We start from the raw sequence: 288,358 nt of genomic DNA on the forward strand, positions 1-288,358 counted from the left end.
TGAGCAAAGTCTTAACTTGATGAAGAAAATGGGTAAAGCCATCCTGACGCATGGGCCAATGGATTAACAGCTGTAAATGACTATAGGCCTAATCGAAATCTGCTAGCCTGGATTACAAATGATGGATATATCCTTTTTTAGACACATTTTCCAGATTTGTAACTGACAAAATACACAACTGACTTGTTGTTTTGGAAGTGTTTCTTTACACCTTTAGTTCCTGTTTTTAAAGATGGGGTTATGAAAAGGTAAAAAAAAAACAGTTACAGAGATAAGACCAATGACTGGCTGTACACTGTGAACACTGTGAATGTTGTAGTATCAGGTTAAGTCACACATTCATGAAGGACTGAATGTTATTATTAACAAAGAATAACAGCACACACACACACGCACAAAATCCTCATGCAAATAACCACAGTGTGTCAACTATACATGTTAAAATGAAGGGGGGAAGGGAAAAACAGATTTTCAACTGGAAGCAAAATCCAAAGTTTCTCATTTTTGCTCTTTACAGTTCACCATATAGGACATAAAGCAACCAATAAAGGCAAACGAAATGTGTGTGCTGTGCTGTGTGAGGCACGAGTAATGCATTTTGGAATATGGGAAAATGTAAGAAAGGAGGACCATTACTTGTTTAAAATTGTGTTGTTGTCAAGCAAAAAGGTAATAACAAAAAACTAGCTGAAAAGTGACCCTTTAAAATTGGAAGAATGGACTGATGTAATCGAGGACATATATATAATGGAGAAAATGACCTACACTTTGAGACTGAAATCTGACAAACACCGAAAACAGTGGACAAAATGGATAGCTTAAAAGACTCACTCAGCCCCATAGAGCAGGGACCTCTCCTCGTTGTTGTTGTTTTTTTTTGTTGTTGTTTTTTTCCTTTTCCCCTCTTCCACAGATTGGGTGTTCTTTATTTTTTATTTTTTTGGTTTGTTTCTTTTGTGTGGTTTTTTTCGTGTTTTTGTTTGCATGTACTATAAAATTGGAAAAAGTACAAAATAAAAAGTAAAAAAAAAAAAAGAAAAAAGAAATGTGTGTGCAGCACACAAACTCATTGCAGTTGTGTGCTTTGTATACGTTTTTATATGTTTTTCTCAGAATGATTGTTACACTACTGTATGAAGCCATGTTGTCTAAGGTGATCAGCCACTCACCATACACACACACTATCAACAAGGGGCACTTTGATGCATAGAGCAGGATACTATAATTTTTTTTTTTTTTTTTTTTTACCTCTTAAGCCCCAAGGGGGTTTCTGAGCTTCCTGCTCGAAAATGTAATGCCCAAATTTAATTGATTATTTCTCTGCAATTACAAACTCTGTCCTTACAATCTTGGTATCAAAATAAAGCTAACACTTGTGAGATTTCATCAGAGGTGTAAATATTGAAGCAGATATTACTGCGTCAAGGTTACTGAGACTGGAACACAGAAAAAGTAAGTATATTTTATCCTCGCCTAATTTTTAATTTTAATTTTTAGGATATAACCCTTTTAAAAATATGCCTCAGATCACCTGTGCAAAGACTTATGTTTCTAAAGTGAAACAGTGAAAAATTACAGCCCTGTCAATACATGAATATCCAGATGTTGTACAAAAATGTCCAATTTTGGCACACAATTGGACACTGTACCAGTTGAATTTTTTAGGTATTAAAGAGCAGAAATTAATAAATTTTATTAACAGGCCTAAAAATGCTTTCTTTTAAATATATTTTTGAAGAATTAACCACACATTTACATGGTAATGGCCCTTTTCTGCGGTGCGCATGAAGCATTTAATTGGTCTCTGGCCCTTTAAACTCCAAGGGGCTGTAACTTTGGTTTCTTTTGGTCAATTTGCATGATTGACACCTCTTTTTAATCGTTTTAGCCAATAGAATCAAAGTAACAATGCCACATTCACGTGACTTCAACCAATCAGACGTTGCAATGCCAAAACCCACGTGGGCCCAAATTTGCTGCATGTGGTGTCTGTCCAGTCACGTGTCTATAGGTGGGTTTAAAATGGCGGTTGTTGACGGAAAACGGCTCTGATGCGGCTAGGTAGGTGTGGTAACTTCTGATAATCACGTGGCTACCGGCTACCAGCGAAAATAATGGAGGAAATCGGGATGGTAAGCCAATCTGTGTCTTAGTGCATTTTCGCCGCTATGTGTTTTTGTGGTCTTCTTTTGCGGCTCATTCAGTGAATTTTCGTCTGATTGTCCACACATATCTGGACTTATATTTCTCACCCCGTGTTATAACCGATTAAACGTGATCTCTTTTTTGCCCCGGTACCGGGGGCGTGGGGCTTACGTGGTTAAACCTGTTTAAATTTTAGGTTTTTTTTTTTATTTTTTTATTTTTTTATTTTTTATAACGACTCAGCATTTTATATAAAAACTTATTCACACATTGTAAGACACCATTAGTTTTTATGCTGACTCTGGAAACCACCATATATTTTAAATTTACCCTGTTTTGTTTGTCTTCAGTGTCAGGTTGGCTCGAAAATTATGAAGTTATGTCGTCTTTCAGTATCTGTTTACTGTGTACCAGGCTAAGGACTCTGTGGCTCCTCAGCAATAGTGCGGTAGTGCTGTGGCTGATTTTGAAATATGGAAGAGTCTGTCTGGGTGAACAGAGCTGTCATCTTTAGGGGGCGTTTTATCAGGAATTTTCTAGATGTTACCAGATCACCGTAGCCCTGGGAGTGAGAGAAGGCGTAGCCTGATCGAGTACTACGCCTTCTCAGTAGACGACGAGGTGCAGGTGCAGTCAACTCCTCTGTACGCATCTTATACCTCACCTAGAAAAAAGAAATATGGGCTTGTTTTGTTTGGTTTTTTTATGCAAACTTTTTTTTACTATGGATACATTGATTCAAACTCAGTTAAATTACATGCTACTTTATAGTGCACAAGGTGCATAGAAGACAAGAAAGTCTTAGATGCTTTATGTGTTCAGTTTAGTTTTTTCTTTTCTTTTTTTACCTTGTCATTAATGGTAGGACAAAGCTGTATAAAAATGAAGCGGAAAGCTACAACAGGCAGGATACAGAGGAGGAACGTCAGGAATATGGTGAGCCACACATTAGGCTGGTTCAAAGTGTTTCTTGCTGCGCCTAAAATCCAAAAAGGACACAATCACATGAGTCACATACTCAGGTCTTCTTTAAAGTACCAAAATTTTAGAATAGAAAAAAACTTCAAAAAGTTAACATTAAAGTGGCCTCTATACTAAGTATACTGCAGTAAATGTACTTACCAAATAAGGGGAAAGAAGACGGGAAGACATAAAACATGCCATTGCTGTACATGGTGACTGAGATGGCAAAGTAGCCTATCGTGCTTAACCACACAAAAGAATGGTTCACTGCTGTCCAGTAATAGGTGTCAAGAGACAGCTGAAAAGTGGAAGATTATTGTTATTATTATTATTACTACTACTACTACTACTACTGTAGTAGTACTGTACTATTACTAATTTATTGTTAGTGTCCTGGTGCACAATTAAAATGACTGGCTGAGATGGAATGGAAGTCTATCTGTTACAACAGACTAATAAACTGCATAAGTATGGGGCGCCGTTTGTAAAGTGAAACATGCTGAAATTAACGGCAACATTTTTCCACATTTAGCTCAAAACCTTACAAAAACATGTTTTTTCGAGTAATTTTTTACAACATTTAGTAAAATATTTGTAACTTTTCATCAAATGTTAAATATTAAATGTAAATGTTAAATATTAAATCTAAATATTATATTTAAATCTAAATGTTAAATGTTAAATCTAAATGTTAAATCTAAATATTATATTTAAATCTGAATGTTAAATGTTAAATCTAAATGTTACAGAAAACTAAATATTTAGGCTACCATGCAAATTTATTGTACGGATCAACGGAAATACCAAAATAAAAGCTTCCCGAAAACCTCCGGTCCAAAATTGTGTCTGCTCTCCCACTCACTTCTCCCCGCCATGTGCTGCTTCACTTCTTGCCTACGACCATGTCCAGCGATTTTGCTGGACATTAGACCACAAAACAATGCGCATTTTATATTTCTCATTGTTTTTTCCATACTTTAGTTACTGTGTCGAAGTTTGGGGGAATACATATGAGAATACTATAAAACCTATAAACTTATTACAGAAGAAAGTGATACGGATGATTCATAACGTTAAATATAGAGAAGATACAAATACATTATTTATAAAGTCAAAATTATTAAAATTAGGAGATTTAGTGAAACTACGGACACTATTAATTATGTTTAAGGCTAAAAGTAATATTTTGCCTTCTAAGTTACAAAGAGTATTTTTAACGTGTTCGGGGGGAGAAGACAGCAGAAGGAAATTTTATTTTAAGCATCGGCTAGCTAGGACAGCACAAAGATTAATGAGTCCAACGGTTAGGGGTATACAACTGTGGAAGTCTCTTCATTAAAATTTAAAGAGTTGTATAAATTTACATTGTTTTAAAAAGTGCTACATGTCTAAAACAATAACTCAATATGAAGAATGTGAATGAAATTGGAGTTAATTGAATAAGGATCCATTATTTTTTGTTTCATTTATTTTATTTACTTATCTTTTCTCCTTGTTACTATGTGGAGTGGTATATTCTGATTTTAAATTGTTGTTTGGTTTGAGTTAGGACTGGAAATAAGTGTTAATGTTAGTTTGTTCCTTGACTTTTGGTGACCACTTGCAATATAAGTTGGACTGTAGATAGGGGGCAGGGTTTAATAAGAATAAATTCTTCTGCCTGCTCCTTTTCACATGTGGTTGCAGTGCTTTACTGACAGAAAGTGTAGTTGGTTTGTTTGAAAGAACTAACTGTGGAAAATGTTGACCAAGTGTGAAATAAATGAAATGAAATGTTCTCACCTGTGTGTGCACCACAATAAGCAGACAGGTCTGTAGCAGGAAAGCAAAAGATGGATGGCTCACAATGTCTTTTCCATCATTTCTGACTGCATCATTCATGGAAGCCCATGGGATAAAGAAGATGATTAAGGAGCAATAGCAGCCATGAATCAGATAGCTCACAAAAGCTTTCTTATTGAAGTATTGGTTCTTCTGGCCTGGAGCGTAGAGCTGAGGATGGTATAAACTCCAACGGTCATTTACATCCTGCACAAAACAAGTTTTAGTGAAAGAGATGAGAAAGCTCAGTGGACACAGAGACCTGAGTATGAGATCTGGTTTATGTAAGTCAACCAAAAACTGATAGTTAATTGTAATCTACATACCTGGTCAAACAGACACATGCCAAGGACTGGAAGAGCTGTGTAAACCATATTGTAGAAGGTGATGAACCAGTCCTCATAAACAGTCTGTGAACAACCACAATGAACATTTAAGTACAACATAAAGAAAAGGTGAATGTGAATCAAGTTATTTGTTTCATTTGTCCTGCATCATTTGAAACTTTTTTGCATTTCTCTCATTGAGATTGATAAACACTTTATGTCCCATTACAAAAGCTACTTAAATTACATTATAGTATAGTTACAATACATATATCTCACCTGTGCAGAAAAACCACAAAAGAAGGCGTACCAGAATTGGACAAGCGTAAAAGTGAAGTTCTTGTAAAAGAAATATCCAAGGAACTTGCACATGCGGATGTAGGACCAGCGGCCATGCACCAGCAGGAGGCGCTGAAGGTAACGGAACTGGGCAAAGGAATAGTCGCTGGACAGCACTGCCTGCATGCCTTCCTGCCCACTGATACCTACACCAATATGAGCAACTGGCAGGCAGAAAAGGAAGCAAATAAAATACACAATAAAATACACAATATCAGCTACATATTTCCCAGCTGGATAGTTGTAATGAAAATACAGCTCTGTATATTGGTGACTTCACAGGTTACCCTTTATCATGCTGACATCATTGGCTCCATCCCCAATAGCAAGAGTGACAGCCTGCTTGTATTTCTTGACCAGCTGAACCACTTGGGCCTTCTGCAAAGGAGTGACCCTGCAGCAAATCACTGTCTGACACATGCATGCTGTCCTCAGCAGCTCCAACCTCAAGTTCTTCTCCAGTGCAAAAGCCTGATGATGAAGGAAAGAATTGATGGAGTTAGGTCATCTGTCAAGATTCTGTAGTGCAACCTTAAAACCTCAAGAGAATTCCATTCATTTCTACATTCATCTCTAAGTTTAAAAAATATAAGAGAATCAGGCTTTAAAAAAACAATATGTACTTTCTGATCACACAGTGTGACCTCTACTGTTGAAGCTACATAAACAAAATAAACTAAACTAAACAGGTCAACTTGCAGAGGTTTTTCAGTGGTTGCTGAAAACAAGCTTTCTTACCAGACTGTGCCCATTTATTATTAGTCCATAATCTCCATCCACCTTCTCATCCTGCACAGTCTCTGTCTTTTTAAGCCAAAACAGGCCTACTCGAGATTTAATCACAGTTGGCTCCTCTGCTGCTTCAGGACACATTTTTCTTCGTGCATTCCTGAAAATATGACAGAGAACATGACCTGATTTGTTATTTGTTATTATTTTGGGTTCGCTTTATCACCTATTCAGGTTGTAAATCGTGTTGTTAAAAAGTAACTAAGTAATTAATTACTTTTGAAAATAAGTAATCAGTAAAGTAACAGGATTACTTTTTTGGGGAAGTAATCAGTAATTAGTTACTGATTACCTTTTTGAAGTAACTTGACCAACACTGCTGGCTAATAAAGGGGACACTGAGGCATTCCTCTGCCAACTGAGATAAGTTAGTTTTCCAACATGTTCTGCATCTGCTCCAAGGCATGCTAGATTTAGACATCCTAAGATGTCTGAATCAGGTCAACTGGCTTGTTTTGATGCGACTGAGAAGTGGCTCCACTCTCTATCCCTCCTCATGCTATCTCTAAGGTAATGCGTAAAAAATGACATGTCCGGCTAATACAGCGGTAGTCAAATACCACTTAGGAAGACATTAGCTTGTGAGGTTACAGGTTACAATTAATCATACAAATGCTTGGGAACATTAAAATGTCAGATTAATGGTTTTTATAGATTTTTTTCTTGTGATAGAATTAGCTTATGGCTATGATAAACTGGCTAGTTTAATATTAGTTTTTCATTTACAGTAGGTTTTTCATTCAGTTGTGGTAGAATTAGCTTGAGATAGCAAGTTATGAAATCTGGCAGCAACAGTTGTTAATTTGTCTTATATGTTTATTGAAGTTCATAGTGACAAATTATCTGATTCATACGCTGAAACAGCTTCCGATTGGCAGAATACAATCATCATCTGGTTTTAACTGACTCACTGTAGCTCCTCTTTGACACCTTCAGCAGTGTTGGCTGAGACAACAAAGACGTCCTTCATCTCCTCTCTTAGCATGTTACAGGAATAGCCAATGTTCTCTGCTGTCTCTGTTGAAGAAAAAAAAAAGAATAATTCTCAATCACCTAGGTGCTAGAAATCTTTAAAGTCAATCTTGCAGCAAACCAAAGCTGGAACGACTCTCAGAGCATTTGTCGATATGTATATTAGATCTATGACTTGAAACCATGGAAACCCATCAACCAAAACGGTTGATGCTCTGAGATTGTGTGTAGATTAATGAGAGCAGGAACATAAGAATGTATTATACATCATAATGCAGTCTTTATCCACTTTGAAATGTATAGTTTAAAAAGAAAAAGTTCCACCGACCTTGCTTATCTCCAGTTAACACCCATATTTTGATGTCCGCTTTAGCCAGTTGCTCAATGGTCTCTGGCACACCGTCTTGCAACTTGTCCTCTACAGCTGTCGCTCCCAACAGCTAAAGCCACACATGCAGCTATGATTTAAACTGATGTTAAATAAAGCAAAGCAATGAAGCCATCCTATACCTTTATCACAAATTATGCTGGTTTCACTGTAACATTAGTGTACAATATAAACCAGGGGTGTCAAATATAAAGGCCTGGGTGCCAGAACTGGCCTGGCATAGACTCTAACCTGACCTGCTGGACAGCTTTGGAAAATGTAAAGAATGGAATTAATTTTGGACTTTCACTTGTATTTTCATAGGTTTTTGCAGCTTTTCCTACTGATAAAGACCTCCCCCATGGCCATATGCATACTACACCAAGTAAATTAATTAATAGGTAAACAATTAAATGTTAGAACAATTCCTCTGAATTAACAAAACCTTTCTAGTACGCAGAGACTGTTACTGCCTACATCAACAAGTGTATTGAGGATGTAACAGTCACGAAAACCATAACTGTCCGGGCCAATCAAAAACCATGGATGACAGGAGAGGTCTACAGGCTGCTGAAAGCTCGGAATGTTGCCTTCAGAGTTGGAGACGAGGCAAGCCTGAGGACAGCTAGGGCCAACCTTTCCCGTGGCATCAGAGAGGCTAAGAGACAGTACTCCAGGAAAATATCTCATCACTTCAAAGACAGCAGAGACTCACGGAGCCTGTGGCGGGGCATTCAGACCATCACAGATTACAAGCCCCCACCACAGACCTGTGATAGCACTATCCCCCTGCTGAACGAGCTGAACACTTTCTTTGCTCGCTTTGAAGTCCAAAACAGCACCACTGCACAGAAGACCCCACCCCCTCCTGGTGACCAGGTGATGACTCTGTCACCGGACAGCGTGAGGAGATCCCTCAGCAGGATCAATGCACGTAAAGCTCCGGGTCCTGACAACATTCCTGGTCGTGTACTGAGAGACTGTGCAGTGGAACTCACTGATGTCTTCACAGACATCTTCAACATATCACTCATCCAGGCTGTCGTCCCCACATGTTTTAAAGCCACCACAATCATTCCGGTTCCAAAAAAGTCATCTCCCTCCTGCTTTAATGACTACCGTCCTGTTGCACTTACTCCCATCCTGATGAAGTGCTTTGAACGACTAGTCATGCAGCACATCAAGACTGTCCTGCCCCCCTCCCTGGACCCCTTCCAGTTTGCCTATCGGCCCAACCGCTCAACCGATGATGCCATCTCCACTGCACTCCACTCGGCACTCACACACCTGGACAAAAATGACTCATATGTTCGAATGCTGTTCATAGATTTCAGTTCAGCATTCAACACCATAATCCCCCAACAGTTCATTCAAAAACTGGTCCAGCTGGGGCTCAACACCTCACTGTGCAACTGGCTGTTGGATTTCCTCACCGGTAGACCTCAAGCAGTACGGGTTGGCAGTAATACATCCAGCACCATCATTTTAAACACGGGGGCCCCGCAGGGATGTGTGCTGAGCCCCCTCCTCTTCACTCTGCTGACCCATGACTGCACTCCATCATACAGCTCCAACCTCTTCATCAAGTTTGCGGACGACACAACGGTGGTGGGTCTCATTAGCAACAGGGATGAGACCGACTACAGAAGTGAGGTGAGACGCCTGGCCACGTGGTGTGCTGACAACAATCTCTCTCTGAATGTGGAGAAGACGAAGGAGATTGTTGTGGACTTCAGGAGAATGCACACCCAACATGCTCCTCTGACCATTGACGGAGCGTCTGTGGAGAGAGTGAGCAGCACCAAGTTCTTGGGTGTGCACATCACAGAGGATCTCTCCTGGACGTACAACACCACAGCACTGGCCAAGAAATCACAGCAGCGTCTCTTCTTTCTCCGCAAACTAAGAAGAGCAGGAGCTCCAGCCCCCATCATGTACACTTTCTACAGAGGCACCATCGAGAGCATCCTGTCGAGCTGCATCACTGTGTGGTTTGGAGCCTGCAATGCGTCCTGCCATAGAACCCTCCAACGCATAGTGAGAGCTGCAGAGAGGATCATTGGTGTCTCTCTCCCCTCCCTCCAGGACATTTACAGCACCCGTCTCACTAAAAAAGCCCTTTGCATAGCGGCTGATCCCACGCACCCAATTCAAAGCTTCTTCAAGCTGCTGCCGTCAGGGAGGAGACTGCGGAGTCTCCAGGCCAGGACCAGCAGGCTGAAGGACAGCTTCATCCATCAGGCTGTCAGGAAGCTTAACTCCCTCCCGATTCTGCCCCCTCTCCCCTCTCTCCTCCACGGTCTCACTGAACTCTGTCACACACACACAAACACACACACTCTCTGATTCACTCACTGGCCTGCACCAGTTACCAGTCACTTTGTGGAGCATTGGACTGCCATTACCTCATAAGACTTTGTTGCTACACTTTCTCTTACCGTACACTACTAAATCTCCATTTGCACTATTTGCCTATTTGCACTACTCTGCCTGGTTTACACTCAATGTCACTTACCCATTATATTGTATATTATATAGCTTTCTTGTTATATGTAAAATTGTATTTATTTAAATTTTTACTTTTTAATTATTTTACTTGCATTTTTAATCACTTTTATATTTAAATATATTTAAATGTTCATTTGCTATTTATCTAGGGATTGAGAGTAACGCAATTTCTATTCTCTGTATGTCCTGTACATGTGGCAGAATCGACAATAAAGTTGACTTTGACTTTGACTTTGACTTTGACTATTTTATAATTACAGGACAGTCTGGTTAATGAACTTTTCTGTAACTTTACATATTTACTTCTTACAATTTAAGCCCAAAGAGTCATGCTGATAAATTCTTTCATTTAATACAGAAGCATTTCTCATCATATTAGAAAATCTGAGACGCACTGTTGAAATTGCACTTCGTTTTCTTATTGGAAGATATCTCAGGGATTAAATGTGTAGTAAAACACTGACAGAGGACAATCTGAATTTCACATGAAATTAGGCTATATTGTGGGCCATAATGTAAAATGAGTTTCATATCCCCGGTATAAAGTATAACTACCAATAGATAATCAAGCAGCAAATTCGTATTGACAAAGTTTTCAGCACATGTACTAACCATCATATCTTTCTCTATCTCTTCATAAAGTTCATCAAGTTTTTCTTCACGTCCCTCCATGGCAACACTGGCCTCATGGTGGCGCTGTTTCCAATCTATCATGTAGTCCTCATTTAAGTCTTTGTAGGCCAGAGCAAGTGTACGGAGGCCATCACCTGCATACTCCTGTTTTTGTTTTGATAATTGAAAGAAGTCAAATGTTAAATTACATTAATTATATTAAAATTTCATTGACTTTAGCTTCAAGCTACTTTTATATGCTTTGGATCACTCACATTGAGGTGGTTAGTGGTTACTTCCATCAGTTTGTTACAGGAGGGGTGCAGTCTTTCAAAGATCATGGTGTCTGCACCTTTGCAGTATAGAGTCAGCTTCCCCTCTGGGCTGCGCACTGGAAGTGACAGGGAAAGTTAGAAAGTTTGACGTAATGCATGCAGAAATGAGAAATGTATTCTGAATATATGAAGTGTGGTCACTGAAGATAACGACACAAAAAAACCTATCACTACTTCCTCTCACCTATCACTGACATTCTCTTCCTCATATTATTAAAGTCCAGAATGGCCAGAAGTTCATAGATGACTTGTTTGCCCATCTCTACTACTGTGATGGTTTCTGGTGTGCGTGATAGGAACACAAATCCAAAGTTTCTTGCAGCAGTCACCAGAGCGCCTTCATCAGGTGACTGAGCCTGATAATTGAGCTCTCCTACAACATAAACATTATAAACGATAGTGGTAAGTGAAAATGTGAAAATTGTGCATTTGAGAATAAAAGATGTCTTTTAGGGGACCCCTCACCCTCTTTCTTTTCCTCAGGCATGACAGTGTGACACAGGGATAACAAGCGGAAGAACTCCTGAGTCTCAGGGTTTCCACTTCTCACCATCTCCACCAGACTGTGGTCATGAAAGCTGAACTTTGGATCAGCCAGATTGTTCCAGGAGAAGTCCACTCTCTCTGTCCTCTGCAAGAAAAGCCAAAACAACAAAGTTGGATCAATACTTTCTTTAAATAATCATGCATTTTCCTCTCACCTCTGTAATTTAAACAAAGTTCACAAACAATGCAATGGATGTATTTTCCTCTCACCTCTGTAATTTCCACTCTTTGTCCAGAGAAATCATAGAGGTCCCCTGAATATATGATAAATGTACTGTAAAATCAGTTGTTCACCCAATGTGTTTCCATTTGCCTCACTAATTTTTACAAAAGCAAAGCTGCTCACCGTAAGCTTTTCCATTAATGGAGCACTTGTTGAAAGTCATGATGTTCTGTGTCAGAGTGCCAGTCTTGTCACTGAAGATGTATTTAATCTGGCCTAGCTCCTCACTGAGTGTGGTGGTTCTTGCCTGAGCTGGAGTATCATTCTTAGGATAGTACATCTTCCTGTCCCAGTCTATGAAGAAGCTGTTTCCCAGACGAATGAACTCCACGCTAACAATGTAGCACAAATTGGTAAAATTTCAAAATGTGATACATATTAGCACAAGTCTCAAGTGTTCAAACCAACTTTGGTTGTTTTTTGGTTTAATCATTTTTCTGTGCTGAAACTTACCTGACATAAAGTGAACTGGGTATCACTGTGTTAAGGACAATGACATAAGACCAGAAGATGAGGAATGATGAGAGAGGAGCATCAATGCCCGGTTCACGAGGAAGAAACATAGTGAACACAGAGCCCTCATTTGTTTCCCAGATTGCATTGCCAATGGTCAAAATGGAGCACATAGATGCCAGGAAACCAAAGATCTGATGGAATGAAAACATCAGACTTCTTGATTATTCAAACAATATTACACTGTCTTTAAGTTCTATATCTATAAGCTGAGACTTTGTGTGACTTTCTTTGTATTTGTGCTTGTGTAAACTCACACATAACACCAGGATATTCGTCAGGTGATCAATGCTTGTCCGTTTGAATATTGACTTCCCGCTGTTCTGCATCAGTTTAGTGTCAGGACCTGGAAAGGATTATTAGTGTCAGATTTTCTTCTGCACACCTTCGCTGCATCTCCTTCCTGCTACAAATTATAAAACACGTATTAATATTGTAAAAACACACATAATTTCGAAACTTCTTTTCCTTGCCGCAATTTTTCCTCCCCCGAGAACAACTGTAATGAAAATAAGTAAGATGTGCATTAAATTTATCTGGGGATCCAATCGAGAAGTGACTAAGAGAAAATTTATGTACAAGAGTAGGAAGCACGGGGGCTTGGGAGCCCCAGACTTAGAGATTGTTTTGCGAATTCCTTTTATAAAAATTACTCAAAGCGCAATTTCTCGGGGTGCCCCGTGGGTTCGAGGGAAGGAGCAATTGTGGCAAAAGAAAAGGGGCAGGGCCAGAGCGGGTGTTCCATACCACAGACTTATGTTCGGTGACTTATCAAGTCAATGGGAACAATATAGTTTAAATTTTCTCCAAGATAATACGAAAAATATTTATAAAAAAATTAATGAAACCAAAAATGAAGGTGTAATTCAATATAAGTATGCAAATGAAGATGAAAACCTTTCAATAGTTAAAAATATACAAGACAAATTATTATCTGAAAGCATGAGAGACGTGGTATGGCTCATCTCGCTCGGGCGCCTCCCTGTGAGAGCGGTGGTAAAATGGAGTTGTTTTGTTACCACCATGAAATGTCCTATGACAGGTTGTGATGAAGATGAGACCCTAGAACATCTCCTATTGGATTGTTATAGGACAACTGAGATCAGGCAGAAAATGACAGAAATTGGCTATGATGTGGATGTTAATATTAAAGCAGTTAAATATGGTTTGTTTAAAGAAAAAATGTGTGACGACAAAAGGAGACTCTTTTGGTTAGTAATGTGTGTAATAAACACACATATTTGGAAAACTCGTGCCAAAGGAGTGTTAGAACAAAAGATGATAAGTAGTGATGTGGTGAGTAAACATATCATTACAGACCTGCGGAGAAGACGAACAATGGACCTGAAACTTGGGAAAGTTTTCCCCTGGAACGAATTAAAACTGTAAGTCTTGTGAGCGTTGTGTGGACTCAGATGCTAGATTTTCCTCCTTGTTTCTCCCTTTTGTATGTGCTCAAGGTTTTGTATATGTAATTGTATGTGTATGTGCATTTTATATGTAAACTTGTTTACTTTAAATAAAGTTAAAAAAAAGAAAAAAAAAGAAAGGATTATTAGTGTCAGATTTTCTTCTGCACACCTTCGCTGCATCTCCTTCCTGCTCTAGTCTCTTATGTACAACTTCAAACATTATTATCAGAGTAAACAATAAAAACTAGACCAAAAAAAATCACTCAAGTTGTACACAGATTCAATGTGATGTTGAGACACTGACAGTGATGCAGATACAGTTTTCAGTATGTTTCCAGACTGGTTAGCCTTAGAAGGAGAATGGCCTAAATGAAACACCACAAATATGTCATTACTGTGATATTGTTGTTTTAAGAACTTCACACTCTAGAATCTGTGGCAGATTATCTTCTGTATACCTTTGCAGATGTAACCACATCCCCTTCCTGCTCTAGTCTCTTATGTACAACTTCATACATCAGTATCAGAGTAAACAATAAAGGCTAGACCAAAAAAACATCACTCAAACTGCAAATTGTACACAGTTGCAGTGCACAGAGTACCTCCAAAGATGACCAGACCGAAGCACCACTCAGTGTTCCTGAGAGTACAGCCTCTGAGCAGCACTTTGTCGTTGTTCAAGGCATATCTTTCTCCGTTCAAAGTCAGAGTCCCTTTGAACTTGTCTAGACGGTTATTGGGAGGTTCACATCGCACTTCACCTGAGAAACAGAAATCAGTGTCAGCAAATAATTCTAAACAGTTCACAGGATAGTTAGAGGACAGCTCGAAGCAGTCTGTGTAGTCTCCTCCGACCTCTGGTATCAACAAGGGATTTTCGCCTACAGAACGGCTGCTCACTGGATATCTTCTGTGGACCATTCTCTGGAAACCTTACAGATGTGGGTTAATCCCAGCAGGTCATCATTTTCTGAAATACTCAGACTAGCCAATCTGGCGCCAACAACAATGGAACATTCCAAATTCTTTAAATCAACTTTCTGGCACATTTTATACTCAGTTTGAATTCAAACAGGTCACTTTAATAATGTCCACATGCCAAAATGAAGTAGATTGCTGTCATCTGATTGACTGGTTAGATGTCTGTATTAATTAGCAGGTGAACAGATGGACCTAACAAAGCAAACAAATAAACAATTAAATAAAACCCAAGATCCCATTGTTACATTAGTAGAAAAAGTCGTGCATGAGGAAATACAATCACTCAGTACAAACTTAAACAGTTCAAAGGTGAAATACTGCTCTATTGATTGATTGATTGATTGTTAATTTATTTCAAACATGTAAACAATATACAGGTACATTTAGTAAAGAAAATAAGAGAGAAAAAAATACTATACAAAAGTCAATACATTTCAATATTGCTACCGTTCTGATTCATTTACGTGTTGAAAGGGAGTGGGAAGAAGAACACACTTATTTAATCCCACCCCTTTGCCATAAATTATCAGTTAATATTTAGTCAGCTTCCTTACTGATATAATCTATAATAAAAATAGTGAACAGATTGCTGATATAATATATACTATAATATGACATGATTTTTTTTAAATAGAGACATTCACTTAATTTCAATATTTTCCCTTTCTTTATAGTTCGAGAAGATCATATTTTTATAACTCTTTTTGAACTGTTTTATGTTTGGACATTGCTTTAATTCCATATTCACACTGTTCCACAGTTTCACTCAATGAACAGAAACACAAAAGCTTTATCTTGTAGTACGTACCTTCCCTGTTTTGAAGTTACAAAAACCCCTTAAATTATAACTTCCTTCTTTCAAAAAAAAACATACTCTGAATATTACCTGGCAGTTCTTTTTTTTTTTTTTTGCTTTGAATAGAATTTGTGCTGTTTTGAATTTCACTAGATCGGCAATTTTCAATATTTCAGACTGCAAAAATAGTGAGTTTGTATGTTCCCTATAACCTGCATTGTGGATGATTTGAATTGCTTTTTTTTTGTTTTTGAAGAGTAAAAAGTGAATGTAATGTGGTTTTATAGTTGTTGCCCCAGACCTCTGCACAATAGCTTAAGTATGGTGAAACCAGTGAACAGTAGAGAATATGAAGTGATGTTCTGTCTAACACCTGCTTTGCCTTGTTTAGTACGGCAATGCTTTGTGATACTTTGGAATGAATATATCTTACGTGAGCTCTCCAGTTAAGTTTTTCATCTATTATTACCCCCAGAAATTTATTTTCACTGACTCTTTCAATATCAGCACCATTTATTTGAATCTTAGCATTTGTATCTAAACTACTATTTCCAAATAACATCAGTTTAGATTTATTCAAATTTAACGATAATTTGTTTTTATCAAGCCAGAACTTCACTTTACTTATTTCATTAGTCATATCCTCCAATAAATTCTGCAGATCATCACCAGAGCAAAAAATGTTTGTATCATCAGCAAAGAGAACCATTTTTAATACTTTGGACACTTTACAGATGTCGTTAATGTACAAGTTGAAGAATTTTGGACCCAAAACTGACCCTTGGGGTACACCACAAGCAATGTCCATACATAAGGAGCAACCACCATTTAATTTCACAAACTGCTTCCTGTCACCTAAATAACTCCGGACCCAATCTAAAACTACCCCTCAGACACAATAACGTTCCAGTTTTCTTATTAATATATCATCATCTATTGTGTCAAATGCCTTTGTCAAGTCTATGAATAACCCAGCCACATATGGCTTTTTGTCTATGGAATTTGTGATGTATTCTATTGAATCTAATAATGCCAATGATGTTGATCTGCTTGATCTGAATCCGTACTGACTCTCAGTGAATCGTTTATGTTTATCTATACATTTTCCCAGTCGGTTGTTAAACAGTTTTTCAAGAATGAGAATTGAGGTAGTAAAGAGACAGGCCTGTAGTTTGTGAAATGGTGTTTGTTTCCAGATTTGTATAGAGGTATAACTTTTGCTATTTTCATTCTGTCTGGAAATTGACCAGTTTGAAATGATAAATTACAGATGTATGTAAACGGTTTTATAATAGCCTCAATTACTCCTTTAACCACTATCATATCGATATCATTACAATCCAAAGATTTCTGATTTTACATTTGTTGACAATCTCAAAAACTTAATTTCATCAACGGCTGTGAGAAACATAGAATATGGATTTCTGTCTATCAGTGTATCCAGAATTATTTTTTTGCATTTATGCATTTATTCATTATTTATTTTGGTACTTGCATTAATTCTTAACTCAGCCAAGGCCTATCAACCTAAAAAAAATCTTTGTTAGTTTTGGTCCCCTCTGACATTTCCCAATGACAGAACCAGGTTTCACTTTTGAAAATCAGACTGTGTGTTGTTTCATTGAGATTCTCACCATTAAAGGCAGCGAGTGCCTCAATGTTGTCTCCCAGCTCTCCAGTTACAGTCAGAGCCTGTTTCACCTTCAGATTGGTTTCTCTGGGGGAGACCAAGGAAAATCCAAGACAATGTCAGACATTAGTTGTCAACCTAGCATACAAACAACACAGTACAGCACACTTACCCATCTAGTTCAGCTGTTTCCACATAAACTAAATTAAGGGGCTCACTGCTAGACAGCAACAGAAGGTCTGCCTAAGAAATAAAAGCACTGAGTTTAGTTTGGAACTTACTTTTGAAATGAATTTCTTTCACTTGCTTCAAATCTTTACTATAGCCTCCCCAAACTTACTGTGACAAACTCATTATTCTCCAGTTTGACTATGTTCCCGACCTGAACATTCATCCATTTTTCATTTTTGAGTCTGTCAGGGAAGGGAACAAAGGCATACAACACAGAAATGAATCCAAAACAGCATAATTCTTCATACAAAAGGTATTCTTTTCTTTTTCATTTGGGTTTCCAAAGACTTACTGGCCATCCATGAGGACGTCCACCTTCCGGTTATTGACTTGTCCGTCACATTTGTGTCTGTTCTGCTCAGTTGACACAAGAAAAAGATACTGTTTGCTTCCAAATCTGATATTAGTTTCTTATTTTTGGTTTTCTCTTTTGTTATTACCGATTTCAACTTACTATGTCATCAATGGCATCTTTGACTGCTGTTATAGAAAGCACTACTATTAAGGCGAAACCTGTAGTAATCCATGAGAGAGAGGAGATTTGTGGGATCAACTGTCAACACACACACACACACAAAGATTAACACACTCTTTCAGTGCATAGATAATATCTTTTCTTCTTCTTCTGCCTAGCAGTTCATATCCCCCGATGCAGGGTCTGCTGTTTTTCATGCTTTCCTCCACTTCTTCCTATCCAGGGCATCTTTTGGTGTAACATTCGCAGCCTTCATATTGTCTTTGATTCGGTCCATCCAGCGTTTTTTTGGTCTTCTTCGTGGCCTAATTGCTGGGCTGTCTTTGCGATGGAGTTCTTATCGCTACGGGCAACATGGCTGTACCATCGGAGCCTCGCCTCTCGCATCTTGTCTGTGATCGGTGTCACTCCCCATCATTTCCTAACGTCTTTGTTCCTCGCTCGGTCTAGTCGTGTGAGACCCAGAGGCCATGTCAGCATCTTCATCTCCATGGTGTGAAGGGCTTGTTTGTGCTTGGTCGTAGCTGGCCAGCACTCTGACCCATAGAGTGCCACTGGGCGCACGATCGACTTATAAACTTTCGCCTTAAGATAGATTGGCATTCTCTTGTTGCACAAGACTTATCTGACCTGGCACCACTTCATCCACGCTGTGTTGACACAGAGTCTGGCGTCTGGTAGAGTTTCGCAGTCCGAGGTGACAAGGGACCCAAGGTACTTGAATTGGGCAACTTTAGTCAGCAGCTCGCCGTTGATAGTGATGGTACTGTTGGTCTGGGGGCCGCGTTCAAGGTACTCAGTCTTCTTGATGTTCAGGCACATGCCGTTTTCAGAGAGCCAATCTTTCCATGCTTGTGTTCAGGTTTGCAGGGCTAGGCAGTTTTTTGTTTCTGATAGACATACATCATCTGCATACAGTAGGCTCCATGGATGTGGTGATTGCAGACCAGCTGTCGCGGTGTCCATACAGAGGGTGAACAGCATAGATAATATCTTTTAAGATTCTTAAAAGTGAAAAACTTAACAGTTGCTTCATTTTATTTATGTATGTCATGTATGTTCACGCTTAATAACATTTGGAAAAAGCATTTTAAAAAAATCGATTTATAAAAAAGCAAAAGAAAGTGCAAGTCCTTTCACATTTTAAGTCAAATGAAGTTTGAAAAAGGTATGGTTGAATATAGAGAATGAACTCTGAATGCGGTTTTTGCATTGACATAACTATCTGCAGCATAAAATAACTATTTTTAAGCATGCAATTATTCTGACAAGAATGGCAACATGTCTACCTGAAGGATGAGCAGGAAGAGGAAGTAGGCATTAGCGAGCCTCTTGAACTGCTCAAAAAGATTAAGTGGCAGGAAGGTGAAGATGTTGTATTTGGAGGTCTTGATGGCATTGTTCTGAAGTTAAAGAAATCGACAGAGGAAAGTTACACGACTGATGTCAGTTTAACAAAAATCACTGTGATTTAATATTTAAATGTTTGTAATAAAGTTTTTTAATGTTTAATTTATATTTGGCAGACATACTAACAAAAAATCTTAAGATTTCTAGGATTGCACTATTAATTTCCTAAAATTTCCTATTTACTCAAAAATGGTCTTTGTGACACTTGACTTTCATTGTGACAGAGTAATCAAATCCAAACAAGCAAAGCATTGAGCTGAGGGTGTGTCCAAAGCTTCTCTTGTCATCTGCTGAATAGGCATGATAACATTTGTCTATATACTTACAGCATAGCGGAAAGATAGGTTGAAAGTGCTGTCATTAGCCCGCAAGCATCTCTCCTTCTCTGTGAGAGAGTAAAGCAGTCAGAGCAGGAGAGAGTTTATGCTACTGTATGTTACAGCAGTACTGAGGAAAGAAACTCAAATTAAATTTATGGAAACATTTCAGAGCTGTTAGTCCAGCAGCATTTTGAAATGTTCACTGCTTGCCACAAAAATAAATAAATAAAACTAAAACTGAGACAGCCATACAGTAACTGAACAATGCAGTAAACTAGAGCAAAGTTTACGTGCATCTAATCTCACCTTCCTTATTTCCGTGTCCACACAAATGGCAAAAGTATGACAGCACAGTTCCCATCTTTAACTCATGTTCTCCATGTTTTATAACCTGGAAAAACACACATTTCAGTCCTAATTAGTGAGTCATTTCTTTATTGGTATTATATGTCGATATAATAATAGAGTGCATTTATATAGCGCTTTTCGAGACCCTCAAAGCACTTTATATTTCCACTATTCACTCACTCTCACTGTTGGAGGCAAACCACAGTTGTAGCCACAGCTGCCCTGGGGCAAACTCACAGAAGCAAGGCTGCCATATCACGCCATTGGCCCCTCTGGCCATCACTAGGAGGTGAAGTGTCTTGCCAAGGACACAACAACCAAGACAGACAGAGCTGGGGATCGAACCGGCAACCTTCCGGTTACAAGATGAGCTTCCCAAGCCCCTGAACCACGGTCACCCAATGGATATAAAAACCAAAAGGGGAAACTGTGGCAAAAGCGAGAGGGAACCAGTTGCTATAATATTTAAGGATTAATAGTGAAAAGGTGGAGCTGTTTAAGATGTACAGCACACCTCGTAAATTGGATATGAGGGAAAGACAGATGCAAAACATCCCAAAAATAATAAATCTGAGGTTTCACAACACTCAAAATATCTCTCCATCAATCTATAGATAGATAGCCATCAGTCACATACTTGTCAAAATTTCCACTCCTCCCCATTTTATCAGTTCTCCAAAGCTATAAAGATATAGTGCAACTCCCTTTCAACTCTTTGTAGTATAGTTAAATTTAAGAGGTAACAATCCCTAACTACACAGATAGAGATAAAGATTCATCCTTGACCATTTGACTTGTTCAGTAATCAGCCCATAATAATATGCAGGTATTGTATTTTTCAGGAATTGTTGTGGATAAATGTTTTTCAGTGAGACATAAAAAATATGAATTGATCACAGGGCAATACCTAATTGTGCTACCTAATTTGTTAAGAAGAAAAAACAAATTTATCCATGAGCCATGAAAAAATCAAGAAGCCCTCTTTTGGCAGGTTTCATTTGATCCTTCTTCTTCCACTTGCAAAAATATTAAATAGGTCTGAATTACTGTAAACCTAAAGTGATTTAAATGGTTCTTGATAAGAACTAATAAAATGCAGCATTTTCTAATAGTTTTTTAAAGTCTGAAAGCGAATGAAAATCAACCACATACCTCAAACAAAAATATGATTTCTTTTGTCTTCTGGGTCCTGCTTGCAAGCAGACACAGGTGCTTGAATTTTAAGATTTCAACCCTCCTTTTACTTCCGTCTTTGAAAAAATAAATCCAGGTTTTTGTCTCTTCAGTGCATGGAAGCCCAGTTTAATCCTAAAAAGAGAAAGGAGGATCAACTGAGTCTTCTAGCAGGATAAAAGTCAACAGGAACAACAGGTGAGATGTTGTAGTTGCACCTACAGTAGAAGTTTTGGGCACATGAAACTAACTGCTAAGAGGTTATGTAAACCGTTCAGTGTTCGTTGGACTTGAGCAGGTGCAGGACGGGAAAGGCACTAAAACAATAGTAAAGCCGAAGTGCTCCAGCCAATCAGAGGGAATCTTATCACATGAAGGTATATAAAATCTATACGGTACATAGGTATATATATATATATATATATATATATATATATATATATATATATATATATATATATATATATATATATGTTGGAAGTCTTGTTGTCTTCCAAAAAATGTTGCCAGTGGTGTGGAGAAGATCCCACATGCTTGCCCTGCCCAATGTCCAGTGTCTACCCACACATTTTGGTGGATTCCCAGACCAGCCTCTCTCAAAGCGGATATGACTAGTAAACTGAGAACCATTGTGCTATGGTTGGCATCATTCCAGCTTGTTTACATTATCGACCTTACAGTCACAGGTGAGGATGCAGAATTCACAGCCGATGTACAACAGTGCACCTGGAAATTGAAGATCCAACTATACAGTCAAAATAAGCTGCAGAGGATTTGTACACATGTCATCAGAGCTTTTCTGGGAGTGGGAATGTTAGTCAGTGGCTCTGACTCAAAAAAAAAAAGAACTCTAATTGGGCCTCAACTGTGAAAAGAGCATAACATTTGCCGGATGTCTGGAACGTTCTGGAGATACTGTGTGCCTATCAGTGAAATCTTGAAGAAGGGATTCCCTTGCACCCACTCGACAACCCAGAAAAGTGTCACAAGCGGACTGCTCCATAGAGTTTAAGCTGCAGATTTCTCACATGCAACAAAGGGATATAAACACCTAGTGCTATGAACAAACTAACCTATTATCATACATACTTTTCATACTACATAACTTTACATCCACACATCAGCAACAAGTCCATTTTTTGAATGTTTGTGGCAAAATCTGGAAAAATATGAGATAACAACTAAATTCAAACATTTTCCTCTAATTTATACATATAAAGACCACATCCTTACACCTCTTTTTAAACTTCTTTATCATTTGACAGAGCTTCAGTTTTGATAAGCATACTTTTAATTGCCACCAACTTGGAGCTTGCTGATCCTTAACAAAGAAGGCATCTGGTCTGTGTCCCATTAGAAGTCGAGGAACTGCTGAGGCATTATCCACAGTGAGCAGTAATGAGAATAAAACTGAGGGACCAGTTCTTTTACTGAGGGCATCAACTGTTCTAATCTGGTCTAAATGTGTAGATACAATGCAACAATGAAAACAGATTGATCCACAAGTCTGAGCTTTGTGATTCAACACTTCCTGATAAGTTGATAAAACCACACATTTATTTCAAAGAATTTCTGTCTTGGTTCATGTTGTCTTTGAAACAGAATTAATTATTCATTGCATAGTGTGTGACTGAAGTACACATAAGTAAATTCAGCAGGATGGGACAGATAGAAGTAAATAAATAAGTTCAACAAAAAGTCGAGAAACTAGTGAAATAAAGCTGTTGTCAAATTCATGTAACCGATGAAAGGAAACCTTGGCCTGTTGAGGGATACAGTCAGGAACTATAACAACATTTTCAACATCTCCAGCTGCGGAAATGTTTTGGTCTCGATTGATTAAGTCAATAAAAGACAGCAAAGTGAAAGAGTCAATTTTGAAGGGCTTTATTAATCAACACAGTGTGAAAACAGTGTATGAGTTCAGAGTTCACAATCCTTGTGTGTCATTAACTGCTTTTACTGTGTAGAGTGTCAACAAAGAGGAAGCTCACACATACACTACTGTGTTTTTCCATAAACAAATAAATTACAGCTCAACTGACTGCTGATGATCAGCTGGAACTAGAAAAAGCAATTTATTACTCAGAGAGTCTGAGCAAAGTCTTAACATGATGAAGAAAATTAATACAGCCATCCTGAACCATGGTCCAATGATTTAACAACTGTTATTGACTATAATCCACATCTGCTTGAAGCCTGGATTAGAAAATTAGATATCTGCTTTTTATACCAATCCCCTCTTCCAGAATTCAGTTCCTTGCTAAATATTTAAACACATTTTATTCTGGTTTTCTCTTTTAAAAATAAGGTTATGAAAAGGCAAAAAAAAAAAACAGTTACAGAGATAAGACTAATAACTGGCTGTCCGCTGTGAACAATGTGACTGTAGTGGTGCCAGGTTAAGTTATACATTCATGAAGGACTGAATGTTAAATTATTAACACAGTATAATAATAATCCTCATGTAAATAACTACAGTGTATAAACTATACTAAACTATATATAATGTATAGTACAGTATTCAAGATCACTGCCTACACACACCTTTTTAGTATATACTTTGTATTAAAAATCAATAAAACTTCCTATATTTGTAATTTCTCAGCTATCTAGTTTGAAAACCTATTTCAAAACTAAGAAAAAACTAAACAAAACAAACTACATCTACCTTTTTTAATCCTAATCCACAAGCCAATTGTATTTGTAATGAAATTAACTAAAACCAGGGTAGAACATCTTTGCAAAATCTTCAAGTGTGCTTTAGAAACTGGCCAGTAATAATTCAAGTTGCACAATATGAAAATTGTACTTAATAAGTACAAAAATAAAAACAACCATTCTGAGGCAAACAACATTTTCACAGAGATATCAACATTCACACATTATAAGACACCATCTTTTCTTCAGTGCCAGGTTGACTCCAGTGTTAGGAAAATAAAATACTGTCTGTGTTTCAGTCCCTGTCTGCTTCGGTTTTAGGGACTGTGACCCTGTGACTCCTCAGCTTCCTCAGCAATAGTGCGGTAGTGCTGTGGCTGATTTTGAAATATGGAAGAGTCTGTCTGGGTGAACAGAGGAGCTCTCTTGGTGGAGCGTTTCATCAGGAATTTTCTAGATGTTACTAGATCACCGTAGCCCTGGGAGTGAGAGAAGGCGTAACCTGACCGAGTACTACGCCTTCTCCGTAAGCGACGAGGTGCCGGTACAGGCAACTCCTCTGTACGCATCTTATACCTCACCTAGAAAAAAGAAACAAGGGATTTTAATTTTTTTTTAATGTAGACTTTTCACTATGGATACGCTACTTTCTGGTGTACAAGACAAAAGGGTTAATAGAAGACAAGATGCTTTTACATGCTGCCCCAAGTGTTTTTTTACCTTATCATTAATGGTAGGACGAAGCTGTATAAATATGAAGCGGAAAGCAACAACAGGCAGGATACAGAGAACGAATGTCAGGAATATGGTGAGCCACACATTAGGCTGGTTCAGAGAGTTTCTTGTTGTGCCTGAAATCCAATAATGTCAGAATCACATAATGTTACAGTATTACAGTATATAAGAAAGTAACTTCACAAACTGCAAAAATGGATGATGAAATTTAAATACACAATCCCAGGATACAGCCAGCACAAATCTAACCTTTTTTGTCTAAATGCTAGTTCGCATAACCCTGTTTTAATGTACTCATGTCTCCTTTAAAGTACCAATATTTTAGAATAGAAAAAAACTTGATAACTTCATTAAATTAACATTAAAGTGGCAAACATACTAAATATAGTAAATGTACTTACCAATGAAGGGGAAAGAAGACGTGAACATATAAAACATGCCATTGCTGCACATGGTTAATGTGATGGAAAAGTAGGCCACCATGCTTCCCCACACAAAAAAATGGTTCACTGCTGTCCAGTAATAGGTGTCAAGACACAGCTGAAAAGTATTTACTTTTATCATTATTAATGTCCTGTGTACTTATTTCTTTACATAAACTCAAATTTAGAGACTGACATAGAATGGAAATGTTTCTGTTACAGCAGATTAGTCTGTAGACTAAGTAGCCTCTTTGTTAGGTACCCTCGGTTCAACTGTTTATTAACCAGCCAATCAAATGGCAGGAACTCAATGCTTTTGAACATGTACACGTGGTCAATACTACCTGCTGGAGTTTAGACTAAGCATCAGGGAGGTAAAAAAGCTAATTAAGTTACTTTGAATGTGGTGTGGTTTTGCGTGCTAGATTGGGTATTTCAGAAATTGCTGATCTACTGGCATTTTCCCACACAATTATCTCTAGGGTTTACAAGGAATAGTTCTATAAGAGAAACCATCCAGTGAGCAGCAGTTCTCTGGGCAAAGATTGTTGATGCCAGAGGAGAATTGACAAAATGCTTCAAGATGATAGGAAAGCAACATGGCAACCATGGCATACAGAAGAACAAAAGCATTGCCTGGTATCATAAATCTCAGTAACATTTAGATGGTAGGGTCAGAATCAACATTTGTATCAATACTTCAGGCTTTTTTTGAAAATTTGCCATAATGAAAATGAGCAGTTCTGCAGGCAAAAAAGGCCCAAAGTGATAATAACCGCGTGCACCTAATAAAGTATCTAATGAGTGCACATGGATTTATGGTATAGAAATGCATAAATAAAACCGTTAAATGCAATTTTTTCTCAAAGCAGTGCAGTTCATTGAAAAAAAACTGGAGGACAAATAATGTGGCAAAGTTTTGTGATTCTCTATGTTTTCACAATAAATATGTCATTTCCAAGCATGCCTCTGGTAACGAGAGCTGTATTTCTCACCTGTGTGTACACCACAATGAGCAGACAAGTCTGTGCCAATAAAGCAAAAGACTGATAGTCAGCAATCTCTTTTCCATCATCTCTGACTGTGTCATGCATGGAAGCCCATGGAATAAAAAAGAGGATTAAGGAACTGTAGCAGCTGTGCATCACACAGCTCACAAAAGCTTTCTTATTGAAGTATTGGTTCTTCTGGCCTGGAGCGTAGAGCTGAGGATGGTATAAACTCCAACGGTCATTTACATCCTGCACAAAACAAGTTTTAGTGAAAGAGATGAGAAAGCTCAGTGGACACAGAGACCTGAGTATGAGATCTGGTTTATGTAAGTCAACCAAAAACTGATAGTTAATTGTAATCTACATACCTGGTCAAACAGACACATGCCAAGGACTGGAAGAGCTGTGTAAACCATATTGTAGAAGGTGATGAACCAGTCCTCATAAACAGTCTGTGAACAACCACAATGAACATTTAAGTACAACATAAAGAAAAGGTGAATGTGAATCAAGTTATTTGTTTCATTTGTCCTGCATCATTTGAAACTTTTTTGCATTTCTCTCATTGAGATTGATAAACACTTTATGTCCCATTACAAAAGCTACTTAAATTACATTATAGTATAGTTACAATACATATATCTCACCTGTGCAGAAAAACCACAAAAGAAGGCGTACCAGAATTGGACAAGCGTAAAAGTGAAGTTCTTGTAAAAGAAATATCCAAGGAACTTGCACATGCGGATGTAGGACCAGCGGCCATGCACCAGCAGGAGGCGCTGAAGGTAACGGAACTGGGCAAAGGAATAGTCGCTGGACAGCACTGCCTGCATGCCTTCCTGCCCACTGATACCTACACCAATATGAGCAACTGGCAGGCAGAAAAGGAAGCAAATAAAATACACAATAAAATACACAATATCAGCTATATATTTCCCAGCTGGATAGTTGTAATGAAAATACAGCTCTGTATATTGGTGACTTCACAGGTTACCCTTTATCATGCTGACATCATTGGCTCCATCCCCAATAGCAAGAGTGACAGCCTGCTTGTATTTCTTGACCAGCTGAACCACTTGGGCCTTCTGCAAAGGAGTGACCCTGCAGCAAATCACTGTCTGACACATGCATGCTGTCCTCAGCAGCTCCAACCTCAAGTTCTTCTCCAGTGCAAAAGCCTGATGATGAAGGAAAGAATTGATGGAGTTAGGTCATCTGTCAAGATTCTGTAGTGCAACCTTAAAACCTCAAGAGAATTCCATTCATTTCTACATTCATCTCTAAGTTTAAGAAACATAAGAGAATCGGACCCAATATGTATTTTCTGATCACACAGTGTGACCTCTACAGGTCAACTAGCAGGGGATTTTCAGCATTTGCTGACAATAGTAATATTGCTAAAAAGAAAAGAAAAAAAAATCTTACCAGACTGTGCCCATTTATAATTAGTCCATAATCTCCATCCACCTTCTCATCCTGCACAGTCTCTGTCTTTTTAAGCCAAAACAGGCCTACTCGAGATTTAAACACAGATGGCTCCTCTGCTGCTTCAGGACACATTTTTCGTCGTGCATTCCTGAAAACATGAGGACAGAAAACATGACCTCATAAAAAGTTCACAATTCATTTGTTAACTATATTTTTCTTATAGACAACAATGAAGATATAAGATGAGCCTAAAGATTAACAGGCTAACAGTGTTTAATTTAAAAAAATATTTCTATCCTCTTAATTGCCGATTTTAGACACATTTTGCCTTTAGTGGCCTCTCTTCTCCATTAAAAAGAGTGTCAAAAATATCTAAACCAACCTTTTGAGACGGACTGTATTTGCACACATTGTGTTTCCATTTATACAATTATTATTTCATTTTTAATTCAATCAAACATGCACAACGCTGAGGATGACTTTGGTTTGACTGTACTTGTATTCAGTCATCAATCAAACCACTCATCCATTTTGGCACTTATCAGCGACAGTAGTCTAAGTAGACATGTCAAAACCTCCCTTACAATGGCCACATCTTCTACCTCTTGTAAGTGCACAAGGAGGTATTGCCAAGCCAGCTGTTCTGAATCTCCCCCACAGCATCCTAACAAGAAGTCTGAACCCATACACCCTTCAGAAGTAGCTTATTCCCATTCCTTGTAACCACAATCTTAATTTTTCACATTACTGCCCACCGTGGAGATGATGGTAGGAATGTTCAATCCCAACCTAGTAACCACAACCATGTAAGGCATGGATGTCGAGTTTTGGTTTTAATGGTTGTGATGAGTTATACAGAATTTACAGAGGGGTAGCATGAAATTATCCCTTGCCACCCCAAGTGCCACCCCAGTTTTGCATATGACAGTGTTGTTTATTAAAATAAGATAGCATTAACATTTTGAGCGTAGTGTTACACCCCGGCCTAGGCAACCGGGGTGCAACGCAGGAAAATAAAAATAAGGAAAATAAAAATAATCCCAAAACGAGATTTAAAGCAAAATACCACATTTATTTACATCACCAAACACCAGACGTCAAACTATTTACAACGGGGGGGAAGATCGCGACCATGACACACTGAAACACAAGGCTTAAATACATAGAAGGGCAATCAGGGAATGGACAACAGGAGGGAAACACAGCTGGGGCAAATTAGACCTGACGAGACAGGGAAACGTAAACTGAAAACACTAAGATAACACAGACTTTCAAAGTAAAACAGGAAACACATAACAGTCACGCCAAAAGCAACACACCGACAACACCAAAACGTAACAGTTCCCCCCACCCAAAAATCAAACATTTAACACCAAGTGAAAAGTTTGATCCAGACAGACGAAGCCGATGAAGGCTGGAGCGGTCCCACTGACCCTCCAGCAGACGACGAAGGCTGGAGCAGTCCCACGGACCCTCCAGCGAAGGCGGATGAAGGCTGGAGCGGTCCCACGGACCCTCCAGCGACGACAAAGGCTGGGGCGGTCCCACGGACCCTCCAGCGACGACAAAGGCTGGGGCGGTCCCACGGACCCTCCCCTCAGCGAAGGCAGACGAAGCTGATGAAGGCTGGAGCGGTCCCACTGACCCTCCAGCAGACGACGAAGGCTGGAGCGGTCCCACGGACCCTCCAGCGAAGGCGGATGAAGGCTGGAGCGGTCCCACGGACCCTCCAGCGACGACAAAGGCTGGGGCGGTCCCACGGACCCTCCCCCCAGCGAAGGCGGATGAAGGCAGACGAAGCTGATGGAGGCTGGAGCGGTCGCACGGACCCTCCAGCAGACGACGAAGGCTGGTGCGGTCCCCCGGACCCTCCAGCAGAGGCGGATGAAGGCTGGAGCGGTCCCTCGGACGCTCCAGCGAAGGCGGATGGCTGAAGCGAAGGCAGACGAAGCTGATGACGGCTGGAGCGGCCCCACCGACCCTCCAGCGGACGACGAAGGCTGGAGCGGTCCCACGGACCATCCAGCGAAGGCGGATGAAGGCTGGAGCGGTCCCTCGGACGCTCCAGCGAAGGCGGATGAGCAGCCCACCAGCTGCACACACGGACACGCAGCCCACCAGCTGCACACACGGACACGCAGCCCACCAGCTGCACACACGGACACGCAGCCCACCAGCTGCAGAAGGCTGGAGCGGTCCCTCGGATCCTCCAGCGAAGACAGAAGGCCGAAGCTGTCCCTCCTTCGGACCCTCCAGCGATCCCGGACGAGCCCCCATATGTTACACCCCGGCCTAGGCAACCGGGGTGCAACGCAGGAAAATAAAAATAAGGAAAATAAAAATAATCCCAAAACGAGATTTAAAGCAAAATACCACATTTATTTACATCACCAAACACCAGACGTCAAACTATTTACAACGGGGGGGAAGATCGCGACCATGACACACTGAAACACAAGGCTTAAATACATAGAAGGGCAATCAGGGAATGGACAACAGGAGGGAAACACAGCTGGGGCAAATTAGACCTGACGAGACAGGGAAACGTAAACTGAAAACACTAAGATAACACAGACTTTCAAAGTAAAACAGGAAACACATAACAGTCACGCCAAAAGCAACACACCGACAACACCAAAACGTAACAGTAGTTACAGTCAACGGTGAATATAAATGCTAAAACTGAATATATTGCATAGTGTTACCCCCCTCCACCATTAACAAATGGTTCAGCCCATAGCAGGCCCGGCTTTTTTCTTGATTTAGCAAGTGATGCTTGCGATTGTGCCAGAGCACATTTTGAACTAGTGATGGTAAAATTTATTCTTTTTACTGAATCGAATTTTAATGAGTCTAGACCGTCCCATACAGACAAACTTGCCGTTTATTTTGCAAATCGAGCTCAACACTGCCCCTAGCGTCCTGGAGCACTTCCGTTGTGTTTTGGAGTTTGCAAGTGTTTTGGATTTTGCAAGTGTTTTGGAGTTTGTACGTGTTTTTTAGTTTGCAAGTGTTTTGGATTTTGTACGTGTTTTGGAGTTTGTACGTGTTTTGGAGTTTGCATGTGTTTTTGAGTTTGCAAGTGTTTTGGATTTTGCAAGTGTTTTGGAGTTTGTACGTGTTTTTTAGTTTGCAAGTGTTTTGGATTTTGCAAGTGTTTTGGAGTTTGTACGTGTTTTGGAGTTTGCATGTGTTTTTGAGTTTGCAAGTGTTTTGGATTTTGCAAGTGTTTTGGAGTTTGTACGTGTTTTTTAGTTTGCAAGTGTTTTGGATTTTGTACGTGTTTTGGAGTTTGTACGTGTTTTGGAGTTTGCATGTGTTTTTGAGTTTGCAAGTGTTTTGGATTTTGCAAGTGTTTTGGAGTTTGCAAGTGTTTTTGAGTTTGCAAGTGTTTTGGATTTTGCAAGTGTTTTGGAGTTTGTACGTGTTTTTTAGTTTGCAAGTGTTTTGGAATTTGCATGTGTTTTGGATTTTGCATGTGCTTTGGAGTTTGCAAGTGTTTTGGAGTTTGTACGTGCTTTGTCTCTAGGGGCCACCGTAGGGTTAGTGAGTGCTGAGTGATTCGCTTACGCTAAGATTCACACAGTAAAGGAGGGGGTGAGTAGCTCAAATGTGCTGTTAGCATGTTAGCAGAGCGATGCTACCCAGTTCAGAGCAGAAATATTTTTGTTAAGATACTGGATGTTGTGTTTTTTTCCACAATTTTAATTATAAGCTAGATATATTTCTACTAATGAAATTAGTTTGCTAACAGCAACAGGGATGAGTCAGTGAGTCAGTTGGGCATGTGAATCATGATTCATGAGTCAGTGAAGTGATTCTCGAGTATTGAACGATTCGTTCATGATTCGTGCATCACTATTTTCAACAACACCATGGGAATTTCAGATTTCACACAGGTGGTTGGATGTTACACTCTGGAAATGGAATGATGGTGAGTGTTATTAACCCTCTGTGGTCCACGGACACGCTGCACCTCCAAATCACATGACTGATTTAAACAGACACAGCAACAAGCTGCAGCCACGCTGAGTCTCTATTTCAGCCCATATTGAAAGTTTTTAAAGTTTAATTACAGCCCAGTAAATCCAGAGTTATGATAATATATATAAGCCACGTTTTTTTCTATGTGTATGTGGTTTTTGTTAAAGTGTTTTCTAAGGACAGCGCAAAAACAGTAAAGAAAGAAAAAAAAAGCCACCTCTTTCGTGTCGGTGGAAAAATGTACCATGTCGACCAATTTAAAAAAAAGTCAACAGGTGGGTTTTGGTTGTTTAGGGAGAGGGAAAAGTTTTGGAAGTGACGGTAATGGCAGCGAGACAGAGCGAGCGAGTGTGTGCGAGAGAGAGAGTTTAGATGTGGGAGATTTGTGACGTTTAGTGTGGAGTGTATAGTTAGTGTGTTGTGTTGTCTTGTGTAGTTGTTCTGTTGTGTAGTTGTTGTTTTGTTTTGTGTGCCAGTGAGGGCACTAATGAATGTCACAAAGGCATATTGCATTGTAAACACTGTCACTAAGTAGAAACCAGCGGAGTGATACACCTCCTGTTGTCAGGCCTGCAGGTTTATCCCTGTGCTGTTCTCCTCTGTCTTCTGGTGGAAAAACATTTTTTTTACTGACACACATAATTTGCGACACCTGATTGTTCTCTCATTTTAGTTTTAGTAATATTTTTAAATGGTTGTACAAAATGAAAAAAAAAGGCAGGTGTATTGGCTGCATTATTAGATAAATAGTTGTATATGTTTATAAAATGTACAATTTATATTTGCATTTCAAGTTATAAAAATTTGCTCAACATATCTGTGTTTTTTTTACAGTAAAAAAATACTACTAGTGTGGAGGTATGTAATAACGACAGGAGAGGTCTCAGTGTCTCACTCCAACTTTATTAACTGACTCTCAGAACTTCACATACAGTAAGCGCCAAAATCTCCACCCCAGCACTTCCCTTCAACTTGGGTGTGAGTGGAGCCACCTGGTGGTCCGCCACACTAGGATTTTAAGTTCTTTTTGTGATTTCAGATCAGTAATACTAATGCAGTACGTCAGTGAAAAAACAACTAAACTCAGTTGAGCTGAAAAGACTGATACCAAACAAGGCAAGGGGAAAAAATAAAATGAAACAATTTGAGGGTGAAATACAAATGTAAACTCAAAAGGACTCAAAAATGACCGGTTGTATTTCAGACCTCAGTGTGTTAATCCAACAAATCATGGAAAATTAGGTTTAAATTTTTGTTTATGACAGCGCAGATTTCTGACATTTGGTGTAATTTAAGCTGTAACAATGTGATTGTTTTCTAACAAAAAACAGTGTGAAACTTAAGTTAGACTTGTGTTTATAAATGAACCGCCCCATGTTGTGTAGATTTCTGGATTTTATACTTATTGGGCTACATATTTATTTATTATACAGGCTATACAGTACATAGAATCAAAACTCACATGTTTTATGTAACTAAAGTGTTTAATTATGTGGGATACAGACACTAATTAAGTTATAGACTATATTTATATGAAAAACATGTATACTTACTGCATTTAAATCATTTTAACCATGTGTAACCACCTGCATATGTGTGTGGAGAAAAAAAAAGACTTTGATTTTGCCACCCTATTTGATTTCTTTTCCACCCTCATGCCACCCTAAGAAAATTTCTCTAGATCTGCCCCTAAGTAAAGCAGCAAATTTTGATATACAGTGGTCCCTCGCTATAACGCGGTTCACTTTTCGTGGCCTCACTGTTTCGCAGATTTTTTTTGTGCAATTTTGCATGGTGGTTTTTTTTTTGTTTTGTTTTTTTGTTTGTTTGTTTCTTTAAACAGCACGTTGTGTTGTGCATCCTGATTGGCTGTAGACCACTGTCAATCAATCTCGTGCCTCCTGTACAGTAAAGAATGCGTTCAGCTTGTCAAATTTGTAGTGTTTGTTTGTACATTTTCTCCCCGACAAACACAACAATGTCGACGAAATGTTTTGCACCGGTTTCATTCTATTATAATGGACTTATTTTTCTATGAAGGTTTGAACTTGAAACAAGAGAGAAGTGTGAAAATGTTCATGCCTGTCTGAGAAAACTGTACAAACAAATATTGTAAAACAACAGCTACAAATTTATCTTACAGCTGTAGGAAAAGTAACTTAATGAATCAAGCCTCAAATGGTTGAGTTCCTGTTCGTGCTGTTCTAGTTAATTTAAGTTTACTGAAATTCATAAACTGACAAATTGCATCATTAATTGTATGATGAAAACGCCTCTGATTGACAGTTGATCCTTATCTGTTTCTAACCGACTCACTGTAGCTCCTCTTTGACTCCTTCAGCAGTGTTGGCTGAGACAACAAAGACATCCTTCATCTCCCCTCTTAGTATGTTACAGGAATAGCCAATGTTCTCTGCTGTCTCTGTTGAACAGTAAAATAATTTTCAATCAATAAATCTTAAATCTACAAAAAAAGCTTAAATAAGAAGAAACATAAAGTGACACTGACCTTGCTTATCTCCAGTTAACACCCAGATTTTGATGTCAGCTTTAGCCAGTTGCTCAATGGTCTGTGGTACACCATCTTGCAACTTGTCCTCCACAGCTGTCGCTCCCAACAGCTAAAGCCACAGATGTAGTTGTGATTTATACATTTATGACAAATTATGCTGGTTTCGCTGTAACATTAGTGCACAATCTAAAGCTGGGGTGTCAAACGAACCCAGGTGCCAGGATCAACCTGGCAAATACTTTAATCTGGAAACAACTTTGGAAAAAGGATGAAAAGGATGGCATTCTGGAGGACATTCTGGGAAAACAAACCACCAGAATTCTTCTGTACCTTTACACATTCACGTCTTACAATTTAAGCTCAAAGATTTATGCTGATAGATTTCTTTCATTTACTACAGAAGCATTTCTTATCATTGTAAATGACCATGGCAGACCCGATGGCATGAACATGATCTTCAGCATACTTTATTAACACTCACACGGTTGCTGTGCAAACACACACTGAGCTGCAGCTCTCCTGCTGCCAGCTCAACATTACCACAAAAACAGCAGCATTTACCAGAACTCCTAACTTTTAAGCCGGCTAGGCGTGATTGCAGATGCCACGCAGGTGGGTCAATCGTCCCTGCAGCAGTATCGCAAACCACACCCTGCCACAATCATGTAAGAAAATCTGAGGCGTTGAAATTGAACTTCTTTTTTTATTGTAAGATATCTCAAGGTAAAATGTATAGTTAAACTTATTAACATTGACTGGAGACAAGCAGAGTTTGACTGGTCCAGCCCATTTAAGATGAAATTGGGCTATATTTCCCCCCGATGTAAAATTAATTTGACATCCCTGGTACGTATAATTTCTGGAAAACTATCAGTAGGTCATCAAGCAGCAAATTGGTCTGTCAGATGATCTAGCGATGTGACAAAGTTTTCAGCACATGTACTAACCATCATATCTTTCTCTATCTCTTCATAAAGTTCATCAAGTTTTTCTTCACGTCCCTCCATGGCAACACTGGCCTCATGTTGGCGATGTTTCCAATCTATCATGTAGGTCTTGTCTAAGTCCTTATATGCCAGAGCAAGTGTACGGAGGCCATCACCTGCATACTCCTGTTTTTGTTTGATAATCGAAAGAAGTCGAATGTTAAATTACATTAATTATATTAAAATTTCATTGATTTTAGCTTCAAGCTACTTTTATATGCTTTGGATCACTCACATTGAGGTGGTTAGTGGTTACTTCCATCAGTTTGTTACAGGAGGGGTGCAGTCTTTCAAAGATCATGGTGTCTGCACCTTTGCAGTATAGAGTCAGCTTCCCCTCTGGGCTGCGCACTGGAAGTGACAGGGAAAGTTAGAAAGTTTGACGTAATGCATGCAGAAAAAGAAATTGTCTATCTTCTGAATATATGAAGTATGGCCAAAATAAGTATGGTTGACACCTTGTCTCACCTATCACTGACATCCTCTTCCTCACATTACTGAAGTCCAGAATGGCCAGAAGTTCATAGATGACTTGTTTGCCCATCTCTACTACTGTGATGGTTTCTGGTGTGCGTGATCGGAACACAAATCCAAAGTTTCTTGCAGCAGTCACCAGAGCGCCTTCATCAGGTGACTGAGCCTGATAATTGAGCTCTCCTACCAGGTAAAACAGAGATGACAATTTAATTGGCATATAAGGGTAAAAATTTGAACATTTGCATGGTGGAGCACATTTCCATGTACCTGTATGTCTTTTATTGCACTGAATTTGGAGTTTTTAGATAGACTCCAAGAATATTTCGAAATTCTCCTGAAATGTAAATGAAATGAAGATGTCTTTTAGGGGACCCCTCACCCTCTTTCTTTTCCTCAGGCATAACAGTGTGACACAGGGATAACAAGCGGAAGAACTCCTGAGTCTCAGGGTTTCCACTTCTCACCATCTCCACCAGTCTGTGGTCATGAAAGCTGAACTTTGGATCAGCCAGATTGTTCCAGGAGAAGTCCACTCTCTCTGTCCTCTGCAAGAAAAGCCAAAACAACAAAGTTGGATCAATACTTTCTTTAAACAAAGTTCAAAAACAGAGTAATCATCTGTTTTCCTCTCACCTCTGTAATTTCCACTCTTTCTCCAGAGAAGTCATAGAGGTCTCCTGAATATAAGATAAATATACTGTAAAATGAATCATTTAAACAATGTTCATGTTTCCATTTGCCTCTGTGACAACTTTTTACAAAAGCAAAGCTGCTCACCGTAAGCTTTTCCATTAATGGAGCACTTGTTGAAAGTCATGATGTTCTGTGTCAGAGTGCCAGTCTTGTCACTGAAGATGTATTTAATCTGGCCTAGCTCCTCATTGAGTGTGGTGGTTCTTGCCTGAGCTGGAGTATCATTCTTAGGATAGTACATCTTCCTGTCCCAGTCTATTAAGAAGCTGTTTCCCAGACGAATGAACTCCACGCTAACAATGTAGCACAAATTGGTAAAATTTCAAAATGTGATACATATTAGCACAAGTCTCAAGTGTTCAAACCAACTTTGGTTGTTTTTTGGTTTAATCATTTTTACTTACCTGACGTAGAGTGAAATTGGTACCACTGTGTTAAGGACAATGACATAAGACCAGAAGATGAGGAATGATGAGAGAGGAGCATCAATGCCCGGTTCACGAGGAAGAAACATAGTGAACACAGAGCCCTCATTTGTTTCCCAGATTGCATTGCCAATGGTCAAAATGGAGCACATAGATGCCAGGAAACCAAAGATCTGATGGAATAAAAACATCAGACTTCTTGATTGTTCAAACAATATTACTCTTGTCACTCAGGTGAAAAACAAATCACTGTCTTTAAGTTCTATATCTATAAGCTGAGACTTTGTGTGACTTTCTTTGTATTTGTGCTTGTGTAAACTCACACATAACACCAGGATATTCATCAGGTGATCAATGCTTGTCCGTTTGAATATTGACTTCCCGCTGTTCTGCATCAGTTTAGTGTCAGGACCTGGAAAGGATTATTAGTGTCAGATTTTCTTCTGCACACCTTCGCTGCATCTCCTTCCTGCTCTAGTCTCTTATGTACAACTTCAAACATTATTATCAGAGAAAACAATAAAAACTAGACCAAAAAGAATCACTCAAGTTGTACACAGTTGCAGTGCACAGTGTACCTCCAAAGATGACCAGACCGAAGCACCACTCAGTGTTCCTGAGAGTACAGCCTCTGAGCAGCACTTTGTCGTTGTTCAAGGCATATCTTTCTCCGTTCAAAGTCAGAGTCCCTTTGAACTTGTCTAGACGGTTATTGGGAGGTTCACATCGCACTTCACCTGAGAAACAGAAATCAGTGTCAGCAAATAATTCTAAACAGTTCACAGGATAGTTAGAGGACAGCTTGAAGCAGTCTGTGTAGTCTCCTCCGACCTCTGGTATCAACAAGGGATTTTCACCTAGAGAACGGCTGCTCACTGGATGTCTTCTCTTTTGTGGACCATTCTCTGGAAACCTTACAGATGTGGGTTAATCCCAGCAGGTCATCAGTTTCTGAAATACTCAGACTCATCTGGCGCCAGCAACCATGTGACGTTCAAAGTCCCTTTAATCTACATTCTACCTAATTTGATAGCCAGTTTGAACTTCTGCAGATCATTTTAACCCTGTCCACATGTTAAAATGATTTGCTGATTAGATTAATTAGCAGGTGTGCAGGTGTACCTAATGAAGTGGCTAGTGTATGTAAACAGATCTATTCAAGTAAGCAACAAACAAACGACAAATAAATAAAACCCAGGATCTGCTTTTTACATTGGTAGAGAAAAGCAATACATGAGGATATGCATGGAAAGAAAGCGACTGGACGTCTTAAGTTTCAAGAAACGTAAAGAAGCCCAGTCGCTTTCTTTCCAAGATCCTTAGACTACCATGACCTGGATGACTGAAAACCTACACAGATGTGAGAAAATGTAATCACTCAGTAGAAGCTTAAACACTCTGTTTGTTTTTCTCCCCTCTGACATTTCCCAATGACAGAACCAGGTTTCACTTTTGAAAATCAGACTGTGTGTTGTTTCATTGAGATTCTCACCATTAAAGGCAGCGAGTGCCTCAATGTTGTCTCCCAGCTCTCCAGTTATAGTCAGAGCCTGTTTCACCTTCAGATTGGTTTCTCTGGGGGAGACCAAGGAAAATCCAAGACAGTGTTAGACATTAGTTGTCAACCTAGCATACAAACACCACAGTACAGCACACTTACCCATCTAGTTCAGCTGTTTCCACATAAACTAAATTAAGGGGCTCACTGCTAGACAGCAACAGAAGGTCTGCCTAAGAAATAAAAGCACTGAGTTTAGTTTGGAACTTACTTTTGAAATGAATTTCTTTCACTTGCTTCAAATCTTTACTATAGCCTCCCCAAACTTACTGTGATGAACTCATTATTCTCCAGTTTGACTATGTTCCCGACCTGAACATTCATCCATTTTTCATTTTTGAGTCTGTCAGGGAAGGGAACAAAGGCATACAACACAGAAATGAATCCAAAACAGCATAATTCTTCATACAAAAGGTATTCTTTTCTTTTTCATTTGGGTTTCCAAAGACTTACTGGCCATCCATGAGGACGTCCACCTTCCGGTTATTGACTTGTCCGTCACATTTGTGTCTGTTCTGCTCAGTTGACACAAGAAAAAGATACTGTTTGCTTCCAAATCTGATATTAGTTCCTTATTTTTGGTTTTCATAATGAGCAGGATCTCTCTATTGCTAATAACAATTTCAACGTACTATATCGTCACTGGCATCTTTGACTCCTGTTATAGACAGCACCAATATCAAAGGGACAGCTGTGGTGAACCATGGCAGAGAGGAGATTTGTGGGATCAACTGTCAACACACACACACACACACACACACACACACACACACACACACACACACACACACACATACAGTTACATATGCTGTTTTAATACATTGATAATTGAGCTTTTAAGAATCTGAAAACTGAAAGCCTTAAAGCTCATTTCAGTGTATGGTTTACATTAAATAATGTGTTGAAAAAAATAATTTGATAAAGAAGGAAAATATGTGTCATTTCTAATTTTAAAATCAAATTACACTTTAAAAAGATGGTGTTCAATGTGGAGTTTGAACTCTGATTGTTTTATAAGCTAGTGTTTGCATTCACATAACTACCTGCAGCATAAAATAACTATTTTTAAGCATGCAATTCATTCTGACAACATGTCTACCTGAAGGATGAGCAGGAAGAGGAAGTAGGCATTAGCGAGCCTCCTGAACTGCTCAAAAAGATTAAGTGGCAGGAAGGTGAAGATGTTGTATTTGGAGGTCTTGATGGCATTGTTCTGAAGTTAAAGAAATCGACAGAGGAAAGTTACATGACTGATGTCAGTTGTTAAACTTTATGTTCATTGAGTGGTAAATGCAAAGAGTTGTCTTTGTGACACTTGACATTTGTTGTTGTTGAGTAATCAAATCCAAACAAGCAAAGCATTGAGCTGAGGGTGTGTCCAAAGCTTCTCTTGTCATCTGCTGAATAGGCATGATAACATTTGTCTATATACTTACAGCATAGCGGAAAGATAGGTTGAAAGTGCTGTCATTAGCCCGCAAGCATCTCTCCTTCTCTGTGAGAGAGTAAAGCAGTCAGAGCAGGAGAGAGTTTATGCTACTGTATGTTACAGCAGTACTGAGGAAAGACAAACTCAAATTTAAGTTTTGCAAACATTTCAGAGCTGAAAGCTGAAATGTGCACTGCATGTCACAAAAATAAATAAAACTAAAACTGTGACAGCCATAAAGTAACTGAACAATGCAGTAAAGTAGAGCAAAGTTTACGTGCATCTAATCTCACCTTCCTTATTTCCGTGTCCACACAAATGGCAAAAGTATGACAGCACAGTTCCCATCTTTAACTCAGGTTCTCCATGTTTTATAACCTGGAAAAAAGTCCACTTTTCAGTTCTAATTAGTGAGTCATTTCAAACCAAATGGGTTTCTATATCAAAAGGTGAGGCAAAAGTGAGAGGGAACCAGTTAATTCCTGGAAGGTCATGTTTGTTTAGAACTGCGATCTAATGTTTAAAAATTAATAGAGAAAAGGTGGAACTATTTAATATGTACAGCACACCTTTTAAAATGGCGATGAGGGAAAGACAAAACATCCCAAAAATAATAATCCTGAGCTTTCACAAAGCCAAAAATATCTCTCCAGCTATAGGCAGACATATAACATTCACATACTTGACAAGATTTCCACCCCTCCCCACAATTTATCTTTGCTCCAAAGCTGTAAAGATACAGAGGCCTTTTAAACTCTTGGTACTGTAGTTAAACATAAGGTGCAATAATCCCTTACTACACAGATTAAGATAAAGATGTACCCTTGACCATTTGACTTGCCCAGTAATCTACCAATAATAATATGCAGGTGTTGTAATTTTATAGAATTTTACTGGAAAAATGTTTATCAGTGGGACATAAAGAATACAAAATGTTGACAATGAAATGCATAACAGCACAAAAAGTAATTAACTACCTAACTTTTCAATTGATACCTAATTTCTTAAGAAGGAAAAACAAAATCTGCGGAAGCAACAACTCATTCGTTGGCATGTTTCAACTGATCCTTCTTCTTGCACTCACAAAAATATTAGATCAGTCTGAATGATGTCAGGTTTAAAGGGTTCAGATTCTGAGATGGTTCCTGACAAAAAAAAAAAAAATCATAGCATCATAATTTTCTGAGTTTGAAAACAAATGAAACTTAGTCACATACCTGAAACAACAATATAACTTCTCTTGTCCCCTGGGTCCTCCTCGCACACAGATAAATGTGTTTGAATAAAGAAGACAGTGAAAAAGATAAAGATTTTAACCCTCCTTTTACTTACGTCTTTGATAAAGCAAATCCCGGCCTTTGTCTATTGCCTGGAAAGCCAAGTGTCAGTTTAGTCCCAAACAGAGAAAGGAAGTTCAACTGAGGCCTCCACCAGGATAAAAGACAACAGGAACAACAGGTGAAGCATTGTAGTCGCACCTACACCAGAAGTTTCAGGTTCATACAGGAAGACCAGGGATCCCCTGCACCTAACAGCTCAGAGCTTGTGTAAACAGCACAGTGATCTTTGGACTTGGATTTTGAGTAGGTGCAGGACAGAAAAGGCAGTAAAACAACAGCAAAGGTGAAGTGCTTCAGCTAATCAGAGGGAATGTTATCATAATCATGTATGTAACACAACCTGCAGTGGCTGCACACTGTTCAGACTGAACAGTTGTTCAGTTTTAGCTTCTTAAATTCAGTTAATTTTACCTCTTTGTGACCATAAGAAAACCCTAGTAGGCTGCTTTTAATATAAATTAAATATAATTATGTATTTAACTACTTACTACCAAGTGGTTATTACAGCTTGAAATAGGTTGACTTCATGCCTGATATGTAGATCCAGGGGACCTCAACATGACCCTCTTACTTAGTGTGGTTGTGTGTGTGCATGCTCTCTGATTGGTAACAACAAACTGGATGAATGAAAGCACATTTGATATGAGAGGACATGCAAGCGTATTAGGTTTCTAAATGGTCAAAACACGCTGCCAGAAGTGAATCTTTACAAATGCACATGGATGTTAACAAAATGTTACATTTCTGTGGCATGTTTGTGATAAGACATTTTTAATACAGTTTTTTGTGATAAGACATACTTGTAATGATTTCTTAGATTTCTTCCCCCAGGGTGGAATGAATGTACAATATAGATCTTTATTAATTTAAAAAAGAAGAATTGGGTGCATGAGTTGAGTTTTACTTAGGGTTTTCTCTAATCCACACAGGGCCAAAGTATACATAAAGGCTCAAGTATATACATACACCCCTGATAATCCCTGGGTAAGTATCCCTTATGAACTTGTATCTTGACTAGATGTTTTTGGTAACAACAAGCTTCTGAGAAAATTCTGGGTGAATTTTTGAGCACTCTTGTCAAAATTGGTTGGCTTCCTGGCATGGACCTGACTTGTAGTCATTCTCACCAGGAATAAGGTTGGAGTTTTGGGAAGACTAGTCCAGAAACATAATGCCATTAAACTTAGTTAAACATTAAATGTTAATGTGTGTTTGGGATCATCGTCCTGTTGGAACACCCAATTGTGTCCAAGTTTGTCACGCTGTCTTCTGAAAGAAACCTTTGGTGGTGACACATTTGAATAACCTGTATTTACAAATGTTTGAAGTGATAATCTTGCATTCTGCATTTCTTTAGAAAGACCTTGCCAACTTGTAAATCTACAGTTGTCATTCTGAGTTCCAATCAATCCACTGAGCAATGCCGAACAAATCCTTTTTATGCTAGCAAAGTGAAACTATCGTTTGTAGTTGAATATGACCAATAATGAGTCAATAGGTAAACAGGCTGGACTTTGTGGTGATGATGATGATGATAATGATGATGCAGGAGCAACACCAACACAGGGCTATCAGATAAGGCATGCTGCACAATCTACCATGGAAATCAATCATTAAAAGCACCAAATTACTATGACATTCATGCCCATGATGAGTGCACGAAAACCACCGACCACAGCTGTACAACCCAAAGCCAAAACTATATTAAGAGATGGGTGTTATTTCTCTGAGTTCAGCATCAGTTCAAGAAAAAGGGCCAGTGCGCCCAGATGATTTAAACAATCATCTGGGCATCATCTTTATTTATTTATATCTTGCAATCCTATCGTCAAACAATAAAAGTGAATGCAACTGTGTTTGTGGTAATGAAAATAAAGAATTTGCATTCTTATAACCCACTGGGTGAAATGAAAAAGCTATCATATTGTAGTGGGAGAAAGAGCAGGCAAGAAGATTTATAAATACTTATTAAATATTTTATACAAAATTAATTATTTGGAATGTTTAGATGGCAACAACAGTTTACAATAATGACAAAGATTACACAAATAATGAAGTACAGTGTTTTACATACTGTACTTGATAACTACAGCAGTGATTTAGTGATAGCATAGGGGTTTAAAAATTTTGAAAACACAAAAAAAGTGATCAAAAATAAACAGTAGCAACTTGGCACAAGGAACATGTAGCTTAGAGAATTGCTGTGAAACATTGACCCTCTTAAACCAATAACGTTAATTATTCACAGGGGTTAATACACTGTAACAAAGAGGAGCATTGAGTTGTGGTTGTGACCAGTTTCACAATGTGCACGCACTGAGGGTTTTATAATAGAGCAATAATCATTTTTCATTAAGTCTAACATTCACATTTTCCATTACATCACAACACTGACGCACATCACTTCAGTCCACACAACTGAAAAAAAAAACCCATCGTAAACTAATAAGGAGGACCAAGGAAAGCTTTTATAACATCAGAAAGAATAAAGTAACACTAACTATAACACATTAAAAAGAAAACCTAACCCAGATAAATATACCCAATAAAATGATATGGAAAATCACTTGGAAAACTGGACAATGAACATTTTTATGGGCAAAGAAGTAGCTAGTCATCATTGCTGTAAGCCAAAGGAAATACAAGGGCTTTAAAAAAAAAAAGCAATTAAAAAAAGAAAACAAAACAAAGAAAAAAAAAAGATTACTTTTCTTTATTTATTATCTTTTCATCAAAGTAAGGCCACTCCAAAGAGTAGAAGAAAACAGGACAGAATTATATATGTAAACTTTAAATATTTGTCCAGATATGCAGATTTTATTTTTTGGAAGAAAGTTCAACATCTACTATTTCTAAATGAATAATTCAACAAGACAATTATCTCTTAAATCAAGGACACACATGGTTACCTTGGTTATTAATTGCATGACAAGCACTTGCTTGTCACTTTTAGTTTGAGGGTGTGTATTTCAACTTGTTATGAAGCTGCAATTCAGGCCCAATTTAGGCTACATCAGCAGCTTAGACCAACCACTGTGCAAATCCTTTGACACTGTCGTGGTAAATACGTCCATTTTTGGTGGTAAACAATAATTCCATCACAAGTTTTGAAACACAAAAATAAATACGTATAAAAAAAATAAATAAAATGGTTACACCATCATGGTTATACTAGGCTACATGAGCTAAATAAAGATGGCTCAAATAGCACTCTTGTTAAACTTCCACAGTGAATTTTCATGAGGATTTTAGTTAAACCTTATTGTTACTGATTTTTATTCCCTCAGGTTTTATATCTAGCTATTCCTTTTCCCAGGGAAATAGGGCTGGAAACTTCACATGGCAAGGCACACATTAAACCAATTAATCCTTCAAATTGATCTGTGAAATTAGCAAAATTAAGGTTTGTTACTTTAAGTACCTTCATTTCACAAAGTATGTCAGTACTTGACCAGGATTGTGTCCTAGCTAGTGCTCGTTCATTCATCAAACAAAACACTCCTTTATAAGATAAAACATAGTATTTTCACATTTACCCAAACCATCACCCAAGGAGATAGAGAATATGGTTTTTAAAAGCCTACTTCACACATTCACAGTTTGCAGAGTGTAAGGCATAAAACACTTGGCCACAGTTTGGGGTGAGGTGGGGTTATTGCACAATCTCTGCACCAGGGAAGTGCAGAGATTTGTTTGGCCCTTCAACAGGACCTGGCATCATCTGTTCCCTTGAGGCTATGACATGCTCACCGTGCCGCTCCGGCTGATGACAAAGGAGCTACAAATAAGGTTAAATAGCTGAGTAAGTGGTCACTAACCTGTGAAACAGCTGTTGAGTGTGAAGCTTGAGTGAGCCAGCATTTATGTGGCTGTTTGCTGAAAAGCAAATAATATGGATGTTTGAGGAACACTGCAAAGTGACTGTTGGTCAAAAAACAAACAAACAAACAAACAAACAAACAAACAAACAAACAAAAAAAACCAAGGTGAGAACATAGCAGTGATGTAAGAGAAATGGCAACCCACTACCAAACAGTCAACAGCAGCTAAGACACATCACAGGTCCAAGAAAGAGTCCACATGTTCATCTACAATAAAACTCGGAGAGGATTTTCCATCCTTTTGTTTTCCGTCTTGTTCTCCGGATATCCTCATCTGCCCTCCTCTGCTGATCGAGTTTCTGACTTCAACCTCACAAATTCCTTGGCCACATCATCATTGGACCTTTGAGACAGGATTCGCAAGGCAGTGAGGCCTGTGTCGTCCATGTATATACGCTGTCCAAGGGGGCACCAGCAGGCGCAGTTGCCTTTCTCCATGATGTCTCTTAATTGCAGCACGACCAAACCCACCACCCGGTCGGCACGACCAAAACAGTAATCTTTGACGCATGCTTGCAACTCATAGCACTCAAAGCCATCTTGGTTACCCAGAACACTGTGAAGAGAGAACAGAGCGTTACGTGCTTTGAGTTCTCCAACAGCTTAATGGTGTATCTGTCAGCTTAAAGCTGCAAAAGACTTTCAGGTAGTGTCTCAACATCAATGACCCACTGACATGATTTTATATTTACTTTTCTAGTGGAAATCAATCAAAATATTGTTGTGCAAATCCCCGAATGGACATATACATTTTACATATAGATTTGAATTACATATGAGCTGCAGCCAAAATTAGTCTTTCCAAGTTTTTCTGTTTTGCTTATTTTTTCATAAACTGCAAAATCTGGAGGAAAAAAAACCCAAATGGACTTACAAATGGAAGGTTTCATTGAACTTGGGAGACCAGCTGTTGTTCTTGGACTTGGTCTGGAACTTCCGTTTCTTGTCACTGAGGTGAGGACCGATCATGGTGATCTCCACAAAGGGTCTGAACATGCCAGACGTCTGCCATTTTAAGTCACTGGCCCCCACAACTGTAGTAATAAATGCACAACATGATAATGTTGTCAGCTGAAGAGCAAATGTTGCTTAAAATGCCACATTTTTTACATCACTTTAAAAAAAAAACTCAGACTGACCTTTAACAGTAACTTTCCTCTCTCCACTCTTTGGATGAGTATAAAGCTCAATGTGGATACACACCTCTCCAATTGGTTTGTCCACACCTGATCCTAATTTTCATGAAAACACACACACGTTAAGTAAGTTTACATGTGACCACATGTAGGCAAAATACAGAAAAGAAAAGAAAACCAAGTAATAACGCAGGGTCAGGATGGAAGGGAAATGCAGATGCAGAGGATGGGTAAGGAATGACCTACCAACAGAATGACAAAACCAAATTGTGCAAAAGGAGACTGTGTGGGGAAGAAAGGGAGGTTGGCAGTTGATTTCAATGAAACCTACCCCTGCTGGGTTGTATTTTTTCATTGGGAGTTAACCTAATACCCTTTCCATTGTGCACTGGCACAGAGGCAGCACAGGAGATAAAGAGAAGACAGCAATGATACATCAACAAGTTCCAGCATCAACAACACATAAAAAAAAAGAAAAGAAAAAAAAAATGGAGCAATTGGTGAAAGGACCTTTCTAATCATGAGCACATAGCACCCTCTGCTGGTTTATCTTTGGTAAGGCTTTCCTTCTGTACCTTTTTACTATTAGATACTTTTGTCAGTTACCTTGTGCTTGTTGTGTGGTCACAAACGTCTTGATGAGTGTGTCTGTTGTCTGAGTATAGAGGGACAGAGCGTGGCGGAGTGAGGACAGCTCAGGACTCTTCTCTAGGAAGGCCTTCTTCAGCCCATTCCCTCCTGCATGGAAATATTGCTGCAAAGAGACACAGGGTGAGTTAGGTCATAAATATTTAGATGCACAGCTGCAAGCATCCAATATTTTGTTTCATAATATTCTGAGATCTTTTACAGCAAAATAAAAAGTTTAGTAATGAATTAATGAATAAATAGCAGATATAAATAGCAGATGAAGCTAATCTGAGACAGCATCCTAATGAAACCAAAACCCAGAGTACAAACTGACCTTAATTGTGTCCAGTGCCACATCCATGACAGCACACTGCCTGGGGGACAGGCTTTTAGCCTCCCCTGCCATGTGATCCTACACAGCCAAATGGTGAGCAAAAAGGTGAAATTAAAATACTTACACTCTTAGTAAGCACATTTTGTGGACACTTCTTTAAATTAGGGTAACACCGAAGCCCATTTGAGGACACTTATTGTTCAGATATGTGGAGGCAATATGATACCTTGAGTTTGGAGAGCTGACCCAGTTCTTTTGCAGCTGAGAGAATCTGTGCTCCCTGGAATATAATTTTTAAAAAAAATTTTATGTATGAAAAAAGTTAATAATTTTGTAATATTAGAAATAGGCAAAGTCAATGCTGACTCACAAAGGTATCATTGCCCTGTGGCAGGACAATAGTCTTCTCCAGGCTGGTCATTACAATCCTCCATAGCTCCTTGAGCACACGCTTCAATACAGTCTTCTCACACACAGTAGCAAACAGTGTCAGTCTGCAAGAACACACACATAGACGTTGTAAACATACTCTCACAAGTGCTTGTATTATTCCTTTTAAACATATAAACAATACTGAGAAGTCATTCATGAATGGAAAAAAATATGTCTTTTAGCAAAAATGCACAATTAACAGTTTTGCAGTTGCAAAAACGTCTTTTTGCTCTGAAAAAACATTTTACCAAATTAATTAATCACCAAATTATCTCAGCAAAAAAAAAAAAAAATTAGACTACAGGACAATTCAATGAATAAACAGAAAACACCGTAGTTTGGCTAAAACAACTACTCACTTTCCATCCAGGAAGTCCATGAGTGGCCGTAGCATGTTGTCAGAGTCAGCCTCCACCTGGTTTTTGTTGTTGGCATTGACTGGTCCTTTGATCTGGTACAGCAAAGATGCCATTTGTCGCATACACTCGCTGATGCGAGTCTGGAAACTGGAATTAAAATAAATAAATAAATACATTATCAATCAGCACAAATGTGTGTTAGCTTTCACAGTTGTATACACACCAGTACAATGTACATACCTGTTCCCAAAGGTTCTACTTAGATCATCCAGCACATTGTTCAGCCTCACCTGCAGGTCATTCAGCAAGTCACAAGCCTCTGTGTCCATCTAAAGACAAGCAAAGACATCATGCCCAGGAGGGATAATGAATCATTTTGACTGAGGCTTTTGTGTTGCGCATATGGTATAAGAAGAGCTCTGAAATATTTTGGCAGAAAAAAGTTTTTGAAACTTTGAAAATCAAGCATATTCAACTGAATGTAGAATGGAGGTGCCAGGTTTTCCAGTGAATGGAATTCCTGGAACCATCAACCAGCAGTTCATATAAGAGTTTCAATCTGACATTTGCAACTTTGGGCCAAAATAGCACAAATTACCTTTGAACCTCTAAAAGCTGCACTTCACAGTAAAAGCCAAGAAGCAGTGAATGGCAGCACGATTTTAAGATTTTCATGGAAACCTGAATAGCTTGTGGGTGTTATGCAGCTTTTTTCAAGTTGTAAAATGTCTGTATTCCATCCTCCTGCAGCACAGTAATTTCAATATCAGACACCCTTGAAAAAGAAATTACACACGCATACATCAGAGCAATCACACTTTTTTCACAGCAGTCTTCAACTTTCCAGAGGTGGAACATTTACACCCCCCCCCCCCAAAAAAAAAAAAATGTAGTAGATGTATTGCAAGCAATAAGACTTACAAGGACAGGCTGAAGGGAAAAAGTAGGGAAAAAATTCTTGAATTACTGTAACTCAAGTATATCTGACTCAGGTATAACTGAGGCATCATCTAAATTAGCACTGCCTGGAGGGGAGCTAAGCCATATGGATGAAGCCATGGTGTGGCTCATTAAGTCAATGATTCAATGGCCTTTTGATTCATGGCTTGTCAGGGTTAGGTAGCACCATTAGTGAGAATAAACAGAGGGTTGTGCTAAGCACCGTGATGAGAGGCTGCAGGGAAGGAAAGGCGCTAGGAATGAATTGATGCTGCATATGCTGCATTTTTTTTTCCAGCTTTTGGCGTGTATGGAAATATTCACAATGGATGTGTCTGTGTACCTACACTCACCTTTTTGTCTTCAAATGCATTTTCAGTCTACATTGGCACAGAAAGGTGAAGATAACCACGGTTAATAACGGAATAATTTATAATACCTGGGAAACTACAAGAGGTTGATTCCACAAGGTGTTGTGGAAAAAAGGATTGCCTACCTTTTCTACTGGTGCATCCATCTTTGTGTGATGGGAATGTTTGTTTGTTTTTTATTAGAGATAAACAAAAGTTTAAAAAAATGGTCAAAAAACTTTTCCCCCCCCCCTTTTTCAACCAGGCAAATAATATGTATAAAAATTTAAATTCAACTATAAATACTGAAAGTTTTTCAAAGTGAAAAAGTGTGTGATATTGATACCCACCTTCTCCATGTCAGACTATTGCATTAAAAAAGGGGAAATTGCAAAGAAAAAACAAGAATTAAAGGAAAGCAATAGCAGAAGACTCCGAAATGCTTTAACAGGGAATAAGAGCAGGTTTGCAGAGAACCAGGGAAAATGCCACTGGAAGATTCCCACCCCAACTGATGACACAAACTCAATCAACTCCACTATGATCAACACAAGGAACTGTTGTTGCAGTAGGACTGATTATGACTGCCGTTGCTGGGAGTAGGCACAGTACAATGGGGGAATAGGAGCACAAGAATGACTTGAAAGTGAATGAAGTTAAAACTATTCTGGACTGCAACAAACCTCAGCCTCTATTTTCTCCCTTATTTCCTCTTCCTCTTCCTCACTCTCCTCAAACTATGAGTGGTGGTTAAAAGACAACACACAAAATATGTAAGGCTCATCATTACCCGCCACACCATATTAAAAAAAGAAAAAAGAAAAAAAGACTTTTCTTCCAAGTGAGTATATGCAGGCATGTAAACATGTATACATATTCATTGGACTTGCCTCCCATTCTAATGTAGAGTTGAGCTAGAAAAAGAGAAAACAAAAGACATGACTTTGACTTTACTCTGTGCAAAGAAATAGATTTTCCATAATTACAGAAGTTCACTTCAATGAATGAAGAGCTGAACTGGACTGTAAAAAAGAGTGAGTGCTTTATTAGCCAACTAGCAAGAGAGTAATGGGTAAAATAAGCTAAAAAATATTCATATTAAGACTTTCCTAGTTAAAGTTTCCTAGTCCGCAAAAGAAATGTCTTTATTTTGATACCAACTTTGTGTTAATTTAAGTAAATGGGGCAGTAGCAACACCACATTTTGCTGCATTTAGTTTATCAGACAGTTAAGCTCAGTAGCTATCCATTGTTGTCACGGCGAGTGAGGTGAGCCGTGTGGAGGCAATGAAGGAGGATCCAAACGCAGGCAGTCGTGAAGGTGTGAAGGTGGTTTATTGAGCATGAAAGTAAATACAAACGGCAAAGGGAGCTATGACTAACTAGACTGGGAACAAACTAACTACAGAACACGAACCTGAACATGAGCAGAAACACTTGGCGGTTGACAGCAGGGAAACACACAGATGACGCAGGGTGGAATACACAGACGGACCAGCAACTACAATGACGGCAGACATGACTTAAATACACAGAGAATCACACACAGGTGGTGGACACAGCTGGGAATAATCAACAAGACGAGACAAAGGTAAAACTGAACACACTCACATGAGACGCAGACCATCACAATAAAACAGGAACAAGCAACCATCACACTAAGACACAAACTCGACATAGAGAGACAGGCAGAAAATGGCACATGGAGCTAGACAAATACTAAGCAGACACAACTGAAGAACAAATCCTAAACACCACAGAAACATGAAACTCAAATAATAAACATCATCATAATCAACACTACCAGAGAACAAGAAAACAACCCCTGATGCAAACTAAAACCAAAACATAATAAAACTCAAACTACTGGGTCCGACGGACCCAGAACCGTGACAGTTGTGGCTTTCTTTCTATTGAATTTGTGGTAATTTGTTGTCGATAAGGTATTGCTAAATGGAATATTTATGCTAAATTAATATTTTTTTAATTAACTGTTAATTTGTTATCACTATTATATTGGTTTTACAGTAAAATATCACATATTATTTATGTAATTGCATTAAGAGACATGAAGCAAAATACAAGTACCTGTTATTTCTAGTCAATATTGTAAATAATCATAATAATTCACAATACAGGTTACCTGCCTATTATTACTACCACATGGGTTAAAGTAGGTGATAAAAAGGTGGTGGTAAATATGATTAGATTAGATAGATTGGATTAGATGAAACTGTATTTATCCCTTGGGTAGGTTCCTCTGGAAAATTCTGTTTCCAGTAGCACAGCACTGACAGAAGTTGCAGAATGTGAGCAGAAATATACCATATATACACATGTACTGCATATATACCCACGACTGCAGACCTGCTGATGGTTCCAACACCATCATTAAGTTTGCAGATGACACCACGGTGATTGGCCTCATCAGTGACAACGATGAGGCCGCCTACAGGGAGGAGGTGGATCGTCTGGCTGAGTGGTGCGACAGAAACAACCTGCTGCTTAACACCGAGAAGACCAAGGAGCTCATCGTGGACTACAGGAGGAATGCTGACCCACATCCACCCATCCACATTAAGGGGACGGCTGTGGAGCGTGTGAGCAGCTTCAAGTTCCTGGGAGTCCACATCTCCGAGGATCTCACCTGGACGACCAACTGCTCCAAGCTGGTCAAGAAGGCTCACCAGCGCCTCTTCTTCTTGAGGACTCTGAGGAAGAACCACCTGTCCTCAGACATCCTGGTGAACTTCTATCGCTGCACCATCGAGAGCATCCTGACCAACTGTATAACAGTCTGGTACGGGAACTGCTCTGCCTCGGACCGGAAGGCGTTGCAGAGGGTCGTGAAAACTGCCCAGCGCATCGCCGGAGCACCACTTCCTGCCATAAAAGACATCTACAGGAAGCGGTGTCTGAAAAGGGCTGGGAAAATCATCAAAGACCCCAGTCACCCATCACATGGACTCTTCACCCTCCTGCCCTCTGGGAGGCGCCACAGGAGCCTCCGGACTAAGACCACCAGGTACCGGAACAGCTTCTTCCCCACAGCTGTCAGACTCCTGAACTCTGCCTCCTGACATCTGACCCACGTTAAACTCATGGACTGAACATACACACACCCACAATGGACAACTGTACCCTCAAACACAATAATAACATGGACTGAACCACCACTCACAACCACTAGCACTTTATATAGCCTCTGTAGAAACTATCTACACCCTCACTTATCTTAACTGCACTACTGTATAGCTCTGTGTAAATAATCATTCTGTATATTCGATAATCTTTAATCCTACAACTGTTTACAACTTGCATAGTTCCCATTTCTGTATAGCTGTATATCCCAGATTCTGTAAAGTTATTTATTTCATATTCTGTATAGTTTTTCATATTTATATCCTGTCCATATCCTGTACATAGCTTGTACTCACTACAGCCTGTACATACTATAGTTATAGAATATTCACAACATACTTCATACCGTGTACATTATAACATAATAGACCCATTTCTGTAATATACTCACATATCTATATTATTGCTAATATATATTGTAATATATCTATATCACTAAAGCACTTCTGGATGGATGCAAACTGCATTTCGTTGCCCTGTACCTGTGCATGTGCAATGACAATAAAGTTGAATTCTATTCTATTCTATTCTATGTATATATATCAATATAACAAATATAGCAAATCCGTCAGTGACCCATCACAGTCAAGGAATAAGATTTTGTAATAATATTATGCAAACTATTTTCCTTTTACTCAATATTCAGTGATGTAATTAATGGAAGTGCCAGTCTGAGACACCCGCACACACAGAGCATTCACTATGTTTCAGTTAATGCCTTTCATCTATGATTATGTTGAGGAATCACCCTAAAAATAAACACGACAATCAAACTACAAAAACAAACGCACCAATGAAGGTCAAGAAATGTAATATATGCGCAACACGCGCAGGCAAGTAGATGTGCACACATTAACAGCTACAGGCTAACACGTCATTAGACGCAAAGTTCACCAAAGCAGCTTGGAAGGAGACCACAATTAAAACGTTTGTAAAAGCAAACACAATAACACACTCAAATGACCTTAACCAAGCTGAATAGACTTACTTCAAAGAAGCTAACAAAGGCTAAAAGTAACTAGAACGTTGTTATTTGTATCTTTTTTTTTTTTTTACAACGTTTAACATCTTATATTTTAAAAAGATTTTATAACAAAGAGAAGATGTTTCTGTTTGTATATGCTCAGTGATAGTTCTTAGAAAAAACAAATGGAATCAGCAGGTTACACTTATATTAAAAAAAGGAATCACCCCCAAAATTGCAACCGATCTACAAGCTAAGGAAGCTAAATCAACATTCACTGTGACACACAAGAGCTTTGAGAGGGTACTTCAGCTACTCTGCATGATAAAGGAAGGTTGTGGACTACATAAGATTATGACACTACTGGTTTAAAGTAAATATTGCACAATGTAAACTACAGGCTAACAAGACTGAACTATGATATATTACAATAAATTTAATTATTGATTAGTTAAAGTCTAACTGCTGCAATCCACAATACCCACCGGAGCCTTTGCTTCATCCTCAATTGCAACCTGCTACTCAAGCCACAGCATAAAGGAAATAATCAATACGGTGCTCCACAGCACACCATGAAAATGATTTAATTATATTAGAAAGATGTACATTTATATGGATAAATATCCACCCTGACCAGACTATATTGGAACCGTACCTCTTCTTCTTCTTCCTCCTCCTCTTCTATGATTTCATTTTGCTTCAATTGTAAAGTGAAAACATTTGGTTGAAATATAGGCTACAGCATCCCACAGCTATCATCCTACGATCACTCCAACAGTATAAGTTAAATAAAAAAAATTTAAAAAGGGTTCCATATAGCTATGATACTGCATGCAGAAATGTTGTAGGGAATGAAGGCAGTGGGGAGGTAACAGCTAGGAGAAAAGCTATTGATTTTCAATGCTCTAGCTACAATATTGATATGGAGGACATGACTAAATTAAGTCTCTGCTTCAATACTCTGTCTATTAAGAAGCATAGGGCTAACCACTGTAACCACTGATCTAGGGCTACACTTTCACTGACAGCTTCACATCAGGCATTAAGCATACAGATCTGAATATAAGATAATATTCAAAGCGTAAGCAAATGCTACTATGTCACATCTTAACACATCTTAATCCATTAACATTTGCCATTTACTTTAAATTAGCTAAACTACCACTACTGTACGCACCAATGCTTCTTGTATTGCAATCTGACACATGAAAGACACAAATGCAACTGTTGTACAGCAAATTTAAAATGTAATTTCATGAATGACTGATGTTTTTCTTTTTTTCTACACGAGTGACGCTACCAATTTATTAACAAAACCGGATACCATTATGCATCATGTCTTCATATCCATCATATTTAGACTCACCTGTTTGGCACCCATTGACTCAAACATCTTTTCCAGCTGGATTCTTAACTGCTGAACATTATTCATTAATACACAGGGCTACAAGAAGACAGAGAGAGACGTTAAGAGTGATTTTGTGATCTTTTTTTATGTATCATGTCCAATGTAATAAATGTTTTTTCAGCACAACTGGCAGAATTGGCTGAAAAAAACATGGCAGAAATTGGCAGGAAAAAAAAAAAAACTTACAATCTTCTCTTTGTCAATATAAGATGGAAAATTCTTGGTCAGCATGGCACTGTACTGCAGAAGAACTTTGGCAATTGTCTGTAAAGACAGGTAGAAATAAAGGCATTTAAACGGCATTTACGAAAAAAAAAAAGCTATTTAAAATCAAATTTCTCTCTTATCTCTTCAAAGGGGGATAATATTGTACTTTGGGGGTTTCGCTAATCAACATAAATATTCCAAAATGTGCTTTAATGTATTCTGTAGCAAGGAGACAAACAAATTCTAAAGTAGGACATTTTTCTCAGCAGACTTTTCCACAGGGGGGAACTGTTATGCCTAGTTCAACAATTCTTTTTAATCCAGCAATATAAAAATTCTCTTTTGCAAAAAGTCAAAATGTCCCACAAGACATTGCTATAGTGGTTTAATAGTTTTTTCCCTCATATTTCGTGGTCATTTTTCAAAAACATTGGAAGTTTAAAGCAAATCTTTATTAATTCTAGAATTGTTAAACACAAATGCACACCATATTTCATGCAGCTCGATCAAGCTAGTTTGACTTTAAATGTCATCATCGGGTGGAGTACATTACCTTGGAAAAGCGGCGACTATACTGAGCCATGACCCTAGGATCAGGACATTCCAATTTCTTGATAATCTCAAAGCTCTGGTTGAGCTGGGTGAAGATGTCCACCACAGAGCAGGAGAACAGAGCATGCTCAGATGTCTGCTGGAACTGAGATGAGTGCACAAATGACACTTACTTCTTATCAACACTCATATAGTAGATAAAACAACATCTACAAGCAGAATGTTAAAGAACATCAACAAGATTTTAAAGCAGCTTTTTAATGTCCCCATGCTGATAGCATGGCTGTATCTGTAAACACAAAGATAACTTTTTTCAGTTCAGCACTATTTTAAATTAGAACCTCAAAGGTATCGTAGAGATATCATATCAAAGGGTAAGTTCTAGTTTTCTTACTCCATCTTTTTTGTCTCTTTCCAGAGCTCCATTCATAAATTCCATAGATACTTCCTCATTTTCGTCCAACCACTGTAGCACAAACTGCACAAACCATCTAAAAGTGAGAAATAAAGATTAGCAAATATGTTTTTGTTTTTTTAACACAGTTCCTTTTATCTTTGTTTAGATGGATTATCAAAGTCAAAAAAGGCAATAACATTTGCCTTTTCTTGTGCCTGTCACTGAAAAGGTCAAATGCACTTACGATGGGTAGTCTGGTACAACACCCTTAAACACTGGCAGCTCCTTGACATATTCATTGTAGAGCCACTTGACCTTGAAGTGCAGGTTCATGTAGTCTGTGCTCTTACACAGCCTGTGCTTCTCATGCTCTGCCGGTTTAAAAACATAAGGAGCCATATGAACTTAGGGATGTGAAGATTAAAGTCAACGTCCCCATTTTAGTAAAAGCTAATATAAGACAGCCAAAAGGTAAGGTGAAGCAATCATATGGTGCATATGGACATCTGAGTATTGTAACAAAACCTCAAAGAACCCCAATGCATACAACCCCCCCCCAAAAAAACCCCACCTTAACATGAAATCGTTTCTAAATTCTAGTGTATGTCGTTGTTCTTCACTTAAATTCTGAATGAACTTGTAAAATAATTCTACAGTATCCTCTTATTAAAGGAAAAAAAAAAATCGGACTAATCCAAAAGCTTTCTTTGGGAAACATGTTCTCTGACGGCCTAATGCTCAACAAAGACGAAAGAACACACACACTAATCCCATTTTATGTATTTGCTCACTGTAGAATGTGGTGTGACTAAATTCTAAAAGTCTTTGCTTTATTCGCTTTGAATGTTTTTTCTGAGATGAGATGTATTAATATCAAGCAATGGCGTGGCCTGCTTGAACTGCAGCTACACAGATATAAGGTAGTAATACAATCAAAGACTGTGAGAACTTTAAAATGTTTACAAAATATTGATTAGCCTTAAAATGAGCAGATGCAGGTTCTTTTTTATTGACATGTTTAAAAATAACAGCTAGAGCTTTGAATCGTAAGCACTCAGTGTTTCGTCTCTGTAGCAAACTCTCCATCTATGAACTTTTCATGTTTATTCAGATTGAAAATAAAGAAGGCGCCACTTGTGTGTTTTGATGCATTTTGTGAAACAGATATTTCACACTAGTCTCTGTAGGGGATTCATTTTGAGGACAAGGGCTAGAATAAAAACCGGGTGTCTCTGAACACCAATAGCGCTGTGGAGTACAGTATAATAGAGAAAAAGTGCAGAGAGGCTCCAGGGACACATAAGCAGCTTTCAATTCTAGCACATTTATTATATTCTCTCCAACTTCTTCTGTTCCATTGTGTCATTGCTACCCCAGTATTTCCTCTCCCCTTCTGGTCATTTTAGGTTCCCAGAGCTTCTTTTCTCATATGCTTGTTATCACACCCTGACTCTCCAGCTTTTTCCTTTACTTCTAGCAGACAAACTACAGTGCACCTCCACAGTCTAACCCAGCAGAATAATCTTATAAAGAGTCCAGAATACCAAGACCTACCTTCCATAGCATACTTCATGTCCTGTGCAAACAATGTCCACATGACCTCTGCTGACACCTTTCCTACATTAAGTTCTTGAGGGAACCTGAGACAGATGGGAAGATGTGACAAGGTGAAACCTAGTGGATTCCTGAGTTTAATTAATGCAAGCATCCATAAAAATGTCCTAGATCTCTGGAAAAAGAATCAAGAAAAACATTTTGTTGAACTACTGCAGTTGAAGTAAAACCTAAAAATAAGGAGACCTGATTTTGATGTATTCAAGCGGCTTGAATATTTTAGGAGTAGAGTTGCATGACTCACTGGTTCAGTACAGGTGTGTAGGAGTTTCTGTCTTCTTCAATGATGGAAACAATGAGCATGATGAGTTTGGGCCAGAAGTCCAGATTCTTGATGCTTGGACCCTGCTCCTCCAGAGGAAGCTCCTCCTTGTTCTGAATAAAAACCAAAAGGAAAACAGTTAACATTATAGTCGCCCCTTTATTGAAACATTTATTCACCGGCCTGCTGCTACAGAGTCTGATAGCTGCACATTGTATCCTGCAGCTGTGTGACTCACCGTGTCCACAGGCTGGTATTGTCTGCTGTACAGCTCGTGGCAGTTATTGAAAATGTAGTCGTATGTAGAGTTGAGGCAAGCTTTGACACAATCCCTCACAACTTGACTGGCTCTGGGCGGAGACTGTAACTCCTGGACCTGGAAAGAAGATGAAGATAGCTACAGAGTCAGTAGATGACTGCAAACAAGGGATATTTTATCAACTTGTCAATATCTGGCAACAACTTCAAGGGAAAAAACATTCAAGTCAACAAACTGATAAGAAGATACTACAAAGCTGAACTACAGATAAAGAATATGCAATGTTACCTACCTTCATCCTGAAAAAGGTAATGCTGGTTAGAAGGTCAACAGTGGATTTCAGATCTTGCAGGCGATCCTTGCTGCTGGCAGGGAAGTGATTCTAAAGAAGAAAAACACGTTTAGTTCACAAGTTTTCACACTTTTCAAAGACTGTTGGCACAATTTGCACAAAAAATATTCATTGATCAGATGATGAAAAAAATTCTTTTTTTTGTTTTTTACTGGCACAAAAATATTAGACATGTACATTTAGAAAACAAGACACTAGTAGTGATACAAGAATCTCACCCTATAACTAGAAAGGTCAATGCGTAAGGAGTTGTGCAGCTGGTCTAAGAGCTTGACAAAGCGTTCTTTCTGTATGGGAAGAAAAGGGGAAAAAACATGTTCCTATATTAGAAAGAAGTTTGGCAATCTATTTGTGCATAAAATGCAATAGCGAAGAAAGGAAGAGAAAATAAAACAAAACAAAGTACTTTACTGTGTCTGTGTGTGTGTCAGTAGTACAAACCCCAAAATTAGAAGCAGCAAAGCGGTCGGAGGCAGAAACATTGGTGGAGGCTGTTGTGTGGGCGTAGAAGGCATTGATATTGGCCAGCAGGGTGCTCATCACTGCAGGGACTCCAGGACACATGTACTTAGAAGACAGACAGGCAAAGTGCCTGCATAGAGTAGCAAATGCAAAGCTTGGTAAGTACTTGGGTGGGAGGCCTTAAGACTTCTTCAACAATGTGTACCTGCTTACACTTTGTTGCAATAATGTCAGCATCCAGTTCAAATACCTTTATTTGGACAGTCTGCATGTACTACAGGCTCTTGTTTTCACGTGACAATTTCTATTAGGAATTGTCGTGCTATCTGCCCATCACCTACCTGACACATTTAGACTGAATAATAGCCCACTGAAGCATTTTTCTGCGAATGATTGACCTAGCTAATAGTCATCTGTATGGATGATGACACTGCAGTGAGACACATCCATCCTCACCCTGTTTATAATTGACTGTACCTCATCTGAAGGCCAGAGAATGACAATGGCACCAAGAGGTTTATTGATATGACCTCAAAAGACAGGGAAAGGAACATGGGGAATAAAGAGGTAACACATATTGACAGGTAAGAAGACAGTCCAATTCACTGTGTTTTTAGACTCACGTCATGGCCTGGTAGATGGACTCAATCCCATAGCGCATGGCAAACTCATCCACTACTTCCTGTCCCACATCATCAAAGTAGACTTTCCAAGAATCGTCTCCACGAGCCTCTGGAATTTTTACCACACCTTGACCAAGTACATCAGTTGAATGATGGAACAAGTTCTGTAATGGGAAGAAATGGACAGACTTGATCTAATTCACATGAACTTCAGAGCTAACACTAAAGCGTGAGAAGTGATGGTAAAGTTATGGTGGCTTTTTACTGAAACAAATATGATGAGATTGTTGCAATTTACGCTTAATATTATTTTTACTGGATGTGTGTAGAATACAGACTTGAAAAGCTTTGGTTTGACAGATTATAGGATTTTCAGTTTCATAAGCACAGGTCCTTTAGCCCTGATTCAAAATTTGATTTGTTTTTTTCAGGGAAGAGGTTGGATTATGGAAATATCACTGTGCCTTTAATCCTGTCCAAATCTATCACGTCTGCAGTCAATCTGTGCAACACATTGAAACAGCTACAATAGTGGTTGCAACCACTTATGCAAACCCTTTGTGTGGAGAAGTTGCTGAATATCCAGCGTGTCTAGGTAATTAATCGTGATTCTGTGAATCATATACCTCATGCAAACAAGTGTACTGCACGTGATATGGAGCCACTTTCTCCTCTCCTTTGATCTCCACGTTGATTTGGAGGCGAATGGCACCAGACACAGCTGATTTGTCTGTCCTCTTCTCTGTATTTAAGTACAAAACAGTCAATCAGATGCACATCGGGAATGTCTTGATTCATAACTTGAGTCCAAATCTGTGACACCAAAGGCACTCTAAACTAGGTCTGTTAACACAACCCTAATCACAGACTATTAGCTTGGCAATTCTATTGTAAGGGCTTCTGTTTCTACAGTTTGATGGTCGTCCAGAGTCAGCGATGATAATAGAAGTCCTCCAGCTGATAGTGAGTGTAACAAAGGCAATGGGCTGCATGAGTCTGTGCCTGATAACAGAAGACATTTGAGCTAGAGTGTTTCTGGAGGTGGAGTTCTTGGCGGCTCACCCCTGCTATTTGCCCTGACAGGCAAATCATTTGGGGTAATTTGTACATGTCGCTAGAGTGGTCGATTTCCGACTGGAGTGCTGCTACTTGATAATCACATATCAGGAGGTGAAAGGAAGAGAGTCAGAGAGGGAGGGAGAAAGAGATAGTGAAAATGTTTTGTTTTTTCCCCCCTTTCTCTCATGAACTAGGTATATTACATCATTAATCATTAATTAAGCATTCAAATCCAATTCATAATAAAACCTATCAAAATAAATATTTGATCATACAGTTTTCAGGGAGATATTAAACCAAGCAAGTCAAATCTCCTAGCTTAAAAAAACAAACAAAAAAAACCCCACACAAAACAACAACAACGGTAGATTTATGGGCACATTCATATTCAGTGACAAGCTGTTGCACTTGAAGATTTATTACTGCTGCTGTCAGGTCAATTTTAGCACTTTAATCAAGTATGAACAAAAAAATGTGCTTAAGAAAAGTGAACACCTCACCCTTACATACAACATATGAAGAGATACGAAGACGCAGAGACAGTAATTCAGAAATATTATTCTAAAGACAACATTTGTTTGCCCACAAGACTGGGATTAGATTTTATCCTGAGAGGTATTCAAGCTACATATATTCATGCTGCACAACTAGTGCTCATGTAGACTAGCACACAGGCCTGAGAAATCAGATCCTGTATACTTGTTAATTATTTTGTTCAGGCATCATCCTAATGAAACTGGCTGCACACCCTAGGGATAGAATTGGGGGATTATCGTGAAACTTTTTCCTTAAAATTATCACAACTTCTTGCTAGCAGGGAGAAACTCATTTAAAATGTAATCAAATAAGCTAGTATTTTCATGCAGACCAACACAGGCCTTAGGGAAGCAACATGCCTGGGTATAAATATGTTTGCTGCAGGGAAAGGAGATGTGACTAATGAGGTACAAACAACAGACTGGACTTGCTGAAAGCAAGGCTTTTAGCGCCAAACAAAAACATACAGATGTGAAATTGATGTAACAAGCAGATGAGATCCAGGTTATAAACAGGCATGGTAACATGATACAAGGTGTGACCAAAAGATTGGGAGTAGATATTGGGAGTTTTAGTAGGTATTGATGCATTTAACAAAAAAGATAAATACATAAATAAATTTAGCTGAGCTTTACTTGAAAGTCATATTCACACTACCTCTCAGATTGCGCTGTCGAGGACCCATTATGACCACTTACACTGTGCGTTCTGTGACGCTGCCTCCCCTCCGCATATGCTATACAGTTTTCTTCATGATGTCTACTAAAAAAAGACAAGAAAGCCAACTGACCCAGGTTATACCAGACATCCATTTCTCCGCTCAGCGTTCGGACTTCAATGATGCTCTGTCCCAGGAAATCGTCAGATTCCCTCTTCAGACGCTGCTTCACTCTGGACTTGATGTCATCATCTTCATCCCACACTCGCACTTTGATTCGGTCTGAGGAATTGTGGCACTCACTAACAAAACAAAACAAAACAAAACAAAAAAAGGAGCAAAAAAGAAACATAAACTGAATAATATTAAGTTACAAGATGATAGATACTACAAGGGAGTAATTAAGGTGAGCACTTATAGCACTACTGATAACAAGCACTCAAGGAACAAAAAAAACAAAACAAAACACAACAACCCCCCCCCCAACAACTTTTTTGATTTCATAACCAAGAAACGACTCACAAATGGAACTTTTCCTCCCAGACTGGATTGAGGTTTCCATAGATGGTCTTTGTTCTCTTCTTGGTCTTGCCCACCTGAACAGTGACATACGGATCACTGGATCCTGTCTTGTCTTTTGCCTGAAGTCCTTGTGCACAAACAACTAACCAAGACATAAGAAACAATAAAAAATTACAGAGAGCACATGTAACATAGCTCCAAAGTTGTCGTTGAGCTGTGATGGCAAAATACCTGTGATTGTGATCTTGGCTGACCACTTTGACGTCCCATCCAATACGCTTTGTTTGATGGTTTTCATCTGCTGTGCATGGATGGCTTTGCTGATGACAAACACTTCCCTGATCAGCTCAAAGATTTCTGGTTTGTTCCTTTCCCTGATCTTCATCCTGTCCTTCATGGCCATGATGATATTTTGAGTGCGGTCTTCAGCTCCATGCTTAGAGCTCTTCTCTGCCGCACCTAAATATTTATTTAAAAAAAAAAAGAAAAAACAGACCGAAAAGGCTTGAAACTAAAAAATATACATATGCCACTTCAGTGGTTACAAGTTAAATAAAAATGATTTTTAATGTGGGGAAAATATTCTTAAACATTTGAGACAAAATTGTAATGAAACAGCTTCCCGATAACGTAAAAATGTAGTTTCAGATCCCTGATGGAAACTTCTGTGAAACATTTCCTTAGTACTCACGCTGCAGACAGTCAGCATTCAGTAATTCTTGGCACTTTTCATGGCACTTGACACCACACTCAGAACAACGCATGCCTTGCCGTGCGATTCCCCACAGGAGCCCCTCACACTCATAGCAGTATGTAGGTGTAGTCGCTGTCCACACCTCGAAGTTATGTGGTGTGGTGCAAGATATGGGGTAGATAAGAGCCTGCAGGGTCTTCTTGTAGACATGATTTTTCTACAGAAGGAAGAAGATCTATTTTTAAAAGTCCTAATCCAGGGAAACAAAAACAAAAAAAAAACCCTTATCAGTTATAAGGACGTGCTTATGCTGAAAGGCCGATGGAGTCACAACCATGAAAACTGTGTCACTGGGAAGTTTTTGAAACCGACAATCTCCAAGATGCAAAGCAGAAGTTTTTTTTCCCCCGCATACTCACCAGCTCCTCATCCTTAATTGATGATCGAGCAGCCATTGCAGATGCGATTCCTGCCTTCCTGGCTTGGACAAGGGACTGAACAACATGACAAATACAAAGAAAAAAAAAATCAGCAAAGTTTGTGTACAAAGTCAAAACAACCCACAACCAAGCACACTGAAAAACAGTTCTGCAACAATAAAAGTCAATATAGTTAAAAGGTTTGAGGGGTTAGTTATAAAGGTGGTTAATAGAATTGTTATTATCTTTATTCTATGAACTTGATGAACACTTACCATATGGTGAGAACCCATGTGAGTATTATTAGTACCAAGCAAGTTAGCCCAAAGTCAACATTATAAAACATAGACAGGCCTTTGTTAGTAGTTTATTCTATCCAGTCAATTTGATCAAAAAGAAGAAAAACAACGTTAACCAAAAGGTGAGGGAATGACCTGTTGGCAATGTATTTTGATGGGAATGTTGAATAGAAAGAAAAGTAACCCAGGACCAAAAGGACACATGCAAATGTCTTCAATTGTAATAAACAGGAAGTATGGCAGAGATCAACATACTATGCCTGGTGACTACTGTTAACTGTCCTAGTTTATTTTGTACTTCAGTAGAAAAGGGAGTGTCAACTAGGTTCTATAACTTACCATAGCCTGACCAAGGAGAGTGAATGCATTCAAGAGAGTTGTGGGGAATAATTTTGGGTTTAAGAGAGGAGGGAGAGAGACATTAGCAGGCTGATTTCATATTTGTCTCCATTCTTTGAAACAACTCCATCCCAAATTCAGTGTAAAAGAAAAACTAACAAACAAACAAAAACTATTGTTGTACTGGTCTCATTTACAGAAACACTCACAGTAAAGAACAAAACAAACTGAATGAGATACAAAATACGGTGTATTTATAGGAAAATAAACAATAGGTGAGTACTGACCACATCGCTGACCAATGGGATAGGCTTCTTTTTACGTAGGTCCGGCATACTGTCAATTCCATACAGACCAGAGCCTCCACTACGGAACAAGCAAAACAGTTTTTATTTAGGTTTAAAATACAAATTTATTTAATCTAACCAAACTTCACCAATACAACACTATGTATAACTTACCCTGTTTTGACCCATGCCTGTCGAGTACTGGGTTCAACATCTCTGACCTGTAAGTATTTTAAATGTGAGAATTTAGGCTAGTGGCTTACAAAGACATAAAGAACTATGTTATGAGAGGAGTGGTGTTTGTGGAACCAGGCTTGGTTGAGTTTGACCTCTCTGATGTCACAGAACATGCAAATTAAAAAACAAACAAACAATAAAAAAAAAAAATTATTAAAAGATGGGACTAAAATGAATGCTGCTGAACTCTTTAATTAGGTTAAGTGAAATTAAAGTGTGGACCACGATCACAGTATGTAGATGCAAAACTAAAGAATACATTTTATTTCCAAATAGGACAAAAGCACGACCACAAAATTTTTGTCTGGGTGATTAAACATGCATAGAAGGTCTTTTTTTATTTCTTCCTACAAGTATAACTTTTTCCTTTTTCATTTATTTCGTTGACAGTGGAGTTTCCTCTGGGGTTCTTTCTAATAGATTTTGATAGTGTTTGAAAATATTATGAAGGCGAAAACAGAACATGACACAAGAAATAACACCACAAACATTGTAAAGTTACAGCAAGCTCCTGGTAAATTATTCTGTAACAGATTAACTAAAGTTATCAGGCAAATGTCTCATCTAGAATGTCAATAATACGTTCAGACTAAAAATTACACATCTATGCAGTCAATACCATATATAATGTGTATTTAGAGCATTATGCTTTGGAAACAACAAGTATTTATGTTGATAAGAAAAGTAAGAACAGTACTGTGTGGGGGGGATGCACACAAATTAATAAATAAACAAACCGAACAAAAACAAAATAATGTAGCTTGAACATGGAGCTAATATATTTCAAGTAACCTGATTATCTTCTCTCCAACAGTCTGCAAAAACAAAACAAAATACAAGTAGCATTATAAATCAAGTTGAGTAGCTGTACATGAGCAAAGTCAAACAATTTTGTAACTAAAGGAAATGCATTTAGTTCACTACAAAAATAAAGATTTGATTTTTGCTGTTATTACCAGGCTTGCAAGTGGTATATATGCAAAAAATAAATGAATAAATAAAATACCTGATACAAACTCGTCTTGAGACTGAGATCCTTGGGACCCTTGGGAGCCTTGAGAACCATGGGATCCCTGTGCAGATTTGGACAGTCTATGACGAGTTTGCCTCTTTTCTCTTAGAATACGTTGGAAATTCTCTATACGTGCTCTGTGACTGGCATCAGTTAGCCTGCCTTGCTTTTCATCAGTCAGCCTTTCTTGATTTTCTTCATGAAGAACATGGTTTTCCCTTATGGGACTTAAGCGCACCTCATCTTGGTTACGAACTGGACCCAGTGGACTTTCATCCTGCCTTGTTGCATACTGGTGGTCAGGCGTTATATCAAACTTGGACAGTTCTTCATCTGTTGAATAGTCTCCTTTTCCTTGTGAAATCTCTACAGAGTGATATTCTGTTGGAGTTCCAGGAGAGGGGCTTGCTTTATGTGGAGATGCTTGAAGGGAGCATGATAGATTCTCGTGCATCTCAAGACAATCCATGTAGACTGAAGGATCACTGTCCTCCTTTGAGGTGGCAAAGTGAGGATAATTCTCTGTAAGGCTAATCTCTCCCTCTGTATAATCTACAGTGATATGCTCATCCTCAGGTTCAGAAATTTGTTTACCCAAGGATGGCGGTGGCTCTGTACCACTATCATCTTTTTCATCTTCGGTATTCAAACCTTCCAACTTTTTGAAAGCCCCTTTTAAAGCTGACCTGACCGTGAGTACAGCCTTGCTAAAACTTGTTGCATCAAAACCTACGTCAGCAGTCCTGGGTGTGCTTTCAGGATCTATTTCAGGTGACTCTGGTGACAATGTTTCTCCTACATCCTCCCTGGAAATGCTGTGATCTGTCCACTCTCTGTCCAAACTCTCAGCAGAACCGAGATCGAGAGTGTCCCCAGATGACGGGCAATAATCACATGGTGAATGTGGCTCTAAATAACCATCATCACAGTCTGTCAACAACACAGTGGAACAGCTCAAGCTCCAAGAGGGCCCACTCTCAAGTTCATTTGCACAGGCATCTGTGGTGTGGTATCCAGAACTACGTGAAAATGGACAGTTTGCAGCACAGTCGCACTCCAAGTTTTCTCCCTCAGCTTCCTGTCTCAGAGGCCTCCAGTCCACCTGACTGGAAGAACTTGAAGGTGAATTATAATGGGTTCCAAACAACAATGAAAGGTGCTCTGAACTGTTGTGAGAAGAATGACCTGGTGTGCTGCTTTGTGTGTCCTCTCTTGCACGTCTGTTCCAAACTCCTAGAAAGCTCTCAAGCTCTTCTCCACTGTTTGCACAAGAGGAAACATCCTCCTCACTCCAACCACCTTCTCTACTAATACTGTGCTGAATATCAGCAGTTGGCCATCTGCTATACTCCGTGTCACCAGGAAGAAAGGCTGCCTCTGGACAATTGGAGCTCTGACATGATGACAATGAGCTAGTACTTTGGTAGTTTTGGTCACAGTGAAGCTCCAGGTAACAGACATCAGACAAGCGCATGTCTGAACTCTGCTCCAGGTACTCTTGATCTTTTTGATGGACTGTTCTGCAAGTGGCTTGATCATGCCATTGTTTGGGGGATCTATGTGATGATACATATCCTGAATCTCTTCCATAATCATTGCAGTCCAGCAAAGGATTGGGATCACCTGTGTGAGGAGAAGAGATTGCATTCTGCCTATCCAGACTTCCATGCCTGGTGTGACGTGTTTGAGAAACAGGGCTAGGATGCGTTACAGCTGAAGCCCCGGAATATAGCTCACCTATTTCACTGAGCACTGCATCGACACAACAAGATACTTCATCCACTGAGCCTCGCACAGACGTTAGATACTGCCTCAGGTCAGAAATTTCCTCTTGGATCTTATTGATTCCTTTCAGCTCCTTCAGGATATGCTCCACTACGTTACTATGGTCTGCTTCCTCATCCTCCATCTTCTGCCTCCATTCCTCATTTGTGATTCTTTCAAGAATCTTGGGGATAGAAGCCTCCACAACTTCACTGCCATCTTGGCAATCAGAATTTCTGTCTTTCTCAGATATGGTGGGGTTAGCTTTGGTTATTGTTTTGCTGACTGATATCTGGTCATGAAATGAATTATCTTCTGGTGCCTGTAGACACTTCTGTAGTTTTTTACAGAGACTTTGCCCTACATTGGGGAGCTGTGTTTTTTTCTTCTGCAGCTCACTCTTCTTGGGTGAGAGTGGAACTGGCTCCAGTTCATTGGGTTCATCCTCTCCACTGACGTGTCCTCTGGGAAACATCCCTGAGAATTGGCACTTGTGATCAACTGTTCCTACACATGGAGATATCACTGCCTCTGTGACTCCTCCTTAAGATGGGTCAAGTATAAGCCAGCATCTTAACCTGCATATGAGTAAGTATCTGCAAGTAAGTTATTTTGTTGAAAAAGCTTTAAAAAACCATGTGATTATTATGCCTACCAGCTCTCTGTTATCAGATGGCAGCTAAATATGATAAAACCACCACATGAACTTTGGAACTGTCAACTTGCCCTACTACCAGCAATTACCTAAAACACAGGTACATAAATAAAACTAGTACAGGAAAGGTAATGATAAAGTATGCAAATGTATGCATTTTAAAAGTAGTGATTTTAAATGTAAACTCTTTTTTTATAATTCCCTTAATGAGAAAGTAATTTATCTTTCCCATTTTTATTAAACCCATCAAGTGAAAAACACAGACACATAAAACTTTACTGTTTTATGACCACTAGCTCAGACCACAGTGGAGTTCTAATTCTGACTATGCACAATATCTTAAACACTGGGCAGAAAGTTCATTTGCCTTCTGGATTAAAGACATCCCATATGGAAAAGAAATAGTAAAAACTTATATGATTTACTTATGAAAGTGACCACTTTCTCAATACTTTCATATACTGTTTTAGTAAGTATCCAAAACATACAAGTTTTCATTTATATAATTTTTCAAGGGATCTTATATGTGTTTTCACTCTTGTATGCTTTTCATACAAGTTTCACGCAAGACAGATACAAACTTTATAAGATTTATATATATCTTTTCCGTATGGGATGGCTGAATGCATTTGAGCACACATGGAATACCTCTATGAGAGACTACACTACTCTCCACAATACAAATGCTGGATAGACATTGTTTTAACTGAGAGTCAGTCAGAGTGTCAACTTCCAGAATGAACGCCATGCAGCTGCTTAGATCTCTGTAATTAGGATGCTTTGGAAAGACAGCACAGTAATTAGATGACAGGTCAATTCTCTCCTCTGAGGCCATGCCATTCTTACACACCCTTACCAGCTGCATGGCTTAATAGCTCTGATCCATTGGTACACACTGGAATGACAACTGAATACCCCAACTGTAACATAAATCTGGTTCTGGCATTATTTCATTCACAGAGGGCATTTACCATAGCTCTGTGATTTTGTCTTCTTCACTGAGACAATTACCAAATTCTCAAAAATGTAGAAGATGTTGCAGTAGTTTCAAGGTCAAGTTCTGTTCATCATCCCTGCTTTAATACTGCTTGTAACTCAAATTAAGGAGTTTTAATTGGACACGGCAGGATTTCTTAGCTCTACAAATAGTGCACTATATAATTCTTTTGAGATTTGTAAATGCTACTTTAAAAAAATATTATTAATATTTTTAATATAATTATATTATATTTAAAAATAGTAATAAAATAGTAATAAAATTCACACTTATCTCTTCCATCTCTGTGACTAAATATCTGGTTAAAAAAAAAAAAAAAAAACATAGGAGGCCTTAGCTTCTAAAATATAAATTACAAGAAAATTAAACATTTTATAGAGTTGCAATATTTTCATTTAAGATGGCCTCAGACTAAAGTAAGCTTATTTCTGGGGACTTTCTCTGTATTTTACAATACCTTTGTAGTCAATTTGCTTTATAACATAACTATACCATGGCAAAGTTTTAGGAAAGCAAATGTCCAATTCTATTAAGTAAACTAATCCAGGGAGTGCATAATATAATTGCTAAATACATTAACACACCCCTGCACTTGAGGTCTCCAATAAGCACTTTAGCACAGAAGGTGTGTATTACCCTGATAAGCGTTTAGTGGGTAGAAATGTATAATCAGCCAATCAAAACTGACTGTTTCAGTCACCAATCTGAGAATGAAAATAAGCTGATGATCTTATCAGCTGAATGGAATCCCCCTATCCTACATTTACAGGCAGCGATGTGCTTCACAATAAAATTACAGTTATAAATATTATTTTATTCCATAAAATAATTATTAATAGCCATATTTAATTTACAAACATACCAACTAATGCTAGTTTTAGACATACTTGATGAATATGTGTAAACAAACAAAGTCGCATCAATGTGTAACTAATTAATTGATTGATTGACTGATTGATCATAATAACTGAGGGGCAGGTAGGGGTTCGGGCCATATTCCAAGTGAGTCAATCTTCAGCGGTCTCCCTTTTTCCCCCCCTTTCCTTATTAAATAATCCACAGCTTTCATTAAATAGAAAGAAAAAGAATAAGTAAAAAAGGCATCTTGCTTTTGACTTTTTTAGCTGGCTTCTCATCAATGAGTGAGATTTTAGAATACTGAAAGAAGAGATGCCTTCTTGACATTTAATTGGCTAAACATGGTTGTGTATCTATGCACTACAATACTACATCTTCCATACAGTAACTTGTACAATCTATATTTTTAATCAAAGTATATGTTAAATATATATTTAACATAAATATACTAAATAAAATGTAATCCTTACCTTATCAGAAAGAATGAACAACCTGTAGATACCATCTTATAAAATTGATTAATTCCACATGGAGGGTTGCTCAGCAGCTCGTAATAGCAATTCCCTGTATTTTATAAAAATATTTACCCAGGTGTACTGGTGAACATTGTTCAGTGTCAATCAAACCAGCAAATCTTCCTTAAAGTTAAAAAAAATATACAAGTGCTGAGTTCCTGATTTCTACAACCGAAATAGCCAGCACAGCACAAGTAGATGATCACACAGCAGTTCACCCTCTGTTAAGTAGCTATCCCTCCCACCCTCTTGCATGCTTTCACTGCACTAGCTCTCTCTCTCTCTCTCTCTCTCTCTCTCTCTCTCTCTCTCTCTCACTGTTCTCTGGGAGTGTATTCCAGTGCAAACCTAATCTGAGGGTGTAAGACTACCAGCTTTTAGCTGATCACAGTCACTGTAAAGAGTCATTTGTCAAAATGTATTGTTTTTAAAACTTCAAAAACATTCAAGCTAAACACATTGGCAATACTACTATCCCTGAGTGACTAAATGAGAATTTGTGGAGTCAAAGGATAATATGTATAAACTTTAAAGCATATTCTCATCAAGTATGGGTTATGGATTTGCCTCCCATGATTCCTTGCTGTCGTCAAGTTTGATTAAATTACTACAATCTCATTCCAAACCTTTCTTTGAAAATAAACAAGCACGTATGTTTTAGGGTATCAAATCTAGCATTTTCATTATGCTAGTCACTGTGACACCACGCGAAAACTTTCCAATTCTAATTAATTATAATCTTTACCAGCAGCCTTGTGTGATAAGTATTTCCTTGCATCATTTAATGATTAGCACTTAGACAGCTTTCACCCTTGATTTATACTCATGTCTTCAATCACTCATTTATAGTTCATGTTCATCTCAACCACTTCATGGAAGTCATCATTATAATGAAGGCATGCAAGGGCTATATGCCCTGCTCCTTCATTGCCATGCTATTAAAGCTTTAGTCAGGGAGGATGAACTATAGTTATGACTAACAAATCCCAATATTGTCATTATGAACACAGTAAAGTCCAGTCTTTCTGACTGGTCTTAAATTATTAAATTTAACATCTAAACTTAAAATTCTCCAGAAATGGTAATGCAGATTGCACCTATATTTGGTCACATTACAGTTGATTCCATAATGCCACAATTGCCTTTTTAACAAAGGTCATTTGATTTGTAAAAAACAAACAAACAAACAAACACAAACACTGGGCTAAAGATACTGATTACAAGCTATACAGTATATGGAGATATGTGTCACTGCATATATTCTGTTTTCGCACATTCTGATAAAATACACAACAACCGTTTAGTAAAAGAAACAAACATAAAAAACATAAAAGAAACACAACATAAAAAGAAATACTGGTAGCCACCGCTACACCACAGCCTTCTAACAGATGTAAAAATGTAAGATTTTAGTTGATTTTCAAAAAAGTTGACATCTGAACTTGACCTTGATTTCAAGGTCACTGAGTTCAAAGATTTTTAGTGGCTGCAACTTGGTAATTATTTGAAAATCTTTGGTGACGTCCTTCTTGAGTTATCGCTTTCAGGAGATTTTCAGATTTTATCCCTGAATTTGTCAAACATAGCAGATATCCTTGGAAGAAGAACATAGTAAGGACTTTTGTGAGCAAAACATCTACTAATGCAATATAGATTTTTCATGCAGTGAGTAATCTGCCTAAAATCAACACTATATTTCTTATTATGAGTACCACATGAAGAGAGTAAATTCCACATTTAAGACTTAATAAGATGGAGAGGAGACAAAGATATCTCATATAAGTTACAAAATGAAGACTACTTAAAAATTAGAGGATCATAAAAACTTTTGCTGGGTAGTTTTAACAGAGGAGCACATTGTTAGTCGTGTACCTGCAATTAGGACACCAATTCACTAGAAGTAATATCATTCTAGTACATTTTAGTGCATCTGCATGAACATTCAGAGAGACTAAACTCAACCAGTTTCAAAGGATTGTATGTATGAACGTGCTTGCAAATATTGTGTGTACAAGGACTGGGAAAAGAAGAAAGTTGGAATTAAGGGTTAATAACAGATTGAACATTGTTGGAGGAACTGAAGTTAAAATACTGCATACCTCCCGCAGTTGAACTCTGACTTTAGTGATGGCCTTCATCCAATGAAGTCTGGATTGGGAAAAGGGTAATGGTGGTCCATCATCATCATGGAAACTAGGTCTAGGTTACATGGATTGAAGCATTAGATGAAAAGAAGAGAAAGAGGAAATCTCTCAGTTCTCAGGCATTTTCATTATATCAAACACATTTGAATTACAAGCAAAAATGTACCTGTGGAGTTTGGGGGATCCTGTCTCTGCTGTAGTATCACTTTTTATGTCCTGTCTTTTGTCAGGGGACAGCCTATCCATCTCCCGCTCACTGACCACAGAGTGTCCATTGATGGAGAGATTTGTGCCATTTGTGCGTAGCTGCCCATTGGTAGAAGGGTGAAAACCAGTACTATGATAGGAGTGGAAGGACTCCTCCAGTTCTGACCCTCCAGTGCTCTCGTGGCCAGTCTCACTAAGCTGGGAGCTGGTCTGGCTAAGATTTCCTGATGACCCAAAGCGACTACTTTCCACTGGACTACAATGGTGAGAAAGGAGTGAGAAAAACATTCAGAATGGTGAAATATCATTTCTGAATATTTTATAGTTTTAAGTTTGCACTACAAAAGACTGAATGGATTCGTAAAATATGATGATTACTAGATGTACACGTAAAAAAATATTTAATAAATAAAAGTGTATAAATTAAAGCAGAATTCCATGACAATGTTGCAAACAACTTAATTCATAAAATGTATATAGCCCAATTCACAACAACAGTTGGCTCAAGATGCTTTACTCAATTGCTGAAACACATACACACATATATGTGTATATGGAGAGAGAGAGAGAGAGAGAGAGAGAGAGAGAGAGAGAGAGAGAGAGAGAGAGAGAGAGAGAGAGAGAGAGAACGGTATAACAATAATAACAATATAATGATATAGTAATAAGAATGTTTGAGTACAATGTAGATTCAGCCAGAAAGTTAAAACTCAATACAACATTGTTGTGGAATTCGGATTTAAAATGACAAATGATACAGCAGATACTAAACACAAAAAGGCCACACTGAACAACACAGACAAAGACACAAAATAACTAAATTAGTGAAAATTGACTGCAAAACTGAATAGGAAAAACTTTTTTTTCCCAAAATTCCCACTTCACAAATGGGGGCAGGGAGGGAGGATGCCATTTATTGTACTTTTACTAGCCTTTTTGTATTCAACAGAAGATTGGACTGGTTGTCCAGCTGCACTCCAGAGTTAGGACCTGCAGAGGGGTGAATTTCTACAAGCCTTTCCTCCTCTTTTGGGGTCAGGGATGCTGAAGGATCTACATCAGGAGTGGAGATGCAAATCTGGGGAGTTGCTATATCATCTGTGGAACCTACCGGTACAGTTTTTTCGGCTTCAGTTGTTTCGACCTTTTGTACAGTCTCATTGCTTGCTGAACTGTTGTTAGTTTGGAGTTGAGAAGTTATAACTGGGACAGCTTGTGATTTGGATGGCTGTGTCTGCTGAGGAAAACCTGCATTTTCCCCCAGTAATGAAATGGTGGATGGCTCTTGTTTTTCAGTATTAGGTTTTTCCTCTTGAAATACGCCTCCAGAAAGGTTTTTCAGCCCTGAAATTAGGCTACTACCTCCTTCTGTCTGAGACAATGATGAAGCAAGTGATGGTGCTGATGACATCAGGGATCCAAGAGATTTTACTGCATTGCTCTGTGCTGATATAAACCCAAACAAAGACTTAGCTTGAGAAGGCTCTGCATTGTTGGGCAACTGATTAGGAGGTGAAGTAACATTAACATCTGCCTCTGTGACATCAGGTGGGACTGACTTGTCACTTTCTTTACTCTCAGGGTCCTCTTTAATAACCATGGGCTTCTCATGTATCACTTCTCCCTCCCCTTCTGGCTTTTCTTTTTCATTGTTAACTACCTGATGAATGACAGAAATGTCTTTTGCTGCACTTGAAACAGTAGAAGTTTTTAAACAAGCTGTTTCAGTTTCCCCAGCACTGTCATTTATTAAGCTGCCAGGCTTCACTTGATCTTTATCTTGCAATGTTGAGCCCATCATTATATTTGCACTGGTGATTGGTTTGGGTACCGCTGGCACAGATTTAGATGGCTTAGGTGGTTGTCCCATTGCACTGGCTGTTGGTTTTGGTATAGCTGGCACAGATTCAGATGGCTTAGGTGGTTGTCCCATAGCCCCAAACAAAGATCCTCCTATGCCACCAAGTAAAGTTGATGCTCCAGTTTGTGATCCTGCAGTCTGACCAGTAGCTCCTCCAAACATTCCTCCAAACAAAGAACCACCAGCCTGAGGTGTAACTCCAGAAGCTCCAAACATTCCACCCAGTAATGAGCCACCACTCTGGGGAACTGCAGATTTGGTGCTGGATCCTCCCCCAAACATCCCACCTAATATTGAACCTCCGGTGGTGGGGGCAGTGGCTTGAGTAGCAGACTGAGGAGCGGACCCTTTAAATAAGCCTCCAAGTAATGATCCACCTGTCTGGGGAGACGCTGCCTGGGCACTGGGGCCTCCAAAAATACCCCCTAGTATTGACGCACCAGTCTGAATGGAGGAAGGTTGGGGTGCTGTTCCTCCCAATCCAAAAGGCTTTTGCTGTTGCTGACCTTCAGTGGGAGTAGGTGTTGGTTTGAAAAGGGTGGACGTGAAGCTAGTAACTGTATCTGACTTGTCTGGCACTGGAGGTTTCTGCTGTTCTTGGGCCAAAGAACTTACAGACTGAGGGAATTGCATTTCCTCTTCTGCATTAGATGTTTTTGTATCTTGACTCAACTGACTACTACTTGCAATCTCTGAATTTACAATTTGTTCTGTTGATGCACACATTTCAAACTCTTTAGACTGATTTTTTTCAGATAAAGCAGTTTGCTTATCAGTATCTTGGCAACTTACTTCTTCTATGAGACTATCCTCACCTTTAGACAAGCTTGCAGCAAGAGGCTGAACTTTATTCTCAAGTGTATTTGGGATTTCCACTTGATCGTTGCTTTTGATCAAAGTATTAATTTCACTTTTATCACCACCAGTTGAAACAGTTTTACTGTCAATGGCTTTTTGTTGATCAGTTACAGTTGATGTAGTGCTGTTGAGAGTGGTAGTTGATATTTTGTCATTATTAGATGTTGGAGTAGTTGTTGCATCTGAAGTAGATCCTCCAAACACTGAAAACAAACTTGTGTCATTTGGACCAGAAGGGCCAGTTAAAATACTACCTAGAAGAGATGTACCTGTCTGTACACCAGCTGTTGGAGATGGTGAACTGCCCAAAATCCCTCCGAATATAGAGTTTTTATTTTGAGTTGCGGAAGTCTGATCAGCCCCACCTAAACTTCCACTTGTGGACCCACTAGTTTGCACAAGAGATGAAACTGTTGAACCACCGAATATACCACCCAAAATAGACCCAGCAGACTGGGATCCAGCAGCCTGGGAAGCAGATCCTCCAAATAAGCCTCCAAGTAATGATGACCCTGGCTGTGATCCTGTAGTTTGGGGAACAGAACCACCAGTCTTGTTGAGACTAGCTTGTGGAGCAGTCTGCGGTACAGACCCTCCAAATAACCCACCTAGCAATGATCCTCCTACTTGAGATGATGGTGTTTGAGGTGAAGAACCTCCAAACATTGCCCCTAACAGAGAACTTCCAGTCTGTGAAGAGGGCTGAGGGGCAGAACTTGCAAACACTGAAAATAACCCCTTGGCTGATTGGTCTTTCAGGCCCGATGATCCAGGTGTAGATCCTGTAGTTGACAGATCTGTTTTGGTAGAACTTGGCTCAGTGCTGGGTGTAGAAAATAAAGAAAGAAAACCTTTTCTTGGCTCATCTGAGATAGATCCAGTTGAAGATGGAGGATGTGGGTCTGATCCACTAATCACGGAGGCTGAAGGTTCTTTAGAAAAAGAAGGATCCTGGGGTGCACTCTCTGTGCTCATTTCCTTATGCACAACACCACATTCTAAATTTGAGTGCTTAGACATAACATCACTGGCTTCAAATGAGTCACCACAAGTATTTGTGGTAACTACTGTAATATCACTAGATGGGACAGCATGCACTTGACAGGAGTTACTATCAGATTTGTTCCCTGAGAATTCACTAGAAGGGGCATCTTTGAGGACATGGTCACTTGAAATAGATGCCATCTGGGAAGAACTTTGTTGTGAATGAATAGCTGGGGACTCTTTGGCAGAGGTGGCAGCAGATGAACTGGGAGTCTGTTGTGGTGTTGGCAAAACATCGTTAAAAACAGAACACATACTCTTGGTTGGTTCTTTTGGGACTGCAGTCCCTGGTGTGTAGGGCATGTTTGTATCCCCTCCAGTTCTTGGTGGTTGAGGGGAACTAGGACCACTAAACACGGAAAACAATGTTTTTCTTGGATTTTCAGTAGAGGCAGACAATCCACCGAATATACCCCCAAGAACAGAGGTAGCTGTTTGTCCTTGTGGTAGAGGCTGTTCTTGTGGTTTAGATTGTGCCTGTGGTCCCCCTTGTTGTTGAGTTTGTGACTGGACTACTCGTTCTTGAAATGGTCTTGTTGATGACTGTGTTTGTGGCGGGTTGGGATCACTAAACATTGACAACAGCCCCTTCATTGGGCTTTCAGCTGAACTTGATGATCCAGGAAGAATTCCCCCTAGAAAAGATCCAGTTTGATTTTGAGATTGTTGGGTGCTGTGACTGCCGAACATTGAAAGGAACCCTGTAGATGGAGGATCCTTTGGAGGGATAGTTCCCCCCTGTGGCGCCTCAGTGTTGGGCCTGGTTTCGTTAGGAGGTGCATGAGGAGTTGATGCTGACAACTTTGATAATAAACTTTTACCAAGTGTTTCCTGTTGAGAAGGCTGTGAAGGTGTGCTTGATGGGTGTGTTTGAGACAATGTCCCAGATTTATCTGTAGTCTGCTGGGTATTTGGCCCTGTAAACATTGAAAATATAGTTTTACCAAGTGATTCTTCCTGTTGACCAGTAGGACCAGACTGGTTAGATGCTGCTGATCCCCCAAATATTTCTCCAACTGAAAATCCAAACAGTACACCAGATGGTTTACTTTCAGTTTCCTGCGTTGTTTGTGCAACAGGCGGCACAGATTGTGAGTGGCTGGCTGCAGAGCCTGTAGGGATACTCTGAGTAGACATTTCCAATATATTTTTATCTGGGATTAGGCTCTGCATGGGCCTAGATGAGCCACTTTGGTCTAACGTTTGCTGTCTCTGAATACCTTTAGATCGAGATGCTGATGTTAGTGAATCCTCTGTAACACTAGGTTTGATTTGCTGTTTTTGTGGTTGAGAGGGCTCAGTGCTAAACAGATTACTGATTGACCCCAAAAGATTTGAAACTCCTGTAGCCTCTTTATTTGTAGTGGCACTTCCTGGTAAGGAGCTTGTGCTGCCAGTTTTGCTCTGTTGATTTGGAGATGTGTCAGTAAATTTATTGAGAACTGGTTTGGTTTCCTCCATTCCTACTGCAGATTTTAGGAAGTTCATCAACCCTGCCTGTGGTTGTTCAGATGGTTTTCCCACTGGTATGTCCATCGGTTTATCCGATGTAGGTTGTCCAGTTGGTGCAGGTTTACTAAGATATTCTTTTGATCCTAAAGGCACTGTCACATTGAGGTTTGTTGGTGGAGTCACTTGTTGTACCATGGTAGTCTGCCGCGAAAGTTTAGGTTTCTGAGTTGCATGCGAATTTGTTGAGTGTGTTGCAGGGTGAGTCACTTGAGGTGCTGTTGGTACTGTGGGCAAAATTCTACCCTGTTTGGTAACTGGCGTTTCAATTTGTTGTTTAAAGCTTTCTGTCTGAGTTACAACGGCAGTAGATTCTTCTCTGATTATCTTAGACTTCAGACTCTGAAATCCTGATGAAAGGATGCTTTTAGATTGTTTGTCAGTGGCTTGCTCACATGTGGACTTATTAGAACTGTTCAATTCAACCTGTGATGTTTTGCTGACAAAAGAGGTTATTAGGGAAGAAATCTTCTTAACCTGACGATTAGGTTGCTGTTCTCCTGGAGACACTCTTTTCCTCCATTCTTCCTCTGATACATCATCCACATGTTTTATTGTAACAGCAGTTGATGAACGCCGCCGTTGGCTAGGTTGGTAACAGTTGTAAAGTAAGTGTTGATTAGAATTTGCTGTAGGAGTAGAATTCAGGGAGACCGAAACTTTTTGAGCAAGAAATGTCTTTACTTCCTGGTTATTCCAATATGGGCCAATATGATCTCTATTATGACATGAAAGGTCAATGATGTCATTACAATAATCTTGATATACATAACTAGGCTGTCTTGGATCCATCTTAACTTTGTTTAATGTATAGGATGAGAAATCCACACCAGGCTGCCCTTGAGACAGAAATGAATTCTCAAACATTTGAGAGAATTGTTCAAGATTTAAATTCATAATCTCATTTCCTTTTCTGTAGGCAGCAGACAAATCTAGGGGGGCATTTAGAAGTTGAGAATCTCTGTGATCTTGACCTGGAAGCCAAAGAAGCTCATCTTCATTGTAAAGTGGAATTTTAAAGCCACAGACTAAAACCATCTCATTCTTCAGCCAAGCACTTGGAAAACTTTCTAACTGCTGTGCATTTCCCCAAGATTCACCTTCAGGGGCACATGCATACACATATTCTCCCACTGCATCTGTAAGTAAAGCATAAATATACTCATGATCTGTGTAAACAAAGTAGCCACAGTCACCGTCTTCTGCTGGCCACCACATTCCTTGCTCCAAAAGTGCCAGCCACTGTTGATACCATTCAGTGTCTTCAAGGTACAGGGAGTCTTCGAGGTCTATATTTGCACTTGGAGGATCTACTGGTCTATTCAAATTAAGCTGACTGTGATTGATCATGCCATTGGTGTGAACATGCTGTGAGTCTGGATTATCCATTCCATATTGCCAGTTAGCTGAATAAGATAAGCTTGGAGCAGTTTCTTCATAATACCCTTCATGATATGAAACACCATTCAAGCTATAAGTGCTACCATCATTAAATGAATGCCATTTCCCAAACTTGGCATTACTCTGTTTAGTAGTTAAGTTCAACACACCTTCCTCATTGGGTAAATGTTCTATATTTCCCAAGTCTTCATAACTATTCCATAATTTTCTCTTTGGATATAGATCATCATTTCTATATCCTTCACACTGATGTGGTTTATATTTTTCTTGGTGATAAACAACACCTTGCCATTGCACAGTGTTCTGATTCTCAGGTACTGGTAATGGTGTACTTTCAGAACTCAGCCTATATCCTTGATTCTCTACTGGGAAATGATAACCTAGTGACTCATCCTGAAACTGCTGCCACAGAGCACTTTCACGGATCCACTGGTTTTCATCATAAGAGGGACTTACTGCATATGCAGATAACTGATAAAGGTTTTGACTTGTAGCACTGTATAAAGATGGAGAGCTTCCACCAATATATGGATGCATGGTCATGACTGGTGAAGTTGCACGACTTTGTAAAAGGGAATGGATATTTCCTGCACTATAGGCCATTGGGTTAGTTGACCTAAATGAACCAGAATTATATAACTGAGGCAAATTACCAGTGCTCACTGAGGAGTATGTCGTGCAGCTCTGAAGAGATCTTGCAAAAGTAGCTGATGTACGCAAATCCAAACTCTCAGTATCGACTGACACAGGTGCACTGATTAAAGCATGTCTACTCTTTCCTGGATTGAGAGAATCTGGATTGTCTTTTTGTAAACCATCCCTTCCAAGGTTTACGTTAGCATTTGTTAATATGTCAGAATAAGACTCTATGAACTTGGCTGAAGTAGTCTGTTGTCCACTTATCTGACTTGTTCTTTTCTCTTTTTCTGCCTTTTCTTTTGATTGTTGTTGTGTCATATTATTGTGTGGCTGTTTTTGCAGTGGGCTTTTCATTGTAACTGTATAATTATTGGCCCTTTCTTGAGGTGGTTGTTCTGTTGATGTTTGACAGGTTGTGTGAATACTTTCATTTGATTTTGTAAACTTGTTTAAAAACCCTGAGAGCACTCCCGATTGACCCGCTGTCTCTATCTGTGTTGGATCAGTCTGGTTATGTGGTATTTTGTTTTGCTGTTGTGTTTCATAGGTGTTTTTGGGCTGCAACTGTTGAGCTGTGTTTTCTGAAGGGGATTTAAAAAGTCCAGAAAACAGACTACTTGCATGTGTTGTTTTTTGCGTTGTGCTATTTTTTGGCTGATCTTGACTAGAAACTTGGATATTTGTTGTCTTTATTGGCTCATTATTGGATTTGCTTAGTGTCATTCCATGCTGATGAGCTGATGGTTGACTTTGTGTGTTTATGTTGTCTGCTGAAGCAAATTTGAAAAGTCCAGATAGAAAACCACCTTGTTGGGATGGTGCTTGCTGAAGTGGAACAGTCTGCTGTCGAGCAAATCCTGGTTTATTTGTCTCGTATCGGACACCTTGGTGATTCTGAGGAATGTTTTTAATAGGATGACCTTGGCTTGGACCTTGAGTACTCAGTTGGCTTGGACCTTGTTGACTGCTTTGGTGGTGAACTGTTTGACTCCTTGAAATATTCTCAGAGGATTCAAATTTGAGCAAGCCAGATAGCAGTCCCTTTTCTGCAGTGTGTGTTTGCTGAGTTCTGTGTGAAGTCTGCTGCTGACCAAAGTAATTGCCGGGAATGTTCCTTTGTGCTTCACTATCACGAGATTGTCCCTTTTGTTGCAGGTTTTTGGTAGATGAAATGTTCAATAAACCTGAGAGAAGGCCCCCCATCTGTGGAGTTGAAGAGGTTTGTTCTGGGGCCGTGTGTTGGGAAAATTGTGTGGGATTATTTCTGTTGAATGGCTGATTGTTAGCATGCTGTGATAAATGGCCAGATAAGTCACTACTAGAGCCAAATGTAAGAATTCCAGATAGCAGTCCACCTTGTTTTGGTTGATTGACAGTCTGCTGCTGCATTCCAGATTTCTGATTTGATGTATGTTGGGCTTGTGAGACAGATGACAGTTTACTGTTCTGAGGTTGCTGATTACAGATTACATTCTGGTCTAGACCAGAGGGTGCTGGGGTAGGGTTGAATATGCTGGAAAACCACCCTTTCTCACTATTTTCCTGGTGCACAGGAGGATTCTTGGTCAAGGTGGTCGAAGTTGTTGAAGTCAGATCATGCTGAGGATTCTGTGTTTTTATGGAGGCACTGATGTCTTCACTGGATGCAAACTTTAAAAAACCAGAAAGCACACCACCTTCTGCTTTGGGACATGGCTGAGTGGAAACGTTTTCAGATGAAGAGAAAGGTACTTTAGGCTTACTAGTCAATGCTGGGTCTTCAACTGGTTCCTCTAGTTGGGGGCTCTCTGTGGTTCTAAACACTGGATAAACTGCCACAGGTGGAGCTCCGTGGGGGGGAACAGGGGCAGCAGGTGTGATCAGTGAACTTAATGACTTCTTAAAAGGGCTAAAGAAACTGGTGTTTACAGAATGTGTTGGCCCAGTTGACCTTTCTGGCTCTGGAACAGGAATACTCCCTTTATTCAAAATTGACTGAATTTGTGTCTCATATAAGTTTCTATCATAATTTTGTCCTGAATATTTTTCATGTGAAAGTCTTCTTAATTTTTCTGATTCACTACCTCTGTTATCAAGCCATCTCTCTTCCAATTGTGTATGACTCTGAGAACATGTGGATTCCAACGCCTGTTTGCATTCAGCCAAATTCACATTATCAGCTGAAAAAAGCTTCAAAGGATTTAATCTACCCAAGACTGAGTTTTCTGGAGCACTTTGAGGTTTGGTTACAAGCTTGGGTACATGGTCTTTTGCACTTGTTTGAGTCTGACACCTGCTGGGAGTTTGTGTTTCTTGATGATGACTGTGTATTTTGGCATCATGTGGTGGGTGAGAAGGCAAAGAATTGAATGACTTTTCAGGAGAACTTTCTACTGGAGAGACAATAGCTACGGGAGCTGTGTTATTTGACTTAGGAATGAAGGACAACAATTTTGTTAGTCCAGATTGTGAGGATTGTGCAGATGATACTTGTGGAGATAGGGCAGGCTGTTTAGGGCCTCCACCAACTTTGTCAGTGAGAGAAGTAAACAATGAGCTCATGACATTTTTTACTCCTGAAATGCCCTGATCAGAAGCAGCATGTGATTGGGATTCTTCTCTTAAATCCTTTGAATTACTTTGCTCCTCCCCAAATGAATCAGTTCTATTGCTACCATAGGAGGACAGCCTAGACTTGCTTGATTTAGGCAGGGATCCATATTTGCTAATTTCCTCTTCTTTTTCAGCCAGGTATTCAGACACTGTTTCAACAAGACATTGAAGCTCATCCATAGGATCAACATATTCATCACTTGGCTCTTCTACAGGAGAGAGCATTGCCTCTGAAACCCATCCTCCTGATTTAGGTTTCCCATACTTCTCCCAAAGGCTCTGTGAATGTTCTATGTGGTCCTCATAGGAGAAAGAATGCCTATCTTTATAATGTCTTTTGTTCTCTGAGCGACACTCATCAGCCATAAAGGCAATGTCATTAACACTGTCCTCTGCTCCTATAGGGTGGTGCAGAGGGCTCTCCATTTCAAAATCAAACTGTGCCTTCCTTCTAGCATCTTGCCCTTTTTTGTATGCCACATAATTCTCCAAAGTGCTGTCCAGCTCATTTTTAGCCCACATCCTTGTTTTGTAGAGAAGCCCATTCTGATATGGTCTTAGATCTGATGTCATACGCTCCTCCTCTTCCTGCATCTCTGCTACCTGTCGCATGAAAAGCTCCCCTCTTTTCTCACGGAGGAGTGCAAGGTCAGCGGGAAAGGTCTCTTTTCTCATTTTGTCTGCTTCTGGACTGAGAAACCCTCCTGGGTCTGTAATCTTTTTCTTTCGCCGACGATCAATAGTATCATAACCCTCAGGATAGGTGGCAGGCAGACCACCACTATGCTTTGTATTCTGATGGATAGGTGAACGTGATAGCTCGGAGTAGGGTCTTCCCATGCGGAAGATAACGCTGTCTTCATCATCTATAAAGTCACTTAGCTGTGGCTTGCTTTGCCCCTTGTATTTGTTTTCCCAATCTTCAACCCCCATGCCAGAATCTACAGGTATAATTCTGACTCTTCCTTTCTGGTTTAAAGAGCTTCTTTTTTTTTTTTTTATGTAAAAAAATTAATTTAATGAGGGTGTGGGAATGGATAAAGGGATGGAAAAGAGGCATACAAAAAGAAAAAATGCAAACAGAAACGCAAGTTAAGCCACACAGTAAATTATGACAGAAACAAATCTAAATAAATCTTTTTGTAATGATGACCTGATCTATAATATATATGGTAAGCAATATGTAACATTGCATTCTTTAATAAACATTTTTTGCAGTTTTTGATGATCTTAACTAAACTGCCCAGAAGGCATACCAAAAGACTAGAACATAACATGTTACACATTTCATAAATTTGACAGGGGTAATAAAACTCTTTGTTTGCAAGTGTGAGATTGTGTGCATATAGCTCCATGTTTGCACGTGCCTCACTGAATTTAGATTGTTGTAAATCCCCACTGCAACAAACACGCTTATCAGCACTTCCACAGTCTGTCTGTAAAAGTCTTAACAGGAAATGTCTGCAAAATCACCACCATATGGCATTCATGGTAGAGGTTTTTATGTTACAACTGAAAGGCATGTGTCTGTCACTGACCTATTTCCTCCAGAGGTGTGAAAGAGGGATTTCCTCTTTGTCATATACCCAGAGCATTTCAAACTAACAGAAACTTTAAACAACCCAACACACCCTCAAGACAAAAAGAAACATGAACAATGAAGGTTTTTTTTTTTTTCTGTGACTGTAATCACATTTTTTTTCTGATGTAGAATTATCCGGATCAACTCCCTATCAGTCAACACAGGCAGATTTGTAGCAGTCTCACTGGTGCGCATGCATGCTACGGCAAGCACACAAGATTAAAGTCCATGAACCAAGAATATTTGTTTTCTGGACCAAATACTTCCTGACAGCATTTTACTGGCGTTGTAGTGACCATAATAACAACAAAAAAGAATATATTATTTTTGTATGTTAGTAACAATCATCATATAAACACTTTATTTTGGCCATTTGGCCAACAGTAAACAAATAATCCTGATATTCTTCCTGATGTACGGAAGACAAAAACATGGGCTTTTGATCAGGTAAACTATTCATGACAAAATTAATTAAGAGGTAATTACCAATTCTCTGTGAAACAATCTTATCTAAAGTAAACACTTCTGACTAGGTTTTAAACCCTAATTAACGGAGGCACAAGTAATGTCATTATGATACCAATTACATTTGCATGATTTACCTTTATAATTTCATTGATGTTGATTTAACTCTGGTTATTTTTGAGGTCATAATGAATAGACAACTCATTTTCAGTTACATTATTGAAAAGCACTTCTTAAGTTTTGCACTATTTGTGTAAAAAGTGAGAGGGAGAAAAAAAACAAAAACAAAAGGCAAATACAGCCATTACCGCCGTGATTATATTACTTTGCATTAGACGACAGCAGTACACAATAAAGCAACCCATCAAAACTAACTGCTGCAGCGGAAGCAAGAACCATCAGGCTACACTGCCAGTATGTGTAAGGATAAAGAGTGTCTGTTCAGGAGTGCATGAGTGAGTGAAGGTATCCCTGGGCGACCCGGTCTACCTGCTTCCTCTTGGGTCCCTGTAGTCCAGGTCGAAACTGTGGGCAGAGTCTGTGCAGCCATCCGGGCGATGCTGTGGCCGAGGCCCCATCGGGTACTGGTGCATAGATGAGTTGGGCTGAGCAGTTGTGTGGTAACGTGGAGGCAAACTGTTACTGGTCTCACTGCGGTAATCGCTATCCCGGTCATCTACAGCACTGTCCTGGTCATCCAAGGCTGCAGCAGGTAAAAAGACAAGCTCTAAACACCCCATACAAATTGCAAAATATGGCAGTTTCTAGACACACTCTTAACCATTATAATGATGCCTGAGTAGGACAGGAAAGCAACAAATGGACACAGAGCTACACAAATCTGCAGCCAGGAAAACTTTGTGCGGTTATTTTAATAAATGTTACTGGCCCTGATATGACAGAATTATTCTGATTATGTTTTAATAGATTTCACATCATAAAATGTCATAAAAAATTGTGCAATTGATGCAAGTATTTCAAGAACAAAATATAAGATGCAACTTTTACTAAACAAGAAAGAAGAGAGTATTCTGTAATCCTGGATCCTAGCAGAAAAATAAAAAATAAAGCTGACTAACTGACTAGCAATAGGTTTGTAGAATTATAAGAGCTAATTGTGTACAACCCTGGGGTTATTTGAAAGTGATTTATTCGAAGTAAAAAGAGTGGAGAGACCCACAGAATGGCACTGCACTCTGGTACAGTCATTCTCAATTAAGAAGGCAAGAGAATCTTCTGAATGAAAAGATTTCCATGCAGGATAAAAACAGATTTCGTCAGGATCGCTCTTATTATTTTCAGGTAAATACGGACTTCCCCTTGCTCTTATAGCAAAAATATTATTTTTTTTGATTTTTGTTTATAACATACTAAAATAATTGGTCATCACTAACAGGGTTACAGTGCAACACAAGACAAAGTTTCTAACAAAACAATTTGCCTCATGTGGCTTTACTTAAACAAAACTCCCACCTGTGCACATGTAGCCTGGGAAATTCATAGTCATGAATATATCAAACCATTACATCACTGCTTGCACTGTTTGTTGCCCCACTAAGAAAATAAAGTGCTGTACACGCAAAAACTTGTGCTAAATGTAAGGCAAAGAGCTGTTCTTCACCTCTCTAGCTGTATGATCCCATAGATTCATCTACAGAATAATTTTCTATAAGAAAAGTAAAGATTGTGAACTTTATTTCTTGTTAGCCCAGTTAAGCCTCTATATTTATACACAAAAACATAAAATAATCATTTTACAAAGGGGCAACCTTGTGTTGAATTACCGAGAAGAAGACAGTTTGTAGGTGTTCACCCCACACAGCTTCATAATAATTTGTATAACTTCATATAGGAAAGCACCAAAATACACCACTTCTTGAAACTGACCTTACCAGTTCAAAGGCAACGTCTTCTAAAAGCTAACCATAAGGCAAGTATTGGCTAGGGAGATAGCTAGGCTGGGGTTTGTCGTTTCAAGTGATAAAGCCATAAGAAGTGATTCATAAATATTTAGCAAAGACTGCCACCTGTCATCTCTGTGAAGGAACTGCAATTCCCTACATTAAACACGTAATAGGGGCTTCCATTGTTAGTCAGACTTCTAGCAATGTTTGTTATGTATCAGAAGATTACTTTTCTGGATCTTTTCTGGAATGTACACAATATAATAATAAATGATATATGTGTTGTAAAAAAACATTCTAACATCAGAACAGGGCATATTGTAGAAAACAAGAAAACAGCAATGGGAGAAAATGTCAAAAGGTAATCAATGAATGCAGCGAGGAAAGAAAAAAAATTAAGTAATGTGAATTAATTGAATGGGAACCTTATGGTTTACGTGTTACAAGGGGCACATGGGGCTTTATGACATGCAGAAGGGGAATGAGGATTGGCCAAGGGGGAGAATTTCATCAAAGTGTGTTACATACTCAGTGAATCAGCCCATCCGAAATAGTTGCCTGGTAAAAGTGCAGATGTAACAAGTGAGAGGCAAGTCAGAGGAGTCGGGGATTGTGTAAACAAAGAAGACTTAAGTGCTCCTGTGTTGTAATAATTGGACAATGAGGGAGCCCCATAAGTGGCAAACAAACACATAAATTGTCACAAGAGATTTAAAAGAAAAAGAATAAAATAGAAGTAACAAGACGAATGAGTCTGAGATCCAGAAAGATAGAAAACTGGCTCCATCTAGAGGTTAAAAGTACAACACATTCAGGTACTCACAGCACTGGGAAGCCGCAAATGGCAATGGGTGACTCTGAACATCTTCCTGAAGAGAGTACTAGAGAGGACAGAGAGTGTAAAATGTGCATATAATAGCATTCTTTATTGACTGGAATAATAAACTTCATTTTATATTAAAACTTTCTGGTAAAAACTGTATTTTACCTCATCATGGATTCCCATTCTGTTGATGCGCTCCAGTTTGCCAGTCCAATACTGTGCCTCATCATCCGGGATATCTGGTACAAAAATATGCATGCAGCAACTATAAACTTCAAGCTTCATTTCCCAGTATGCTGTCATAATACATTTTATGTCTGTTCAATTTTTTATGAGCTGTTTGGAAATGAAGAAAATAGTAAGTTAGCAGAAACATACAAAATAAATGTCAAGTGTACAGTGTGGCAAGTTACAGGTTTCCTGAAAAATTATAATACAACATTAAATTTCAAATACACAAAAAATCAAAAGATAACTTTTAAGTGAAAAATACAAAATAATTACTCTACATTTACTGTTTGATATGATGTCTGGTAGACTAGTCGTACTTGAAAGGGGGATCTGCACTGCACTGTAGACAGATGCACATTAAAGGCCACACACAACACAAAGGCTAGGGCTTCAAAGACACCACAAACCCACGGCTTTAATGAATGGCTTTGGAAGCGCAGAGTCATGATGGGCTCCTGCAACCTTAAAAGGGCTCCTCTTAATACAGAGGAAGAGGCTCTCTCCCACACAGTGGACACTCTGCTTCAACTCTGACGCCTTTTGATCACAAGGCTTAAGCATTACATGCAGTGTAGTACTAAAACAGTGTAGTGGTCAAGTACAAAAAGGTGGTGGGAGCACAAAGGACACTTCACCATACAATAACTAATTAACTAATACTTTTAAATGTGAATCAAACTTTAATATTGAAAAACGTGCCAATATCAGGTAAATTCAGCTGTTTTTGATTCCTAGCAAGCACCAAATGTCAGGATATTTAGTCTTTATTTATAGATGACCGCAAACACCAAGCTGAACTACAGTTCATATTTCATCTACAGTATTGTAGTCTTGAGTCAAACCTCATTTCCTCATTTTGCTGAGAAAAATTTATTGAAATATGTGGAAACATAAATGAAATACAGTATACAAGACAGAAACAGTTTCTAAATGTAATGAGCTTAAAAGTCAATATTGTCTTGACTACCTTTATCCTTTTACACAGCCTGGACTTTCTTAGGCAATCTTTCTTGTACTTTCTTTAAGTAGCGTTCAGGAATTGTTCCCCAGACATCCTGAAGGACATCTAAAGCTCTTCTTTGGATGATGGTAGCTTTTTGGACAGTTCTTTGATCCCATACCTCTTCAATAATGTTGATCCCTGACTAGCATTCTATAGTGTGTACTTCTTTTTTTTTTTTTTTTTTTTTTACCCAGCTATGCTTTAACTGCCCTGCCAGTGTGTTTGGGATCATTTTAATGCTATAAAACAAAGCCACTACCAATTAGATTCTTTCCAGATGTTATTATACAGTGAATCAATATCTGATCACCCTTTTCTGAATGTAAAATTTCATCACTTTACAACAGATCTCCAATATCACTGCCTGAGATGTAGCTTCAAAAATTACAGATTATAGATGGCTGCAGACACTCACTGTTCCAGCTCTTTCCTGATATCCCCTGGACATACTGACTAGGGCGGGGTATCGATTTTGATTTTTATAATCGATTAAGTTACGATTCACAAAGTCCCAATTCGATTCTGACTCAGACAATTGGAAGTATTATAATTCTGATCAATTATCAGTACATATCCATAATTTACATCTATGTATAAAAACAAAGCTGAAACTTGTGAGACTTCATTAGAGGTTTAATCATCACAGGAGATTCCTTTGTGTCAAAGTATCTGAGGATAAAATGCAGAAAAACGTGAAGGAGATTTTCCTGGCCTGGCTTTTTATAGCAGATAACCACCATAAAAATATTCCACAGTAGATCAAAAACTGAAGAAAACCATAAATCAACATATGAACATGACCTGATGCTGCTGAGGTGAAGCAGAGCGAAGTTACAAAGGTTTTTATTAGAGACACAGCTAAGCGTTTTGCAATTTGGCATAATTTGTAAAGGTTTAAATTTCTTTGATATTGAACAGCAGAAATTAGGCTTTCTTGTCAGAGGTCATTTTTGGAAAAAAAGAAAAGAAAAAGAAAAGCAGTGATGGCGACAGTGCTGAACACAACGGTAGACTGGTGCGTACTAAGCAAGCGAATAATGCAGAGATCTAAAACACAGATTTGACATGGGAAACTGTTCTTGAAGTACACTGAGAGAGAGAGAGAGAAAGAGCTGTGCAGGAAGTGTGATCTCATTGTGGTGGAAGCAAAACAGCAAGATTATTCAAACTAAAATCGATTTGAATCGGGAAATCTTTTTTGTCTATCTTTTTACACACAGTCTGTGATCTACCACTCTACCAGATTTTCTGCCCCTATGTAGCCAAATAAATAAATGCACCTTTAATGAAATCTGTATTCATATTCTGACATGGATCATTCTAGAAAACACTGATTAAGTGGCAAATGGACCCAAACTCAGAGTCATATATTCCTCTTTCTCATGTTAGAAATGCTTTTGGATATTTCTAATGGTTCCTAAATCCTGTTGACCACAACAGGACAACCTGGCAAAGACAAAATTATATTTACGGAACCTAAATTAATAAAGGAAGGTCTGCTATTGTTGAATTAGTGACCTCAGCTTATGCAGGACAGAAACAGGCGTCTCATTCTCAAAGGCACCAGATACGGGATGTTACACCGTCAGGCAAATATCTAAGACAAATATCTGGACTGCTTCTAGCCATAAAATCCTGCTTGGCTCCGCACAAAGGGAGAATGTTATGATGTGACCTTATATTTATCTTGTGTAAACCAGGTTGTTCTGAAAATAGGGGACTTTATTTAAAAATTAATGTGATTTCTAAACAGTTCATTTTTTTTTTTTTGTAAATATCATTGAGTTAATGTTGAAAGTCTTAAATTCAATGATTATTTGATTTAAAATCCACTGTAGTGGTGCAAAACTATGCAAAAATTATGAATCTTCGTTCAACAATTGTGGACTCAACTGTTTAGCCATTAGATTTTCTGTTCAAAAGAAATTACTACTAGGTACCGTATGTCTGCACAAGACCAGTGGATACCAGGCTATGATGTTACACACTGCTCCAGGCTCGACACTTTTTTTTTTGGTTCCTGACATTTCAGCAGGAAACATTTGTGACCTTTGAGTAACTCTCCAGATCAAGGTTTGATTCACCTTAAGGCAACCAGAATCACTAATGTATCTATTACAAAACATCTTACATAAGAGCTTTAACGGTATTTACAAGTGTGGTTCAATCAACTGAACAACTGTATGTCTTAGACTCTGGAAGTCTATTGTGCAGCTAAAATGGTTTCAGCTTTAATCTCACCAAAAGGCAGTTCGAAACGAGTATCCAACAGGACTCGATGAGGCGTCGGATTCTTCGTGCCATATATCTCATCAGCTTTCATCAGGACCTCTGCATCCAGGAAAAGCCATTCACCTGAGCCCTCCTGAAATGAAATTAAACACATTCATTTATTTACACAGACAATGCCTTTGCATGTATTCTTCAGTTTATGCTATGCCACTCATTCTTTTAATATGTATTTAAGGCAGTTTTATTGCCTGCGTTTTTACTATTTGTAGCTCAAATAGTGAAGCCAAGCAGCATTTATAATGAAGTATGTTCAATCTAGTGAAAAATTCAAAGTTCATTTTCTTAGTATTATGTGGGTCAAACAAGAAACATTTTTGTGTAAACTACTTTTTTGTATGTAAAAAAAATATTTTTAACTTTTTGATTTCCAATCATCCTGTAACTGTAATCATTGTGTAACATATTTAACATATTCATCATTTTCAAATGTTTATTTTATTTGAAACTGCCTTTATACTTGAAATTTCTATATTACTTTACCTTAGGTTTAGGAATCCAGTATTTATGAACAGAATATAGCCAACACACAGGTGTCTGCATTTACTTATTGTAGCATTTGAATTTTTAGTACGACTAAAAATTCAAAGCGTCCCTTTTATGAGATCATCATTTCACATCTTTGATGTGCCAACTGGAATTACTTACATATCTCTTTCTAGGGAAAAATGCAGAAAGACTGAGCAATATTTATGTAAAGGTACAAACTTTTGTTTTGTCTTTTGTTAATTTTACTAATTTAACATCTATTGATTGATGAAGTTAAATGCTGTATCTTGTTACTTCTAATGGATGGATTTCAAGTGGCTTTTTTCCACCTCAAACGTTTGGACTAAAATTCACTTGTACTTGACTTTTTGTGCGGGTGTAAGTTCTGACCTCCTCTGATTGTCGGATACTTTTTAATGGAATCCATGCAGTCCCCACCATGGTGTCCCAGATGAGACCTTTGTTCCACACCTCAACAATGAGGCCGAGGTCCAGCCGGTTGATCTCACTGTGCAAATTCAAGTAACAAATGATGATGATGATAAAATGTCACTGAATAAAAGAATGAAACAATAACTGTGTTGTAATGTAACTTCGTTATAAGAAATTTTTAAAATGGAAAAAAACAAAAGCAAAAATTAAACCAGAAATTTCTAAAGGATTGCTATCAGGAGCTACTATTGCTTTAGCTACAAAAGCTACTTCCTCATTTTGTCCTGTATTAGCTGTCATAATCATTTCCAGCCTTGTTTTGTCATTCAACATGCTATTCAAAGGGCTCAAAAACAGCTTGATGACAGTATTAAAATGGCACATGAATTTTAAAAGCAGCCACACACCAAGGGCATTTGCATATTCTCATCTGTGCCACTTTACAACTACTGACGGACCAAACAAAAACAAGATCAGAGAAAAGATAATTAAAAAAAGAGCAAGGGTGGGGGTGAGGGTGGTGGGGTCCAGAGAGCTCAGGTGCAGAGATAAAGGCCTCCTAAATCATTTGCTCATTGAAAAAGAGAATAAATACATATAGCAAGGTATTTAACTGGGGCTATTTTTAACCGGGAGATTTATTGTTGTTCATGTTGCTGTTTAGATTATCTTTCCAGTTGTGCCACCTTTTATTTTAACGTTTTGCATTATCCATGTCTTTTTTAAACATGCAAAATAAAGTGGTAAAGCCAAAATTGCTGATAAATTGCAATCTATTTTCAAATACAAATACAAGCATCATCGTTTATTTCTTTAAATCACTTTCCAACCACTTTGTGTAGACTGATTTACAACCATGTAGTCCAACCTAATTCAATTTAAATTCGTACAGGACTGTTTTTCCTTATATGAATACACATTCACCGGCTACTTATTAGGTACAATTCCTTGACTGCTCATTAAAGTAAACTTCTAATCAGTCAGTCACAAAGGGACTTAGGGTTTGGGGTAATGTTCTCGGGAAACCAAATATATTGTATGTTTGTGGTGTGCTGTATAAGACAGTTTCCCTTTGTTCTAAAAGCAAATAAATATTGCATTATAAAAAGTGACACTGAACGTGGTGTGATTTTTACTGTCCACAAACTGCTGATCTACTGAGATTTTCTTGCATAACAATCTCTAGAGCTTACAGAGAATGGTCCAAAAAAATAAGAGAAGATATCCAGTGAGTGGCTGTTCTCTTGGTGAAAATGCTTTTTTGATGCCGGAGGTCAGAGGATAATGGGCTGCGCTGAGTTGATGGGAAGGTTAAAAAAGGCCAAACACTGAACCTAGGAACAGATGACCTACAGCAGTAGAAGACCACTTTTGATGCCACTTTTGTCAGCTGATAACAGGAAACTGAAGCTCAAATTTGCACAGACTCAGCGAAACTGTACAGTGGAAAATTGGAAAAATGCTGCAGGGTCAGAATTTGGCATAAACAACACAAAAACACATCTAATCTGCCTTTTATCAAAGTTTAGACTAGTGATGGTGTCATTTTATATTTCATGGGCTATTGTCTTGGCGCATGCAGGCCCATAGCCTATATGGAGTAATGTTACTGACCTTAACAAATCTGATAGTCAGGTGCTAAAAGGCCAAAAAAACAAAAACAAAAAACAAAACATAAGAAAATGTAAAAAAATTTTATGACTTGTTAAATTAAGAGAAGGTGCAACTGAATAAACAATTGCAGTTATTAATTTCCAAAACTGAGACAACCACTACTTACTCATTTGTTTTGTTCAGATGATGTTTTTAGACAATATATTTCAAATGTAACATAAAAATCCTAAAAAAAAATAATTGCATGGTAGGTACTAAGATACAAAGTTTGAAATTGTAAAGTTCCCATTTTCTGCTTAAATTTAAGCTGGGTCGCTGTAACAGATGGTGCTCAGAATTTGCTGGAAAGCCTGATGAATAACCTGGAATTACACCTAGTGACAAAGCATGAATGGACAGTTGGAGGAAGGGGACCTGGAAAAACAAACACTGTCCCAAAAGAGGGAGTTCACAAAAGACAAACAATGGTGCGCATGCAACAAAGTGTTGCCTTTTGTGTCACCATACATACATTTCACTGGGAAAAGAAAATGGGGAAATTAAATCAATAAATTATAAGGAGGAAATGACCAACAGCTGTTTTACGATATATTGTCTTAAACTGAATGGAGTAGATGAAAAACTGTAGCGTTTAAGCATTCGGATGAGTAGCTTGGAGAGATAAAATTGTGGATGTGTTGTTTCTATCACAGAGTTGCAGAGTGTGTGGTTTTTTATGTATTAATGTTTGATTTTGTTCCCCATGATAAATGGTGTGTTTCTGTATTTGCTTCTGTATTTCAGATTGACTTACAACATGAAATCTTGCTCCCAGCAGGGCTGGTCCCCACGCACAGTGATAGTTGTGCTTTTAACATTTTGCACTTTCAGCGTCACATAGGTGTTGAACTTATCTGAAACAGAGGAAAAGGCAGATTACGATTTAATTATAATGAGGAGGCAGCAATGCATTGAAAGCATATGGAGGAGAGCGAGCGTTACGCATGAGTTAACAGGAATATATGGGATTCATTAAGCAGTAATGAAGACACATAGCATAGTAAGACTCTGGACAGTCTACTATTGGATAGAACAACAGAGGTGATGTTTGAACTACCATGCCAGGTCTACCTCTGTTTTCTGTAGGAGGAAAAAAAAAGACATCAGGACTATCAGTGAGAGTAAAAGCAGATAAGTCTCCTCCCCCGACTATATCAAGCCAAACCCAGGCCAGCAAATCAACCCTGTTAATCTCCAATGAGAGCCAAACCCTCACAGCACATAGTACTACAGGATGTACAAATACATGGTACGTCTCTAGTCCACTATGAAGTGCAGCTGTTTTTTTAAAATACCCTTGTCCTCTAAAAAATACACGTTGTAAAGGAAGCATGCCTGCTCATGATGTAATAAAGCTGAAGTCACTACTGACCTGTTACTATTACAGAAAAGGTCTCTGTCAGCCCTAATATCATCAATACATAGAATATAGTTGGTTTAGTTGCATTTTTAACATTTGACGCAACTGTTGACTGTGTGACCTATACACAAAAATTGAGCCCTGCTAGGAGTCTACTGCCTGTGAAAACCACTGAAACATTGACTCAAATGTCTGTGTGCGTGTATACAACTTTCACACCCAGTTATCTCAGTCAACTTCCTTCCGCCAGTAGTGCTGGACAGCCGATTCTCAACAACTGTATGCTTCAGCGGTCAGTGCTGAAGGGGAGGGTGGATGGATGAGGGATTAGGCAACCCGTGCTAAAACTACCAGCTTTTCATTTCCTACTGTGGGGTTGGGGGCATCAACACGTGCCTGTTGATGTGCTCATTTTTCCTCATGTAGTTACCAGTCCTGCACAACTGGTGGTCCTCGCTACAACTCAATCCCCCCACATGGACACAAAAGCTGAGTGGGAGGAGGACTGAAAGGGAAAGGAAAAAGGATGTCTGTTTCTGACTGATAAATAAAATATACTTTATCATATGTCATGGAATACTACTCAGGGAATAGCTCACAATCATCTGATTCAAGATATTAAAAGGACACCTTCGTATAAACAATGTTTCCTCACGTCAATTAGAGTAGCACAAGTAGCAAGGTATAAATGCTCACGCCAACAAAATGACAAGACTATCAAGCAGAAAATTATATTAAAATTTAACAACATACAGCTGGATGGATATCATCTTGAAGTTTTTAGCAAAAAAATATACAACTATATTAATATGACTATGTTTTCCATAAACTGACAGCACGTTTATGGTTCTGAGTTTCTGATTTTCTGAATGGTGGCTCCCTGATATGGACAGCCAACAGTGCAAGCAGGCAGTACAAACACACACAAATCACCCTCTTTGGTCTATGGGAAACAAAAGCAAGAGATCAGCTGTTCCTGTATAGACCAGTCACATGACCACACTAAACAAAGATTACCCTGGTTCCTCCAGCAACAAACTGAAACATTTACCCTACACTAGCATTTAACATAGCAGCCAGATAAGTAAAATCAACTCCTTGGCATAATAGGACTGCCAGCAGTTGACACAGGTGGATTCATACAACTGACACAGAACATAAATAGATACTTAAGACTGCACACTGAAACAGTGCACTGAAAGCGCAGAATCCCTGAAGTGACACTGAGACCGCGAACCAGGACTGACAGGACACAGACCTAATTAGTGTCCTGTGAAAACAGTAGCAACAGAACACACACAGTATTAAAGTTGCCTCGGGGATGCTGAAGCTTTTCCCTAATTAGATATTCCATGCCTTGTGCCACACTTGGGCCAGCTCCCATGAATAGCAGAGACGAGATAAGGCAAGAGGATGTATGGATTAGATAAGAGCCACTTAGTGGTTGCCGGACCTTTACACCAGGCGTTTTCCTTGATACGGCTGACACCGTTGAGGAGGAAGAAGTAATAACTGACTGGAGGGAAAAAAGAGGGAAAAAAAAGTATCCACCTGCATAGCAATGTCTCACCAATATAACAGACTAGTCTTATGTTTGTATTGTATAGTTTGAGGACAACAAACATTAAATGAAAACTGAAATTTCAGTCAAAATACCACTATTATAAAACACATTATACACATGTAATAATTAGCTTAGTGCAAATATATGATAGTGCATGTAAGCATAAGTACGTACGTAAGTAATGGGAAGTGCAATAAAGAAAAGACAAACTTATTTGTCACCGGTCAAATCTGCTAGGCAATAACTGGGCTATAACTGCTATATGAGAAAAACAAAGTTTAGCAAACACAAATGCTCAAGATAAAACCGAAGGTACGTTTCCTAAGTGGTCACATTTTATGTCTACAGTGTCTTTCTTTGTAACTTGTTATGACAAGCAACTTGGTAAATATAGATTTAACTCCACACAGATTTCAAAATCCAGTATGCTGAAAAGTGTTTTTTTGCCCTTTTTTTTCTTGCTAACTCCATTAGAGATCTTTATTGTATTCAGAAGCAAGGTATCCACCTGCACATCAGTGCCTTACCCTACATGAGAGATATGTTTTATATGGTTACTGTGTAGTATGAGGATCACAAAGATCTAATGAAAACCAACATTTCAGTCAATATGCAATTATTTAAAAAGAAATTATGGATATCTCTACAGTAATCTCAGCACAATAGTTGGATAAATCATCTTTAAATTATTGCAAATATATGTCTTATATATACTTACAGGCTATTAAGACATGGGAAGTGCAGTAAAGAAAAGACACATTAGTCACTAGCCAAATATACTGCTTAAGACAGTTTCATATCAAGTTTGCTTGTTTTTCAATGTGTTTATGAGACAGTTATATTTATCCAATTCTAAAAATCTTCTTAAAATCACTGATTTTAAAATCTTAAAATCAGTGTCTGCCTCAAGAATCTTTACACCAGTTTTAACCATCAGTGTGCACATTTAATGAGAATTTCCAGATACTGTAAAATAATGAAATTTTTAATAAGATTAATGCATAAGATTATGCATTCTGTAGGCCCATTGCAGAAAGAAAGTGCAGTGTTGATTGAGTCAAGTTGCCTAACCCAAACTGTTGCTTACATGTAAAGAAACATGATCTGTTGACCATGTTGGTGCAAATTTAAACATGCTTATGTGTGCATACACACACACACACACACACACACACACACACACACACACACACACACACACACACACACACACACAGTAAAACAGTGAAGGCACACCAGTCAATGTGCTCTTAAGCAGCAAAAAATCGAATGATCATGTGATGTTCTGAGAATCACCGTAAACCCTCAGTCAAACGTCTTCATTCATTATTGATTAGTGATGAGTTTTCTTAGTAATAAATTAGTCAGGAAAATGCAGGCAGCTGGAAGACTGGCATTTCAACATCAGGCCACTTATCAATATTGCATGCAACACAAAACATACATTTATCAGAGGACTTTCCTACCATTGCTTGAATATCTTCATGTGTAAGTTAGTTTTGCAAAAATAGTGTTCTCAAGCAATTATATTACCTGGAAGTCTATTTTTTACTTAGTTAAAAGAGAAGCTTGTGATTAAAATGATATATTCCCCATTTTATTCCAACCAGAGACTCTGCAAGCACACATCTAGCAGCACACAGCTATTATCTGCAAATCAGTGGATAGACAGATAGACTGCTAACTAGTTCAAACAACGTCACCTTCTGTTTTACAGTATTCTCTCAAAACTCTTTGTGTATATGTGCCAAAATAAGGCCTAAAAGCCATCCAAGCACAGGTGTGGTGTAGACACAATACAAACATCAATCCCAGGCCAGCCTTATGTAAACTTTGAGGCCTCTTCCAATAAGTCACATGTCACCCTATGCAAGTACAATTATCATGAGGTAAGAAAACTGGTAAGTAATATGTTCTTTCAGAATCTATCCCTTATTGCTATTCACACAAAAATGCAAAGTAAAATGGTGCAATAATCATAAAAAAAATGCAGAAATCTGATCTTACAATTTGCAGCTCAACACATCATGGTATGCAGTTTTGAAGCACAAACCATTGCATTTGCAGCATATCAAAATATTTCATGCTCATTGGATCATGGCCACACTTTACGGTGCCAAAAAAGTAGGACAGCAAAACAGCATTGGCTATGTTTAACCAAATTTGCTGAAAAAAATAAAATAAAATACATTAGTTCATTATTTGTATATTTTCAAAGTCTGTTTTCTAAAACACCTTTACTCATAAGCTCACACATCAGTTTATTGAGCTGATATCACTTCATAAGTCGTAAGGAAAACAGCTCATTTAGATTAGTTGGAAATTTTACTTTGATGACATTTTTTAAAAGCTACTCTTGATACACTTTTTTGACAAAATCTTTAACACCATAACACATTACAAGGGACATCTTTAAACACATGAAAATGCTAAACTTATTATTTGGTTATTTTTGTTTCTTAGCTAAGAACTCTCTCGCAGGCCTTCGTTTCCATCTTTGCCCTCTAAAAAAACCCCACCAACAACAAAAGTGACTAGTGTTTACATTTTGTTTCAGAGAGATGCCTGGCTAAAGTGAAATTCACCTAATGTTTGCTCTGAGACAGGTGTCACATGTCGTATGACCCGGAAGAGGGAGGAGGTCATAGACAGCCAAGCAAAGTCTTACAATCCCTTTAAAGTTTCAATGCTACGAAGCCCTTTGAAAACTGACAATACAACAAAAAACTTAAAAAAGCATCAACTTCAGTCACTTGATGCTGGCTAGAAAAACTGAACTCACAGCATTAGAAAGTGAAGACACTGTCTGAAAGGCAAATGCTAGCTTTTCAGCTGTGCACTGATGTCCCCCATTATCAATAGCCTGGAAAGCACAGTGTCCAAGATTTCAAGGAAGAATTTCAATCTTGGACTGGTCAACCCACATGACAGTTTTCAGTGGATCTTAAACCAGTACTGGGACAGAGTGTTTTGGGATCTGATTTGTATATTTTACTTCCTTGTTGATGGTTTTTAAACTACATTTGTGAATGCACCATAGCATTAATTGACAGAAGTTTTCTGAAGTGGTCCCGAGTCCATGTAGTTACTTCCTCTAGATAATCACTTCTTTTTATAAATTGTAGCAGTGTCTGAGGACCAGAAGATTATGGCCACTCGGTAATGATTTTTGGGCTTGTACACAAAGCCAAAAACTAATACTGTATTGTTTCCTAGAATCTTTCAATGATATTATGTACTGATGATGAAATCCCAAGTTATTTTAATGTCACAGTGAGTCATTCTTAAATCCCCGAACTATTGTCCTGTGCAGAATAATGAACACTTTTCCAGTTTTCTCTGTTTCTAAAAGGTTTAGCCTTTTTCGAAATGCTTTTCTGATACCCATTCACATCCATTATGTGTTGCTTATGAACATAACTAGTTGTGAGATGTATCACAGGTATATAGTATTAACAACTTTTCCACTCTTATGCTACCCCTCCATTAATTTTTTACATTTTTTATTAACTTTAGGACGTTAATGATTTACAAAATACTTCTTTTTGAATTCACATTTTGTAAGGGATCAGAAATTTTACAAAAAGGGTTAGAAAAAACTTTACAGAAGTTATTTTGGCATCAAATGAGTAAAATATCAATGGCAAACTCAAAGCTAAGTTGACTTTATATTAGTGCTCCTCTCTGCTCTTGCCAGAAATGTCACAGGGCGTAAAGGTAGACAAGAGCCTGAACACCAGAGGGATTTGCCTAGTTGGAGAGTCTGGGGATTTGGACACTGATCTATGTCCACCTGCATGGCATGACACTGAAAGACCCAGGATTGCGTAACACAAAATCAACCCTAGCGCCTGTAGTGACTTGCCAGAATTTAAGAGATTAACCTATATAAGACAATTAGTACACATGGCATATTTTTAACAAAGTCTACACAAAGCAACCTCACAGAAGTAGTGGTGGTTTGATCAAAATGTGTAGAATTCTGGACATCCTCATTGGGTAACTGGATAACTGAGTTAATTTACAGTTCAACATGGATGAGAGTTCAGACATTCTTGTTTTTACAAACAAACAAACAAACAAACAAACAAACACCAATAAACATAATCAAAAATCCCACAAGTTTCACAGCATACAAATCTCTCACCAGCTGTGAACAATGAACATTAGTAAAATGTAAGGTAAAATGGCCTGAGAATGGGAATAAAGTTTGTGAATAAAGAAAGTTCTTACCTGGTGGTCCCTGGAGTTTGGCTTTCTTCACTGCACAGCGCACAGAAACACACAGACACACACACAAAAACAAAGATTAGCTCAATTACATAAATTTAATTTGCACTAGCTTAAGAATAAACATCGTACTATAATACGTAACTAAAACTGACACATAGGTAAATCTTAGGCCCCTGAGGGGTCTCACCTACCAAAGACCTAAAATTAACCCTTTCCAGTGTTTATGTACCTAAAACACAGTTTAAAAGCACAGTGTAAATAGAATTTTAAATTATTTAAATAAATTATTTCAAACTTATTGTTTTTAATGAATACATCTGACATTTGATTAACATCCACAAAACTTCCAATATGTATATTATGTACTGTAGCAAAGCGATATACTACTCCAATGTAAGTCAAATGATGGTAATACAATGTTGAATCAAAAGAGTTTGGTTTTTTAAAATTATTTTTAAAAGACAAGTCTAAAATACAAACACAGAATAACGACGCTACAAGTAACGGCGTTACTTTTTTCAGTAACGAGTAATCTAACTAATTACTATTCCTATCGTTACAACGCCGTTACCATTACTAACAAGAAAATGCGGCGTGGTCGCGTTACTATTTTTCAACATTCAGACGGTTGAACCTGTCTTCGGTTTACCGCATCTTATATCAGTTGCACTGAAGTAGCTGTAAGTGATCTGGGCCCTACAGCTTGAGGCAGCTGCGCGCGCACCCGCGGATGGCAATCACTTTCTGGCAGTCGATCACTTTTTGGCAAAACACCTGGAGCTAGGCGGCAAAACAATCGTATGAGTGCTGCTGTTTCACTGAGGAAGAGTAAAGTAGTCGTGGTAAGCCAATCACATGACCACTTCAAGATGACAAAGCAACAAGGTGATATATACCAGTTTTTAAATTGTGTTGATAGGCCGCGTAAAACAAGAGTCATGATAAACAATATATACGCGTGTTTCAGGTATTAGGCTGTGATGTTCTCCTTTATAGTGGACAGAAATTATTTTTTGGGAGTGGCACAAATAATTTGTGTGGCATCTACTTTAATGCGGAACAGCTGATTGTAATGTAAATAGTTTGAAATGGTTATTTTAAAAAAGGTAAATGGCTGCAAATAACTTTGTTGTTTGCAAAACTTGTGCATATGATTTTAAAATTGACAATTTATATTTGCATTTAAAGTTATGAAATATGATTCAATAAACATGTTTGTGGTTGTTACAGTAAAAAATTTATTTTTCTCTACTCGGATTTTATGTTTTTTGTCTGATTTTAGATCAGTTGTGTTAATACAATATGTCAGAATGAAAACATAACTGTAAATTCAGACACATGAGATTGTGCTGAAAAGAATGATACCAAACAAGGCAGTAAATAGTTTTTAAAGGCGAAATGGAGAGGTAAAATCAAAAGTAGCAAAAAATGGCCAAGTAACGCAATAGTTACTTTTCAAGTAATTAATTACTTTTAGAGTCTTGTAACTCAGTTACATTTTTGAAGAAGTAACTAGTAACTATAATTAATCACTTATTCAAAGTAACTTGCCCAACACTGCAAGTAAGTCATAAGTTGGTGCAACGTGCAACAAATGAAGAGTACAAACACATCATCTTGTTTTAGGAACTCTTGTGCAGTTTGATCAAAACAGAAGAACTATGTGAAGAAATCAACTTTACACTATTTATATTTTTCAGCTTCATTCAAATTATTGTGTCATAGTTAATAGTTTTGCTAAGTTCATAACTGATAAACCGGATGCATAACAGTTCAGTTATAGTAAAATATATTTGTAAAAACCTTATCGTTTTAGTTAGAACGCTTCAAAGTTAAATCAATGAAAAATGGGATACTAAAGACTGGCACCTCTGTTTTATTAGCAGTGACAAATACATTTTTATTGGATTGCAACTTTTACATAATCATGAAGCATAAGCCTTGACAGCTGCATCACAAATCTTAACAGCTGGTGAACAAACAAAAAAAAACAAAACAAAGGAAAAATGGGACTCAGGCAGATGGGTATTAAGATACAAAATAAACCAAAAATGTCTGATAACAGCAGCCATTTCCAAAAACCTCCAGACATTACTTATGGTGAAGAACCACGTGCTGCTCGATTTTGGTTCATAAGTCGACCTGCCGTCTTTAGCCCCTCAATGCATCTTTACAATAATGTTTATGGGATTGTGAAGCGATTTGAAGAGGATTAGTTGTGATTGCAGTGGCAGGGTTATGTGTGCAGGCATATAACCTACTAAACCTCTAAGGGCTGAGCTGCCAGATGTCCAGAATGGGATGATGGAGGCACAAATAACGCTTTCATATTTTCATGTACCATCCCTTGTTTTTTTCTGTGCACATTAAAACAATAGTATAAAGTTTTCGGGTCTTCTAATAATTGATCATTCTTAATTACTCTTAATTACAGAGAACCATATGCATATAAATACAGCAAAGTAATATTTGCATATTAGAAAACTAATAGTGAAGTAACGATTAGAATGAATAAAAATGCAGGTTGAAGTGGAATGCACCAAACCTAACACATGCAGCCACAAATGTAAACTGAAAGACTAAAAATCAAAGACACAGAGTTAACCGAATTTACTTCTAGGATAACAATGGAAAGCAAAAAAAAGAAAAAGAAAAAAAAGACCACTGGTCCTCCCCCAGTGTTTCCTGTCTTTTACATAACTCATTGTGGAACAGTGGAAATCTTCAGTGAAGCTAGCAGTATGATTCTTTTTTCCACTAAGTCAAATGAGCTGGCTGTGGCCTTCTTTTCTCATTTGCATCACTTAATTTTAACTGTGGACCAAAGAGCAGGAGGTCATTAAACCAGAGAGAGGGGGATTGCAGTGGAAACTGATCCTTATCGTTTTCTGTCCATGCTTAATTTGATGGGTGTAGTTGATCTTTATCTACTGTTCTTCAAAACCTACTGGTTTCTTTTCTTTTTTGGTTAATTTTACTTGCTTGTGATCATACTTTGTTTCAAATATATTAATGCAGTCGCATGTCTCAATAAAAGTAGATCCCCCACCCCAGTACTATCCAGTATCATTTCTCTTTAGCAAAGTAAAGCGCTTTCCCCCAGCAGTTTACAAATTTGACATGATGACACAAAACACTACCTCATAAATTGAAACTAACACCAGCTGCACTATTGCAGATGGTACATATGCAACACAGTTTCACAACACTTCACGAAATAGTCACCTCTAAGTTGTTCTCTATTTTATTGATTAACATTTATGGACACAAATTGTAATGTTTATTTTTGTTCCTGAAAACTAATTTTTCAGCATTATTTTGGGTCACTCAACACAACTTCTCATCAATCATCTCTTATGTAGTGATTCCTGTCCATGGAGATGAAAACAATACCACAATAAGAGTCTGCATTTGAAGGTCAGAGGTTGTTGGTAGAGCAAATCATCTTGAGATTTGTGTTCAGTTTATACAAGCCATAGATTGTCACACAACATTTGTATTCTTTTAATGATGTTATTAATAAAAAAACAAAACGCAGTGCTTGGTTAAGTTTAGACATTTGCAGTGACTTGGTTGGGGTTAGACATTACAAAGAACATATTTTTTAAGTAAGGGAACATAAAACTGGGTTACCGTTTAAAAAAAAGATCATGGTTTGGGATACAGTGGTTGCCACTTCTTTTAAAGCTTTGTTGCCTTGGTCGCCATGGTGATACCTCCCCTTTTAAATGGACATAATATGTGCTTATAGTATGAAAAATGTTTCCTCAAACAGCAGACCTTTGAGGTACTTTAACCTGCAAAAGCATGACAATTTGTGTCCATGACCACTGACATGTTAGATTTCACAGCTGGTGTGATAACATCATAAGATGGTGTCTAGTGTATTGCTCACAGTTTTAATAGCTGAATTTTATTTAACCATTTTGCTTTCCGAACATCTATAATGTGACTAAAAATCACAAAATCCTGCAGCTTTCTGAGAAACCAAACAAACTGTATACTGTTAGCGATTTGTAGCAATCTGTGTTATCCAGATGATAATTTAAAAGAAAAACAAAAAAACGACTTCATAGATAGAGATTTTCTAAAAATGTGTGCTAATTCTGAAGTTGCAGCTCATGATGTTCATAAGCCAAATAATGACTTTAACCCCCTGCAAACAGTATCTATACTTTATTTCTTCTGTATAAACACGAATGAACAGCAAATAATATCAGTGTTCAGAAATTATTTTTAGCTATTTTTTAATTGGGGGTTGGACATTTAAATTCAGTTCAGTTAATCTGTTTCTTAAAGCACTGCAGGATTTAGTCAACTTCACTTGCTACATACACAGACTGCTCTACAATCCATAGAGGGGTGAGGAAAAGAGGAAAATGTTGATGTACCAAATAACAGGACATGCAGGCAGGCACAAACCAGGAAAGTAGGAACAGGAAATGACACCAGAGTCAAAGCAGTGGCGTACTTCCGCTTTGTGTCGACTGTTGGATCTGATCACTTGGAGCTGGTAATAAGAGGAGAGAGAGCAACAGATGGCAAGGGGATTACTCCCACAATCTCTAAGCTCTCTCTCTCTCACTCTGTCTTTCTCTCATAATTCCTCTACTCGGATGGTTACTATACTCAACCCCTTAGATTCCAGTTCAGTCACTTTTATCTCTCCATTGCATCCTTTATATAATTATTATCTCAGCATAAGTCCTCAGCAACTGACTCGGCTGTAGACAAATATGAGCCAAGCAGACTTGGCTCATATTTGAAAATGTGTATGCTTTTTCAGAAAATGTGTATTCCTCAACCAGTTGCAAGCTGTGGCTGAAGGTTCCTGGCAAAATTGGTCACAAAGACTATGCTGTACCAGAGGCCTCCTTTTGGCTGCTTTGGTTGCCATCAGATTGCCACGGTTGCCCATAGTTTGCACTGAAGACATAAACTTGTCTGCAAACTCTTGTTAAGCTGTAGTAAAACTTGAAAGAGTCAAACACAAACTAAAAACCGGGACATTTTGCCTTCAAAGCAAAAACTGTATACACATTTGTAACTAGCGAATAGTATTTATCTATTGGTTACTGTCCAGTCTTTAAGCCTGCATGAACAGGGATTTGGCAATCAATTTTACTGTGACTGCCAGCAACTACTCGAACCAGTCAGGTGCTGACTAGTCTCTAGGTCTATGTGTCGGTGGTCTGAGCAAGCTACAGCTTCTTGCTCTGCATAATTTTTTAATCACAATTGAAAATCAGGATGTTGCTCTATTCTATACACTTAATTAATACATGACTGGAGTAGAGATCCCTCCCTCTTTCTGGAGGTTTCTACCATTTTCATAATCCTTGTTGACACCAAGAATACAAGCATTGAGGCTTTTACCTCCTGTCCAGATAATGAACGCCCCTCAGGCAAATCTGACTTGACCTGAATCCAAAAATCATTAAAATAATGTAACCCACCTGCAATTTGCAAATGTAATTGCTTTAATGTTCAACATTTAAGTATGCGACTCCACAGTTCAATGATCATCTTTGTCCTCATTTTTCAATTAATGTTTTCCATTTCAAGTGGAGCACCACACAAAGCGTTCTTTTAACAGCCAAGCATAAGCTCTTGCAGATTCTTCATCTGCCTTCGAAACGAAGAAAATCTTATTAACCACAAATATCATGTAACTAAATCAATCAGCAATGTCAATGTCATACACAATATCTGTGCACCTCCAGTCCTCCAGCATCGTGTCATCCACGTGAACCATGTGTCAACTCAGCCTTGACCTGATGCACAGTAAGAGTTTCCCCCACATGTTCACTCGTAAGGGCAACCACTTATCTATTGTATAAAGACATTGCCATGGTGATGAAACATCTCAACTAGCAATAAATAGGCAACACTGTCAAGCTGTGCTATCAAACGATGACTCACAACATTAGTTAATCACAAAGCTTCTGCCCAAGCACCCTTTAAGCTAATCTACTCTACTTCTTCCTCTTCCTCTAACCTTTCCTGTAATCTATTGGCTGCAGTTCCTACTAGCTTTAATTTCACTAATCAATAGAAGAACAGTCTTTCCAGAGGTTTTGCAGAGGCACTGAGATTAACTTTTTCAAGCAAGTGAGATCAAATGCTTCTTTTTGAACCATTCCTTGTGTTTCTCAGAATGGTGCACAGGTGTCCCAATACCTCCTGAGTCTAACTATATTCACAATTTATTTATTTATTTATTTTTACCAGAAAGTACATTGGTACTTAAACAGATTTATATTTGATGTACATATAACCAACACTTGTAACACAGATGTGTCTGGGCATGCATAGGTTCATGCACACAAGTTCCAGATAACAAGAATTTGTGGACTAAATGGAAAAAAAGAAAGAAAATGTGCCTTTTAATGTAAACACAGTCATTGGCTTTTTGCCATTACTTGGAAGCTAATCAGTACACTATCAGGAATACACACTAGAGCAGGGTGATATGACCGAAAATATTTATAACGATATACATTTGAAAATTTGTGATAACGATATAACTGACGATATAATTGACACTAGACAAAATACTTTACAACTCCACAACTTTATTCGTGCAAAAAAAAAAAAAAATCAATGTATTTTCACTTAAACAAGCAGCTGTTTTTTATGTGCATTAAAGTTATATAAAAATTTAACAGTGCAAATGCAAAATCCTTGCTGACAGTTTAACCAAAAGGCATTTCCAGTGGAAATTGGCCAACATATCCTCAGCATAACCATGTATAATATCCACAAAACTTAAAAAGAGGTTATACACATAATACGGTAATATTATGTTGAAGCACAGTACGTATCACTCCACGAGGCGCCTGCCTACGATAGCCGTAATGCTCCGACAATCCATCAAGCGGTGTGGGTTCGTAGCTTAGCAAAGTCGTACTAAAACATTTGACAGATTTTCAAGCGCCGTGTACGACATAAAATTGTTTCGAGGTCAGTAAACACAACCAGAATTCATACATAAGGCACACGGGATTATAAGGGGCACTGTTGATTTTCAGAAAAATCAAAGGATTGATTTTAAGTGTTCCGTATTTTCTAAACCACACGGCAATAACGACGGCCGCTAGCATGCTCTACTAAAAACAGTGCTTTGTTGTGTATCTGACGGACAAAAGCCAAACCAGTTCCACACCACTGAAGTTGCAGCATTTTTACAAACCAATTCTGATTCATCAGTTTCATTTAACGATCCACTTTCGCCCTTCTCATTCTGCGTCGCCGCCATGCTTTTTCCGCCATGTGCGTATGAAAACAAAGGCACTGCGCATGCGCGTTTTACCCATATTCTATCGCGATATTTCATTTTCTTATCGTTGCCCGACATTATACCGGTATTACCGTGAACGGTATGATATGGCCCAGCCATAATATACACTCAGAGAAACAATATAGTAAAGCCTATTTGTTTTCAGGTAAAACATGTTCAAAGACTGAATTACAAAGAAGAAAAAGACTTTTATTCCAATTTCTTATCAGTGGGGATTATTAATGCTCCATTACTTCTATAGCAGATGCCAAAACTTTTAAACTCTCCCATGAAGGATTCTGTGCTAATGAGCAGTCAGTAAGAGTAACATAGAGTAATATAGATTAATTTCTGAGAGACTAAATTTTGTGGAGACGAAAAAAAAAAATCAAGTAGTTTGGTGAGGATGGCTGTGTTATTGCAGATAGGCATGCTTGTGTAGTTGGGGGGGGGGGGGGGGAATTTATCTCTGTTTGGGGTAGTTTTTTCTTCTTCTTCTTCTTTTTTAATCGAGCTCTTAGCAGCAGTGGAGCAAATAGTTGGGTGTCAGGCTTCTTGTTGCTGAATGGGATATTGCATGATGTGCTCTTCTGCTGTAAAAGCCTCTAAAGCAGGATTCTCCACCATCACTCCAGCCGATTCGCTGTAGTCTTCTGGTAGACGGCACGCTAACATGGAATGAACACTAACCTTGTTATCAACCTTCTTCTGACAAGACGGATTCCTTAATAGCAAACACGGTTTCTTTTTCCCCCAGCATTGGTCCCTGAATCAGGCTTTCAATGTAGAGGCCTACGAAACTAATGCTGGGAGATGATATTAAGACGAGACACTAAAAGTTCGATTATAAAATCCTCAGTTGTCACTGAGGACCCCAAGGATTTATTTTCAACATAAATGATAAATACATACCTCTGTTGAGTTTTTAAAGATAAAAATTATAAAGTCTTGGTTTTTAAAAACGTAAAATCACGTCAGGATAAAGGTACTTTTTTTCCAGATACTACCCAAGGAGGAACGCCTACTGTTAGAAAACCAGTTTTGTAAGCTGTTACTGGAATTATCACTATGACTTCAGCAAACTCATCAAACAAACAAAGACAAAATCGCTTATGAAGTACAAATAAAGATAAAAGCTCCTACCTCTGACGCACAGTAACGACATGACCGACCGCTTCCAGCGACAATCCAGTAGTTTCACACAGTTTACAGAGCGACCTCTCAGCGGAGATTTACTCTGTGAGGTAACATTATAACAGTCACTAAACAGATTTTTTTTTTAAAAAATTGCTGATAAATTCCTCTTTGATGTTTACAGGTGGGTTTCCGGTCCCGGACCTGGGCAGAGAGCAGCTGCCCCTCTCTGCTGCCACGCCATTATTAAAACTCTCATCACAGGTTTCCAGACTGAAGGATAGACCGAGAGCAAAGAGACAGGAGAGGGGGAGGAGGCGGGGTCGGGACACCTGTTACAGGCATCTGAGGCAACCAATCAGGATGCCAAAGCGCTGAGCCTTATGTAGACATTTGTCCAATCGCCGGGAGGGACAGGTTGGCGGAAGACACAGGTAACGCGCACAGATTCAAGTAAACATCCAGAACTTTGTATTTCACCATAGACAATATAAAACGATTCTTAGTAGAAAGATTCATTTAAGGTACTCAAAGTGACCTAGCTTTTTGGTTCTTTGTTTGTTAAATATTCAAAAAAATGTTTTGTAATTAAGCTGTGTTTGCTCTGGGCATGTCACACACATAAAAAAGTAAACTGTGGGGAGATATCTGTAGATTTCTAAATTTTAGGTTTCGTAGGGATCAGTAAAATAAGCTATATGAAAAATGTATTCTTTAACGAATCTCATGAATTTCAAGTTCTTCCATAAATACAAAATTTAAGTAAAACTACATTTCAATGCTTTCAAACTGTACAATATTTTTTTTAAATAAATTGTGCCACAATGGTGAATTTGCTATATTTTTATGGAGTTTCTCTGTCTTTTTTTAAACACATAACATGAGTCTTTGTGTTTGTTTTTAGCAAAACAATCCTTTCTGAGCACTGATAATTCACAATTTTAGATTGACTTTGAGCTTGGTTTTATTTGATCTATTTAATAAATCCTTACATTAGCATTTTCCATTTCCATTTACCAAATTAAATAAATATTTACTTTAAAAAATGAAATAAAAAGAAAAGGTTCATACAGAATGCCCCCACAGTGTGTTTAACTGCTATCACATACACCAAATGACCCCAAAAGACAACATTGAGTTGAGTGAGCAAAAAGGAAACAAATAGCACCACCTTATGAATTGTGTCAGCCATTACACCAGAACGAGTGCATTTATTAACGAAAAACAAAACAAAACAAAAAAATTAGTAGTAGTAGTCGAAATATTACTCAACTATTAGTTGCCAGTAGTAATATTTTTTATTAACTAATAAGATTCAGTAGACTTATATATTATATTTCATAATAGATTATCAGTCTTCCACAATGAAAGGTGCTTAAAGAGAACAGTGGCAATAAAAGTAACCTTTAAAACGTGAAATAGTTACAGACATACTGCAAAAAGAATATACTAGTTTATGTGAAAGACAAAAGTTATAGGGCACTATAATAGTCATACAGTGAACATTTGTATTAAAGTCACTTATTTCGTCCTATATTTTTATATCTTTTTAAATGTATTATTATTAATGTATCTATTAGCGGAACCACTGTATGACTTTTTGTTTCCCGCGCTGGGGGAGTTTTTCAGCGTTGCACCACTGATGTAACTTTCATTTCCTGATCGGTAAGGGTCACTCGCGTGACTGTGTAGTCTCAACAGAGTGTAGTTTACCAAACCTAATCTTCTAATTTTAAACAGTCCTTTTGCAATCTTTCAGCGATGTTACGGACGCTGTGTCGGACCGGCGGCCTCATTTTGCAGGTAACTGAAACTGTCACTGTGTGCCTCCTTCGGCTTAACATCTCGTGCACCGGTTCTTTTCTGTGGCTGGTGAAATAGGTGTCATTCATCAGCGTGAGCCCGTGCGTTTAATAATCCCGATAGCACTGTATTTTTAGCGGAACACCTGCGGACATAATGATTATTTCTAGATGAAAATGAACTATTGGTTAGCTGGTATGGCCAGAGAAAGACTTTGTTATGGTCGATTAATATGGTCACATACTGTATACACTCAAATGGGTATTTACCAATGACCTCGTTCATATATATAATATGTAGAATGTGACCAAATAAGTCTAACCAAAAACTTAAAATTGAAACATAAAACAAGAATATTAACATTGATGTTTATTCAGCAACCTTAAGCTCTACAAGCTAAGATAGTCTTATGAGTCTTGGCTCAAATTCATGCAGTAATGCCACCTGTTTACATTTTAATGAATCCTCTGTAGCAGACCCAGCGGACCGTGCCGAGGTTGTGCGTTAACCCAGTTCAGCAGCGATGGGCGTCCAGCCTGCCCATGAACACCGTGGTGCTGTTTGTGCCCCAGCAGGAGGCTTGGGTGGTGGAGAGGATGGGTCGCTTCCATCGGATCTTGGAGCCGGTAAACTTTGTTGCATTTAATAGATCCCCAAAAAACAAAAAGCACAACAAATAGATGGTGTTCTTCCCCAAACAACATGGGTTCGATCCCCAGTTTGACCATGAACTTCATAAATTTTCATTTTGGTCAAATCAAATCATATTGCATAGAACTAAACTGCATTACAGTTACATATCCTAGCTTTCCAACTTACCACAATTACAAATACAGATCAAATACAGTTGTGATCAGAGGTCTTGTCAACACAAAGTTATTTATTTGGAGCACAGTTCTGTAAGAAAGATAAGTTACTGAAAAAGTGCTTGTGCTTAAAGTGCTTCACTGAGCTGAAATGTAAACTTAAAACATCTCAAGATTTAATCAATAAAAAGAAACTCTAAATTAAAAGGACCTCAAAGTGTCTCAAAGGCTTGATATCTTATGGACTATCCTCCATTGCAGTCACATTCCCCCTCAGATGGCCAGCTCCTGTAATTTGGCCTTTTTTTTTCCCCCAGTGTGTCTGGGATGACACCTATAAACTGGGCGCACGCGACATCATTACTGTATGTGGGTTTATGTTCAAGCTATTTTTCTTGTGAAGAATTATTTTGGACTTGAACTTGGTGGACGGAGCTTCTTCTTTGGGAATATCATAGGCAATGTTGCAAGCAACTTTTCTTTGCAGATGCTCACGATGCCGCTCTGGGCAATGCCCCATGTCGCCCGTATCAAAAACCGCCACTGCACCACAGTAAATGTAGTGCATCATGTTGTCAGCTTTACTGTATCTTAGCCAAAGAAACTGGTCAAGCCACTGTCTTCGAAATGTATATACTTTACCCCTTTTACTTTCAGTTGGCTATGGCTCGGAGTGGATCGTATGTGATTTATTATTTGATGCAGTCTCCAAACCATTGTTAAACATAATCTGCCGTTTACTTCCGGCCTACCCGACCTTCTGAGGACCCGGCCTTCGCGGTCCTCAGGAGGATGCAGCCCATGAATTTGGACACGACTAATGTGTGTCTGTTGTTGACCACACAAAGACTTTTTTTTTTTTTTTTTTTATAAATACTTGAACAGCTGGTCGTACCGATGCATCCTAATATATATATTTTTTTTTTTTTAGTCGCACCATTGATAAATTAGCCAAATAGGCTGCACTCTAGAGCCCTGGGTTACATAATGATGTAAAAAAAAAAAAAACAAGATTTAGGTGCATGAGTTTGGATTTATGGTCAAATGTTTATACAGACTCAAAAATATACACAAAGGCCCACTGATATTTGCTTATCAAGTTGCACCTTGACCAGACAATTTGGATCATATTTTGATCGTATGCCATCATCACACTTGTGGCATATTTTCTTACTTTTTTTTGGTAATTGATTAATCTTCCTACTGTTTCACTTGTTGTTTGGCAGCATGATGCAATGCCAAGACCTAAGTAACTGTGTTTCATTCATAACATGTCAAATTGTTGAATGACAATAAAACTGAGTCTGATATTTGACCACTCTGCTTGGAAGTGTTGGGAGAGTTAATTTAAACTGGCTGGTTTCCTGACATGGACTCAGCTTTTGTGCTTCATTCATAAATTTTCAATAGGATTAAGATTGGGGGTATATAAAAGCTGCTCCAGAAATGTAATGTCAATGTGTTTTATCCATTCCATAACCAGATTTGATGTGTTTTTCATTGTCTCTAGAGCCCTGTAAGACATCTGACTATCTTGTATTTTTGTACACTTGTTTGATGATCTTAGATTCTGCAGCTGTTTAGAAATGGCTTCAAGTTATCTTTCTAACTTGTGTAAATGTACAATTCTCCTTAGATCTTCACTGATTTCCTTGAACTTTCACATTGGTCTGAGTATTGGTCACTTCAGTGAGTGCTGTCAAACAGATAATTTTAATGCTGACAAATGGAAACTACCAGTTGTAGTCAGTCATGATGGCAGCCTTTGCCTTGTCAAGTTAAAACACATTGTAGAACCTTCAGCACCACTTATGAACACAATTAAGTGAGTGTATGTTTATATTTGAGCCCGTATGTATACATGCAATCCAACTTGAATTCACACTTGGTCATCCAATTGTCATTTGTTTAAAGTAATTAAAGATGTATGCTGTACAACCATTCCACTTCAAAGAAATCATTAAAAGGCCAAATATTACCATGTCATTCATACCATGGAAATTTTAGTGTATTTTATTTTGATAGACTACTAAAGAAACTTGCCTTTAAGCAACAATACTATAACTCATTTTGCTTTATTATTGGACTATGTCATTAAAATTCCAAACATTATTCACTGCTGGCACACCCTAACATTTTCCCTTTTGCTATCTATAGGGTTTGAACTTCCTCATACCCATACTTGACAGAATTCGCTATGTTCAAAGTCTCAAAGAAATTGTGATTGATGTCCCAGAGCAGTCTGCAGTATCCCTAGGTAAGTAAGACATTGTTTATTTCTCATTATTCACAGGAGGACGAGCAGGCTTTTTTTTTTTTTTTTTAAACAGAATTGATTGTTTTCTCCATATTGTTATATTTTCTTTGAACTTGCAGATAATGTAACACTGCAGATTGATGGCGTGCTTTACTTAAGGATACTAGACCCTTTTAAGGTATGCTGGCAACAATTAGAACAGATCCAAAAATCTTCTTGCTTATTTTTTTTTTTTTTTAAATTCACTTTATACTTTTGTTTGTTCACAGGCCAGCTACGGTGTTGAGGATCCAGAGTATGCTGTCACACAGCTGGCACAGACCACCATGCGTTCAGAACTGGGCAAACTCACATTGGACAAAGTGTTCCGAGTAAAGACAAACTGCTGTTTCATCTCATATTTTTTCTCTGTTCATGAAGGAACAAGTTGTATTTTATCTTTGCATTTGTTTTTAAGGAAAGGGAGTCTCTGAATTCCAACATCGTCCATTCCATCAACCAAGCTTCAGACGAGTGGGGAATCCGTTGCCTTCGTTACGAAATCAAAGATATACACGTTCCACCTCGTGTCAAAGAGTCCATGCAGATGCAGGTGAGAGAAACAAAAGAGCTTTTTAAAGCATAATTTTTAGTTTTTAATTCACTGCACGATCTTATGGTACAAATGGGTATTACATGAAAGTACAGCTTAGCCATCATTCAAGTACAGTTTATAATCTTCAACAGAAAAGAGACCTTTTGTAGTCAAATAATTTTCTTATATTGTGTTGGTAAGTTTGGTTAAGTTTAAGAGGTTTTACACTGATTCTTAAAAACTAGAGTTCATAGTACCTTAAATAAATTATAGGTCTTTTCAGACAAGGTCAGAAACATTTTTTGCATATAGCAGTAGATATTTCAACTGTGGGAACAAGACTAAATCACTTAAATTTACTGAACAGGACACTTTATTCACCCCATGTAGGTGGAAGCTGAGCGTAAAAAGAGAGCCACAGTGCTGGAGTCTGAGGGGACAAGAGAAGCAGCCATTAATGTCGCTGAGGGTCGTAAACAAGCACAGATCTTAGCCTCGGAGGGTGAAAAAGCAGAACAGATCAATAAAGCGGCTGGTAAGTGCATTTAGTTGGTTTATCACTCCAGTTTCCACAAATTATCTCACATCTTTTTGCTTTTAGAGGCTAATATGCTCCCTGTTACCTACTACTCTGCTCCGTCCAGGTGAGGCTCAAGCAGTTCTAGCCAAAGCTGAGGCCAAATCCAAGGCCATCCGTATGTTGTCAGATGCTTTGACAGAGCAGGTAAATGTTCTTTTCCATTTTCACAGTCTGACTTACAAAAGCTTTTCATTGGTTAATGCTTTTTTTTCCTCTTAAATTCAGAATGGAAATGCTGCCGCTTCGCTAAGTGTAGCTGAGCAGTACGTGTCTGCTTTCTCAAACCTCGCTAAAGAGTCAAACACCATCCTTCTGCCCTCTAACACTGGTGACATTAGTGGAATGGTTTCACAGGTATGTCTGCTATCCAATAGTCCCAACTATTGGATTTATATGTTAACAGCTTCTAAATTATTAAGTTTACATGCCCCTAATGATGCTTATCTTGTCTTCTTGCCACTCAGGCTATGACTATTTATAGCACGCTGGCAAAGCCAAGCATGAGGGTAACTCCAGAGGTTTTGGAGGAGAACCGTGAAGAGGCTGCGAACCCATCGGGATCACCTCAAGAAAAAGGAATTAATGAATGAACTCAAACTAATAAATGACACAGAACCAGAAGAAGCAGTTTATGTTGAAGGTCCACGGTTTGTTCTCACACAGACCTTAAAATGACAGGACAAAAGGGAAAAATTGCCAACTTTAAAACTCTTCCGAAGCCTTGTCCTGGAGCCTGGGGGAAAGTTACACCTTTTGTATGGGGAGTCGTAATCTTCACTGAGTGTGGTTTAATTAGTGTATGTTTGAGAAAGTAACACCAGCCTCCAGCCAAATACACAGATACCGGAGTCTATCCAGCTGACGTGGATGTCAGCACAGACACGGATGCAAAAATAAGTCTCCCCTGAGCAATTTTATATTTTAATATGTTGAGCCCTTTTGACCTCTCTACCTGAGGTTTTTGTAGATTATACCATCATGTTTTCTCACTTTGCAGCCTATTTTCCATGTTTTCCCAAATAGCTATATTCAGGTTCTCTGAGATTATTAATAATAATCAAAGCCAGCTCAGGTGAAAATATATACATAGGTATTATTTACAGAAATGGGTGACAATTCTCCCTCTTTGTGTTGATGGGACCACCGACTTTAAGTTGCTGCATGCAATGCCTGGCTGGATTCCTCACAATGTTTCTAAAAGTGTATTAATTTCACAGTTTACTACGTTTTTTGAAACATTACCCTATCGATAATAAAGCTATATCCCCATGAAAAGGTTACATTAGAATTTCCTTTAGAAAAAAAAAACCTACTTTTTGAAATGATTAAGAGAGAATTTTTTTTGTCAAAGTCTAGGTAATGTCCCGTGTCAGCTCGATGATCAAAATATTCCTCTCCTCCGAGTATTTGTATTCATATCTGATGTCTTACCGGATATATTTATTAAATTTCAAGGTTCACTGCAAAGACTTGAAGTTTGTTTTGTTATTTCTGTTTTCTACAAAATAATGGAATATGAACTGGGCAACCGGGCATGTTAAGTCTGAGAAGATTTGAAAAGATGTGGTTAGATGAAATATTTGGACAAAAATGTTCCAAATATACAAACATGTTGAAAACTATCAAATGGCTATTAAAATAAAAACACACCCATGCTGATTACGTTTGCCTATCTTGTTACCTGCTAAAAAAGATAGGCAAACATGAAAAGCGCAGTTGGTTTATTAGCCCTCTACCTTGCCTTACAGGCATAAACGTGTGTACATAAACTGTGGGCCAGTGACTTGCACTTGGCTCTCAGCAAAAAAAAAAAAAAAAAAGACTGTCACCTGGGGCCTTCCTATGTGGATTGTGCATGTTTTTCCTGTACCTTGTTCTGTCTTGCATCCTATCAGTCCTAAAACATCTGTTAGGTTAACTGCCGATTCTGAATTGAGTGTAGAGTATGAAAACTTGTGAATTCTTGAGATGGTCATTTTCACCACTACCATCTTGGTGTTTTGAAGCCAGATGTAATGAGGGGTCTGAATGTGAAACACACTTGAGAATTTTACCAATACTTTTTTAACTACATGCTCCTCTATTCTTAACACCGTTGCACCTATTAAACACAAACGCCCTAGAACCTACTCGCAATGCTGGTTAAACGACTCTGTCCGTGCTCTACGGCGTTTGTGTAGGCGTGATGAGAGGAGGTGGAGGAATGACAGACTTCAGTCATCATATGATTCTTTACGTATTAGCCGCTCGAAGTTCCAATCTGCTGCCAAAATGGCTAAAGCGGCTTTCTTTTCTAAGATTATTACCTCTAATAGTGACAATCCTCGCATCTTATTTAAAATTTTTAACTCTCTGGTGAATCCTTGCCCCTCTACGCCACTTTTGTGCTCCTCAGGTCTTTGTGAAAAATTTTCAAAATATTTTTCTGATAAAGTTTTATCTCTTAAATCTACTCTTCCTCTGGTGACTGACAGTACGTCTAATCCTGATTGTTCTGCTGCTTTACATCAATTTGAATTAATTTCACTTCCCACTCTGAAGCGTATAATTGGGAAATTTAATAATACTTATTGTGTACATGATGCTCTTCCATCTCGTATAGTCAAGGATTGTTTTGATGTAATTGGACCCTGTATATTGTCCATATTGAACCTTTCCTTGCTCTCTGGTTATGTACCGTCAGTTCTTAAACATGCCTTTATTCAACCTGTTTTAAAGAAGAGTAACCTTGATCATGGTGATTTTGCCAACTATAGACCGATTTCCAAGCTTCCTTTCTTGGCTAAAATTTTAGAGAAGGTTGTTCTGCTTCAACTGCAGACCTACCTGGACGAGAATGGTATAAACGATAAATTCCAATCAGCCTTTAAACAACATCACAGCACTGAATCAGCGCTGCTTCGTGTTTTTAATGATCTTTTACTTATGGCTGATAATGGTCGTCCGTCCGTGTTAGTTCTATTGGATCTTTCATCTGCATTTGATATGGTTGACCATAATATCTTAGTTGCTAGATTGGAGCAGACTGTTGGCATTAAGGGCACTGCCTTGGACTGGTTCAAATCTTACCTCTCCAATCGGCTCTCTTCGGTACATCTGGCCTCATCTTCTTCTTCCCCTGTACCTGTTTGCTGTGGTGTTCCTCAGGGCTCTGTGTTGGGCCCGACCCTTTTCTCTCTGTATATGCTTCCCTTAAGCGCTATCTTTGAGAAATACCACATTGCTTTTCACTACTATGCGGATGACATCCAGATTTATTTTGAGTTATCTGATGATCTTGCTTTGTCTTTAAATAACTTTTGTGAATGCATGAGTGAGGTCAAGAAATGGCTGTTGGCAAATACTCTTATCCTCAATGAAAAAAAGACTGAAATTATGATTTTTGGCAGTAATGCTCTTCGCGCCAAACTTCAAGATGCCTTTGGCTTTCTTACTAGCTCTTTTTCTGATACTGTTAGGAATCTGGGTGTCATGTTTGACAGCTCCCTTAAACTTGATAAACAGGTGTCTGCTGTTGTCAGATCTAGCTTTTATCAGCTTCGCCTTATCTCCAGGGCCAGACACTATATCCCGTATAATGACTTAGAAAAGCTTATCCATGCTTTTGTAACGTCGAAATTAGATTATTGTAACTCACTTTATACTGGTCTCCATGTTACCCTTCTACATAGACTACAGATAGTTCAGAATGCTGCGGCACGTATTCTAACTAAAACCAAGAAGTTTGACCATATTACTCCTGTTCTTGCTGAACTGCATTGGTTACCTATCAAATACCGTATTCAATTTAAAATTCTGCTGTTTACTTTTAAAATTATCAATAATACAGCACCAATTTATCTTAAGGAACTTTTAACCCCCTATGCCCCTGCTAGGACTTTAAGGTCATCCTCGCAGTCATTGTTAGTTCAGTCTAGATCTCGATTGAAATCTAGAGGCGATCGATCGTTTGCTGTTGCTGCACCTGTGTTATGGAACAGCCTCCCGATTGGCATCCGGGAGTCTGATTCCATTTACTCCTTTAAAGCACGGCTTAAAACTTATCTCTTTAAACTTGCCTTCACTACTTGTTAAATGTTGACTTGTTAGCTGCGATTCATTGCATTTATTTTTATTATTTCTTTCTTTCTTGTTGTTCTCTATCATGGCGGCATAGAGTCTGTTTAACCTATGTGCTGCAGTCTATTCTATTAGTGGCTCTTATCTGTGAACATTGTCTGCTGTTCTTATTAATTTGATATTAATGCTCTTAACTGTATTATTTTATTTATTTATTTTTTTTAATTTTTTTCTTTTATGTAAAGCACTTTGGTATGCCTAGGCTTTTAATGTGCTCTATAAATAAAGGTTGTTGTTGTTGTTGTTGTTGAAACTACACGCTCATCGATTAAATATTTGTCAATCAAAAGTTGGTAGCCAATGAGCTTGCCCTGGCTAATTTTCCACTCAACCCTTAGAAGATGTATTAAATGGACTCAGTGTTTCAAGATCTAAAGGCCATTTTCACAGCCACAGCCTGTGTTTGTCTTTTTACAATCACAGGTTGTGGCTATTAGAAACAACGGAGGCTTAACAAACTTGGCCATTGGATTCACTTTCTGCAACTGTAGCTGTCCAGGGTGCAACTTACTTTTCTCCCAGTGACAGCTGAGATTGCCTTTAGTACCTCCTAGATACCCTAAATTGCATCAGTTAAGTCTAATTTGATTTTACGTTAATAAGCCAACCAGCAACAACAACAAAACAATATTGTAGTAGACAAAGCTATGAAATATCATTAAATTAAAATGTTTGAGACCATTATTGATATTTTATAATAACTTTTACAAAACTTATTTCTAGTCCATTCTCTTTTAAGGGTGGTTTCTCTGCAGAATTTCTGACGTGTTTAGCGATTTTCAGAGACGCGCTAAAGCCGTTGTTCCGTATATAGGAGGTCCTGTAAGTCACAGAGCGGGGCAAAGCAAACGTATTCATGGTGTTACACAGAAAAGCGCCCGCCGTGCTCTTTCCACGCTAAGGTTCCTATCATCCACCAGTCATCTAATCTCATTGTACCGGAGTCCCAATGAAGGTGAGCGTGTTGCTCCGCTCTCTGTTTACCTGAGGCACCTGTGCTCCTGTGTTGTTAATACACACAGTCACCCCCAACGTCCGGCCGGGAGAGGACGAAAACTAGCTGCCACACAAGGTCAGTGACAAAAGGCAAAGCGAGCTAGCTTCTGCTAACAGCGTTAACTTAACCGTCATTCATGTTAGCCACCTGTGCGGCTTAACTGCAAAAGAGGTTTTAGTTGGAGCTTAAAATTTCAGTCACCTTACACGTTACCGGAATTATTTTCTTCTATAACAGGTGTAGCTCACAGGCAGCTGTTCCTCTCATTTTTGTGTGTTTGTTACCTCTATGTAAACCAAATGTTCCTGTCTTTCACCTGACCTGCTCTTACCTGTGCATGTAGGATGAAGGGGCTGCCTGTGCTGTCCCTGCTCCTCTGGATGTGTGCGGTGTTCTTCGTGGGCATCTACCTGTTCGTGGGTGGATTTTTGCTGGTTAGGTTGGAGGTTAACAGAACCAGCACCTGCGGAGACGTGCTCGAGCCCAGAGAGGAGCCGGTGGACTTCTGTCGAGCTCAGCCGCGCTTCCGCAAGGTTGTCCTTCTCATTATCGACGCCCTGAAGATCGACTTCGCCCGGTATGACCCCGACAAGACGGCACCACGACCTTATGAGAATAAGTTACCTGTGCTGGAAGAGACCGTGTCATCCAGGCCTTTACAAAGCCGCCTGTACCCCTTTCGTGCTGACCCACCTACGACCACCATGCAGAGGATCAAGGGGTTCACGACTGGATCTTTGCCGACGTTTGTAGATGTAGGTAACAACTTTGCATCCAGTGCCATCTTGGAGGACAATCTTATTCACCAGTTTGGACAAGCAGGTGAGTTATTACAAGTGTCTGTAAATTATAAAAATATAATACATTCATGTAAAGAGCTTTATGGGAAACATACAGATGAGGACAACGTTATGGGATGTAGGGATTTTCAGCAAAGCATTTATAAACTATAGCCTCCCAGAAAACAGACTTCTTAATTGAGCCATAGCACAAACCACTGCTGTGCAATGATGGGCTTTAACTTTGTAATGGTCAAAGCTTGTAAAATCAAGGTAAAACTAAGGGTTAAATATTACATTACACACAATATGACAACTGGGCCGTCACTTGAGAAAGCATCGTGCCAAAAACAACAAAAAAATTGTTTAGACTATTTGGTGTCAAAAACTTAAGTGAAATGTGAAGAGAGTCGCAGATTACAGAACAAGCCTTGCAGAGGTAGGAAGTGAATGATTTAAAGACTCTGGGGGAAAAAAACTAGTGAGTGATGTGTCTAAAGACCCCAAAACAACTGCCAAGACACCCATGACTGACTCAACCAAATTAGGAAGCCAGCAAAACTGGGTCTAGGTAATCTCTTTGTCTTCCAACACGACAGCATCTCAAAAGATGCATCGTTCCTGATGAACAACCTGCTCTAGAAGAAGTAAATAAAAAATCACTGACCTGCACAAAGACTCTGACTTGAATCTCATTAAAAATCTGTGGAGTATATTGAAGCCCAAGGTCAATGCCAGGAGACCATAAAATCTGGAGGAGCTCGACAGATTTGTCAAAGAAGAATCAGTTAGGATTGCTCAGAAGACTTGTGAGCTTTGCTGAAAACTACAACAGAAGACCACAGGCTGTTATCTGGCAAAAAGGATAAATAATCAACTATTAGCATCAGGAGGCTAATAATTTTGACCCTAATAGTGTCTGTCTGTGAAGGTTCTCAGTCATCCAGGTCATCGTAGTCAAAGGAGCTTGCAAAGAAAAGCGTCTGGACTTCTTTAAGTTACTTGAAGACGTTTCACCTCTCATCCGAGAAGCTTCTTCAGTTCTAAGGTCAAATGGTGGAGAGTCCCAGATATAAACCTAGTGGGAGTATCCCCCCACAGAGGGACAGGTCCTTTTGTCCTTTTGATGAGAGGTGAAACGTCTTCAAGTAACTTAAAGAAGTCCAGACTAATAGTGTTTGGTTTTGTTTCTGTGGGTAAAGTAAAATAATATAAGCATCAATGATTCTCTGCTCATTTGTAGACATGCTCTTTTGTGCCTGACAATACCACAAATCTAGGACTTTAAAAACCAGAAAACCAACTGTGCCATCTGATTTTGCTCATATAAATCTTTCTGTCTCTCAATAGGCAAACGAGTGGTGTTTATGGGTGACGACACTTGGGAGAGTCTTTTTCCTAAGAAGTTTTACCGCTCTCTGCCCTTCCCTTCTTTTAATGTCAAGGATCTGCACACTGTGGATAACGGGATTCTCCAGCACCTCTACAACACTAGTATGTAGTTATTTAATATGCATTTGTTGTGCAATTAAAACGTACATTTAACAAATAGCCTCTGTTGCCAGGAAACTGTGCAAAATCAAAATAATTTTGCACCAACACTTAAGATGATCTTTATTAGTCCCACAGGTGGGAAACTTGTTTATGCGGTTGATGTATTTGTGTTTCATCTCCTTTCGTTTGTCTCTTGCTGTTGGTTTTAATAGTGGTGGGTGATGACTGGGATGTCCTAGTCGCTCATTTCCTTGGAGTCGATCACTGTGGTCACAGGTTTGGCCCGGATCACCCAGCCATGGCTGACAAACTCACGCAGATGGATGGAGTCATCAGGTCAGGCTGTAGTACAGCTGCTACATGCTTGTTTCACACCATTATCCAGATGCAGCTGGATCATCAGCTGTTGCCACAGTGCACTTGTAGTGCTGTAGATATGTCATGATACCAGCGCTATTATTGTTATTGTTGGCCCAGATCAAGCAGTTGAGCATTAGAAAGCACCTGGCACGACCTGTGAAAACTCTGCTTTTCCTCTAGGTCTGTGATTGATCGTCTGCAGAATGACACACTCTTGGTGGTGATGGGAGATCACGGAATGACAGATACTGGAGATCATGGTGGAGAAAGTCAGAAAGAGACTGATGCTGCCATCTTCCTCTACAGTCCTTCTCCCATGTTTCATGGACCCCCATCACAGGTGGGTAGAATGCACCTTTTGAAACAGCCACAGCATGACAGTAGGATTAATTCTTATTTAAAACACAACCAATTCTACATCACTTGACTTTGTATAAAATATAAGAAATTAACACTGAAGACATACTGTCATAATCAAAACAAATCACTATTGTACGTTAACAAAGAAATTGCTAAATGACAGTTTTGGCCCAAGTGTATACAAGATCCATTAATTCATTTTGTGCTGCTTTTCTGGGTAGCAAGAGCAGCAATCCAAGCAGAGATGACTAGGCCTCATTCTCTAGCTCTCCTGGTGAGACACAGAGGTGTTCCAGAGCCAGCTCAGACACGCACAATCTTCATCGTGTCCTGGGCCTACCATGGGGTCTCCTCCCAGTAGGAGTTCCTAACCAAGGAAGCTACCAGGAGGCATCCTAGTTAGATTCCTGAACAGTCTCACTTAGCTCCTTCTGGTGTCAGGGAGTAGAAGCTTTATGCTGAGCCCATCCTAAATGACAGAGGTCTTCAACCTTATCTCCAAGACACCCTTTTGAGGAAGCTCATTTCTGCCTCTTATAGTCTTGATGTAATTTTTGTGGTCACTACCCAGGGCTTGTTCCCATAGATGATGGTAGGATCCATGAGTAAATTCAGGGTTCAGCCCCCTGTTTATGACAACAGACTGGTACAGCATCTGCATTGCTGTGGACACTGCACCGATCTGTACAACGTCTGCTCCTCTCTTGCGCCCAGTTGAGGCACTAGATCATTCCCACTGATATACATATTATAGTGACCAGTGCTTATATCAGTAATTTAACTATCTAAAAGAGCCGCTGAAAACTGCTGTAAAAGTCAGTTTAATTCAGAGTGAGAGTTGAGCACAGAACAAGAAGTTATGAGAGCACACTCATCATATTGGGGGCAGGGATAGCTCAGTAGGTAAAGTGGTCGCCCCATGATCGGAAGGTCGGCGGTTCGAATCCACTTAACGGCTACCCTGAGGTACCCCTGAGCAAGGTACCGTCCCTACACACTGCTCCCCGGGCGCCTGCTTAGTGGGCTGCCCACTGCTTCACTGAGTGAATGGGTCAAATGCAGAGAAAAACAAGTAATTTCCCCATGGGGATCAATAAAGTATCCATTATTATTATTATTATTATTATTATTATTATTATATTGTATCCCAGTAATGGGCAGTCACATGCTTAGTGGTAAGAACATTTCACTCTTGTTGCTTTCCAGACCAACGTCATCAGTTCAGTCCACAAATGAGTTAAAAAGGAAGAACAAAGTCAAGTCAAATCTATAACTAACACAACTGCTTTCAGTTACTTGTGTGTTTGTCTTTCTCCTGTCTGCAAAGGCACATTTGCGACATGTCGATCTCTCAGAATCACTGCTGTAATAAAAACATAAAGCATTAAACCACTGATGCATGCCCATTTCTGTTCACGCTTGGCTGTGCAGTTCCCAGAATCCATTAAATTGATGCTGGCAGGTGGTCTCCGCCTTTTTTTCATAGATAAAAGTGGATCTCACACTAGAAAAGAGAGCTCAAGCACCGATTTCCATAATTGCAGCCTAACTGGAGAGCGATATCATGTGCCGTGGAAAGTGATTAGATGCAAGAGAGAAATTACACTGCTATTCTTTTTTCTTTTTTTTTTTTTAAAAAGGCAGAACTTAGACACTTTTTTTTTCTTCCCCCAAGGCATTTTGCCACTGCTAGGAAATATTGCTGTTATCAAGCACAACCCTGATTAAGAAAGGCTACAAGATAAAATATCACTCACTGAGTTTAACTGACAACCCAGCCTTGGAACAGCTACAAGTTATTTTGCTATGTGCTAAAAATATTTACTTCAAAATATCACAGATAAGGGTCAAAGCACAATTTAGATCATGAGAACACAGAATAATGTAATGTGACACATCCCCCCCCCCTGTTTATTTCCCAGAATGAACCAGATGTGGTGCCACAGACTGACCTGGTGCCCACCCTGGCTCTGCTACTAGGAGTTCCTATTCCATACAGTAATGTTGGGCAGGTTCTCTTGCCTTTATTTCCACCACACGAGCAGACAGAAGGTGCAGTTGGAGGTCTCAGCCAGCTGGAGGCACTGTGGATCAACACAAAACAGGTATCTGCTCGTCAAAGAACCGTCTAGAACACTTTTCGAGCATCTGTACACAGAAAAATGTTTTTATATATTCACATATCCTGGAGCCTTTTCAGGAGTTGTTGTTTTTATAGTTTGTGTGTTAAATTTTATCTCTGTTTCTGAAGGTCAACCGTTTCCTGGAGACTTACTCTGGCATGGCCAAAGACATCCCACCAGAGAGCCTCTCTCGGCTGAAGAGTGAATTTGCCCTCTTGTCTTCTGAGTTTCTCAGCACTGTTAGAGAGGGTCGTTCACCCTCCCCGCAGCTAGCCTCTTCTCTGCAGGCTTACCTCACCTCTGTCAGAGACACCTGCCGAGCCACCTGGGCCCGATTTAACCCACTGAAGATGGCGGCAGGCTTAGCCATCCTGGCATTTGCTTGTCTGATGTGTTTCATCTTGTCTGAACTGTCTCTAGTGCTGATCAGGGAGAACGGTCCATTACTGAAGGCCCCAGTTGTTGTGTCACTGACAGTGGGGGTTAGTGTGGCTGCTGCTCAGCTGCTCATACGGGGCTACATTGAGGTGATGTGGTGCCTTGCAGCTGCTGCTTTCAGCTCTGAACTCCTTTTCCTTTGGCGTTCACGCCAACTGAGCACCTCTACAGTGTCAAAAAACGGAACCAAAGCTCCAAAGCGTGTTAGCTGGCTGACCCTGCATCACCTCCTTGTCCCCTCTCTCTTGTTTCCACTCCTTCGTTGTGCCTCTCTGCTCTCAGACAGCTATGTGATTGCAGAAGGACGGGTTGTGACATTTTTGGTGTTATCCCTGGCCCTATGCATTCCCATCCATCTCAACTGGGATGGCCTACTTCTGCCCCCAAGCCATGACCCGTTGAAGTCTGCTGGGCTGCTGCCTGCCCCAGCTTTGTCTCCATCAGCTGTGAGGAAGGAAAGCAGCACCCTTCTAGCCTGCTTAGGAATACTTGTTGGCAGCCTCTACCTCTCCCTCTCATTCCACGGCTGTCGGGAAGAGCAGGGCTCCTGCCAGCCGTCTTCATTTCTTTCCCCTCTTTCCCGGTTGCAGGACAACCAGCTGAAGAACCTCCATTATGTCCTCGCTGTCATTTCCCTTGGCTTGTGGACATATCTGCTAAGATGCTTTCTCTGCCACTATGGTAATCTGAACTCGTCAGGCGGGACGGTGTTTACAGCTCGCTGGATCCTACCGCTGCTGTCTGTGTGCCTGGGGCTCCACTGGGCTGTTAGCGCCACTCCGGAGGACAGCTTCAGGAATCTGGCTGAGCTGATTCACTTGGCACAGCTGGCCCTCCCCAGGGTCGCCTTCTGTCTGCTGGGACTGGGGCTTTTCCTGATCTGGCTAGACCCCCTCACTGTGTTTGTGAAGACTAGGACTCAGGCTTCAGCCAAAAGTTTGACTCTACCCACACCCCGTTATCGAGCAAGCATTGGCATCAGCCCCCAAGCTGAGCTGCACCACCTTATCCCACAGATCTATCAGCGCATGCGTCGTTCCCTAGATGATGGCGACCTGAGCGGGGCCAACGAAGTGGACAACAGGCCTGCTGTGGAGGCCTATGGACTTGGAACAGTCTATTCTGCTCCTTTGCTGTTGTTTAGTGGGTTGCTGGGAATTGGTCTGCTGCTGTTGCACCCAGAGGGCATGGCTCTGTCTTTCCTCCTGCTGCTACTAGAAACGGGAGCTCTGTTGCACATTCACGCCTCGTCTACTACGCTTAGTGGCCTGCATGGAAAGTATTCTGGTAAGATGTTTGCATCGCATCTTTTACTTAATTTATTTTTAAGCCTATCAGGTTCCAGGTCTTAATCAGCTCACTGACTTCTCATTCTCCCCCCTCAGGTGGGTTTAATGTGCCTTGGACCCCAGTAGTGCTCTGGTCCCTGGCTGCCACGCAGTTCTTCCACGCTACAGGTCATTTACCCACCTTCCCCTCTATCCAGTGGGGTGCTGCCTTTGTGGGATTTCCTGAAGGACACACAGGGACCATACTCCCTGCCTCACTGGTTACCCTTAATACTTTTGCTTCACACATTCTTTTTGCAGGTAGGAACCAGAGAAGCAAAAAAAAATGTTATTGTTCAAAGAAAAGGAAAGAAGTCATCATCCATTAGGCAAAGAAGGTTATTCTGTAAAACTAATGGGATTAATTTCATTAATTTGTGAAAAGCAGGAAAAGAATCATCATTTTACCTGTTTAAACCTTAACAGTATAATCGAAAATATATAAAATATCAGTGAACCCGTATGACACTTTCAGTCCTTTTTATTTAGTCATATTTGTAGTTTGTTACACATTTCAGTTTTAAATGATAAACAAAAACTTAAAAGTTATGTGATTCAAGAGAATGATAAAAAAAATTCTAAAAAGCAGTTAAGTTAAATAAAGCAGCTTTGAAACCGTCTCTTCAGTGCTTAAAATGAATTGTGAGCTTGTGAAACGATGATTTGTTGTTGTTGTTGTTGTTATTTCTCTTTGTCTTCAGTGAGTTGTCCATTGCTACTGTTCTGGCCCCTGGTTTGCGAGGTGCGTGGGAGCAGAGGACGAGCCTGTGGGGACGACGGAGAGGATGCTGTGATGGAGATGAGGCTGAGAGAAAACCCTCAGCTGTTCAGCTCTGCTCTTCTGCAACTCTCAACACGCTACCTCCTTATTCACGGAGCACAGGTATGTCCACAGACCTAGAATTATTTTTTTTCTCACATCCATTTAAGGCATATGTGAGCTGGGAAAGTCTTTCCTCAGTAGCAGATTTCTGTTGCATTTCTTTCTTGTCTTTTTTTTATTTATTTAATTTTATTTTTTATTTAGTTCTGTTACACTTATGAGTAGCAGTATCACATCACACCACTCAGTCTGTCTGCTCACTTCACAGGTCTTTGCCTCAGTCTGTGCAGCTGCTATACTCAGGAGACACCTAATGGTGTGGAAGGTTTTCGCACCGAAGTAAGTGCCTGAATGGATTTTCCAGCTCATACAAACTCACTGACAGTAAAGGCTTTTTGAGGATATGGATACAGGATCACCGCTGATTCTGAACTTTCAGTGAACACACAGTGTTGAATGCTGGTCCATTTTTCTACTGTGATATCCACACATTTACATCTGGGTTTTGAATGTGGTGTCCTGTTTGTTTTTTTGTTTTTTTTTTGTTTTTTTATAATAAGTTGGTGGCTTGAAAATATTAAAAGGATATAGGTAATTTAAATAAACTTGGTAGATCTTGGGGAAAAAAGTAATAGTCTTGGTTCTTTTTATCTTATGATCTATTTAATGTCCGAAGGAGTTGCTGGAGCTTAATTTGGACTTGTTTAAACCTTTGTGTCTCTTCTGTTTTGTTCTTTCAGGTTAATGTTTGAGGCCTCAGGGTTCCTGGTGAGCAGCGTGTTCCTGCTGATTGGGGTCACATTAGTGCTGAGAGTAGATGTGGCTGTGGGCCAGTGGTTTAAAAGACTCATCCCAGATGTGTCCAGGTAGCGAAGGCACTGCTGCTGCAGCTGCTGCCTACCGGCACCCACCACAGCTCACTGTGCCCCAGAGGAAATGGACATGGTGGTCACTAAACAGGATTTGTTTTTTCTTTTTCTTTTTTTTTGAAAAAAATGTTGCCAATAGTGATAAGGAAACCCCACTAACATGTCATGTGGCATGTCATACTGTGATTCTTGAGGGCTATGTTGTACATTACTGACCCTGAGGAACTTTCATATATCGAATCTCAGATTGACTAAATGTGGAGCGTTGGGACCTTTTTATATAGCAGTTTGATTGAACAACCCCAGGAATGAGATGAAGAACTGATAAAGGACTTTGAGACCCCCCCTGTTGATTCTGTTCATCTGGGTGTAGCGTTTTTAGTGGGAGAAATGTTTCATCACTCAACCAAGTGACCTTTTCGGTGTCAGCTGACTGCAGGTTTCCCAACCTCATAAACAGTACATTTGCACAATGATTGAAACCAGCCCGCCGAATGAACAATGAACTCTGAGGTTAGTTATTTGATCATTAATATGCAAATTGTCATGACCATTGATCAACAACCACTGATCACTGAGTACCATTCACAGAGAGTTGGGAAATGGCTCCAATCACAGCATTGTAAGATGGTGAAAGATGTACCCTTAGGCCTCCTCCTCAATTCAGAGATGGTCTTTCCCTTTTCAGTGGGCTGGTTTCAGTCATTGTGCAAATGTACTGTTTAGGGTTGGGGAATCCTACAGTCAGCTGAGACTAAAGAAGTCACTTGGATGATTGGCAAAACGTTTGTCCCACTGAAGACGCTAAGTCCAGATGAACAGAATCAACATTTTGGGATATACTTTTGGGATGCATCGGAACTTTGAGGCCCCTTTAAATTTGCATTTGGATAGAGAGATAACATCTGTTAGGTGTTTTCGAATGTTTCTTGTAAACCTTCCTAACGTATAAAACCTTCAAGAACAGTTGAAATCAGTCTTGCAAGTGGTTCATAAGTGTTTGAAAAACAACACCATATCCATAGAGTTTACACACTCTAATTGCCTGGCCAATACATCTGGCCCTTTTAATATGCATTTCTTTTTGTTCCCCCTTTAAAAAAATAATTGCAGCTGCAATACATTTATATGCAATGTAGCAGCTGAATTGACAGTCTACTATGATGGGAAAACACCTGTGAAATGAAGAATTTTCTACTTGGTAAAGTGACATTTAAATTTACTCCCTTTTTTTCTGCATTCATGGGTGGGTGACGGTTCAGCTTGTCTCCTTTCTTTGTGGGCTTTAATACGTGGCTTTTCACATACAGTGAGACCACAAAAGCAAAACTGCCCATCAGTGTTTGGAGCTACTTTATGATCACTCTGGAAGCAGGTTCTCTCATTTTCTTTAAGTGCATTACAGCAGGTTGCTAATGTAAAATAACTGTTCTCATGTTTATATGTATGTATTGTTTTATTCAATGCCATGAATTAACCAGTGTTTCTGGTTACTGCCAATTTGTATACAGTTCTGGGTTCTTAATTAGTCAAAGTCTTTATTTTTTGTAAGGTTTTGATTCTTTACTGTAATGCATAATTAGAAGTGTTTTTTTTTTTTTTTCTTTCCTAATCTCAAATCAGTGTTGTTTTTAATTAGACCTCACACACTTTTACCCACAAATAGGTGCCTGGCTTTAATCAATGCCTTTTTTTGTGTGTATGATGTCATTCAAACCAAGACCTCCTGGGACAACAAATGTGTTTTTTCTCTTCTTTTTCTGTACATGTCGGAGTCAGTATCCAGTGTAGGATCCGTTACTGTACTGCAGCTGTAGTCAGCCAACTAATGGTATTGAAGGAATGTCAAGCTGCATGACAATACTACTGAATCCCTCATGCTGCTGCTGTATGGGAGGGATGAGCCCAAGTAATGGTTTGGTTGTATGATGGGGCACATCTGTATCTGTTTTTAAACTTTAATATATAAATAACTGGTTAATTAAAATGATTTTACATTCTGTAAAAATTCTAATAAAATTTTTCTACTTGACATCTTAGTCTGAATATAATTTGAACTTAAAATTATTAGAAGCATCCAGATTTGTCTGTTTATTCCCTGTTGTGATTTGTGATGCTTAATCTATGTTTCATCTTTGAGATTATTTATAGTAGAATTGGAAACTATTTATGCGGTCCATATAAGTAGGATTTTATGACTGGTTTATTGAACCAAGGACTTGATGGAGGAGAAAGTTGCTGCCATATTTCAATGCCCATCAGTTAAGGTGCTTCATTCATTATTAACTGGGGCTTTCTGCATATTCTAGTGCCCATAACTCTTGACTTGTTGAAATTCTCCCTTGTCCATTTTTTCCTAAATCCTCTTTCATGAAATTATACACACACACACACACACACACACACACACACACACACACACACACACACACACACACACACACACACACACACACACACACACGTTTAAGTGCAACCTTAAATCAATGAAAATGTGTGCGTTTATATATATTTCATGATGATGTTTCACAACATTGGGTTTTCCTTTTGTATTCGTTTTCCACTAGACAGTTTAACACAAAGTGTACCTCAAAGGAAATTCAGCCAGTTAAAATTGAACTGCATGAGTGACCAAAGAATTACTATCACCAAAAAGACCCTCAGGAGCAGATTATGTGTACAGCTAATTAAAAAGCACCTTCTCAAAGTTAAAAAAATAAAATAAATCAAAACCCCTCTCTAAGATTATTTCCAAGTCATTGTTGTGAATCTACAGCTTTTCTACTAAAGACATATCATTCTTATTTTGTGCTATGTTGCCATGAAAAGCTCACTTACTTCACCTGAAAAACGTTATATTTACTTTTCAAATTATCAATGAACTAACGATTTATTAACTATGGCCCATGGGAAGGCACCGTTGTATTTGAGTTTATAAGTATGACACCAAATATATATACTTCTTGTGTGAGGGCACAATGTAATGGCTGTGCTGACTGTGTGTTGGATTGGACCCCCTCCTTGTGGTGAACACATCTGCCACTACTGAGAAAATAACAAGTTCAAATAGGCTAGTTACGACATAGCTAGAAATGTCAATAACATCATGTGTTCAACAGAAAAGGCAGATAAAATCCAACTAGAAACAATACCATTATCTCCAACACAGCCAAGTAGAACAGCTGCGCTCACAGAAAATAGGAGTTTTCTGTGGTAGTTTGATTTTTTCTTTGAAAGGAGGAGGCTGGCGACTTGTCTGGGGAATACCCTGTCTCATGGCCCTATGGTAGCTGGAATAGGCTCCAGCATGCTCCAGGAACCCTTAACTTGATAAGCAGAAGGCGATGGATGAATGGTGGAAGGAAAATATGCTGTGTAGGAACAAACAAGTAGTCCACAGAAATAGGGTAAAGGGTAACATGTTGTCTGCATAGATTCAATTCATCAGCAGGGTAATTCATCTATGAGTCCACTTGAGTGGAGGTTTGGTGTAGCGTTAACCAGCCAATTCTAAGACAAGTAATTTGAGACTTAACTCTGGATACTGGATGGCTCAAGCCACAAATACAACCAACATAATAGCGTGCCATCTGCAAGTAAAACCCCAAATAGGGATTCTGAGTAGAAGACTGAATATCAACCTCTTTTGGCCAAATAAAGCAAAATTTGGAATTGCAATACTGTGTACCATGTTACCAAGGAAATGCAGGAGTATTTAATTATTAGTGAGTTTAAATACTCATAAAACTGTGTTAACAGTGGTGCTAATAATATGGCCTTCTTCTCATCCTCTTCATCTTGTTGCGGGAAATAAGTGTAACATTTGGAGTCATTTTTCTCATCATTTTTTTGATGCTGACTGATTGCCTGAAAAATGCACTGTCCAACATAAGCCCTCTGTTCACGATTTACTGTTTGTTATTTTGTGTAGAAACAATGAGCCGCCCTCTAAAAATGGACAACATATCAATAGCTGGTCATAAACATAAAACAACGTGAAAAACACTTTATTGTAAAATCCATCATGGCACTGCTGTAGATGTTGAAGCTCAAAAGCCCAAGCTTTTATTCTAAGCATCGTTACTGCTTTATGTGTTCTTTGGACAACAATAGTCACATTTCAGTTGGCATCAAATATTAAAGTCTGACCAAGTTGCATTATGAGGATGAAAAGAAAATCTTCTAGCTGGCCTCTGATGTTTGTGCTTTGAGTTCACAAGGAAGGGCTTCATCTTTTCCGCGGGGGACCAGACATAAAATTGTTTTGATGATATTCATCATCCCTTTCAGAAGCTGCTTTAATGAGGATGAAAAGGGTGCAGAGTTTCTGAAGTTGCTGAATGTAATGGAGGACCATTTATGGCCATTATGCCACTTAGGGTTCACTTGTTAGATCTGTAGAGGAACATTTTGAGGAAACATACTTGGCTTTTGAAAAATGCCAAGAAAATTAGCAGGTGAAAAAAATAAAAAGATATTTATAGAGCATGGATTTTATGTGTTGAATGATGTTTTTATCAAATTAAGGTTTAAATGCTTGACTTGAGGATTCAGCATCATCAGCCGTAGTAACCCAGGTTTAGATGAAGATATGTGGAGTGAAGCTGTCTTTGTTTCTGCTGCTGCAGGCTTAGATGGAAACTCATCAACAGAAGGAAATGGGAGATGGGAGAGAACATTACAGTGTATGTCACCTCTGGGAGGAAATAAGCTTCCTGAACTGTCAGTGAACCACCAGTTACAACCCACAACTGAGGACTCTGCTGTTTGCTTGATTGATGCCGTGACGAAGGAGAAGGGACGCCTGAACAGAGACAGATTAGCAGAGTCAAAGACAGCACGGTGAATGTGCATCAGCACTAGAAAAACAAACTCAAACACAGGAAAGAGCGCCCATGCATCTTCCAGAAAAGGAAAGGAGATTCAGTTATTTTTTGAAAACTATGATGGTAAAGCGACTGGTTCTCACACAGCAATTTTCTACTTTGCTTGAGCACTCAAAATGCTTTATGCTACAAGTCACATTCACCCATTCACACCCACAATCATACCAGCACTTTTTTTCTCTATCAAACATTCACACCTTCACGCTCCAATGAACGCATCGGGAGCAAATGGAGTTCGGCATCTTGTTCAGCATACTTTGGTCAAACCACCTACCTTCCCGATTACTAGACGACCTGCTCTGCCGCCCCAACCGCAGCCGCCCCAGTAATGATGTGATATGTGTCATTTGTGAAACTGATCCAACCAAAGCACAGCAAGAGGCTGTCATGTCCTTCCAAAGTTAGAGAGGCTGTTCTTGTGAAGTAGGATCGTCGTGTGTACGGGAAGGTCACTGGTCACCTCCTGTCAGGCCGCACTGTTCGAGTCTCTGAAGAATCAGAAGAACATTTAACTAACGCTGACACATAGACAGCTAGAACTAAAACTCAAGTCGAGCCTGTGGATGGTTATCCTCTGTGCAGAGCTCAGCTATGGTGAGAAAAACAATGCCTGCAGTCATAAAATTGAGCTCTCATAAATTTACCTAACTGCACAGTCTCTATATTTCTGATAGTATAATTTTTAGGACTCACAAAATTGTCCAGTGTTATAAACCACAGCAGAATTTTCATGGTTTTTAATCAATGTTAAGGAATCCCTTTCTGCATCTGTGTGCTGGTGTTTTCAGATAGACTCCTGCCTGCTGACTCCTTTCTGATAAGTCTTTTTCAACATATGCTACATGTACAGGATGTCATACTTACTGCAGGCAGCACCCACACAGAATGAACGAACTCTGGACATATTCCAGTTGAGAGTTAATAACCTTGACATAAACTAAATTGGAACCTGACATTCAGAATGAGTGAGTTTTACACTTGAAGCAATATATAGCAGTGAGCCAGGGCTTGGTCAATCAGATGACTTACATCAACTCTTCACACAACAAAGGGATACTCAGATGAATTGTAAGTTAGGATACGTTTGAAACATGACTGAGTCATTCCTACTATTCGGTGCCATTTCAGTGTGATCACTCTTCATCAAAAAATACAAAATTTTGAATTATTTTAACATTTCATCTAAAAGAGGGATTTTCAACCTATAAGAAAAATGTATTGGTCCAGCTAAGGATATTATATTATAATATTTTTTAAAATCAAAGTCTTTACCCATGACGTGCCAAATGTCCACCCTGTTACAGGACATTCAATTTTCTATTAATAACTGTTTTGAATACACAGTTATAGTAATATTTACATTTTCTAAAAGCTACAATGTCCCTTTTTAAAATCTGCAAGGAAATTTCATGTTACAGTGCATAGCAATAACAGGGGTGACGGTAACAGGGGGGAGATTTTATGCTAAACTTAGCCATTACTACTAGTATGATGAACAACAAGCTAGTACATGGTGACCACTAAGAACCATTTTTAACATGTTTATTAGCCATATTATAAAAATTACAAAAAAAAAATTGTTTCCACTATTAATAAGCGTAACAGGTTGGACGTGTTATGCTTTGCCACATTACAAAATCTTGCTAAAACATTGAAAAAAGGGTTGATTAAAGAGTGGTACTTACTCGTCTTCTTCTTGAAAGTTTTCCCTCCAAAATATGTTACATCCGGGAGTGTCATGTGACTAAAAGAATAATCAGGTGATGTGTTCTATGGAATTCTTATCAGAGTAACAGGGGTGACAGTTGATTCAGGGACACAACATTTTTTAAAGATTTTAAGTATTAAACATGCATTAATAATAAAAAAGAACATTTGATGAGGAACATTAGAAATAAGCCAATCCAGAAATGATAAAAAATTTAGATTTTTTTTTTTTTTTTAAGTTATATTTGTAACTGAAGTCGAGCAAGCATGACTGGGGACATAGTACTTTAGTGACTTGTGCTAAAATAAAAGTAATTTACTTTTAATGTATTTATCCTGTGTATATATCAATGTGTTCTATGGTAGAGGGGGGTTAAACATACAAGAAAATGGTTTAGAAATAAGCATTAGACAAGTTTTACACTAAATATACCATATTATGTCATTAGGACTCAAATGGCACCGAATAGTAAGAATGACCCGACTGCACTTCTGTTGGCTTCAGATCTGCAGTATTTTTCTCAATTTCTTTACTAAATGGTACATTTATGAACTAGGGAAAACTGGTTTTTGAATGCTTCAAACAGACTTTTTGGAAACAGAGAGCATTATATCCTGTAAAATCTGCTAACAGTATAATCAAATGCCTAAAAAAGCATGTTGGGATAGTTTGGCTTTGTAGGCTACGAAAAACAACTTTGTGGGAGTAAATATGCTGTTTACACTGTATGCCTCACTTTGAAGAGACATTATCCAGAGCTGCCTTAGGTCACATTTATTTTTGTAGCCTGACATCCCACACTGTGCAGTTGTTCAAAAAGCTTTTAAAAAAAAAAAAAAAAAAAAAAATCATCCTAAGAACGAAAAAACACACATGCCCAGGGTTAGCCAAGCTAAGTTCAGGATAAAGAAGGTAAAATTTAAGGTCTTTATAGTTCTCTCAGGGGTCTGTGGAGACCCAAAACAGAGGTTAAAGCAGAGTGAATGGGTGCCATTTGCAAGGTAAAAACGAAGAATGACCTTAAAAAACAATCTCCCGTTTAATTTTCTGTCGGTTTGTTTGTTTGTTTTGCCACGATAAGATGACACTGAATTCATGAGTTAGCTACTTAGGTAACCACAGACTTCATTATCTATTATAATGAAGTCATAAAATTTAAAAGGAGTGAATTTTTATCAAAGTTCACCATCTGTCTGTTTTCACAAATTGAGGTTTTTCTGTTAAATTAACTGCAAATATGTTTATTTCAACATTTTGCATTTCCACTTGGGTGGGGCCTCTAAGAGCATTACCTCATATTTCGGGCCTCAAGTGGCCATTTGAGACACTTCAGTCCATATCAGTGTTGTGCCACAGATTTTTCTACTGCTTCCAAGTGGCCAAAACTCAATTAATACCCCGTTTTAATTTCTTTTATTTATTTATTTATTTTTTACTAATGCTATGCTATTACTTTATATGAGAGAAAGCACCCTGTAATTCAGAGCCAAACCACGGCAGGAGTTAGAATGCTAATGCAGGGTGAATTTGATGTTACAGATGGTTCACACAGATGGGCAGACAGACTATAATACCCATGCTTTTGATTGCCTGCTTGACACCAAAGGCACACAGGGCCTTTGACTGAAAATAAACAGTTGGAGGTTCTTCCTGGCGTTTGAGCATCAAGGGAAAACTGCAAGTGACAGAAGCTGCCACTGAGAGAGCTAATGTGAGAGTTAATTCTGTGTACATATCTGACAAGTTCCTAACCCTTTAGTCAATCATTTTGCTTTGTTTTTTTCTCCACCTTTTTTTTTTTTTTTAAATTACAGTGCACTTGTGTATTTTTGTAGTAATGATAGCAGTGTGCTCCCCATTGTTATGGATTGTGCACAGCATTGAATCTCTCTATAAACTGATTGTCTCAGGGGGATGATATCATCTTGGATAAAATACAAATACACTTTCTATACAAAGGATTTAAGATTGGCCGAGTGGTTATGTCTCCGTCCACGCTTGTGGGCGTCTGAAGTGAGAAAGAGAGGTATTGGCTGCGATAAGACAGCAATCTCATCCAACCTTTTTTAGGTGTAAATATGAAAGAGGATTTCACTGCTGCTTTTAAAAGCTGGTAAAGATTCATGTTGTTGTGGGAGACAGAAGCTTGTCTCTTGTCTATGCACTCTGCCAATGTTGCTGTGAAGAAGAAGAAAGACCAGATAGATCAGACGCTGCCATTACAGTGACCTAGTGATTATCTGTGGATCCCCTTGAGGACAAAAGGTAACAGTATTGTACCCAAGACCCAGCAAGCTCCACACAGCCTCACTGCACATACTGAGCTCACTACATCAAGTACATCTAAAGGGAGGGATCTTGAGTATAAAAAACAAACTTAACTCCTACAAGTTTTAAAAGTGAATTGTTTTATAAAACTGGGGATTAGGATTAATCCAGACCATATGTAGCATACTCGCCTCTCCTATTGCCCACTCTTTGTGGTATTGGAGCTGACCAAATTTAATTTCAAGCTTGATTTGCTCATGACAAATGTAATATTTCAAGGACCACATATTCCAAAGTAGTCAAATAGATTCAATTTCCTTTGAACAACCATGCTTTCGGGTTGAACAGCCCTCCTTATCAGAGTTTGACACAAATGATTCAGAAAACTCTCAGGATATTCCTTACTTCTCTATAGAAAGTGCTACTGTGTTGCTAGCTTGTTTCCTTCAGGGCTTATAGAAATGCTTTGAGATTGCTAGATTTACTGCTAGAAAACTGGCTGCTTGTTAATGGAGATAAAATATCAGCATACCAAGGGAGTAAATAAGGCAGTAACAATTTTGAAAAAAGACAATGCTTTTTCTGCAAAGTATTTAGAAATATTTAGTGAATCTAAATTGCCCATAGGTGTGAATGTGAGTGTGAATGGTTGTCTTTCTCTCTGTGTCAGCTCTGCATCAGGCTGGTGACCTGTCCAGGGTGTACCGTGCTTCTTGTCCTATGTTAGCTGGGATAGGCTCTAGCCCCCTCACAACCCTGATAAGGATAAGTGGAAGAGAATGTGTGGATGGATGGATGGATATTTAGAAATATCAGAGTACAAATGGGGTTAAATTAATGGGTGCTTTCAACAGTTTTCATTTTTATCATTCTGCTGTTCACCACAGTTCAGTTTTAAAAATCTTTGGCATGGCTCAGCAGGTAAAGGGAAGGCTTATGTGGTCAAAAAACCCCAAACAAACAAACAAACAAAAAAAAAAACCCCAAAAAAACCATGGAAGATGTCAACAAAAGGGCAGTCAGCCAGAACAGAACGTTGTTCAAAAGCAGACAGAAACTTAAAAGGGCAAGCAAAGGACAAAAACAAGCTGCAGGAAAACAAGTCAACAAGAATGCTGCAGTATAGCTGAGGCAGCACAACAGACAAGGAGTTGTGGCTATAGGGCACATGCAAAATAACGGAGCTGATTAATGAGTTGGGGACTTGTGCTCAGGTGGAAACTAGGTGATGGGAACAAGGAGGGAATGACAGATTCTGAAGTAGTACAAATATCCCCATTTTAATCTATCAAGTGTCACTTGTACAGTATACAATTTTCCTGCATCCAGTTTCCTTTGTTCGGTCACAATATGCTATTTTACATGAAAAAAAAGAAAAAAAAAAAAAGAAAAGTACTTTGTCACTTCAGACTCGACTTAATGACATTAATTTTTGAATCATGCTAACTGAATCACTCAGCAATCTTTGCATAGCATGAAAATAAGTCAAATAGGGGATTTTGAGTGACTGATATAGTGTTACAATCCGCTAAATTTGCAAGACTTTGCTTTCATAGGATGATATCTACGGTTGCTTGAAAGGGATTCGATTAGATTACTCAGTTTAAGTCAGACTGAAGTAGGCTTATTGACCGAATGAATGGACTACATTACAGCCCTAATCATCTTGGATGTATTGTTAGTAGCTTTAGTTTTACCAGACCAGTGAGTGGGCAGATAAGACTGAGTGTCTGTGTTGTATAATGTAGGGATGAGAGGAGGAACCTATAAAATGCACCCTCTAACTGTTACATTTTATACATTTATACATTCTGATGGGTTTCATGGCAAAACAATCTGAACTGATTCATGGGCATACTTTTGTGTTAAGTATGAGAACGAACAGAGAAGAATAAAACACTTTTTGATGCGCAGCCAGAAATGTTAAACCTTTTATTAGATTTAGCTTGACCTGTTTGAATCTTCTGAACACAGTGCATTTTTAATATGTGCTGATCATGACAGAAGAAACTGGGCACACAGAAACCAGCATTATCTGCAGTTATACTGCTACAGGGTTACACAAAGTTGATTTTGGAATGGATAAAGCAGGCTAACACTGAACTTCTGGAATGATCTTCCCAAATCCCTAACCACAGACGTATCGAACATTTCTGGACTATAGGCTTAAAAGCTTGGTTCATATCAGGAAAACAACCAGTTTAAATGATCTCTACCACTTCTGCCAAGAAGACTGTTAAAATATTGAGGCAGCATTATACCAAAAGCCTGTCGAAATAAAAAGAAATAAAATAGTTGAGGTCTAAAAAGCTAAGGTACATTTAACCAATTATGGGAGGATGTATTGGAGCATGTGTGTATATATTTGACCCTGTGTTGGTTAGGGAAAATCCACAACAACTTCAAACCACCCAGTTGCACACCCAGTTCTTGTGTTTTTAAAATAATTAAAGATGTGTACTGTACAATCATTCTACCCTGGAAAAAGAACTCATTAAAAGCACAAAATTACCATGACATTTGTCCCATGATGAGTATATTTAACCTTCTCACAACTCTGCGTCTGAACTGTGTGGGCGTGCATGGCTTGTGTCAGGATGGCATTGAGTCCAAATTGCACGGGGCTAATTGGGCCCCTATGCAGTTGTAGTTGTATGATTGAATTCTTAAATCCACATCTCGAAATGTCTTTAATTTCTCTGAGTTCTTGGAAGTCTATAAAATGAATCTCACCTTGTCATTACAAGTATCCCAGGTGCTTTCATCTTGAAGTGCATTATCCCACACTGCAATAACACGCACGCACACACACAAATATGAATTGCAAATGAAAGCAATTACACAGCAAAACTCTTAGGTTATTTGGGGTGCTACTTTTCCCCAGCTGCCAGGTAATCTGACAAATTAGTCTCAGCTGCTCCTTCTTCATCTCTAGGGGAATATTTTTTTTCTCTCTCTCTCTGCGGCTGCTGAGATTTTAGGCTTTCTAGAGCGAGGACTCACACACAGACACACAAAGCACACTGTGGATGGCTGTCCATTACCTGGAGCAAGTGAAGCAGTGTAAGAGATCCCTGATTTCAGACCAAATAAAACAATTCATTGATTTACATATGGAAAAGAAAATGGACCTTAGGAGCATTAACAGCCCGAAGTTTAATCTCAGGCGGCACGGTCAAGAGACATACTTATGTAGGTGGTGGCGGGGGTGTTTTTCCACCTTATTAAAACATGAGCGTTGTTTGAATCTAACACTTGCCTAGAGCTGTACAACAATCTTTGATGCTTATCCAAGGAAAATCTTCCTGCCCTCACATGTTTTGAAGGTGGCAGCAGTAACAGATGAAGTGGTTTAATGAGGTTTCTGAGAGTGAATTCCCCTGAAGGGATTAAAAAATGTTTGGGGCCCATTTCTCTCCCACCTGGAGCATTGGGTTATGATGAGAGGCTGAACTAATGACAGTCATTACTTTCAGACATAACACTATGTGTACGGATGCAGCTGCTGTGAATACGTGTAGCTAAATAGTCTACTGGCATGCCAGCATACTTTACTTAGTTTTAGTGCAAAGTTGCTAAAATACCATATCCCATATTCATCATGGTTTTCTAAATGAACTGAACAAATGTCAATTGAATCTTTTGAGTCAGTGATTGGACAAAAAAAATGGAATATATAACTAAAGAAAAGCCGTTGAGCCATAAAAAATCAAATAGAAACAATCATCTAAAGCCTTATTTGCTCAGGACTACTAGTGTTTTCAGTAGATGTGATATGTGCATGGGATTTATTTCATACTTTCACCACTCCTGCATCTGTGTTTCCTGCAGCACATTTGCACGCCATAAGCAGACTGAAGATATGGTGACAAATTTGAGCCTGTTACTGTCATGCATGACATCCATCTCCTCAACTTTTAAGATTTTATTCTTCTGTTGCATTTAAGCTTGGGCTTTCTGTAAACTGGGTCTCCATGCGCCATGTGCTTGTTAATTTTTGAACACTGAATGCTGTCTAAAATTTATGTATTTACTTAAAATTTCCAACACAGCTGGAAGGCAAGAGAAAAGTGTATAAAACCCACCCACCATGAAATCACTGAAATTCAGAATCATGTAGCTAGACTAAGGCTATCACAGGATCTGGGTGTTTGGTGAGACCGCTGAAGTAATTTACAAATTACTGGAGGTCTCCAGGTGACACGAGTCCTATGTAAACACAGCTATGCTTGGAGCATGTCATTTCTGAAATGATATTATTGAGCTTATTCATTCATGTCTGGTAAAAAAATAATGTTGTGTATGTGACATTCTAGGGTTCAGCAAGATATTTTTTTTTGCTCTTAATATGTGATATCTCTCTGCCTTGCAGGCTAATCAACACATTTGCATATTTACAACCTGGAGCAGTGAGCTCTAGACCTTCCAGCTGCATTGACAGCTGTGAGGCATATGCTTCTGTGGATGCAGAAGAAGCCAGAAGGTTCAGTGACACGTCAGTATATGTATATGTAAATCCACTTTTTAGAGGCAATGACACAGCCCGCTTTAGCATCTTTAGTGAGCCTGCAGTCTTTTATTTTCGGAGTACTTTGAAGCATGACAAAGGGATCATGTGCTACTGTTTACTAAGCAGAAACACCTCTAACACAGTGTGATGTGTTCTGTTTTATCTTCCAAGGTGAAAACAGAAGAGCACATGACAAAGTAGTCATTAGAGCATTAAGGATATTAGGTATTGAGTGGAAAAGAACACATTAAGCTAATGGATGAAGCTGCTCTTAAACCCCCACAGTCCCCAAACTCCATCTACAACCTTTGCTAATGTATCATCCATCCATACAAGGTGCAAAGTGCATTTTGAACAAGAACACTCTCCTGAACAAGTCAGAGATATACAGAAGGTTCATATCAGCAAGGAACTGAAGCAATACTGGAAAAAGAAATTATCAGTATATCATGGCATGCCATCATTGAGTAACATGAAATAATATGCAGTACTAGTAAGTCAAATAATAAATATTTTTTAAATGAATCACACAGATCACATCAAAACATACACAGGAAATTATTAAACCACTCCTGCAGCATAACACATTTCCTGGCTTTTTGATCTGTTTGTGACTCACATACTGACCATTACATCTGAGACATAGAGCCAAGCAAGATTTATTTATTTATTCTATGAATAGAAGATGATAGCACAAAGGAATGTATTCATATTTTGCTTTTGGTTTCTAAAAAAAAATATAGCAACAAGGTTATTTTTGGATAAAATAAAATAAAATGTAATTTTTGCTTCAGATTTAATATTGTTATATCCAAATAGAGGGCTATTAAAGAATACTTACAATGACCATAAAACCACACATTTTTTCACAGTCTTGGAAACAGCGTGTTGCAAAAGTGTTTCAGAGCAGAGCTTTTGTCTATAGTGCTGCATTTTAAGCCTGTAGCTGCAATTGCTCAGTAAATAAATAAATAGAACTTTCCTATAAGCTAAAGGCAGATAATCCTCCCTCTCAGTAATGACAGGGAGAAAAGCAGCATCATGACGCATCAGAGCTGAGGTGTGCAGCTGAGTCTTTCTTTAATAGCGTGCTCAGTTTTGGCGACATACCCACAGCGAATGTACAGGTGGATTCACCTCGATTCAGGGTCAGCTGAGAGTTGTCTGTGGGAACATATAGTATACTCCACAGAAGCAGTTTCAATGAGAAGTTTTACCATGAAACTCAATTTGTGGGTTTTTGAAAGGCTGGATTTTGTGAGTTTTCTGTTTGGCTCATTTTTGCGCCACTTTCTTACTTCCAAAAACTGTTTTCTTCTCCCAGTTGTGAACTTGTTTAGGCAGCATTTTTCAAAAGGATAACAGCCACAGTGACATACTGAAACACACTTTGAATCAATGATAATGCTCATCAGCTTTTAAAGATTGCAGCAACATATATGTCTCATGGTTTTTATGCGAATAATCAGCCATCACCCAACTGGACAGAACCGCAAAAGGCTGCTTCAGCTGCCCACTGTGGCATCCCTTTTGTCAGCCTTCCAAAAGCACTTTCCTCATCCAGTTGGCATGTTGTCAGGCTTATTGGCTTTTAGAGTGATGTTCACTTCCTAAGAGCAACTGAATACCTTACACTAAAGAGTCAAAGGTTTCAGGGGCAGACAACTGTAAGACACTTTCTCTCTTATCACACATCCATCGTGAGGAAAAAATGGATACTTATGCAGTCGCTAATTTCTTCCTACCTCATTAAAGTGCCCTTGAGAAGTCATGACAGAGTGTTCGCCGAGTTGATCTTAGTCTCAAAAGGACTGTAATCAAAATAAAGTCCAGTCACTGGGGAATGGAGCCAACATGGCCAGGAGTGGTCTGTCACATTCATACTATTACTGCAGCTGTAGGCAGTCGACCGGCAACACACACAGATGCGAGAGCAGCACAACATGGTGGAGGCTCTCTCGCCTCAGCCACTTATTTTCAGATGAAGGACGATCAATAGAGTTAGTGAGATTTAACTGAGCAAGAAGAAGAAAGATCATTTGCACCAAGAGCACCCAGGACTATGTATTCCCCCCTTTCTGTCAGTTTATTTAGTTTTTCATTTGGAAAACAGCAAGACCCATTAGTTTTCCCCCTGAGCCATAGAAAGCATTTCACTCTTTTACTATATTTAATGCTGTGATAACAATTACTAAAGCTACACAATGAGCTTTTAAAAAATATATTTTAAGTCAATATTTATCTAATCTAAAATACACAACATGAAATATATTTGTAAAAGTGTTATCATTAAAAAAGTTAATTGTAAAAATATTATGTTATGATAGAGCTTAGAATTGAACTTCAGCTTAGTGTTTTGTTTTGGTCTAGTTTTATGTCTCACAGCACCAGTGAAAATATGCAACTTAATGGGACAGTGTCTAATGCTGTGCATCCTGTAGTCAGCAAAATGTTTGCTTTACCGACTTTGTTCATGCAGAGAATAAATTCCATTTTATACAATGGAGACCTTTTTAGATGCCTTCTAATTTGCTGTTCTTGTGCTGCTTCCATCTTGGATGTGCGCATTCCTGTTTTGGAGTGCTGCTCTCTTCTGAACAAAGCTGGATGGTGCTATTAGCCACTTATTACGGCCACCTGAACTATGCAGACGAAAAATACGTATTTAAAATACAAAATATGAGTAACTGTATTCTATTTAAAATTCAGAAATTAAAAAGGTGGTATTTAGAATACAGTTACTTTGTTGAAATAAATGGATTACACGGCAGTATTTTCCTGTTTCATATTGTCGCGGGTCAGGACTGTTTGGGTTTTGTTTGACAGCTATGTTTTGTTGTTCCAGGCGGCAGCGTTATGGTTGCCATGGTTACAGGGTGACGCGCTCTCTGCAACTGTGTGTTTCCTGGGTGAGAGAGCGCCTTTTTGTTGTTGTTGTTGTTAAGCTAATCCGGTTGTTCAGTGATGACGCGACCAATCCTACTTCCGGGCCTAAAGTAGTCTGCGTTTAATATGGCTTTTGTGTTGTTAACATGTTTAATGCTACGTACTTTCTTCTATTTGATCTCAAAAAGCTCCTAAAACAGTCAGTGATCACTGTTGACCTCCCTCGGCTTTTATTACTGCTAATCATTTATTTAAGCTCAGTTTTTAAAACCTTAGGATGTAACTACAGCCCAGCCCATGCAGCAGTATATGAATGACTAACCTCGTATTGTGGATGGATTATCTCAGTTGTTCTCCTGGCTGAAGTTTGGTCCTTTTACAGCATCCTGCCATGCGATTACATTTGTTTCTGACCACCGAGAACACTCACGTTAACTTTTATCGAGTGGGAAAAAAGTTAGCTTGTTTATATTATGCTAACATAGCTGTGTCGCTAGTGGTCACGTAGCACATCATTATATACCAGCTAGCCCAACTTCAGTAACCCTACAAACGTCACTGCTGTTTAGTTTTCTGTCTTCATTTATGCTGGAAGTGATAACAGAGCTGTACGTTTTAATTTGTTTCCAAAACCCCGCAGTCAGGACATGCTATATTGTATTTAGATAGAAGCTAGCGAGCTAACTCCCTGCTAACTTCTAACTCCGTTAAATGTCATAAATTCCGTTTTCATGGATGCCTGGATGTTAAACTCAATTGTTACACCTGGTAGAGCAGAACGCCGATCATTTTATTAAAGATGAAAGACTTTAGACAGTTTTTCAACTCTCAGTAATGCCATAGTTATCGTTTGATATATGGACCTGCAGTGGAGTTTAGGTCCAGACACGGCTAGTGACGTCAGACTGAACAACCGGATAGGCAGAGTGTTAGAGACATAGCCCTAAAGAATGTAGCCTCCTGGGCAGCGTAGTCTGTGCTGCAGGGAGAATGGACTGCGATACCTGTTATGTGTCGTGAGCACGAGGAGGGAGAAAAAGGAGAGTGGAAAAGTACGAGTTCTCATCGAGCAAAAACGGGAGCTGGAAGCATGTAAATATAATAATAACCACTGCAGCCAAGAAGAGTGCCTCATGAGCCCAATTGTAAGTAAGCTATTTAGACTCGACTGTACACCGTGTTCGTGTTTTCCTCCGAAACAATAAGTTCCGTTGCAGCAGCCTTTCAATGCCTCTCTCTGTCTCTCGCTAGCAAAGTTGACCCAGACAACAAAGTAAAGCTAGTTTTCGGCTACGAGCCCGACACGAACCCGACGTATTAGCCAGAGGTCCCTTTACTACGGTTCGGAGCCGCAGACCTTCAGTAATAGTAATAGTACATTCATGTATTTGTAAAAAGCATGATAATATATTAAGTAATCCAAAGTATTCAGAATACGTTACTCTCATTGAGTTACGTAACGGAATACGTTACAAAATACATTTTGGGGCATGTATTCTGTAATCTGTAGTGGAATACATTTTAAAAGTAACCTTCCCAACACTGCAGATAGCCTGATTACTATCACACTGAAGCACATATCTTCGTGAGGTAACTGTATATATAAAAACAGACATTCTGAGTGTTAACAGTTAACTCATTCTGTCCTCATTCCCATGATATCCAATAAACACCAAGCTGAAAACAATTAAAAAGCTTCATCTATAGTATAGGTCTTGATGATGTGCATTGCAGGCTTTTTTTCTTCTTCTTACAAATACCATACCATTCTTTGTGGGGTTTCTCAGCTGATACTTGATTTACCGTGGCATTTAAAAAGCCTAGTATTAGACTATACAAAGAGACCCAACTACACAGCAGTAAAGGTGTCACTAATTAGTTCAGGTCAAGCAACTAAATCAGCTTCTGAAGAAGAAATATTGCAGGCAGAGGAGAGAGGACACTTTCCTAATGAGGATTTACAATGTGCGATTCTTCAGCACATACTGCACACTCATTAAAGAAGGCTTAAATCTGTAGTTCATTCATTTCCATTTGTGGCTCTTTCAGATCTTTTTTTAATTGACAAAATGTGATCATTTGATCAAATGGAATTCATTTGAATTCCATTTGATTTTCTTAATACTTGAAATGAAAATTCAGGGCCTTGGATCTGTTACAGGATTTGACAGCAGCCAATTAAAAGAAACTTGAATGACATGAGCACATGCAGTGGGTTTTAACTTTAAATGTTGGTAATTTTGGTCAGCTTTAACAATGAAAATATAAGTAGGAATGAGCTGACAGACTCAAAGTCCACTGGTGTGCTGCCACCTAGATTTTCTGTTCATCTTTAATGTCTTATAAGTTGTCAAGGGATGTTATCTAGTTGGTAGTGATCACAAGCTATCAGTATTACTTCACTCAAAAACTCAGTGGACTAGTCCCTCATTCAACTCATTGGACCAACACAATGTTCTGTGGGATAGTTCAAGGAGGTCATAGCAAAGAACATCAGTGATGTACACTGACATTTACAGGTCAAGGATCTCTTGGGGACAACTCTCAGCAACTGTAGATTTCAGTTCAGAAATCAGTTCAAACAACTGTACAACAGCACAGTTTGCTGGGAGGTGTAGCCACTTTCCCAAGCTGTCACAGAAGAAATACGTTAGGATGGTTAGAAACAATCCAATAATGACTGTGTATGAGATATAACTGTCACTGCTTATTATCAAGTAAGACTTACATCATCAAGAACTGAGAAACTCCTGTTCAAGAATATAGTCTCTCAAAATTCAAGTGAAAGAAAAGAAAGGCTTCTGGAGGAATGCTGGATGGCCAGATGGGCTAAAGATTGAGTTGCTACAACAACAAGAGGTATGTTTGGGTGGTTAAAGGTTAGCTATTCAACTCTAAACAAACTGTTAAGCATCTGTGGTAGCATCTTGTTCTGGGGCCTTGTTTCTTTGCTGCAGTAGAACAGAGTGAACGGAGTGGATGCAATAACCTCCACTTCAGAGGCAGATTAATTTTCCAGCATTACCTTAAACTGTCGGTTCAAACTTGGACATAATTTGTTGTTTCAGCAAGGCAGTAACCCCAAACAGATATAAAAGCTTTTTCTAAGCTTTTAGAATGGCCTTTACAAAGTTTAGAACACAAACATATTGAAAATGCGTGGACTGTATTTAGAGGTTGGATCTGTGCAAACAAAGCATTATTCTGAACTGTATTAACTCACTTCTTCCCTAGAATAGCAGTCAAGAATTCAACCAAAATTATGCCAGAAGCTTGCTGAATGCTACTAAAAGTCTGTGGTCAAGGTGCAACTTGCTAGAGAACATTTAAATTAGCATTAAATGATTTGAGAAAAAAAAAATAGCAGCAAATTATTATTAGTAGTAGTTATGCTGTGTGTTGTATAATCCTTCTGCACCAGAAGAAGAGCTGTTTAGAGAAATAACTGGAAGCCAAATATGCCTACGACTTTTTTTTTGTTACTGATCAGCGTGAGTTTGAACAAAACTGCACATTTGTGTTTGGATAAAGTTTTTATTTGACCATTGACTGCTTTTTACTTATCTTCAGTCCTTCAGTCCAAACCTCAACATTTTCAGATAAATGTATTTGTCATGGCAAGGAAGGCAAGCTAACCTGTGAACGCTCAAGCACTCTCCCTCTACACTTGTGTTATTTACAGAGAACAGACAAGAGCTCTGGTCAGTAACACAAAATGGACACCTGATTTTTTTTTCTTGTACATATAGATATAATTACACATCACTTATTACATGTTCAAATGTTGTATTATCAAATCTTTATGGAAATCTGAGATGGTCAAGCAGAAAATGCTCTAAAAACTAATTTAAGTTAATACGACCCTGTTATAAAATCTAAAAAGTTTAAGAATATAAAAGAAACCTTGTCTAACAGAGTTCAAGCCAGAGTAGATTATCTGCTTCCATCGCACCCTATCCCTTTAGAATCCTCCTCCATCACACCAACCCTTTGCATGTGCTCCTTCACTGTATCCACAATTCTTCTCTGTGGTCTTCCTCTGCTTAGTAGCTCTATATCAGGGGTCTCAAACTTGCGGCCTGGGGGCCACTTGCAGCCCACGTCACCCCTACTTGCAGCCCGTATATTGACGTGAAAAAATATAATGCAATTTGGCCCTTGAAGTTACTTTTTTTGTTGGGGAGGATTTGTTTGTTGATGAGTGCAATGTTAAAATAAATCCATTAAAAAGCATATTTAATATCAAGGTGATATGGGCAGAGAGTACAAACATGTTGAGGGAATGACTTTGTTAGTTCAGTGATTTGTAAAGAAAACTATTTTCATTTGAATGCAATTTTATTCCTTCTTACTTCTACAAAAACTTATGTGTACACATGTGTCTGCATTTGTTTTTTTGTTAAATATGAACAAAATTGTAGCAAACGTGCTGCCATGTGTTTGGCCAGAAAGAGAGTCCAATGTGTTACTGTGCATTTGGAAGTTTCAGTTAGTGGAAAGTGAGAAAAAAAACTGTGTTCACATTTGCAGTTTTGTGTTGTTATAGAATATATTTGAAAAAAATAAAAAAACTAAATTTTTGGAAGTTTTTGTGGGTGTTTTCTTGTTTGTTCTTTTGTTTGTTTGTTTGGGTTTTTTTTGTGCTACTTGAACACTAAAGTGGCCCTTACATGAGATGACAGTGCCACCTTACACTCTTGCTGCTATTCGTCTCTTAACAAATCACCCCGATATCTCCACACACCTGTACTCTCTTCTACACCTCTTTTCTACACTGGCTGATGTTTTCAATGCTTAACCCCAGGTACTTATTCACCTTCTATGCATCAGACTGCATTGAAGAATGAACGCAATCATACCAGATAGTGACTTTCAAGCTCAATAGAAATATGAAGAAATGAGGGCTGGATCAAAACAGTTGCACAGTACTGTACGTGTGTAAGTGCATGAATCTGCAACCAACCCACACAATCTTCTGTCATCTGAAGAAGAAATATAGACAAAAAAGGGTAGGGGAAATGCAGCTTTTTCAAAGTGATGCTACTGAGAGTTTTATTCAACTAGCTGTCTGTTTAACTTGCCTGCAAAATCCATTTTACAGCATTACATAGACTTATTACATTGAGTTGGTGGGCAAGATGCAGTTGTGAAGCTGTTCAGGGATCAACTGAAAACTTTTCAGGATGGAGTTACGAAAAATGAAGAATACTTGCACATTCTTGTTCTCTCACGGCCAAGATGTCATAACATCAAAATGCCATTTGTGGAAGAAAAGCCCCAAATTTACTTGGTAGTGGTATAAAACGTTGATCACCAAAGCTGTACTGCCATTATGGGAGATATTTCATGTCACAGTCAAAGGAATGTGAGAGTTTATTTATATCCATCAAGGAGTATGCTGGACTTCTAAAGTACAAAATCTGACTTTTTGTTATTGTTTTTCAATTTCAAATATTCTGGAATAGAGGGCAAAATGGTGTGCAGGTGGATTAAGTCTGTTCAGTTTATATACTTAAGGAGCTAACCAATCTTTTTATAAATCCACTCTCTTAACCTTTTGACCATCATGGATCCACACAAGCAACAGAGAGACAGGCTAAGCACAAGAAACAAGATATCCATAACAGTACACACGCGATAAGTGGCAGTCCATTTCCTTTCACATTAGGGCTCAGCCAAAGAGAATCTTTATTTTCCGGCTTCTCATCATACACAACAGCATATCCGTCTTTCATCTAACCCAGTGACTCAATTATGCATGTGAGCTAAGCACGCCTTTCTTACTGAAGTACCTGAGAGCATCACGACTGATATTTTGATGTGGCGCCAAAGATGTTTGTGTATAATGGCAAAGTGACATCCCTTGATTTATTTTTTTCCCTTGTTTGTGGAAAGTAAGCTTTTCCAACTGTCACCATGAAAATATATGTAGTCATCTGACGTTTTGGAAAGATTTAATCTTAAAATAGATCCAATATCCTTAAAAACCATGCACACTGAGACTGAAAAGACTGGATCTGAAAGATGAGTGCTTTCAAGAATATCTTAGAATTAATGATGATGTTAAAAGCCTTCAAAGCCTATTTTATGAATGAGTGTCTCAAGATAAACCCCAAAATTTTCTGAAGAAGGTTGAAGAATCTAATTGATTCGATCAGGTACGAGAATTGCTTTATTACAAGTAGCTTTGAGCCAGTGCAAGATATTTTCTTGCACTGAGTACATGTACTTGTAGTAAATTTAAATAAACTTCATTTTCAGTGCAGAGCTTTTCATAGTATTATTTTTGTGGTGACTTCATATCACAGAGGCAGTTGCTCCAGCCTGCTGTTGTTAATTTATTCACATCACCAATATGCTATTATTAACTGTCAGAACATCAGTTTTCTAAATCTATGGGCATCAAAAATACCTCTATGAAAGTTACCACTCTTTTGAACTAGCTTCAATGAGATTTTAGCGTATAGCTGTGGGGGTTTACTCCCTTAAGCAGCATGGCAATTGATGTTGGGAGATGAAGCCTGGTTCAGAGTTGTTGTCCCAGCTATCCAAGATATGCTGGAGTTCCACATAGGCACGTTTTGTTCATTCTCTCATGAATGGCTGTTATTGTGAGCTAAATTAACACTTAAACACATGTTGTTGTTTTTTATGCTTTGTTTAGTCTGTATTTTTAAAACACATCAGGCGGTAGAGCATTACGGAAGGTTAGTGGTTCAATCCCTGGCTCCTCTAGTCTGCATATCAAGAGTGTGAATGTGTATGAATGTAGTTAGGAATCACTCAGTTTAGAGAAAGTGGCTGAATGTGTTGTGTTGTATAGAGCACTTTGATTAATCCAGGAAAGTAGAAAAGTGCTATATAAGAATCAGTCGATTCACTGTCTGAACAGAGTTTCGTCACGTTACTTTTGCTCTACTATGTTCCGGCACATGTTGGTATTACATGGCTTGATTAGGGTACACATTAGGCTGACATCTGGGGCCAGAGCTGAAACTGTTCTGGGCCAGCACAGGGCCAGCAGTGTGTCTGCACCTGGCCCGTGGCTGCACACAATTTACACATGGCCCACATACGGCAAAGAATGACGGCCCTTTGGTGGCCCAGATCAGGTTTGCCAGAGGTAATCCACACACGGGCCCGCACAGGACCACCAATGTGTCTGCAACTGGCCTTGTGCTGGCCCATGTGTGGGCCACCTCTGGCAAACCAGATCTGGACCACCAAAGGGCCGTCATTCTTTGCCGTATGTGGGCCATGTGTAAGCACATTGTGTGATCCGGACCATACCAATTTTGCTATGTGGGTAACTTAACATTGTAGTACTTGCCCCTTGATTGAGAATGTAGAGCAAAAGAGGGAATAAAGCCCAATCATCTGCCCAAGAATTATTTAGAGTCTATGTGTTACTGAATTGTCTACATACATTTTCTTTTATAAATATTTATTTTGTATTGAATTTTCATTAGTGTGTGTCTTCATACTGCCTTGATACTTACCTCTTCCCTCAAATTTGGCTCTTGCACGTACTCGCCTGAGACAGATAAGATGTATTGCTGTGTGTTTCATTCAGTCCTCCCATATTTCACTAAATACCACAACCGGGTGTTTGAATTCTACTGTATCCTCATGGTACTTTATCAAACACTAGAAATTGACATGTGTAAAGTTGTAAAAATGTTAGCATGCATTATTTTTTGCACGTTTTGTATTTTAACAAAGAAATTTACCTCGATTAGCAGCTTATAATATCTCAAAAATAAATACCCAACAGACTCAGATAAACATCTGAGGACTTCACTTGGCTTTGTCTAATTATTCAGTGACTTCTTTGTTAGTGGGATTGTAGCATGAGATATTTTCCCTATTAACATACCCAGTGATTTGGGCAGGCAGCTGTACCGTAATTGTGGAGGATGTGCGGAAGAAAGTAATTAGATCATTGCAACGCTGTGTTTTGCCAGCAGCTGTCTGTTTTGCATCAATTTTCCTAAATGAGTTTGTCGGGGCCCTCCTTCTTCGTCCATTCAGAAACACTACTGCAATTTTATTATAATTACTTACCCAGCACTGAATTATGACACAATATTCATTCAGTAAAGTGTCATCAGTGCCCAAATGGGCATTTTTAAAAAAACTCGACTAATAAAATTGCATTCAAATTAGGAAGAGAAAGGATGGGTGATTATTTTAACTGATGGGGTGGTTTCTTTTTGTGCCCTTTTTGGCTTCAATTAACAAACTGCCACTTAATTATTTATGTGAAAAAAAGCTTACGTTACCCACAAAATTCCTCCAAAAACATCTAATGACTCTAGTAAATGACTGTTGTTGTTTTCTGGGTGTTTGTGACACCTTACTGATCACATTTTCTCGTGTTGTGATTCTCTTCCATCAGCTGTATCTCATATGTAATGTTTTCATTACAGGAAGGAGCCATATAAAATATTAAATTGTGCTAAAATGCTCTTTTGGGCCGATGCCATGGAATTATAGACTGTCATTTGTACTCCAGATATTATCTACTTCTGATCACGATGACTGTCTTCTCGTGAGAGAGGTAGGGAGGTGCTTCTAATGCGCACAGCTAATGGCTTTTCCTTTCATTACTGCCTTCCTTGGAGTGCACAGAAATGAATCTTGATATATTACAAAAACTAAATACCAGAGAGAGACCTCTAAAAACTTCCAGGGGTTCTGTTCTCTGAAATTAGAAGTTTGTGGTCTCTAGTGGCTTCAGTTGCTATTCTGTTTTTGTCACTTCCTGTATGTTTAATTAACCCCACCAACTCCTTCCTCAGCAGTCTTTGGCAGCAGAAGTGGAAACCCCTGGTAACAATACACAAAATAAATTATACAGTCACAATAAATATAATCTGTGTGTATTTCTCACTTACTTCTACAGGGTGGCAGCATTTTTCTTTACCCTTCTTCACTCTCCCATGTCATTATTTCTGCTAACAGCCAAAAATAGACAACAATTTGTGTTTTTATTCAGGGTGAATAAAATATCCACAATATACAAATAACAGGGCTTCATAAAATTCCTCACAATGGTTCTAAGATTCTTCCATTTTAGCAGGAGCTTTCTGGGAAACCTTGGGCAAGTCATCTAGTTTAATTTCTGCAAACTACAGTTTTCATTTGTTGTTTTTATTTATATATTTTGTTGTTGTAATAGAATAACTCCTGTTCTGTATGCCAGCAATTGTTTATGAATATCCAGGAAATGAAACAAGCTCATGAAAAGAAATGGTCATCAGAAGAGATGAGCAGGTTTTTTGGCAACTGCCTTCTCCGTTCCAAGTAGAATTTACCTTCAAACCAAGCCTGCTGAAACATTATGGGTCAGAAGAAACAAAAAGCCAATTCAAACCTTTGGGCAAAAGTAGCCTAGCTATTTCTATCTTCTTTATGTCAGGCTTCTGCTGAACTACTTGCTAACTCAATCCCACTAACTATTTAGTGGGATTGGCTGAGTTGTGTTAGTTATGGTTTTAACAATTTAACTATTCCTTCAACAAAAATCTTACTTGAAACACAATACATCTATATTTCAAATAATTTAGTCCTAAATTTCTAGCAAACCTTTAGGGAACAGTCCATTTCATGTCTCAACATAAACAATGTCCATGCACCATGGTCCATAAGGAAATTATGTGAAAGAACCCTTACATCCACACCCTGTGGAATGAATTAGGACAGACTGTGAACCAGACATTATCAACCAACATCAGTGTCTGACCCACTCGGCTAATGGGTTTGAGCATGAATGGGAACAAATCCCTGCAGCCATGGTTTCAAAATCTTCGAGAAAGACTGAAATCAAAAGGACGGAAGGATGGATCAGATTGCCCGGCTATCATGTATGAGTGTCAAGAAACCATCAATACACAATCACTGGGCTTTGCTTTGTCAGTACTGAAAGATTATGAACCATGCATGGTGCACATAATCTGGCCTTAAGTGGCTAAATGCATTCTAGCTAAAATTCAGTTCTGTTCATTTATTCATCCCTGCTTATAGACTGTGTAAGCGTGATTGGCATCCTGAGGGAAACTTTTATCTAATTATGTCTTAGCTTTGATCTGCAACCTTAATGCTACAAAAATAGATAAAGCACAACTCATTTCACTATCAAATGGTACTACTTAGCAGTTCTCATAATGCAAAACAAGACATGAATGATTATTAGACCTCTGATGCATTTTTCGTCTGTCTGCTTCAGTTGTTTAAAGGAAGCTAATACTTGCTCTGCCCTTGAATCTAATTGCTGTTTTTGGAAAATGAAGTTAATTTCATTGCAAATGCTCAGACAAAATTCTGTCTACAGTTTATTTCTGCCTGAGCAACTTAGTTTTGGCTTAGTTGGATTTGGATTCTGATTGTTTTAAAACACAAATATTAGATTTATGTATTTGCTAAACAATATTTTTAACATTTAGACATTTGAAGATTAGTGTGTTGTTACTTGGATTTCAAAATTCAATTCAATTTCAATTCAATTCAATTCAATTTTATTTATATAGCGCCAAATCACAACAAAAGTCGCCTCAAGGCGTTTCATAGATACAGAGAAAAACCCAACAATCATATGACCCCCTATGAACAAGCACTTTGGCGACAGTGGGAAGGAAAAACTCCCTTTTAACAGGAAGAAACCTCCGGCAGAACCAGGCTCAGGGAGGGGCGGCCATCTGCTGCGACCGGTTGGGGTGAGAGAAAGAAGACAGGATAAAGACATGCTGTGGAAAAGAGACAGAGGTTTAATAACAGATATGATTCAATGCAGAGAGGTCTGTTAATACATAGTGAGTGAGAAAGGTGACTGGAAAGGAAAAACTCAATGCATCATGGGAATCCCCCAGCAGCCTACGTCTATTGCAGCATAACTAAGGGAGGATTCAGGGTCACCTGGTCCAGCCCTAACTATATGATTTAGCAATTCAAAAGCCAGCAGTCATCCCACATCTTCTTCATCTTCTCACCAATCATCTACTTTGCAAGTCTAGAATCTTGGTAAAGCTAAATCTTCAAATGCTTGCACAAAAATATGCAGCTCTCTCATCACAGTTTGAGACAAATGAGGTAAATTCTCTTGCTGTGTTTGCAGGAGTTTCATACTGTCCTGTTTCTCCATTCAGGCCATAAATAGGCAGAAACCTGTGACACATTTAATTAAATTCAAAAGCTCAAGCTGTCAGATGTTGTGTTAGGCTCTTCCTTATTTCAGTCTTAATGGATCTTTGAGGTCCATAATGCTTCTGTGCCAAATCCACTATGTCAGCTCTGGGGAGTGATGCTAAATAATGGGGCAATGTCAAATCTGCAATAAATCTACATTGCCAGATGAAGACGTCGAATTGTCTGAGGAAAAAGAATGCATGTCCAAGTCATTAGTCAACCTCAAAAATTGAGGAAATGGCCATGTGCATCCACATTTTAAATTCAATTTAGAAAAAGCTGAGATTGTGTAACACATGATGGGTAATTTGCTAAACCACAAAGTAAACAATGCTCCGTCTGTCAGAGCAAATCTTCTGATGCAGTTTGACGGGGAGGAGAAAGCACAGTGGTTTTGTTAAATCCTTCATTTACTGGGAAGGTTAGAGGAGCATCAGTTGGCAGGTAGCATCTGTATAAAATAATACCAACTGTGCTCAGTCAGAATGCAAGCTGTGCACAAGTACAAGAGCTCCACGATGTGACAAAAAGCAGATGTGCTCCAGAAGTAGCGCAGCTACCAGATTAGTGTGCATTCTTCATCTTTGCTTTATCATACTGTTCTGCAATGATGGACAGGTAGATAAGAGATTAGCATTTGACAACACTATCGGATTTCAGTGTGAGGACGGAAATCCAATTACCACTTCTATCATATCACGCAGGGGTGTGTGAGTGCAGGAAAAGCTACTCCAGAAAAGAGCAGTCCTGAAGGGAACAAACACTCAATTTACAGCAATGATATGCATTCATTATTCACAGTTAAATATCAATAAAAAACATTATAGAGGATCTTCAGCTTTGAGTGAAACAAGTGCACTAGCAGGAAGCTCAGGAAAGCCTTGATCCAATTGTTTGGACATTTAATTTGATCACTCAAATGTGGATCATGTAGCAAGGAAGGAATCCGTGGATGTGCACAGTGATTCTTAGTTGCATACCTCAGTTTCCTCCACTGAACAATCCCAAACACTGTTGCCTTGTTTGTTGCCATTATTTTAGTCATTATGTTTGAGCCCACTGGACAAACATTAGATTTTTACTTTTCTATATGATTCAGCCACTTAATGACATTACAAAAAAAATTTACTAGTTTGTATCATATATAGTGGTAAGATTGTACTTTACATACAGCTGGTTTAACAAAATGACTAACAGTGATTGATTGTTACAAAAAAACATTAATTACCTCCTTTGGAACTAGACGCCACTTGTAGGAAGACATGGAAACTAAACTAATAATGTCACCACTGCTTCAATTAATTCCTTCTGTGCTAGGGCTCCAAATTTCAAATGTACATTATTTGCCATCATTTGAGGCCCGTTTAATATCCAAAGATCCCAGCTGGAGAACGTTAATCACATCCTCAGTGCAAACACAGGAATGCCCAGCAGAAATGGATATATGTGTAGCTGTTACCCCATTCTTCTTCGAAATATACATGCAAGCCTTAGGGAATGCATAAACAACTGAAATAAAACATCTGTGCTCATGTACAGATGTACGGTGGCACAGTGGTTAGCACTGTTGCCGCACAGCAAGAAGGTCCTGAGTTCAATTCCACCATCAGGCCGGGGTCTTTCTGTGTGGAGTTTGCATGTTCTCCCCGTGTTTGCGTGGGTTCCCTCCGGGTACTTCGGCTTCCTCCCACCGTCCAAAGACATGCAGCTTGTGGGGATAGGTTAATTGGATAATCCAAATTGTCACTAGGTATGAATGTGAGTGCAAATGGTTGTCTGTCCCTGTGTGTTGGCCCTGCGACAGACTGGCCACCTGTCCAGGGTGTACCCTGCCTCTCGCCCCATGACAGCTGGGATAGGCTCCAGCGACCCTGAAAAGGATAAGCGAATGGATGGATGGATGCTCATGTACAGTGAATGGTAGGCACATGTTTGTTTTTGTTATCTGAAAGTGATCTATTTTTTTTTCTGAACTACAAAAACATGCATCTTACTGATCTAATATCTGGATCTGGAGCTGGCTATGTTTTCTTTAACTAAATGTCAGACTGTTCCAGACGATTCCTGAAAAGAAATCTATTCAAGTACTACATAACACCAAAGCTGACATTTGCTCCAAAACAGTCAAACAGCCAAACCCAAAAACTGTGTCCTTGATCTTTTAACTGTACGGTAGCAGGAAAATCCAATCATTGTGTCTGCTTACTGGACCTCTGTATCCACAGCATGAATTAGCACTGTATCTTTTGAACCCTTCGGAAAATATCGTTATGCCAGTTTATGAAAAGTTGAGCGCAAATCATTTAGACAGCGTCTTGGTCTAATCTGAAATTTCCACCCTAAAAGATGTTAAAAATATGCCATTGTTTCTGCTTGCAAATGATCAGTGAAATTTTTGCTAAGCGAGAAACTCATAAATAGTTAAATGGGAACAAGTGGATGTTTTTACCCTCTTAAAATAAATTTTCTGGGACATTTTGAAAGCAGAGTCATGAACTACTGCTCAGAGTAACTATTGAGACAAAATCACATCAGACACGATTGTGTTATGTAAAATCTTAACTCAACAATAAACACTGGAAAAAATTAAATGGTCTGAAATGGATTGATGAGTTGTCACACTGATCAGTTACCTAGCAACAGTGTTGGTACTGGCATTAACAGGTTTTACCAAACTACATCTCGTTTCAGCTAAACGTGACAGTGGTAGGTATACAACACTGGTTTCTGACTGGAAAAGAAAGTTATCATATATAACTTATAAACTTAAAAAAGCCAATAAAACTGGCTAAACATTGTAATGCACGAAAAGGAAACAAAACAATGGATTCTATAAAGAAATAAATATATTTTTAAGGTCGTTTTATAACATTTTTCCATCTCTCTTCTAATCCACTTTGTGTTCAGATGTGAGGCTGAGTTATCTCCCAGTTAATCTGATCAGGCATCAAAATGATGCATGATCATGCATACATCGAGGAAAGCTAAATCTCATCCAAAACCTTCCCTCGAACTGATCCCAAACCCCTTCAGTCATAATCTGTCTATAAATGTTTAGACAATGTGACTCAGAGATTTTCTTAAACATTTCCCAAAATAATGCAGATTCACTATTTAACATTATGAGCTTTTAAGTGTTTTCAGGCAATGAGCAAGACTGACCTTCGTATCTCTTGTGCTCTGTGTTCTGCTTTTTATTCAGAGATGTGGTTGCATTAAAAAAGGACAAGGAGATCAAGACTCAGGCATGAATAAACATCATGGTCTGAAAGTATATAATGGTCAAAACAACAGAGGAGAAGACAGCGGTAAAGCAAAGTGATTAATGATTTCACTAACCATTTGCTCAACCTGTCTAGATTTCCAATTTCCTTCAGTAGCCTAGATACAGTAGAGAGCAAGTTCCACTGAAGGCAGCTGTTACGTGCCAAGAGATGTGGCTTTGCTTTTGTGTTCTATTTATCTTTCTTCCCCACAACACTAAAAAGGGTTGTGATCTGTGAATACTTGAACTGAACTCTGACCTGACTCTATATAGACTTCAAAATGTTGCAAGGCCCACAACAAAGCAAGGGTCTCCTTTTCAATGGTAGAATACCTGAAAAGGTATTCTACCATTCTCTCTGTATTCTACCATTCTCTCCTGCAGGCAAGCTTCCCAGGGAGCTCACTTGTCTTTGCCTTGGTGGCATCAGGCATTTTGGCCTGTTTCAAACCATTCATTCTAGAGGGAGTGGTTTCACTGACTGGGAATCCACAAGATCATCAACCAGTAAAAATACTGAGAGATACAGGGGCCTCTCAGTCCATCATTAGAGAAAATGTCTTACCCTTTTCAGAGGAGTCATTTTGCCAGTCTAGTGTCATTGTCCAGGGAGTAGAACTCGGATTTGTGTCTGCCCCTTTGCACACTATTCACATTCAGTCTTCCTTAGTCAGTGGGATTGTTAAAGTGGCCATTCGTTCTGCATTGCCTATCCCAGGTATTGACCTCATCCTAGGTAATGAGCTTGCTGGAGGCAAGGTCATGCCCGTTCCTGAAGTGTTAGACCGACCCAAGCTGAGCCTGGACTCTGACTCAGCTCAAGACCAGCCTGCCATTTTTCCAGCTTGTGTAGTTACGAGGGCCCAGACAAAAAAGTATGGTCCTGACTTGGCCGATTCCTTTATGAGGTCAGATCCCTTTGGTGACAATGAGCTCGTGATCACATTTACCTCTGGATCTAAGGTTCAGGCCAAAGTTCCACCTGCTAACAAAACACAACCAATCCTGGATTTTGCCAGTCTCCCGAGAGGAGTTCATTACTGCACAGAAAAATGATGTAACCCTATCCAAGTGTCATTCTTCTGTCTTCAGTCAACAGGATGCCAAGAAGAAAAAGCTGGCTTACTTCTCAGATGAAGGTCTTCTGATGCGCAGATGGACGAGTGAGGTCTCAGAAGACACAGACTGGTCTGCAGTTTATCAGGTGGTTGTACCTACTGCCTAACGTACCCAGGTATTGTCCTTAGCACATGACCATCCATGGTCAGGACATTTGGGGGTTAACAAGACATACAGCAGAATTCTGAAACATTTCTTCTGGCCAAGACTGAAATCTGATGTTGTTCAATACTGCCGTACTTGCCACGTATGCCAAATGACTGGCAAGCCAAACCAAATAATCCCACCAGCTCCTCTCTGTCCTATCCCAGTAGTAGAGGAGCCATTTCAGAAAGTGATTGTTGACTGTGTGGGGCCTTTACCTAAATCTAAAACTGGAAACCAGTTTCTGTTGACGGTCATGTATGTTTCAAATAGGTTTCCTGAGGCAATCCCACTACGGAGGATTACAGCTCAGATTGTTGTCAAAGCACAGAGGCTTCTGATTTCCATATCATTCAGTTATCTTTATTTGGTTCATTTAAATAACAAACCAAAAAGGTGTAGGTTGAAGCTAAAGCTTACATAAACATCTACCCCTGATACAACAATCAACATATAAGGGATATTAAATCAAGTACATCTTTAAACCTCGGAAATTATGACAAGAAAGAAATAATACACCATCCATGTTAAATCTCACTACAGACAAAACATCTTCACGCTAATCATTAGTGACAATACTGAATAGTTTTGTTGTGTTTCAGTGCGCTATACATTTTAATTATGTCACAACAATAGTTTTAAAGTTTAACCTGCATAACAGATACCATAAAATAATAATACAGACATTTTCTTCCACTTGTACAATTCCGGGTCAAAGAGAGTTGGATCCTACCCCAACTGCCAAGGGGTGAGAGTTTTTTTGCTGGGTTATCACAGAGAGACACATCCATAGCCAATTTAGAATGACCGATTAACTAAACCCCACCAGCTTTAGGCTGTGGGAGGAAGCCAGAGTACTTGGACAAAACCCATGCAGACACAAGGAGAGCGTGCAAACAGAAAGGCTCCAACTGGTGGAATAGAACCCGGGACCTTGTTGCTGTGAGACAACAGTGCTAACCACTGCACTACTGTGTCGTCACCAGGAAACACCCCCACAAAAAAACAAAAAAATAAACATACAGAATTTTAAAATATTTTTGTGGATATTTGAGCAATATTTAATTGTTCAAATATTACATTCTGACAATATAATTAGGTTGGTGAAAAAACTCTGGGCCTATGAGCCTACAGTGTTACCTTGCAAGACTCTAATTGAATCGGTTTCTATGCTTAACAATCTTGGGATGTTAATATAAATGCACTGTAATCAGTGGCATTGTGTCAAGAACTAAATGAAAGGATTGCAGCAGCCCACTTAGCCTTATTCCCTTTCATTGTCTGACCTGTCCTTCAGTGTTCAGTAATACTGTATATTCAGCCTCTTTCATGTCAATGCATATTGTCAAAGAGGACATGTAAGGGCTGAACAGCATGCTTTGCATTAAATATCATACAGTGCAGTTTTTAAGGGATAAGTACCATCCTGAAATAAGGGCTTTCCATGAAATACAAAGACGCTGCATGGCTACCTGATGCAGTCAGTTCCTGCAGTGGAAGAATACATGCTCTAGGCTATGTAGCCATATTAATTCATGATTAATTTATGAGAAAGCAGAAATGAAATGAGGGTGTTTGGAATGAAATATGACAACAACGTAAGATTACCAGACCTGAACTGAATGGAGACCCTAGCGTCCAGAAACAAGTAAGGACAGTTATAACTAGGTCAGTGGTTGAGACAAAAAACATGTTAAACGAGTGGTAAAGCAGAGGGGAAAATGCTATTGCATAAACCTGACAGCATCACCTGCAGTTTAAGTGTCACAATATTTATATATACACACTAATATCCACTAGGTTGCAAAGCTTTGATATTATATGTATCTTATTTAATCAACAGAAATTTTGAGTTTTGCATTTGATTACTTTTTGGCTGGGAAGTGCGACTTTCTGAAGTCTCAACTGGAAGAGATTTGATATGATTTGTGAACTTTAAAGGAGGTGATAGGTGAGTACCGCCTTTAGCTATTGTCATCTTAGTATCCTCACATATTTCTGAAAAAGGCCAAACAGGAAACACCAGTTTGCTGCAGAGCCGCAGCCTCAAAAATATCCCATGGTGTTAGCAGTCTTTCAGTACTCCTTAAGCCAGAACATATGAACTGAATATTTTCAGTGAGCTCCAATGCACAAAACTACTGATTCTGAAAGTGACACTGATACTCTGAAATACTCACTTGGCTTGCAGCTTTGTTGCTTAATAGTCTTTATTTTTTTTTGCATGCTTAAAAATAAGGAAAGCATCTCTGAAGGCCTTGAGAATAAGTCTATAATATTTTCTAAACCAATGACAACAGTTAACCTATCAAACCCCTGACTTTTACTGCTAAAACATAGCATGCAGTATTATTTTCAGAAACAAGTGATGAATTCTGTGTTTTTGTCCACATTCTGTGGACATTCAAGATCAAAGGTTTAATTAGTGGGATGATTTGTGGCACAATGTAACTGGTACATTTAATTCTGTTCAAATCAAAAACAGAGCAAGTGAAAGTATAAGAAGAGGAAGTAGGGATCACTGCACACTTAAACGGACCAATCAGGTGCCATAGGGCCAATTGTTCTCATTCGGAGGAGAAAGTAATTCAGTGCTGAAAAGACACTGATTGCAGTGCTCCAAAAGTCCAACTCTAAATCCATGGGAATGCTGTTAAGAATGCACTGTGTATATAAGAATATAAGAATGGACTGTGAATGGACTGCTAATACTGGCAGATTGCTCCACAGAGACCATTATCTATTCTGAAAAAGGAACAGAGGCCATTACTATTTGTTTTCCCAGCCTAATTCTTCTTTTTAAAAGGCCCCAGGCTTGGCATTGCCTCTGCAGTTTGTCTTCATTTAGAGGGGCACTTATGGAAAAGTATAAGTTAACTAAAAGTTTTAACAATGAGCTCTAAATGTCAAGCTTGAAATGCACAAGGTGTTCGATTTTTACATAAATGCATACAAAATTTTAGACAACAGGATTGGCTGCTTGTGTAAAAATCCATAAAACACTCCTTCTGGATGTAAGATAATGCAAACTGAAAATAATTTTTTTAAAGTTATTTAAAAAAAAAAATTATGCTGAAGCAACCACAGTGAAATGGTTCTCTGAGAGGTAGGTGAGGGGTCAGATTACCTCGGTAAAATGCTACCATTTTCTTCTCCTCCCTCCCACTGAGAAAAGACGCTAAGACACGTGAGTCACTGTGCACTCACATATTCATTAATATTGCATACCCTTCCATTTGAACCAGCAGGCTGTAGAACAACACAGTCAGGCATGGCATATATAGTTGTTCATACATAAACCATATATACTGCTGTGGAAAAGCATTGGAGAACCTCCCTTTGAAAACCGCTGTAATGATACTGACTCAGCTTTTACATTTGTTTGCTGTCACTCGACACATGCATGTGTTTTATCAGTGTGTGCGCTTGGCTATTCCATGGTTTGCTGTGGGGCAAGGAAAAGCACATTCATGCGGTATTCTGCATCGATTGATTTTTTCTTATTGTAATGGATTTCCAAATTAAGTACTTGCCTTGTAAATACGTAATGATTTGGGAAGTACTGGTATTGTATTATTTGAGTTTGAAAAGCATTACAGTCCATACATTTATTCTATATAATGGCAATAAATTCAGGCATAATGTGTATCTGAAACAGTCTCCTAAAGTTTTAATCAATATAAAAATATACACTGGAAAATGCCAAGCAATTCAGTACCAGTATCCCAATATTATAAACATAAATTCAGAGAAATTCTGATATCCAGCTATTACACCGAATGGATTAGTAAGTGTCAAACTAACAATACATTATTGCCTTTATTATGTGTGGACATTCTGGCAAATTCAAAGCTATGGGCTTTTAAGAATAAAATAGTGGCCATTGTCATCCATATTGATTGCAGATCCTGAACTAGAATTACTGATACTTTTCTTATTTATATAACAAAGAAACTGAGAAACTGATGCTAAATATCTTCTAATGGATCTTTCCTGCTAGTGAAGAAGAGGTTATAAGCTCTGTTGCCGTTTCCAAATAAAAGAATGGCGAGGAAAACATAAAAACAAAAACATTTCCTGGACATGATCATTATAACAGTGAGGATTGCTAACCAGATTTTTTTTAAAAGTGGTAAAATCTCACAGTCTATGGTTTTAATCTACATTATGCATTTTACAAACCTGCTTGCATCAGCTGTCTTCATGTCACGCATCATGCTAAATGTGTCTCAGATGGGACTGACACCTCCAAGCTGCACTCTGATTCTTAAAATAAGCATCCATTACGTTTTAAATTTCTGTTGGAAATAATTGGCTGCTGAGGAAGCCTCTTTCCCAACGTCATTTTTTGGAGGGGGGAACTGCAGTGTCCTGACGGTTCTGGCCAATCAACACTATCCAGGTTCAAGACTGGGTATCCTACAAGTTATTAATCTGAATGATCAGGACTAAGTCGTCGGGGCACCCGGGAAGGGGAGGGGGGCTTCGAGATGGTCATAAATTTCTGATTTAACTCCACTGGCCGTCTGTGAGTCTGCACCGACGTCTCATCCTGCCTAAACTGAACTGCCAGCAGGCTGTGTGTCTCCTCAGATGCCGAGGGAGTAGCTCAGGAAGGAGGGTGGGTGAAAAAAAGAAAAGACAAAAAAAAAAAAAAAGGAAACAAGATTTCAGCACCGGAGCTGTCCGCGGCTGTCTTGGGGAAGACTCTATTCCTGCTAAAAGGGGGAAGAAGCTGTAAATTTTCTTTGTGTGACTGTGAGGGCAAGGGATAATAAACTGCTGTGCCATTCGTCTCCCTGCGGGGGTACCGACGAACGAGTAAAGGCTCACATACTTCATTCGGGCCAAGTCTTGCCATGCCCGACGGCCACGCTTGAGTCAGGAAGGATAAAGTCGCCAGAAAGTCGCGGTGAACAGCAGCCTTTACCCTTTACGGTGAGTCAACGTATATAAGAGCCGTTGCTTTTCTGTACCACTTTGTAAAATGTTGCATGGGGGGAAAAAATGCCAGTCTTGATTCAGATTTAGCCGTGACTGAACTCGCTTAAGGTGGATTTGCGGGGAACCCTGAACACAGATGCGTGCATGGGAAGCATATTTAGGTCAGCATTCATATGGGTGTGGATGCGCGCCGCGGTTGGCATCAAACTAGAGAGTTCTCATTGCAAAGCCTGGTAGCTCCGTCTGCTCATTTCATAACAGTGCACCAAAATCAGCAGGAAACGAGGGTGAAAGCAGGGAAGTTCTTGGACTACAGCTGGTGCACGTAAAATATGTTGTTTTTTATGATGGGAGATCTGCAACTAATGGCACAATTAAGTCATCTGGAACTCATGCCCCTCTCTGTAGCAGACACTCTTTAACTGTAGTTTGCCGTCTTCAATTGTTTTTCCCAGCACTGCCCCACTCAGGGGAGCATTGCTGTCCATCAGTCTTTGTTTACAACTCATACGTCCGAAAACAAACAAGCCAGTTTCGGTGTTAACCCAGGAGGCAGTGCTGCACCTCGTTCTGTGGCAGATCTCTGCAGCCTGACCTGCTTCACTGCCGCCTGTTCTGTGCTTATTCAGAGCCTTTGAGAGCATCGCTGGCTCAGGCTCTCTGGCTGGCAGAGCCTGAATGCCAACATGATGTCTCCCGTGTAAGGATGCATTGAGATTTAAATTCCACCTCCATTCAGACACCTCTCTGTTTCCTTTTTTTTTTTTTTTTTTTTTTTTGGCCGTTCACAAACTGAATTTCAAACCCCTATATGCATTTGCAGAGCCATAAGATGGAGAATGTTTTAGATGGAAGAGAGAACAGACAATGAAAAGCCAGAGGGAGAACTGTTTGGTTTTTTTTTTTTTTGGGGGGGGGGGGTAAACACAGAGGGGCAGATTTCTGGTTGAAGAACTGGATCAGGATAGGCCAAGAAAAAGCAACAGAAACAACTTTAAGCTCTTTGACTTGATTTAGGTTCCTTTCTATGTCCTGGTGCACGTACATCTGCGTATTTTAGATGAGTGTTAATGATTTCACTCACTAGCTCTTACAGGGATCTGGGTGAACTCGTTAGTGTAATTAGTTCCAGATCTTTGCTTCCCTGGTCTGTGGGTGAGGTCTTCAGCTAAAAGCGGATTCATTCCCACGAAAAGGCATGCTTTGTGGTGCCTCCATTGAAAAACTCTAAGCCCCCCCCTCAACTGAAACAAGGAATGAAAAGGAGGGCTGGTTGGGATTCTAATCAGCACATACCAGTGACATCCAACAGCTTTGGGAAGAGAATCCTAGCACAAGAGAAATGGCACATACAGTGTAGCATCCTTGTAATGCTTTTATGATGGAGAATGCACACACACGTAATAAGGAGACATACAAATGTGGCTTGAAATTGTGTCTATTTGTATGATTTTGAGCTTTTAGAAGATGGTTAAATGCATAATGGAGAAAGAACATCAACATTTTTCTTTCTCTTCAGTTTTGCTATTTTCTTTAAAAGAACTGGATACACTAAATGTTCTAAGTTTGCACCATGCCTCAAATGAAACAGTCAAGAAAAAACAACAACTCTTTGGTTGCTCACAAGCTAACAAGATATGTTCACATTGGAGCCGTAATCTCTCTCTGCTTCCAAAGGATCCATCCAAAACAGCTGAAAGCTTTGATATAAATTATCGGATGTGATATTGTCTTAAAAAAATGCTTTTATATATTAAACTGGGCAAATATAATTTGGTGAGTGCACCCATTATTATGAGTGGATTATATCCTAGCAAGTACCGCCCACCCCCCATCTATAAAAATCATCCTATATTTGTAGCCTTCTTAAGCGATTAGATGTCCTGCCAATGCCCGTAAAAGATTACTCTTTAAAGATGAAGTTGCTTCAACTAAATTGCTGAACATCCCATACTGCCACATAGTACACCGATCTAACCTGAGCTTTCAGCATCTTCTTGGGATTCCTAGAAAATAAAATTAATCAAACCTCCTTGGAAAATATGAATATAACGGTCCAACTTACTTCACCAGTATTAACTTAATGAATAATGAATAAAAAAAGACCAGTTGTGCTTTATCACAACTATTTTTCATCTTTATCTGTAGACTGTTTTTCCTCAGTCTAATAAATGGCTGCTCAGTGAGCTCAATAACCTACACATGGTGTCACTTGTATAGCAGAAGACTTAATTCCATTACAGACTTTAATGTTGGCCTGTGCCTACAAGAGAAAATTGATTCTGCTTTAAATAAACATTTCACAAATTCTATAAACACAGTACCATCACGGATAAATGGTGTGGTGTTACTGCTGTCAGTGGATACTCTAGAAGAAGTTAGGATGTTTTGCCTGATGTGGCGTGGGAGTGTTAAATAAATGAATGAAGTGTGGACACTTACAAAAAAAAAAAAAACCACTCAGAGGAGTAGAATAAAATCACAAGGATTTCAAGAGCACTTTGGCGCCACCTCCCACAGAAATTATCAATTTTTAATTAAATCAAGATGCTCCTGAGAGAATCATCATTTCAGGACTAGTCATAGTCATTTGCCAACATGAATCGGGAGCGGAAATGCACAGTTGATTTTTCTAGGACTCAAATATACATAAAATAAACAAAACAGGGAAATAAAATTAACATATAGGTAAACTCCCCTAAACCTTGCTTTTGTATGGACAAAGGCAGGATATATCACATAAGACCTAAAAAAGACCAAACTGCTGATGTACTTCACTATCTTCAGAATATTCTCACACAGTACAAGATTTCCTCAGACATATATGTCAAGTTCTGCTCTAAGGAATGGCCCTGTTTTACGTCCCTTTGGTCCAGATCTTTTTTTATTCAGGGGCATTTAAATCATTCAGAAAGGTCCAGGAAGGAGAGCAGAGTAGCCGAGGCAGTGGCTCCTGCAGGAGTCTAGTGATCGTCAAGCCTGAGGGAGTTTTATCCTGCTCGCTTCTGCTTGTATTGGCCATCAGATGTAATATAGAGGGTGAATGTGGGTGACTGCTGAGCCTTAGTGGAATCACTTTTTAATACAGTTGGCACCTGAAGGGGGGTTAAAAAAAGTCAATAGGTAAAGTAATATAAGCAGTTGAGTGAGTAAAAAGGTTGTAAACAAGTTGGTGGAGCTCATCAACATTTTCTAAGCAGTTTTCTGTTTTCGGGTAACGACAAATGACAGCAAAGCAAATGTGTAGTCAAGTCAATTTGTGGTTAATTTACCTTCATTTTGTCTATTTTCAGCAGTGTCACTACAAAATTATAACTTTCCTTGTAGCCTGAAAATAAACCCAGTCTGACTCACATGGATCCTTTCAAAGATGATTTGATGTAGATATTTATAGGCAAGGTGTCAAAGATGAACCCCCCCCCCCCCCCCCCCCCCCCACACACACACACACACACCAAAAAAAAGAGATCATCTCTCTCGTGAGTATGACGCAGATGCAGGTGTTGAGCTTCACAAATGTAACCGACAGCCGGGCAGGAAGAGGGCTGATTGGTTTGACAGGCTTGTGGTCCAACGCTTTGGTTTTTTTTTAGACTTGCAAGGTGAGCGAGTGACAGGTTAGTCAGCTCTATCTAATGCACTATGGTATCAAAGCCAAGCGCTGACCCATTTCTGTCAGAATCAACTTGCACATGGAGAAAAAAAAAGTATTTTTAAAATTCATAAGCTAACCTGAAAATGACAAGGTCTTCTGTCTGCACATGCGTTTGCTCATCAGGAGTGGCGTCAGCTCCAGCATTGTTTGGAGAATACAAATGCTGAAAACAAAGAACCTGACCTCTTCTTTCCTTCGGCAATATATAATTTGCATACAAGTGTAGAAAGCTATCATTACTTTCCTAAACCCTGGACTGGGTTGTGGAGTTTATTGATGAAGCTGGTAATGTTGTGATCCCTGTGTTTCTTTCTCTTTTGTTTCAAAGTACAGGTAGACCGTCACTTTGGCCGTTGTAGCATATTGAAATTATGCACGCTTTTCATAGATGGCATTGATTCGATAGAGTGCACAAAAACCTTGGGTCTCATATAAGCATTTAGCTTATTGTTATTATTACATCCCCCCCCCCCCCCTTCCCCCCCGCACCACTTCTGTTTATGAAGCTTATTCACTTTGCTGGCCATTACACAGCAATTTGTTTTCTGTTGATTATGCCATTAAAAGTGGCATGGCCTGTTATCTGCACTGCACAGTAGTTGAGGATCCAGCTGAGGATCCAGCTGTGCTAGCAGCATTTAACCAATGTATCAGTCATGGTATGGTTATTTTAAGCCTTGTCCTCAAGCATGCAAAAGCTATTAAATTTTTTTTTTCTTCCAGCAGCATAAGCATGGTCTTTGCAGGCATCTCTAGCATCTAAAAGCTGTCACTGCCTTATGCTGATGCCAGAACCGCTCTGAGCCTGAGTGGAAAGGTCACTTCAGTGGATAATTAAGTCCTCATAATAGTCACGGTGCCTTCCTCTGTTATGATCACCACTTCTCCTCTAATTATATGTGTTCTTTATGAGCAAGTGTCTTCTTCAAAGGCTTTGATGCAGTCAGGCTGTTCATATATCTAAGCTATTGTATTATAGCGTTCTTGTTTGAATATTTCTCTGATATTTCTTTTTTCAATTTTGAGGTAAACTGTAACAATTTAAGGACTGTGAGGGTTATGGTTAGGGTTAACAAAAAACAAAAAAAACCCCCCACAACTATGATAGAAATATTAAAAGGGTTTTCTAAGGTGGAAAAGTAGGTGTATTCAAAAAAGCAAAACTGAAACAGACGTTATGAATAAATCATGACATGCATTATAAATCAAACAGGGCATATTTTCATCCCACTATCTTAATTATTTTCTGACTTTTGAAGTTTGACTGATACTGCACTGTTCAAGTGCATCATGCTGTTGCATCCGCTCAGTCATGCCAAATGGAGAATGAATATTCAACATGTGCACAGTGCTAGCACACGGACTAAATATAACGGACTAATATATGCTCATATGTATTTTGTTCAAATAACAGATATAAATGTAAGATTGAACTGGTGTTTGATGTGATTGTTAAAATAGTAAGTTTTAAATCCTTTACCACACCCACCATACATCCTGTACCAATCAATCAGTTGGACACACCCAGGAGTCTATATAACTCCACCCTTTGGGCCTGCTAGGCCTTTTACTGCATGTCTACCAGAATGCGAACATAGGACCTCGTAAGTTAAGTAGACTCTGCTTAAACCTTTAATTGCCTGATTGCCATGCAATGTAAATGTATAGTTCATCAGTTGAATGTTTATTTATTATATTATACTAAGTCCTTGTATTGTTGCCTTCCATAATGGAAAGACAAACTCCAAAATGGTGGATGCATTAGTCATGTGGTATTGTAATTTGGTTTGATCTTTATTTGTAATTGTCATTATTTTTATGTATAGAAAAAACTCCCAAATCATCCATCCAGCCACCTAATCATCCCTTCATTGAGTCTTCCAATTCATCATCAATTGTTTAAATGTGCCACCACATCAGATGTTCTGTCAGCAACAACCACCACCTTTATTCTTGTTTCTTCAGTGATATTTTTCAGTATGTTGACAACTGTATTTATTATAAGTTATTTCACTTTGATGTAATTGTTTCCCTAATCCTTGACAGCAAGCATGGAGTCTAGCACAAGTGCCATATTGGAGAGATAAGCAGTTAAGAAAAATGTCAACTACAACCATTTAAAAAAGAAACTGAACGCAGAACCTTTTTAGTCTAACCCCATCTGTAGTAAAAGACAACCCACTGAGCTTATTGTTATCCCTGCAGTTATGGTGCTGGCTATTCAGTTTTCTGTATGCCAGCAGAGTATTTTAATGATTGTGTATTCTCAGCATGCTTCGGTCATTTATTGGGCTTGAGGAGGGCACTGTACCTAGAAAGACGGCTCTTCTAAATGAAGTGCTTGTCCTTGAGGAAGACAATGTGTCCCAAAATCTCCCACTGAACTTGGGAGTCAGTAGACATAAAACTCACATGTCTAATAAAATGAGGTTTTCCATGCAGCAGAGAACAGTCTCCTGATTGCCTGCAATTTTTTTTACTTTTAGTACTCCTGAGCACCAACTCCATTTATTTTAGATTTTCATAAGCATGCTGAGATTCAAAATTATACATGATTTTTGGCATTATCCCAGTGGGAAATATTTCAGGTTATGCATGATTTTTGGCATTTTCCCAGTAAGCTTATATAGCATATGCTAAATAAACACTACTGTTCTGATGGGCTGCAGTTAATTAATCTCTGCAGGGATGCTATGCCTCAGATGAATTGACCTTTCACCACTACTTAGTGCATGCCATCCAAAACAAAATGGTGTGCTTCTGTTTGTTTGTTTTTCTTTGTACATTTGAAAACTTGATTTAAATGTATTCTAAATTGGTTTTCTATTTTGCTAAATGCATGGAACCATAAAGAGTGAAGCTATGCTGAAATGGGCACAAGCAAAATGAGTGTAGTTTCTGGAGTCTATGAAGCATGGGTCCCATAGCAGTCTGACGACATAAGGCCTGACAGGCTATTAGTTGTAACCTAGGAAGGGAGAGAGGGGAATGACTCCTATTTCACTTTCGATAAATGTGATTAAATTTCACACAAGCACTTAGTGTATGTGGAGCATGGTTGGATGGGATTGTATTTCAGAGCAAAAAACACATGTCCCAGAAGTACCTTGTAATCAACTTGAATCCACAATGCCGCCCCCCACCCCCCCTCCCACAATAATGCAATTCAAGGTTGCTTCTCTTAAGTGTAAATGAGATCTCGGTCTGATTTTGCTGAACACTCTACCACATCTTACGGTTCATGATTTCACTAAATGTGTTTAGGGATTGAAAGTATTCAGTATTAAGTTTCCTGGAAATGGTGGAGTTGTAACTTGGTTCAGACTTGATCAAACTTCAGGATGTTGAGGTCAGTCCGAATGGAAATTGAGCTTTGAAGCCTTATTGCTACTACTGAAAAAGCTGAGAACAAAAGCTACTGCAGAGAACTAGAAGGGATGCTCACTTAAAAATGCAACAAAAAAGAAAGTAAAACTGGAGAAGAAATGACAAAGTCTGAAGACAGGCTGAAGAACAGGTTGGTAACAGGTGGTGGATTAACCAAGATTGTGAGAGAGGCACCAAAGCAAAGACAAAGAAAAATCAACAGACTCCAAATTAATGAACACGAATAACAGAACAGACAAAAACAAACTATACATGGGCAAAGACAGAAATGCAAACCCTTACAAACACGAGTCAAGTGAAGTCTGTTAAAAAAAAAGCTGTCTTTCTCATTCTACTGCAGGAAAAAAAACACTGCTCTCTTGCAGTTTTCAGAAAAGTCAAAGCTGTTGCACTTTATTTAGGGTTGATCATAGCCTCTGTGTCATGAACTGGGAGACCTTTTTTGTATATTGGGTTTCAGGAAAAAAACTATAGTCTGAATGGGGTGAAGTAATTTTTTCCCCCCCGCTTTAGGAGCAATAAAGTTGATCTTATCTTATTTTGAGTAATTTTATTTGGTGAAGAGGAGTGCTGTGCGATATCTACAGCTGGCTGAAGGCAGCAAGTTTTGGTTATTTCCTTATATATAAGAAAATTACAAATGAGTGAAGCAATTTATTGATTTATGTGCAAACAAACATGGAAATGAAGTATATGAGGTAAAATTATATGCAATTCTAATAAGCTTGAAAGTCAAAATATGGTTGGAGCAGCTTTATTCTTCAACACAGCCTGAACTCGCAACCTTAATGTTCAGGAATAGTTTTTCAAGCTTCTTAAAAGGCATTCAAAGCATTGAATGTTGGTTGGCCCAACATGTTTACAGATGCTTGTAGATATGTTTTTTTTTCTTTCGACCTCTTCTATACATGTTGATGATGATTTGACAAACTTTTAGATTCCTCAATCCATAATACCCATTACCACTGATTATCCACTTGTGTAATTCGGTATACCTCTGCCTTTTAACAGCCACCTTTCCTATGATACCAACCTGCCTGTGCCCAAATGATACTCTGTTTTGTCTCCACTCGTCTGATTTTCTCAAATTTAGGATCAACGCCATATCATGCTGAGGTGCCAAGTTTTTAGCTAATAGCTCTCAGAATTTACCTTTTAGCAAAAACATTATTTTTATATCTGTACATTACAGTTCCTTAATATCAAAGATATGTTCATTTCAAAAGTGTCAACTTGTATCATTTTTGACTTTTTTTTTTTTTTTTTTTTTTTTTTTTTTAATGAACATAGCTTGGATATGAGGAACTGTAATGTATAGATCTCTTCAGTGATATGAACTAGGTGGCTTGTGAGTAAAAGCAGTGTAGATACATTTCGTTATGCATTGTCAAACATGTACCATCATTTCAAGGTGCAGAAGGACCGATTTGGATCCTTAAACTTTATGAAATATGAGGTTAAGGCTTTTATTTTTTATTTTCCAGTGAATTGTGGGATCTGCTTTCTTCAGCTTTCTGTTTATCTGAGTCATGTAAATAACACTGCACAAGGACTGAACTTTTTCTTACCGAATGATATAGAAATGTGGGAGCCGGAGCAGATGGTCAGGGTTTATTAGTAATAAGGAGAGGAGTTCAGGGAAATTGCTGCTGATTGAATTAGATTGGCGCTAACAGGAAAAACTAAAGACATTCAGTAACGGCAAGATCTGATGTGCAGAGATATTTCCATGGGTTGATTTTTAACAAAATATGAAGTGAAATTTGGTGCCATCTGTGGGCTTGTAGCTGGTGCTATCAATCACTTGTCACTTACAAGTCAGTTTTGGGGGGGGAATAATTATTTTGTAACAGTTCCTCATTTTATTCCTTCTACTTTCATCTTTCTACAGCAATGGGAGTGCTCATGTCAAAGAAGCAGCAGGTGGAGAAGGTGCAGAAATGCACCGCTGTGGTCTCTGCCTTCCAGGCGGGCCTTAAAGATCGTGCTGTCACAGTGAAACAGGCAGAAGGGCAAGTGGAGGAAGGTGAAGGGCATGCCAAGACCAATCCTGATGAGAAAAATACAGAGGACGCAGTGCAAGAGGAGAATGACAATAGCGCAAGTCCATCAACTTCCCAGCAGGCCTCAGCGCCAACGAGAGACGAGTGTAACGTCAACCAGGAGGCTTGGTCGAGGTTACGGGATGGGAAGGGAGTAGAGCCGGAAGATCTTGACAAGACTCATCAGCTCACACCGCCTGCTTTTGTGCGACCCAAAAGGGAACCTGATGATGACCAGCCTATAGAAGTGGACCTGTATAAGAAAGAGGAGGTATTAAATAACAAAAGTCAGTAGTAGTAGTAGCAGCTAGTCTTTGTCATATATTAAAAAGTAAATAAATAAATGCATAAAAAATCAAATAAGATGGTTCACAGTTGTGGGATTAAACGGATGACTACAAGATGTTAAATAATCTCTATGGCAACAGCAGGTTATTATATCTGGTGACCTGTTTTCTTCCCTCACATTAGGCATCATGATTGAACAGCACAGGCAATCCATAAAGAGATTCCTTAGCTTTATCTAAACATCCTTGTTGAAGGTGAGAAAGTATGAGTTTGAAGTTGTTTGCTGTTGGGCCTTTAATAGCTACACAGGCTGTGATGTATTGTGTGTGAGGGCTCTTCACAGTGAGCATCCTGTAGGCGGGCTGCTTTGGCTGGCTCTGAGAGGTGGCCATATTCAGGGTGACGCTGACTAACAGAGCATGTAGTTCACAAGAGCAATGGTCCCATCAGGTTTTCTGTTTAGAATAAATAAACATGGCTTCAACTTACTGTACTTACAATCCCGCACTAAACATTTATCTTGCAATAGTAATAGATGTGTCTATTGGAATGTTAGAAGACTGATACATGAGGGTCATAAATACTCGGACACTGACTCATTATGTAACACTCTTTTTAACTTTATTTTAAGAGTAGAACATCTATTTAGTAAGGAAAACTTTGCATATACATATACTGAAATCTAAAGGGACAATTCAGTGTCAAGCAGCCGCATGGCCAGGTGAGGCCAGTTCTTGTTGTTCCATGGAAAATTAAGCAGATGAAAATTTAGGAATTTATTCCAAGTGTTGAACTTGCATTTGGTTTTTATTTTTTTTCAGTATACCAGTAAAAATAAAAACCTTACCTAATTCAGCTGGCACGCTCTTAAATAGGAGTGCACTGACAAGCTCTGCAATATCAAAAGGCTTAGAGAACCATAGATGTTGACTCGAGTGGGGAAAATCTCAAATTCTTTCTCAGGTTAAGAGAGACTTCACAACATTTAGCAGTTTCAAGCACTTAGTCAGTCTACTCTTTCATGAATGTAGGTACAGGGCTTACAAGATTAGACAAATAAAACGAAGGTTAATTTGTACAAGAATGACGGGTAGAGAAGTATGGAAAAGAAAAGGAAAAGCTCCAAACATGGCTTAGGCAAAGCCATGGCATAGAGCAGGGGTGCCCAACTCCAGGGTCTGTGTCCTACAGGTTTTAGATGTGTCCTTGATCCAACACAGCTGATTTAAGTTTTTAAGGTCTTTTTAGGTCTATAAATACTTGAAGAATTACATTTTGTAATGTTGCCATTTTATACTACTACAGTGGATTTTAAAATCGGACAGTCAAATTTTTATGGTGGCCCTGAGAGGCCAAACGGACTGCAACTTAAAAAAACACCAGAAATAAGAAAAATGCTGCAAAAGCACACAAAACACAACGAAAATAGGAAAAACGACAATGGAAAAAAGAAAACAGAAAAAGGAAAAAACAGATTTCCAAAAGCAAAAGTGAAGTGTTTCTGGGGAGACAATAACCCGACGGACCAGTTGCAGGAACCCAAAACACGGTAGGTGTGTTTTATCATGATTCATACTAATGACGGATTTTAGGCTAATAGTTAGGCTAACACACTTCTTATCTTTCCTCACAAAACCGATAAATCCTCCACTTCTTTTAAGTGTCTCCCAGCGCAATTCTTATATTTTGGGTCCTGCAACTGGTCCGTCGGGTTATTGTCTCCCAAGAAACACTTCACTTGTGCTTTTGGAAATCTTTTTTTTTTTTTTTTTTTCCTATTTCTGTTGTTTTGTGTGCTTTTGCAGCCTTTTTCTTATTGCTGGTGTTTTCTTACGTGACAGTCCGTTTGGCCTCTCAGGGCCACCATAAAAATTTGATTCTCTGATTTTAAAATCCACTGTAGTAGTATAAAATGGCAACATTACAAAATTTAATTCTTCAAGTATTTATAGACCTAAAAAGACCTTAAAAACTCATGTTAGACAAAGTCAGTTGTGTGCCAATTTTTGCCAGGCTACTGCTTCTACTAGATGAGGGTCTTTTTAATTGGTGCCAACTGCAAATGTGTTTATCTCCCAGACAAGTGGTAAGTTTTCTTTTTGGTTGAAGTACCATATTGTGCATGGTTGCAGTGTTACTTCATTCTTAGAAGTTATTATTTTATAGAGAGGCTTGCTGAACAGTCATCAGGTCAGATAAGGTTCACCATATAAGAGGGAAACTCTTACTGAGGAATATGACAAGAGGGATTTGTCTATGGCCCTGGCAGCATTTTTATAGATGTGTAAAAGTACCAAGAAAACTTGCAATGTCTTTGTGTTTAAAGCAGCCAAGCATTCAGCAGTCATTTTCCCTGGCTTGACAGCAGAGTGCAGCCTGGCTGACTTTACAAGGAGGTTGGCTAAAAACCGACACTGAACACATTAGACAGCATCATAGGTAGTGATGTCCTTATTTGAGCCTGAGATGGACAGTTAAGTGCTGTACGTGACACAAACTACATTATATAATACCACTTCCACCACACTCCTACCACTGATGGACTGATGCTTAATTTCTTCTCGGTAACCTGTTACATAGAGGTTTGGTTAATGGGAGATGAAGAAAGGACGTCAGGAAGTTTAGAAACTACATGTTAACACAATTGCAGTTATCAGTTTTTTTTTTTTCTAAATGAGGGGGGACACTACATTTCTGTGAAGCATGCAGAACTAGAAAAAAAAAAAAGCTCTGTCACTGATGCAATCTTTCTCCTGCAGCCACGAAGCGATGAGATGTGTGACGTGTGCGAGGTGTGGACTGCTGACGACCTGTACCCTTGCAGGATCTGCACTCGGGTATTTCACGATGGCTGCCTGAGAGAGCTGGGCTACCTGCGTGCTGAAGCTTTGCAGGAGATGAGAGATACAGCCCACACGGTTACTGGCTGGAGCTGCTACTATTGTGTAAGTCGGGGCTCGTTGCTAAAAACAGTCAGTGCTTACAAATGCAGCTATTTTTGTCATGTTTGCAACATAATCACAAACTTAACTAGTTTAGTATTAAATATATATATTTATATATATATATGTAATAAACACTAAAGGCCAACCAGTTCTTATTTGCCAGTCATTCAGAAAAATCTGAACTGCTATCCATTCATCTACTTAGCTGCTTGTCTAGTTTGGGATTGAGGACCTGAAGCCTATCGCAGTTGTCATGGGATGAGAAGGTAGAGCCTGAACAAGCTGCCTATTGGAGAGTCATTCATGCTCACATTCACACTTGAAACCAATTTAGAATCACCAAGTAACCCAACATCTCTGATGCCCTTGCACAGTCCAAGCTCCAAAACGGAGATTGGACATATATTGGTAAAGTAGAACATTAATTTGTTAAATTTGATAATGGCATAATTTAGTAACATAATGAGCAAGTTATAGAAATATTTGCAAACTCAATCATTGAAATGTCACACTACTGGTGTGAGAACACATCGACTGGTTTTCACTGTAGCTGCTTGAGGTATCATTCTGACAGCAAATATGACTTGTCACGTCTGGAAAAGCTCAGGTGGAACTAATACAGTTAATGATGCCTCTGTTTCCTTTTAGTGTCACAGACTGTGACTTAGTGTATTAATTAAGTACAGCTGAGTAAATTTGCCAGTTGTCATTAAAGCTGTTGACAACAACTGTTGCTGCCTTCAGCTTTCAATTCCTGCTTGTTAATTCATGTCAGATATAGAAGTTATGGTTGAAATGGTGGCTTTTGCCATGTTAAAATCAGTCTTGTGGTAGGTTGTGGTTTTCTACATGTGGTTAGATTGCATATGGAATAGTCCACAATACGCCTTTTGTGTAAAGGCATGTGGAGAGCATAGGCTAAAATCGGCAATATCATTTAGATCATTACACAGAAGATGATGGAGATGGATTTGATCCCACTTTGTGGCGGGCAATAGTTAGAAGCACTTATCATATTCACAAATTGCAAGTCTCCATAATTTTATGTCTAGATTATTACAGTTATATTTCATATAGACTGAGGCAATGTTTTGGCAGATTTTTCTGTAATTCAAACAATAAAACAAACGGCAGTTTCTCATCAGAAATTCAGTGCCAGTGCCAAAACCCACGACTCCCCGATGACCCCGTGAGAGGCATAATGCAATCTGTTTTAATTCAAGCGTAAACAACTAAAGAGCGCTTTTGCCAGGGGACCTTTCATAGCAGAGTAAGGGCGCCATAGCCCCGAGAAGCAAAATCACATGCCAAAGTTGTGCAAGAGGGATGTTTTCACACAATCTGCGAGAGGACGCTGAAAGGTTCGTTCTTTGGCTAGCTTCTTCAGTGTGTGAGGAATGAGGGCGGAAGGAGACAATTCAGTGAGGGGGCGGGAGCAATGTTTTATTTAAATTGTAAATTCTAGTCCTCCTAGCCAAAGAAACCAGTTATTTTGTTAGTGTATCAGTCAGATGTTTCAAATCCCCCTCCCCACACACACCCTTCTATCATATCTGACATTTAATTTCACACAGGCACTACAGGCTGCTGCTGGCAGATGGACTGAGTTCCCTTGAAAGTGGATTTACAGTCTTCAAAGTAGGCGATTGCAATAGTGGCTTAGTTTCAGTCGCGCAGAAGGATTGGCCTGTGGATATAACTGACCCGTCTTTACAGCACTTTGATGCTTGCAACTAGGCCTGTATGGTCCATAACTTCCACATGGGGTCACCTACAGGAGTTGTGTTCATTTATGCATGTGGAACAAAAGCAGTAACTTTATTCATAATTTATTATGAATTCACCCTTTTGCAAGTTACATGTAATAGGGAAAGGCTCTATAGAGCAATTCTGATTCTAGAGCAATGTCTTTTGACTCCTGTTCTTGATGAGATGCCAGTATAAGGGATCATTTATCCAAGACATGGCAAACTGCAGTTTGTTTATTGTATTTGCCGTATTGTATTTTCCCACCTCTTCTCTCCTGGCACCTCTTGATTTCTTCAAGTAGCTAGGTATGTGGTAATGATTCTCGTACTCTTACTACCTCATAAAGTGACTGCATTACAAGTAAACCTTTCAGATCACACGGTGATCGGAGTCATTAGTAACAGAAATACTGTTTATGAACAGTATTCCTGTTCATATTTATAACTTCTTGGGTAAAGGGCTTGCTGATTATTTAAAGTTGTCTGCAATAACACATCACCAGCGCATCATTGTATTTTTTGAACAGGACAGTCTCAGATAGCTATTTATGCAATCTGCCAGCATAAGATTAGAAAGTGTTATTTTTATACCTTGTTCCCTGCAGGCCTTTTGTCTCCTAGAGAGCTTTTTTTTTTTTTTTCTCAGATGCTGCCAGTAGATGTTGCATGAACCCTTAAATCTATTTTAAATTTCCTCTGCACATTATATTGGATGACAAATAAGACATCTGTAGCTGATGGGCAGTTTTATTGCTCAGCGGACAGCTGGTGTTACTAAAGGTAATGCTTGATGCACATAATGGCTTACAGATGCACAAAAATGTCTTGAAGACAAAGGACACAGTTTTAATGATTAAAGCACAATTTGTTTTGCCTCCCACGTTGATTTTTAATTGACTCCTTGAATGACAGACACATGCAAATAAATAGATATGAACATGTATGAAGTTAATTGCAAGCTTATTAAGGTGCAGCAACCCCAGAGCACATATATCAATAAGCTATATCAATACAATAAGTGAAGCATCTCTTTGGCTTTTTCTTATATGCAGAAGTTGGTGAATGAAATTAAATTTGGAGAAACTGACACCAACCTCAAAATTATGATTGTTTCTGATACCTAACATCAGGCAAAATCTTACAGCAGGAGCTTGCCTAGAACAGTACACACATTAATATCTTCCTTTCCCCACAAAGTTTAATAAAATTTGGATTAGCAGTTTTTGCTAAACTCCAAAAACAAACATGGCATTTAACTTCACACAGTCTTTGTGCTGGATTGAAGTGGAGGCATTTGGTGGAGACGATTTGCACAGAGTGCAATTTGCATTTCAGACCCAATATCTGATTTTCTGTGCTTTAGAGGAGACGGATGACTAATGAAACTGATTTTTATACAATATTGATTCAGAATTGGCTGTCATTTGTTGAAATATATCTGCACAGACAACTGAATAGCACATACCATAGGACACAAATCCACACTGGAAGAAAAGTACAAAGCATTGTGAAGGAACACAAAGGTTTTTTACAATGTGACACCAGCGGAGCTTTACTGCACTGTCTGGCTGTAGCTCACTCAGGTTAGACACTTTGTAGTAATAAGCCTGTTAAAATTGTATAGCCAGTGCCACAAGTTTAAGCAGGACGGAGTGTCCCAGACTGGAATGACCAACAAGACCAGATGTGCATAGTTTGAATGAATCGGTCCAATGAATGGAGGATCTTTTTTAAATTAGTGACTCATTTTGTCAGTGGGATTAACTGTTTAAGTGGAACCGCCCACTTTCAGCTCTTAGATATTTATAGAGCCACAATTTCTATAGTAAATATGAAATTACATTTATTACAGTCCATACTTCCCTTCATCCCTGTGCTTAACTGCTTATCCATTTCAAGCTCATGAGGGTGTTTGAGCCTGCTCAAGCACCCCAGTGAGTGGAAAGTATGATACATACATTTGATCTTGAAATACAGACAGTAAGGTGATAAGATGATAGTTACTTTGATCTTGATTATAAATTGAAAAGGAAGAGAAAAATTAAGATGTTGTGCCCATGTTGACCAACCACTAGTGTCCTTTGCCCTTTATTTTTATATTAGAATGCATTGTTCTTACACTAACCATCCGATCTGTTTATATTTGGGGAAATGCAGATACTGGCAGGAGTGTTAGTCAGACTGATACTGAAACACTCAACACACTTGCTATACAGTAACTCATACTTTAATCACACTTGGCTGACATATGTGCTTTATTCATTTGGCCTTATTACATATACCATTTGCTTCAATTTGCCAAGCTTAAGGGTATTTTTTCATCTGTTTTTCTAAGTGTGGGCGGTTGTGAATTTCATTTGGATTTCATAATGTGCCTTCTATGAAGCCCTGACAGATTGTAAGAGTGATCAAGGACCATGTAAACACACTAGAATTGGCTTATGTCAATAATCCCAAGGAGACTAAAGTTTGATCACATCACTTATGTGATAAATAATGTAGAAATTTAGATAGCAGCATCTTTTTTTGCTGATATTCGAACAAGTTGGGGAATAAAATGACTATCTCACATCTTTGGTTACATTTGTCTTTCCAGCTCTGGTTTTCTCTGGCCTGTGTGTATCTGGAAATCTCTTAATTTAAACAAAAAGTGCATAACTGTCTTTTCTCCTATTAAAGCCAAATTGCTTTTTGTTGACACATGGATTTAAGTGCTAACAACGTTATATGTAAATTTATGAAATAAGTCATTGTGAACCTAACATCTGGAAAACCTCCTTTTATTTCTTTTAATTATGATGCCATTATGGAGAGTGACATAAAAGGCACATTACATGAATTACCCAGGAAACACTGAAATGGGTTCATTAGTCAAAGCTACATGCATGTAGCTAATTGCAAGGACTAGTTTAAGCATACTATGTTCATCCATCAAGCAATGTGCCACTTGCGATAAAAGAAATGGTCTGAGCATCATGTTACAAAGCGTAATACTCTGGCCTCATCTCACCTCCTGTAATGACTTTCCCAGGACCAGTTTAAGTATATTCTCTTATCAAGAGTGCCAGCATGCCAATTGACTGTAAAAGAGACTGCATTAAGAGTAATACTCTGCTTTTCCCACACATCTCTTCCTGCAGGACAATCTCAATCTACTTCTCACAGAAGAAGAGATGTACAGCCTCATGGAGACCTTCAAGCAGTGCAAGATCATCCCTGGTGAGCTACTGAATACAGGTTAAAGATATTTGGTTTTGGTAGATGGTAGTAACGCTGGCCATGCAAGAACTTTAATACTTAACCTTTTATTGATATACTGTACGGGACAGCACTGTTGGTTGGTGCAAAGTTTGCAGATCTGATTATATAAAAAAAAAAAATTAACGAAACCTATTATATTCTCAAGATGATATGACACAAATCACCATAAGACCCAAATTGGTACTGCCATTGCAGTATTGCTTTGCCACTGGTTGTACATGTCCGGAATGCTTGGTGATTAAAAGCAAAGAGATCCCAGATGAAATCTTGAGCACCTGTCTGGTCTGTGGTCACCTCAGACGTTTACTGCCCACAACATTGTTTCCTTGAGAAAGTGCATTTGCCCTCCACCCAGTCTACTTTGAAATGTGTAGTAGGCTGTGACTTTGCTGGATGGCAGTCAGTGGGAGGATGCTTTTCATTTTGTTGAAAATCACTCACCATAAGATGATGTATCTTGAAGACTGCCAGGTGACTAATTAGGACCCGTGTGATGAATTGTTCCCTGCTGCTATAGAGTCGTGCCTGGTGTCAGACGAGCTGCTTCAGTACCGCCACTTTGTATCCAAGCAGCAGTTTGAAAAGGACCTGACTGATGAGCAGGAAGAGGAAGTCTTGGCCCAGTTTGCTGCGCTGGATCCTGAGAAGAAGGGACACATCGAGTGGTCGGACTTTCTCTATTTTGAGTCTCTGGCAGTGTTAAGGAAGTTTCGCACAGAGGTATAGTTGTGGATTAAGGAAACAAGATAATTGGGATAAATCAGCACTGCATTTTTAAACTCTACCTGAACTGTCTTCTTCCACTACCATGACTCTTGTTTGGGTTTACACTCAGCCATGGCCTGCATAGCCCTGATGAGTTTTGTTGTAGAACACTTTAATTATACCTCCAAAAACCTTCAAAATACTCTATTCCTTGTGATATAGAAAAAATGCATATATAAATGTAATTAAATTTTACAGACTAAGGGAGTGTTTAAACAATAATCGTTGTAGCTGTTGATGAAATGATCTCATTTTTCAGTCTGAATCTAAAAACTAACTGAAAGGCAAAAAATGCCCAAAAATCTGGCTTGCATCCAACAGCTGAACTATTCATTTTGTCCCTTGACAATAAGTTATCTTTTTTTGTTTGTTTTTGGCTTGACTAATTTCTATAAACAGGTATTTGCACGTGAAGTCTGTATGCAATGAACCTTCCTTTTTTTTTTTTTTTTTTTTTAAATCACAACCCTGTTTGTGCTGCAATACTGTGTGGAAAGTGGGTATTTTTCCTAAATGCAATCCTGAAGCTAACAGTTATTGTAACTATTTTGCAAGTTTTTAGCTTTTTGTTTTAATTTATTTTTCATGCATAAACAATGTCTGAGGATGGAGCCATGCATGATGAATAGAAATCTATTATCCCATCTGGATATCCCCCCCCAGAGGCTAAGGCTGCAGACTAGCTGATGGTTCCCAGATTGTGGTTTGAGAGGTTAAATTTGAAGTTTGTCTGAGACTTTGGGGTAGTACGGGATGAAGCAATGTTGGCAGAATATGTCAGACAGTCCAAGTGTCACAGGAAATGACCAAGAATGGCTAAGATCAGCCCTAAAGTGTAAATTTTACTGAATTATAGCTGTTTAAATCACTAAAAGGTAAATGCTATTCTTACACTTCTTGGATTTTATTTTTTATAGAACTCACTGGTGCGTCTGTTAACTGCCAAGGAGAGAGACACTGCAAGGTCAGTGTTTCAGGGTCTGGATCTGGATAAAGATGGTGTAATCACACGAGCTGAATGCCGCCAAGCTCAGCAGTCTTGGTTCGAGAAGCTCAAGAAAGACTCGCAGTCCTGCAATGTGAGGTGAGTAGACCACATGCCACTTACAGGGATAATTGGAAGGAATTTAGGGAGTCATTTGTATGCAAACTGCAGATGGCATAAAAGGTCTGGGCACTTAGGGAATAGAAACAAGATAACATGAATGTGACACCCACCTCTAGTAATGCCATAAAGTTAGTCTTAAGAGAAAAAAAAAAGTCTGTCTTAAGAATGCTGCTGCAATAATCTTTTATCCAAACACACAATATGACAGCATTTTGAATTAAACTACACCCACTGATTAGTTCTCTTTAAATGCCATACTCTTTCCCATCTTATAATATATTTCATTATTTATGTTAATGCATGAGATTAACCTTGAGATGTCTAGCTTCAATTTAAATTGTCCTAATTAGTTTTATGATGTAGAATTTTAAATGCAAAGATCAATCTTACAAAATGGCTTTGAAAAATAATTGAATTGTGGATATTTAGTTAAAGCAATGTGCTGGGAGAAGAGCACAATGCTGGCGCTATGCCTTGGATCATGTGAAAATGCAGGGTTAATGGTGGGAGGTTTTAATCAAGCAGGAAGTGAAAGTTTAAGTTATAAAAAGAGCTTGAAATAAAACTAGCCCACAACTGAATACAAAGTCGGTACAATGAAGTATGGAATACAAAGGACTTGCACAAGCTTCCCAGCCTGTGACTTATACCACTGTCATTGCCACCCTTCCTACCTCTTCATGTAGACTGTTAGGTCTTGGCATACTGTATTGCCACAGCTGATCCACCAAGGCACAGATGCCAAAGCACAGCTTGTGCGTATCTCTGTGATCCCAGTTGCGTCAGACGGAATGGCAATATTTGACACCCTGGGATGAAAACGTGTTGGTGTAAGGAGTACCTTGTGACGTTGGGCTCACAAAGACTTTAGCTGTCAGCCAACTTAATTTTCTTTTTCCTCACTCTGACAGAACTGCTATAGCCAATAGCATTAAATGCTGTTCCTCAATATAAATGGTTATGTCATGGTTACAACTTTGAATAAATCATCAATATAATATAATCAGGAGCTTCGGAGAAAACTGATAAATCTTTGGGATGCTGAAATTAATATTGGATACCATTGATTAAGCCTCAGATGGCACTACATTAATAAACAGCCTTGATTCTGTCATGGAAATCACTGGATCACTGGGCTCAGGAATGATGTGACTGATTCAGTGTGCCACAAATGCAGGTTAAAGCTCTGTGATGCAAAGATGCAACATTTAAACATGATCCAGAGCAGTCGCATCTTCTCTGGGATAAAACTCATTTAAAGTTAAAAAGTGTTTATTGGTTAGGTGAATTGAAATATGAAATTATTTTTGGAAAAAATGGACGCCACGTCCTCTCAACAAGAGATAAGGGGCCATCTGGCTTGCTGTCAGCACTCAGTTCAAAAGCCTGCATCTCTGATGCATCAGTGCCTCTTAAGATTGACATCTTGCACATCAGAAAAGGACCATCAATCCAGAAAGGTATATACGGTACACGTTTAAGAGCAACATGCTCCCATCTAGATAACAACTTTTGCAGAGAAGGCCTTGGCATATTTCAGTAAGACAAAGTGCACCTCTTAAGAGTGTGGCTAGTAGTCACTTTTAAGATGTCTGTGAGATCGAATTCAAAATGATCTTTTCCTAAAATCCAAAGGTTTCTCAGTTTAAACATTGTAATCTGTTTTTCTATTTTACAGAACATTCCAACATTTTGGAACTGGGGTTGTATTTACCTGACTGGATATTTATTCATTTATTTATTTATTTATTTATTTAAAATACAAAACTCTGAAGGAGCTAATCCAAACTGCCAAGACATCTACACTATAGGAAAGCTTTTCTCGTTACACAGTAGTGTTCATCATGTACATTTGCATAAAGATAATTAGTTATAACAATGGAACTTCTCCATAATTGACTTGCTGTCAATATTTTTTTATTATATGCAAATCAGCAAAGATTATGATAACATCCGAAATGAAGGAGAAATGTCAGTTAATGCAGACATCCAGTACTCTTCCTACTGCAACATTTGCTGATTACATAATTTGCATCTCATCATTCTTTGTTTCCAAGATAATGAGGAGAATATTGATTATCAAATAAGTCACCAAAATGTACAAATATTATTCTTACAGTAAAAACTGACTCGGGTTTGAACAACTATCCCCGTTAAGCGTTTGGGTTAAGATGAGCACTTCTTTGGCCACTGTAGAAAATCTGCATGGAGTGAAACCCCCAAATTTGTGCAGTGTCAAAATATCCAACTGTGGTTTCTTCTGATAACCATTTCCACAATGAGTTAAGCAAACTAAATGTCATTGTTGCCACTGACAATGCATGACAGCACGTGTGGACTGTAACAGGACTGGGGTGTAATATTTCTTTGTCCTGGTGCAGAGAAGCTCTTCAGTTCAATTTCCCTTTAGCTCAGTGAAGACATAACAGAGGACTTCAAAGAAATTATTTTGGCGCTGCTTGCACCACTGCAACACTGAAAAAATGGCAAGAGTCCTTAGAATTAAAATATTTTTCTACATCTTTTTTTATTAAACATAGTACATTTCAATAATATCAAAAAAAATATTTAAACTGAAAAATAACCCCATGTACATCAAAGGCGAGGTAATGTTTCCTTTATGTATACTGTTAAATAGAGTATTTTACTGTCAGTATGAGTCCTAAGTTTCTAACGCTGACATGGGCACATGGATAAACATGGATAAATTGCCTTTTGCAAGGCTTTATGTGAGACTGCATCAAAATTGAGTCACAATATTAGATATGTCTCACAACATAATGCAATCTAGTGTAACACTACAAAGTGCAAACTGACAAAGCTCTCTGACAAACAGTCATAACCTCAAGACAAGCAGTTTGTTGCTTGACTGAACTACACAGCTGATGTTTGTGTCCCCTTAATGCAGCGAGTAGCTTTATTTATGGTTAAAGTTGTGAGGAACCCCAACTAGTTTCCCCAGTAGATGGAATAATGAAAGGAAAATTGACAGTGTAACCACTGACTGACCCATCAGAGTAATAATGGAAAAAAAAAAAAAAACTCTGGTGGGGTTACTTCTGTTTGTTTTACAGTGTATGTGCATCAGTCGAATACGTGTTCAGATGATTTTCGCATGTTAAAGATGTAACTGCCACATGCAAAAGTGCTTGACTGCAGGTCAGAAATGTACTGAAATGTCCTCAGATTTGTACTGTAATAAATGCACTTTCCATCACTGTCACTGTGTGCCTGCATGTGCTCGTTTACCACTTGATATCTTGTGCTGTCAAATCTAAGCTGTACCATTCCATCCCTCTCACCTATTCGGCATCCCCCCACAGACTCATGGGATTCTGCTCTCCTATGAATTGTGGGTGAGTGTGACTCAGCACTGCATGGCTTGTCTTTTTTCCCCTCACTTCAACATCCTTGAGCACTACTCAGTCAAGTATTCTCGGAGAATCCCTCAGTTTAGATTTAATGTGCAATTTAACCCTTGCTTCATAAGGAGCCTAAGGGAAGGAGAAACTCCAAAGTGTCTCTTTCTGGATGTAAAGCTACCATAGACACGTGAATCTCTCAAGTTTAATGAGACTGAGATGATCAGGTCTCGTTATACAGAGACATGGGTAATATTCAATCTGGCCTTTAATTAAGTGAATGGGTCAAATGCAGAGAAAAACAAGTAATTTCCCCATGGGGATCAATAAAGTATCCATTATTATTATTATTATTATTATTATTATTAATTATAGGGATTAAAAGAAATCCTTTTCTTCTCCTTAGGAGTGCTTCTCCTTAAAATTCTTACTTTTCAGAGCACATGCATGGAAGTTGGGTGAGCACAGTGTCCATTAGGGCAACCCTATGTAGTACAACCATATGCATTTGTGCTGATTAAAAAGCAAATATACTAAATGAAACAGAAAACTCTGCTCCCTTGGATTGCACAAATTCACATGCAATGGTGTAAAAGGTAAAATGAATTTTAGCTTCTGATGATTAAGCGTCAGAATTTATTAAGAGCTTCTAAAAAAATGACTAATACTTGTGGGAGACAGCCTCATGAAATAGGCAGTTGCAATGTTTTAAGAACCATATTTTATATGGCTTGTATAAAATCTTAGATCATTTTTATTTAGTTTTTTTTAAATCGCATGCGAACATCCTGATTTTGGATGGAAAAGCTGATGCCGTCAAACAAATCTCACTGCCTGGAAAGGACTGCATTAAATGATTTGCTGACTGGAGGAAAAACATCTCTAAAAAAAAAGCTAGTTAAGAAAACATATGGTTTGCATTTCTTCATCATATAAACACATTTCTTACATTTTGGAGACAAAATAAATGGGTAATCATTCATCATCAGCTTGTCAAATTAAGGGATACTGTGTAACCAAGCTCCATACATTCAGACTGCATTATACCTGGTACAGGTCACAAGTCTAACACAGATTGATAATTGGTTAATCATGGAATAAGATCTATATTAATTGTCAATGGAAATTCAGTTTAAAGCCTTAAGACTTAAAGTAGGACGTTCCAATTTCCCAGTAAGACCAACATAAGTGCCGCCACGTTCATCATAACATGATGATTTAACTTCTATTTCCTTTTTTTCCTCATAGGCAATGGCAGCTGTCTTATTGTTCATTGACTGCCACTTCATTTTTGACATTTTTTCTTTGGTACAGTATAAGTCATGTTGGCCCCATATGTGAGAGCAGTCCAGCCAGCTCTGGCAGTGAAAGGAGCAAGAATGACGACAGCAGGTTTGTTGCTTTTTTTTTTTTTTTAAATATTTGTCAGTCTGTGGGTCAAAGTGATCAGTTATTGGAAAGTATATAAACGATTTTAGTAGATGCCAATTTCTGAAGTTCTTACAGGAAACCTTAAAAGCCTGCAGTAATTTTTACCCTAACTCATGCTTCTCACCAGTCTACACATGTCCATTGTGACCTTGGTGTGGTAAAAATCTTTCTTGGGCAGAAACGTAGGAGTAATTTTGAGTGAAACAAGTCAGCCCAGAAGGCTGCATCATGGACAGTGACGTGACCTGCCTACTTCCTGCTGCAAGCTCTGTTTCCAATGCAAATGACTTCAAATTCACTTTCTAAGCTGTCGCCAAGAGGTTAGGGTGAATCCTCTTTGCCATATCATGACTTTTGAGACTTTGAGATTTTTATTTGCAATAATTGCAGCCAATTAGCAAGCTGTTCAGGCAGGCAGTGTTTTAGGATGAATACAAACTAGTGGAAGTTTCTTAGGTAGAGGTCTAACTGGGTTTTATATTAAATACAGCAGTAACTTCATTTGTAAGTTGTTTTTTTTTTGTTTTTTTTTTCAAAAACCATGATGTGTAAGAATCAGTGTTGGGTAACTTACTTTAAATTAGTAATTTAGTTACATTACTAGTTCTATCAAAAGTAACTCAGTTACTTCAAGTTACTCGTTACTTTCAAAGTAACTAGTAACTAACTAGTAACTAGCTTTTTACATCCAACACGAAAACTGCAGTCGTGGTGCTTTTGATTGTACTCAGAACTTGGAAATTCTGCCTTCTGAATAGGATGATGTAGGTAACACCAGACCGCAGATGAGCTGCATACAGGGCTGGACTGGGACAGAAAAATCGGCCCGGGCATTTTGACCGCCCCTCCCCCCTTCTTCCCAGTGCAAAGCACGAGGTTTGCATGCGGAGTGAAGCGGAAAAAAGTGCGAGAGACAGGGTGAGAGAAAGAGGGGGGGAAAAAACAACAAAAAAACCCCACGGCTCGCGATAAGGAGCCGACTCGCGTCGCGCCGTTTTGTTCACGACAGACACATCACTGCCAGATAGACTGCAGGTCATAACTTCTTACCTGAAGTTCAGTTCACCTGAAGTTCAGTTCACCTGAAGTTCAGTTCACCTGACGCTCGGACCGGCGGCCACCTCGGGTCTCTGCTCCTCCTGCCTCCCCTTTCCTTCATCCACCTGCTGGCCTCCACTACTTGCTAATGTTACTGAATCTGTGGAAGCTCCGTGATAGCCACCACACGAAGTAGCGAATAACGACCCTATCTAAATCCCAGAAACGAGTAACGCGTTCCTGATTTTGGCATAATAACTAGTTACCGTGCTCGTTACCACAATAATAACGTAGTTACTGTAACACGTTACTTAATAACGCGTTAGTCCCAACACTGGTAAGAATGCATTAAATTAAGATTCCCAGACTAACCTGTGATTATTATTTTTTTCCATCATTACATGTATCAAATTGCAATTATTTAAGGACACCTGAGCGTGTGACCATATGCCACAAGGCCCTGAACTGAGGCGGGGGCCTCAGTTCAGTTCCAACCCCGGACCCCTTGGTGTCCCCATGTACTCTTCCAACCTTCCCGTCTGAAAAATCTCCACTGTTCTATCAAATAAAGACAAAAATGTCCCAGGAAAAAATGTCTTAAAAGGACCATTATCAGCTGGGCATATCAGTATTGTGAAAATACTGCTATGCAGTTCATGGTCATACAAAGTAAAGTACATGCAGTAGGACTGATCAAGAACTATAGCTCTTATGGTCACTATAGTGAGGTGCCAGGATGACTCCTATTGTGGTGTGGTGTATTATTTCATGGCATTCATTTGCAGTTACAAAGATGTACAACTGCTGGCTCTTGTATAGAAATAAAAAAAAAATGCAACACTATCAGCAAACACAATTAATTTTGTTCAACAATCAAATTTTTTTTAACTAAACTTTCTTTCTTTTACACAGGCCAGTGACCTGGGCAGACTTCCTGAGGGAGAGTGGCATCTATATTTTGGCTGCACGGCCTAATAGTTCTGCCATGCACATCAGACTGCCTCTATAGTCCAGGATCCGCTACTGCATTCAGCAGAGGGAGTGAGAGATGGAGGATGTACCCCCTATAGTCTACAGTTGAGTGAGGGAGGATAGACATGCTTATACAGTGACATGAGGATGGCAAGTGAGAGAACTGGATGAAGCAATGAGGTAGCAGATCAAGCCAGTGACAGAATCTCTCCTCCTCTGCATCACCTCAACACCACAACACTGACAATGCACGCTGACTGACACACCACAGACGCAAGTGACAGCAGCTGTCACAGGTCCCCACTCCAAAACCTGACAGCTTCCAACAAATGTGAAAGCTAGAACAAGTAAGACAACCCACTCACAACCTATTCAGCTGGTGATATTTCTTAAACTTTAAATGATCACGCACAGTCAGATGAGCACCTAGGATGATCACATGAGCCAACCTAGACTCTACAGCTCCATAAGACCCCTGGGTGGGCACATTTGGGTGTTGGGCTTCTACTCTTTCACATGTTCTTTCCTTTGGGCCCCAAAATGTCCTAATTATAACACCATGCAACTGAAATGGGATTGTGTTATGCACCATTAAAACTGTTAATCACGCCACACAGAAGCACATGCAAATTAATTTCTGGTAGTGTTTGATTTGTGGGAGGAGATTAACCACGCAGCTACATTAACGGAATATATATAAACAACATTGAAAGCTATCTGCATACATTATAAGAGAACTGCTATATATACCAGTATAAATTATCATGCATTTAAAAAGATGTATTTATTCCTGTATCCTCTGATGTATCCTGTTTTCTCCATTTCACCCATGAATCTGTGTTCACGAAAATGCTAACTGTGAAAGGGAAAGAAAGCTAACCCTGTAAGTGACATGTATATACTGCCATATAGTGCATTTTGGTATTATTCTCTGAGCTGCACTATAACAAGGTGTAAATGCCACTCCTCGTATTCTAATGTCATTATTTGCACTGTAAGAATGAGATGTAGTTGGACTATTGTGACATAATCACTGTACTGAAAGACTGAGATCTGCTGGAAAAGTTTGTCCTTTGCTAATATGCAGAAGCACTCTTTAAAAACTGCTATGGAAAACGAGATGAAATTATATAATGTAACAGATTACACGATAATTTTAAGGCACGCGATCCTGCCCCTGAATCACTAGAAACCTACTGCAATGAATAGGACATTATGTAGTGTTTATGCCATGTAATGGAGGTTTTATGCTGGGTTCTTTTGAAGTAAATAAAGTATGGTAATTAAATCAAATTGTGGTTTGAGGGATAATGTGCAGTGCTGAAATGCTTGCATAGTATTTGCAATATTGAGACTCTTTGTTTTCAAAGTATCAGCAAATATAATTAAAACTTTACAGATTTAGGGTTTTTTTTTTTCATTTTAAAACTAAATTAAATGGAATGGGCATGAGGCTCAAATCAAAGATCAAATATTAATTGGAAAAATTAATAAAAATAAACCTAAAATAAAACTGTATGACCATGTCTGACAGGAAGGTTACCGTAACCAGTGGTATACCGATGAGCATCAATGAATGCACAACATATCAAACCTTGACACAGACTGGCTACAGCGACAGAAGACCACACTGGTGCCACTCCTGTCAGCTAACAACTGGAAACTGGCTACAATTTGCAGTTTTGCTTAAATTGGACAATAGAAAATTGGAAAAGATGGCACTTTTGAGTCTTGATTTCTGCTGCCACATTTGGATGGTAGAATTTTTGGCATAAAAACATAAAACCAGGGATTTGTTCTGCCTTTTATCAATTGTTCAGGATGCATCTGGTAGTGTAATGGGGTGGGGTATTCTTTAAGCACAAATTGTGCCCCTTAATACCAACTGAGTATTGTTTAAAGCAGGGGTAGGCAACTCCAGGCCTCAAGTGCCGGTTTTAGATATCACCCTTTGTCAACACACCTGAATCAAATGATTAGTTCATTAACAGGCCTCTGGAGAACTTCAAGACATGTTGGAGGTAATTTAGCCATTTAAATCAGCCGTGTTGGATCAAGGACGCATCTAAAACCTGCAGGACACCGCCACTCGAGACCTGGAGTTGCCTACCCCTGGTTTAAAGAATACTGCCTGCCTGCCTGTCCCTTTATAACAGTCTACCCTTCTTCTGATGGCCATTTCTAGCAGGATAACAAGCCAAGTCTATTCATCTCAGACTTGGTTTCTTGAAGATGACTGAGTTTATTGTACTCAAATGGCCTCCAGTTACCAGATCTCAATCCAATCCTTACCCGGAAGGAACACAGACCTCAACCACACAGATGTACAAACTGTTTTGGCTAACCACTACAAAAATGTGAACTTTCTGACCAGAGGCAAAAAATAAAAATCTGGTCCAAATTTACACAAACATTAAAGAAGCATACAAGGCGTTGCCCTCTGTCTGTTGGATCACATTTCACTGGCAGTGACTCCATAATATAGAACTCTAATCTGTAAAATCGGTTCAGCTGTTAACTCTTCAGCTCTGGAGTGAGGAGATCACTTCACTACTACAGAACTGTTTTGAAAGTGCAGCTTGAAACGGCATCAGGAAATGAGTATAAACTCCATGACAAGCCTATTTCTCATTTTGAAATAGCCCTTTACTGGCACAGTTAAACACACTACATGCAAATCAAACTCAAAATTCTGTATTGTTCATAAGCTTCCAAATCATCCAAGAATTATCTAAAAAGGGGAAAAACTACTACCACTACTACTTTACCAATGTTGTATTAATGTTTGATTTGGAACTGGTAGCTTTCTCATTCTTTTAGTATAATGTAATGTGCGATGTGACATCTGGGATTTATCTGAAACCAGACCTATAATGACACAATATTTGATAAACTCTTAGGGCCAGTGTAACTTATGCTAACTAGTTGCATTTGCTGAAAAAAACCCCCCAACAATTTGCATGCTTCAGACACGTTTGCATCTGACAGCATCCATTGCTGTTGGTGAGAAATGAGACTGCTTTTGTTTGCTTCTGTGTGAAATTGAATGGCCATTGTTGTGCAATGGTAGAATGAAAAGCTTGACAAGCGTAACATAGCAATAGAGTAGCACTGAATTTACACTTGTTTAAAATTCACTTATCAGACTCTGTTTGATTGCCTCATGCACTCTTTTTCCAAGCAGCTGAAGCAGACAGCATGACGGGATAGAATTGCTGCAACATCAACAAAGCTATGACTGCTAAGATTACACATTTCATGGAGTATAAAGAGGCTTTCCCTGAAAACCTCAACCATAAAATCTCAATATACAGCATGGAGGTCAAGAAGGTAGAACATTCAGAAGTGGCCCTTCATGGAGCAGTTTGAAACTAAGTGTTGCTTTTAAGTGTGTGACCACTGGAACTTTCACCTACACACAATTAAAATTAAAACAACACTCTCTCATACCTACAAGAGGTTATACCATCTTTGTGCTAAGCGACTTTCCATATATTGATTGAAAAGAGTATAATTTGCCTCAGAAAGTAAAGGTGGTAAAAATAGAGAAGGGAAAATATACAGTGAAATAGTTGTCGGACCCTATAGCTCCCCAGTTGCTCTCGGGCTTTTTACTTTTATCTGTTAGTAATAGAACAGAGTTCAGCAGTTACATCTACCAGATGTTAAACTGAAGGTCAGACTGTTCAAACTAACTGTAGGTGACAAACACATAAGCAGTAGAAAGAGAGAAAAGGCAAAACGGAGAGCGAGCGAGCGTGGGAGTGAAATCATTTAGATGAGGATGTTATGTAATTGTTTCATAACAGATTCAATGATGATCTTCTTGACCAGGCTAATTGCTGCATTAAATGCTGAGTCAAATGTGAAACTTGAGCTCTGAATTAATTCAAGGTTATCCCGCCTAAATAGCCTCATAAATTAATGTGCTAATGAGAAAGACTGTTTGAAGCCCCCTTGTGTGGACTTTGCATCATTTGGGATATTCAGCTTATGACTGAGTACTTTTTTTTTCTGCTGAAACAAAGGCTCCGAAAAATTAAGATTGTTGAAAAGTTGTTTGAAAAGAGCTGAAAGCAAAGCAGAAATTCTGACTTCACTAAGCTCTTTTCAAACAACTTTTCAACAATCTTAATTTTTCGGAGCCTTAAGCATGAAACAGCAACTCGAAGCAGTGAGTGGTATAAAAATATCTATTTCTCCTTTAATCAGTGTCATATTGAGTAGAAGCAGAAGAAGTATAAATAAATAAAAGTGCATTGTAGTGGTCTGCCCTGCTGCCTGTTCAGGGACTATCTTGCTTTTCACCCATTGTCAGTCAAGTTAAACTTTTCTTAGACCAAAACAAATGATGACAGGATGCATGGCCAATTTACCAATCAATTAATCCAAGAATGTAAAACATGCAAACTAAGCTATTACATCTTAGAAATCCAAACTGTTCTGTTTTATAGGGAGATGACGGTTTTTTGGGTTTTTTTTTTTTTTGTATTTTCCATTTTTGTTATAGTTTCAATCAATAAAAATAACCAGTAATCCAATTCTGTCTACAGTAGATAAACCATGGCCTTTTCCTAAGTGCATTATGAAAAAAGTCAGTGAATTACATGTGAAGGGCTCTGTTGTCATAAGCATGGGAACTATCGTCACTTCCAAATTTTGCTTCCATAAATAAATAAATACATTTTGATGGTGCATTAATTTGTTCCTAACTGTCTCCAGCAACTGCACAGTTGACTTTTGTTTGATTTCAGTGTCCCCAGTAACCTCTATACTGTATTTATGATCTTTTTTTTTAAAGTACATCTTCAACAGAAAACAAATAATGTTGTTGGAACAGAGCTTTACCTTTCAGTTAATGATAGTGAGATGATTCTATGCCATCATGTTTGAATGTTAGCGCTTTAATAAAAGTAGTCTTTGCTTACTAGTCTACAAGTGTGCCAAATGTGTTATGCACAGATGTGAGCCTGTAAGAGTATCAAAGAAACAACCGTTTTTGGGGTTTTTTTTTCTTTTGAGTCATCTCTCCCCATGTGTGATCCAGAGGAGCTCTGTACAAAGGTTATCTGGCGTGTCCTACAAGGAGTGTAACAGGGCCAGCTGCTGGCAGAGGTGCTGTGATGCGGACGGCTGCTGTTGTGTGATGGCTTCACTCAGCAGGGATGAGTAATGGTAAACAAGTGTGGCAGTGCGGTCATAGCTCTGGGGAGGCAGAGCCAGAGGAGAGCTGCAGTAAAATGTCAGCGCACAGTTTCTTCATGGAGTTCACAGACTGGTTTGAGTGCCAATGCAGGATTTCTAAATAGGCAGTGAGTTCCAGATTGGCAACTATTAGGTTAAATTTTTCTGGTGATAATGAGTGTCAGTGGCAATGCCTTATCGTAGAGTTTGATTTGAAGGTCATCTGCATACATGGGAATACAGACACAAGCCACTCCAGTCTCACTAAAAAACAAGACAAGACCTCAGTGGGGATACTTGCCATCCAACTCTATTTCTCCAATGCCATTTTTAGATCATCCTCCGCATGTAAGCAAATAATTCACATCCTACTTCCACCAGCACAGCCAACTTTTTCCTTGGAGCCAACTCGGTCTCTGCAACTGACATGAGCCAATTACAGTCGTCTGGTTCCAGGAAGTACAGCCATTGCTCTTTTTTAATTTTTCTTTTCTTTTTTTTTTCTCTTGAGCTAATTTGATTCAATGTACTCAGTGAAAGTGTTGCATTTGTCCACTGCACAAAAATATGCATTTAAAATTTTGGCTCATGCTTTTTTTTGTTTTGGCATCTCTAAAAAATAAAGTTGAAGAAAAAACAACAAAAGCTGGCTATAACAAGGCATAAGCTGTGAAGGGAAAAATTAAATCTCTGTAATTGAACACCCCATGTGGATCGACATCTGTGTGATGCAGTCAAGTGTGGCTGGCCATGGATGTAATTTGGGGCTGTGCCTGCTGTAACATGCGCAGATAAGAGGGCCTTGTGAAAATGTAAATTCTTCTCTTTTAAAACGGTCCAGCGAAATCCCACCTCCCCTCAGCTCAAACATCTCTACTGGACATTAAAAAAAAACAGAGCCTTAGCTGCTCATTATGTGCCAAAAGGCTGCACAGCTTTCTCTGCCTCCTGTGTCTCGAGGATGCTGTTGTGCCATTGGGGGTAGACATCGTTAACTCTTTTAAATCTCTGTCAAACTTTGAGAAAAACGAGTTGATAAAGTCAGGGAATGTTGGTGAGGGGACAAACAAACATCAAATGATTTTTTTTAAGCTTTTGCTGCAGTTTTGTGTGACTGCTAACAGGAGATACTGTAACAGAAATGTACCCCATGAGGTGCAATAACAACAGACAGGGAGCGAACACTAATAGCAAAAAGTATTGCATTTGCTGTTAAATGTTCCACTTGTATTGCCGAAGTAACAGAACATAAAAATGTGTAGTTAATAAAAATAATGACAATCTATTTGCTGTGTTACAAGTAGCAACACAGTGTGCTGTTACTGTATGACTTATAATAAATGCACTTTACTAAAGCTAAATCTGAATACTTTTTGATCTTATTAATTGCACCTTCTCTTTCCCTGCTTTTTCTTTTATTACCAGGCACACAGACACCACAGTACTGCTCAGGGTGCTTGCCACCACAGCAACCTAATGAGTTTTCACACTGTCCAACAGTTAGATCGGGCTGCCTTACAAGGACTGGTGATTTGCTGCTTCGTCTCTATCTCTTTATCTCTACAGGGCATTGATACTTTAATCATCACAGAAGCATGGCTTTGAATTCAAACAATTATTTAGGTGACCGTATTAGGCATTCTCACAGCTGGATCTGATTCCTCATATTACATTTGTGAAATGTGTTAAAGGCAATTATACCAAGGAACACATTCATATTAGATATCAGGGATAGGATAAAGCTGCTGTGTTTTTGTTATACCAGCAGTCTAAATTTTCCCAAAGCACTGTCACTGGCTGCAAGACATCATTAGCCTAACTGGTGGTATGAAACACAATGTATAAGCATATCATATTTAGACCTATTAACATATTCTATCAGTATCTGCATCTATATTTATGTTTATGTATGGATTGGAGATTATGACACTGACAAAAAGACAGGAGGCAAAGCTGGACTTGGCAGAGTTGAAGATGATAAGATTTCCATTTGGAGTGACCAGAATGGAAAGGATTAGAAATGAGTACAGTTCAGGCTTAGTCTGTGTTTGGATATGTGCACAGGAGGGATATGAGAATATAATAGGCAAATGATGTTAAATATGTAGCTGCCAAGCCAGAGGAAAAGAGGAAGACCACAGAGAAGATTCATGGATGTAGTGAAGGTGACTATGCAGAGGGTTGTCATATCAAAGGATGCCAGGGATAGGTCAAGTTGGAGGCAGGTAGTCTGCGGATCATCAAAGCTGAAAGAAGTGTTTTTCTATGGATTTGAAGGATTGCTATATGCATTTTAAATATAGCAAATGTTGCACATTTTCATTAAACTGTATTAAAGAAAAAAAGTCTCATGCTTCTATTGGCTCATTAAACACAACTCTATATCCATTGTACTGACCCACATTGCAGGCTACTTGACCCACTCTTCCATCTAGTGTTGAGTACATGACATTACGTCTGTCATTATAGAGAATTAAATTGTAAAAGGTTATAATAGTCGAACATTAAACCAAAAGATTTATTATGGATAAGAGTAGTTTATGAGACAATAAACGACTATAGTAGTGACGGATAATATTTTGCTTTTCACGAGGTCAGGGTGCATTAATATTTTGCATTTGGATAAAGTGCGCATGCGCAACAGGGGCCGGATTCTGCTAGAAGGATCAAATGTTTTTGTTTTCGTGCGGGATGGAAGGTAGTTGACAGGTCGACATCGATATCTACGACGGCAAACGTTTCTCAGGTAAACAAAACAACCCTACGTTTCTTGTCGGTGTTTGTATTTATTAGTTGGTGTCACCTTTTAAGTCGAAGCAGATAGCATGTTTGGGCTACATATGCTAGTAGGTTACCCAATGTTAGCTTTAGTAACGCTGTATTTCATAGCTTCTATTTCATGTGTCTTACAACAGCCTCGTGTTTATTTGGTATAATTTAGAGTATGAGGCCACAGGAAGTTGGAATGGAGCTTAGACGTTAAGATGAGCTAACATAACCGCAGGCATGTCACAACCTTTGATGCTAGTATGTAAACACAGTGCTGATAAGATCTAAACACGCTGCGCATACATGTACACACCTGTTTGACATCGTCTTCCATAAATATCATCATATAACCAAAAATAGCCAAGTTATTCTAAGGAAACTGAAATGGGAATGTTTTCATGTTGCAGGGTACTAGAATATTCCAGTAACACTCCCATTCAGTGGTATTTCCAAATACAGTTTCATACTTTTTCTAAAGTAAAATAAACTGGCAGATATCATAACAGTAAAACATCATTTGACTTTAAAACCTCCAGTGTCACTTGTGGGAGTGTTTCAGGTAGAGTTTTATTTCATTGTATAACATTATGAGGTCAATAATAAGTAATCCATTACTGTAACTATGGTTTCTGCTGTTCTTTTAAAAAGGTTGTCTTACCTTTACTTGTGTGTACTGACAGAGCAGGCAGTGCAGATTCCGTGATATTGTTCTATAAGTAAAAGAACAACAAAGTGTGGTCAGAGTGTTGGCTAGAAAATTGTTTTTGTTCTGTAATTGTATTTTTATATTGCAGATAACTGAGTGTAAGCTAAAAGTGTAAGGAACAGCGTTATATTTATAGGCCTATAAATGACCTGCAGTAATGTAAATGTATTCCAGAGAGAATGGTATACTCAAACAAATACACCCATCCTTTAGAGGAAATAGGTATCATGCTGAAAGACGTGTTTTATTTGGATCACATTTAAACTAACATAACAAGACAGTTGACACTGAAACATATACAAGATATCTGGTATTAACGTCCCAGGGATTGTTTTGGAGTCAATAAAGGAACTCATAGTTGTTCAGTATGATACACTTAGAAATGGAAAAGTTGTAGTCTGCCCACATGATTCAGCTTGTTCTACTGCAGAAGTCACTATAAATAGCATTGGTACCTAAAATGTCTCTTTTGAGAGTTGCAGGCCTAAAAAGCAACATTTTAACCAGTAAGCCTTTAGCAGTTATAAATAAATCTGTAAGGTGTTATGTAGTCTCTTCTGACTTTACGGCTTTCTTTACACAGCTGAATCAACTCTACTTGCAGTGACCTTGTAACAGCCTGCAAGAAGACAAAACCATGGGGAATACAAGCAGTGAGAGGGCTGCAATGGGCCACGGTGAGAAGGCGCAGCGGAGGGACAGCCGAGGTATCAAAGAGGGCGAGAGGCCAAAAATCCTCATGGATAGCCCAGAGGATGCTGATATTTTTCATGGAGAGGACATAAAGGTAAATTGGGCTGCTCTCTTAGAGGTGCATATCAGGTAGAATTTATAGCCTTCTTGGCCCTGTAGATCTCTTCAAACTCTAATCCTTGTTGATAAATAATATTCTTGTGTATGATGTGCATTTAAGGCACCCTTAGAGAAAGAGGAGTTCCTTGCTTGGCAGCAAGACTTAGAATCAGATGACAAAGCACCAACTCTGGAACGGCCGACAGTCTTTCGCTGGAAAGGAGATGGAAAGGAGGTCTACCTCTCTGGATCCTTCAACAACTGGACCAACAAAATTCCCCTTATTAGAAGGTGAGAGCATGTTATAAATCTGAACATGTTTTTCAGGTTGAATTTCTGGCTGTTTATCTTTTGAGATTTAAACTCGAGTTTTAACAGATTTCTTTTATTCCTATTTGCATATGAGAAAGGTTTACTAGAACAAGCCAAGAATGTGAGTTCTTCTTCTTTGTTAATCGCTGGTTTAACTTACCTGTGTGCCAAATGTTTTCTTTTCTTTTGTTTGTGATCTATCAAAGTCAGAACACCTTTGTGGCAATTGTCGATCTACCTGAGGGGGAGCATCAGTACAAATTTTACGTGGATGGTCAGTGGACCCACGACCCAGCTGAGGTAAGCCGTTACTCTCACAGTCATTTATGACCTGTTGTCAAACAAGCATATTTTACTTTACTTACCTAGACCTCAACACAAAATCTGCAGCAGTTTCAGTTTTTAAAGGCACTGCAGCTCTGCCATTCCTGTAAAGTCTGGGTAGACAAAAGCATATATTCACTAATGCATTAATATTATCATTACATTATGAGTAATAACTTGTGAGTGTATTAAGGCCACTAGTGTAGGTTATGATGAGCTGGCTTCATGACTGACTGCAGGCATGTATCTGAGTCACCTTATCTGATGTCATGCTTTAACAATAAACATCTTTTTTTCTCTCTTCAGAAATATAGTAACAAGTGTATAAAATATTAGCACACACATATGGTAATCAGGACAAATGGTGCAGTGGAGGGCCATGACTAGAGGTAGAGTAGTCATGAGTGGACATTAGTTTAAGAGGCTTAAGTGGTTTGCTTCACATCATGATGCTTGTTAAAGCAAACACTGGCCTGCTATTATATAAAGTATGTCTTTTTGGTCTATACTTTTGAGCTTTATTTGTGAGTTTTATTGTCTCCTGTTTCCTAACAGCCTGTTGTAACCAGTCAGCTAGGCACAGTCAACAATATCATTCAGGTAAAGAAGACTGACTTTGAGGTTTTTGATGCGCTAATGGTGGATTCGCAGAAATGCTCTGACATGTCAGGTGAGTGCTGACAGCCACTGTTTATCTGTGCTTTTTTTTAAACATTTACTGATCCAGACTACATGTCTGGAAAGCAGGGGTATAAAAGTGTTCAAAAAGAATCTTCATTCATTTTAAAGACCAACTTTTTTTGTTCCTGCCTTTTTTAATGGATTTCAACATTGCTGTTAAAATCTATAGGTTTGAAAATAATTTAATGTTCTTGTCATACTGTTTCCCCCCCTTTTCCCCCCCCTCAGACCTTTCTAGCTCTCCTCCTGGGCCATATCATCAGGATGCTTATGTCCCTAAACAGGAAGAGAAGTTAAAATCTCCACCCATTCTTCCACCTCACCTTCTACAGGTCATCCTTAACAAAGACACTGGGATTTCTGTAAGTAGCTGTAATCTGAGATGAATTTGGCTTATTCCCACTTTCCCCTGCCTGCATTTCATAAAAATAGAATAGCCCTTTATTGTCATTGTACACGTACAACAAAATTGTGAAAAAAAAAAATGCATCCACAAGAATAAATAATACAGATCATTTATTTTAAATGTTGTTGTTTTGTTTGTCATTGTTTCAGTGTGACCCTGCACTGCTCCCAGAACCCAACCATGTCATGCTCAACCACCTCTATGCACTTTCCATTAAGGTAAGGTTTCAGGGTGACTTTTAAGATTTTTGTGTTTGATGTTTTTCGGTAGCGTGTGAGAAAACTTGATCGGCTTTGTAAGCATTTTAACAGAAAGTGTGCGCTGCTGATGCTTTTGCTTTTAGCAAGCTTGCACGTTGTTGGCACAGCAGATTGAATCTATGCATTGCCAAAAAGGCTGATAAATGGGACAGAAGAACAGATGAAGGACAGATAATTCTCCTTCTTTCAACTCTCTGACAGGAAAAACAAACTTTACTTGCATTTCAAGATAGCCACAGCAAATGTCTGCATGTCAACAAAAAAAAGGAGTGGAAAACAACTATGTGTATTTTCCATTTCAGGTAGTGGGTGGTCAGATATTCACTTTTTTCCATTTGGTTTCTCTTGTAATGTAGTTAAGTAGTTGTACATGAAGCAGATAAAATGTTGCTGTATTTAGCTTAAACACATTTTTTTAATGACTTTATGTTCACTAGTGTGACCTGTGAGAAAAACTTGCATTTTGGGGACAATCTAACTGGCTCTGTTGAAACTTTACTAATTGTAATTTCTCATCTTCTTAATGACTGTTGATATATTAGTAATGCTGCAAAGTTACAATCTTGAATATGCATCACATTATTTCATTATGTCTTATGTTTGGTTGAGTAATCTGATTTAAAAAATACTTCTGTCCTTTAATAGGTTCTTTAAAACAAACTGTTCAGACAGTTCAATTCTAGAAATTGCAGTGCTTTTAATAGCTTAAAACTTAACTAACAAATAAACCCTTTCATTGTATTCATGAGATGTTGAAATCAAATGCAACAATAAATAGTACAGCAATGTCAAACAAAAATCAGGCATAATATAAAATAGCCTTTACTTGGTCTTCTTGGAAGTCTTTGTTACGTTAGGAGGCAAAAAAAAAAAGTTCTGACAGTATTGCTTCTCCTGGATGAGGTAGTGTGTTTATGTGTGTGTTTTGTGCACCTCCATGTGTGTCTGTGTGTTTAAATGTGCTAGTGAATGAGTTATCGTGTGTGTCCGTAACCTTTAAAGGAGCATGTGGTGGCTGCAATGAAGAAAAGTGAGCATATCACCATTCTCAGAACTGAGGTTTGAGGCCACGTTTCCTGCTGCACAAACAGACACTCTGATAGTGTAGATGTTAGTAATTAATGTTAATAGTTAATGTTTAGGATAATTCAGTCTGCAGCCTAACAATCCCAGGTCAGTGACTCAGTGTTACTGGCCTGTGGAAAGAAAAAAGGAAAAAAAGCAAGCTTTTATTTTTATACATTTCTTTTAAATATATAAAAAATATATATATATTTACTATATATATCTGACACATTTCAATAGTAATACAATTTAATTGATATATTTTATTTATAATGTATATTATTAATCTAATGCTTCAAAATAATGTCACTTTATGTCAGAGCTTATTGAAGAGGTGATTTGATGAAGGACTCCCACCATGGGCACCCTTTCAAGTTTGTGAATGTGATAACTTGAGAAGAAGGTGACGCATCACCTTCAAATTGATGCCAAAAGTGTATTTACTAAAAGTTTTCTGAACAGGACTTTCAGAAAACATGACCTCAACTTAAAGGTCAGAGGTCATGTTTTCTGAAAGTCCTGTTTGTAAGGGTGATATTTTCTATATTGTCATTTCTGCTTAGAAACATATAATCATTTATGCTTAGAAATATATAATCATCTGTGTGCTGATAAAAATCATATCCTTATTAGTAGAGCAGGGTGATATGACCGAAAATATTTATCACGATATACATTTGAAAATTTGCGATAACGATATAACTGACGATATAATTGACACTAGACAAAATACTTTACAACTCCACAACTTTATTCGTGCAAAGAACCCCATCAATGTATTTTCACTTAAACAAGCAGCTGTTTTTTATGTGCATTAAAGTTATATAAAAATGTAACAGTGTAAATTCCCTGCTAAGAGTTTAACCAAAAGGTATTTCCAGTGGAAATTGGCCGACATATCCTCAGCATAACCATGTATGATATCCACAAAACTTAAAAAGAGGTTATACACATAATACGGTAATATTATGTTGAAGCACAGTACGTATCACTCCGTGAGGCTCCTGCCTACGATAGCCGTAATGCTCCGACAATCCATCAAGCGGTGCGGGTTCGTAGCTTAGCAAAGTCGTACTGAAACATTTGACAGATTTTTGAGCGCCGTGTACCACATAAAATCGTTTCAAGGTCAGTAAACACAACCAGAATTCATACATAAGGCACACGGGATTATAAGGGGCTCTATTGATTTTCAGAAAAATCAAAGGATTGATTTTAACCCTTAAGGACCCACAGTGACACTGGTGTCACTGCCCCTTTACACTTAAAGAAAAACTATTTATAATGGTTTAACTTTGACTTTTAACTAATAAAGTCCCTAAGTGACGTCTACTGCACAAACTAATTCAGTCATGTGACAAGTGAGGCACTCTGGGTGTTCAAGACACCATTTTCAAAGTCTTGGTCCACCTGGTTAGCTAATGAGACCGCTGTGCTAATTTTAAAAACTTTCTTTTCTTTTTGCAAAGGTAAGCTTTTACTCATTCAGCAATTCTAAACTTTAGATAAGATGTCATAGGTCCCTTGTAACCTAGTTTGGTAATATTTCTGAACCAATTTGATCTAGAATCAGTTTGTTAAACATCGCTGTGACAAATATGTCACATCGGGCATTAAACTCCAAATTTTCTTAAAAAAACTGATGTGACATATTTGTCACAAAAAGACAAAAACTGATCATTTGCTTAGTCAGTTTAGCTCATTCAGTTATTTTAAGTAAATTTATTCTTTGTTGTTAATTCTCAGTCATATTTAACTAAATTCAAGCATAACTAATTTTTTAAATTACCTAAATTTGTGATGGAACTTTACTTTAGCTTTGTCGAGGCGTTTTTCAGTTACCCCCCATTTTTTATCATTTTCACTCTTTTGTAGAATGGATAAAAAGAAAAAATATAGTGTTCAAGATGCGCTGGAGTTTATCACTGCAGAGGACCGTGAGTATGAGGGATGTGAAAGTAGCTCAGATGAAGATTCTGAAGACCCTAATTACATCCCCCACAAAGACGTGGAGAGTGATGAATCAAGTGAATCCAGTGATTCAGACAGTTGTGATTCAAGTGATTTAGAGACAGAGCCACATTCAAGCCATATGGACACTGGGCAGCCCAAGGCAGCTATCAAAGGACAAAAATTCTCCTGGAGAAAGAAATGTTCGAAACCCCTGAGACCACATTCAAGGGACCCTGTGCCAAACCTCCAGATGAGATCCACACTCCACTGGAGTACTTCAAAAACTTCATCACAGATGATATGCTGCTGTTGTTAATGGAACAAACAAATTTATACAGTGTACAAAACTCCAACCATCTGAGAAATGTAAATACCACTGTTAAAGAACTAGAAATACTCATTGGTCTCTATCTGAGGATGGGTCTATGCCAAATGCCTGGAAATCGAGCATACTGGGAAAATGACACCAGGTGTCCTATGGTAGCAGATAACATGTCCCGCAACCGATTTCAAACCCTGTTGGGATCTCTACATTTCACTGACAATACAGATTTATTACACAGAGATGCAGAAGACAAGTGCTGGAAGATCTGTCCATGGCTTGAAATGTTTCGCAAACAATGCCTGGATATCGTCCCAGAGGAGTACAACTCTGTTGATGAGCAAATGGTACCCTTCAAGGGGACACACAGCCCAATAAGGCAGTATGTGAAGGGAAAGCCCCACCCCTGGGGATTGAAAATCTGGGCCCGGTGCTCATCCTCTGGTATGCTCCATGATTTTGTTGTTTATCAAGGTGGTACTGGGAAGAAGACTTTACTTGGGATTGGAGGAGATGTTGTGGTGAAGTTGTGTGAAACTCTGCCAGCTGAGCAAAACTACAAAGTTTTTGCTGATAACTTCTTCTCCTCAGCCCCACTTGTGCTCACACTTCTTCAGCGACAGATCTACTTTGTAGGAACACTTCGTGGAAATCGCTTAGCAAGTTGTCAGCTTGAAGATGAAAAAAAGTCTTGCCCAGAGAGGCAGGGGATCTGTTGATGCCAGGGTGAATAAGGAGGAGAGCATGGTTATTGTGAAGTGGTATGACAACAAATCTGTTACCCTCATCTCATCCTATTGTGCAACTGAGCCTCAAGATACAATCCGTCGCTGGAGCAAATCGGGCAAGGCATTTGTTGAGGTCAAAAGGCCACACATTGTGAAGGAGTACAACACATTCATGGGGGGTATTGACCTGCTTGACGCCTGCATTGCAAGGTACAAGTACCACATGAAGTCACGGAGGTGGTATCTCTACCTGTTCTGGCAAACCATCATGCTCGGTGTTGTCAACGCATGGTTGATTTACCGTCGTGACTGCAAGCTACTTGGTGTCCAAAAGCCACTGAAACAAAGAAGCTTCCAGGCAGAAGTTGCCACAAGCCTGATCCTTTGGAAATCACACAGGGGGCGCCCATCACAGAACATCTCATCACCACCTCCACCACCCAAGAGAGTTCGTGTTGGAGTTCCAGAGGATGTCCAGACTGATGAGGTTGCACATTGGCCTGTAAAATGTGAAAAGCGAGGTCGGTGCAAAAATTGCAAGGTGAATGCAACTACCACCCTCTGTGAAAAATGTGATGCACGTCTTTGTTTCACAGAGGAAAGAAATTGCTTCAAAAGTTATTATTACCAAAGGTAAACTTCTAACAACTGGAAAGAAAAAAGCCATTTGAGCAAGTTATTGACTTTATGTAACATTCTTTTCTATTTTGGCACAATGTTTTTATATGCTCATGTTTTTAGTTCATTACACCTCTCTAACGTTAATGTTTTTTCAGTGACATTTTCAATTGTACCTCCAACATTGGGCTGATTTATATGATTTTTTTTCCAAGAAGCTTGTTGAAGTAAACCAAGAAATGTTACCATCATTATCCATGTTAAGAATTTGAAAATAAAAAGGAAATTATGTTTTTAAAAGCAAGAAAGTGTTTACAGAATTACTTTCTAAATATGGAACAAATGTACAATGTAAAATGTAAAAGACAGAGAAAGAGCCAGGGACAACAACCTCACATTAGAAAGGTATAGTAATCATCCTATTTTCAGTTGCAGATGATAAAGGATTCAGAAAGTTTATTCATGCAGGTAATTAGTAATTCCTTTTGTGCATAATTTTATATTATTGTTAATAATAAATTAATTAAAGCAACAAATCAACCTGAAGAGCCAGTTCGGAGCCAAAAGAGCCGGCTCTTTTCAGTGAGCCGAACGGAAAGAGCTGGTTCTCTAAAAAGAGCCAGAAATCCCATCACTAGTTGTTCAGATATGCCAGCTTAAGAATGTCACGTGTATTTGTAATTGCATATTCATGAATGATTGCTTGCTGACAATAAAAAGGGCTCTAGCGAAGGAATCAGTTGAAGTTGGTTGAGTTCAGGTGAAGGAATCTTTTCCTCAACTTTGGCTGGCTTCCCTTGCAAGCCACAAACACGGACAGTACCTTCTTGCCTTGTTTGTCGTGCAGTTGTTGGTCTCGCGTTCCAGCGGGGTTTGTGCCAAGATAAACCCAACACTGTTAATATGAGAAACTTCAGAACAAGGTGACGTAGGATTTTGAAATCAATACCATAGATGTGTCTACCAGGAGGCTGGCGGTTGCCAGTATTTTCTTCTTTCATTTTTTTTTCTTTATCTACATTTATATGCGAGTCTGAACAGACTTGGGTGTGAACTGCTACTTGACTGGTAGGAGGAGGCCTGCAACCATGATGCTGCAATTCTGGTTTCATGTGTGTCTTAAAAAAGCCATAGCCCTACCAATTACAGTTTAACCATACTGGCTTATAGCATGGTGGAACTGTACATGGTAAGACTGATGCTACTGTTTCCATCCTAGTTGAAAGCATGCATTGCGTGAGGTTTTAAATTGACTTTTCCTGTGTGTTGTGTCTTTCTGTCACAGGACGGAGTGATGGTACTCAGTGCAACACATCGCTATAAGAAGAAATATGTCACCACCTTGCTTTATAAGCCCATCTGATGAAGCATTCTTTTCTATATTTGGAGCTGTTGTTAACTGTACACCGAGTGTACAAAATGCTAGCCACACTTTTTTCAAAAAAAAAAATCTAGTGTATATTCCTTCCAGGTTTCACCAGTTAGATCCATTCTGACCAAAAGAAGCAGCCTTGCATAAGCACGAGGGAACAAATTAAGTTTGTAAAATGTTGACTTGATTCCCAGAAAAAAATTTGGACTGAGGGTTATAGTAATTGCTTTACAGTAATACACTAAAAGCCATACAAACAAATAACAAATGATTCAGTTAGACAGCCACTTACTGAAAAACAGACAGAAAAGAGTTATTTTAAAGGAAGCCTGCTGTAAAAGGCAGTTTAAGTGATGATCCTGCTTTTCCCATGCAGTACATCACATCTGATTTTTGTGTCATATATCAGCGTAACTAACTAATAGCTGGATTGGATTGGTGGGTAAATGGGGTCACTGTGTTCACTTCAGTTCTGTGTTACTCTGTTTACTATAGGAATATTTAATACGTAACATAGACTATAGTAAAATGGCCTGCCTGCATTTGTATAGCGCTTTTCTAGTCCTTAAGGACCCCAAAGCGCTTTACACTACATTCAGTCATTCACACATTCACACAATTATATAGAACATCGTGGTTTTTGGGCACCTGTTTTGAAGCCTGATGTTGGGTACTTCAAGTATTATTTCTTTCTTTTCTTTTTTTTTTTTTTAAACTGGCAAACGAGTGGTGGTTGTGACACTTAGTCATTACATACACAACAGTGCTCTTACAGTAACCTGCTTTTTCCCTAGTTTTACCCTGAATGCGACTGCAGTTTCCAAAGTGAACATAATTTAGTATTACATAAGATGACTGAAAGCATAAACTCATTAGTAAAGTGTTTACGGTGGTCATAAGTCAGTAGAAAAGTAGGGTTATTTTACTTCCATAAAATCTGATTTCTCTGGCCCTCTGACCACCACCAGTAGGCAACGGGTGAAGTGTCTTGTCCAAGGACACAATGACCGAGACTGTCCGAGCCGGGGCTCGAACCGGCAACCTTCCGATTACAAGGCGAGCTCCCAACTCTTGAGCCACGATCGCCCTTTTAATATACAATCTTTGGCCACCAACACCCACTATAGCTTCATTTTAATAGCAAGAACTAACAAAGCATGCAGGGAGCCAACAGTAAAGGGTAAGTGGAGGCATTTCATGATTCCTACACCAGTAGGTTTGCTTGGTTGGTTTGTTTGCAGTGCTCTGTGTATTAGTTTTGATTTGGCAAAGTCAGCTGATGACAGAAAAGTGCAGTTGACGGTGCTGTCTGTGCCAGCTTGTCTTTTGGCATTTTGTTTGTTAACGTCACATGCTGCAAAGCTTTTAGTGCATTTTAATAAAATGAAAAGTTGTGCTCTAATTAATTAAAAACAATTTCACAGTAAAGCAGCAAAGAGAAAAGCACAGCTTCTCTCACACTTTGCTAAAATGAAGGAAATGTGGTAAATTATTTTTCATTAATTTCTTAATGTTGTATTTATTAGTTTATTAAATATTGTTAAGTACTAAAATGACTACTAATTTATATATACTATATCCGGTTGTTCAGTGATGACGCGACGAATCCTACTTCCGGGTCTAAAGTAGTCTGCGTTTAATATGGCTTTTGTGTTGTTAACATGTTTAATGTTACGTATTTTCTTCTATTTGATCTCAAAAAGCTCCTAAAACAGTCAGTGATCACTGTTGACCTCCCTCGGCTTTTATTACCACTAATCATTTATTTAAGCTCAGTTTTTAAAACCTTAGGATGTAACTACAGCCCAGCCCATGCAGCAGTATATGAATGACTAACCTCGTATTGTGGATGGATTATCTCAGTTGTTCTCCTGGCTGAAGTTTGGTCCTTTTACAGCATCCTGCCATGCGATTACATTTGTTCCTGACCACCGACAACACTCACGTTAACTTTTATCGAGTGGGAAAAAAGATAGCTTGTTTATATTATGCTAACATAGCTGTGTCGCTAGCTGTCACGTAGCACATCATTATATACCAGCTAGCCCAACTTCAGTAACCCTACAAACGTCACTGCTGTTTAGTTTTCTGTCTTCATTTATGCTGGAAGTGATAGCAGAGCTGTACGTTTTAATTTGTTTCCAAAACCCCGCAGTCAGGACATGCTATATTGTATTTAGATAGAAGCTAGCGAGCTAACTCCCTGCTAACTTCTAACTCCGCTAAATGTCATAAATTCCGTTTTCATGGATGCCTGGATGTTAAACTCAATTGTTACACCTGGTAGAGCAGAACGCCGATCATTTTATTAAAGATGAAAGACTTTAGACAGTTTTTCAACTCTCAGTAATGCCATAGTGATCGTTTGATATATGGACCTGCAGCGGAGTTTAGACCCAGACACGGCTAGTGACGTCAGACTGAACAATCGGATAGTGCTAAGACAATTAAGGGAACACTTGAATGATTGTAACTATGATCTTTGCTGTGATTTTTGAATCCAGCCCCCAGAGGGTTAATGAGTTTGGTTTTTACTGATTGTTGTTAGGTTGTTTTGTTCTGAAAAAACTACACAATGTATGTCAGTAAAGATTGTTTTACTTGAATACTTAATTCGTCAAGATCTAATGTGTAATGTAATTTCCCCCTTTTTATTTGGTACATTTTGGTTTTTCAAAGGTTGTAAGGGAATGATTAAGGCAAGTGCATATACAGTGGCATTGAGTGATGCCCAAAGTGATGGCACCCATGTCTATATTGTGACTGAAAATACTGGCTCAGTAAATTCTTGTAACCTGCATGACAGTTATAGATTAACCTAAACATTATAAGAGGTTAGCAACTCTGAGATTATGCACACAATTTGTATTACCAGTTACAGTGCATCTCTTTAGTATGGTAATGTCACTCCATTCCCACTTAATCTGCCTCTATTTGTTCCAGTGACTGCCCTTTGCAGTGCTCAACTTTATCTTTTCTTAGCAGAATGTGGTAGAACATGAACACGTTTGTAATTAAAACAGACAAAAATGTAAGGACTCAAAATGATTACTAATGCTGAGAAAACCTCATTGAAAGACCTCAGATAAGTACGCGCTGCTTTTGTCTTTCTCGTGGCTGAGAAAACCACAGCGGCACAATCAAGAATGTAAATGTTGAGGTCAAAGAAAGACAAAATGCACTGTGGTAGCTTAACTGTTTTTGTGTTATGTTGTTGTCTATTTATTTAGCGATGATCATACTGAGCACATTAAATAAGTTTTGTCAACTATTCACCAATATATCTTTTTTTTTCCTACATTGTTTTGTTGTGAAAACTAGTCTTAGCTGTGGTTATGACCATTCCAGTCAAAAGTTAGACAAGAGTTTAAAAAAAAAAGAGAGCGAATAAGCCTTTAATTTAGGGCATGTACTCCAAATAAACTAATGTATGCATCTGTGTAGATTTATATAGGTGCCATCACACACATCCTTCCTTCTTTTACTGATGTACTTTATCAAGAGTGACACCAGGTAGTTGCTCCCTACTGGTTTAGCTGATGTGGCATAGATCATTGTGAGCACCAGTTTCCTTCAAATAATGTTTCAGATCCATTATTTTGTTGATTTTAAACAACTGCTCCTGAAATTTGTGGTTATAATGTGTGAGCTTTTCTGCTCTGTGTGTTGTGTTGATTTGATAGGGCGTCAAGGACTGAATTTTTTTTTTTAAAGGTGTGTGAATTGAACCAACATCATTTTATTTTATAATTTTTGTGTCTGTGCATGATATCACCATAAAAATATGACTCTGATTATTTTGATTTTGACGAAGTCACATTTGTTCATGTTCATTTTGCTGTCAGGACTGACATAAAGGTGATTGTGGGATGTTACCATGCTAGACATATAAATCCATTTCACGTAGTCATTTTAATCATTGCAATTTGCAAACCTTTTAAGCACTTTTTTTCATTCTAAGAAAGGTATTTATTAAAGAATATGTTTTTAAAATTTATATATTGCGTCATGTTTTAATTTATAACATGACTGCAGCCATTTTGATCATTAGAGCTGAACCTTCAGTAACTGACTGACCTTTGTGCAGTCATTACACAGTCATTATTTATAAAGTGCATATTGCATTCCAGTCATATTAGGGCCCCTGCAGAATTGGGAAAGTATTTTATTTGTCATTTTCAGAGGACACCTTAAAGTCATACACCTGCATGGAGAATGATACTGAAAGCTGTTTTATACCTGTGTAAAATATTGGCAAAAACCTGTGTTCCAACCATATGGTACATTTTTAAAGTTTTAACATGAAATATTATATTCATCAACAGCTACCCTTTAAATATATCCTAAAAATCCTATATGGCCCCTCTTCAAAAAATAAATACTGCTGTTATGAATTCTGAAACATCCTGTTTCCTGCTTTCTCCACTACAGATTGTTCTGTTAATGCACTTTGCATTGAAACTCAGTGGTCTGTACATCATTTGTTATCTACTGTATGTCATGTTTTATTTTTTTTGTTTTTTATTTTTTACTTTATAATTGTTATGTAATTATTTTTAAAAAGTGTCTAATAAATAAGTATTTTACATTGGCTAGCTGTGACATTATCTTTCATACTATATGGGTAATAACTAGGGCTGGATATCGTCACTGATTTCTAGAATCTTTTCGATTCAGATTCACAAGGTCCCGAATCGATTCGATCCATGATTCGATCGATTCGATTTGAATCGGGGAAATTTTTGACTCAGACAGTCAGAAATATTATAATTCTGATCACTTATCAGTACATATCTATATTTTTGTATCTATTAAAAGAAAGCTGACACTTGCGAGGCTTTATCAAAGGTGTAAGCATCACAGCAGATTCCTTTGTGTCCAAGTAACTGAGGGTAAAACACAGAAAAACATGAAGGAGGTTTTCCTGGTCTGGGTTTTTATAGTAGATGACCTTAAAAATATTGTGGCGAGCTCAGACAAGGAGGAGACAGAGGTAACGTCTAGTCTTGCTTCCTGCAGTGTTAGCCATCGAGCACAGCCGTTTATTATCATTTAACAGATGAACACACAACGCTAACACAACTGCTCGGCGCAGCTCTAGCGTAACAACCAAAAAAGGCGCTCTCTCCATCCAGAAACACACAGTTGCAGAGAGAAAGCATCACCTGTAACCATGGCAACATAACGCTGCCGCCTGGAACAACAGAACATAGCTGTCAAAACAAAACCCCAAACAGCCCTGACCCGCTACAATAACAAAGTGAAGCAGAGCAAAGTTACAGAGGTTTGATTAGAGACACACGTAAGCATTTTGCATAAAAAGTTTAAATTTGTTCAGTATTGAACAGCAGAAATGAGGCTTTCTTGTTGGAAGTAAGTAAAAAAACAAAAAAAACAAAAAAAAAAAACAGCGGCCGACACCGTAGACTGATGGGTAAGAAGTAGGGGTGGGTTTTGATTATCGATTTAGAGAGAGCTCTACATGAAGTGTGATTTTATCGTGGTGGAAGCAAAACAGCAAAAGTAAGAGGAAATACGTGACAATGTTTATGTAAAGCGAAACGTGCAGCGTAATTTGGATGGTCTTTGGCTGCTGGTTCAGTCAATATTGTTTGGAGAGAGAGAAAACCTGCAGCTTGAAGAAAATATAATCTGATCAAACATTATTCAGCTTTAAATATTGTTCAGCTTTAAAGTTACTGTGCAACTGTGTAATAAAAATGTGCTCACAGCTTTAAAGTTACTGTGCAACTGTGTGCTCACGACTTTGGCCTTGAGAGCGATAAGAAGCGATCGCCTCATCCTGCAGGCGAAAGATATCTGCAAGCGAAGAGACTAGAACACTCAAGGCCGCTTTCCTTTTATGGAGTTGTTTTTCTGCTAATGCAGCACTTTCCTCACAACCCCCTCCTGTAAGTTTTAGAGAATATATACCCATCCTCACAGAAAATATTAGGAATCTCTTGATGTGAGCTGTTTTTGAGAGGTTGTCTCTGTCTCAATAAAAGTTCACTGATTCCCCCATCTGCTGCAGGTGTCCGGTTGTCTTCATTCTCCGCCAGCCTGGTTAAGTCAATTCCTCCTTAACATCTAAAAGAACCTATTTAATGAAGGAAGACGGGTTCACTTTGTGTTTAATATTATTCTATTGCTGTTGTTGTTTTTTTTATATCCTTCAATTGGCGTCACGGAACAGGATCCGCTCCAGGCCAAACTGGAACGGGGGGGAGGACATCAGCCGTGGTCTGAGTGAACGGAGTTTGGACAAAAGCTGTGTGCACACAAAAACAAGGTAAGCAGACCTTTTATTTCTGCTATATTGAACATTATAAAAATACTTAGTGTCCAAACTCCTAGTAATTCATAACCAAAATTGTCTGGCTTACTTAAGGCTTGCTGAGAATCAGACAAGTGAATAAGAGATAAGTGAATAAGAAATAAGTGAATAAGTGAATAAAGATAAGAGTGAACTGAGGTCTGACCACGGTTGCGGCCGACGGGTCGCTCTCCGGTGTCGGATAAATACCTCAGCAGGTCTGGGACCTTGAAAGGGTTTATTAGTAACGCCTTTCTAAACAAATTAAAAGGTTAAAGGCCTTGAGAATATTTTTTAGTAATATTCTCTAAACTACAGAAGGGTTAGGAAGGCCCAGAGGACTTTATTAGAAAAGATCCTCTAAAACTTAAAAAAGAGAAGTACTGGTTGGAGTCCAAAAGGAGAGGTCCCTTTGATCAATAGGAGAAAACGGATCTCTTCTTAAAACCCCGATGATTTTAGTGTTTTAAATGTTTTGATGTTCTGTTTGATATTGGACACACATAAATACACGCTGAATGCTTGCTGTGGAACACTGGGCAGGACAGTTTGGTTCTCCGTGTTCACAGATTACACAATTAAAGGAACTAGGTTCCTCTTTTGGTTAAAATAATACACCACACATAGAATTTTTTTACACATTTATTACATACATAAGGAGGGTAATGAGTGACTGCAGGTAATGTATGAAGTGTGAATGAGACGTGTGAACAAGGTGACAACCAACTAGCACCCCTATCAGGAAGCTCTAGGCAAGGTTACCCGCCAGACTCCGGTTTGGTAGAAGCTTGGTAACACCTGAAGGGATATTTCAGTGCTGACTCACCTTTAAAGCAGCGCCCCAGCTGATTAGTGCCTAACAGAGGCAGAAACCCAGCTGGCCCAAATTCTCCTTTAAAATCAATAAAAGAACACTCCTCCATTGACAGTAAAATGGATGGAGAATTAGATCGACAAACTAATGATGATGGTTGGGGTCCCGGTGTTATTCTTAGCACATTGGGAGAACAATTAACATGTGTTGAGACAGTCATCAACTCCACACACCAGCCTAAAGAAGCAAAAAAGCAGAAAGAGTCATTGAGGAAAACAGCTGAAAGGTTAATGAAAGAAAAGGGAAAGAATGAGGGGAGTAGTGGTAATTGGGGAATAATTTGGCAGAATAAGGCTATGCAGGCAAAAGAGAAAGAGGAAGAAGCCAACTCAGCAGCAGCAGGTGCAGGTGTGATAAGCGGGGTGAGACACAGAAAGGAAGCAGATAAGCACGCAGGCCGCAAAGCTAAATTTAATCACTGGGTGTGTTTATGGGAAACTGCAAAACCACACATGAAGAAAAATAGGTCTCAGCCACCTCCCTATTCTGCCTCAGTCCAGACTCCTCCCTCGGCAGGCATATATCCGGTACTTAATATCTCTGGTGGAATAATGACTATTGGAGAAGAACCGCCCGTAGCTCCAACTCCCATAGATACCAAGCATTTTTGCCCAGGAAGCTCCTCTCTGTCGGCGACACCCTCAGCTAGTAGTAGAGCCCCCTCTTCCATCTCCCATTGTTCTGGAACCGGATCTGAGGGCCTAACTGACCCATTTGCGAGCGCACCATTTGCGGTTCGAATGAACAGACAGGAACCCACTGAACAACAATTAACTGATCTAGAAGCAGCATTACGCAGCTGCTTAAATGAACGTAGGTCAGTGGTCCAGGTGAATAATCGTGTTGCGTCAGCCCCTCTTTCCCGGTCCAACCCATTTGCCAGCACTCCCGTCGCTGTTAAAGGAGATCTGACCGCTACTGCAAAAACTGAGCCTGGCACTTCACCAAATGTCACAGTTAACATGTCTTTGGTGGGCCGTCAGGATCCGGAAACACAGATGAGTTTAGCCCACGTTTTTGCTGACACTGCTACCCCACCAGGCGGGGGAAAAACTGAGGATACTGATGATGAACTCAGTGACCTTAACAATACACCCCCCTCTACCCCTCACAGTTTAGGATATCAGACTAGATCTAAGGGCCCTGTGCCTCAGCCTCCAGGCATGTTTCCCCTGGTCCAGACTAAAGCGCAACGTAGACCAGTGTATCAACCTTATTCATTCGGAGATGTCCAGGCCCTAGTGGACAAACTCCCTGACATAATGGAGGGAGGGAATGCCTGGTTAGCTGGTTTGGATAAATACACAGCTGGACAGGACCTCGCACTGGGAGATTTTAGAGCTATTATAACTAGGTGCACATCCCGATCTCAGGCAGCGGATCTGGAACAAAATGCGGGTACTACCACGCATGAGAACGAGGTGCCACTAATGCAGGCCTTGAGGTTTATTGGACCGGCCCTGCGCAAACAATTCCCACCCAAAAATCAAGGCACCTTACAGAAATTTAAATGGGAGGAAAAGCAAAATCCCACCCATTATCTAAATCAGGCTGTTGAAGACTGGGTGAACCATACAGGTCATCACCCCAGTAGGACTTGTTCACAGAGCATGTGGTTTAGAAGGGCGGTGCTGAGGGGCATTCCGGAGTCAGTAAGCCAGAAAATGGAGGATAATCCTGATTTGCAGGACTGTGACTTTGCAATCTGGAAGAAACATTTGATTTTTAATCTTAACAAAGTGCAGATTAAGTCTGATGATAAAGCGGAGAGCGTCGAAGATTTACAGTTGCAACTGTTGAAGGTTCAGCTGCAGAAAGCGAAAAACGACCTGGGTGGAAAAGGTGACAAGCCTAAAAAGCAGCTTGTGGCCGCTGCGGCTCCCCCTCCTGGTCCAGTTGCCCCTGATTTGTATCCGAACCCGTGGCCAGCTGATCCACAGCCCCCCCAGTATGGTGCTTATCACTCACCGGCCCCTTATGGGCAGAGAGGTTCCCCATTTGGAGGAAACAGAGGTGGTTTCAGGGGAAGAGGTCAGATGGGAGGTGGTAGGGGAGGCCAGATGTATGTTTGTTTCCGGTGTGGACAACCTGGACACTGGGCTAAAGCGTGCCCTTTGAACCCGGCTGCTGGAAGAGGCAGGGGAGCCCGTGGTGGGCCCTATCAGCATCCTGGCCACAGAGGTGGACCTCGTGGTGCTTTAGTTGAAGTGCCCCCGGCCCCACAGATGCCTGTGATGGGGTGGGAGTACTACGAGGGTGGTCCCCAGCTATAGGACACCCCACAGACTGCCCAGGACAGTGAAGGGACAACGGCGGACCCTATGCTGTCCGTAACTGTAGATAAAAGAAGAAGCAGCTTTTTAGTGGACACTGGAGCTACGTACTCCACCATTAAGGATGTTGCTCGTGAAAGACTTACTGACAGAGTGACTACAGTGGTGGGCATATCTGGGGAACCTAAAACTCTGCCTTACACCGTGCCTCTCCCCACAACGGTTGGAGATCAGACTTTGTTACACAGCTATGTTTGTTCAAAACAGGCGCCTGTGAATTTACTGGGAAGAGACTTGTTGATTAAATTAGGAGCCACAATACTCTGCTCTTCACAAGGCCTAACTGTGACTCTCCCTACTGGTGTTGTGCTTCCCTGTTCTAATGGGCCAGAGGGAGGTGGTCAGTTTCTGCTGCAACCCTCCTCCTGTTTAGCGGACTCTGCTGACATCTACTGGGCATTATTGGAAGTTGAAACACCTGCTGAACCAGGAGTTTGGACTGCTTTTCAGCAATGGCGGCCGTGGCTCTCACTCCTGCATCCTTATGTCCCTCCCCCTGACCCACCTCATGTTACACTGTTTTATGACAGGCATGACACCACCTGGTACCAGCACATGTTCCAAGAGCAGTGTGAGGGGCGGGCTTGGTCTTTGAACATGTCATGCATTTTTGCGGCACCGGAGGGAGTGGCAGCAGCGGTTACTTTTACAACAGATCAATTACAGTGGTACATGATGTCTGATGAGGCAGCTCCCCATGTGTCACTGGCCTTACATCCTGGACACCAGGCTAAGGAGCTGGGTGGAATGGTTAAACGTTCCCTTGCGGCCACTGACTGGACACCTACAAAACTCCCACAGGTTTTGTTTTCTCCATCTACCAACACATACCAAATTTTAAATGATTGCTTTAATTCCTCAACACTGCAACATAGAGTGGTCAGCGGGTCACATGGCAGAGAACACACAGACCACTGTGATGCTGCGCCTTTACTCGACTCTCTTCCAGATTGTTTGTGGTCCCTTGGACCCACAGATGTAGGTTTAGTTGATGTGGAGCCAGTCTCTTTTCAACTGTCATCTGCTACCCCTTTGTGGCAGCCTCAGTACCCACACAAACCGGAGGCTGAGGCTGGGATTGCAGAAACAATTTCTGGTTTGGTCACTGCCGGTGTCCTGGAGCCCTCCTGCTCTAAGTGGAACACGCCCATCCTACCCGTTGAGAAAAAAGGCACGGGGAAGTTCAGAATGGCACATGATTTGAGAAGGATTAATGCCTTACTTGGCACTCCTACTTTGCCTGTGCCTAATCCTTATGTTGCCTTGACCAACCTCCCACCATCTCATGCCTGGTTCACCTGCATTGACTTGGCTAATGCCTTTTTCTGCCTCCCACTTCGTGAGTCACTGCGTGACATTTTCTCATTTACATTTAGAGGCCGACAATGGCGTTACACTCGCTTACCACAGGGATTTGCCCTCTCCCCAGGTCTGTTTAATCAGTGTTTGAAAGAACTTTTACAAACCTGCCCACTACCATCTGACTGTATGTTAATACAATATGTGGATGACCTTTTGCTGTCTGCTCCCACGGCTGACATCTGTTTGGAGGCCACCAGAGTGGTACTTCAACACCTGGCCAACACAGGTTTTAAAGTGAGCAAAACCAAACTACAGATTGCAAGAAAACAGGTTTCTTTTCTAGGCCGCATGGTCTCACAGTCCGGTATTTCCTTGTCCCCAGAACACAGGAACTCCATTTTGCACCATCCAAAACCTCTAACTGTAAAAGACATGTTGTCATTTTTGGGCCTGACTGGTTACAGCAGGACCTATGTCCCAGACTATGTTGGCCTTACTTCCCCTTTGCGCGCTTTGGTAAATGAACAAGGCATGAGAAACCTCTCTGCTCCCCTCTCATGGACTACAGAAACAGAACAGGCGTTTATAAAGTTAAAACAACAGCTTTCTGTCGCCTCTGACCTTGCTGTGCCAGATTATGCTTTGCCTTTTCATCTTGATGTTTCTGGAACTGGAACCCATATCAATGGTATCCTGTTCCAGAAAAAAGGGGGAGAGAGAAAAGTGTTGACATATGTAAGCGTAATGCTTGACAACACTGAAAAACGCCACCCACCGTGCACACAACACGTTTCTGGACTTGCAAAAATCATTCAGAAAACAGCACACATAGTGATGAACCACCCACTAAAAATTTTGACATCACACAGTGTGGTGGCCTACGTCTCTTCACAGGCCTTCACACTCACGTCACTCAGGCAGAGACGCCTCAGTACCATTTTGGAAGCACCACACATCACCTACTCACATGAAGGCATAAACATGGCTGATCACATGGGATCAGGAGAACCACATATGTGTGAAGAGGTTGTGCAGGTACAGGAGAAAATCAGGCCAGATTTGCAGGCAGAACCTCTAATGGATGCAGAAAAAGATTGGTTCACAGATGGATGTTGTTTCAGAACTGAAAGTGGAATGTTGAAGGCTGCATGGGCAATAGTGGAACAGACAGACATGAGATGGAAAACAGTGAAGGCAGAGCAGTTGACAGGACAACAGTCTGCACAGAGAGCTGAACTGAGAGCGGTGATTGAAGCCTTAAGGATGGGAAAGGGACAGAAAGTGAATATATACAGTGATTCAGCTTATGCTGTGGGAGCAGTGCATGTGGAGCTCAAGCAGTGGCTAAGAGCTGGTTTTTTGACAGCCAGCGGAAAGCCTATTAAACATGAGATGGAAATGAGGGAATTAGCGGAAGCACTGTTGTTACCTGTTAAGGTGGCAGTGGTAAAATGCAAAGGACACAGTGCCGGATTGGATTTAGTGGCATTAGGTAACAAACAGGCCGACTTAGTAGCTAAGCAGACAGCTGGTTACTTACCCTCCCTGATTATGGTAATGGACCCAGAAGCCACACCCCCTCCAGAAAGACCACCCATACAACTAGGCCTAGCCACAATCAGAGAGTTACAGGACAAAGCCAGCCCCCAGGAAAAATCATTATGGGTAACAAGAGGGGCCACAAACACAGACGTCTGGCGTGGCCCAGATGGAAGGCCCATTCTACCGCCAGGGGTCAGACAGACAGCAATGGAAGAGGCACATGGAGTGGGGCATGTGGGACCTGCACAAATGATGAGAAATTTAGCCGTCTGGTGGCACCCTTATTTAAAAGACATGACAAAATACATGGTTAAAACCTGTAAGGAGTGCAACCAATTTGGAATCAAGCCCGCCTTCAAGCCAATAGCAGGGTACTTCCCCATCCCACTTTGCCCAGGGAAAGAAATAATCATTGATTACACAGACATGGTGGACAGAGTAGGTAGTTACAGGTACCTGCTGGTGGCTGTGGATGCATTTTCAGGTTGGCCAGAAGCCTGGCCGACAGCAAGTGAAAACAGTAGAACTGTGGTGAAGTGTCTGATTAATCATTATATACCACAGCATGGGTTTCCCGAGGTCATAAGGTCGGACAATGGTTCACATTTCAGGAACCACGATCTGCAGAGGGTTGAAGCCGCATTAGGTTTGAAACATAAGTTTGGCTCAGTTTACCACCCCCAGTCCCAGGGGAAAGTGGAAAGGATGAATCAAACTCTAAAAACTAAATTGGCTAAAATCTGTGCACAGACCAAATTAGATTGGGTTAAAGCATTGCCTCTTGCATTAATGTCCATAAGATGCTCAGTAAATCAAACCTCTGGTTACACTCCATTTGAGTTGGAGCATGGCAGGCCTTTTCCTGGCCCCTCCTCTCGCCTGTTAATGTCGGATGAAGCTGATTCAGACCTCGATCCGAGGACATATTATAACATGCTCCGCAGTTTTGTTGCCCAGTATTCCTCACAGGTCGCTGAAAGAAACCAGCAAGAGCTGAAAGAGGCGGCTACACCTGGAATGGACTACGTCCTCCTGAAAGTCACAAAGAGAAAGTGGGCTGAGCCTCGCTGGACAGGCCCTTACCGCATAACAGAGCGGACCTCCCACGCTGTCAGGCTCGAAGGTAAAGGTGACACCTGGTTTCATTACACACAGTGCGCTGCTGCCACCGAACCAGGAAGAACCTTGAGAGAGGTGCAGAAGGACCTGTCAGAAGGGGCTGCAACAGCATCACCAACCACTTGAGGGAGCCAAAGCTCAACCTACAAGCCGGCTGGTTACAAAAGGGGGTGTTCTTCACACTGAACTAAACATTTTTATTTTTTTATTTTTAACATCTTTTATGACTTTGCTTTTATATTGGCTTGAGTTTTTAAGATTTACATTTTACATTGCAATAGTTTTAACCGCTGAAAGCTCATTTAAAGTTGTGTCACTGATACTTTTTGTTGCTCTTTAACTCCTAGAACACGCCCTTGGCGAGGTGGGGGGAACTGGACCACCTTTCTCTGCCCCATCATCCTCTATTGGACGACATCCAAGCTAAGTAAACATGTCTTGGCCCTTTCCCCCTGAAATGACAGGCAGGCAAAGATGTTGCGTCTTTGTTTCCTTCCTGGCCCTGGGTCTCATTCCCATTGGCATAATCCTGATCTGTGAAGGGCCCCCGACACTTCTGACACCTTCAAGTTCAAAAGCTTCGCCCCTTTCTGAAAGTTCCAATCTGACAAATGTAGCCCCTAGGGTCTTGCCCACCACTTCCTCTCCAGTTTTGCCCACGCCCGATCCAGTTAGAAAGAAACGAGACACGGTTACCTCCTGTACCCCAAGCACGACTAGAATGATTACTCTTTGTGTCCCCAACAATAAAAGTTGGGTAGTTGAAATAGATTTCGCTAGCTTCCCAGTCACTCCCGTCACCAAAGACCAAGGGGGGGATCTTTTTAACCTGGCAGTACATCTCTCCTCCTCAGTGTGGTATATAACCCTGGGAGGTTGGCATCAGTGGAAGTGGTCCAGTTTAGTGTCAGAAACGGACCTGGATTGGTCAAAGTACTCTAGGGGTCAGGCTTTGCACTGGAGAAACCAAAATATGCTCAGAATAGCAAAAAAACCGGATCTTTCAGGCTTAATTTTTACCCTAAAGGATCTGGCCTTGACCTCCTGTCAACAATTTATAATTGCCCCTTGGACTGATCGCACCGCCCTGTATTGGCAAATGGAAATATGCCCTAGCGTTGCTGCAGTTCCAAGCTCTGTAGTTAAAGATGATAATCCCACCTTTAATGGCCCTCCGGTGACATATACAAACGGGGGGAGAAATGGCCGAATACGCATTGTAGACACAAATAAAATGTCTAAAGATGACCTCTTCCAAATTCTAACCGGTATTTCTGGAGCAACAAACAACTGGTTACTACTAGCTGAACAAGCTGCTGACACGACGGCTTCCGACTGCATAGTATGTATGGGAGCCCGCCCCACTTTACGAGTTGTACCGGCGCCAGTCAATAGTGCATGCCTCCTGCATCTTATGAACAATACAAAACGAGGTCATTGCTCATATCTGGAAAATCACTTTCCTAAAACTCAACGCTCAGTCTCTAATAAACCACCTTTCTTTTCTTCAGATGTAGCTGTGAACAATTTCACTTGTATTAACCTGACTGGCAATGCAGTAAAACTAGGTAGCTTGAACTCTTCTTGGTGCACTGAGATGACTGTTATGAAACCAAACTTCCGACCTACGGCTAGGGCTGATTTGTGGTGGTGGTGTGGCAATAACAAGTTATATGATGGTTTCCCTCGGGATGCGTCAGGTCTTTGCGCTCTCATAACTCTTATTTTACCTGTTTTAGTCACTCCAGTGGATCTCTCTATAGAAGTACACGAAGTTAGCCTCCCATCCTCCTCTGAACGCCGCTCTAAACGTTCTCTAATCCCAGGTTCAGCTCATAATCCAACCTATATTGATGCTGTAGGTATACCCCGTGGGGTCCCCGATGAATATAAACTGCGAGACCAGGTTAAAGCAGGATGGGCCTCGATACTTTGGATGGTTGAAATAAATGCGAATGTAGACAGAATTAACTACATTCACTTTAATGTGCAACTGTTGGCTAATTACACTCGAGATGGTTTTGAAGCTGTGCATGCACAGTTATCTGCCACTTCCCTAATGGCTTTCCAAAACAGGGTCGCAACGGATTTTCTCCTCGCAGAAAAAGGCGGAGTCTGCAGCCTTTTTGGTCAGGAGTGCTGTACCTATATCCCCAATAACACAGCTCCTGATGGTTCCCTCACTAAAGCTATTACTGGTCTCACAGCTCTTACTGTTAAAATGAAGGAACACTCGGGCGTTGATACTGCCATGTGGGACTCTTGGCTTAACATGTTTGGCAAATATAAGGCCCTTGTAGCTTCCATCCTAGTTTCCATCTCAGTTTTTGTTGCTATCCTAGTCACCTGCGGTTGCTGTTGTATTCCATGCATTCGATCCCTCTTCCAGAGACTGATTGTTACAGCTTTCACTCCTGAGGATAAGGATCTCGCCCGGCAGATGCCTTTATTGGCTAGTCAACTTCCCACCTCCTCGCCAACGGATGATGAAAACTCTGATCGTGAGGGTGACGAACATTATCGTCTTTCTCTTGTTTAAATGCTTCTAGAATGGTTGTTTCTCTGTGGTGTTTTGTATTAGGTTTGTTATTAATTGTTTCCCTCACCCAATTCCTATTGAAGGATATATCTGGTTGAACTGTGTCTGGTCGGGTTGTGAGGGTTAAGCGATGTTCTCAGGGTCTCCGGACTTAAGCCTGAGCGAATATGTACTCCCACAAATGGATATGAATTGTTTTATTCCACACCCATTCCTCACATTTTACCATATTCACTTTTGAATGTCCTTAGCAGTTACCGTTCTGAGTTTATTTTACAGTTGATTTATTCTTTCACATTTTCACGTTTATATCTCTCATTATTATAGTATACTCTGTACTCTCCACATTTTTATCATTACTTATGCTTTTTGGTTGCTGAGTTACAGGAACTGTTAATTTTGTGTCACTACCCTGGTTGCACTAACTCGTTGTATCCGTGTGTGCAGGACAGCTGTTACTGCTTTCATCGGGAACCGAGACTGCTTGCAGCCGACCCCTGGGCAGGGTGGTGCCTGGACTCTTTTCTCCTCATCTGCAATGACAGATAAATACAAATGATAAGACCCGAGGAGTTTTTCGAGCCAGGCTTCGACACGTCTCTGTGTTCCTTTGAATGTTACTTATTTTTGTGTGTTGACCCATTTAAGATGGGTCAAAAGGGGGATTTGAAGAAAATATAATCTGATCAAACATTATTCAGCTTTAAATATTGTTCAGCTTTAAAGTTACTGTGCAACTGTGTAATAAAAATGTGCTCACAGCTTTAAAGTTACTGTGCAACTGTGTGCTCACGACTTTGGCCTTGAGAGCGATAAGAAGCGATCGCCTCATCCTGCAGGCGAAAGATATCTGCAAGCGAAGAGACTAGAACACTCAAGGCCGCTTTCCTTTTATGGAGTTGTTTTTCTGCTAATGCAGCACTTTCCTCACAACCCCCTCCTGTAAGTTTTAGAGAATATATACCCATCCTCACAGAAAATATTAGGAATCTCTTGATGTGAGCTGTTTTTGAGAGGTTGTCTCTGTCTCAATAAAAGTTCACTGATTCCCCCATCTGCTGCAGGTGTCCGGTTGTCTTCATTCTCCGCCAGCCTGGTTAAGTCAATTCCTCCTTAACATCTAAAAGAACCTATTTAATGAAGGAAGACGGGTTCACTTTGTGTTTAATATTATTCTATTGCTGTTGTTGTTTTTTTTATATCCTTCAAGCTTCAGAATCTAGCGCAAAAAAGACGAAAACACAAAGCACCTGCCGATGCTTCAAAAGCTGTCGGCTTTCAGCCCTGACGGCGTTTCCGTGTCCGTGCCGTCAGGTGAGAAAGGCGACATCTCACTGATTCGGATGCGTTGGGTCCGCGTTTTGTGTTTACGTCTTTGTGCAGAATCTGTGTTCCTGCTCTCATTTACTGTTTTATACGGTGGCCCTGAGAGGCCAAATCGACTGCAACTTCAGAAAACACCAGCAATAAGAAAAACGCTGCAAACGACACAAAACACAACGGAAATAAGGAAAACGACAATGGAAATAGGAAAAAATACAACGGATATAGCAAAAAAGAACAACAAATAGGAAAAAACACAACGGAAGTGTTTCTGGGGAGACAAAAACCCGATGGACCAGTTTCAGGAACCCAAAACATGGTAGGCGTGTTTTATCATGATTCGTATAATACTGATGATGGCTTTTAGGCTAATAGTTAGGGCTAACACACTTACCCCTCACAAAACCGATAGATCCTCCACTTCTTTTAAGTGTCTCCCAGAGCTCCGGGGGATGACGTCACACAGGTCCTCCCCCATTTCGGAAGCAATCGGCTGACTGCCACGGTGAAGGAGGCTAACCATGGTCAATAACTGTTGCGCTCCATGTTGTACAAATAGATGAAGAAAAAAGAAAGGTCCGTCGTTTTAGCGCATTCCCAAAGATGTGGAAAGGCGAGCTAAATTGATTAGCGCTATTAAAAGAGCCAGGAGTAAGCAAAACAAGACTGAAAGATGGGACTCCGCTTGTGCAGCAATCATTTCATATCGGGTAAGTTACCAAATACAAGCTTTCTAACATAAGAATTTTCATTTTTTACTAGACTATCATTGTGGTTTCTGATGAGTGCAAAACCACATAGTTGCATGCATCGTGGCCTTTCTGTCGTGCTTTCTAAGTTAGCAAGCTCTAAAGTAGAAATACTGAAATGTTTATGTTTATTTTTTAGGCAGAAAGAGCGATAATCCATTGAGTCCGGACTTTATTCCAGCTTTTTTCAACTACGTTCTATCTCCAGAGAAGAGGAGAAGAAAAATAAGACTGGATGTGTTCAACAGAAGACAGAAAGCAAAAGAGCAAACAGACAGACCACATGACTTTCGCGCATTGCATTGTGGGCATGAGTGGCAGCAAAATCAAAACACTGCATCAAGCGCTAGCATTTCCAGCACCGGTAATCATTAATTCTGCAGTTTTAATCCCTACTTGCATTTTATTTGCCCCAAAAACAGTTTTGTACAAAATGACGGAGAACACGCCAGGTCTGTACAAAGACAGACTAGACAAAAAGAAAAAAAAAAAAGTACGAGGAAAAAAATCAAAGGAGTGAAACGGTTAGACCTATACTAGCATACAGAGTGGACTAAGGACGTTAGCGTGCTGAACAACTTTCATCACGGACATATTTATTATTATTATATGGTCCTAAGTGTGAGTGCATACACTCACAAGATGTTTATTAACTTCAGCTCCCTGCAACAAGCCCAGGTCCAGTTTACTTTGGTGATTTGGACTATTCCATTTCACAGCTGTTGTTAAATTTTTTTTCTTTATCTCCTGTACAGGCCAACGCAATCTATTTGTCATTTCAGGTTGTAGTATTACACAATATTTTCAGCTGTAATAGAAATAAGTGTTTCGTAATTCATTCAATTTATTGTCTTTATTTATAACTGGCATTACTGTTTCATTCTATTATAGAATCTCACAAGAAAGAGGCAAAATTGTATTTCATTATGCTTTATTAGCTGCTTTGGTGAATCTGTGGTGCCCTTCCAGTGATGTAAATGAAAATGATGTGACTGATGTGCTCAACCAACAAATACACATTATAGCTCTCACTTTGTTTCCTTATTGTGACTTGACTTTTGAAGGGAAAGCTTTCTTACTTACAGATATCAGAATAAGAGAATAGCAGACGTCACCTGGGCTCACTATTTTTTGTTCTTCACATCCATCTAAATGATTTCTACTAACCACGTTTCATATTCTTGATTAACAGATACAGATCAGAACCAAAATCAGAAAAAAGTTTTATTGCCTGTGTCAGTGAACAAAAATCTACAAACTAGCCACTTGCTTCAGTGGTAAGGTGCAATATAAAACGCTGAATTATATAAATAACAAAAATAGCATTAATTTAGAATTTTAATTTAGGGTTTGATGATCTTCCCCTCTTGTGTGCGACATTGGGAGAGGTTGTGATACAGTTGGTCTTGCTCAGCAGCAGTCAGAGGTAGGAGAGGTGGGAAAGCTCAGAGGCCAGGATGATCTTTTGCAGATTTCTCTTTTTTATTTTGTTTAGAGTTGTTAAAAATTATGTAATTGCATTGCTGATACTCCACTTTCTTTAAAGACTCCTCACTTAGGATGACCCACTTGCACTTCTTAGATGTAACAGCTATCTCTTCTTTTTTTTCCACTGGTATGCTGCCATGTGCTGAACAACACAGCTGACACATGTGAGCAGCTCTCACCAAGGCCAGCTGTGCAGTTACAGTGTGCTCCCAAGACAACCCCGTCTTTTCTCACTACTACCCATGGCTTCAACTGTGGGTCATTTAGCCTTTGGGAATGTTGAACCTATAAATACAATTACAAATGTTAAAAATCTTGGTTAAGTACACCAAAAACACAAAATGGCTACTGACAACCAGAGGCGTTTGAGCAAAGCTAATGTAAACAAAGGACAACGCTAACAATGCTAACGTTACACTGCCTGGGATAATATGACATTTACCTTTCCAGTAGGGTTGCCAACCGTCCCTTAAAATACGGAATCGTCCCGTATTTCGAAACAAAAGTACACGTCCCGTATTGAGCTAATAAGGGACGCACTTTGTCCCGTAATATAGTGAGAATTAAAAGTAGTCTATAACTTTTAATGGAATTAACGCTTTGTTTGAAAACATAATTCCCAGCCCCTCTCCTGCTTTGTGACCAATGAGCTGACAGCACACTTATGACAATTCGAGTATGACAATTCAGATTACCGCTCATCTCATTGGTCGAGAAAAGGTCGCTTACGGAGAAAATACCGGAAGACAACAGATGACCACAACAAGAAGCATGGCCAACAGGGAAACAAACGCCGACACGGCGGTGCAAGTCTCGGACGACAGTACACCTAAAGCTGGGCAAACACTGTGCGATTTTTTCAGTCACGTTATTCAGCTCCTGCTCAAACTGCACGATTGACTCGCAGGGGTTAGAAGTTCGTATGTCACGATGCAGGTCTCACACTATACCGCCCGATGCTCTGATGCGACCTGAGTGCGCACACTGTGCCTCCATAACATGAAGGTTATAACAGAAAATCTGTCGCTCGCTCTCCCTCTCTGTCTTTCACTCACACAGACACACCACCACCATCAACTTTGCTAAATTGCTAATGAAAAACACTCATCAGGCAGCTGTGATTGAGCAGCAGTGTAAATCCAACTATTTTCACGGTTGTTGTGGTCGTGATCATTTTGTGATGCCACATCGAAAAGGCTCGGATGAGCTTTCCAAAGTTCTACAAGTTGTGCCTCCATCGCTTGTGTCCAGATCACACGCTGCACTGCCGTGCTGCTCCATCTTTTACACCAACGTTTACGTGTTTGCGCGCAAGCAGTGTGAGCGGCTGTGGTGAGAACATCACGAGCGATTGATGATCGGGAGCTGGTCGTGAGGTGTTAATCACTTCTCGTTACCCCACGTATACTACACGATGCACGATGAAGGCCAAAATCGGTCCGATCACTCAAAAATCGGCTCAAAATGGGCCTAAAACCGCACGGTGTAAGCCCAGCATTAGAGCAGCAATGTTTGTTCCCCTCAGACAAAGGGAAGAATGGGAAAAGGAAAACACCTGGCTGGAAAAAGTTAATATGGGCAAGTGCAATGAATATCAGCGCTATGTGGCCAGAAGTGTGATAATATAATTTATTTTGTGTAATAAACAACTGCAAGGATAGATGATTACAACAAATAGATGACTAATACATAGATGAATAATGATGATGAGTTAAGATGCATAATCATGGGAACAAGCGGGTTTACAAACAGGAGCAGCTGATTAGCATTAGAAAAGCTGAAATAATATTTCAACTGAAGCCGATTGTACTAAATGCACTAAATGTGCACTGTTACAAGAATGTTTTTCTTTCTATTGTTTTCTATTATTTTATGTTAAGCAGGACAGAGTTCTTTTAAAGAAAGATTTACTTATATTCTCAAAAGTTAAGCATGACAGGGTTAGGCTCTTTCGGTTCGGCTCACTAAAAAGAGCCGGCTCTTTCGGCTCCGAACCGGCTCTTCAGGTTGTTTTGTTGCTTTAATTAATTTATTATTAACAATAATATAAAATTATGCACAAAAGGAATTACTAACATAAAAACAAGTGGTTTTATTTATATATGTTTATATATAAATATATGCGGTGGCCCCTAGAGACAAAACACGTACAAACTCCAAAACACATTTCTAGCATGAACTGAACTTCCAAAGCAGAGCTACTAGATCACTTAAATTACACAATTGAAAGCATGTGTGTATTGTTTGTGTATTTATACACAGACACTCATATATATATTCAAATAATTTAAAAAAAAGTTCGTTTACCTGTTATTACCACACACCAAATCCGGTCGTTGGTACTTGCTGGCTTGTGTAGCCACAAGATAACAAAGGCTCAACACTGCGCCCAGCATCCTGGAGCACTTCTGTTGTCTTTTGTACGTGTTTTGAGTTTTTATATGCTTCTGAGTTTTTATGTGCTTCGGAGTTTGTACGTGTTTTTACGTGTTTTGGAGTTTGTACGTGTTTTTACGTGTTTTGGAGTTTGTACATGCTTCAGAGTTCGTACGTGATTTGAAGTTTGTATGTGCTTTGTCTCTAGGGGCCACCGTAAATATACTTTTATTTATTCACTCCACATAAAATGTAATAAATAAATCATATAATACAAAAATCAACTATTCACATTTCAAGTTTTAACTATTTAAATTTTCAGCTTTTTCCTTTCACAAATTTAAAGTGAAAAGAACACAAAACACTGCAAACCACAACACAATTAAATATAAATTATAATATGAAAACTAAAAGAACATGCATATTCTCTGTCATATGGACCTGCATGAATAAACTTTCTCAATCCTTTATCATCTGCAACTGAAAATAGTTGTGGATGATTACTATACCTTTCTAATGTTGTTGTCCCTGCCTCTCTTTCTCTCTCTCTGGCTCTGTTCCTGTGCTACTGAGTGTAACTACCGCCCCTCCCCCCTCTGCCCAGCGTAAAGCACAAGGCTCGCGTGCAGAGTGAAGCGGAAAAAAAGTGCGAGAGAGAGGCTGAGAGAAAGAAAAAAAAAAAACCCCACGTGACGGCTCGCGATAAGGAGCCGGCTCGCGTCGTTCACGTCAAAGAGCCGGCTCTAAGAGCCATTTCGTTCGCGAACGACCCATCACTACAATGCAGAAGAGGCATACAGTTCATCACCTCTCCCTCCCCTGGGCAGATCTGATCACAACCTGGTGCACCTTGTCCCTGTGTATGAGCCCTTAGTGCGCAGGGAGCCACCAGCCACCCGCACAGTACAGAGATGGTCAGAGGAGAGCGAGGAGGCTCTCAAGGATTGTTTTGAGTCGACTGTGTGGGAGGTGATTTGTGATGACCACGGAGAGGACATCGACAGCCTTACTACATGCATTACTGACTATATAAACTTCTGTGTGGATAACACTGTACCTACCAGGACTGTACGGTGTTTCTCCAACAACAAACCTTGGATTACCCCAGAAATTAAAACCGTCCTCAAGCAGAAGAGGAGGGCCTTCAAATCCAGAGACAAAGAGGAGTTGAAAAGGGTGCAGAGAGAGCTGAGGGGACTGATAAGGAATGGGAAGGAGAGCTACAGGCAGAAGATGGAGAACCAGCTTCAACAAAACAACGTTGGTGAAGTCTGGAGAGGCCTCAGAACCATCTCGGGCCACAAACATCAGAACTCTCTGCCTGGGAGGGATGTGAGGTGGGCAAATGAACTGAATCATTTCTTCAACAGATTTGATTCAGCCATGAGGCAGTCTGCAACATCGGCTGCAGACTCACCCACCCCCACTGCTGCTGTTCCACCTCAGACACTTCACACCTCCTCTATTAGCCCTGCTCACTCCCCCCCACCCCCAACTGCAGCATCCAATACACACTCAACACAAGGCTCCAGCCTGTCTCTCTCAACCACCCAGGTTAGGAGGGAACTGAGGAGGATTAATGGCAAGAAGGCAGCGGGTCCAGATGGCATCAGCTCGAGGGTCGTCAGGTCCTGCGCGGACCAACTGTGTGGGGTGATGGAGCACCTCTTCAACCTGAGCCTGAGGTTGGGAAGAGTCCCACAGCTCTGGAAAACCTCCTGTGTTGTACCAGTGCCAAAGACTTCACGCCCCAAGGACCTCAACAGCTACAGGCCGGTGGCTCTGACATCCCACCTGATGAAGACCCTGGAGCGGTTGGTCCTGGCTCAGCTTCGGCGCCTAATAAGCTCATCACTGGACCCACTTCAGTTTGCCTACCAGCCTGGCATTGGAGCGGATGATGCTGTCATTCACCTCCTACATCGTTCCCTCGCTCACCTGGAGACCGCTGGAAGCACTGTGAGAATCATGTTCTTTGATTTCTCCAGTGCCTTCAACACTATTCTTCCCTCGGTTCTAAAGGACAAGCTGGTGAACTCTGGAGTGGACCATCACCTCACTACCTGGATCCTGGACTACCTCACCGACCGACCACAGTATGTGAGGACTCAGGGCTGTGTGTCGGACAGGGTCGTCTGCAGTACGGGGGCCCCACAGGGAACGGTTCTGGCTCCGTTCCTCTTCACCATCTACACTGCAGACTTCTCCCACAATTCCACCCAGTGCTTCCTGCAGAAGTTCTCTGATGACTCTGCAATAGTCGGCCTCATCACTGATGGGGACGACAAGGAGTACAGAGGTCTGACCCAAGACTTTGTGGACTGGTGCCAGCTGAACTACCTCCAGATCAACGCCAGTAAAACCAAGGAACTGGTGGTAGACTTCCGCAGGCACAAGCATTCTCCACTGCAACCACTGAACATCCAAGGTATGGACATTGAGGCTGTGGACAGCTACAGGTACCTTGGTGTTCATCTGAACAATAGACTGGACTGGACTCATAACTCAGACGCCCTCTACAGGAAAGGGCAGAGCAGGCTGTACCTGCTGCGGAGACTCAGGTCGTTTGGAGTGGAGGGCCCACTCCTGAAGACCTTCTATGACTCTGTTGTGGCTTCTGCTATCTTTTATGGCGTGGTCTGCTGGGGCGGCAGCATCTCTGCTGGGGACAGGAAGAGACTGAACAGGGTGATCCGAAGGGCCAGCTCTGTTCTAGGATGCCCTCTGGACCCAGTGGAGGTGGTGAGTGACAGGAGAATGGTGGCTAAGCTGTCATCCCTGATGGACAACATCTCCCACCCCATGCAGCAGACTGTGACAGCACTGAGCAGCTCCTTCAGTGGGAGACTGCGGCACCCACGGTGTGGGACGGAGAGATTTCGCAGGTCTTTCCTCCCCACTGCTGTCAGACTCCATAATAAAGACTTTAACTGATCAAGCACACACATCCATACATATGCAATAATACTAAGTGCAATAATCCTTTCTGTCATCGTTGTATTTTTACTCAGTTGTATATAGTATTTGTATTTGTATTCTATTTTTATCTTATTGTATATTCATTTTATTTTATTCTACTGTATATAGTATTTTATTTTATTCTATTCTGTACAGTTGTGTACTGTATTTATTCTTATTGTATTCTAATTTTTGCCTCATAACTTTTGCACTGTCCACTCCTGCTGTGACAAAACAAATTTGTTTTGTCACAGCAGTGGGACTAATAAAGGTGTGGGACTAATAAAGGTTATCTTATCTTATCTTATCTTAAAATGGTCACCTGACAGCTGGTAGTCACGTGGGGTCCGGAGCTTATTTTGCTTCCTGCAACTGGTCTGTCGGATCTTTTTTCCTATATCCGTTGTGTTTTTTCCTATTTCTGTTGTTGTTTTTCTTATTTCCGTTGTGTTTTGTGTGCTTTTGCAGCGTTTTTCTTATTGCTGGTGTTTTCTGAAGTTGCAGTCCATTTGGCCTCTCAGGGCCACCATAGTTTTAGCTGTTTTGTGGTTGTAGAGATTTTGTGAGGTTTAACCTGAGATTCTGGCGTTTCGGGCAAAATAAATGTATATTTAAAAATCGATTCTGGATTTTAATGAATCGATATCACGTTATCCAAGCCAGAATCTATTTTACTCAATACATTGATAATCAAAACCCACCCCTAGTACCGGTAATACCTATCTGAAAGATGGGTGGAAACAAGCTTTGCTGATTATGAAATTATGCATTTTCTAAACTGCAATCTTGTGTGCATCAAATGAACCTTGGTTATACAGTACTGTGCAAGTCTTGAGGCTTTATAGTTTTCTTAGAAAAAGGGAAATAGGTGGAATAGATTATTAAAATCTGCAAACACAAATGCAAATATAATAGATATAGCAAAAGCAGAGTTTGTACTGTTCTAGCAAGCTTGAAAGTCAGTCTTTGATCTGACCACTTTTATTCTTCAATACACCGCCTGAACTCTCTTCGGGAAACTTTCTCTTAATTACCTTTTGTTTTGTTTTCTGTCAAGATGAACCCACACTGCTCGAAGAATTTTCCTGAAGGAAAATGCAGCGTTTTCAAGACGCTCTGGAAAATGCATACATTCGAAGACGGTGCTTATGCGTCACAGTGTGGACAGCGAAAACAGAGACTTTTGAAAACAATGACGCATGTTAGTCATGATGCAGTCATGTGACCAATTTAACAAAGATAGCAGAGGGCATTATACAGCAGTTGTTTTGTTTGCTCTCAATTTTGACAGCCCTATTAAAGATCAATATCAGTTTGTACATGCTTCAGATAGCTTTTCTTCAAATTCTTTAATTCTCACTCACTTTTGCAACTTTGTACTTTTGTGTTACTCGCAGCAACAACTCCACCTCATTGTTAGCCCATTTAAAAAACTTGGTGCATTTACCAGAAAGTAAATAAACGGCAGACAGAAATGAGGCAGGCCGAATCTTCTTGCGTTTCACTCATGCGCAGTACTGGAACGTAAGCGTTTTCGGCCGTTTCAATGTGGATGCACAACTCTGCGAAAATGACTGAAAACGCTAGTGTGGACGCAGAGCGTTTTCAGACAAAAATGCCGTTTTCACATCTATCAGGGCTAGTGTGGACGTAGCCTTAAGGGATGATTTTGACTGAGTCATAGGTCAGTGTTAAGTAGCTTAACAACCAATAAAAACATTCCTCTCAAAATGATCAGGTACAAGGACTAGACTGAAAATGAGTGACAATGCAACCATTCTCCAAAGAAAATCTTGGAAAGACCTTCAGAAAGTCAAGAGAGTGCTCAAGACCACTTTAAAAAATCTCCTTGGAAAAAAATATGAAAATTTGGGGCATGGCTCAAGACTTTTTTCACAGTACTGTATTTCATTTCCTTCTTTGGTAATAGTAATATGAACAATTAACTGGCTCATAGAGTCATAGTTATGTACATCAATGTACTTCTTTCGTTAAAAATGTCCCTTTAATTTGGCATACCCAAGCCTTTTGACCCATGAGCCCTGCAAACGTTTATCTGCGTGAAAAAAGCTTATTTTCAATAACAAAAAATCATATTTTGGAAAACATTTATCCTGCACAAATAGTACAACATACCAATCCAGGGGTAAATATATCAATTATCAGTACTTGTAGAAGAATGTTATGGTAAAAGTATGACAACCTACATACAACCCACAAGTATTTGCTGATATTATAGTGCCTGAGCATTATAACAGACTGGGTCGTTTCTGCTGACTAATATTTTAAACAATCAATGGACTTGAACAAAGATCCAGTAATTACCCAGTAAACAAAACCAAACGTTTCACTAATATTCTAATCCTAACTCAGATATTTACAAAAAAACAAAAACATGATTACTTAACAGAAGCAACCATTAACACATCTACAGAAATCTGAACACAAGGTCCCCGAGTGTGAGAACGATTATCCTTTTTTGCATATGTTGGTTCTTTGTTCTAAGAGTCTACGTGACCCTGTGTAGTATGAACAGCTGACAGACAAGGTTCCATACCTGATATATAAACAGGCCTGAACATAAGTGGGAGCTACTCTGGGATTAAACTTCAAGATGAATGCCCTCCAGACTGCATTTTTCTTTGCTCTAGGCCTCTGTATTGGTGAGTACAGCATGTCTGTTGCTGTTAAACTATACATATCATAAATAGAAACACATCCCATTAGGGTATAAATCATAGTTCTATCCTGTGCTTGTGCTTCAGCCCAGTCCTTAGACTACAAGGCACTCTACCAGTTCAGAAATATGATCCTGTGTGTAATGCCTGATAGCTGGCCTGCTCTTGGCTATGCTGATTATGGCTGTTATTGTGGAATGGGGGGGCTCTGGCACACCTGTGGATGATCTGGATAGGTAATGGGTTAGCCATTCTACTTAACACATACCCCAAAAGAGTTTTTTTTTCTCAGTAATCACCATTATTCATGTTTTGACTTGTACGTAGGTGCTGCCAGGTGCATGACCAGTGTTACACTGATGCTTTGCAGCACCCTGAATGCTGGCCCATCCTGGACAATCCTTACACTGAGTTCTATGACTATAATTGTGATGACCAAAATAAAAAGATCACCTGTGGCAGTGAGTACTCAAAAAAGCCGATTGGCATTTAACTTTATAGTAGCACTTGTTGGCCTTCTGGTTATTGCAAAGTGAATTTTGAGCTCTTTATTTTCTCTTCTTCAGACAACAATGAATGTGAGATGTTCATCTGTGAGTGTGACAGAAAGGCTGCTGAATGTTTTGCAAGGTCTTCTTGGAATCCTGAGCATGAGCACCTTCCCAGTGACCAGTGTCAATAAAACCTCTCCAAACAACTATATTGAACCAAGAATTCAATCTTTCAGATATGTTTATCCTTTTAAAAGTGATGTAACGCTCTTTCAGTGTAGAAATATTGTGATGGTTAACATGGGTAATGTGATTTTGTATGGAGCAGCCTATAACCATCCATAGCTTCCTACATTCACTAAATTGCTTATCTTGGATTGTAGTTGTGATCCTGCATTGTTTCCTCTGTTATATGACATTTGCCAAAGTACAATCTTTAAAGATTATTGCCAGTAGAGGGCACTCTGCTCTACTTGTTTCCTTTTGTGGCCAACAAGAAAACATTGAAAGGATATTATTGACATGGATTAATTTGATGTTTGGTCTGTGTTGGCTGGATTCAGTATAATATCTGTAACAGTCTCATTTTGTAACACCAAACTTAAACTAATAAAAACTGAACAGTGAAGTGAAGTAGATCTCAAAAACCAACACCTCTCAACAAATATAAAGATCATTTGGAGAATGGTTGATGTCAATTGTTTCACATAAAAATTCATTGACATCTATCATTCTTGAAAGGCTTACAAAACCATTTCTAAGGCTTTGAGACTCCAGTGAACCACGATGAGAGGTTCTAATAGAAAAATTGGTTTAATGACCTGTAACATGTAAGTCAGCCAAATTTGCATTAAAACAAATCACACAAATTGGCAAAGGAAGCTTTTTCATAGCACTGCTTTCACAGCGTTTTTATTTATTTAAAAATAACATACTTTGCATCAAGCACTATAATGTAGCATTTGCAACATATACAAATACACATGATATACAAAATATACAAATAATTCTACTAAGACTTGCATCTAGTCGTTTTGTGTACTATTATGTCTGTGAAGGTTCTCTGGATGACTATCCAGGTCATCGTAGTCAAAGGAGCTTGCAAAGAAAAGCGTCTGGACTTCTTTAAGTTGTTTAAAGACGTTTCACCTCTCATCCGAGAAGCTTCTTCAGTTTTAAGGTCAAATGGTGGAGAGACCCAGATTTAAACCTAGTGGGAGTATCCCTCCACAGAGGGACAAAAGGACCCCCTGATGATCCTCTAATCGCCTGAGCCAAGGTGTGAAACTGGGTGTGGGTCCCAATCAGCCAGGGTTTCGGGTTTTATTCCCTCTAAGCCTGAAGGGAAAAAGAAGGAACACATGCATGTAAAAGAAGCACTCAAAACGTGCGGCTATCCTAAATGGGCGTTCTTAAAGTCAGCAAAGAGGCACAGAAAAGAAGATCAGACACCAGCGAGGGAGGATAAGAAGGACAGACGCAACAACATTGTCATCCCCTATGTAGTCGGTGTATCAGAAAAACTCAGGAGAGTTTTCTCCAAGCACGACATCCCAGTGTATTTCAGACCCAGCAACACGCTCAGACAAAAACTCGTTCACCCGAAAGACAAAACTCCAAAACACAGACTTATCAATGTGGTGTATGCTGTACAGTGCAGCGAGGAATGCCCAGACCTCTACATTGGAGAGACCAAACAGCCACTTCACAAGCGCATCGCACAACACAGAAGAGCCACCTCCACAGGACAAGACTCAGCAGTCCATCTGCATCTAAAGGACAAAGGTCACTCTTTCGAGGATGCCAATGTTCACATTTTGGACAGAGAGGACAGATGGTTTGAAAGAGGAGTGAAAGAAGCATCTATGTCCACTGTGAGCGACCATCTTTGAACAGAGGCGGTGGTTTACAACACCAACTCTCTGCCATCTATAATCCAGTTTTGAGTTCCCTCCCCAGACGCCTTAACGCCCACACCCTGGGCCATCTGATCTCAGGAATTCGCATGATAAGGTGGGGCCAGGTTTCACAATGAGCTCACCCAAAACCCTGGCTGATTGGGACCCACACCCAGTTTCACACCTTGGCTCAGGCGATTAGAGGATCATCGGGGGTCTTTTGTCCCTCTGCAGATGGATATTCCCACTGGGTTTAAATCTGGGACTCTCCACCATTTGACCTTAGAACTGAAGAAGCTTCTCGGATGAGAGGTGAAACGTCTTCAAGCAACTTAAAGAAGTCCAGACGCTTTTCTTTCCAAGCTCCTTTGACTGTGTACTATTATCATCAACTATATCAACTATAATCATTTAATCTTGAAAGAAAAAAAAAAGTTTGCCTTTCATTGTTGCAACTCTTTGGGTGACCCATTTTTCTGGATTGACTGAATGTGACTGTTATAGACCAATGACTGTAGAAAACATGGACAACGCGACCGCACCTCCTCCCACAATGGTAGGACCCCAGTCTGACCACAGTTCCATCCGATAACATGTAGGAGGCGGGGTTTATGACCTGTACTGCAGCCAGACACCAGGGGGCAATAGAGACGTTTTGGCTTAATTTTTGGGGAGCTGTCGCGTCGTCCATGTTTTCTACAGTCATTGGAGACGTGCACATAACTTGAACTAATCACAGACACTATTTCCTATGTTTTATGTGCTGAGTATGTGTTTAATGTTTTTATTAACACCATTGATCCAAGTACTCACGTTGTTTTTTTTCCATCCTGGAAGATAAAGAAAGAAGGTAGTTTGATATAAACATTAAATACATTTAAATGATTCCAAATAGATCATTCACTTGTTGTTGTTCCTATCGTAGACAGTTTTAGTTAATTGTAAGTTTATAGAAAAAGCATAAATCATGTCACTACAGTCTACTTGCTTTTAGCAAGCCACTTCTGTTAGCTACCTAAAGCTCACTCTTTGTGATCACAGCTGTGGCTGCAGCCCACTGGATCAGTCTGCAGGCTATTGTTCAGACAACATGAGCTTTAGCACTGTAATCACCAGCAGCTGGTAGCTGGCTTCTGGCCACCACCCAGCTGTGCCTGCTGCTCTCTAAAAGATAAAATGAGAGAGGAAAAAAAGATATCGACCAGTGAAAAGTCTTTCTCAGACGTAATGCCTTGTGTGGATGTCTGCATACTGTCTTTTAATATTTATGTAGTAGTTGCCATTATCATGGTTCCTAAACAAATGACTATAGTGTTGATGGCTATGCCTTACTTTGACTTGTCTGAATTGATGAACGGGAAACCTTAACGTCCACACTGTTTCAATTTGGGGCTTCAGTATCTTGCCCAAGGACTGTACCCCAGGTCTCCAGAGATTAGATTGTGAATACTGTGCACTATAGAATGCAATGGGTCCTCAAAACAAAATGACAAATGAGGGTGTTTATCAGCAGCTTGCAAAATGACCAACATCCCAGTCCCACTGGCAGGAGGTTGTCATTTGTCACTGCGGTTTTCATGTGGCAAAAAATACAAAATATAACATGCATCATCAATGTGGGTAATTAATTGACAGTTCCAAAAAGGTTTGTTGTTTTTTCTGGGAGCTGTCCTGTGTGAAATGAAAGAGTAGGACAAAGAAACCAGCCCAAAGATTAGAATAAATAGAACAAAAGCAACAATAGCATCCTCCGTGTGGTTTTAATATCTAATAATGACTCCACCTTTGTATGTACTGTAAACACAAACTCATGCATTATCCAAAGTACATGCTGTCCCTTATGCTGCCATGGTTACATGGTGTTTGCCACTCCAGTCATGTGCATGACAAGATGTAACAGTTCCCAGGGTGTTACTCAACCATTTAGAGCAGGGTGTGTTTGAACACAACGTCCCATTCAAAGCTTGTCTGTCACCTCGCCCAGAAGATCTGTTTTGTTTTGTTAATTTATTCTTTCTGGTATGTATGACGCACAAGAGGGAAACACACACCAGAGCCAGAACTGAGGCCAGAGAAATAATGTCTGTGTGAATATATAAGTCCATTCATTGTGTTAGCTCATCAAAAAAGATTTTTGGAATAATTACCTTTATTTGCTGATATATGTTTTTTCTCTTAAGCAAATATAAGTCTCATGTTTTTTGCTTTTTCCCCAGTGATGTTATGTCACACTACAACATGCGGCTATGCAATATTGCACAGTTTACCTTGCCAAGGAGATGGACAAAAAGACAAATTATATTTTAAGACAGTTTTAATCAGAATATCAAGTCAAACAAGTTTTCACATTTCAAAAGGGAAGTTAAGCTTAGGAGGTGGAGGTGCATTACGTTTGAATTGTTTCAAGGGTATATTACAGATCAACCAGCACTGTCCACTGAAAACCTCCACAAGGTTTAAGTATCCGTGACTCTCCATCATTTAGTTTCAGAATTGAAAAAGTCTCTTGATGAAAATGTCTTCACGAAACTTAAAGAAGTCCAGTCGCTTTCTTTGCAAGCTTCTTAGACTACCATGTCCTGGATGACTGAGAATCCTCGCAGACATATACAGCACGCTAGATTTCATAAGCATGTACCCCTCCCCAAAGCCACTGTTTCTTAAATATTTTAAGTTAAAATAATATTTCTTAAGTCTGTGAAGAGGGTATTGGGTGATTTCAATTTGGACGCGCTTTCCAATCTTCCCTGAGTCTTTTGAATATACTGTAGATCAGTGCAGTTCTGCACACTGATGGACTTGTGTAAAGGCCACGACAGTGACCTATGCTTTGAAAGTGTGGGGTAAGAACGATTAGTGTTGTCTTGGTTCACATTTGATCTTTCTTTTTCCATCCACACTCTGTAATTTTGTCCCCCGTTGTTGTCCCAGTGTGGTGTAGCACAAGGCCCTGGTCTGAATGACACACAAAACTCAGTTCGCTCCCTTGGATCCCTGTTGTGAGTTAAGCTTAAGTTGAAGCCAAAAACATCCACATCAGACCCCCCACAGCGATGTTGCCACAAGAATGTGCAAGGAATGTCACGATGGCTGCGCCAGGAGTCAAAGGTCACCCTTATGCACACATCCTTTTCAGTAGCGGCATGGGCAACAAACACTTTACCACTTAAGACGTACTCAGAAATGTTGCAGCTTTCCAGCTGTATTTTCATATCTTGCAAACGTGCAAGAAAGGCTTTCTGGTCCTGGGCTGGCTGAGGGAAACCCAGCCGGAACTTGTAGGGATTCAGTTTATCAGAGGTTGACTGCTGGCCTTCCAGTTTGGCTGGAGAGGGTCTCATCGCCAGGGTAGAAGTGGGAGACAAAGGTTCAGGAATAAACATACGCACAGCAGTAAGTGCAAATCCTTTGGCATCTGCAAACACAACTTGCTTCTTGATTTCTCTGCTGATGTGCTTGCGTAAACAGCTCCGAGTATTTTCTGGTGCTGAGTGAGGGGAGCGCAACAATTGCGATGGTAAAGATGAAGTGGAAGGCAAGGATGGATGTGATAATGGATAAGGGGTCTTCACTGGATAGTGTGTATGCTTACAAGGAGGCTTTGTGGATTTCAGGTGCGACATGGAAAACAGTTCATAAAGTTGTTGCTCCTGCCTGAGGCTCAGACACTTAGCCATTTCAACTGGATTCACAGTGTACTGGGGATGACTAAAGGCATGAAGAACTCTAAGAAAAAAAAGATCATCGGTTTAAAATCAGATCTATTTTTATATAGATAAATGAAATTATAGATATAATTTATCCTATATTTCAACATAAAAAATATTTTGTGAATTCTGATGTTAATACAGTTACCACATGGTTAAATATATAACAGTAACTTACCTTGTACAGCTCATTTTCAGTCTGTAAATGTGACAATGGAAGTCTTTTGTCTTTTCTTGAAAGCTGCAGTAAACTCAGGCAATCTATAAATGCAAAAGAGGAAATATAAGAAATAAAATATCTTAGTAAACCCAACAGTCAATGAATTAACTATAAACATGACGTGACAAATAAATGAATAGAATGCAAGGTGATTCAAATTTTTAAGTGCAAAATGTACTTACAGGTTATAACAGTAACCATATGCTTAATCAAATCCGCCACTGAGAAAGAGCAAAAGAGCACCTCAGTTGCAGTCTGTTAGTGCTGTCTCTGGAGCTTCCCTGACAAGTTTGAGAATAAGGCAGCACTGTCTATGACACCATGCCTACATGTGGGTATAGTTTAGCCAATGAAATCAAGCTGCTTTCTTTATATCCTGCCCCTTAAGAACTGATATGTGAAAGGCGGTCTCAAAGTTTTCCTTTTATGGAGTTCTGGCCAAACTAAGTGTGTTTAATGGTGAAGGTGAACCAGAGTATGATTTCAGCTCCATCAATACAAATGTAACCTTTTAAATGATCTCTCCTTTTACAGTTCAGATTTAAAAATTATAGCAGACACACGAAAGGCACTCATTTCTGAGATTATGGACAAGATGTATTGCTAACAGAAACCGTAATGTAAAGATAAAAAAGAAGTGGCCCAATATTCCAACATGCTTTCTTTCTTGGTGAGAAGATCAACGATACTGGTAGAGAAGCTGCTGTGCTTAGCTTAGCACCCTCAGTAAATGGTAAAGCAGCTACTCTGCTCTTTTGGTACAGACTGTAACATGGTCAAATGCTAATGTCAAAGCTTTGAAAAACAAGTTTAGACTGAAACAAGTTTGGGAGTAACTGCAGTGCTGCCTTAGACAACTATTATGGAACATTTCACTAGTTAATTAACTTCAAGTTCAGACAAATCAAATACCATGAAGTGAAAGTTTTGGTTCCGATAATTAGAGTACACCGAGTTCTGGGATTGGCATTTGCGAGCAATTGTCTTTTCATTTGTTTTTTTTTTTTAACAGACTTGGCTAGCTATGTATAATTTTCCTTTTATGACCTCACTGTAAATTGGCAAGCTACAACCAAAAAAAACCCCCAAAACCTGTAGTGATGTACAAGGTAGGTTACATGACACAATGTTCTCTATGTAGCATGTTTTGACTTGCAGAAAGAGACAGCCAAGAGACAGCCAGTCTCTGCAGAGTGAACAATTGAGTCATGGGGAAAGAATGTTCCCAAAGAGCTGCCATACTCCTCGTGCAGACTTTCACAAGTGACGTGAGGTCATGCAAAAGCAAAAGGCAACAGAATCTGTGTTTAGTGGCAGTTTGTTGGTTGATCTATCTTCTGGCATAAAAGCTATTTCACATCTGCACTGAATCCCTGAATTTTTACCGGATATTGTTGGAGGTAACAGAGCAAATAAGTGTCTACAACAAAATGCTTTATTTAGAATGCATAAATACACTATCTGATATTAATAAATGTGTTATTAATCCTTAATTAATATTTCAGAGTGCAAGAGTGTATCTTTTTTTTAGGTTTTATAATACTCACTTTTGTATCAGATAAAATCATGCCCTGTTTCACCCAAGATATTAACATGACAGCTATAATGACTTAAATATATTTTTATTATGATGTACATGCAAGAATATTGTAGAAGTCCTCATTTCTGTATCATAACCCCCCCCCCCCCCCCCTCAAAACTCATGTAAATAGAGCACATTTGACTGCATGTCATACTTTAATGATACTTTCACTTTAACAATACCTTTATACAGCACTTTATTTTATACATTTCAAGCACTTCGTCTATCTCACATCCATAGTCAGTTTGGAACCGCCAAATAAAAATTAAACATGTTCAAAATCCACAGCGGGCGGGTTTCATACAGATACAACCAAACTGTTCATTTCTGGGAGATAGAATACTTGAGGGGTGTGTGCTGCAGGTATTTTCAGACAATATCTCAACACACTCCTGAGTCAGTGAGTGACACATGCTACACAAAAAATGACCCCAATTATCTAACTAAATATCTAACCAACTCTCAGTTAGTAATAGATTGTCTGGAATGATAGCATATAAAAGGTCTGTTCTAACTTGCCAGATCAAAAATGGCAGTACTCCAAATAATCTTTTTTTTTGTTTGTGTTTCTTTTTGGGGGCATATTCTAAAAAAATGTGTTCCAGCGCAGTTCCAGGCATAGCTAGAGTTTATAAAAATGTAAAAGCCTTCTTAAAAAGCATAAAAGACGCTAGATGTTGGTGGAAGGGAAAAACCGACTATTATGAGGTTTATGCTAAGTAACCTCATATTATAAAGCCTGCTGTGGATTATCACACAACCAAAAGAGTCCTAACATTTAGAACATTCATATGAGTTCATTGAATGTTTTGTGATTATGATTTAAGACGTAAATAATAATAACAATAATAAAGATTGTATATGTGCTGAGTTGTAAACACTGTGGTGTTTTTTTTAAATAAGGCCCCTATATATCCACATACCTATTCTTACTAGGTTCTAGGTTCTAGGTCCTTTATTATTTGTCACATGCATAGTTATACAAGTATAACACACAGTGAAATGTAGCCTGACACGCTCCTCGACATGTGCAAAAATTGGGGGGGGTGTAGAGGAAGAACATTATATATATATATATATATATATATATATATATATATATATATATATATATATATATACATACATATACACACACATACAGTGGGGCAAAAAAGTATTTAGTCAGCCACCGATTGTGCAAGTTCCCCCACTTAAAATGATGACAGAGGTCAGTAATTTGCACCAGAGGTACACTTCAACTGTGAGAGACAGAATGTGAAAAAAAAAATCCATGAATTCACATGGTAGGATTTGTAAAGAATTTATTCGTAAATTAGGGTGGAAAATAAGTATTTGGTCACCTCAAACAAGGAAAATCTCTGGCTCTCACAGACCTGTAACGTCTTCTGTAAGAAGCTTTTCTGTCCCCCACTCATTACCTGTATGAATGGCACCTGTTTGAACTCATCATCTGTATAAAAGACACCTGTCCACAGCCTCAAACAGTCAGACTCCAAACTCCGCCATGGCCAAGACCAAAGAGCTTTCGAAGGACACCAGGAAAAGTATTGTAGACCTGCACCAGACTGGGAAGAGTGAATCTACAATAGGCAAGCAGCTTGGTGTGAACAAATCAACTGTGGGAGCAATCATCAGAAAATGAAAGACATACAAGACCACTGATAATCTCCCTCGATCTGGGGCTCCACGCAAGATCTCATCCCGTGGGGTCAAAATGATCATGAGAACGGTGAGCAAAGATCCCAGAACCACACGGGGGGACCTGGTGAATGACCTGCAGAGAGCTGGGACCAAAGTAACAAAGGTCACCATCAGTAACACACTACAACGGCAGGGAATCAAATCCCGCAGTGCCAGACGTGTTCCGCTGCTGAAGCCAGTGCATGTCCAGGCCCGTCTGAAGTTTGCCAGAGAGCACATGGATGATACAGCAGAGGATTGGGAGAATGTCATGTGGTCAGATGAAACCAAAGTAGAACTTTTTGGTATAAACTCAACTCGTCGTGTTTGGAGGAAGACGAATACTGAGTTGCATCCCAAGAACACCATACCTACTGTGAAGCATGGGGGTGGAAACATCATGCTATGGGGCTGTTTTTCTGCCAAGGGGACAGGACGACTGATCCGTGTTAAGGACAGAATGAATGGGGCCATGTATCGTGAGATTTTGAGCCAAAACCTCCTTCCATCAGTGAGAACTTTGAAGATGAAATGAGGCTGGGTCTTCCAACATGACAATGGTCCAAAACACACCGCCCGGGCAACAAAGGAGTGGCTCCGTAAGAAGCATTTTAAAGTCCTGGAGTGGCCTAGCCAGTCTCCAGACCTCAACCCCATAGAAAATCTGTGGCGGGAGTTGAAAGTCCGTGTTGCTCGGCGACAGCCCCAAAACATCACTGCTCTCGAGAAGATCTGCATGGAGGAATGGGCCAAAATACCAGCTACTGTGTGTGCAAACCTGGTAAAGACCTATAGTAAACCTTTGACCTCTGTTATTGCCAACAAAGGTTATGTTACAAAGTATTGAGTTGTATTTTTGTTATTGACCAAATACTTATTTTCCACCCTGATTTACGAATAAATTCTTTACAAATCCTACCATGTGGATTCATGGATTTTTTTTTCACATTCTGTCTCTCACAGTTGAAGTGTACCTCTGGTGCAAATTACTGACCTCTGTCATCATTTTAAGTGGGGGAACTTGCACAATCGGTGGCTGACTAAATACTTTTTTGCCCCACTGTATAGTATATACACTGGGTGAATGTGCAGTAGTAGCAGCAAGCAGGTGAATTCTGTACATTAATATGAATAGACATCTGACTATTTTACAGGATAGACAATATGAACATATTTAAAATTAAAGGAATTGAAATGTACATTGTGCCTTGGTTTAGTGTCTGGAAGAGTCCTGTCTCAGTCAATTATAGATGATGTGAGAGGGCGGGTGTGTGTGTTTAGGGCACGGATGGCTTGGGGATAGAAGCTCCTCTTGAGTCTCTCTGTCCTTGCCCGGAAGATGCAGAACCTTCTACCAGATTGCAGAAGTTGGAACAGTTTGTTGCCAGGATGGGACGGGTCCTTCAGTATCTGCGCTGCTCTAGTCCGGCATCTCCTGGTGTAGGTGTCCTGAAGCGGGGGGAGAACAATCCTGCAGCAGCGTTCTGCTGTACGGATCACTCTCTGGAGAGCTTTTTGGTCCTTCACACAGCTGTTCCCGAACCACGATGTCATGTTCTGTGTGAGGATGCTCTCCACAGCGCCTGTATAGAGAATCCTGAGGATCTTTGGAGAGACCCTGAACTTCCTCAGTTGTCGTAGGTGATACAGGCGCTGCCTAGCCTTTTTGGTCTGGACCTGAATGTGGGCAGCCCATGTCAGGTCTGAGGAGATGTGGACACCAAGATACTTGAAGGACTGCACCCTCTCCACTGGAGCTCCATTGATGATAATGGGCTTGTAGTCTCTGTGCTGACCCCTTCTGAAGTACTATCTAAATGTGCTGTACTCATTTATTTATTTTATATTAGAACATGGTTTAATCAAATCATACAGTGCCAATGAGCAAAAAGCAGTGTATTCATATGTTGCAATACCTATTTAAACTTTTCTTCTCCAGCAAACAGAAGTTAAACCCATCCAGGTAAGTTTTCAGTTCCTTCCCACCAACTTTTCGCAGCACTTGGCCCCCTGAGTACAAAAAGCAATGGAATCAAAGAACCCCTATGTGCTCTACGTAATGAATAGCCAAGGTGAGAAAAGAAGAGCTTGAGAAAATTCATGAAATGCTTACTTTTAAAAATTCACTGAACCAAATCAATTTCAGAATCAATCAGCATTTAATTTTTTTTCCTGTGAACTGTGCCTCTTTCCTATATGTTTAAATAATATATATTCACACTGTTGGCTCATATTATGCAAATGCATATAATCCTTCAGACATGTTTTTACTTATTATGTAGCATGAACAAATCACAGACCCTTCATTGTTGTTAAATGGCCATACATGTTTTCCCTGTCTTGTACAAAACATTCTGGCCACTTGTCTTGACAACTCATATAAATTAAATTCTTTTTTTTTTATCTAGTAGAATCCCTGTGCTTTTAAATTCCCACCATTTCAAGCATATGGGTCACTATTCATAATTCAGAAAGTGTTGTCATAATGTGAATAGTAATTTTGTCATTTATATTAATGTTGTTTTCCCTTGTATTTTTAACTGTGGCCATTTATTTTGCATTACAGTAGCTCATCAGCCCAGCTGCACTCTCTCACCACACATGGATATCTGATAACATTATGAAATGCAAATGAAAGTAAAGCACAATCCCCCCTCATTCCCCCTCCACACGCACGCACGCACGCACACATGCATGCACAGCTGCAAAGCACTGCTAAAAGTAATGATAAAGTTATGATACATACCAACTGACTTCTGTCAACTGCATGCAGATGTTCAGTGAGCTCATAAATGAAGTCACAAAGAGTCATACACAGTGCCTCATTAATCCCAGTTTTATTGGCTTGACTACCTGTCTAGACTTCTGTTCGCATTTTGGTCTCATGTGGAGATGAGCAATGTGGTTTTCATTTTAATACTTATTTAAGATTTAGGAGTTCAGCAATTTTCTAATTTCACTCCAGCACTCACTTTCCCTCATAAACATCCATCATCTGTTAATAACAGAGTATGGTAAATGTGAGCTGAACTTTGTTTGTTCCAGTACAAAACCTGGCTGCTTCAGATGAGCTCTTTAACCCTTAATTTCTTTTAAAGTTATTCCTTGCTGGATTTACTGGTGTGTTTGGGAATATTATTGTGTTTATAGTAAATACTCTTTTAAATGGTGCAGAATTTATTGTTGAATGAATTAGTGATGGCAAGTTTCCCTCCCTCTAAGGAAATAATGACAATTTTATACTTAGCTGTTGGTTTGAACTCATTCTTAGTCCGTGCCAAAGAGTCACAAAACATATCCACTGCATATCCTTACAATGTTTTTTTTTCTTAACATTTTCTCTCACATATTGATTGTCAAAGTGTTTTTTATTTTGTTGTTTTTGACCATTAAAAAACTTTCAGTGTCTTTAAACTATTGTCCTTACTGTAAAATACTAACTAATTTGAAGTTCTTTTTAAAATTCCTATCTAGACTCAGGCATATATATAAATACCAGACGCTATATTGCAGAGGTTTCAATAACACGGGTTCTAGATTTCAGTACTAATCGCTGTTACTTAATCTGAAATCTCAGTACATAAACATATAGCAGTGTTCTCAAAATTTAAAAATGGTTCCAAAATTCCAATTTTACGTGTTTGTGTTTGAGAAATTTATTATCCAGCGACTTGTATTTAAAGAGGTGGACATGTATTGGTTTTGTATTATTGCACTAGCAGTTGTTTGGGATTCTGTTGGATAACAATGCAGCACTCAGTTGGTATAGTTTCTCTGCATTGAAAATAATGATTAAATCACCTGCATTTTTTAAAACAACTATTCTCGCTCACCATAACTAAAGAAAGCTACCCTAAACGAACATGGCAGCATGCCTTTGGTTTTCAAAGTTGCATGTGAACAAACCACAAGACATCTGGAACAAAGTCCTCTTGACAAACGAGACCAAAATGAAAATGTCTGTCCATAATGCACAGCACCACATTTGGAGGAAACCAAACACAGCATGTCATCACAAACACTCCCTACCAACTGTCAATCATGTGAGCAATTAACAGTTGGAGGGGTGATCATTTTGAGCTTGTTTTACAGCCAGAGACCTGAGCACCTTGCAGTCATTGAATCAAGCATGAAGTCATCTGGTATTCTAGAGTCAAATGTGAGACCATCTGTCCAACAGCTAAAGCTTGGCAAAATCCAGTCATGCGCACCATGATCCTAAGCAGACCAGCAAATCTGCAACATAATGTCAGAATAAGAAACGAATCAAGGTGGTGCTGTTGCCCAAATGCCTGGAAACTTCAGTGAACTGAAGCACAGGCCATACATAAAGAAGAAGGGGCCAAATTCCAACACAATTACCTGAGAGACTGATGAAGTCATGCAGAAAACAACAGTTATTGTTCCACAAGCTACTGAATCATAGGTTATTACTACAAAAGTATTTCTTGTACTCTTGTTCAAAAACAACATATTACAAACTAAAGATATATAAATCTCCTTATCTATGAACTGTTTCTTAAAATACCTTGTGGGTTTGTTTGATTTGTAAAGCTCTCTTGGGAACACCCATACCAATGTGGATGTTTTGACAACTAAGTTGTAGAATTAAGTTGTTGCATAAGCAACCTTGCACATTCATGTCAAGGCTTGAAAGACATTATTGGGATTTTCTGTTGTCCTTGGGCATTAGTTCATCATGCACAATTTAATACAAACAGGACAAGTAACGAATGAGGCAAGATGATAGCTTCTATTGTGTAGCTGTGAGTTGTTCCATGCAGTGAACTCATGAGTAAAAGTATATTTAGTCAACACTCAGTTCATTTACTGATAAACTGTGCTTGATGACAGGTTTGATATGTGCTTAAAATTCTCATTAACTGCCCATAATATTAATAATGATAATTAATGTGGTATTAATATTTTTATTGTTATGTTTTTTATTCATATGTAGAATGTAATTGAAAGTTAGTGTAATATGTATGTTTACATGCTTTCCTAATTTATACTATATTTTAGTTGTGAAAATAATATTTTATTCTTAATAGAGTTAATAGTGTTTCAAATATATAGTCCCTAAATACAAAAGCAGTTTGTCAGTTATGCTGCTTAAACACTTTTGAAGTTTTAATTTTAAATCTAAAATGCCTCAGACACTTTTAAAGGCTCAAGTCCATCCTGGGTAAATAAATAAATAAATTTATCTGTAATAATAGCATCTTCAAAGTCAAAACTTTATTTCTTTGGAAAAAAATACCATCTTCAAAGCCAAAACTATATTTCTGCTGGCAGAACGATTAGGAATCCGCTTTTAAGACGAACGATGAGACGGGCTGATGTAAGCTTGCAGGGGTAGAGTAGCAAATTGCACACTGTAACCCCATTACCACCCTTGGCTGACTGAAGATAGAACCCCGCAGGACCTCTATCATCATTTGTGCTAACTTCCTGTACAGTCAGTGGGGCGGGGGGCGGGAGTCCTTCCTCCAGTGTCCTTCCTGGAATCCTTCCTCCAGTGAAGGAAGGATTCCGTTCACTGTGAAAAGCAAATGAACTTTAGTCTTTATGTAACATGGCTCATTTAAGTGTCATCTTCAGATGTTGCTGGGACAAAAAAATAAAATCCAGGCTATTAGCAGCGAAGATGCCTGAGAGAAATTGTTATACTTTCCTGAACATATAATTATTTCTTTGTGTCTTTCTTTCTCTGTGATGAGGAGCAATGTTAAATTAAAAATTGCAATCTTAAATAAAAGTGAGAGAATAAATAAACTAGTAGTGTTGATGCATCTAGTAAGATGTGATTACAATACAGCTAGACAGTAAAAAAAATAAACAAAGTTTAATGACAGAAATAGATTGCATGTGGGATTTTAACTATTTAGCTGGAATACAGATAAAACTGATAAGCATAATGTCATCTGCAAAAAAGCAAACAAAAATCAAAACAACTATATCTGTCAGGATTGGGACTGGGACAAAAAATCTGCTCGGGTATTTTGACTAGAGACCGGCGCACCAGGTATTATAGGAAAAACTATAAAGCCTTTGAATGAAAACAAACGCTGTTGTGACAGTGATGTACACTGTCTTGTTGGTATTTATGTATGATTTCTATACAGTTTACATCAGATGACCACTTAAGGACATCTCTTGGTTTTATCTTCACGTTTCCCTCTCACCACATATCCGAACCGATATCATGACCAGCAGCTTTACAGCTGTGGCTCCAGCAAACATCAGCTGATACTAGAAAGTAATATCAAATAAATTCTAACAACAGCTTGAACGTGCTGCTGTTGTTTAGCTCGATATCTGCTGGTTTCTTCTTTCTGACGCAAAGTGGGCGATAAACAAACAAGAGAGACGGGACTTGCGACAGAAAAGCCGATCCCACTGATCATTGATCAGTTGCATGATTGAAGTAGCAACAGGAGAGGGAGGGGAGAGAATGAGAGAAGAAGAGGCAGCTGTGCAGCCTAAAGACACAGAATAACTCCAGCTTTGTGTCTTTTTTTCATTCTAGCTGAAAAAAAGACACAAAACTGGAGTTTTTTTCATTCTAGCTGAAGTATGGGACAAATCGCTTCCTCTTCACCTCAATACAGATGTATTGTAATTGGTCCAGCCCAGAGTCGATGATGACGAATTGGCCAATCCATCACCTTTCATTGTTTATACCGTTATAAAAACAAACATAAAAACAAAAAATCACCATATTCACCATTAAAGGTGAATATGTTACAGAAAGATGGATTAACCCACACAAAAAAAGAAAAAACAAAACAAACAACAACAACAAAAAAAATCAACAATAAAGTGCTAGTGCTTATCCTTATAGATTAATATTAACATTAATAAACATTAGTTAATATTAATATTAATGACTACTTGCTCCTCGGTCAAAGCAAATTAATAATGCTGGAATATCTTAAATGAAGTAGTCTTATGAGGTGGAACAGCCACTGCCGGCAATAACAGTTTTTAGCAATCATTTCATTTATTAAGGGAAAAAAGCTATCCAATTTTTTTTGGCCATATGTGAAACAGTAATTACCCTCTCTTGTTAAATCATGAATTAACTGTTATTATGGTATTAACCACTTGTTTTGAAAAGCTGATTTCAACATGACTAGCAACACCCAGGCCTAATTACTGCCAGCAACATTAACAGACCTGCAGGCCTTACTTGCCCCAGTTAAGGTAAGAGTTCATGATTCAGCCATAAGAAAGATTTTGGACAAATATGTCATCTATGGGAAAGTTCTATGGTGAAAACCACTGCTGACCGAAAAGAGCACAAAGGTTTGTCTCACATTTGCCAAAAAATAGAATTCCCTGAAGCTCAAACACACTTTGGGTATGCAGCAAGACAATGACACAAACGAGCCCACTTTTGAATGGCTCAAAGAAAACAAAATGAAGGTTTTGGAGTGGCTTAATCAAAGTCTAGGCTTAAATCTAATTGAGATTATCACAAGTGCTTGATTGCAGTTTTAGCTACCAAAGGCTGTATAAGCAGTTATTACTTTTAGGTGGAAATTACTTTTTCACCCAGGATGGGTTATCCAAACCCACTTTTTCCCTGCATTATATGTCTGACCCTTAAATGACCCCTTGACTTGAACTGTTCCTCAAACTCACACTCATGATGTTCACTGTCCTCACTGAGGGAATGACCCTAACTGACCCTTATATTTCATCATGTTAATCCATACTTTCCCTACATATATATTCTGCCCCTCAGTGCTTTCAAAATGTTAACACAGAGGTTCGCCTGTGACCCCAATCCCTGGACCCACACACCTAATTCAAATGATCCTGCAGCTGCCTCATAACAAGATAATGATTTGAATACAGTGTGTTGAAGCAGCCGAAAACAAGCAGTCCCACGGAGCTTAATAGCACTGTTTCAGAATTATTGCCCTAACAAAATGGTCTAATTGCACAATGCACAACAAACTATACTGCAATTGACAGTGTCTTGTGTCATTAAATAAATAAATAAAAATGTTAAGGCACACCGTAATAGCAAAAAAGATGTAGTTTATTGCCTGAAGGGAACACCATGCCATGGAGTGTTAGATACATTGCACTGTCTTACTGCATCAGATGATTGGATAGTTTTTTATTGTTAGAGAAATCAAGATAAGAAAAAAACAAAACTTGATTATGATTATGTGTACCAAAAGATCTTTGCTTTCTGCCATGTTTGCTTTTGCCAGTTGCACTTCGATGCTAAAAGGAACAAAATTGAATTGAACGCAGCTGTGGGTATACCCTGTAGCCTTTGCCAGTAGTCCTCAGCACGGGTCAAGGCAGCAGCTGGGACACTCAAGACTAACTCTGGTGTTATAGAAGCAGAGTCTAAAAGCAGGACTGGGGAGTTGTACAGCTCAGCTTCCATAATCAGATACAGCAGTTTCCCATCTATGTCTTGTAACAGTGTTATGCTCTGTGCAGGGAGAAGGCTAGTAGTGAAGACAGCACTATTGACCTGTATGTTCCCAGGTTAATGACACTGCACATATACAGATCAGGCATCATTCAGTCTATCAACAGCAGCAAGGTAAAGGTGGCAGGTTTGCAGACAATGTTAACCAAAAGAGCTGATATGTACTTTTAAAAATAATAATACTGCTCACTTTCAGGAACCTTTTTACATCATTGTCTTATATTTCACTGTAGCTCACTATTTGTGCAGAACACGGCCAAGAATCCAGTGATGAAATATTGTGAAAAATTGGCTTGGATGAGACAAAAAATTATGTATCAGTCATGAGGAAGTATTGCTAAATGGAACATAGTTGGCACAGATCAAAATGTTATTAATGGCAGAAGACCCATAACAGCTAGAATATAATGTGCATATAAACATAAAGGCAATGAGGCACCCAGGGAAGATGACGTTTCGATTGTCTGACTGCTACAACCTCCATAAACCTCCACAATGCGTACAACTGAAATGAATTTAAAAAGATTAAAGGCAAACTGAAAAAAGACTGATACTAACCCCATGAGGACATAAAGCAGAGTTAACTATACAGGAATGATTGTAACATATGAAATAAAAGAAGTGCAATATATACCAAAAACTCATTAAATGTAATGGTACCCAAGAAATAAACTTTCATATGTTAATGACTGTCTATAGTGGAACCTTTGATGGAATATAAAAAAGTATGCATTCTTTTGTACATTTGCATCATCTGCTCATATTTCACATGCCATGTGGCTCCACACTGCACAAGTAGAACAGTGAAAATGTAAATGATGTAGATGTGTGCACTTTGAAATCAATCTGCCACAAAATAACCATTTGCAAGTCATCAGTTTATTTATCAAATGTTTCATAGGCTGCATAAGTAATGACAAGGAACATTTTTGCTGCTGAAGTATTCTGTCATGCAGACACGTTGACATACATCTTTTTTTTTTTTTGAAATGTTTGAGCTGAAAAGGTCTTCACGATTTTCCCAGCTGAAAAGTATTCTCAATAAATGGGTACAGTTTGACTCATATGAAAGGACAAGACAGGATAAGAATAATTGTTTTTAAAGACTTGCCTTTAAAACAAGCTTTGCAAGCTCTTCCAGAGATGTCACACCATTAGTCTAGATTTCCATGTCACCTTGTTTCAAAAGTTTCACTTTTCGCAAATTTTGATAATTGATAAGAAGTTGAGACAAGGGTGCATTTTCCTACTGGATCCTTCTTATCATTTCAAACAGTGTCTGGTTTATTGTTGCATCTAATTGAAGTGCCGATTTGTCATTTTCAAGGAGAAAGAAGAAAATAATCTTTGACATAAGGATGAAATGAAGTATGGATTTATTTTATTGATGTCACATCCAAACCCTTAGGCACATCTTCAGAAAAGGTACTGAGATTTCCTACAATACATGGCATTCTCATGCCACAGATAAAAATGTTTCTTTACTGGTATGTGTCATTTATTGTACCTGAATAACCTTGCTGAATTGCAAGATTTGAGTTATACTGACGTAAATTTGCCTTTCTTGGTGAAAGTGTGGGGAAAAAAACCAAAACCAAAAACATATCTTTTTAAGAAAATAATTTTAGTAGCACTTCTAGTGACAAACTCCATACATCCAGGGTCACTCGGATATTGTCTATTCAACTCTAATGGTGAAAGAATCAGCAGAATTATGTGTTAGGAAACCTCAGTGCATTTGGAGACCCAAGACAGACTGTATTCCAAAACCAGATGTGTCTTAACAGACTGCAGGACCATTTTATTCAACATCTGTGAGAAGCAAAGCATTTTCTACAGGGTGCATTTTACCAGCTGGGGAGGACATGGACCAGTCAGGTGAATCCAGGTGAAAATCACTAACCTTCATGGCTTTCAGCTGTTATATTTAATTTGAATCATGATGAAAAATATGTGACATATAGGTAAGTTCAGATCAGACTATAACCTACTCAGTTAACATTAAACAAAGTAAATTATATGAAATATACCTTCAGAGCAGGGTGTATTGTTTTTGAGTTTTGAAGAAGGCAATTTTTCTTGCTTTCAATCTAATAGCAAATAATAAAGAAACTACATACATGAACAACAGTATAAATTTCCCCATGGACGTTTTATCTTCACATTATCTACTTCACTGTTAATGGCCTTCAGTTGCAGACTCTTGCCTCTCCACTTGATGGCAGTGGAGCATCAATCATAATAATTACAAAGCGTTCCTTTTTATTCTGCATCATTAAGTGCCTACACAAAACTTAAGCACAATAAAAACTGTACTGTAGCCTTTTTATTATGACTACCACAGCCACACTGGCCTGTAGCCCACAGGTATGTTAGTGGCTTTGGCTCAATCAGTCTGATAAAGCCTTGTGAAACATTTTCCACAAACGCAAGCACTTCTGTAACCTTGGAGAGAATATCAGCAAATGATGTATGTTGTTTAGAACTTAAACAACTGGAATAGCTCCTCTGCCAAACATGTACTGCCCTTTGGGCTGCTTTCTGACACACAGGGTGTGCAAGAACACTGTTATATTCAAAGAGTACCTAAAAACATTGTTCTATTTTGTCTTCTTCTTTCTTTCTCTCTTTTTGTTTTTGTTAATGATCTATGAATGTCCTTCGCCTAAATGTGCTGTATTAGAAAATGTTAATTTAAAAGCTGAAAAGTGAAAACATTAATACAATATGGAAATATAGTAAATTATGCACAACAGAGAATGTCTCGTGAGGTAGTATGAGACATGGTGCCAAAGCACAATAGAGTCTAAAGTGCATTTATATTTGTACTCCACTGCTGTAAATGTCACTATATGGTATATTAGAAAAACAATGAGAATGCACATACAGTATTTATTGTAAGTAAGAAAGAAAGTTCCCATGTGGTACAAATGATTGTAAGTAAATAATGAATTCTTGTTTAGTGGAGCATTGGGACGAACGCAATGTCTCAAGTGTGATTGCTCATTTTGACCCATTTTCCAATTGCATGATACACTACATTGACCTTGCAGGAGACGTCTCGGGATAGCTTATTTCCTTTAATGCATGTCATGATCCCATAGGAGGCTGAGTAGTGTGGTGATCAAGTGCATTTCTGCATTATTAAAAGGCCGTACATCACAAGAGTTTCAACTGTGTTAACTGTAAGGAGGTCAGCTGCAATGCTTTTATCCTATTTTTGTATATATCTGCATGCACAAAGATCTGTAGCATCACGTTACATTTACATAAAATAATCTGGATCTGAGCTCAAATAAATATTAATGCCAATCTGTAAATTCCTAATCCAGTATTACCTGCAGTGTTGGTCTATAATCAGCTGCTTTCCACAAAATGACCTTAAAGACAGAAAAACACAAAAATATTTGTGTATCCTATATATTTTTTTGTCATTTCAAGACTGTAAATATAACATAACCCCAGGAAGGATACTGCAGAGAGATGGAAGCAGCTGGGCACAAGTATGTTCTGAGCAGTAATGCAATCTGTTGAGCTAATATATCAGATATTACTGTTCTTCATGTCAGTGTGAGTAACTCACCCTTTGCCTTGATAAGATACAGTCAGATCTGAGCTGCTTTCAGCTGAAAGAGATGGTGAATGAATTAGCCACGCATTCAGACAGGCAGGCAGAACCGTATTATAAAATTCCTCCTTACTTCCTCATTCCCTGTGATGCTGTTTGATCTTGTGCTTTTATTCTTTGTACCACCATTCACCACCCCATCACTCATTTTCTTTTTATATCTGTAAAAAGAAATACATGGGCTTATTGTACAGTCCCAAGGTTCACAAATTGATTCTAATCATCCAAAGATCACACCTTAGGGGTGAATTCCAGACACACTGTATCTAGAATCCATTTCAGTGGTAATGTCCAGGTATAGGTCATTATTCAAATAGATACAGAGAAATGAAATTACAGTCTTACCTGTTCTTGGAATAAAAAGTTTACTGATACTGATTTTACTCAGTAGTACTGATTCAGTTTTATAATAATGTACAGTTACAGCAGTAGTATATTTTATTATATTTTTTAAACATTAACAAAATTGCATCTAGTCAGATAGGTTATCTCATATTTGTAGCTGAAAACCATTATACCATTTTACCATTACCATTATACCATTTTACCATTACCATTATTAACCCCATTACTGCTCATTATTTTATTACAATATGAAACCTTAATACTGGCTTTAACATTTGGAAAGGAAGAGCAGCATTTATGGTCTGTTTTTATTTATGTGAAATTATAAACTTTGGTATAAAAGTGAGAAAGAACATCTTTGCAAAGTGAACTCCTCAGTGAAATGACTTTCTAAAGATGGTATTATATGAGGAACTGCAGAAAGTGTTCGTGACCTGAAGGTGCAGTGTTTTCTGTCAGATAACACTGTTATTTTCAAAGAAACCTTTACTGTTCCCGCCCTTATATCCACTCGATCCAAACAAATTAACTGTGAATATCTGCACTTACTGCCATCAAAGGATGAGTCATTTTGAAGCCACCTCTGTGTTAGGCTTTGGACAACACTCATACGCACTGATAAGAAAGTGAAATTTGAAGTAGGAAACTACAAACATACTTCAGTAAATTAAATATAAAAATAAGCAGTGTTGCTCAGCTACTGTTTTGAAGCTTTAACCCATGAAGCTTAGGAATAACTTGAATACAAAATTTATACTTATGATGTAATCAGAATAATCTACAAATAAAAGTGTGAAATGTCATTCTTGGCATTGTTAACGAAAAAAAAAGCCTTCATATAAAACGATTAAATCACTTTTACTCAAAATAATTGCTGGTATTTAAATCTTGTTATTTTAAACAACAACAAGAACAACAACAACAACAAAAATAAAAACACTCAAAAATCTGTTTCTGCTATTTATCAGGCCTGAGACACTTTTTCGAGTATCTTATATATGCCCAGACATGTATGCATAATTTATCTTGCAATTCTTAATATATTCCTTATACCACTCTATATAGTCAGATGAAAAAACCCCCCCACATTTGTTTATAAAGACAGAATGATATAAACATGTGCACACACACACTGAATAAATTCCCCACTCACCCTACAAGGTGTTCTTTATCCTTCAAGCACAAATCGTCTACGAGAGGCCAGAGAGCTTGAGGATCCTGCACTATTCTGGGTAGAGATCTCAGATGCCGTTCCTGGGATCTGCTGGAGCCACTTGCCCAGTTTGTGGGTCACTGCCCCGAGTGCTCCGATTACCAAAGGAACCATTGTTGCCTTCACCTTCCACACCTTCCTGGTTCCCATTTGCCAGTGGGATTCCCAGGTACTTGTACAGTCAGGAAAGAAATTATTGGAAATCAAGGCTTGATGTACATCAAGTACTTAAGCACATTTTTACAAAGGGATTAAATACGTATTTCTTTCATGAAATTGCACAGATTGGTCAGTCTGGAGTGCAGTTAGCTTCTTTAGCCAGTAGGTGGGAATTATGTGGTCTGCTCTTAGCTCCAGCTTTGGTGCGGCTATTTTCAAATTGTACCCCTCCCACTGAGAGTATACCTTTGATGGTTCAGAGGAGAAAGGTTGGTTTATTTTCCTGGCTTCTATCTGGTATACAAATGTCCTCATGAAACGTCTTCAAGAAACTTAAAGAAGTCCAGTCACTTTTCTTTCCAAGCTCCTTGGATTAACATGACCAGGATTTAAATCTTGGTACCATTAATTACATATACACATCCAGAATTTTTTTTTTTTTTTTGCATATACTATTATATATTGTACATATATTTATTAGTTTCAGATTTAGCCATTCGTATATTTTGCCTGTTTATGTTATTGTATTTTGCACAACTCTGTTGCTTGTGAAGCTCGCACACAAGAATTTCACTTGCATGTGCTGTACCAATGTACCTGCACATGTGATGTGACAATAAAAGTGATTTGATTTGATTTGATTTTGATTTAATTGAAGTAGTTTCTGATACAGTAAAGTTGTATTAAATCTTACTTAATTAAAAAAAATCTTTTGATGTAAAATGTACCTTATGTGTAAGTGAATGACAGCTGAATAAGGTTGATTAAATGTAATTAACACTTCAATTTTCATGGGTACACAAATAATGATAAACAACACACACTGACTGGAAATATAGCACACATTTTGCTCATGCTTTGACTGACAGAGTGCATCCCTCCTGACAGTGTGTGAAACCTTAAATTAGGACCCATGACATACACTGAACTCAGTAAACAGTTCCAGTTGTATTAATAGTGTATAGGCAGAACTGGAAGCCTTTAATGGAATAACCCCAATACATTAATATTTTTAACCAACACTCATTATAACAGGAAACAAGAAAAAAAAGGCATTAAGAAGTCATTTGGGCTTATTTGCACCTCATTCTGCTCAAATGAAGTGTTCTATACCTTATACAATGGTCACTTTAATGTGTTACGCTGTGAAATATGAAGACATAACTAAAATATGACTTCCTGTTTAAAGATAAAACTTTGAACAGAACGTTGTTACACTTCTCAGGTCCAACTAATTCCCAAAAGAAATAATTAAAAATGCATTCTTTATATGAGCTAGGGTCTCAGCAATATAACATAACCCAAATATTCCCCTTGTTCTTCCCACTGGAAACTAGGAAAATCAGCGAGCCTTACTAAAGGTAAAAAAAAAATGTACTTGCAATTTCATTGTACACGTATAATGACATTAAAAGGCTATTCTATTCTAAGCACCACATCTTCTTTAATGTATTGCTGCTAGCATACTATAGGACTTATAGAAAGTTATAAAGCATTCTAGCAGGAATATTATAATTTATTTCATGCTTTTAAAGACCCTATCACCAAATTTAACATGTTGAAATTCATGAGACAAAGCATTTTCTGGTTATTCAAATTTTTTTAAACCTTGGTGTTGATATCAGACCAATTACAAAACAGAGTCAACTTAATATGTCATTTAATCTTGCACTTGGGGTTATCCTGAGGCTGGTGCAGATAAGGGACCCAAAAAATATTCAAGTTATGACTTGTTCTTCACTTATTGCATTATCATAAACACTGTAATACAATTACACCTAACATTGTGAGTAAAGGACTTCTTATGAATAATGTTAAATACAGGTTTGGTACACACATCTAATCTTAAAGTTACTCTATTTTGCAAATTGGCTTGATATAAAAGAAAATGGCAAGCCTCATATATAAGGGCTTTTGCTAGATCGTCTGAAAATCTTATCTCACTTTCAATTTTTCCGTGGCATATTGGAGTAAGTTAATTCCATGCCTCCTTCTTTTCTCCATCTGAATTTCATTGTGTCTGCCTAATCAGCCAGAAGCAGAAATGATCTGCTAACATTTCATTTCTCCATGAATATTTGATTGTCAAAAATTGTCCTAAGGGAACGAACTGGGCTCAAGGTTCGGTTTTGATTTGCGATTAAACTATCAAGAAATCAATTTCATCTGCTTTGAATAATTCAGGGTTTAATGGAATGAGAAATGGCAAAAGGGGCATGGGTTATGAGATGGTCTGAAGGAGGTGTATGTGTATATGTGTGTGCTGGATGGGGTGGAGGGCTGGGGTGGGTGATGCAGGGTGGGGTAGTTTTCCTCAAAATGAAATAAGAGCCCTGCAATGTGGTGCAGAGAGTCTGGGGAGCTACTGTCATTTCACCTGTACTGCTGTGTAGCATGCCAATAAGGTGTCTTTGTGAGTAATTTGATGATCACAGCAAGTCCAGAGCCAATATTTTGGATTACTCACTTGGACAGATGTGTTAATAGACTACTGATTTGTGGCCTTCTCCTTTAGGAATTAAAATGGGAATGTGCAAAGAAGATGGAACATTTTCTGTTAATTTTATGCTTTAATTGGTCTCATAAAAGCTTTCATGTTCTGCAGTCCACTAGCCACTGATCATTTTTTCACTTCTCTTCATGATTCCTAACTGGTGTAAGCCCCAAGTTAAGATTCTAGTAAGAAATATGGCCAAAGAAGAAAATAAATGGGTTAAGCTGCTTCAAGGACTCTAAGAAGTTCTTTATAGAGCATATTTAGTTTGTCTCCCTAATGAACATGGAATGACAAAGATTCCAGAACACACTTTGATGTCTCCCGACTGCTTAGAACGATTCACTGTGACGTGCGCAAACATGTCATCTGTTCTTGTCAGTTTAAACAGAATGGTAGTGCTGATGTTTCTTGACGAGACACAAATAAATGGAGCTGCACTGACTACATGCAGCCTGACCTGACAGGTGAATTAAAAAGGTGGCTGTGTTGTCAAAAGGCTAAGGTATCTCATACCAGAGTGGAGCCAAAAGCCTTACCTCCTGTGGAGCTTGTCAAAATGTTCTGTTTTATTTGAAAAAAGTTAGTAAGCTAACTCTAGGAGGCCAACTTTAGCTACTCTTTGTTACTCTTCATACATTCAACTGATCTTGTGCTTATTTCTATATAAGGTTTTCCTGAATTTAGTTTGATAGGGCTGGCAAATTATGATAATGTGAGGAGAACGAGGATTCTTTGAACGAAAGTTCCCAAGGTGTCCCATTTCAGTACTAATCACTTGCTAGATACATAGCATCTCAGCAGAAGATGACAAAGACAGAGAAATATTTTGGAAACACCATCATTAGTGGGATTAACTCATAAGAATCTGTCAGAGTATTTTTGCTTTTAAAGGTTTTATTATTCATATAATAATCAGCTAAGAGTGTTTATATTTCTGTTCTGTACTCAACCAGCTGCATATTTTAATTGCTGGCTCCCTACTTTATAACGGAAACTGCTTGCCTTCACATTATCAGTCTTTGCCTTCACATTGTCACTGTTTGCCTTCACACTAGCAGGAAACCACCACCCACGAGTAAGAAACAACCTTGTAGAGAACACGAAGTTTTTTGATAAACCACACCTGTTTTCTTGACAAGATAAGGATGATATTTCCTTTTTTGTATGCTTCATGATGTGTATAAATAAAGCCAGACTGCACCAAGGAGGTGTGTGAGTCTCTCCCTGAGTCTCTCACCCGTGCACGTTTAAAACTGCTCTAAGTGTCTGAGTGATATTTCATTGCATCTGAGTACTTTGATAATAAAATATCTTTAACATTTAATTGGTCCTTCGAGCCGGAGTGGACATTGATATTTTTTCAATGCTCCAATAGGAGACCTTCGTCAAGTCCTGACGTCGTGAGAAGCCCACGCTGTCGACTCCTCTCCAGGCAGAGGATAAAGTCCAGAGACGTGACGTTCGGGTTCTGGCCAGCGTTCTTATAAGAGGTCCACGACTTCAGGGGTTGATGAAGGAAACCAAAGCAACCACACAATAACTCAGGTGAATATTTAGCACTCACTCACATCTTGCGCAAAACGACTGAGGCAACCTGTGGTCTGTACATTAAATAGTTTCCCGTCAATGTATGACAGATTAATTAAGTAACATTCTCGTCTGAAAAAGGACTGGTAGAGGTTACAGCTCGCCTGAAAGAGGGCTTGGAGCAAGTTTAATGTCAAAATACGACAGGATAGTAACATTCTCGTCTGAAAAAGGACTCGTAGAGGTTACGAAGCAGCTCGCCTGAAAGAGGGCTTGGAGCAATGTAGAAAGACACAGTGTTGCCCAGAATAAAAAACTCATTACGCGTATAATCTGTTGTTTTACTGTTTTGTTGGTGGAGTAAGTTGATTTTACAGCACATTAAGGAGGCTGAACTACTCCACCGAATTGTTTACCGTTGGTTGCTCGAGTTCTGGTGGAACGGGAAAAGGTTGTGTTTCATCACATAAAATTGACACCGCTTTCAAGGCTAGCTTGAAAGTAGAAGGCCGTGTCAATAGCCTCTCCCATTCCTCGTGCCAGAGAAAGCACCACGGGTGTGTATATGTGTGTGTAAACGCAAATATATTTATAAATAAATAAATAATAATAACAAGAGGAAAAAAGAAAAATGGGTAATAAATCAACAAAACTCACTGCTGACGAGCAGTGGCTAGAGAAAAAAATGTCCAGGCGCCGGACAAACTGCAGTGACTGATAAAACCCTTATTAAGTGAAAACTAGAGATCAAAGTAGTTTAAAAAGGTTGGAAACAGACCTCAACGAATAGATATAAATATAAGAAGTACAAAAATAAAATATAAAATATATAATAATAAATTGCTTGGTTAGACATGCAACAGAAAGAATGAAAGTGACCGAAGGTTGGATCTGAGATGAGGCAAACAGAAGACCAGTCTAAAGAGTAGGCACAAACCTGTTCAGAGAAGAAGCAAATTTGTACAGATTGGATGAATTCTAAGTTATCTGTTTGCTGAGTAAGATGATCCCAACTATTAAATTGGCTCAGTAGTAGTATAGTAATATACACTTTTATATACACTGATAAAATGTTGTAATATACTGTTGTTATTATATGGAAAGAAAAAGATGATAATAATAAGAAGTAACCTAGTCAGTATGATGTGAGATGGACAATTGTTATGAAGTAGTCTGCATCAAGCTTAAGGTTTGCTCAAACTCAGTATAATGACATAGGAGATGAAGAAAATAAAGGAAATATCTAAACTACTTAGGTGCATAGAGGCACTTGACATGCTTGAAAACCTGTCATTTACCCTGGATAAAATATTACTGAGATATAGAGCACATCTATAGTAACAACTAATAAGCCAAACCCTGTAGACAACAGCTAAAGTTACAGGATTGTGAAGCTGAATTAAATATGTGGACACCGCTAAGTTGATGAGCATGTTACACATTTTCTTTTATTTTTTTATTTATTTGTTTTTAGAGCAGAAACTGCATAAAAGCCAACACATGCAGCTGTCTGTGAGCTCAGTTTTCCCTCACATGTCTGCTCTGTTTCAGTAGCAGCATTTTTCTTTTTGGGTCCTGACTCATGTATGTTTTCGGTTTTGTTTGATTATTTTATTTTGTTGATTTGGAAACAAATTTGTGACAATACTTGTTTAAAATATGTAAGATGTGTGAGATGTGTGAATTCTTTGAAAAACTAGAAATTATCTAAAAATGCCTCAAGTGAGAATGTAATGTTCCATCTATAGAGAAGAAAAAAAAAAAAAATCTTGCTGGAAGTGATCACCTTGCCAAAACAATTGGCACTGTGCACATGTGGAGCACATCAAAAAGACAATTATATTGTCACAAAAGGAAATAATTTTGCAGAACAAGCAGCAAAACAGGCTGCAAACAATCGGCAGAGCTACTAGAAACCAACTACTGCCTACAAATACCACTTGATGTACTAAAAACCGAACAACAAGCTGCAACAATCACTGAACAAAACAAGTGGCTGAAATGTGGAGTAAACTGAAAGATGACTTAATGGTCTGTGATGGAAAACCTATATTAACAGAGTCATTACACAGGACAGCGGTTGTAGTGACACATGAGGTAAACACCTGTGTCAACAGGAGGGAGATATAGTATAGATAAACAATGCAATACACACTATAAATTTTGAAACTTTAGCGAATAATTTGTAAGAACATGCCTATTCTGTCAAAAAACAAAAAAAACAAAAAAAAAAACAACACAACTCACAAGGAAACCCACATGGATTTTATTGAACTTAACGAATGCCAAGCATCAAGATATGCTCTAGTAATTATAGATGTATTCTCAAAATGGCCAGAAATCTATCCAGTCAAAAGAGCAGATGCAATATCAGTGGCAAAGTGTTTATGCAATCACTTCATCCCCACATATGGCATTCCCAGTCTGATAAGGTCAGACAATGGAACACATTTTGTTAATGACATCATCAGCAAAGTCTCTGAAGCTCTAGGATTTAGCATCAAACATCACTGTGCATATCACCCACAAAGCGCAGGATTAGTGGAAAGAACTAACGGCACAATAAAACAGAGATTAAGAAAATGCATGGAAGAAACAGGAAGACCATGGCCTGAATGTCTAGGCCTAGTAAAGATGTGGATGAGAATAACACAAGGTTCTCAGAAACTTACACCTTTTGAAATCATCCACGGGAGAGCGTTTCCATTGCCAATTACCAGTGAACCTATTAATAAATCAATAAGGGAAACTACCCTAGCAGAATGGATGACTAAACTGTTTGAAAATAAAGAGATTGTGTTAAACAACCAACTGCCGAGTGATTTCTCTCCAGTGTCTTGCAGGTTACAACCAGGTGATTGGATCCTGATCAAAGTACTCCAGAGAAAGAATTGGAGTTCACCAAGGTGGGAGGGCCCATACCAAGTCCTACTTACCACACCCACCGCCTGCAAAATAGCAGAAAGACCATCTTGGATCCACCACAGCCACTGTAAAAAAGTGAGTGACAATCCAGACGCTTAGACGCCGGCTCCCCTGGCTTCTAGGTGATCTATTGGTGAAGGGAAGGGCTGATTGGGTATATCCCGCCCTTTTTTTACTTCTCGCCAATAGTCTACTCACCAGAAGTCTAGGTGTGCCTGGTCATCATGAAGACACTTGTCCTCCTAGTGGCCAGCATTGCGCTCCTAGTGAGCCTACTAACACTCACCCAGATGAGAGGAAATAAACAACACCACCTGCAAAAAAGATGGACACATGATAATTCGCATCTACGTGACCTGAACCAAGACCATAACCACCCATGGATGAACAACGCGTGGTATAGATATGTGTATGATAGAACACGCACCGACAACAGCACGGAATGCTATGTATGTTCACATATGCCAACAACAGCCGTACACGCAACAATATATGGAAAGGCACCTGAACTTGACGAAGCGATGTGTGTGTTCAACAAAGCAACAACTGGCAATTGCACACGCAGAGATTTGATGGCAACAGGACTGACCCTAAAAGGTCAAAGCACAAAGAAAGAAGACCTAATTCCATGGTGTAGTGACACAGACGTCAAACGTGTCACGAAACCACTTTCACAACGACGTATCCTAATTGAACAGACAACCCCTTGTGCCTACAATCTGACGAACTGGAACTACACCTGCAACGAAAAACATTGGGTAAACGTCAAAGCCAACAACACAAAAAACAAATCATTCGCCATAGTTTTGCCGCCGGACATACAGCACCCAATGTGTTTCAACTTCTCCGATGGAAACAGGAAACTTGGACGAAACCGCAACTGCACACAGACACTTGACCTGACCCAATCCAAAGGAATACACACCTTCAAAAATTGAACTTTCTGGGTCCAGGGAGCCGCTTGGGCCTGCGGGCCTAAAACCTACTTCATGCTCCCACCGAACTCCACCGGTCTGTGTGCACCAGTACTAATTTCAGACCACACCTTCAAGATCACAGCAGAGACACACACGTCAAGAGCAAAACGTGAAGTTGCTGAAGTCACTGAAGTAATGCCACATGACTCAATCTATGGATCAGATGTGCCCAAGAACTTCAAACTATGGACTGATGGTCAGAAAGTCCTCCACTCCTTGTTCCCTTGGGTAGGAGTTGGGAAAAACATGCTGAGGATCGAGACACTTGACTATCGATTTGGACTGTTCCTAAATGCTTCAATGAAAATCAACAAAGCGCAAAATGAAGAACTCGACGCAATACGCATTGTAGTGATGCAACACAGAGTCGCACTAGACATGATTCTAGCTGAAAAAGGAGGTTTGTGTGTATTGTTTGACACTACATGTTGTACATACATCCCAGACAACATACACTCACAAAACATGACCGACGCTTTGAACACCTTGAGAAAGATTAAAGATGCTGAACAACAAGACTATGTCACAAGCAGTGATGATTGGTTGACATGGTTACTAGGTGGTTCATGGAAGTCCCTTCTGATTAAAGGACTTGTTGGAATAGCATGTTTGCTTTTACTGTTATGTGTTTTCACAACATGTGTAGTACCCTGTCTGAAGAAAATGGTATCAAACATGGTGACAACTTCTATCAATGCTTATGTGATGATGTCTCAAATGGAAGAAATTTTGAAAGATGATCCATACAGTAATGTTTAGTTTAATTGAACACAGGACTGTTTTATGACGTTCAAACCGAAAATGTTTAGACAAGAGGTTATGAACTGACAAAAATAACAGTACTGTCATGTGAGAAATCTAAACAACAGGAGGGAATGTCAGAGTATTTTTGCTTTTAAAGGTTTTATTATTCATATAATAATCAGCTAAGAGTGTTTATATTTCTGTTCTGTACTCAACCAGCTGCATATTTTAATTGCTGGCTCCCTACTTTATAACGGAAACTGCTTGCCTTCACATTATCAGTCTTTGCCTTCACATTGTCACTGTTTGCCTTCACACTAGCAGGAAACCACCACCCACGAGTAAGAAACAACCTTGTAGAGAACACGAAGTTTTTTGATAAACCACACCTGTTTTCTTGACAAGATAAGGATGATATTTCCTTTTTTGTATGCTTCATGATGTGTATAAATAAAGCCAGACTGCACCAAGGAGGTGTGTGAGTCTCTCCCTGAGTCTCTCACCCGTGCACGTTTAAAACTGCTCTAAGTGTCTGAGTGATATTTCATTGCATCTGAGTACTTTGATAATAAAATATCTTTAACAGAATCCAAAGAGTCTAAAAACTATATTTGGTTGTTGACAGAAAGCAGGTCACAGCTACATACCTTATATGAAGTGGGAGGTGGTGATCCTACAATTAGGATAGCCTTATGGAAAGCTTGATGACATCAGATTGCTTTCATTTATACTTTATTTCATGCTTTATTTTAGTTAAAGTTAAAAAAAAAAACATGTCATGTCAAGAGGAAAACGTGTCTCAGTAAGTTTTTCTTTTTTCTTGCCTCGGATCTCTAGGGATCGTTTAACTGGAGGCAGCCATTACTGTTAGGACTCAATAGGAGTCAATGCCGATATAGATCAACCATCAGCCTTATGAAAACCCCTTCATTTGCATAATGGAGTTGAAAAGCAAAGTGAAAGTAATACATAAAAAACCCATACATCTGAAAATTAATCAATTCTAAAATGAGATGGGAAATTGAAGAGGAAAAAACAAACAGGGATTAAAACGCAGGTTACCGAAGGTTTTTCCTTTTTTTCTTTTTTCTTTTGTACATATAATGCCACAAGAATAAAATTCAGCTTTACTGAGAAAAGTTTTCTTTAATTTTGTTCAAGGGAATTCTGATCCTTGAATAAGATACTAAATTCATATCTGCTGACCTCCCAGCAAAGGGCAAATACCATATATGAATAATGTATCCAAAAAAGCTTGGAACCCACATGTTATTACTTTCTTAATATGCTTCTGTAAACCTTTAAAATACTTTAAAAAATCTTCAAAGCCTTATCTTGATTAATGTGAATTTGTTGATATGTAAATTAAAGTGACATAACATATCAAAAGGTTAAATACTTAATGACAGTAAGCAATACAGTTAAAGACACAGAGAAAGCAAAAGAGGGACACACACAACAGAAAGCGAGAGAGAAGGAAATAACAATTAGTTGCTCTGCTCTGTGTGCTAAGTACGTACTTTCTCTTCTATTTGACTTTTTCCATTTTGCCAATTGCATACTCAAAACTGTTTTTCTGTTTGACAGGTACATTACTGTACATCACCTGTAGTTTATTTCCTTCTTCCTCATATTTCCATCTCAAAAATTTCTACCATGCTTTTAAATTGCTCTGCCTCCACACCCGTCGTGATAAGGCAGCAATATGCATTTAAGTAGTCCATTTTGGGCATTTACTGTGGGAGGATAACTAGCAGAGTGGCTCATTAAAATTCACACTTTTGTAATATTTCATAACTCGACTTCTGACCTCTTGTCAACAGTTTCTTCGCTCTTGATTGCCGAGACTACAATGATTAAAATTGAGGAGAGAGTGCAAGCTTTTATGGATGCTGAGTATGAATACAAAATTAGTGATGCAGTTCAAGAACAGTTTGGGAAATAGGACTGACACGAAATGTTGACACATCATCAAACTGAGACTGATTGCTTGAATAATTGGTTTGTACCTAATTATATTAGAGTGCCCTCTTGGGTGTGTGTATGGTTATGTATGTGGAGCTTTCTGTGTTCTTTCACCGCTTGTGTATAGTGAAACAGGGGCTTGCTGCAGGAGCTTTGCTCTGAGGAAAGCTTTCTAGTGGAGGCTTCGATCAAATTCACAAAGCAATTCTCCAGAACCTCAATTAAATTTTAAAAGTTTACAATCATGTTAGGGAGCTGTAGAGAAAGAGGGAAGTGCTGGAAGGGCAACCTAGTGTTTTTGTTTTGAGCCTGTGATAAGAAGGCAGCTTCTAAGTGAGTTAAATGAGAAATAGCATCGGCACAGCTGTTGTTCTATTAAAGGCCCCCCTAGGAGGCTTTAGAGGGGGTCTGAGAGGATCCGATACGGGCAGTGAGCCAGCAGGCCTCACTGATTCTGTTACCAATTCTTATTGTAGCAACAGAATCTTGTATTCGGCGTGTGACTATGACCTATTTACTTACCAATTGTTGAACATTTTATGGTCATTTACATTCATTACATATGACACATTAGACAATATGATTTCCCTGTCATTGCTTTATTCATTTGTTTGAACATTTTTCTTCTTCAGCAACCCCTCAAAAATAAACAAGAAGAAGAAAGACAAATTTCTATCTAACATTTGTTGCATTAGATTAGAGATGGATACTGTTTCTTTGCCTATATGGTGCTGTTGATCCTATATAAGTGCAAGCTCCCGCAGGAAAATGGGAAGCTTTGCACTGCTGAGATGAGAGCTACATTGAAAAATGTGACCTGAATGGGAATGTTTCTCTTATTTTACTTTTTCCATGGAGAGCTGCTTCAGAATTACTGATAATACCTAAGTAATAAATAATGTAAACAAAAAAAAGAACAGTTTTTATTGTATAATTCAATGCACTGCATTTTAAATTATATCATCTAACTTGAAAGTCTGTATCAATTGTTGCAAGACCCGTCTGTGGATGGCCTTGTACTTCTAGTAAGCAGTTATCAAGCAGTAGACGTTACACCCTACTGAACAAAAGTTTTTTTTTGCATGCAATTGCTATTCACTTTCCATTGTTAGCAAGAGTTTAGCCAAAAACAGGTCAGATTTTTCTCCGAGGAGTTAGCAGGAAAACATAAAGACCCCGGAGGAAAGTGAAAAGTTTCATTTATTAAGTAGATAATGTTGCTCTTTAAGAGCTGGAGATACAAAAGGCTAAATGTGAACATGTTCTCCATATTATATCAGTCCTACAGATTTCAAAACACTGTTTTTCTTATATTTCTTACTTTTGTTGTCTTTTTCCAACTACTACTAAATTGTATTATTGATATTGGTGTAATAATAAAATAAAAAAGATTAATAATAAGGAAACAAAGAAGAAGAAGAAACACTTCCTTATGAATACTGGGGGATCTCTGTGATAAAGGAAAGTGAATGTTGTGGGAAGTTAGTAGTTCTACTTTAACATTGTGTTCATGCACAAAATTCTCCTCAGGGGTCAACTGCACAGAGAGAACCTGAAATCCAGCTCTTAGTCAGACTGCTAAAGATATCTATGTCAGAACCATACTTATTTTTCCCGCATACACATTCATATCTTGAACCCCTGTGACCATAAAACTATTCCAGCATGTAACAGAAATCTCTCCTTATGAGTAATTTCTTTGTGGGCTACTTATCTTGATTTCATGTCTGAATAAAATACTCTGCCTAGTGTAGAACATATCCCAATTGTAGAAATTATATCGGACTTGTCTGCCTAAACTTAACTACTCCCGTATCTTTAAGCTTATGTCTTAAAGTGATAAAAAAAGAATCCCCCCACCCTCACCCCAATTTCTGCATGGTTTCCTTTCATTATTCCAATTCTACCTTATTAAATCTAAAAGCTGTGCTATGTTTTGTGTAGAAATGCGTAAGGAGCACTTATAATTTGTTTTCCAGCTTTGGCATCGTTTTTGACAACGTGGTATCAACATGGTTCTTTTATCTGCAGACTGGGTTTTATTCCCAACAAATGCATCCTGATGGTCACTTTCTTGTCATGCATACTGAATTTGTCTTTTTCCATCAGACCTATTTGCATGAAAGCAAGATTCATTTAGATATATCTGGCAGGAATGAGTCGGACCACCGCCCCAAGGCTCTGCTGTAACCATTTTTATCTTTTTTTTTTTCAGTTCTCTTGTCATTTAAAAAAAATACTTGCACTTCCTCAGGAATTCTGTATTCTGACAATAATTTTCTTCTGCTTCCCATCCATCCATCCATCCATTCGCTTCCGCTTATCCTTTTCAGGGTCGCGGGGGGCGCTGGAGCCTATCCCAGCTGTCATAGGGCGAAAAGCGGGGTACACCCTGGACAGGTCGCCAGGCTGTCGCAGGGCTAACACATAGGGACAGACAACCATTCACACTCACATTCACACCTAGTGGCAATTTGGATTAATCAATTAACCTATCCTAACCTAACCTATCCCCTGTTATTTTCTTCTGCTTGCTCTTTGTATTTTTAATAGCATACTCTCACATGTAGCATCCCACTGTCCCAACAAGTCCAGCAAACAAGCAATCTAACAGTGTCTGTAATGAGATATATAATTCATGGCAAATTATATATCTCTCTATATATCTTATATATACGTGCAAAATCAAATCTGGAGAATAAGAAAAAAAGCCCAAAAATGATAAAAGGAGTATTTGGTTATTGGTTCAGCAAAAATGAAATTACTCAGTCTAACCATAATGCCTCCCAGAGTGAGGAGTATAGAGCACACACTGCTGGGGATTAACGTCTGTAATGGGGTTTTGAGGATAGTCAGGATTTCAGATCTGGGGCGATATGGTGCCAGGGGTAAACACCATGCAAGGGACTAGAGGATTTAGCTAGCAAAGGCTTCCCTCTCCACGTGGACCAAGTATCACTGTGTTCTAAAGTACATTCATTTCCCACGGTCATTTACACAAGTATCTCCAGTGGGGATTCAGTTATCCTCTCTGAAAGGGCACTGCAGTCTTATGATGCTGCCCCCGTACGAAACGGGGTGAGGGGAGGGGGAAAAGATAATGATTCATTGGGAGCAAAAGTTGAACTGAAATGGCAGAGAACAGGAAAAAGAAAGAAAAACACAGTACTAAAGTACTTTTGCTTAAAAACCTTCAGCTTTGATAGACTTGAACTGTACATTAATATTTTCATTCTAACTGAAAACAAGCGTTAGGAGACAGATATTTTTCAAAATTTTCAGATTAGTTAAAGTTTGTAAAATCATGGTCAGTTATTACCCTCTAGTGTCAAAATATTATTTACATATAAATAACTGGACAAAATCTACTTCATATACTATTTTTATATTGTGTAATGTATATAATTGATACATTATAACAGCATCACGTTACTATGGAGATGTTATACTTAAGGAACTTTTTGTCAACATTTTTTTTAATAATCATAATAATTGAATCATTTTTCGAAGTGACAGCGAAGAAAAAACAAACACAAAAAAAACAAAATACAGAGCTCAGGCCTTCTCTGCACGGCCCTGGTTTACTGCTACCACACATTAGCCTTCCCACACTACTTTTAACTTCTAACTTTTAACTTATTGCACTGCTTCTTCTACCAGTGCAATAAACTGCAGTGTCAAAGACTGACCACTTTAGTTTACTCAACACCTCACCCTTGAGGTGTTGATGCTGTGAAATATCCTGTTTGGGTCAAGATAACTAAAACCACAGTTCCCTCTTACAGAACTACAACAAACCACCGGCTCTCTAAGCAGCCATGCTTGGAGACAGATGGAGTCAGAGAGTGTGTCGAGGCTGTTTATGATGAGCTTCACATCTGCCACTCACAAGAAATCGGGCCACAGACGGTGCAGGATTACAAAGTGGAAAAGATGGAGTCAGTAAGAATCTAAGTTCAACTTTGACCTCCCTGACCCAGAGGCAGAAAAGATTCGAGCAGCAGGGTGGAAAAGCCAGCGAGACAAGTCAGGTTGTGAAATAAATGAATGCAACCATGCAAGAAAGGTGAGATGATGTTCGTGCAGGCTGACCTAGATGCAGATAGATGCTGCATTTGTTGCAGATGGTATTTAGTTAATGGAATTAATAAAACACACACTAAACCACTGTAAATTACACATTTTTTTTCAAACTCATCCCCTGTAACTAAATTTAATTAACACACTGTACTTAAGCAATTGGGAAGTGTCGGGTACTGCAAAGCAGATGAGCAAATAGAATTGTGCTCAGTGTGTGTTCATAAGGGACGATGAGGGCAAAGGTTGGTTTTTTGTGTGTTTTTTTTAATATCTTGTAATTTAATGAAGTGAGAAAATGTCACCCACACAGGCGAATGATAATGTGAGATGAAATCAGCAGTAAGGAGGAAATACTTTAATCAGGCAAAACATTAAGATACAGGTAAATTCACAGGCAGAAATACTTTGATGTGCATGCATAGGTCTAACGTGTGTCTTTAACAGAGCATAAAAAAGAAGAAAAAGTCATACATCCTCAAAATGATATTTCTATGATCATTATATGGTGACAAACATTCACCTCTAAATGTTGCTTCTTCTTATTGTCTAATGTAGTGCACAATGATTTATGTAAACCAGCAGCACATTCAGATTTTAAGGAATCTCTTTTTTTCTTGCTTTTTACACAAAGACAAGCAATCTATGTAAAAAAAAATGCAAGAAATAAAATACACTATAAAAACACTATATTGCCAAAGGTATTCACTTACTCATCCAAATCATTGAATTCCGGTATTCCAATCACTCCCATGGCCACAGGTGTATAAAATCAAGCAGGTGAGTGGATACTTTCTGCAGAGTCAATTAATTAATTTCATATGGCCTTCAGATTAGCTCAAGGAGATAGCTTCATGGAAATGGTTTCTATGGCTGAACAGCTGCATCCAAGCCTTACATCACCAAGTCCAATGCAGTGGTGCAAAGCACGGCACCTCTGGACTATAGAGCAGTTGGGACATGTTCTCTGGATTGACAAATCACACTTCTCCATCAGGTAATCCAATGGACGGATCTGGGTTTGGCAGTTGTCAGGGTGCCGATACTTGCCTGACTATAGTTTGATGGTGACAGGACTATAGCGTGGGGTTGTTTTTCAGGAGTTGGGCTTAGTTCCAGTGAAAGAAATTCTTAATGTTTCAGCGTAAAAAGATATACTGGACCATTTCTTGCTCCCAATTTTGTGGGCACAGCTTTTGGATGGCCCCTTCCTGTTCCAACATGACTGCACACCAGTGCACAAAGCAAGGTCCCTAAAGACATGATTGAGCGAGTTTGGTGTGGAAAAAACTTGACTGGCCTGCACAGAGTCCTGACTTGAACAGAATAACTTTGCAAAAATATTAAAGCGGATACCGCGAGCCAGGCCTTCTAATCCTGGAAGTGCCCAGAAGCACTCACAAATGCACTTCTGGATGAATGGTCAAAAATTCCCATAAACACACTCTTAAACTTAGTGGAAAGCCTTCTCAGAAGAACAGAAGTTGTTATATCTGCAAAGGGTGGGCTGACATCACATTAAACCTTATGGAGTAAGAATGGGATGTCACTCAAGTTCATATGCATGTGACGGCAGATAAGAAACTACTTTTGGCAATGTAGTGTACATAAAATTAATCAAGAAAGCACAATAATGATAAATTTGATTGACATTAGCATTTATTACATGCAGTATGTCATTGAAATAAAAACCTAGTTAATATGTTTCATATCAACTAGGAGGTAAAAATATTTTGGAAAAATATTTCCTTGTGCAACATCTGACAGAAGAATGTAATGTCTGAGTTTATATTGGGGGCACCTGTGATCAAAAATGAATGGAAGTGAATCATTTTCCTGTGCCTTTGTGAAAAAGAAAGCTTTCCTGGTGCTCAGCAGAATACAACTCATTTCACTTTGAATTTAAAATTGCCCCACATGCAGAGCTATTTCCTCAAAGCTATTTATGGTAAGCAACGGAAGCAGTCAATGTTGTGCCAGGACTATTTGTTTGAAGAATAAACAGAATGCCACTATGCAGATTTCCTCACCTAAACATATCTGACCGATCAGTACTGAGAGCAGGTGAAAACTCAGGTGAATTAACAAAGGAACATGGGACGCACCCCAAGACACCTGAAAGCTGACAAGCTGGTGGACAAATGGTCAGACTTGTGATTTTAACTGCTCACAGTGTCATTTAGCCGTGGGTGGTGACTGTTGCATTGCAGGAGAAAATAATGGGAACAAATGCACGCACACACACACACACACACACACACACACACACACACACACACACACACACACACACACACACACCTGGACAGGTTGCAAGTCTATCACAGGGTTAAGGGTTAGACAAACAACTATCCATGCTGACATTAATTCACACCTATGGAGTAGGTTAATTACAATGATCAATTAACCTAACATTTTAATTTTGGACTGTGAGGGGGAGTCAGAGTACTTGGAGAGAACCCACACAAGCAATGGGAGAATGCTGCCTAAAAGAGTTAGCCAGAGAAGTCAAACTCAGAACAGGCAACGTTGCTAACCACTTCACCACTGTGTCACCACCAGGTGGCTTGTAGTACATAAAACCAAACCAAGCCCTCTTAGTGCCTAGAGATTACCAGCAATGAAAGCATTGTCAGACTTATGACCAACCAACCCTCCAAACACCTAATGTCACCTCTATTCCTCTTTACAAAAAGAACCTTATCTCATGGCTTCCAATATCTTGATGGCCAGGGCATCAAGGAACAGCTGCCAAAGGACACAGTATATATATTTCTGTGATGCAAGCAGGATATGATAGAAGTACTGTAATTTATGTGAAGCTTTATATTGTAATAAAAAGCAGTAATATTACAAAAGAATAAAAAAGAGAAGTTAGATTAATTTAGATACCAAAAAGCTAATGAAATAACTAGATATAAAAAACACTATAATGTATCAGCTAAAATTTTTATTATTAGTTTGAAGGTAACAGCATACAGTTTTTCAGTCATGTATTTTTCCTAAGAGTCTTAACTGTTGTTCTAAAATGACCTAATTACTAGGGGTGCAACGATACACAAAATTCACGGTTCGGTTCGATACTTTGGTGTCATGATTCGATATTTTTTCAATACAAAAAATGTTTATGCTTTTTTAATTTGTCATTTATTAAAATTATAAATATATATTTTATCTGAAAAGTACAGTTTTTAAATTTAATGTTGCTGAAACAACAAAGTAATAAAAAAATAAATCTATCTGATCGAGAAATCACTCATGTTTGGAAAAGTTTATTACAGAGAAATGGCTCTTTCCAAAATAAAAGCTATACTATACGCTTCTTCTGGGCTATATTCTCAGCAGCATATTAAACATATCAGGTCCCCATAAGGAGAATTATGTGCTGTCTAAATGACTCGGGTAAAGTTTGTAGCATGCGTGCTTGTTGTTTTTGTCTGCTTCCACTTGTCTTTGCACTAGGATGATGTCGACGTAAATGTGCAGTCATATTCATTGTGTTCCCACTAGTGCTGTCAGCGTTAATCTGAAATGACGTTAACGCCACAACACGGCAAATCTCCGTTAACGAGCTACCGCGGAGTGCCCCGTGCGTGGGGCTGGACGGCAACATGTTAACGAGCAAACTGCGCTAACGCCGTAGTTCCCACCCATGTAATTGAGCATTGCGTGGCACATCCGACATACTGTTTTACTTTTGTCCATGACGCGCTTACCTTCAGGGCAGAGGTGGAGCCAGACATTTGAAACACCCGGGGCTTAGCCCTAAAGGGTAGTAAGCATGTGGGATTTTTTTTTGTGTGTGTGTGTGTGTGTGGTGTGGGGTGGTGGGGGGTAGAATTGACTGAAAGATTAATAGGCTCTGTTTTGAGTTTTGTTCAAAAAAGAATGACTTCATATGGGAAAAAATATATATCACATATGCAGGACACCTTAAACTAGGTTTTTAATTAAGCAGCAAGGCTGTATCAAGACACGAGGACTAAACCCCAATTCAACCAGACCAAGAACTGATCCGGAATTAAAACAGGACTACAACAGTTCAAAATCAGGACTACTGAGGACTTAACCAAGACAGAACCAGAATCAGAACTAGATGATAGTAGTACTAAAAATCATCATAGACCTGCACTATAATTATTTTTTAATTCTACCAAAGTCCACTATTTAGATTGAGAAAAGTTTATATAATTATTTAGCCTTGTTGTGCAAAGCATAACTTAATAAATGTAGAATTTGAAAAATAACAAACCTAAAAAGAAACACTAGGTACGAGTAGGGCTGGGCGATATGACCCAAAATTCATATCTCGATATTTTTTAGCTGGATGGCGACATAAGATATATATCTCGATTTTTTTTATAAAGCCATAAGTTAAGAACAAAAAGAGAGTTCTTAGTCACACTGTGTCCCAGATGTCACACGGGCACTTTTATTTACATACAGCGTAGATGTACATGAAGAAATTACTCAAAAATAAATTATCAGCATTTATTAAATAATCATGGTCCATAAATAAAAGAAAATGTTGTTTTTGTGCATAACAAAAAGCTCACAATTGTGCAGTCAAAATGTAAACTAATAGACGCTGAGCATAATAACAAAGAGACAGATTTCACAGCTGCACCACGTCTCTGAACAGGTGCCATTTGTGGTCCTTATACACACACAGTACGTATCACTCCGCGAGGCTCCTCCTCGGTAGCTGTAATCCTCCGACAATCCATCATGCGGTGCAGCTCCGTAGCTTAGCAAAGTCATATTAAAACATTTTTTGACAGATTGCTGAGCGCTGTGTACCACATAAAATCGGTTCGCGGTCAGTAAGCACAACCAGAATTCATACATAAGGCGCACTGTCGATTTTTGAGAAAATGAAAGGATTTTAGGCTGGGCAGCCCCTCCGGGCTGCATGTCGTTAGCGCGGTTAGCTCGCTAACACGTTGACGCCATCCAGCCCCACACACGGTAACTCGCTAACGGAGATTTTCTGCTTTCATCTTGTCATTGCCTGCAGGTGAAGCTATGGGGGAGGGGGAGTTGTGTTCAGTGAAGGAGAGGCGAGGCCGAGTAACGTTGCGTAGAGACAAAAGTGGACGAAAGAGAGCCAAACCTGCGGCTCCACAAGTATAATTATAACTTAACATAGACTATATCGATATAAACGATATTGTCACATCTTATATCTCGTATGAAAATATATCGATATTTTTAAAAAACTCGATATACCAGCCCTAGGTACGAGACACATGAGTACCTGTGATACGGTGATACTTTTGGTAAACGACCATTTGACTAACATGTGTGTCTCACCTGCTCTTGTTCCATCTCTGTTCTGTTCTCATACTCCTCTCTCCCTCTTTGTGCTGACAATCATCAAATATACAGTTGAAACCAGATATTTACTCTTCAGAAAACACAAACACTTTTTTAATTGTAACATCAAATCAAACTAAATGTTTATTTTTTTAGATTGCTAAATCTAAAAAACATATTTGTTAACTTTAAGAGTAAAGAGAGAAATTGTCTGTATTTCTTAATTGCAAATGGCACCAAATTGTATTCAAACTGAGCCACACTTATGGAGCTCCACAATTCTTTTCTTGGTGTTTTGGTTGATGTCTCTTGATTTTCCCATGTTAAAGAAACAGGCTCTGTGTTTCACCTTTTATGCATCCACAGGTGTGCCACCAATTTACTCACATGGACTCTACTAACCTATCAGAAGCTTCTTCAGCTCAGAATGGAATCGTCTGGAGTTTCTTATTAATTAACAAACTTAGTGTATATGTACTCCTAAATTTGATGAAAGTGATAAAAAATAGACAGCTCTGTCTCTCTTTATTCTGACATTTAACTAATTCAAAAGATATTTCAATATTTATTTAACCAAAACAAAACAAGTTTACTCTAAATTGATGTTGTACAGTAAAAAAAATGTTCTTGTGTTTTCCATAAAGTGTATGTAAATATCTGGTTTCAACTGTGAATATACTGCTGTGTATTGAAATTCCTCTTGTTTTGCATAGAAATATACTGAACAACATAGAAAGCATAATATATAAAATAACATCTACCAGAGTTTTTTCTTTGAAAGAAGCTCCTTATGTCCATTCTTGTATATCAGTACATTACTGAAACTGATTTATTTAGCCGTGGAGGGTAACAACTGAAAATATGAAATAAACATACATGTAAGCTAAGACTCTCTAAAGAAACAGCATTGTTGTTGTTCGGCTTTTCATTTCGCCATTTGTTGATTCACTTAAAGACCAAGTAACGTAATATGGGTCAAGTGATCAGTTGGATATCAATCTTTCGTGATACACCGTCATATTTACATTATTTGTACAGTACGAATGATTTGCTTTGGTACCTGGTCGAACTTCAGTTCTCCTCTGTCTGCCTGGCTCCGTTTCTCTAACAGCGCACTGGCAGGCAGCAGCTGCCCCGCCCCGCTTAGTGTCTGAGCTCGGATCATACCAATATTAGGGGGGATTTACGCACAGTCGTAAATTCCCACAGTGTGCACCAGTGGCGGCTGGCCCATAGGGGGCGCTCGGGCTCCGCCCCCCCAAATGTGGAGGAGTAAAAATATATATTTTTAAAAAATTCATCAATGATAGTTTTACTATGTGTGTGCCCATATACAGCCAGGCGTATTTTAACATTTTCACCAGCTGACTCATTAAAGTTCAACCAACAAACGGTGTTTTTCTTCTTCTGGGGCGCTCGTCAAAGCGCCCTTGATATGCAGCGAAATAGCCTATCATTAAATGGTTGCCAGGGGAAAATAATAAATATTTGACCTATCAGCGTCGCTGAATTAAATGGTTTGGGGGCGCTTAAAATTGCGCCCCAGCAGAAAACGCGCGAAGATTTGCTGTTCTAGAATTTTACCTCAGTCAGTAGCCTAAGTGAGCTATAAGGTCAGAGAGAGACGATGGCAGCGGTATTGTTAACGGTTGAGGCACAGCCTCCCCCAAATTCGGTTAGATCGCTTCTAACCTACCCTTTTGCCAGAAGGACAATGGCAGAAAAACTGCAAGTTAAAGAGTTGGGACCTGACAAGCCCGAAATTCAACTAACCCAGGCAACGAAGGAGAAGTCAAAAGCATACAACAGGACTTTTTGTCGGAGTTGGTTCCAGCGCAAGTCGTGGCTGACAGGCTGTGGAACAGCTAATGCACTTTTTTGTTTCCCGTGCATACTGTTCAAAAGTGACAAGTGTGATTTGACGTGGACACAATCTGGACAAACCGACTTAAAGCACCTCTCCGAACGAATCAAGAAACATGAAAGCTCACGAGTTCATATGGACAACAGTGTAAAGCTAGCTGTGCTAGGGAAAACTAGCATAGCGGCGCAGCTAGATGATGGACATCGGATTGCTTTAAGAAGGCACAACGAAGAGGTAGATAAAAACCGTCATATTTTATCTAAAATCATCGATTGTATTAAGTTTTGTGGTGCTTTTGAGCTAGCAATGCGGGGACGCATTTAGCCCACCCCCCCAATCAGTTTACAGTTGTTGTTTTCAATAGTTATTTTTCATTCATTCAAAAAAAAAAAAAAAATCTGTTCATGTTCATTTTTACAAATCTATACAAATGGCCAGAATATGGTTGTTCATTTTTACAAATCTATACAAATGGCCAGAATATGGTTGTTCATTTTAAATTTAAATTAAAATTGTGTTGTTTGATGTACTCATTAAATGGGTCATTTTAGTCGATATCATAAAAATTGCCCCCCCTGAGATTTTTTTCAGGAGCCGCCACTGGTGTGCACTATGTGCTTCGAATATTGTGTGTAGTCTTTGTTTTATACAGTTGTCAGCCAGGCACCTAACTATGAAAAAATTACAGTCCAAAAGACCCCGGGCTTCTGACAAAACAACCCGGGCTTAAGCCCAGTAAGCCACCCCCCTGCTCCGCCACTGCTTCAGGGTCATACTTCACATGAAGACCAAAATAGTTCCAAAGGCCAGATCTGAATGAGGGTGGGGGAGGTGTCGCTACCCGATCCGTACCGGAAACCCGATCCGTACCCCGCATGCGCAAATTTTACATCACTTCCTCTCTTTGCCAACATTGCGACATTCAATATATTTGAATGATACGGTTAGCGCCCAGTTAGCTCCTAGCATTTCTCAGCAGCTCTGCCTCCTTTTCGACTACCGGGACATTTAAACAATGGATAATCAGTTTACAAACAAATTCATGCTTTTCTCCTCAACAGAGAGCGTTCCCCGATTGAACAACAGCGCCGTAAAATAAGAAGAATGGCGCCTAATTACAGAGTTAATAATACAGACTTTGTAATATCTCACGTGTAGATTCATCAGCCAGATTAAGTGTTTACTGACAATTGACAGTGTAAGCGGACATCATCATCACTATCCCAATCAATCTTCTCCGCACAGACAAGCATAAACACGCTCGACTATCACTAAATCAAATTTAACACACGTTTGTAATGACGCTAATTCAGTTTACAATAGGGTTCATTCGCTCAGTCAGCAGGTGGCAGTATCCTCTTATACTGGGGAGTAAACTGCCATTAAACGAACAGAAGAAGAAGAAAACCCCTGCACATGCGCGGTACGGATTGGGTAGACCCGATTTGTACGGTCCGACTTTGCACATGCGCAGTAAGGATCGGGAGTTCTGATCTGTCACTATCTTTTTATTTTTTTTTGTTTTTCTCTACATTATATTAAATGTTTCATTATCGGAAACATTTTAAGAGATACTTGTTATTCTTAACATCTTAACAGATACTCTGACCTGTAACTATCGTAAAATGCTTCGACCGGAAGTAGACACCTTTCGCGCATGCGGGGTAGGGGAGACCGGGGATAGTTGTAACATTTTTGACATTTCTGTCTGTAAATTGGAGCTCTTTTAAGGTAGTGGATTCAAAATGTAATGCAAAGTATTTACATGTCTCTGCTATTAAATAGTGCAGCTATTTTCTCTGCAGCACAATTACTCATTGCATGGTATGGTCTCAAACACAAAGAGTGAAATGTTACAATTAACCCCATAGTCTGGGTTAGTTTTAACATATCCTGGGGTAAAATGTAACACAATGAAATAAGGGTACTAACAAAACATTAACATGTAATCTTTGTTTATTCAACACATGAATGCACTTACATCCATTTATGTAGCTGTGTGTGTGTGTGAGTGTGTGTGTGTGTGTGTGTGTGTGTGTGTGTGTGTGTGTGTGTGTGTGTGTGTGTGTGTGACAGAGTGCAGAAATCTAGCTTTTGAACATATTCCAACCCCCAAAAAAGACAACTTATGGAATTTCCTGCAACTGAATATTTCATTAATTTTGGCTGGTCTTCCTTGAGTTTGGCCTCATTGGATCAGTGGGCATTATACCTACCTACCACTCTTGCACCAATTTTGAACATAACAATGAAGCTGAAAAAATGTAGTTGTTCACCAGCATCGCAATTCCATTACTTTTTATCATGGCTTACCTTGGTGTGGTTTGCAAAGTGCTTCAGAAAGATGAGGAAATCTGTTTCTTGCACCCATCCTGATTTATTTCCACTACCAGTACTTCCTACTGGTCCATCTCTGACACAGTGGTCTGCATAATGTATGTGTGGGGAACACAAACAGTGGAGGAATTGTGTTGCCAATGGCATTAACCGCATATACAAAAGCGACCAGTGAACCTCTCTCTGCTGATGTCATTGCCCCAACTTGTTTAATATAAGTTAAAGTAATAGTGTGGTAAGTTGTAACATCTGCATTATTGTTAAAACTAACCCAGACTGTTGCTGTTACAACTGACCCAGACTCCTATAGCCATGAACTAGCTAACATTACAGCCAACAGCTAAAACATTAGCACTAAAGACCTACACAGAATATATCCCCATAGACATACAAATAACATAATTTAAGTTTGATGAGTTTAACTGCAAAGCAGATAATGCTATTAGAAATTGAAATAAAGTAGAAAAACTTACTTTTTGGCATACAAATTACTTTTTTTCATGTTAAATTGTCTGTGTTTGACAAAATGTGCTGATTTTTCACATGTGATAGCAGAACTGAGTTGGGCATGCACAGGATGAGTCACATCATTTGAAACTTAGCCCTGATTGGAGAAATTGGAAGTGTTACAACTGACCCACGTTACAACTATCCCCGGTCTCCCCTACCGATCGGGTTTCCGGTACGGATCGGGTAGTGACAGGAGGTTCAGTTTGCCATGTTGCAACGAGCTTAGCTTCTGTCTTGCTAGCTTGTGCTGTGCTCAGTGGATCTGCGCTCGACAGTGCAGCCTAGGCAGAGTAGTCGAACGCAGATCCACTGAGCTCTCAACACAGGCAGCATCGTCAGAAGAAAAGTTGATAAAATAAATTAAAAATTTTGTATTGTTCGATACATATGTGTACCGAACCGAAAGCACTGTATCGAGCGGTTCAATATCTATACGAGTATCGTTGCACCCCTACCAATTACATATCTTTTTTTGTCTTTTCCCTTTGCCTTAGGCTTGTCATTTTTATCTAACACCTGTGGAAAATATATTCTTGTCTGTTTTAATGTGGATCCCTAACAAAAATTATTTATATTATTTTAAAAGTTAGCTAACATGGTCCCAGAATTTATGCCAAATAGCTAATTTCATAATTAGCTGACAAACATATTTCAGCCGCTATTTATTTTTTTCTAACATTCATCTTAAAGTAAAAAAGGAGACAAATGCAAGTAACAAAAATGACAAATGTTAAAGTAGCTACAAGTTCTTTATATTTATATTCTGTATGCAATAACTTAAAAAAAAAAACCTCTAGACTGTGCATCCTTTTAGACTCAGCTCCATTAAGCTTCTAAACAGATCCTGGTCTCAAGGGAGTTCTCCCTCAAGACTAATACATAGCAAGCAGAGTGAAGGTCACCTCTGTATATCACACCAGTAGCAGAAATGAGAATAATAAGAAATGAGCCTGGGCACTGAATGGGTAGTTCAGAGCCACAAACACCTTCAAGCTCCCTATCCATATATCTTAACCCTTAGACAAACACCCTCATTAATGGATTTGAAAGATCTTACTGGTTCATTAACAGCGGCATTAATAAGTAGTTTATAGGTCAAGTGTTTGATGCACTTCATCTAAGAATGGACCTTTGATTCACTGAGCCACAGGCACAAAGTCCCAGACTTTAATGCTCTAAGCAGCTAATATGGATTGGCACACTGCCAGAAGAGTAAGCTCAGGATGGTGAGCTTCAGTCTGACCCCTGACCCCACAGCTTCCTGACCAGTCCCCTAATTGGCTGCTTTTCTCCCTCAGACTGCATTACCCTTTCCAATTACACCCACTGTTTGCATGCTGGTGAGCACACTGCAGACAGATCAACCTGAAAGACCGATAATAGACTTTGTGGCAAATATACAGAAAGAAATGTAAATAGATAATTGAATAACAAAGGTCAAATTGTACTCTACTTAAGTATCAATTTAAAGGTACTGGCAATGTTCCCATTTGTTTTTTTAAATACCATAAATTTTCCCATTAACCTTTTATTTTCTTTTGCCCATAATTTATGATTTCCTTCACTGTCCACTCTATATGTTTGATTTGCGGTTACTGACCTCACCAACTTGGATTTATTGTTTATTGCTTTTTTTGTTGTTGTTTCGTAGCAAGTTCTATTAATTATTACTTGGTTAAAAATGGTAGTGGCATTATATGATTAAAAAAAAACAAGGATAATGATAAGTTTTTACCACTTAATTAACAAGACATAGCTGAATAGTGTCATGTTGAAACGTGGGTAACTGGGTAATAATCCGTCAGAAAACTGGGTGTAATAATGTGGAATTAAACAAATGCCTTTGACGCAAATGTAGTTAGAAATAATATAGTAATACACTAATAACATTCTGCTAACCAACAAGCAATAAAATATTAATATTAGTGTATTACAATTTTTATGCACTGACTTGTTTTTGTAACCTTATAATAATTAGATAAGATTGCTTGATGTGTTAACATCAACGTAAAGTATTCTTCCATTTAGTAACCAGGCATCAGGGCTGCAAACTGCAAACTACGCATTTCTAGTAAGTTGCATTGCAATATTTCTTACAACTAACATCAGCACCAGAAAAGTCTGCCTGTATTTGCTAAATTTCAATGTTATGATCATTATTTTTATTGAACCACTGGGAAGTAAACAACAGATATATATCTGTACAGGTTGAATGAAGGTCTAACTTTAAATCATAGATCACAGAAGATGCTGTGACTCTGTAACTGATAAGACCAATTAAGGAATCAAAAGCATAAAAATATCATACTTATATTATATACATCCTGCTCATTTGACAGTTCAGCTTACTTCTACTGTTAAAGCCAATTTCTCTGCAAATATAGAGTTTAACGCATTGAAAATTAATTTGAAAATTCATTGAACTCCACTTAAACCATCACAAAGTACCACAAAAATTTGATGGCACAGATACGTATAGAGACCTTAGACTTTTAGAGTAAAATAATAAGGAAATAATCAACTGTGAAATGGAGCTTGAATTGATTTAATTGAATTTCAGTTTTATTTATATAGCACTAAATCACAAAAGCTGTCGCCTCTAGATACTTTTTATTGTAAGGTAAAAACTCTGCAATACAGAGAAGATCCCAACAGTCACACAACCCCTTTGAGTTAGAACATGGTGACAGTGAGACAGAAGAACTCAATTTTAACAGGAAGACACCTATGACAAAACCAGGCTTAGGGAGGGGTAGCCACCATTTATGCATGCTTAATGTTCCATATGCATTTCAACACTTCAACAATATTGCCTTTTTTCTAGCCCACAAGATTTACTCAACCACACAATGCTAACCGCATGTTAGGCTAGACAGATGTGTTTTGCTATTTTACGCAATCTGTCTAAAAAAACGAGTAAAGTCTACGAAAAATTTGGGCCCATGTGACCTATTTGTTAGTAGGACCAATTAGTAATCATATTGTTTACTAGTAAAAACATGATTACCTAATTTTTAGTTACTGTCTTGTGGTAGTAGCCTCATGGCGATATTGGTTGATCCTTTAACATATCAGGATACTATTCCCTTATATAATCCTGGAATAATCCTACATTATGTATCCAGCATTCTTCTTTGTTTGAAGGTAACAACAGATTACGTGATATTATTAATTGATATAACTTTTTAATATTACTAATATTTCTCTGCTATTAATTATTATCTTGTTAATATTAATTTATAATTTGGATATTACTCTAGCATTACTTTGGTAATTAAGAGCCAATAACTTGCTTTTATTATCTTCTTGTTTCTGTTTTATTACACCACTATTACCAAATTATACCTGGGTTGTGAGAAAAAAATAATGTTTTTTTGTTTTGTTTGTTGTTTTCAAGTCTCTTCAACTGCACTCTCTCAAACTGGTCCAGACATACACCCGCCCACATAAGTTCAGTTCTATCTGAGGTTTTGTCTTGGTAAAAACTGAATTTTTTTTCTGCATAACTGCTTACAAATTCAGGCTTAAAGGTTAAGACCAGGCTCATAGCAAAATATGCTATGAGCTATATCACTTTGGTCTGCAGTGCAAATATATTATTTTTAAACCAAACTATAGTTGTTTGTGGGTGAGGGTGGAGGTGAAGGTGTATTATAGGGGTGTGACACCAGAATGGTGCCGAAAGCTTGCTAAAAGTTAAACAGTATTAGGGAAGTCTTATGACTCACCCTACCCCTTAAAGCCCTCTAAAGCAGACTTGGTAAGCCTTTTAGACTGGTGCAATTTTTTCTCT

At 39.0% G+C, this 288,358-nt stretch overlaps 9 protein-coding genes and 2 long non-coding RNA genes across 21 annotated transcripts; 5 read left to right on the top strand and 6 right to left on the bottom strand.

The window, feature by feature from the left end:
• Positions 1-1,189: 1,189 nt before the first annotated feature.
• On the bottom strand, positions 1,190-20,075 carry LOC113025965 (phospholipid-transporting ATPase ID-like). Its single transcript, XM_080304422.1, has 27 exons — positions 20,021-20,075; positions 19,721-19,779; positions 19,274-19,387; positions 17,964-18,062; positions 17,802-17,863; positions 17,619-17,691; positions 17,451-17,521; positions 17,283-17,365; positions 14,474-14,632; positions 12,717-12,805; positions 12,400-12,593; positions 12,070-12,278; positions 11,934-11,977; positions 11,643-11,808; positions 11,362-11,550; positions 11,118-11,233; positions 10,843-11,007; positions 7,684-7,795; positions 7,295-7,400; positions 6,333-6,483; positions 5,882-6,065; positions 5,535-5,758; positions 5,256-5,339; positions 4,891-5,136; positions 3,268-3,406; positions 2,994-3,124; positions 1,190-2,809 (listed from the first exon to the last, which is right to left on the bottom strand). Exons 1-27 carry the CDS (start codon positions 20,073-20,075, stop codon positions 2,561-2,563), a joined length of 3,573 nt encoding a protein of 1,190 aa, XP_080160548.1. The 3' UTR covers positions 1,190-2,560.
• A 3,031-nt stretch (positions 20,076-23,106) lies between these two features.
• LOC113025963 (phospholipid-transporting ATPase ID-like) lies at positions 23,107-42,691 on the bottom strand. The gene is made up of 27 exons (XM_026174268.2): positions 39,831-42,691; positions 39,545-39,603; positions 39,208-39,321; positions 38,741-38,839; positions 38,562-38,623; positions 38,379-38,451; positions 38,211-38,281; positions 38,043-38,125; positions 37,129-37,287; positions 36,874-36,962; positions 36,530-36,723; positions 36,210-36,418; positions 36,066-36,109; positions 35,812-35,977; positions 35,424-35,612; positions 35,191-35,306; positions 34,917-35,081; positions 33,967-34,078; positions 33,774-33,879; positions 27,471-27,621; positions 27,040-27,223; positions 26,693-26,916; positions 26,414-26,497; positions 26,049-26,294; positions 25,033-25,171; positions 24,617-24,747; positions 23,107-24,477 (listed from the first exon to the last, which is right to left on the bottom strand). Exons 1-27 carry the CDS (start codon positions 39,883-39,885, stop codon positions 24,214-24,216), a joined length of 3,588 nt encoding a protein of 1,195 aa, XP_026030053.2. The 5' UTR covers positions 39,886-42,691; the 3' UTR covers positions 23,107-24,213.
• Positions 42,692-42,839: 148 nt separating this feature from the next.
• Positions 42,840-109,128, bottom strand: LOC113025958 (protein unc-13 homolog B). 5 transcript variants are annotated; one of them, XM_080304423.1, is made up of 48 exons: positions 108,737-109,128; positions 100,315-100,344; positions 93,912-94,011; positions 91,463-91,580; positions 90,536-90,659; positions 87,226-87,299; positions 87,061-87,118; positions 84,823-85,036; positions 72,342-72,638; positions 72,131-72,230; positions 64,168-64,214; positions 63,994-64,072; positions 63,069-63,143; positions 62,647-62,866; positions 62,187-62,414; positions 61,956-62,097; positions 61,566-61,735; positions 59,806-59,921; positions 59,180-59,343; positions 58,536-58,686; positions 58,313-58,381; positions 58,035-58,124; positions 57,722-57,859; positions 57,466-57,596; positions 57,162-57,247; positions 55,852-55,978; positions 55,605-55,701; positions 55,212-55,355; positions 54,638-54,715; positions 54,410-54,487; positions 54,221-54,241; positions 53,699-53,740; positions 53,529-53,561; positions 49,829-49,852; positions 49,622-49,675; positions 49,289-49,303; positions 49,085-49,105; positions 48,942-48,968; positions 47,890-47,978; positions 47,650-47,796; positions 47,229-47,352; positions 47,085-47,138; positions 46,859-46,936; positions 46,501-46,648; positions 46,226-46,282; positions 45,898-45,990; positions 45,633-45,792; positions 42,840-45,314 (listed from the first exon to the last, which is right to left on the bottom strand). In XM_080304423.1, exons 1-48 carry the CDS (start codon positions 108,756-108,758, stop codon positions 45,029-45,031), a joined length of 5,040 nt encoding a protein of 1,679 aa, XP_080160549.1. In that variant the 5' UTR covers positions 108,759-109,128; the 3' UTR covers positions 42,840-45,028. The 5 variants fall into 5 exon arrangements, with proteins under 5 accessions (XP_080160549.1, XP_080160550.1, XP_080160551.1 ...); XM_080304424.1 differs by lacking the exons at positions 53,529-53,561; positions 53,699-53,740; positions 54,221-54,241; XM_080304425.1 differs by lacking the exons at positions 48,942-48,968; positions 49,085-49,105; positions 53,529-53,561; positions 53,699-53,740; positions 54,221-54,241.
• Positions 64,210-67,611, bottom strand: LOC145430070 (uncharacterized). Its single transcript, XM_080304428.1, has 2 exons — positions 65,237-67,611; positions 64,210-65,045 (listed from the first exon to the last, which is right to left on the bottom strand). The coding sequence occupies exons 1-2, from the start codon at positions 67,479-67,481 to the stop codon at positions 65,014-65,016; spliced, it is 2,277 nt and encodes a 758-aa protein (XP_080160554.1). The 5' UTR covers positions 67,482-67,611; the 3' UTR covers positions 64,210-65,013.
• A 1,184-nt stretch (positions 109,129-110,312) lies between the features above and the next one.
• stoml2 (stomatin (EPB72)-like 2) lies at positions 110,313-116,214 on the top strand. The gene is made up of 11 exons (XM_026174269.2): positions 110,313-110,392; positions 110,487-110,530; positions 111,004-111,156; positions 113,494-113,593; positions 113,713-113,771; positions 113,863-113,964; positions 114,051-114,185; positions 114,558-114,702; positions 114,812-114,891; positions 114,973-115,101; positions 115,212-116,214. Exons 2-11 carry the CDS (start codon positions 110,489-110,491, stop codon positions 115,335-115,337), a joined length of 1,071 nt encoding a protein of 356 aa, XP_026030054.1. The 5' UTR covers positions 110,313-110,392; positions 110,487-110,488; the 3' UTR covers positions 115,338-116,214.
• A 3,516-nt stretch (positions 116,215-119,730) lies between these two features.
• On the top strand, positions 119,731-130,469 carry pigo (phosphatidylinositol glycan anchor biosynthesis, class O). Of its 2 annotated transcripts, none has more exons than XM_026174266.2 (11): positions 119,731-119,938; positions 120,207-120,685; positions 121,993-122,136; positions 122,349-122,472; positions 122,677-122,836; positions 124,779-124,961; positions 125,108-126,704; positions 126,803-127,006; positions 127,447-127,628; positions 127,837-127,907; positions 128,309-130,469. In XM_026174266.2, the coding sequence occupies exons 2-11, from the start codon at positions 120,208-120,210 to the stop codon at positions 128,436-128,438; spliced, it is 3,273 nt and encodes a 1,090-aa protein (XP_026030051.2). In that variant the 5' UTR covers positions 119,731-119,938; position 120,207; the 3' UTR covers positions 128,439-130,469. The 2 variants fall into 2 exon arrangements, with proteins under 2 accessions (XP_026030051.2, XP_026030052.2); XM_026174267.2 differs by lacking the exon at positions 119,731-119,938 and adding an exon at positions 119,973-120,100.
• Positions 130,470-131,314: 845 nt separating this feature from the next.
• On the bottom strand, positions 131,315-140,183 carry LOC113025967 (uncharacterized). Its single transcript, XR_003272852.2, has 3 exons — positions 140,033-140,183; positions 133,598-133,811; positions 131,315-133,241 (listed from the first exon to the last, which is right to left on the bottom strand). It is a non-coding gene; the product is annotated as an uncharacterized LOC113025967 (long non-coding RNA).
• Positions 140,184-164,789: 24,606 nt separating this feature from the next.
• On the top strand, positions 164,790-192,646 carry phf24 (PHD finger protein 24). Of its 3 annotated transcripts, none has more exons than XM_026174274.2 (9): positions 164,790-165,345; positions 174,285-174,706; positions 177,483-177,668; positions 182,557-182,635; positions 183,195-183,397; positions 184,360-184,526; positions 187,874-187,906; positions 189,227-189,304; positions 191,294-192,646. In XM_026174274.2, the coding sequence occupies exons 2-9, from the start codon at positions 174,287-174,289 to the stop codon at positions 191,388-191,390; spliced, it is 1,263 nt and encodes a 420-aa protein (XP_026030059.2). In that variant the 5' UTR covers positions 164,790-165,345; positions 174,285-174,286; the 3' UTR covers positions 191,391-192,646. The 3 variants fall into 3 exon arrangements, with proteins under 3 accessions (XP_026030059.2, XP_080160555.1, XP_026030058.2); XM_026174273.2 differs by lacking the exon at positions 164,790-165,345 and adding an exon at positions 170,519-170,610; XM_080304429.1 differs by lacking the exon at positions 187,874-187,906 and having other exon boundaries at positions 164,796-165,345.
• A 6,509-nt stretch (positions 192,647-199,155) lies between these two features.
• On the top strand, positions 199,156-274,512 carry prkab1a (protein kinase, AMP-activated, beta 1 non-catalytic subunit, a). 4 transcript variants are annotated; one of them, XM_080304431.1, is made up of 8 exons: positions 199,156-199,283; positions 200,596-200,799; positions 200,926-201,095; positions 201,323-201,416; positions 201,996-202,110; positions 202,350-202,483; positions 202,677-202,745; positions 274,247-274,512. In XM_080304431.1, exons 2-8 carry the CDS (start codon positions 200,650-200,652, stop codon positions 274,271-274,273), a joined length of 759 nt encoding a protein of 252 aa, XP_080160557.1. In that variant the 5' UTR covers positions 199,156-199,283; positions 200,596-200,649; the 3' UTR covers positions 274,274-274,512. The 4 variants fall into 4 exon arrangements, with proteins under 4 accessions (XP_080160557.1, XP_026030061.1, XP_080160558.1 ...); XM_026174276.2 differs by lacking the exon at positions 274,247-274,512 and adding an exon at positions 208,759-213,436; XM_080304432.1 differs by lacking the exon at positions 274,247-274,512 and adding an exon at positions 205,728-208,758.
• ppp1r3c2a (protein phosphatase 1 regulatory subunit 3C2, duplicate a) lies at positions 241,128-243,101 on the bottom strand. Its single transcript, XM_026174278.2, has 3 exons — positions 242,941-243,101; positions 242,717-242,799; positions 241,128-242,557 (listed from the first exon to the last, which is right to left on the bottom strand). The coding sequence occupies exons 2-3, from the start codon at positions 242,728-242,730 to the stop codon at positions 241,501-241,503; spliced, it is 1,071 nt and encodes a 356-aa protein (XP_026030063.2). The 5' UTR covers positions 242,731-242,799; positions 242,941-243,101; the 3' UTR covers positions 241,128-241,500.
• On the top strand, positions 263,194-269,019 carry LOC145430067 (uncharacterized). The gene is made up of 2 exons (XR_013910471.1): positions 263,194-263,868; positions 266,684-269,019. It is a non-coding gene; the product is annotated as an uncharacterized LOC145430067 (long non-coding RNA).
• Positions 274,513-288,358: the final 13,846 nt, after the last annotated feature.

This window comes from Astatotilapia calliptera, chromosome 7, assembly GCF_964374335.1.
Source record: "Astatotilapia calliptera chromosome 7, fAstCal68.1, whole genome shotgun sequence".
Taxonomy (NCBI): Eukaryota; Metazoa; Chordata; class Actinopteri; order Cichliformes; family Cichlidae; genus Astatotilapia; species Astatotilapia calliptera.

Coding starts and splice junctions, on each gene's coding strand:
- LOC145430070 (XM_080304428.1), bottom strand. CDS start 67,481: ATGTTTCCCAGAGGACACGTCAGTGGAGAGGATGAACCCAATGAACTG. Junction 65,046..65,236: donor TCAAGACGAGTTTGTATCAG/GTATTTTATTTA, acceptor TTGTTTTTGCAG/ACTGTTGGAGAGAAGATAAT.
- pigo (XM_026174266.2), top strand. CDS start 120,208: ATGAAGGGGCTGCCTGTGCTGTCCCTGCTCCTCTGGATGTGTGCGGTG. Junction 122,137..122,348: donor CCAGCACCTCTACAACACTA/GTATGTAGTTAT, acceptor TGGTTTTAATAG/TGGTGGGTGATGACTGGGAT. Junction 122,473..122,676: donor CAGATGGATGGAGTCATCAG/GTCAGGCTGTAG, acceptor CTTTTCCTCTAG/GTCTGTGATTGATCGTCTGC.
- LOC113025963 (XM_026174268.2), bottom strand. CDS start 39,885: ATGGGAACTGTGCTGTCATACTTTTGCCATTTGTGTGGACACGGAAAT. Junction 27,224..27,470: donor TTATAAATGGGCACAGTCTG/GTAAGATTTTTT, acceptor CTTCATCATCAG/GCTTTTGCACTGGAGAAGAA. Junction 25,172..26,048: donor TCATTGTGGTGTACACACAG/GTGAGAAATACA, acceptor AATACTTTTCAG/CTGTGTCTTGACACCTATTA.
- LOC113025965 (XM_080304422.1), bottom strand. CDS start 20,075: ATGGGAACTGTGCTGTCATACTTTTGCCATTTGTGTGGACACGGAAAT. Junction 14,633..17,282: donor GGCACTCGCTGCCTTTAATG/GTGAGAATCTCA, acceptor TCTGTTTCTCAG/GTGAAGTGCGATGTGAACCT. Junction 5,137..5,255: donor GCATGTGTCTGTTTGACCAG/GTATGTAGATTA, acceptor TGTTTTGTGCAG/GATGTAAATGACCGTTGGAG.
- phf24 (XM_026174274.2), top strand. CDS start 174,287: ATGGGAGTGCTCATGTCAAAGAAGCAGCAGGTGGAGAAGGTGCAGAAA. Junction 177,669..182,556: donor GCTGGAGCTGCTACTATTGT/GTAAGTCGGGGC, acceptor CTCTTCCTGCAG/GACAATCTCAATCTACTTCT. Junction 187,907..189,226: donor TGCTCTCCTATGAATTGTGG/GTGAGTGTGACT, acceptor TCTTTGGTACAG/TATAAGTCATGTTGGCCCCA.
- stoml2 (XM_026174269.2), top strand. CDS start 110,489: ATGTTACGGACGCTGTGTCGGACCGGCGGCCTCATTTTGCAG. Junction 113,965..114,050: donor CATTGGACAAAGTGTTCCGA/GTAAAGACAAAC, acceptor TTTGTTTTTAAG/GAAAGGGAGTCTCTGAATTC. Junction 115,102..115,211: donor TTAGTGGAATGGTTTCACAG/GTATGTCTGCTA, acceptor CTTGCCACTCAG/GCTATGACTATTTATAGCAC.
- LOC113025958 (XM_080304423.1), bottom strand. CDS start 108,758: ATGTCGTTACTGTGCGTCAGAG. Junction 46,649..46,858: donor TGGCACTGGACACAATTAAG/GTCAGTTTGTAC, acceptor GTCTCTTTGCAG/CAATATTTCCATGCAGGAGG. Junction 45,991..46,225: donor AAAAATACAACCCAGCAGGG/GTAGGTTTCATT, acceptor CATGAAAATTAG/GATCAGGTGTGGACAAACCA.
- prkab1a (XM_026174276.2), top strand. CDS start 200,650: ATGGGGAATACAAGCAGTGAGAGGGCTGCAATGGGCCACGGTGAGAAG. Junction 201,417..201,995: donor GGACCCACGACCCAGCTGAG/GTAAGCCGTTAC, acceptor GTTTCCTAACAG/CCTGTTGTAACCAGTCAGCT. Junction 202,484..202,676: donor ACAAAGACACTGGGATTTCT/GTAAGTAGCTGT, acceptor TCATTGTTTCAG/TGTGACCCTGCACTGCTCCC.